Source organism: Halichoerus grypus, chromosome 2 (assembly GCF_964656455.1).
Source record: "Halichoerus grypus chromosome 2, mHalGry1.hap1.1, whole genome shotgun sequence".
In the NCBI taxonomy this organism is placed as follows: domain Eukaryota; kingdom Metazoa; phylum Chordata; class Mammalia; order Carnivora; family Phocidae; genus Halichoerus; species Halichoerus grypus.
The window spans coordinates 20,988,941-21,277,298 of NC_135713.1; the positions used below are offsets into that span (position 1 = coordinate 20,988,941).

A 288,358-nucleotide genomic window follows, 5' to 3' on the forward strand; every position below is an offset into this window, starting at 1 on the left:
CGGAGCAGGGAGCCCGAAGCGGGGCTCGATCCCAGGACCCTGGGATCATGACCTGAGCTGAAGTAGGATGCTTAACCGACTGAGCCACTCAGGCACTCCTTGCATTTTCATTATATCCCATAGGTCACCTATCTTCAATTTACTAGTAATACATACAAAGAAATGACTTAAAAAAAAAAAGTCAATAAATACAACAAACAAACTTTTCTAAAATTAATTCTGGAATTTCTTGATGGAATCTTCTACCTGTGTTGTTTTTCCTTCTTCATCTTCTTTCCTTATTCAATTCACAGTGGCATGACTCTACTGACACTGTTCTACTCATAGCACACTCATAAAAACAAAATAAAAAATCTCTTGCTTTCAACCTCCCTCCCACCTAATTTTCTTGTTACAACTATATTGAGTATAGTTGTCAGTAGTGACAAAGATAAAAATAAACATAAGCCATGAACTTGTTTTTGGCTAGTTGGTGTGTGTCTGCGGGCATGTACATGAAGGAGTGGTTGGGAGAAAATCCAGTTAGTGTTGTGCATTAGGTGGATGTTCCATATGATTGTTTCCAATTTTGCTATGAACCTAGAATTGCTCTAAAACTAGTCTTTAATAAAATAAATAGAAAAACCAACAACTAATAAAAATCCTTATATTCTCAAGAAATAAAGCATATCTTCACACAAAAACTTGTTGTGAATGTACATAGCAGTATTATTCATAATAGTCAAAAAGTGGAAACAAATTAATTGATGAACCGATGAACACATTTTGATATATCCAAACAATGAAATAATATTTGGCAATAAAAATAAATGAATGCTGATAACATGCTATAGCATGGATAAACCTTGAAAACATTGTGTTAAATGAAATAAGCAAGTCATAAGAGGCCACATATTGTATGATTCTGTTTATATGGAATGTACAGAATAGGCAAATCTATAGAGACAGAAAGTACGTTACTGTTTGCCTAGGGTTGGGAGGGAAACTTATTACCTATGTACCTAAGTGCAAGATAGAGGTTTGTTTCTTTATCATATAAAGGTCTGAGCTAGTATATTGGGTCTGCTCCATCTATTTCTTACATCATTATCCCAAGTTACTTTACATATTATTCCACCTTTACTACATGGGAGACAGTAGAATAGGCAAAAGAGTACCATTTTGGTGGTTCAATATTGATAGAAAGGAAATAGAAGGGTAATGGCTAAGGGGAGTGGAGTTTTGGGGAGATAATAAAATGTACTAAAATGTCTTGAACATTGGTAGTAGAAACAAAATGTAGCATGGATGCACAATTTTGTGAAAACACTAAAAATCTTTGAGTAATACACACTATATGGGTAAATTTTATGATTAGGAAATATATCTTTATTTCAAGATGTAAGATAAAAATTCAGTTGTTTATAGAAGAAGGGACCCACAAAAGCAAAACTTCCTATGGCTCATGAAAGCCATGATGTGGCCCTGACTCTATGTTAGCAGAGACTTGGAATAAGTGTGCACTACCTGCTGTTTTTGCCCCTACTTATTTATTTATTTAATTTATTTATTTGAGAGAGAGAGAGATCAAAGAGGGGAGGGCAGAAGGAGAGAGAGATCTTAAGCAGGCTCAACCCTCACCCCCAGCACAGCCGAGTGGGGCTCCATCTCACAATCCTGAGATTAGACCTGAGGCGAAATCATGAGTTGACACTGAATCAGTTGAACCAGCCAGGCACCCTTTGCCCCTACTTCCATTCTGACCTTGAATTCACAAGCAGAGGACAGCCATACCAATAATGCTTATCTTCAGATCCTTCTGTCTCATTAATGTGGTGTTGAAAACATACTAATAGTTCATGAGATACTTATAGTTAAAAATACCTCTGGTATTGAAAAAAACACAAGTCTGACTATAGTGGCATGTACACCACTGAACTCAGCCCTTTTTCTAGCGTGGCAGATTTACTGAATGACCTCAGTCTGGATCAAAATCAGAACAGAATTAATGCCAAATCATTTTCATAAATGCAACATGCATTAAAAAGAGAAAAAAAGTTCTAAGAAAAGTTCAGTAGAAATGCAGTTCCTATTCTGATATTTAATAAATAATACAGGCTGGGAAATAGCAAAATGAATAGGATACTAAAGCCTTGGCTGATTTCCAGATAGAATTTACTAAGTATGGGGCGTTTCATCTAAATGGCATTAGGATTCTAGTTCCCCTAAGGATAACATTTGTAAATGTTCGCAAATCTAAAATTGCTCCTATTCTATATTTGGAGGACAGCAAATACAGAAGCCAGATTGAGTTTTTTCTTCCAAATACATGGTTTCTTTGGTAGTTAATTATACCCTTTGTAATGAGAAGACTTGAAATAAATTATTTAATAATCATCTTTTTTTGGTCGTGGTAAAGTTAGGCTGTAACAGAGATACAACAATAATTTAACTACTTAAGAAGGATAAGAGTTTCTTTCTCTTTCATGTACTAAATCACGGTCAGCATTACAGTTGGCAGACAGACAGCCCTGCTCCACAGAAGCATGGCCGTGTTCTCCCTGATCTCCAGCCCCACAAATTCTGGCTGATATTTGAGGCTGGTTTATCTTCCCATTATAGACTACAACTTATTCAGAAACTTTTTTTTTTTTTCATCTTTAGAGTCCATTAAATAATCCATCCTGAAAAAAACAGCTTTTGGGTTGACTAAAATGAGTCGTTGAGAAACTGTGAAAGCCCTCTGATAAAATACTCCTGGATTATTATATAATAGTCACATCTGCAGAATCTAGAAGCAGACTGCCTGGGGGATATTTTCAGCTTTGTTATTTATTAACTGTGAGAACTTAAGCAAGCTATTTAATGTCTCCTTGTCTGTTTACTCGTATCAGAAATTCATGTAATAATAGTCATACCTCAGGGGCGCCTGGGTGGCTCTGTTGGTTAAGCATCGGACTCTTGGTTTCAGCTCTGGTCACGATCTCAGGGTTGTGAGATCGAGCCCTATGTCGGGCTCGGGGCTCAGCACATGGAGTCTGCTTGAGATTCTCTCTCTCCCTCTCCTTGCCCCTCCCCCTGCTCACGCTTTCTGTCAAATAAATAAATCTTTAAATAAATAATAGCCATACCTCAATGATATATTAAATCAATTAATAGATTTAATGAGCCTAGAATAGTAGCAAAGCCATAATAAATGCTCAATAAATAATATTGAGTACTGTCCACTAAAATATTAAGTAACTTGAGGTAAAGTAAGGTAAGGTGTTGTCTTTTTTGTTTACCGTTTTATCTCTAATACCCAAAAGCCCTGGTAAATAGTAAGTACTGAAATGTTTGAGTTAATAAATATTGAGGCATTCCACAAAATATTCTTACATTTATCTATTTGTTAATACAAAGAACCCAATACTCAAAATATGGTTTAATGTAATTGATATAGCATAACGTTTGTGAACTAACATACTCGGATGAATCTGTCTAATTTGAATGCTGGATCTTCAGCCCCCTAAAGGTTTATTTAACTTCTGAGTCACATTTGCCTCCTCAATAAAATAGGATTACTAAAAGCATACCTCTCAAATGTTATTTTAGGATCAGGTAATATGATATACTTAAAGTGCTCAAGATGATAATTAGAAAAATGATGAATGTATTACTGGTATTATTATTACTACTATTATCACTTCCCATTTGGATAATCATTAAAAGTGTAGGGGTTCTCTTTATGCTGTAATTACATTAACATTCACTAAGCCTACTTTATACCCTTGTTATTTTGTCTTTCATTAACTTTTAAAATGCTTGTTTTCTCAGTAGACATGTTTCATACCATTTTATATTCCATCTGCTCTCACTGGTATATGACTGCAATGAATGCCAACTGGTGATTCATCCTAGTGATTTAGAGAAAGTGTTCTTTGGATATAAAATCAAGTAAGCCAGTTTCTCTGTGATCAATTACTCATGTCTTTCTTTCTGAAAAGAGATATTATTTAACAGGGCTGTCACTCAGTAAACCTCTCAGAAACATGGTTTCCTCCAGATACCGTCTTTATTTAAATGAATTATTTTTGGCCATCATGTCTCTGAGTAGCAGTACTTCCCTCAGACATAGGTTCACTGATCCTATAGGCACTGTTGCTAAGAGAGATCTTCACAGATTCTTTGACACTGATTGTCCTTTTGTTACTTTTCTCACTGACAGAGGACAGGAAAATGATCTTTGACCTTATCATTACTATTCAGTAAGTCTTTTCAGTGGAGACAGTCCCTTTGGAAAAATTGTTGTCACTCATTTAATTTTCTTCCTACAGTATCATTTTGAATACTCCCTGAGTTTTTGAGGTAAGGTTTTCCTACTCTGCTTTCCTCTTTGAAGACAAGGAATATTCATCCCAAGTATTTCCTTTCAGGTAGCCAACAAATACATGTTACTAATTCCATAGTATTGGCATATGCTATGTGCTAAGGATAAGTAGAATTTACTCTCTGTTCTCTTGGAGTCACCACAGTACTGTGAGAGACAGCTGAAGGTGAAAAAAAGTAGGTGTATAGCTAGTGCATTAAAGGGATCTAATTTATTAAATTTTTGAAAAACAAAAGAAAATGTGTACATTCATCCAGCATATTATTTGGGTTGACTTTTGAACTTCGAATGCCCCTTATTTTACTTTTAGTCACTGTATTTTAAAAAGACAGTCTGTTACCAAGAAATAGGGACCATTTATTTTAGATAAAGGATCCTTCTTTCTCATATTTTCTACTGAAACAGTGCCAAAATTAATAAACTACAGAAGCCTGCTAAATCATCATTGATCATCATGGTCACATTTCATGAGAATTTATTAACTTTCAGACTTTAGGAATCCAATAGTCTTTACATATCTACAGGTTTATTAACATTAGGAAGTTATTGCCATAATGCTAAAGTCTAATACTTCCCCCAAATGATCTTTTGTTTTTGGTATAGTATATATTTTTTGGACTGTGGAATAATTACATAATTATAGTTTGACCTTCAGAATGTTTTCTATTTAATAGACATCTATACATGTAAGTTAATTGCTTTCTTACATATGTTTGATTAGTGAGAATATTATTATAATTTATATAGGAGTTTGTAATTCCATCCCAGACATTTAGAATTAAATTAAATTTCCACATTTCTTATGAAGATTGAAACCATAAGAATTTATATAAATTGGCTATTTTGGTAATATCTTTCTAAAATAATTTGAAATAGGGGCGCCTGGGTGGCTCAGTTGGTTAAGTGTCTGACTTCAGCTCAGGTCGTGGTCTCAGGGTCCTGGGATTGAGCCCCGCATTGGACTCCCTGCTCAGCAGGGAGTCTGCCTGTCCCTCTCCCTCTGCCCCTCCCGCTGCTTGTGCTCGCTCACTCTCTCTCTTTCTCTTTCTCTCAAATAAATAAATAAAATCTTTAAATAAAATAAAATAATTTGAAATAGTTTTCTCTTGAGAATAATCTTTGATTGACAAACAATATGACAATTTCTTTCAAAGTTTCTGAAGCAAATCATAGTCCTATAATATTCAGGTTGATAAGAGGTACTATCTGCCTTGAGTTGAAAGAATGTTTACTGGCGTTGTGTCCTTTGGAAAGAGTTGACACATACAGTCATTCAGCTTGTTCAGAATCCCTTTAGGAGATTTTTAGGAAACATGCTTAGGACAGTTGAGTGATCTGCTGACTGAACAGCTACAAGGTATATATTAAACAAGTTTTAGTACAAAGCACTGTGTTAGAGTTTGCTTCTGGATTTTCGGGTATAATTTGTGTGGGGTAGGGGTAGAACGAGCATGACCATCTCTTCCAATCTGACTGAGCATATGTGTAAATGTAGCTCCTGGCTGAGTCTGCTCAATGTTTGTGGGAAATGATAGGGAGGTAATACATGTACCTCTAGCATTTCGTTCCTTTTGAAAAACCTCCTTTAATTTCCACCCATTAATTTCAGTAGTGTTTCTTAGTTCTAAGTTTCCAGGGCTGTCACTATTACTCATTTCACCAGTAATTAAACAGTTCAGAGAAGTGAACAAAATCATGTATTCTGAAGCCAAACTATCTTTTGTTTGAATCTTCCTTTTAGTTTTATGACCTTGGGAAATAACTCTCTGTGCTTTGGTTTCCTCAGCCATGGAATAGGGATAACAATGGTACTAACCTCACACTGTTTCCAAGAGGGTTAAATGCATAAAACACTCAGCACGATACCTGGCACATAGTTTGCTCAGGAAATATTAACTTTATATGTGTAGAGTGTTACGGATGTTGAAAGGGACTTTTTTTTTTTAATTTTTTTATTGTTATGTTAATCCCCATACATTACATCATTAGTTTTAGATATAGTGTTCCATGATTCATTGTTTGTGCATAACACCCAGTGCTCCATGCAGAACGTGCCCTCCTCAATACCCATCACCAGGCTAACCCATCCTCCCACCCCCCTCCCCTCTAGAACCCTCAGTTTGTTTTTCAGAGTCCATCGTCTCTCATGGTTCTTCTCCCCCTCCGATTTCCCCCCTTCATTCTTCCCCTCCTGCTACATTCTTCTTCTTTTTTTCTTTCTTCACATATATTGCATTATTTGTTTGAGAGGTACAGATCTGAGATTCAACAGTCTTGCACCATTCACAGCGCTTACCAGAACACATACCCTCCCCAGTGTCCATCACCCAGTCACCCCATCCCTCCCACCCCACCCCCCACTCCAGCAACCCTCAGTTTGTTTCCTGAGATTAAGAATTCCTCATATCAGTGAGGTCATATGATACATGTCTTCCTCTGATTGATTTATTTCGCTCAGCATAATACCCTCCAGTTCCATCCACGTCGTTGCAAATGGCAAGATCTCATTCCTTTTGATGGCCGCATAATATTCCATTGTGTATATATACCACATCTTCTTTATCCATTCATCTGTTGATGGACATCTTGGCTCTTTCCACAGTTTGGCTATTGTGGACATTGCTGCTATAAACATCGGGGTGCACGTACCCTTTCAGGTCCCTACTTTTGTATCTTTGGGGTAAATACCCAGGAGTGCAATTGCTGGATCATATGGTAGCTCTATTTTCAACTTTTTGAGGAACCTCCATACTGTTTTCCAGAGTGGCTGCACCAGCTTGAATTCCCACCAACAGTGTAGGAGGGTTCCCCTTTCTCCACATCCCCGCCAACATCTGTCATTTCCTGACTTGTTAATTTTAGCCATTCTGACTGGTGTGAGGTGGTATCTCATTGAGGTTTTGATTTGGATTTCCCTGATGCCGAGCGATATTGAACACTTTTTCATGTGTCTGTTGGCCGTTTGGATGTCTTCTTTGGAAAAATGTCTGTTCATGTCTTCTGCCCATTTCTTGATTGGATTCTTTGTTCTTTTGGTGTTGAGTTTGATGAGTTCTTTATAGATTTTGGATACTAGCCCTTTATCTGATATGTCATTTGCAAAGATCTTCTCCCATTCTGTCAGTTGTCTTTTGGTTTTGTTGACTGTTTCCTTTGCTTTGTAAAAGCTTTTTATCTTGATGAAGTCCCAATAGTTCATTTTTGCCCTTGCTTCCCTTGCCTTTGGCGATGTTTCTAGGAAGAAGTTGCTGCGGCTGAGGTCGAAGAGGTTGCTGCCTGTGTTCTCCTTTAGGATTTTGATGGACTCCTGTCTCACATTGAGGTCTTTCAACCATTTGGAGTCTATTTTTGTGTGTGGTGTAAGGAAATGGTCCAGTTTCATTCTTCTGCATGTGGCTGTCCAATTTTCCCAACACCATCTGTTGAAGAGACTGTCTTTTTTCCATTGGACATTCTTTCCTGCTTTGTCAAAGATTAGTTGACCATAGAGTTGAGGGTCCATTTCTGGGCTCTCTATTCTGTTCCATTGATCTATGTGTCTGTTTTTGTGCCAGTACCATACTGTCTTGATGATGACAGCTTTGTAGTAGAGCTGGAAGTCCGGAATTGTGGTGCCGCCAGCTTTGCTTTTCTTTTTCAACATTCCTCTGGCTATGCGGGGTCTTTTCTGGTTCCATACAAATTTTAGGATTATTTGTTCCATTTCTTTGAAGAAAGTGGATGGTATTTTGATGGGGATTGCATTGAATGTGTAGATTCCTCTAGGTAGGATTGACATCTTCACAATATTTGTTCTTCCAATCCATGAGCATGGAACGTTTTTCCATTTCTTCGTGTCTTCCTCAATTTCTTTCATGAGTATTTTATAGTTTTCTGAGTACAGATCCTTAGCCTCTTTGGTTAGATTTATTCCTAGGTATCTTATGGTTTTGGGTGCAATTGTAAATGGGATCGACTCCTTAATTTCTCTTTCTTCTGTCTTGTTGTTGGTGTATAGGAATGCCACTGACTTCTGTGCATTGATTTTATATCCTGCCACTTTACTGAATTCCTGTATGAGTTCTAGCAGTTTTGGGGTGGAGTCTTTGGGATTTTCCACATAAAGTATCATTATCATCTGCAAAGTGTGAGAGTTTGACTTCTTCTTTGCCAATTTGGATGCCTTTGATTTCTTTTTGTTGTCTGATTGCTGTGGCTAGGACTTCCAATACTATGTTGAATAGGAGTGGTAATAGTGGACATCCCTGCCGCATTCCTGACCTTAGGGGGAAAGCTCTCAGTTTTTCCCCATTGAGAATGATATTTGCTGTGGGTTTTTCATAGATGGCTTTTATGATGTTGAGGTATGTACCCTCTATCCCTATACTCTGAAGAGTTTTGATCAAGAAAGGATGCTGTACTTTGTCAAATGCTTTTTCTGCATCTATTAAGAGGATCATATGATTCTTGTTCTTTCTTTTGTTAATGTATTGTATCACGTTGATTGATTTGCGGATGTTGAACCAACCTTGCAGCCCAGGGATAAATCCCACTTGGTCGTGGTGAATAATCCTTTTAATGTACTGTTGGATCCTATTGGCTAGTATTTTGGTGAGAATTTTTGCATCCATGTTCATCAGGGATATTGGTCTGTAATTCTCCTTTTTGATGGGGTCTTTGTCTGGTTTTGGGATCAAGGTAATGCTGGCCTCATAAAATGAGTTTGGAAGTTTTCCTTCCATTTCTATTTTTTGGAACAGTTTCAGAAGGATAGGTATTAATTCTTCTTGAAATGTTTGGTAGAATTCCCCTGGGAAGCCATCTGGCCCTGGGCTTTTGTGTTTTGGGAGATTTTTGATGACTGCTTCAATTTCCTTAGTGGTTATAGGTCTGTTCAGGTTTTCTATTTCTTCCTGGTTCAGTTTTGGTAGTTGATACATCTCTAGGAATGCATCCATTACTTCCAGGTTATCTAATTTGCTGGCATAGAGTTGCTCATAATATGTTCTTATAATTGTTTGTATTTCTTTGGTGTTGGTTGTGATTTCTCCTCTTTCATTCATGATTTTGTTGATTTGGGTCATTTCTCTTTTCTTTTTGATAAGTCTGGCCAGGGGCTTATCAATCTTGTTAATTCTTTCAAAGAACCAGCTCCTAGTTTCGTTGATCTGTTCTACTGTTCTTTTGGTTTCTATTTCATTGATTTCTGCTCTGATCTTTATTATTTCTCTTCTGCTGGGTTTAGGCTTTATTTGCTGTTCTTTCTCCAGCTCCTTTAGGTGTAGGGTTAGGTTGTGTACTTGAGACCTTTCTTGTTTCTTGAGAAAGGCTTGTATTGCTATATACTTTCCTCTTAGGACTGCCTTTGCTGTATCCCAAAGATTTTGAATAGTTGTGTTTTCATTTTCATTGGTTTCCATGAATTTTTTTAATTCTTCTTTAATTTCCTGGTTGACCCATTCATTCTTCAGTAGGATGCTCTTTAGCCTCCATGTATTTGAGTTCTTTCCAACTTTCCTCTTGTGATTGAGTTCTAGTTTCAAAGCATTGTGGTCTGAAAATATGCAGGGGATGATCCCGATCTTCTGGTACCGGTTGAGACCTGATTTATAACCTAGGATGTGATCTATTCTGGAGAATGTTCCATGGGCACTAGAGAAGAATGTGTATTCCGTTGCTTTGGGATGGAATGTTCTGAATATGTCTGTGAAGTCCATTTGGTCCAGTGTGTCATTTAAAGTCTTTATTTCCTTGTTGATCTTTTGCTTAGATGATCTGTCCATTTCAGTGAGGGGGGTGTTAAAGTCCCCCACTATTATTGTATTGTTGTCAATGTGTTTCTTTGCTTTTGTTATTAATTGCCTTATATAATTGGCTGCTCCCATGTTAGGGGCATAGATATTTACAATTGTTAGATCTTCTTGTTGGATAGACCCTTTAAGTATGATATAGTGTCCTTCCTCATCTCTTATTACAGTCTTTGGTTTAAAATCTAATTTGTCTGATATAAGGATTGCCACCCCAGCTTTCTTTTGGTGTCCATTAGCATGGTAAATGGTTTTCCACCCCCTCACTTTCTTTTTTTTTTTTTTTTTTAAAGATTTTATTTATTTATTTGAGAGAGAGAGAGAATGAGAGACAGAGAGCATGAGAGGGGGGAGGGTCAGAGGGAGAAGCAGACTCCCCGCCGAGCAGGGAGCCCGATGCGGGACTCGATCCCGGGACTCCAGGATCATGACCTGAGCCGAAGGCAGTCGCCCAACCAACTGAGCCACCCAGGCGCCCCTCACCCCCTCACTTTCAATCTGGGGGTGTCTTTGGGTCTAAAATGAGTCTCTTGCAGACAGCATATCGATGGGTCTTGTTTTTTAATCCAATCTGATAGCCTGTGTCTTTTGATTGGGGCATTTAGCCCATTTACATTCAGGGTAACTATTGAAAGATAGGAGTTCAGTGCCATTGTATTGCCTGTAAAGTGACTGTTACTGTATATTGTTTGTGTTCCTTTCTGGTCTATGTTGCTTTTAGGCTCTCTCTTTGCTTAGAGGACCCCTTTCAATATTTCTTGTAGGGCTGGCTTCGTGTTTGCAAATTCCTTTAGTTTTTGTTTGTCCTGGAAGCTTTTTATCTCTCCTTCAATTTTCAATGACAGCCTAGCTGGATATAGTATTCTTGGCTAAATATTTTTCTCATTTAGTGCTCTGAATATGTCCTGCCAGTCCTTTCTGGCCTGCCAGGTCTCTGTGGATAAGTCTGTTGCCAATCTAATGTTTCTACCATTGTAGGTTACATATCTCTTGTCCCGAGCTGCTTTCAGGATTTTCTCTTTGTCTCTGAGACTTGTAAGTTTTACTATTAGATGTCGGAGTGTTGACCTATTTTTATTAATTTTGAGAGGGGTTCTCTGTGCTTCCTGGATTTTGATGCCTGTTTCCTTCCCCAAATTAGGGAAGTTCTCTGCTATAATTTGCTCCATTATACCTTCTGCCCCTCTCTCTCTTTCTTCTTCTTCTGGGATCCCAATTATTCTAATGTTGTTTCGTCTTATGGTATCGTTTATATCTCGAATTCTGCCCTCGTGATCCAGTAGTTGTTTATCTCTCTTTTTCTCAGCTTCTTTATTTTCCATCATTTGGTCTTCTATCTCACTGATTCTTTCTTCTGCCTCATTTATCCTAGCAGTTAGCGCCCCCATATTTGATTGCACCTCATTAATAGCCTTTTTGATTTCTACTTGGTTAGATTTTAGTTCTTTTACTTCTCCAGAAAGGGTTTCTCTAATAACTTCCATGCTTTTTTCAAGCCCAGCTAGTATCTTTAAAGTGATGATTCTGAACTCTAGATCTGACATCGTACTAATGTCCGTATTGAGTAGGTCCCTGGCAGTCGGTACTACCTCTTGTTCTTTTTGTTGAGGTGATTTTTTCCGTCTTGTCATTTTGTGCAGAGGAGAATAGATTAATGAGAGAACAAAATGTTAGCAGGGTAACAATGTCCCCAGAAAATATACTCTAAACAAATCAGAAAAGACCTGAAGCAGTGGGAAAAGAAAGGGAAAGAGAGAAAAAAGAAAAAGAAAGAAAAAAAAGAAAAAAGAAAAAGATAAAGATAAAGATAAAAACAAACAAAAGCAGAACAAAACAAAACAAAACAAAAACAGAATGTGATCAAATATGATCAGGCTGGTTTGTAGATCAGTGCCACACACTAGATTTTGGGTGTATTTTGGTCTGTTAAAAGAAAGTCCCTCCCAAAATTTTAAAGAAAGAAAAACTTATATATGTACAAAAATAAGGGTTGATATGATGAAGGGATGGAATATGACTGTAAAGAAGGAAATTATAAAAAATTTTAAAAAAGGATTTGATAAGTTGTTTGAAAAAAGAAAGAAGAGGATTAAAAAAAAAAAAGAAAGAAAGAAAAAAGGGAGAGAATGTGATCAGGCAGGGGATTAGAAAAAAACCATACACTAGAGATTTAGAGTATATTTTGATCTGTTAGAAGAAACTATCTCAAGATTTTAAAGAGAGAACAACTTATATATATATGCCAAAAATACGGGTAACTACTATGAAGGGATAGAATATGACTTTAAAAATGAAAAATAAAAATGTTTTTTTTTTTTAAAAAAGGGATTGATAAGATGTTGGTTGAAAAAGGGAAAAAGAAAAATTCAAAAAAAAAGAAAAAAAACAATTAAAAAAAATAATTAACTTTGAAAGACTAAAGAATCATGGTAAAAAAGCCATGAATTCTATGTGCGGTATTCCCCTAGCGCTGGAGTTCTGCCGTTCTCATTGATCGGTAAACTTGGTCTTGGCTGGCTGTTCTCGCAGATCTTCTGGGGGAGGGGCCTGTTGCCGTGGTTCCCAAATGTCTTTGCCGGAGGCAAAATTGCCCCGCCCTTGCCGGTCCGGGCTAAGTAATCTGCTCAGGTTTGCTCTCTGGAGCTTTTGTTCCCTGCAAGCTTTCCGTACAGCTTTGGAGGCGGAGAGTGAAAATGGCAGCCTCCCAGTCTCCGCCCCGGAGGAGCCGAGAACTCGGGGTCCCGCTCCTCAGCGAGCCCCCAAAGAAAAGCAGTCAGTCACTCCCGTCTCCCCGGTCTCCAGCCACACTCCGCGCTCACCCGGCCTGTGACCGCGCCTTTCTATCTGGCACCCGACCCCGGGTGGAGTCTCCAAACCCAGCAGATCCCCGCGGTGCGCTCCCGCACCTCTCCTCCCGGGGGAAGGTGAGTCTCCCCGGATCTGCCGGTTGTTGGGTCCCTGCTGGAGGAGCAGTGGCCCGACTGTGCCGCGGATCACGGTTTATGGCAACCCCGAGCTGAGAGCCCGCGCCTGGGCTCTGTCTCTGCAGCCGGCTTCCCTGCTCCGATACCTGGGAGCTCTGCCGCACTCAGGCACCCCCGGTCTTTCTGTGACCCCGAGGGTCCTGAGACCACACTGTCCCGCGAGGGTTCCACCCCCCACTTCGCCACCAGAGTGACGTCCCTCAGCGGAGCAGACTTCTAAAAGTTCCGATTTTGTGCTCCGTGGCTCTATCACTTGCCAGAAGCGGCCGACGGAGGCCCCTCCCCCGCCGTCTATCCTCCCGAATAATGCCTCGGATTCACTTCTCCGCACGTCCTACCTTCCAGAAAGTGGTCGCTTTTCTGTTCAGAGAGTTGTTGCTATTCTTTTCTTCGATCTCCTGTTGAGTTTGTAGGTGTTCAGAATGGTTTGATCCCTATCCAGCTGAATTCCTGAGAGGAGACAAAATCCAGGTCTCCTACTCCTCCGCCATCTTGCTCCGCCCCCCGAAAGGGACTTTTAAAAGGTCTCATATTAGACAACCTGATGGTTCATTTCTGTTGCCTCTCCAGATCAGTTTTCCAAGCTTTGCTGATCTGCTTTGTGCTATAAGATGCTAACATCTAATATGCTGCATCCCTGGGCTTCCTTATCTTTTAGCTTTCCTTTGGGTTTAGCCAATGGGAAGTACCAGAAATAGATAAGAGGGTAAGAAGATAGGTCAAAATATTGATGTCCCTCTCTGTTTGCTATGGGTGTGTTATTAGACAGATTTCTTTACCCACAGGGACCCTATTCCAAATTTTGTTCCTGTCACACTGCTTGTCTCCTTATTCTATTTGAACTATGGGTGAAAAGTCTTCTCATTGTCATTCACTCTCCCTTGTTGGTTCTCTTAACTCTGTCCTCTCTTTTGCATATAATCCTTTTCTTCAGTTAAACATATTGGACACGCTGTATACATCTTTCTTTTTTGATGAATTAAACATTGATGAGGACAAAAATGTATCATTAAATACGTCTTTGAGGCTTACAAAGAGACCCTTGAAATATCTCTGCCCTCCAATCTCCAAACACCTACTCTTCACCTAATTTTATGTACTTAAAATTACAGGGAAGCAGAGGGATAGTCATGAGATGTCAAAGGTTACAAAAGATCTTGTTCATGGAAAACTGACATTTTGATTCCCTTCCTCAATGTGCAGGAGAGGAAATGATTCTTTCCCAGTGCTTCTGCTACCTGTTGCTATATAACAAGCTACCTCAAACTTACGGGTATAAAACAAAACCATTTCACTTAACCCGCCATTCCATGGATTGGCAATTTGGTAGAGGCTCAGGTGAGTGGTCCTTCTCATATTGGCCTGGATATTATTTTCTGGGCTTGATCACAGTTCTGGGGGATTAGCTGGAGTAGCTAGAGGCTCTCTGTATATAAGTATGATCTCTTATCCTCCAGGAGAGTATCCGGGCTTGTTCATATGAGGGAGGACTATTTCTCAGGGCAAGGGTCGAACTGCAAGTCTTTTTGAAAGATAAGCTCAGAACTTGTACAGGTCACTTCTGCCATATTCTATTTGATTAAACAAGTGCAAATGCCAGCCAGCAGCCTTAATTCATGGCATGGGGGAATAGATTACAATTCTTGATGGGAGAAGTTGTAGGCACTCTATGTCCAATTTTTCAATGTACTATAGTCATACCTCCCAGAGTCAGGTGGACATGTTGCTCCATGAGAATCAAACAAAATTCACATAAACAGATCAGAGATATATTAACAAAAATACAATGTGGCTTCCTTTCTCTTCTTAGCTAGATGTTGACTAAGTTCCTGAATAGGAAAGTTACTTTATTGTTGTCATCAAAACAGAACAGAGAGAACAGAAGAGGATGCTTTTGGAAAAGTCCAACGTGTATCTTATAATTTTGAAGAGTGGGCAAAATTCTGGAGGCCCTTTCCATTACTTTGATAATGAAATAGCCCATGATAGTGGGCTAAGAACAAAGTATAGATTAACAGAGTACTTCCAGAAAAGATGGAAGCTCTCTTCCAGTTCCTCAATTCTTCCCCCTTCCACCACATTCTCTATTACCCGTAGAGGGCAAAGAATATCTTAGGACTTCTGAAATACCATGTGAATGAGCACAGAAAGCAGAGAAAATTTGCTTGTAGTAAAGAGACTAATGATCTCCAGAAAATAGTAAACTTTGATTTGTGAGTAATAAGATAGTTGGTCAAATCAGTAAATGGTACTATGCAAAAACTGGCTCAGTGCCTAAAGGCAGGGAGATGATACTTTCATAGTAAACTAAGTAAACTGGTGATGATGGACACTTGGCAACTCCCAAAGCGGAAATGGTAAAAAAATATAATTTAAATAATATAGGCAAGATAAACCAGGGAAAGATGTGTGTTCTTTTTTGTTTACTGTCTCTCTGGCTACTTATTTTTTTCTCCTATCAAGATGCATTGCTAGGCTTTGTATTGATAAAGGACATTTGTATAATGAAATATAATGAATGCTGTAAGAGCACATAAGAACTTTCCTATGAGCATATTATTCCTTAAATCATTGTCATCTTTGTTCTCAGTGGATTAGAACTTAACTCATTTCTATGGTTGATTTTGTTCTATTTGGGATTTAATTTTAAATTAAATTTTAATGAGGTAATTTCCTTTTCCTCATGAATTGAAGAAGAATAAGGATGAACTTTCTTCTTTTTTCCTCAGAACAGAATTCTACTTTAAAAAAAAATCTTGAAAATGCAACTACCCTTGAGATTTATAGCATATTTTTTTAGCTTGGAGCTATTCTTTTTGATCACATACATTTACTGCTTTTCCTCTTGGACCTTTCATAGGAGTCTATAAAAAGAGCTTTTCTCTCAAAGATGAGCAGAATTTCTTCTTCTTAAGTTCACTTCCTTGATCCCAATTCACAAAGGTGTTTTTGCTGCATATGCAGATATTTACTAAAAACATATGCCTAAAATTGTTAAGTACACATTAGTTTTTCTTCTGAAATATTATTTTATTTATAGGTGTCTGTTGCTTGGTGACATGTATATTTATTCTTAAAAGAAAGATGAATATAGTATTTTAGAGAATAAAAACATTTTTTTGTTAGACTGCTGAAAACAAAAACAAATCGTGTTAATTAATTAATTTGTCATATATGATCCAACAGCAAGCAGTTTAGCTCTATTAATTTAAACTGAATTAGAATAGATTTTTAAATAATTTTGTTAGAAATTCAGATCACTCTTTCATTTAACCAAGAATTGCATTTAAATATCTTTTAACATTGTTTCTAAATTATTTGTTATTCAGTGAGTAAAACTGATGGTTATTGCATTAAAGTTTTAATGAATAAAAGTTGAGAATATTTCATATAATTTCATGATAATAAGTAAGTATGAGAGTAGATTAATAATGAAAAAATGCAAAATACAATCTTTCATTATAGCTGGAAGGTTAAGGAACTAATTTTATAGACCATGAAATGGAAATAACTTCCCCACTATTTTATTAACTGATGCTTAGATCAGTATAATCAACTCTCCTATTCAGAGCATGTCTGTTCTCTGATCTAGTAGCAGTAGATCGACATTTCCAGCAGTTCATTAGGTTAACATAATTCAATAAATAAATACCCAAGTAAGAACTACATCATATTACATGATTATTTCTTGATCAGATGCCTTATTTCATTAAGCAAATACATCAACAGTTCTAAAACTGAAACAAGTGTGAATTTGTTAGCAACATTTTTTGTAAGTTAGGCAATTTATTAGCATGATGTCATCAATACAGGAAGCTACCATTCACCAAGAAAATAAGGAGAATATTTAGAATACCGTAAGCCTCACCACTCGTTCTTTCTTATTGATTGGGCGAGTTGTAATTCAAAGTATGATTTTTTTTTAATTAAAGTCTGAGTGTATAAACACTCTCAGATGACATATATAGATGATCCTCTACACTTTCGGAAGATATTATTATATCGATTTTTTAATATATATATATTATAGATATAAATATTATATCTATCTAGCTATCTATCTAGATTATATGTATTCTAGTTTTGCCCTTGGCAATGTATGAAGTTTTCCATCATTGAGGAGATACAGGCTTCCAGTTATGGAATGAAAAAGTCACAGGAATAAAAGGCATAGCATAGAAAATATAGTCAATGGTATTATAGTAGCACTGTATGGTGACGGATGGTAGCTACACTTGTAGTGAGCATAACATAATGTATAGAGAAGTTGAATCACTATGTTGTACACCTGAAAATAATGTAATATTGTGTGTCAACCATGCTCAAATAACAAAAATATAAAAATAAAAATAATCATGCTTGGGGAATAGGTGGATATGTGTATGGAGCAGAGTGGAGAGCCATCAAAATGTCTCCCTGGCTCACCTCTGTGATTTGCTTTAATTGAATACACATGGGAAAAGAAGCCATATATTTTAATCAGTGTCCAGAAGAAAAAATAATGGGACTAGTGTCATCATTGCCCATTCCTCTATCCTTTCATCCTAGCAAGATATTCCTAAATTCCAAATTGGCCTCTTTAGAATGAATGTGGCTAATGATAAGTGTGATGTTCAGTATTCCTTCATGGGATTAGACTTAATTGCTGCCAGGAACCATTTTAATTTGCTTGCTCTATAGATTAATTCAAAAGTGGTCTTTCAAAGGTTTGAAAGCATGGTATGGAAATGCAGGACATAAGGTCTCCCTTCTGACCTCAGATCTTTGTTTTTAGTGCTGGTGCTTTCTAGTGCCTCTGCCCCAGTCCTATGCAAGAGAACAAGGCACATTTCCCACTATTACTTGGCTTCAAGGTGTACAAATTTACCTATTATTATTAGTGTTAACAGAAGATTAAAAACAAATCCAAATATATTTTAGTATTTAAAGAAAAGTAGACATACCTACACATGCTCCATATGACTTATTTTCCAAGGCATACTAATAATATACAAAATTCTGTGGGAGTTTCTCCCAATCACAGGTTAATTTCCCCATCTAAGAAAAAGATAACCAACAGAAATCTTGTCCATATTGTGGCATTTTAGATTTTACTGTTGATGATATTTTTTGGACATTATCCTAACATTTTGCCATGTTTATATAATTAATAAAACTATTTATTGACTCATTGGATTCTTTCTTTTATATAAAGTAGAGATTATTATTCATGTTGTTATTTAATAGTAAGCATTTCAATGATGAAAGTCCCATTGCTCCATTCAGCCTTTTTTTGGAGTTCATGTCATTAAGGAATGATAATGTAGACTCAGTTCCTGGCTCACTATAAGTACACAATAAATCTGTGTTGTATGTACTGTACTGTACTGTACTGAACCACTTACTTAATACTATAGCAGAGTATAAATTTTTAATACATTTTTTATATACTGCAGTTTTGTTAGCTTTTGCTATTTATTCTTAAATATTATATGTCTTCAGATTCAGGTATTATCCTTACCTCGAACTTGCTTGTATAATTTCAGATCCCTTCATTTACAAGAAAAATATTTTATATCCTTTAGTTTTGCAAAACCCCAAACTCTTATTGGACATTTTATTATTTTTTAAAAGATTTTATTTTTAAGTAATCTCTACACGCAACGTGGGGCTTGAATTTACAGCCCCGAGATCAAGAGTTGCATGCTCTACCAACTAAGCCAGCCATTTCATTATATTTTTAATCAAATTGAATATGATTGGTATTATCTGAGACAAGTATATGATTAAACAATTCCTAGCTCAGTGCAACTACCATGCTTTCAGTTTCATAAGTGATGATCCAATATAGGATACTGGCTAAAAGTGGAGCCTTCCCTACTCAGTTAGGTTGCCTAGATTTAAAACTTGCCTTCATATTTTACTAACTTGTAACTTTATATAGGTTTTAGTTCCCTGTTATATATAATGAAGACAAGGTAATACCTAAATAAAAGACTTTTGAGACTTAAGTGAATAATCATTGTAAAATGCTGAGTACAATGCCTAACACATATAAGCTTCAATGCATGTTAATGTAGCTATTCTGTTCCTCTATTTACCAACTTCCTTAGTCTATCAATAACCAAATGCATGTCACACAAATATGCTCTATGCTAAATAATTGCATTTAATAAATGAATACAATGATGATTTGAGCAATTTCATGATATCTCAATAAAGCAATTTCTAGATATCTCCTAGATATTTCTAAAGTACCATTAAGATGGGGATAAAAAGGTAGTGATGAATATTTATTTTTAAATGTTTATAAAAACATAATTTGGGGCACCTGGATGGCTCAGTTGGTTAAGCGTCTGACTCTTGATTTCAGCTCAGGTCATGATCTCAGGGACATGAGATTGAGACCCACTTTGGGTTCCACGCCTAGGTTGGAGTCTGCCTGAGATTCTCTCTCTCCCTCTGCCCTTCCCCGACTCAAGCTCTAAATAAATAAATAAATAAAATATTAAAAAAAAACAACAACAATTTTATCTGTTTTTAGCCTTATAAAATTACCATTTTTAGATACCAAAAACTTAGTTGTAATTTGTGTGTTGCGTTCTCCTGCACAGGTAGATGGGCTCCTGCTCAAAGTGTGATTTGGATGTGGAGACCAAAGACGCCATGCAGACACACCGGTGAGGTATGAAAATCTTTGTTATTTATATAATTGACTCCTCTGGAGAGAATACTGAAAGCCTCTCAAGTAAGTACAAAATGACTGTTTTTATGTGGTTAGAGAGTAGGGCTGGATGAAAGCTTGCTCCTATGGGTGGATGTATGTGAATTGAATTTCCTGCCTGTGCCCAAGGAAGGAACACCCAGACTTTCTTATCAGCTTGTCTGGATGTGGGGCTCAAGAAGATGGAAGGGTGAGACATTAAAACTGTCAGTAGTCAAAAATCAAAAAATGGTGTCAGTGTCCTCATTGCACTGTGACCTTAAATTTCAGTATCAAAATTTACTGAGTTCAATGAAGTAGAAACAGTTTCTTACCACATTCTATTCAGAGATTACTTTGATTTTTACTGGATATAGTAATTCTCATTTACCTATTTTTGAAAGGTATAATTGTGAAACAAATGTGAAACCAAAAAATATTATTTTATCTTTTATCTTTATACTATTTCTAAGCCCTAATCACATACCACATTATAGTTTAGTTACGCGTGTTTATGTTTTGTCTATTGAATTGAATTCTAAAGTCTTAAAAGGAATGGGTTCTGCATTGTACTATTTTTGTTTTTATTGTTCAACTAGTCTCACATAATGCTAGCAATTAATAAGGATTTATAAAATTAATACATTAATTAACTTTTCTAATATCCTGTCAATGAAGTTTCTTGGTTGATATACCATCCTGAAAAAAAGTAAATTATAATTTGAAAGGATAATTTTCATTAAAAGCATTGCTTTCCTCAGTATACTATTCCTATAATTAGTAGAAAAAAGCACTAATATGTTTCCTATGAAAAAATAAATTTGAAACTAACATATCACACAACTGAGTCATTCTTTAAAAGTTGGTATTAGAGTTTATAAATGTGATATACTCTGATGATTATAACTTTTAATTCAAATAAATATATAGAGATATATGCTTTATTTGGCTCCAATTGCTGTTTATATGCCTACTGTTCTAGAGCATGTTGTACATGAATATTAAATGAATATGAGCATACTGAATTTCCAAGTATGTGAAAGTTTTTAAGTGAATTTTGTAGGATAATATACACTGAAAAGTAGGATTGAATGGGCATAATAAAGCCAAATAGACAAAACTAGATCTGAATGTTTATATTCATCTCAAGAATATATTTCCTTATAATACATATATGTGAGGTTATTATTTAATGATCATATACTAAATTTATAATAATTAAAATCACATAAATAAGATTTATTAATAATAGCACTCATAAATATTTTAGAATTCTGGTCAATGTTTTATAATAGGCATTACAAACTCAAATGCTTAATGTCTATGAGGAACAAGCAGGTCATACAAATTAATGAAGTAGTTGTGTAAATATCCATAGAGAAATTTCTGGTGACCAAGGAGTTGAAATACTTCCTTCAAACTAGTGAAACTTCAAGGTACCAAATAGAGCAAAAAGACAATAGATTACTAAAGAACTTCTGTTTGTCTAAAACATAGTGGAACTGTAATATTAGACACAAATATGCAGTAATGTCATTGAAGAGATAAATAGACCAAATTATCCTTAACATGATGGAGAGAAAGAACAAGAAAAATGAAGTGCTTGACATGGGATACAGGACTCAGGACTCCGATTCTGAAGGAGTGATCCAGGGACTGCCCAGGTGAATGGCGAGAGGAGGTACCAGGAGGCACCTGGCATAGAAGGCAATTAGTCCCTCTCACTGGAGCAGTTCAGTGACTGAAGGAAAGATTTCTTCAGGGAGATCACATTAGCTCTCTACTTTTTTATGCTTCTGTAACTCTAGAGAGAAAATTTAGACAATTGACAGTTTGGAGCTGAATTAGTAATAAGAATACATAGAAAACCAAGCAAAAATATAGCAGGGAAACCACAAACCGTAGTATATATAATTTTGGTTACATTGAAATTAATTACAGTGAAAACACAAGTCACATATTTGTGAAAGATATTTATAGTATATGTTATTGAAAAATGACTAGTATCAAAATTACATAATTATGTGTTTAGAAACAATAAGAAAATACCAGCCATGAACTGGCAATTTGTGAAATTTACTGGGTGACACATAAAAATAATGGAAAACTGCCTAATTTCACTAGTAGATTCCATAAGAAAATTGAGAGAGAATTATTTATGGGTGAAATACCTTGACTTTTAAATGCTAGCAATACTTTGGTGATTTTCGTTTCTTAATACTATATTAGGTAATAATATTCTGTCAAAGAACAACAACTGTGACAAAGACTGTAGGTCAGATAAGGCCCAATGTCTATAGATTGCTAGCTTTAACATAATGGCCTAAATAGCTGGTGTTTCTATTCCATATAAAATTGTTATCAAACCATATTTATTTTTTAAAAAATACTCACACATTATGACTGAAATTTATAATGAAATTGAACATATTTAAGTAAGAAAACATTTTCATAGTGTTGTTCAGCTTACCTTTATTCACAAACTATTTCCCAAGTGTGAGAAAAGAGGGCCAAACCAGCCCAATAATTAGGTGATTATAAGGATAATTAAAACTGCAGAGATGAGGCTATTTATTTGATTCCTTCTTTGTGTTGGCTTGTGTTTTGATTCTGACATTTAGAACTAATGGCCCGAAATCCAGTAAAATCCCATGACCATATTCTTTTAGAAGCACGGATCATTGAATACAATTTTAGTTTAGTGAGGCTTTTTTAAAAAAACTGGAAAAAATTCGTCATGCTTTTCTGTAATTTTGAAAAGATCTTTTTAAATAGTGACCTAATTATGATCAACCAGAATTCAGCATACAGTACCTAGATTTAACAGTTTAGGCTATAGTCAATACTGTGTTGAAGGCATGCACATTGTTATGAATTTGAGTATAATTCTTTTTTGTTTACATTTATTTTATTTTAATCTGCTATGTATTCATAATATTTTACCAAATTAAGAAAAGTATCATATCTAAATAATGAGCATGTCACTTAACATTTAACAAATATTTGCTGCATGTCAACAAGGTATGATTTGGGGACCAGTCATTGTTGGAGGAGGTCATTGAGAGGATGTGACCTCAGGTTGACCCAGAAACTGGACCCCGGGCAGTCAGAAGCTTCTTACAACCCTCCCCTGTCCTTGGAATGTACATTCTGCCCACCATACCCATACTAGGAGCTGTTTCAGTGATGCAGCCTTAAGAGAGTAAGGAGTTGTTGAGACTATTTAGACTGAGTATATGACTGAATTCAGTTAAATCCTTTATATAAACTTTTAAGATTCTTTTTTTTATTTTTTATTTTATTTTATTTTTTTAAGATTTTGTTTATTTATTTGACAGAGAGAGAGACACAGCGAGAGAGGGAACACAAGCGGGGGGGAGTGGAAGAGGGAGAAGCAGGCTTCCCGCGGAGCAGGGAGCCCGATGCGGAGCTCGATCCCAGGACCCTGGGACCATGACCTGAGCCGAAGGCAGACGTTCAACGACTGAGCCACCCAGGTGCCACCAACTTTTAAGATTCTGGCAGGCAAGTGCAGAGATCTACTTGTCCTGTTGCTGCTCAAGACAAGCTTCAGATGTAAGTTCCCTTGCTGATTGAACCTGCCAGCTCTCCATCTGGCGTGGCCTGCCGCTTTCTCCCATCTCCCCTTGCCGTAGGTGTAGAGGAACCAGTTGTGAACCAGCAATCATTCTAGTAGAAGTGGACAGATGAAAAAATTAAATGATAAGCAAATGAGCTATCATGTTCAATGGTGATATTTGCTGTGGAAAATATTTATTTTAAAATAAGTTGGGAAAGGAGAAATGGGTTTGGGGGGTTGTAGTTTTAAAAGTGGTGTTTTAACCAGGACTTGAGGGAAGATCTATGGTTAACTTCATGGGTATCTGGGGAAAAATAATTCCAAGGATAGTGATCAGCCAATTCAAAGGGAAAGTGCTTAGCATTTTTAAGGAACAACAAGGAGTCCAGAATGACTAAAGTGAAGAGTTAAGGAAATAGAGGAGAATAAGATCAAAGAGATAATGGGAACTTGATCTATGATATGGTAGATCCTTTGTGAGGACTGACTTTCACTGTGAAGAACAATTGATAAATTTTGAATAGAGAAATGAGATGCTCACACTTAATTAAAAGGAAGGAAGGAAGGAAGGAAGGGAGGAAGAAAGAAAGAAAAGAAAGAAAGAAAGAAAGAAAGAAAGAAAGAAAGAAAGAAAGAAAGAAAGAAAAGAAAGAAAGAAAGAAAGAAAGAAAGAAAGAAAGAAGAAAGAAAAAGAAAGAAATGAAGGAAGAAAGAACTGCAACCCATTCTGTATTCTGTGTTCTAAATAGATGGTAGGGGCAAAGGCTAGTCAGAAAGAACACTTAGAGGGCGCCTGGGTGGCTCAGTCGTTAAGCGTCTGCCTTCGGCTCAGGTCGTGATCCCAGGGTCCTGGGATCGAGGCCCGCATCGGGCTCCCTGCTCGGCAGGAAGCCTGCTTCTCGCTCTCCCACTCCCCCTGCTTGTGTTCCCTCTCTAGCTCTCTCTCTCTCTCTGTCAAATAAATAAATAAAATCTTTAAAAAAAAAAAAAAAAAGAAAGAAAGAACACTTAGAAGTACACTGCAATAATCCAGGTAAGCCTTTTAGACCAGGATTGTAGCAGGGGATGTGATGAAAAAAATCATTCTATACCAGGCAAATTTTGAAGGTATAATTTGTAGGATTTCCTAGAATATAGGATGTGAAGAATTATGGAATAACAGGAATGAAGGATGACTGCAAGATTTTTGGCCTGGATAAGTAGTAAGATGTTATTGCCTTTTTTTTTTTAATCAACTTGAGCCAAGTTGAGAGTAGAACAGATTTACTGATGAAAATTGGAGGTTAGAATTTGGGTGTATCCCAAATTAGACATCCAATTGGAAATTTAGAAAAGTTCGTTGGAAATATGTTTGGATTATAAGAATGAGGCAAAGATGGAAGTCTACATTTGAGAATTTTCAATTAATCTTTATACTGATATGTCTATATGTCTACATAGATATTGATATAGATATGTATAGTAACTAAGAGGGTGGATAGATCATCAATAGCCAGAATTTAAATTAAGAAAAAAAAAAACAAAAAGAAAGATGGACCACTCTAAAATAGAGTTAGAAAGAAGGCAAGTGAGTAAAATAAAAGAATAACCAACTTAATAAAGGATCTGGAAGCCAGCTCTGGTGCTTGTGCCAAAGTGGAAGGAATAATCCGCTGGGGTCACTTCAACCACTGGCTATGGTAGAATTTTTTTTTTCTTATTTGTTTGTTTTCATTTTGTTGTTAATGCTGTTTTGTTTTCTTTACTAAATTGATTTTTAAATCATTGAAATCTATTTCATATGCCTGAGAGCAATATTGAAGATAATACTATCCAGACTACTTATTAAAGTACAAATAATATAGATAGGTTCCTCTCCCTGAAAAAAAACTTCAAACCTAAATGTAGACGTATATTATTCTGAAAATTATTTAATATGCAAATTAAAACAATGATTAAGTTTTAATTGTGTTTGGAAAAAATGGTGACTTAACCAGCTTTAATTCTATCTTAAGTTTAAACAGTCAAAGCTAGCTGATTTATTTTGTTTGGAAAGTAAACACATTAAGAATTCATTTCCCTCAAATTTTACCAATGCTACAGTCCATGAGGAAAAAAAAATGCTGATCAGACTTATAAATGCATTTTTCCCATTATAAGAATTTCATAGATTATTAGAAAACTATAAGAAGTATTAATATTTCACAGGTCTGGAAATTTCTTTGATCAAATCATACCCTTTGATTTATAGCAAAAACAATCATATACTTACCAAGAATGAAATCAGTTAGCTCTGTCCTCGTAAACTCTCAGTGTATCAGTCATTCTCAGATCAAGGAAAGGGAGAACTCAAACCAGTTTTATTAAAGTGCTGAAAAGTGGTAGTCAAATGAACATTTCTTCATAATCTTATTCTTATTCTGTGTCTTATTCTGTGTAGTCTCAATATGATTTTCTCATAGCAGTTGTACATTTACAACTTACAGGTAGCTTGGTTTGTTGTGCTGCGCTTAGTATTTAAAGTATGGTAAACCCAGGCACTCAATGTAACTATCAATTCCCCTTTTCTGACTCAACATAGTTTTTTCTTCTCTAAGCAGGTGTTGCACATACAGTCATTATAGGCCTCTTTTTAATTTGTTTACTTATTGCCACTTATTCTTCTAGTGATTATAGAATAAAGTGATTGTAAGAGGTATGAATAGATATCGAATTCATTTTTTCTGACTACTTTAAGCACTCAGTGTCATCGTCCTCAAATATCTGTCTGATTCATGCTGAAATAGCTCTAGCATTGGGAAAACTAATTACTTTCTTTTTTTTAATTTAATTTAATTTTATTTTATTATGTTATGTTAATCACCATACATTACATCATTAGTTTTTGATGTAGTGTTCCATGATTCATTGTTTGCGTATAACACCCAGTGCTCCGTTCAGTATGTGCCCTCTTTAATACCCATCACCAGGCTAACCCATCCCCCCACCTCCCCTCCCCTCTAGAACCCTCAGTTTGTTACTCAGAGTCCATAGTCTCTCATGGTTGGTCTCCCTCTCCGATATCCCCCCCTTCATTTTTCCCTTCCTGCTATCTTCTTCTTTTTTTTTTTTTTTTTTTTTAAACATATAATGTATTATTTGTTTCAGAGGTACAGGTCTGTGATTCAACAGCCTTACACAAAACTAATTACTTTCTAAAGTGAAAAGTGAAACTTTCTAAATGAAAACTAAAATGAAAAACATTGTTTTCTGGGAAATTCCAATGATTAGAAAAATTTCAGGTATTTCTTAAGTGCAAAGTATGTTTTATTTTCTCAGCATCAAATTGAACTTTAATATGTGTTAACTACTGATGGTAAAGTTATTGAAATGACCTTCAAAAATTTTATAACATAGTAACAGGATACAAAAGTTTATTCATAATTGGTATTTGCTATTTAAAAAGGCTTGGTAACAGACTAGTCGATGTTAAATTTCTATATAAATTCCACTCTAGGAACCACCCTGGGCATGATATTTGCTCCTTAAAAGATGAATAATAAAAGAGAAAGAAAAGGATAATTCATGGCACAGAAAATGAATAATATGCTATCTCCCTGTGAAGTTTCTATCTTTTGGTTTAGGTTTTATTCTCCAGATTAAACCAAGGCAAGTTTTCTGGAAGTCTTTTAAAGATTTGCAAATAATTATTATGTACAATTCTGGCTTTCTCTCTTCTCCTTCTTTCCCGTGTCTTAATTTGTCCATATTCTGTTTTCTGGACAAGCCCTGTCATTAGTAAAAGTTCACATTCCCTAAGGTTTCTTATCTCCAGTGGACATGTCACTAGTTCAAGAATTTCTCAAATATACAGTGACTTTGAATCTCCTCAATAAAGTTTTCAATTTAAAAAAAAACCCAAACATCTCTAGTTTGTTGGTACACATTTTAAATGTCACCCAGATTATATCCCATGAATTATCTGATCATGGAGAAAGAAAATCAGAACTATTACTTTTCATTCTGAAAACTATTCTATTGATGAAGGAAGAGTGATTTAGATTTTTTTTGTCATCTACATAATATTCCTTACATATACTTCATATACTCTCAAATAAAATTCATTGGTTGATTCTATAGAAAAAACTGTACAAAAAAACGTAATCATTTACAAGCATATTTATAATAGTTTATATTTCAAAGGTCTCACATCCTATTGATGGGTAAATATGAGTAGTTCAATAAACACTTGTCCATGTTTAAGTGGCAGAAGCAAAACACCATTACTTATACTAAAGCTCTTTTATAGTCTTGCTATATTCTAGTTCCAAATCACATGCAGTAAGTTAGCTGTTTTATTTTTTCCCTGAGTGAATCATGTTTTGCCTATAAAGATGTAAAAAAATTCTGTTGTAAGTGAGATCAGAACTGCTTCTAGGAATTAAATAAAATGATATTTATTTTTATAAATACTAGTTTATTTCATAAAAATACAAAAATATAAATATACATTTATAAAAATATGAATGAATTAACACAAAGACATTCTTCAACTAAATAAATATGGCAGTAATAGTCATTCCTATTTCTTTAGGGATATATTTTTCATATTAATTTACAAAGCAGTTGCACAATGTTTAATAGTAAAGATGACTGTAAGTCAGTTAAGAAAACATTTATAAAGTCTTTATATTTAAGGAAAGGCACAAAAAGCCTTTATGTAATTTTTATTGATTATTGATGTGGTATACTTTCCTTCAGAGATTGTTAGGCAAAGAGAGGGAACTAGTTATTATTACTTTTTTTTTAAAATCTATATCATTCGTATTCATTCACAGAAACTTACTGATTAAGCAAACCCTTACTAAGACAACACCTACGTATTGTTTATAATTTCGATTTTTAAAAAATTTCCTCCAAGGAAGAGAATGCAGGCCACTCAATCTAGTAACAAGGAGAGTACTTCCGAAAACATGGATCAAGTCATACAATACTCTTAATCTCGGTCACTGTCATCACCCCCGTACATATCAGCAAGCTTTTTAAAACGAGGCCCCCAGTCTCTGAGGTAATCATAATCTTGGTTACAATCTGCTGTGAGAGACTCTAAAGAACTGAGTGAATCTGCTATGGAATCATTCCCTTCATAGGCATATGTTGCCAGTGAATCATAAGGTGGTGCACTTGGGTCTGAGTCATTTTCTTTTAATCTTCGGTGGATAAAATCTTGTACATCAATATTTTCCCACAGAGGCACAGTCCTCCTTATCTGAAATATAGTTTCAGGCATTACATCCCTTCTAAGTTTACTGTCTTCTCTTGCTTCTGGATTCCTTAATGTGCCAATATCAAAAGCTTGGGTATCTTCTTCCCCACCACCTTCATCATTGTAGGTCACAATGTTGTCCCGGACATCGTCTTTTGAAATTATCAGAGGTTCCTTTTTCCTCTGCCGCTTCAGTGCAGCGAACAGTACAACTAAAACTATTAACAACAACGACAACAAAGAGAAAACAATGAAAGTCCATGATTCAGGTTTAAATGAAATATAACACACTTTGCTGAGGGAAGTTTGTGCGGTGTGAGAGATGCTGAGATTTGTTTGGATAAAGAGTAACTACCCTACACAAATACAGGGTGCCTTGGGCCAATGACTAAATGTCCTCTATTGGTAAAGGAGCAGATATTACAATCCCTTTATTTACTTTCAAGACTCACTATCCTATAGAGCTCTGGCATTGCAAAAGCCTTATTCAGTTCTGGCTAATTCATTTAGCCAACTGTTAATTATGTGATACCTCATTCCTCGCAACAGTATGCTTGCTTAAAAATACTAAAATTCTAAGCTACAGTCATTATTATCCCAAGAAAAATTGAGCAACAATTTAATATTTTCTTAATGATGCAAGGGCATATATGCAAAACATTATTCATATATATGCATACATATGCATCATATATGTGTATATATTATACACATGCATATATATGTGTGTGTGTATATATACATAAATAGATACATACTACTTATCTAATTCCTTCCAGTAGCTCATATCTGTTTGAATTCCTTTATTGACTTGGTTTTGAAAGCCTACTTAAAATCTGAAATATAACTCTATAAACGACAGTATAAAATTCAAAGTCTAACTTATCTTTAACCTGTACTCATCTTACAAGACAGCTCAGACTAATTATCTTGTTACTGAGGATTTCCTTGACTTGTACAGTTGCGTTGGAACTTTCTGGCTGAATGTTAATTATAATCCCTCGATTCACTATATTGTTTTTATTATTTACATACCATGTATCAGGTTAACTGTGAACCTCCCCACATAGAATATACTTTCTTGGGGCGCCTGGGTGGCTCAGTCGTTAAGCGTCTGCCTTCGGCTCAGGTCATGATCCCAGGGTCCTGGGATCGAGCCCCGCATCGGGCTCTCTGCTCTGTAGGAAGTCTGCTTCTCCCTCTCCCACTCCCCCTGCTCGTGTTCCCTCTCTTGCTGTGTCTCTCTCCGTCAAATAAATAAAAAATCTTTAAAAAAAAAAAAAAAGAATATACTTTCTTGTTTTTTGTTATGTTACTGAAATTTAACATATGCGTGTATATGTGACAGTGAACGTATGCAAAATAAATACGTTTTGCAATTTACATACATATTTAAAAATAAGGAAAAAGACCACAGGATTTCCAAAATATAAATTTTCCATTGGAAATAGGCCAAGTCCCTAATTTTATATATAAGAAAAGTTAAGAAGTAAAGATAATCTTGCTAAAGCACACTTGCACATTGCAGGGGACAAATAAAAAACAGGTTCCCCTTACTTTAGGCAGCTAAATGTTTTGTCAGTACTATTTATGTTTTATTAAAAAACAAGAAAATGTTGGCTCAAAAATCTGTCATTTCTTTTCTCAATTTTTGTATTGAGATTACACAGAGTAAACTCATTCACATTGAGACTGCATTTCACCATGGCCTTTGAGTGCCCTATAACTCCATTAAAAGCCTGTCCAATGATATTGTCATATTGGCCAACACACTTTCCTTAGTTCCTATTAATTGGTAGAAAGAATAAAAAAAAAAATCATTAGAAGCATCTTTAGCTAACTTCCACAGAATAGGTTATAGGTGCTGAGCTATATTCAGAATCATCTTGGAGACAATTAAAAAAAAAGACCTTTTCAATAAAAATGGAACATATCTGTACTCTCGCCTATTAAAGGATGAAAATAAGTTAATTAACTCCAATATAGATCTGAAAATCTATCAATTTAGTGAATCATTCAGTTAAAAAAAAGATTCCTTTTAAATTTCATACTGAATTTATAAATTCTCTACTTTCCTCAAAATTTCTATAAATTCTGACTATAAAAGAAAAACAATATAGTCAAATTATTTTAAGGGTTTCTTAGCTAATATAATATTTATTAACTCCCATAAATGGACCTTAGAACCTGTTCTGAGTTTTTTTTTCTCCTCTGTTGGGTTAAAATCATCTACTTCATTTCCCTAGGCTGAGGTTATTAATTGAATGGAATTTAGAAAGGTTAAGATAAGGAATAGAAAAAAGTGTATCATTATTCCCATTAATCTGTAACTGAAATTTAGTATTTCTATTATGAATATCAGGATATACAGTTACTATAGTGATAGTAAGAATATGTGTGACTATTAAATCAATAGAAAGCACAGATATTTTATATTGCATTTTAGTTATGACATATCTCAAATGATCATTAGACTTGCACTAGAACAAGGCACATATGACAATAATTAAGCACATTTAGCTTTTGTTTCTTGTTTAATTTGGATACATATATTTCCTTTGCCTAATATATCCTATCCTTATTAACTTAAATTATCATTCTGAATAGTTCCCATAAGCTTCATCTGACTTCCAAGGTGTCTAAGGAACCAAAAAAATTAAAAAGTCCTGCCTCGACTTTGCCTTGTAACATAGATAAACTCTAAGAACTACATTTCTTCAAACTGTAATAGGTAGGTCTAAAATGTCATTGTCCATGCTATATCACTATCTTGCAAAGAGCAGAGTCTATTTACTATAGAAATTTAGAAATTTAGTAACTGTGCACAAACAACAGGTGTTGGCGAGGATGTGAAGAAGGGGAACCCTCTTGCACTGTTGGTGGGAATGCAAACTGGTGTAGCTACTCTGGAAAACAGTATGGAGGTTCATCAAAAAGTTAAAAATAGAACTACCCTATGATCCAGCAATTGCCCTATTAGGTATTTACCCAAAGGATACAAAAATACTAACTCAAAGGGATACATGTACCCCGATGTTTATAGCAGCATTATCTACAATAGCCAAATTATGCAAACAGTGCAAGTATCTATCAACTGACGAATGGATAAAGAAGTGGTATATATATATATATATATATATATATATATATACACATATATATATATATATATGTACACACACACAATGGATATTACTCAGACATAAAAAAGAATGAAATCCTGTCATTTGCAATGACATGGATGTAGCTAGAGAGTATTATGCTAAGTGAAATAAGTCAGAGAAAGACAAATACCATATGATTTCACTCATATGTAGAAGTTAAGAAACATAACAGATGAACATAGGGAAAGAAAAAAGAGAGAAGCAAACCAAACATAAAACAGACTCTTTAACTATAAGAGAACAAACTGAGAGATGCTGGAAGGCAGGTGGGAAGGAGGGATAGGTTAAATGGGTGATGGGGATTAAGGAGTGCACTTGCTGTGATGAGCACCAGGTGTTGTATGGAAGTGTTGAATCGCTACATTGTACACCTGAAACTAATATTACACTGTATGTTAACTAAGTTGAATTTAAATAAAAATTTAAAAAAAAGATGAAATCACAGCAAAAATGCTTTAGGAACTTTGATAATGAAACCTGAATTGGAACCAATTTTTAACTAAAATAATAGAAAACCACTCCACATATAGGCAACCAGTTGGGAAGGTGGAAAACAAGAAATGTGACCTATATTGTGTAGGGCAGAAAGGTGGCAGACTTTTCAGAATAATGAAGCAGCCTTCTAGGATTTCTGCATAGAAAAAATATTATGCAATTTAGTTTCATAATGTTATAATATCTAAGCTTATTTTGGGGGTGCTTTTGTTCCCCCATGTGTGCATGCATGTCTTTATGTCTGTGTGTGTATTATCTCAATATAGAAATCTTAAAAATCAAATTTGAAATATACATATTTCCATGGTGTTCTAAATTAGGGAAGTAGAACTATGTGAGTAAATAAAACAATATAATATCAGTAGCACTTAGCTGAATGGTAAACCAAACTTTATTTTCCATGGGGATACAAAAATATTTTACATAAGAGTCAACTTTCTAGCAGCAGTTCTGAGATGTGGATTGGTGGTACGTATGTTCTAAAGCACCCTGAGAAAATGCTTTTCTAAATAGTTGGATCATTTTAGCTGAGAGGAATGTTTTCCCCTCACTTTCATCAATCTCCCACTGAAGTCCTGCAAGGATATCTGGCCAAAGGGATTTCATCCAGATAGCCTGAAGGGATTTGCAGTTTAAAGGAGCCAGCACATATGAGCATCAGAACATAAATTTGGCTGGCTCTCCTGCCCTAAGCATAAGCATTTTGGATGAATATTTGATGGAAACAATTTTGGGGGGGAATGTTTTACAGTGGAACAACTGTTTAATTGAATTAAATTGTTGTCCTGCTAGGGCATGCTCAAATAAAACATTTGCTGTTGAAAGCATGACTTCAGAAAACATTGCATGAGAAGATATGACCACAATGTCATAGTGATATTTTTAAAAAATGAAGTTAAACTTTTAATTTGCACCTATGTATAACAAATTGTATGAATAAAAAGTTTACCTTATCTTGACAATTTAAATGCACTTGCCAGTTAGGTGTCTAATATCCATATCTTAGTATTTGTTAGTAATATTATTTGAAAAGGTAGTCTTTGGTTTTGAGAATAATGGTTTAAAAGGAAAATTCTGAAATAGACTTATCTGAGTTTGAATGCTAGTTAAAACCTTCCTAAATGAGTGAATTGGTAGACGTTAGTCTTTCTTGAGAAGAATCAAAGTATTTATCTTACAGAATTGATATGAAAATTAAATCAGTTGTAAAATTAAATATACTTAGAACAGTGACCATGGTTAGTTAGCACTAAGCGGTGTAATATAAAATAGATTTTAAAAATATGTGTCTCTGTATATGTATATAGCATTAGCTATATTATCTCTGTCTTCCATCTCTAGAAAGCTAGACCTAGCCTCAGAGAGAACTCAATTTTCTTTTTCTAATCGAAAGAACCATTTTATTTTTTTTTAGTTTTAGTTTTATTATATTGTTATGTTAATCACCATACATTACATCATTAGTTTTTGATGTAGTGTTCCATGATTCATTGTTTGCATATAACACTCAGTGCTCCATGCAGTATGTGCCCTCTTTAATACCCATCACCAGGCTAACCCATCCCCCCACCCCCCTCCCCTCTAGAACCCTCAGTTTGTTTCTCAGAGTCCATAGTCTCTCATGGTTCGTCTCCCCCCTCTAATTTCCCCCCTTCATGTTTCCCTTCCTACTATCTTCTTCTTCTTCTTCTTTTTTTTTTTAACATATAATGTATTATTTGTTTCAGAGGTACAGGTCTGTGATTCATCAGTCTTACACAATGCACAGCGCTCACCATAGCACATACCCTCCCCAATGTCTATCACCCAGCCACCCCACCCCTCCCACCCCCCACCACTGAAAGAACCATTTTAATAAAAAGTTAAAAATGTCAACCTTTAGCCCTAGAGAAGTGTGCTTTTTGGTTGCACCATCACTGAACCAGAAGGGAGAGACTTCTTTGAGTGAAATGAGCATTCGGAGGTATAGCTTACCGAGTAGAATGATGACACAAAGAAGGATGGCGATGAGTGCACCTGTGCTCAGGCCAGCCGCTAGGACCAAGGCCTCTGCATTGCAGGACTGCATGTTTCCCTGATTATCACAGGCACACACGCGGATAGTGAGCGTGCCGGTGCTGCTCTGAATTGGATAATCATTGTCAAAGATTAAAATAGGCAGTAGATAGGTGCTCATTTTGTTGCGGCTATACCCATCTTTTCGAGTCACGATTCCTGCTGTATTATCTAGGAAAACAAAAAAAAAGTGGGGGCGGAGGGAAACTCAGACCAGTTTTTAATTTTGCAGCTGAAGGTCTCAATTTTAACTTTAAAAATGTTCTGTACCTTTATTATCTACAATGGTGAAGTTCGGATTGAGAGGAAATTCTGGTACTGGCTCAAAGAAAAATTTGTGGCCTCGGGGAGGATCATCTTTGTCCATGACACTGATAGTCTGGATCAACTGAAACCAAATCAATAAATTAAATAAAGGACAACAAAGAGCAACTCTTGTTATACTACATTTTAAGTTAGTGTTTGTGCTTTAAATATATCATCGACTTATTAAAGAAACAAAAAACAGGCCGTTTTCGGAAATTATGCCAAAGCTTTTTATAGTTCTATGCAATGTAACAATTAGTTAAGGATAAAATATGTTCATCAAGTATCACTGTGCAAGGTATCTCTATGAATCTTTGTCTGATTCTTGGCCACTGGAATATCCAACCTTAAAGAAAATTTTATCTGTCCAACATCTATCCTCTTTTAACATTGTTAGAAAGTACCAGTCTGTTTTATTAATAATTGGTTACCAATCTGTTGCCCCCACTAAATAATGATTGTCTCAAAGGCAGAGAACATAACAGATGCATTTTTAAAAAAACAAAAGTGATTAGCACAACTATTCCTACAGATCAAGAACACTATGAATATAGTTTTGGTAAAAATAAGCAATATGCCACATAATACGAGAAAGCAAAAGATTTTAAAGCTATGGGGCACCCTAACTACAATCATATTGCTTATTTTATTCAAAGTATTTGGTTTTTTTTATGGTATTTGCAAAGTTTAGAAAGATATACAAATAAATGCTTTTCAAGTTTCATAAAATCAGTGTCGAAGTTGAGAAATCACACCACCTCTTAGCTGTGCTCACTGTAAGTCAGCGGTGAGGTGTGCCAGAGTGTGAGGATGGAGCATCAAACAACAGGTCAGGCAGAAAAAGTTCATTGAGCATTTCACAGTGGAAAAAGCACTAAGCTACACATCGGGGTGCCTGTTTTTCTAGTCATGGGTCTGCCATCTGTGTGACTTGAAATCACAGCCATTTAATTACTCTTACTTTCAAATTTCTTTTCCACCAAAACAGTCGCACCGCTTCCAGGTATAATAGTGCAACTTCTGTAATGAACAATTATTGGAATTTCACAGTGGTTTGACATACCCATTGTTTTGTTTATTGTTTACCTTCTATAGCCATACTAACCTGCAACCTCACTAGTCAACACTTTTACCCCTGCAATTTAATATTAACTATGATTTCATTCATTTTATTGACAGAGAGGCATGGAACCTTACTTTTCTTTATATAATGCTTCTGAAAGTGCACAATTATTAATGCAAACTTAATGCACATTTTCTCCTTAGAAGATTGGATCATGACATAGAAAAAATGCTTTTAGTACTTTAATACTTTTGTTTAGCCTCCTGTTCTAGATTGGCAATGATATCTAATTTTTAGTAATATAAAATATCTTATTTTTAGTAATATTTTAAATCATAAACAACATCGGTCCTCTGGTAATATGGCTGAGTTCTTGAAATGATTAGATGGGCCGCTGTATACACATATTTTAACAGAGAATACGTAGCAGTAGATTAAAATATATTTTCAACCTTGTTAATTTTAATAAGGAAATTGTTTTCCGCCAAGTATATGAACAATGACAGAAATGTTAATAGTAGTAGTATATATTAAAATAATTATTAGTTAATATCAATATACTTTATCAAATATTATTTTTAATATGTATCAATTACATGAATCAACAAAAGAAAAGCATATTAATGGACAAATAAGTAAAGATTCTGTATATGCTATTGTCAATTGACTTATGTCTGTCTAAAATATATGTTCAAATCCTATTTCCCAGTACCTGTGAATGTGCTCTTATTTGGAAACAGGCTCTTTGTAGATGCAATCAGGTTAAGATGACGCCATAGCAGATTAGTGTGGGCCCTAAACCAATGAATGGAGTCTCATAAGAAGAGGGAAATGTGGATACAGAGAGTTAGAAAAAGAATGTCATGGGACAGTGTGCACAGAGATTGGAGTAATTCTTATAAACCGAGGAATGCCGGTGATTGCTGGCAATTACAGAAGCTGGGAAATGGCAAGAGTCCTGACTGCTGACAGACTGACTGCTGACAGACAGACGGACCGCTGACACCATTGATTTCAGACTTCTAGCCTCCAGAACTGTGTGAGAGCACATCTCTGTTGTTTTAAGCTCTCTAGTTTGTGGTAGTTTCTCACAGTAGCCTTAGGAAACTAAAACATCTGTGAAGATTATTTTAAAATGGCTACACATTTATGAAAAAATGTTCAGCCAAATAATTTGGGAAGAATCCATGTTAAAATTATTATGAGATATTACTATTTGGTGGACACTTAAAGTCTAGTGTTCCAGTAAATAGGCAATCATCCACTAGGTATATGACCTATTTGGGGAGCTGTTTGGAGGCACTGATGTGTATTTATATATAAAATTTAATTAGTCTTATTTCAAAGGTTATATCAAAGGAAAGGAACACCAGGTAGTGTATAAATACAAATGTATTATAATGCTCATTATAGTGTTATCTGCTAGACTCACATTGTGTTTATAAACCAAATTTCTATTAGTAAGTGGATAGTTGAATAAACTAATTAATGTGTAGCTGTGCTAGAAAAATTCAGCATCAAATTAAAAATAATCATTTACTAAATTGAGAGTATGTCCATTACATGTTGCAAAGTAACATGTAAAAAGAAAAAAAGAAAGAAAAACAATTTTTAATCCAAATAACTGTGTAATGATTCTTTTTTGGCAAATAATGATAATACCCCATTTTTATTTTTGTGTATGTAAGTGGAACTCTGTCTTGGTCTGCTTGTTTGGGCTGCCGTAAAAATCACTGCAGAAATTAATTTTCTCACAGTTCTGGAGCCTGGAAGTCAGAGATCGAGGTACCAACTAGGCGGGTTTCTGGTGAGAGCTCTCTTTCTGGCTTGCCGACAGCTGCCTCCTTGCTACATCCTCACATTGCCTTTCCTCTGAGTGTGGGCAGAGAGAGAGAGAGTCATCTCTCTTTTGTCTGTCTTTTAAAGGACAGCAACCCTCTCAGATCAGAGCCCCAACCTTATGATCTCATTTAACATTCATTGCTTCCTTAGAAGCTCCATCTCTAAATACAGCCATATTGGGGGTTAGGGTTTCAAATAAGCATTCGGTCCGTTGCAATCTTCATTGTAATAAAAGGAGGACAGTATTTCACTTTTATTTTCTATATTTAAATAGGCACGATGGAATTATATATGATTCTTAACATCCATCTACTTTTTCTTTAAAGAAATATCTAAATAACTGGTTAAAATTTCTTTCAGTGAAATTTGTGCAGTTGCTGTCATTTGTAAAATACTATATTGGTGTCAAAAATGAACATACTCTGCATTTGCTTAAAGTTACTTTAGAGATCTCTTATATATTAGGGGGACTTTGCAAGAGGACTTTGTAACTCTTGTACTATCTCTTTTTTATCTCAATAATATTGAAGTTGAAAAATCACAAAGTATAATTTATCAAACCAAAATATCCTGCCTGAGAGATTAAAAGAGGAAAAATGTAATCAACAAGACAATTATTGTGATTCCCTTTATACTAACACAGAACAATTTCATTTTCATACTTCATGTTTTATTTAGGAATATATTTCCATTCTATTCTTGAGTATAACTCAGTATCATCATAATTATGAATCCAGGGAGGAACTTTTCGTATATATATTCATTATATACCCAGAATATAAATTAAAGTATATATTATCACTCTGCTATTACATCATGGGTTCCATAATAAAAACAACTTCAGAAGTCATCTGTTTAGATCACTGTGAGTGTTTTGGTAAGGGGAGATGAACAGGTGACAAAGAGGATTGACAGGAGTTTGCATAAAAAAGATTTTGTGCAAGTGAATTGATATGTTATCTGCCTTTGTGAAGAGGAAATACTTTTAAAGTTTATAATAATTTTATTTACCTGCCCAGGTTTTGCATTTTCACAAACAAATGTTTCATAGTACATGGCAAATTCCGGAGCATGGTCATTTATATCTAGAATTCTGATGAAGACAGGGATGTGGCTACTTTGTTTTGAGTTATCTGCAACGAGAACATGTGTAAGACTTCAGTCTCATTTACAGAGAAGCGGTGATACCACTCACCCCATTTGTAACTTAGCAACAAATCATTTCTGCGGTATTCACTTTCTCAATTGGATTGCTGATGAATAGCTGAGCTTTCTTACATGGTCCAGATGCAAAGCACGATTAAGAAGAGGAGACTATGATTGAGAATGAAATATTATTTGTAAGACATAATTTTCTCAGACAGATTAATTATTTTTATGAGGTTATATTCTATTTCTCTCCTAGAGTAAGGTGTAAAAGAAAATCAAGTTTAAAAAGTGGATATTTGAGAATCATTACGATACTGTAAGTCTCCAACACACTCTGAGGTTGCTAATGAGAAAGTGACTTCCCTCAAGAAACAGAGTCTACTTAATGCTATTATTTTACCACTTTGGTGTTCAGGTGGATGTATTCCCCACTCACTTATTTCTGTGGCAGTAATGGAGATGTTGTGCCAAGAAGAGGACTCCCGATCAAGGGGTTTCAAAGTGAAAATAGAGCCATTTTCGGAGTGAATGCTAAAAATCCGGTCCATATCAGTATGCCGATCAATAGAGTATCTGGCAGGAAAGAGATTCATGAATCTAGGCGTTAAGATTATTAATTCATCTACTGTTCCTTAATGTTAGAGGCAGTTCAAGCAATGTTCTCCTGAAGTCATGACCAGTAAAATGCCGACAACTTTCACGAATTTTTATTTAATACAATTGTCATTTAGCCAATTTGATATATCCGGCCTTTTCCATCATTACTATTCTATGATTATGTGTCCTTTAGAGTTATTATTTAAGCTCATGAATCCTTGTGGCAACCTTTAAGTGAGTTTTTAATTGTCACTTGATTTACTTAACCTATCATAGACCTGTTGCAGTGCTTTAGACATGTTAAATTTGATAGAGTCAATTGCATTAGATAAACTGAAATTATGCTAAAAAACATAAGAACATGTGTCCACAGAGTCCTTATGACTATAAGTGAATAGAGAGAGGCTGTTGTAAAGTACATTGCTCTTGAACGGCTCTCTATTCAAGGAACATCTCAGCTGAATCAAAGGTTATCCTACAATCTATTCCTCTGACCTTTTGCAGATAAAAATGAAATGACATATTACACAGAGTTTTATGACTTTTTTCATCAAGGCTGGATATGGAAACTGTCACCATAAACTTTGTATCACTCTGTGGTTGGCAAAATAATGCCTCCCCACCTCCCCCAAAGGATGCCCGCCTCCTAATCCCTGAAATTTGGGACTCTGTTACTTTACATGGTAAAAGTAACTGTGCAGATGCGATTAAGGTTAAAGTCATTGAGAAGGGAGATTATCCTTGATCATCTAGATAGCCCTAAACTAATCATATAAACCATTTAAAGTGGAAGAAGAAGGCAGAGATGGGCTCTAGAGAAATGAGATGGGAGAAAAAAAAGAGATTTTAAGTATGAAAAGGACTTGACCTCTCACTGCTGGCTTTGAAGATGGTGGAAAGGGGCCACATGCCAAAGGACACAGGCAGCCTCTAGAAACTCAGAATGAACCTTGAGCTGACAGCAAGAAAATGAGAATTTCAGTCCTACAACTGCAAAGAATTGAAATCTGCTAATAACTTGAATGAGCAAGGAAACAATTTCTGTCCTTCAGTTTCCAGACAGGAATGTGGCCCTGTCCACACAAACCCCTTGACTTTAGCCCCATGAGACTCATCCCAGATCTCTGACCTATAAAACTATAAGATATAAATTTGAGTTGCTTTAAGCACTAAGTTTATGGTAATTTGTTATGACAGCAATGGAAGGCTGCAACATACTCATAAGAAAGATCTTTTAAAAGACTAGCTTATACGTCTGCCTTCGGCTCAGGTCATGGTCCCAGGGTCCTGGGATCGAGCCCCACATCGGGCTCCCCGCTCAGCGGGAAGCCTGCTTCTCTCTCTCCCACTCCCCCTGATTGTGTTCCCTCTCTCGCTGTGTCTCTATCAAATAAATAAATAAAATCTTTAAAAAAAAAAAAAAAAAGACTAGCTTATAATAAAATCTTTTAGTTATGTTAGGCCATATTAGGCTATACTAACACTTCACGTCTGTTTGAGATTTCTGCTGCTGAGTATCTAATTAAGCCATAGAGGAAAATAAGTGTTTTTTAAACATTAATGTTCATATGAATTACACTGGGTTCTTGTTAAAAACAGATTCTGATTCAGTAGGTCTGGTGTTGGAGCTGGAATTTTTATTTCTAACAAACATCCTAGGCCAATCGCATGTTGTAAGTCTATGGACAAGGCTCATACAGCAAGGTTATATACCATGGAATAAACTGATTAGAATAAAGACAAAAAAAGGAATACAACTAACAGACTAACCAGCATCTGGTGTAGTTCTCATTTTTCTAGGTATCTTATTAAAGTCACTTAGCAAATTAACTCCTTTTTGATCTGGTGAATTAGGAAATTGCAACTCCCATTATAAATGTAATATATTCACTATCAGGCACTGACTTGGACAAACATAAGTAATAGATATTGAGCAGCCAGTGTTCTAAACATGGTGAAACATTTGTAATTTTAAAAATATTGGATAAAAATCTATTTATCTAAATTCTGTGATTTTTTTCTTTGTTTACCTTGGTTGTTTTAATGAAGAACCCACGACTTAGTCTATTGCTATAACTATATTAAAATTAAGAGATCCATTAGTAAACTCAGACTTCCAAAATAACTGTAATAACTTAACATCATGGGGTTTGCCTAATTTATTTTCTGCTAAACTTTATCAAATGAGTTTCTCAGACTGACAGATATTATTTCAAAGTGAGTATTTGACCATATGTGTGGGGGAATATATATATATATATATACTGGATTTTTTAAAAAGATTTTATTTACTTATTTATTTGACAGAGAGAGGGAACACAAGCAGGGAGAGTGGGAAAGGGAGAAGCAGACTCCCTGCTGAGCAGGGAGCCCCACGCAGGGCTCGATCCCAGGACCCTGGGACCATGACCTGAGCCGAAGGCAGAGGCTTAACTGACTGAGCCACCCAGGCGCCCTTATATACTGGATTTCATCTCAAATGTGGAATAACTGAAAGCTTTATGTAGTTGGTTTTAGGTTCCTTTCTGTACCTCGTCTCAAAATACAAAACCAGCCCAGTCACCTTCTTGTCCTTTGGAAGGGTTGTGCAATGGGCAGTTAGAGCCACAGGAAAATGGTAGTATCTTCTCACTTTTTCAGTAATCATAATTATCATTTTCCTACATGGTGTTATGAAAAAAATTGGGGAGATTTTTGATATATGGTCAAATTATGGATTACATGATATATGGTCACTGCCAAAGAGTAGTTATACTTGTGGTGTGGGAACTCCTAAAGAGGTAGAGGATAACTAGACACAGATACAAAAATAAATACATAAAATACATAATGGGGTATATGTATATCTCCTAGGAGCAAAAGTTATATCAGGTTTTAACCAATAATTCATTGTCAGACAAGGATCTGAGGTAGATCTTATTTTTTAAAAAACTATTAATGTACTAAAATTGAGGACGGCAGTCATATTAAATTTTCTCTTTTTAATCTCTATTGCTTAATAAATGCTAAAATGGAAAAAGAAATACAAAGCTTCCTATCTCTAGGTGTCAAGCCTCCTATAATTTAGTTCCTAATGTGGGCTAAGAAAGTCAGTAGAACATTTTTAAATGTTCTATTTTACTTAAATACTTAAATACTTACACCAAATTCTGCTAATGAATAAAACAAACCTAAAATGAACACAAAGAAAGCAGTGTAAAAAATATAACTCAACCACAAATATGAATTGAGTGGAATTCAATTTATAATATTTGCCTGAATATATTTCTTTCTACTATTGGAAAAGTCAATAGCTAGCCATTATCTGCTTATGGCTAAACAGACATTGGACTTTTTACCTACTGCTAGCATTGAAGATCAAAATAAAAAATAAAAATCCTTTGTGCTCCTTGCTGCTTGCCCTAGAGATTAGCATGGGGCTTTCTATGATTGAGGAATAGCTAACAATTCTAACATTATGCAAGTCCAGCTTTGACGTACTTGGAGCTTATGTGGGATCAGAGTAAGTTTCTGTCTATCCTACTCATAGATTCAATCTTGAAAGGTACTATTTTCCAAGTTAAGAATTCATGGTGGAGAACCACTTTGACAATGTAGACATAGTTCACTTTAACACTAACACTGCACACTTCCAGGTATATATTCAGAAATTTGCCCTCGTGCAAATGATGTCTCACAATTTGTCAAAGCCCAGAGATCATTTTCTTTCATTCAGCAGCAAATACTTTATTTTCAACACAGAATGGGACATTCTCGTTTACCTATTAATAATAAATATACCAGAAAGAGCTTGATAAACAACACAGGACAAAGCCATCTCTATGTTCCAGCAGATGGCCTATTAAAACAACACTATTTTATTCATCTCCTTACATTTAATTTTGAGCAATAAGTTAAAAAAAAAAGTCCACTGGCATAACTTTTTATTTGAATCAGGATCTGCAGAAACAGCAAATAAGTGAAAAAGAGCACAAGAGAACTGAGCCTGAGGAAGCTGAACTCTGCTTCAGTTTGTTTGCTTTTCATTTTTCATGTTCTACCATTAAGAATCCAACACATATCACATCCCTGTATTTTCATCTATCACAATAAAACACCAGATTACAAATTACAAACACCGGAACAAATCAGTAGTATGCAGAAATGTGTCAAGCATAGTACTCCTCTTTACTGCATTCCAGGTACATCTTCCACCGACTACGTCAATATAATTAGGCTCTAAGTTTGCTCTTTTCCTTTCCAGCTACTGCATTCCAGAAATGTGTTTTCTATCTATGAACCATGAAACTTTCATTGCCCTTCAAAAAGAGAATGTGGCTATGCAGTACTTGAGCCAATAGTTTAAATCTTTTTTTTTTTCCAATATTAATGACATTGTTTTTAAATAATCATGATTTTTAAATAAATGAATATTATTTTACTCTCTGTAATAAAATCAAGCAAGTATTAGAGAAACACTGAGAGACACACACACATGCACACATCCAGTTATTCACTCATTTCAGCTTAGGGTGGAATCATGTACATTTTATTGAAGCATAACTAAAAAAGCATTTCTTTCCAGCAAGTTTGTTGTGTACTTACTTCTCAGTTTGACTGCAGTAGAAAAGATCTCTTCTAAAATTTGTTGAACTTTAAATATGTTGAGCATAAAATAGGTGTGAAATGAGACAACATGTTCTTTCAGAACCTGTAAAGCTATCATCAACCCTATAACTTGGGAAATCCGTGATCACTAATGAGGTGAAGCAGAGCTGACAACAGCTGCTAATTGTAATCATAATCTCATGTTGCAAGCGGCAGATGTATTTCAGAAAATATATTTGATGAACAGATTTACTGGTGGGTGGGAAATAGTTCCTAAGATTTCCCTGGAAAATATTTCTCCATGATGCTTATCATAGCCCATTTCTGCTCCAAGGATCAGTCCTCCTAAATTCTATAGGAGCAAACAAAAGAGTCACATATTACAATGTTGTCTCCTTGTTGACTTATTGCTAGTTTCTCCCAGTGTAATAAGATATCTAAAGATGTTGGGTTTTTTTTTTTTTTTGCATATATCTTTATGCAAACAGGAACCAGCCTATATACTATATTTTCAGGCATGGCCTTATTTGTTGACAGAGTTGGCAGTATGATTTTAGAGACATAATTTGGGATAAATTTGTTTGTTTCAGTATTTTTCTTCTCTTTGTCATTTCTGGGATTTTATATGTAAAACCACTGTTCATTATTTCTTTATACTTGAGTACCCTATTAAACACAAATATTTTTGAGAGAACTATGAACTTAAAAATTTATCAGCCACTTTTATATACTACTGAGCAAGGTTGCAAATTTTACTATCAGTATTTGACCTAGAAATTTTACTCCTAAAATTGTATCCTGAGGAAATTCCAGATATAGGAAAGGATATATTTATATAGGTTGGGTAGATTATTTATCGATATCTATTTCTGTATCTGTATCTATATCAATTTACATCGATATCTAATCCATATATATAGGATATATATAGATTGATAGACTGTTTGCAACTAAATTTCCAGCAATCATGTTTCACCTACATGATAGTGTGTTATTTATACAATAGAAGTTTATTGAGAAGTTTAATGGCATTATCAAACATTCACAATTAATAAAAATACATAAATCTATATGTATATTATAATGATCTCTACTTACTAAAGTTAGGTGATTGATAAGTGGAAAGTTTCAATACCTGATAAAAATAGAATAAAATACCACTGAAGTATCTATTGAGAGGAGAATTTTATAGATGTCTTCTTCACTACAAAATTACCTGTGCAAGAGTGACTAAATTATATAATTAAAACATGTTTAAAATGACATATCGAATGTCCTTTTTTAGCAACTATAGAATAACAAGGGATGGATTTACCAGCCCCCCCCAACACACATACACACACACATACACACACACACACACAACCCACTAACACTAAATGAAATATATGAAACTAAGTGAAAATTATTTTTGAAGGATTATACACCAGAGAACAATGACAATAATCCCAGAGAAAAGGAAAAGATATGATGTGATCTTCTTGTTTGCTGCCTCGGAGAGGTTCCAAAGAAGAATATAGGAAGTGCAAGCCCAGATGGAGTCTGTCCATCCCCTGAGTTCAAGCTGATAGCCCATGTCAAGAACAAAGTGTCTAGAATTTGAAAGGCAGAGTAATTCATGGGAGAGAGCTTCACAAAGAGGGAACTACTGAAATCTGAAGAAAATATTATTCGAGTTTTCAGCTGAGTACTGATCAGAATATGTTTGGGGACAGATAAAGTGAGGCAATAGAAGTAATCAATCACAAGGATTAGGAGAGAGCAAAACTATGAACTGGCACATTGTAGTTCTAGAATAGTTCTAGTTTCCACCAACCAAAGAGAAATTCATAACTCATGGGGCTTTGGTAGACTACTCAGGAAAGTCTTATTTGATTATGGGGCAAGATTAGGTCTAGAAAAAGGGCTGCTGATAAAGCACAAAAGCAAGGTCCAAAAAGATTAAGATGTTGTAAGTAATTTAAACACACATCTGAGGGGTGCCTGGGTGGCTGGGTTAAGCGGTTAAGCCTCTGCCTTTGTCTCAGGCCACGATCCCAGGATCCTGCTCAGCAAGGTGTCTGCTTCTCTTTCTCCCTCTGCCCCTCCTTCTGCCCCTGCTCGTGCGCACTCTCTCTGTCTCCTGCTCTCTCTCTCTCTCACTCGTGCTCTCTCTCAAATAAATAAATAAAATCTTTAAAAAACAAAACAAAACACATCTGAATGCAGCTCAAGAGTATTTATGAAAATGCAAAGCTAAAAAGAAAAAAAAAAAGAAAATGCAAAGCTACCTAACACTAAACACAATAAAAGCACAATGTTTGTCATCCAATCAAAACTTACAGGCATGCAAAAAACAATAAAATATGACTTCCAGGAAAAATCTGTCAATTGAAAACAACCCAGAAATAACACTTCCAGAAAGGAAATTATAATCTATGAGATGAAAAAAAAATACTCTAGATGGAATTAAAGCAGGTTAGATATTGGAAAAAAAAAAAAAAAAAAGATTAGTAAACTTGAAGATGAAGATGAATGGGAACTATTTAGAATGGCTAAGAGGGAAAAAAGAAGACTAAACAAACAGCACCAGCGCACTGTATTGCACATTTAGGAGACCTAGCATAATTATAATTAAATTTCCTTAAAGAGAAGAATATAGGGCAAAAAAATATTAAAGAGACTGGATGAAAAATTTTCCAAGTTTGAGGAAAGCCATGAAGTCACAAATTCAGGAAGCTTTATAAACTTCAAGTACAAAATAGTTGAAGCTTATTATAGAAAGGTATATCATAATCCAATTGCTTAAAACCAGTGACACAATTTAAAAGCATCCCGAGGAACAACTGGCAATGTATGAAGAGAAAAATAAACATTAAGGACAATGCAAAATTTTTGTTGTATTGGTACAAAAAACAACACATCTAAAGCTAGAGGGAAATTTATTTACCACTAAAACACACATATGAGAATAATAGTAGGTCTCAAATCAACGACCTCGGCTTCTGACTCAAGGATGTAGAGAAGAAGAGCAAATGAAACTCAATGTAAGCAGAAAAGAAGAATGAAGATCAGAGCCAAAAAACAAAAAACAAAAAAAAAGAAAAGAAAACAAACTATTGAAAAAGCAATTAAACCTGTTCTTTGAGAAGATCAATCAACTAAAAAGTCTAGTCACACTGGCCAAGAAAAAAATGGCTATCATTACTAGACTACCAAAAGGATAATATGAACATTATGAACAACTTTTGAATTTCATCAACTTTGATGAAATTCAAAAATTCCCTGAAAGATGAAGAAAAAGGAAAAAAAAGCCAAACTTACTACTAAGTAAATAAAATTTGTAGCTGTAACTCATATAAAAAAGATAATACAGTCCGTTGCTTTTAAATTCTACCAAACATTTAAAGAAAAATAATGTCAATTCTATGCAAACTCATCCAAAAAATTAAAGGAGGATCTTATACTTCTGACTGCATTCTGAGACAGTATTACTATGACACAAAACCCAAACAGACATTACATGAAAACAAAACTTTAAAATTATGTCCCAATAAAAATGGGTGCAAAATTATTTTTTAAGCTTTAGTAAACTGAATTCAACAATATATAATTATAGTATAATGTGGCTAAGTGACATTTATCCCAATATTTGAAAACTAAATCAAATAATACATCATTTTACTATATGGCCATCTTAATAGACAAAGAAAGTACCATTTGACAAAATCCAAACTCTATTCCTGATAAAAATGCTTGGAACAAAAGGAATAGAATAAAATTGTCCCTGCAGATGGCATCATACTGAATGATGAAAGACTAAATGATTTCTTCATAAGACAAGGAAGAAGGCAAGGATTTCTGTTCTTATTACTTCTATTTAACATTGTTTTGGAGGTTCTTGCCAGTGCAGTAAAGCAATAAAATGAAGTATAAAAAATGTTTTTTGTAGACATAAAAACCACAAAATACAGCTGAAAAAAATCTCTATGTAAGCAGAGAAAAATATATTATTTTGGGTTAATAGATTCAGTATCATTAGGATGTCATCAATTCTGCCTACATTAATCTACACACTTAACACAACTCAAATCAAAATTCTAACAGAATCTTTTGTAGCAGTTGACATATGAAAATACAAAGGGCCTAGAATTACCAAACAAATTTAGAAAAGAAAAAAAATGATAGATAGTATTTAATTTCAAGATTTTTATAAAGGTACAGAAAACTGTGATTTTTGCAAACATAGAAATATATAATTGGAACAGAAGAGAGAGTCCAGAGTTAGATCCATATATACATAGGCAATTGAATTTTGACAGTGGTATGAAGGCTATTCAGTGACAAGAATAGTATCTGCAACTCATGGTGCTGGAAACATTGGGGATCCATATACCAAAGAGCAAAATGAGGATGATCCATACCTCATACAATATAAAAGTTAACTTAAAATGAATCACTGATGTAAATATAATACTGAAAACAATAATCTTCTAGAAGAAAACACAGAATAAGAATTTTGGGATCAGGCAGATGTTTTCTATATAAGGCACTAAAAGCTCAATCCATAAATTAAAAGTTAATAAATTAGATTTCATCAAAATTGAGAACATTTGCCTTTTGAAAGTCACTTTATGGGAATGTAAATACAAGCCACTAACTGGGAGTGTTTGAAACAACTCAAAATGTCAACCGATAAGTGAACAGATAAGCAAATTGTGGTATCTCTGTAAAATGGAATACTTTTCAGCAATTGGAGGGATAAACTATTGATGCACATAACAACATGGAAAAATCTGAATATAGTTAGGCTAAGTGAAACAAGTTAGACAAAAGAATAAATACTGTATGATTGAATTTGTACAAATTCAAGAAAACCCAATATAATCTGATCTATATTGAAGAAACCTGATCAGTGTTTGCCTGGGGATTAGGGGATGGGTTTTAGGAAGTTTGGGAGGGAGGCATTAAAAAGTACATGAGCAAACTTTTGGGGGTAAGATATATGTTCATTTTCTTGATTTTGATGATGTTTTAGTGGGTGTATGAATATACAAAAGTTTATCAAATCATACAAATTAAAGTTGTGGAATTTATTGTTGGTCGGTAATACATCAATACATTTGTTAAAAAAGAATTAAAAGGCTGTAATTTTCTAAGCTAACATGTCTATAGTTGGAGCTTATGAAATTCCCTATTGTGGGCAATGGGAAAAATGAAAGGAAACTAGACCAAATTCTGAGGGACAAAAACCATGTTTTGCCCTTTGCATAATTTTGTCCCTGAGGGATCTGCCTTGTATAACTGAAGTCAGTCCAATTAGTCCACAAATGAGGAACATTATATTAATTATCTCTAATTAGTAAACAGGTCATTAAGAAAGCAGACTATGTCTGCCAAAGATTTGGCTATGCATTCAGATCAACGATAGTTTGAATCGTCAGTCTGTTAATTATTTGTACTGTGTCCTTTAACCCTTTGCATCTCAATTTATTCTTTTATAAAATTTGGGTGATAACAATTGTACCGCCTAATAAAGTTGTGGTGAAGCTTAACTGAACTAATAAATATAAATCTCTTTAGACTCTCTAGCTTCAAGCAAGTGCTCAATAAATGGTAACAATTATCTTACAGAAGAAGGGATAGGCAAAATGTTTGACAGTCTCGTGTCATGAATTTAATGCCACAGCTGGACATAGCTACCCGTCTTCACCCACCCATTCTATCCATTCATAACTATATTTGCATTCCTCTTAAGAACCACATGTAGTAGTCACTTAAGATTCCAGCATATTTGAAAGCTCTGAAAACGTTAATACAATATTCAAGCTTTGAGAAAGTATTAACACTATACTTCACAATACCATATTAATTTTAATGTTTGCCATACTCAAATATCATTACTTTCTTTACTAATTCTCTGTTATTATTAGAATATAATCGACATACTGTTTTTTTTTCCCAAAATTTTAATAGATGGTATGCCGAGTGACTATTTTTAAAGGAGAAACCAGTATTAACTGTATGTTAACTGACTAGAATTTAAATAAAAATTTGAAAAAACAGTGTAAAAACAAACAAAAAAGGTGTTTCAACATTTTCAAATTACCTCATAATAGTATTTCTAGAACATTTTTTTTCTAATTTATTTGTTTAGATCACTTATTATTTGAACTGTGATTTCTCCAAGAGAGACAATGAGATGGGAATCACAACAGCTAAAGGACTAAAAATCACAGACTCTGAAGCCAGATGGCCTGATTCTCAAACCCAGCTTTGCCACTCACTAATTGTTTGGCAGGTTATTTAAATTCTTAGTAACTTAATCTTATCTGCAGACAGGTATAATAACAGGATCTACCTTGTAAAGTGATGAGTTAAATGCAATAATACATTGAGATCACTTAGAAGGCAGTCCAGCTAAGAGTTTGTGCTATGGAAGTGTTTAGTCTTGTTACTGTACTTGATCATATATAGTACAATGTAATTCTTTTCACACATGCTTATAAATAGTGAGAAGATGATTATTTTTCTGCAAACTTAAAGTTTCACAAAATACTTACTTTATTAAATTGTTCATGGCATCTGGGTCATATGCTGTAACCTGTCCAATGATGCTGCCCTCCTTTACATCTTCATCTACTTCTATCAAGTAAAAAAGTTTACTGAACACAGGAGGCTCATCTATATCTTGCACAGATATTTTGACCACGGCTGTGTCTTTGAAAGGTCCCAGGTGTAGGAATCGTGGATCAGGGTGAGTGTTACTTGCATCCACTCTTAAAGTGTATAGCATTTTGTTTTCAAAATCTAAATTCTGAAGTTAAATAAGAAAAATTAGTATAATATAGCAGACATGACAATGGAAGACAATATTAAACTTTAATAACCACCTCTGTTAATGGTACCAGTAATTGTGGTTAAAAAACTTTCCCAATTATTGCTTTATAGGTATATCAAATAAATTAGTAATTTTTTGTTTTGTCTTATGCTTATTCATACAGGGTAACTGAATATAATGGTATGCACACTAAGATCAAGTCCCACTTGATAATGCATTTCACATTTTGATGGCCACAGGCAAAAGTATTATCTAAATGGACATATAAATTATCTATTATTATTATTATTATTAAAGTTATACAAAGTTAAAATCAGAGAAAATATAGAATCAAGTAGAGATTCAGCAAACTATTCATATAAGTTGCTTCCTTTGGTCCAACATTTCTAAAACTGTTATTTTAAAAAGAAAAAAAAAACATATTTCATTAATCTGAACACTGTGGAAAGCAAGATGTAAATGAAAACAGAAAAATCAGGAAAACAGAACATAATCCACATTTAGCTGGATTATAGTATGTAAAGTTTCATAATGTTTTCCCACATTGCATCCAACATAAAACATGCAGAATCTTCAGGTTTCATCTGCTTGAAGAGGCTAATTTAAATATTTAAAAAGTACATGAAATAAAGTTATGGCTGCATGCCTATTTTGGGGGCCACAGAAAACATAAAACAAGTACCTTTGAGGCTATCTAATTCTAGTTTGATTTTCTACTCTAAGCACAAGCAGTTAAGGTTTTGTATCGCTTTTTAAGTGTCAATGATGAAGATGGTTCACTTATTTGAGATGAAACCACAACCATACCCACTTCTATGAAAGCTGGACAGTGTGGAAAAATAAATCCTAGGCTTTTCTTCCCTTAACTGAAAAGCAAAAATAAACTATAAGCGCTCAATGAAAAAATGAAGACAGCGTAAAGAAACCTGTTTGACAGTTATAATCCCTTCCTGTGTATCCTTGTCAGTGATGATGTCAAACATGTCTGCTCCATCTCCTTCAGCAATGCTGTATTCCATCTCAGCATTTTCCCCCACATCAGGGTCATTGGCTTTTATCCTTCCAAGATGGGTTCCAAGAGGTACAGACTCAGGAGAATTAAATTGATACGTACCTGAAAATTAAATCAGAGATGTTTTGACATTTCATCTTTAGATAACAAAAATCTTTCATTTCCTCTGCCTTTTTTACTTCAATAAATTAATTTTAAATCGGGAGAGTTTTTTTTTTCATATTGAATTGTAATTATAAACTGTCAAAAATATAGGTTTATTAAGTTGGAAAAATAATTTATAAAGGCAGAACACTCTCATTTTGTGAATGAGAAAGACTAAGTTCCAGGAAGATTAAGTGAGTGTTCCAAGGTTATTTAGATACTAGATGGTAGACATGATATTAGAATCCAGAACTTTTGCTCAAGAGGACCAGAAAACTGATTATTTACTATGTATCTAGAGCTTTCAATATTGTCATTATATATTTTTACATATTTTAAATTATTTCAAAAACACGGACTTATTCTTATATCCTAAGTCAGGGATAGAAAACTAAATCCATACACAGAAACTTTCCTTCCTTCCTTTTTTGCTTCTTAATTAATGCCTTTAAGTGGGATATGAATGTTTCTATTTCCTGCAGTTTTCAGTCAATCATTATATTGCACTGTGCTGTCCTTGAAAGGATTTTAATTTGTGACTATTATTCAAGAGACAATAGGAAAAAGTTACAAAAAGAGTTAATGAAAGTTAGAAATGTTTTTAAACATTTAATATGTGCTGAACTCTGTATAAGGCCAAAGGCTCTCAATATTAATTTATTTAATTCTAACACTAGTCCTCATAAGACCAAGGTAGTAGATACATGGTCTTCAGGGATAGGGCGCAAGGAAATCATCCTATGAAATTGAGAAATGCAGGGTGAATAACTAAGTCTTTCTGACATCAAAGTCTATACTCTTTCCAATTTGCTTGGTGATTAAGAAGGACTTCTAAATCCAACTGCCTAGATCGGAATGCTCATCACTGGGCAAGTTAAATTCTCTAACCATTGATTTCTATGTCTATAAGAATAGGGTGATAATGACAGGAATTAGTTTTTTTATGAGAATTACATGAAATTATGTCTTTAGTATGTTTACTCCATGGCTAATTCTTAAATATTTTTATTATTACTGCTATTATAGTTCTAAACCTTTTGCTAAGATTATAATAGATCATGGAATTATAGAGTGGCAAACCATTTGAGAATTCAAGTCATACTCTTTCAGTTTATATTTAAGGAAACTGAGTGTAAAATTTAGATTTATGTTAATTAAACTTATTATTTATATTCTCAGCAAACTTTTTAAAAACATTTATCAGATGTATATATCAAACATCCAAAGTTGAATCATCAAATATTTTAAATTTGACTAGTTTGGAAAATGCTCTAATATATTGGATTCAATATCATAAATTTAAATTTGAGACCCCTTAATTGAATATTTCAAAATAGGGCCCTTTATATTTTTATTCACTGCGGAAAGGAAACATCTGCAGCAAAGGGTTAGAATCTGTTTTTATAGGAACTCATGGCATGCAAAGCATCCATGGTTTAACATACATGCCTAAAATGATGATAACTAAAAAGGTATTGACTAATTTAATCTTTATAAGTAGGTAACAGGTATTAGCAAACTTTAACACGTCTCAGATGCCGTCAGAACTAAGATATACCATAACTCTATGGGCCATTAGGAAGAACAAATGCTGCCAGTTAAACCCAACTTGCACTGATTTTGATACAGTATCTGATTTCAGAGACTTTAAAACATCTAGTGTGTGTTTTAGAATCAATTGAACATAATTGAACATAATAAAAAAATAAATAAGGGAGTATTATTCTTATATACGGACAAGATAGCTGAGTTCAGACAAGTGACAGACATGGATTTGAAACCAGGCAGTCAGAATTGAGAGTCCACTCTGTGAACCATGCAAGAGATAAGAAAAAGAGTGAGATGATCATAGTGAATATTGGGAAATCAATTTATGGAAATTGTGATATTTTGTCAGGGGGACAGGTTGTGGATTTGCCTTTCTTCATAAACTGATTGTGAAAATACTAGTACAAATATTAGCCTCTGTTTGTAGTGGTGTAGGAGAAGGCTTCGGACATGAGATAAATAAAACCTTCCTTACTCTGGGGAAATCGAGGAGGGTTGTTGTTGACATCCGTCAGAGTGATGTTTACTGTGGTGGTTCCAGAAAGGCCTCCCATCTGGCCGCCCATGTCTTTGGCTTGTATAACCACTTGGTACTGCTCTCTATTTTCTCTGCTCATGTCTGGTAGTGCAGTTTTTATTATGCCTTTTAGAAAAAGTAGACAAATAGTTTACAATTTAATCACTGAGTTTTAAGATTAACCTATGCAAGATCTATTTTACAGAAGTTCATCATAACAAACAGATAAAAAGTTGGTGTACCTAAATGTATGAAATCCATAAACATTAAATTGTAATGGACAGAACAGAAAGAATTCTTCTGTCGGGGTTAAGTAGAGCATGAAATCAGCCATAATACCTTGCTTGCTAAAATGTAACACAGAGGCCGCTAAGGGCAGGGAGGGTTTCAGAGAAGGGCGTAGGCCTTTGGGATGCCGAGGCCCTCGTGACCCCTCTGTCGTTGGAATGCGGTGGGGAGTTACCTTCCCCGAAGCTCTCTTAGCCCAAACAGCCGCCCTGTGTTCTAAGAGATGTATGCATTGTCCCCTAGGCTATGTTTAGCAGAACACGCAGATTAGCATATCTTATCTTTCCCATAAATCCTCCGAGTTTCCCTAAGACCCCCTTGTCACACATCACGTGCTTGAGAAGCAGTGATAAGGATTTGTGATTATCCTGAAGGACCAATAAAAGCGGGAGCAAAGAAGAGCAAAGGGTCTTCGTCTCGGAGCGTTGACCCCCTTGCCTTCTCCTCTCTTTCACGGCAAAGTTTGGAGTCATCTTTCATCCATAGGGCCAGGGCTTGCTGGCCATTTCCAGCATTCTTCCACAGGCTATTGTACAGGGAACGAGTTTTGCTAAATCAATTTAATTATCTTTTTGATTAAAAAAATTAACTTCATTCAGAAATCTTCAGATTAATAAGCTTGCTTGATTTTGATGATTGTCACATTCTTTAGGTTTTGAGTATTTCCTATGACACATAAAGTGCTAAATCTCTGAAATTTTGTATTTGGTGTCATGAATTTATAATAAAATAATAAATAATAATAAATAACAGTCTCAAAAGCTAACAGTTCAAATAATCTATTTAAATAATATGAAATTTGCTTTTATTTCCATGGAACACCTGTAGGGAATAAGTGAAAGTGTGATACTGAATCAATAGCTTTTAAACTACAGAAAAATCTATAATTGTGCATCCAGATGTATTACAACATGAGAAAGAGACCAAGTCTTAAATGTTATTACCTGATTCTGGGTCCACTGAAAAATATGGCTGTCCTTGCAATATGCTGTAGACCACTTTGGCACTGTTTCCATAGTTGGCGTCATCTGCATCTGTTGCGGTCACTTGTATAACAGATGTCCCTACGTGAATCCCCACCCAAACACAGACACTTAAATACTTCTAACTTCGAAAACTGTCTTTCTGAAAAATTACCACAAGTCGTGTGGTGTGTTAGGACAATGGTGTATGTTTAAAGAAATTTGTTTAAATGATGTTGCCTCAAAAAAAACAACACACTTATCTCTTTCATTCCTTTCTTTAAATTTAAATATCCCTTAATTTTATGGTTCGAGCTATCTGAAAAAAAATCAGCAACCTATTTTATCGTAAAAATGAACATAATGAGACAAACGCACTGGATTTTTTTGATCAACAATATTGAAAGGAACAATTTTTCACTGAATACAATGCACATGCAATTTTCAATTAATGCATTTATTGCTAACTGGAAATGTGTATTCAAAGATAAAAGCAGCATTGGTAAGACCCAGGCTGCTTTTTGCTCTGGTAAATTAACTGTATATTGTAAATAGAATAAAAAATAGAGGGGCCCTATTTTTATAAAAAACAAAATGACATAAAATTGACCTGTAATTTTGTGTGTAAGATATAAATGATTATTAAACATCTGTGTCTCCCTTTAAAATGTAGTTATCAAAGTCATATATGATTATATTTATTGATATGCTACCTATTATTTGCTGCACATAATGAAATCACAGATATTTCCTCCAAAAGTTAAGAACGTATACAGTTCAGTTACATGCAATACTGTAATTTAACACCCCTCTCTGTTTAATTTTATTTTATAAAACGTAAACCATTTTCTTTTAACTTTATCACAAATTATCTTTAAATGACAAAAGAATTTTAAAAGGGCTAGTTTCAGGAGCTTAACATAATGTGGTGTATTAATGGGCTTTTCTGATATTTCACTAATCATTATAAAGATTGAAAGCATGGTTATAAAACTACTATTAACTAAAACCTACTATGTATCCCTTGGGCAAAATGAGTTTGTATGACATTTTCTAGTATACTACATATAATTTTCCAAAGTTTGACTGATTCTTACATAGATTTTAAAATTCCTTAGGACAGGGCAAGTTCCATCTTGGCCCTGTCACCTACTTTAATACCCCATATGTTACACACTCAGAATTTGTCTCATTGACTTGTAGTGAATGTTTCTCAAAATTTGCATGTATATGCTTATGCAAATCCTAAAAATTAATTAATTGTACATTAAGATTAAATTAACAGCTCATTTTCCATCAGTGTATCTGAATACTAACACATGAATTTAGCAGTAGTCTTTTTTATGTTTTTTTCAAAATTAATTAACATATGAGAACTTGAGCTCTTTCTCTTCAGGCCTAGAATTGATACTTGGTACATCCTGTGTGAGGACACACTGTGACTTACTCCATGGATCCTAGGTGTTCTCCTTTGTCATTTAAAAAACACCCACTCACATCCTTGCCAAAGCAAAAATAATAAAGTGATCTCTACCTCCCCATAATAATGTTTAGAAGTTAAACTAAAGTGGTTTTCTGATTTATATTGAATTTTTTATTTAATCTATGTGAACATATGTTAGTTAGAATAAGAATTGTTTTCATAGTTGAGGATTATTTGAAATATGAATTATTCAGTGTAATCAATATGCTAAATGCAAGTAGTTAATTCATCAATTTCATGACATGTATTTTGCTACCAGTTTCATTTTTCTTTTACTGTGAATATCATTTCATAATGAAAACAGGTAAAAATACTCCTCTATACCTTTTGACACTTTTAATAATATACTTTGTTGTTAAATCTGTTTTCTATTGTTTGCTTTTTATTGTGGGTATGTGATCTTAGAATATATACAAAAATACTTGACCTAAAAAAGACAAATAATTTAATCTAAAGAATAAAAATCTTATAATGTGACTAAAATGTTATATACACTCATATAGTACTAGTACTATCCCTTCTTTTAGAATCATGGTAATGATTAGGAATGGTGTTAAACACTGATGACCACTGACAGCATATCATTATGATATTTATAATGGTAGAATGAAAAAAGAGAAGTACCTAATGTGATGGACTTTAAGGAATGGGTAGTTGTATTTATTTCATAGGTTGTATTTTTTTCATAAACTTATTGCACAGTTAATATTTAATAATAAAATTAGAAAGTAGTTACTGTGTTTTTTGTATTGATTTTATAATTGTGTGCTTATAAAGATGGATTAAAAGATTGTGATTTTTATACCCCTCTGAATTTTCTGAAATATTTATAATTTTCATTTGTTCTCAAATAATTTAAAATAAGTATTTTATTTTTATATTAACAAAGATTAAAAACTAACTATAGTGAAGCCTGAATGACAAATTTATTATATTTGTTATTTGTAGGCTTTGTCCTGTGTGATGTAAATTCTCCAAAGGCAGAGGCCATGTCTGGTTTTATTCAACAGTTTATCTTTGAAGCCCAACAGAGTTTCTAGCAGAATGTCATAATGAGAATGAACATTTACAGAATGCTTAAGGTAGACTAGGCAGAATATTCAGCCTTTAATTTACATGAGTACTTTATCCTCATGATAAGCATGAGATGAAGGCCTTGAGACATAGAGAGGTTGCTCATGGCCACACATCTAGTAGGTGATAGAGATGGGATTCAACCTAACTAGTCTGAGGAAAGGAGCACCGTTCTAACTAGTTCATTAAATGGCTTGTCTGGCATTGTGGCTATGATTAGACACATTATTGAATCCACAGGCAGTGAACCCTAAGAAGGGCTTGGATTAAGTCATAAAGGATTCATTAGTGAGTTCTGTGTGTGATCTGTGAAAACTACAGAGGGATTTCTTGTTGAGGAGATGATGTGGGAGGGGAACTGGATAAGTTTTTGAGAGACCGGTTTGGGGAAATACCCAGTCCGTGAGAAAGTAAACCCTGCAAATTTACACAGTAAAGGATTTTGCTTAGATGAAGATGAATGCGTGCAAATATAGAAAAGTGATAGATAATCTTTAATCAAAGTTTAATGAACCCAAAAAGTAAAAAAATATAAAAAGTTGGGATCTACCATAAATATTTAAATCAGTGTATCCCATTTTCCTTCATTATATATCGTTATATATTATCCAGATTATGTGTTCTGATGAGAAGATGCTAATGCATTTCAGATTTCAACAACTGGAGTCATTTGATTTTAACTTTTGAAAAGGAGAGAAGCTTGTGATTCTGAGAAACACAATGGAATATGGCATATGGTTTTGACAGAAAGAAGCACGGGCAGAGGGATAAAACAAGGAGAGGAGCTGTTGAGAGAGAAAAAGAAGATACAATTAAGACAAAAATAAACAGGGAAAAGGGGACAGTATGAAGGAGAACATTGGAGGATATTATTGGGGAGAAGGGTAGGATAATAATAAAGAAATTTCATTTTATTTCATAAGACTTTACCTCCAAAGTTAACAGATTTTTTTTTTTTTAAGCTCTGGTTTAAATGAAAATCACTAATGAAAATAATATTAAAATTAAATCATTGTGCATTACTTAATTTATAGAAGCATTCTTTATTATTTGATTATGTATGGGCTTTAACTCTTAGTATGTAGGTTACACATAGCTTGAAAAAGTTCCCAAGTATCACCCTTTAGTTTTTCTCTAATTGATGATCTGTGTAGGTAAAAACAGACAATCACAACTATAAAATTATACTGAGTTAATATTAATTTTCCTTTAGAGTTACATGCAACAACAAAAAAAACAATATAATTTCAAAATATAAAATGCATAGACTTTTTATTTAGATATTTTATACACTAATAGATCTAAAATCTTAATGTAAAATGCAGTCACCCCCCTTCCTGTTATTTGGCTTTAATTTTATTGAGAAGGGCATTTGAATTAAAAGAATAAAATAAGAAAAATACTATGGGGTAACTAACAGGGTGATGGGCATTAAGGAAGACACGTGATGTGATGAGCACTGGGTGTTATACGCAACTAATGAATCAATGAACACTACATCAAAAACTAATGATGTATTGTATGTTGGCTAATTGAATTTAAATAAAAAAAGAAAAATGCTGCTTTTGAGGAGTTACTAAGACTCTAATAAAATTAGAAGTTTTCCATAATAAGCACAACTATTTTGCAGTGGGGGAAAATACTAAGGCATTAAAATTATCCAGTTTTTCCTGCTTTTATTAACCTTTTTTTTCTTTTTATAACTAGTAAAGTAATAAATAATGTGTTTTGTGGCAAGTCAGTTTAACTCTTTTGGGCTTATTTTTACTTATTTATTAGAAGAAGTGTAATGTGGTGTCTTCCGTGTGTGTGTGTGTTTGCATATAATATGTACATTTATACTAAAAAATAGTCACACATACAAAGTCTATCTGTGGGTCAAATAGGAAGCAATTAATTCGGTGATGTCAATCTTAGTAGTAATAATAACTATCGTCCATAAATAGGATCAAGATTTACCTGTACTTTTTATTTATTATTAAGGTTTTATTTATTTATTTAGTTGAGAGAGAAAGAAAATCTTGAACAGACTCCGAGCTGAGTGCAGAGCCCATCACAGGGCTCCAACCCAGGACCCTGAGATCACGACCTGAACCAAAACCAAGAGTCAAGACCTAAATGCCTAGGCCCCCCAGGTGCCCCAAGATTTATTGGTAGTTTTTAAATCTTCTTTTATTAATATGAAAAGCTGCAACTACAGCAATACAGCTACCAGCTATATGTTTCTTCTTTTTTCAGTTTTGTTGGAATTGTAGGCACATAGACAGGGCAATTGACAATGACCTAAATTCTCATTTTTAAGGCCTGCGATAACTAGAAATTGTACTGCCCACAATTTAAAGTTTATATAAATGAAATATAGATTGCCTTACAGGAAGGGCTTTTTGGACAAGATAATCTGCAAGCCTTCTTCCATGTATAAACTTATATATTCTGTATTTTATAATGGGTATTGAACGAGTGAAGTCTTTTATTTTTAATAAAATAGTCAAGTGCTTATTCTAGTGCTGATCTTATTACATACTTGATAAATATTAATAAAACTGATATAGAATATATTTGAATTATGTAGATTTTAAACAGCACAAGATAGTATGGGGAAAATACAGGTTATTTGAGTTTCAATATTAATAGTCTGGTAAGTAAATATTCTGATTTTTAAAAAGAGGTAATTTGAAAAATTTAAAAGTTATTCAAATATAAATCAGTTATTAAAATGTGTCATATTCAAATACCTGTCACCCAAATTATACTTTTTATTCCTGTAGGTATATCAAATCTATTTCCAGAAAGATAAATGAAAGTTTTTGTACTATTAAGTGTCAAAATATCTGACAAAATAGGGGTGCCTGGGTGGCTCAGTCAGTTAAGCATCCGACTCTTGGTTTTGGCTCAGGTGATCATCTCAGGGTCATGAGATCGAGCCTAACCCCTCAGTGCAGAGTCTGCTTGGGATTCTTTTCCTCTTCCTCTCTGCTCCTCCCCCTGTTCGCACTCTCTCTCTTCCTCTCTCTCTCTCTCTCTAATAAATAAGTAAATAAAATCTTTTAAAAAATATCTGGGAAATTAACATACATGCAGAATAAACAATAATGTTTTATAAAGGTTAAAGTGTGTTAACCAGAAAACCAAACTAGTTTAGAATGCTCATCAATAGGAAGTTGAAATGGAGAGTATAATTTTAGATGTACCTTCATCTCAAATATAAGCCCATAAGGAGATCATGATATATATCTACCTTAGCCCACTGGTCGACCCATTACTTTCCATGGAACTATACCGAGCTAGCAGAAATTTTAAAATGTTGAAGAAACCACAACCACTCATATTTCATCCTAGGCTTTCTGATTTCATAGGACTCCTGTCTGATTTGATAACTCCCTTTCATATAATTGGAATGAATACCTGAAAAGGCAGTTGAACTGCACTTTTCTCAGATGGATGAAATTTCAATTGAGGTGAGAGGAAATAACTTCTTTACAAACACCTGGTTTTTCTGGCTAGATGACACACATAGTTAAGAAACATTTTGTATCATTCACTCAGTAAAGATGGATATGTTTGTTTTTCCTCATAAAGAAACCATTTTAGACTGAAACATGTATTAATTGTAATAATTTCAAGGTTAATCACTGAAAACTGATTTTGAAATAATATTCAACTAAGTAGTATCAAATTTTGAAAATCGGTTGCAGATTTTGGTTATTATAGTAAGTTTATATCACTTCTTTGTTAATATGTTATGGCTTAATAATAATCAGCTCTTATCTCATTAACAAATCCAGACTTACACATGCAGGTAAAAATTGCATAAAAACAGATGGTATTTAAAATTGTAAGCAGCCTTTAAAATGAAACAATTATTTTCAGTTTGCATAATAAACTATTATTCGGTAGTGGAACACAGCTAAAATAACATTAAAAGACTTGGAATATTGTTATTATGCTACCACGTTTTTTGATCTTAATTCAGTTGCTTAATCTTTCAGAATCCTGGGTTCCTAATTAACAGAATGGGGATTTAAAGTTCTATTTCCCATACCTTCCACATAAAGTTGTTTCAATGATCAAATGAGATGATCAAAAGAAATTTGTCAAATGCAAGCATTAGTTGTTATGCAAAACAATGCAAGCAAAACTGTCCAAAACTGTCCAAAACTGCTGACACTCTTTGATATCCCTTTTCTATTTCAGGCGAAAATACATTCAGCTTGACTGCCATTTGAATAGCAGTTGAGTAGAGGTGAAAATGTTGGTTGAAATGAAATGGAATAACTGTTCTCAGTCATCGTATTTTTAGATAATATTTTTAGATACCATTTTAGGTATAAGTTACAACACAGCAGGAATCATTAAAATATATAAAATTGAAAATAATTAGAAGTGACATAGTTAAAACTAAATAGTAGTTTTCAGTTATATATAATTCTTTTTTTTCAATCAACATATTTATTGAGTACCTCAGTTATATATAATTCTTATCTTGAAAGGGGCTACATATGGTAACTGTATGTCCATAATAATCACCTTAGCAAACAAACAAAGATGTTAAGTTTACATGGATTAGCATATACCTACCGACTCCCGACATTTCAGGAACACTGGCAGTGTATAAGTCTTTTGTGAATTTTGGTTCATTGTCATTGATATCATGGATTTTAATAATAAATTCAGATTCAGGTTCCACCTGCCGCCCGGTCTTTCTGTCTATAGCCTTGGCACGAAGAATGTACAGGGATTTTTCTTCTCTGTCTAATTTCTTTGCAGCATGAATATCTCCTGTATTTTCATCTATAACGAATAGACTGCCAGCCCCATCTCCTGTTAATATGTATTTTAAATTTCCATCTCCTTTATCTTGGTCAGTGTGAAGCTTCAGAGAGGCAGAAAAGAAAAGTTCTATAAATACATGCATTGTTATTACAGAAAAAAATTAATTTTGGCACATAGCAATTCATCTCCACATAACATCACTGAAACAATGATTACAATGATTATCTTAATTTTCAGTGTAAGAATACTAAGAATTTCAGTTTTATCATTCTCAAAAATTTTAAATATATTTACACATCATAAGGGGTTAAATTTAAAGTATGATAAAAATGAATATATCTTTTGAAACAAAGTTTTGAATGGTTCAAAGATTTAAACCTCTAGTACATAAACAAGAAAAAAAGATCCATAAATATAGAACTTGGGTAGATATACTCCTGAATACATTTAACGTCATTCAACTCAAAGAGATGATGTGAGACATTTTGAACTTTTGATGATAAGTTTAGAATATATACCATAATTGTAAACTGATTTTACCTCCCTTCAGTATGATATTGTTTATAGATTCAGAGGCTCTGTCTTCGGAGAAACCAGAGAGAGAGAATTTTAATTTTAATTTCAAAGATTCTTCTCTATATGACTTTGGGAACGTACACTTTCAAACATGGTGGTCTCATTTTTTTGGAAGTGGGCATATCTATAGGCTTATTTAAAATCCCAAGTGGTATTAAAAACACAGGGCTTTTCCACTGGCCATATATATATTTTCTTTTTCATAAATTATCTTTCTTCTTCTGATACATAATGATCTTAAAAGTAGACTTCTTATGTAGAAGGCTGTCCGCCGAGTACTTAAAACAGACAAATAGATCATGTATTCACAGAAATTTAGGAATTGGAAAAAATCTTAACATTTTTTCAAATCTAACACTATTCTGAAACTTGAGTCTTAACTAGCCCATCCCTGCTTTGTTGTCTTCCATCATATACTTCACAATTCCCATTACATCCTGGCTCCACCTATTTCTTTGATGTCCCATTCCATCTTTGAATTATTTGACTATTTAAATAGTGGTTTTTTTTTTATTATGGTAGCCAAAATAACAAACTTGGGATTCATATTTTATTCCTCTTTACTTTTAATCCCAATGCTAAAATAATCATTTGCAGTCTTTTCTTCTCTGAAATCTCTTCCCCACTCATCTATATGTCTCCATCTCTATGGCTATCACTGTGGTTTTGTCTTCCATCATGTCTTATCCGGACCACTGTAGTAATCTCCTAATTGACGTCTGCCTCCCCTATTGCTCTACTCCAAACAATTTTCCATTCTAAAGAAGGTGATTTTTCTACATTAAAAGTCTGGTCATGTTACCTCTTGGCTTAAAAATCTTCAACAAGCTACGGTGCAACAGAAACATGAAATCTTACAAACCTGTGTTAGTTTCATGCAAATTTTTGTGTTATATTGGGCACATTGTGTATGTATTTAATCTAAACCTATTCTATTAAAAGGACATAGTTTTCTTTTAAAAATAATCTTCATTTTTATTATTGTTCTAATTGTTTGGACTCTATCACCTTATTTATACATCTTCCATAATCTCATCCTTGTCTCCAGAGGCATCTCTGCCACCTTTACCCATTTCATTATCATTCTGTACAGACCAATTGTATTATTTTGCTTTGTACTATCTTCTTCATTTTCAGAGGGCCTGTTTCAGCTTTCATACTTGATGTTTGCATTTTTTCCTTTTACCCTTTAATACTCTTCCCCTTCTCTGCTCTGTTTCCTAACTAAATATTTATCATAAACTCATTTAAAATAGGGATGACTTCTCTGAGTTTCTAGATTAGAACAGATATGCCAGCTATGTAATTACAAAGCACATTTCAGTGTCCTATCATGATATTCATCACATTTGGTGAAATTGCTTACCATGCCCACTAAACCGTAAAATCTAAAAGGGAAAGATTGGTATTTTTCTTTTAAATTGCTAAGATTTCATTGAAGATGACATAAAAATGGAAAAGCATTCCATGCTCACAGATTGAAAGAAAAAATATTGTTAAAATGTCTATACTATTCCAAAGCAATCTACACATTTAATGTAATCCCTATCAAAATACCAACAGCATTTTTCACAGAGCTTGAGCAAACAATCCTGAACTTTGTATGGAACCACAAAAGACTCCAATAGCTAAAGCAGCCTTGAAAAAGAAAAGCAAAGCTGGAGGTATCACAATTCCAGATTTTGAATTATATTACAAAGCTGTAGTAATCAAAACAATATGGTACTGGCACAAAAATAGACACATATATCAATGGAACAAAATAGAAAAACCAGAAATGAACACGCAACTATATGGTCAATTAATCTTCAACTAAGCAGTCAAGAATATCCAATGGGAAAAAGACAGTCTCTTCAATAAATGGTGTTGAGAAAACTGGACAGCAACATGCAGAAGAATGAAACTGGACGACTTTCTTACACCATACATAAAGCTTAATTCAAAATGGATGAAAAACCTAAAACCATAAAAATCCTAGAGGAGAACACAGGCAGTAACTTCTTTGATGTTGGCCGTAGCAGCTTCTTACCAGATATGTCTCCTGAGGCAAGGGAAACAAAAGCAAAAGTAAACTACTGGGACTTCATCAAACTAAAAAGCTTCAGCATGGTGAAGGAAACAATCAGTAAAACTAAAAGCAACCATCAAAAAACACGAAATCTTGCCATTTGCAATGACGTGGATGGAACCAGAGGGTATTATGCTAAGCGAAATAAGTCAATCAGAAAAAGACAAGTATCATATGATCTCTCTGCTATGAGGAATTCTTAATCTCAGGAAACAAACTGAGGGTTGCTGGAGTGGTGGGGGGTGGGAGGGATGGGATGGCTGGGTGATGGACATTGGGGAGGGTATGTGCTATTGTGAGCGCTGTGAGTTGTGTAAGACTGATGAATCACAGACCTGTACCTTTGAAATAAATAATACATTATATGTTAAAAAAAAAAAAAGGATAATAGGAAGAGAAAAATGAAGAGGGGGAAATTGGAGGGGGAGACAAACCATGAGAGACTATGGACTCTGAGAAACAAATTGAGGGTTTTAGAGGGGAGGGGGGTGGAGGGATGGGTTACCCCAGTGATGGGTATTAAGGAGGGCACATATTGAATGGAGCACTGGGTGTTATACGCAAACAATGAATCATGGAACACTACATCAAAAACTAATGATGTAATGTGTGGTGACTAACATAATAAAATAAAAAATTAAAAAAAAAAAAACTAAAAGGCAACCTTTGAAATGGGAGAAAAGATATTTGCAAATGCCATATCTGATAAAGGGTTAATATCCAAAATATATAAAGAACTTATAAAACTCAACACCCAAAAACCAAATAACCCAATTTAAAAATAGGCAGATGATATGAATAGACATTTTTTCTAAGGAAGACATACAGATGGCTAATAGACACATGAAAAGATGCTCCAGATTGCTTATCATCAGGGAAATACAAATCAAAATTACAATGAGATATCACCTCACACCTGTCACAATGGGTAAAATCAACAATACAAGAAACAACAGGTGTTGGTGAGGATGTGAAGAAAGGGGAACCCTCTTGCAGTATAGGTGGGAATACAAACTGGTGCAGCCACTCTGGAAAACAGTATGAAGTTTCCTCAAAAAGTTAAAAATAGAACTATCCTATGATCTACCAATTGCACTACTAGGTACGTACCCAAAGAATACAAAAATACTGATTCATAGGGATATATGCACCCCGATGTTTATAGCAGGATTATCTGCAATAGCCAAATTATGGGAAGAGCCCAAATGTCCATCGACTGCTAAACGGATAAAGAAGATGTGTGGGAGGGTGGGTGTACCACATGATTTCACTCATATGTGGAATTTAAGAAATAAAACAAAAGAACAGAAGGGGGAAAAGAGAGGAAAGCCAAGAAACAGACACTTAACTATAAAGAACTAACTAATGGTTACCAGAGGGGAGGTGGATGGGGATATAGATAAAATAGGTTATGGGGATTAAGGAGGGCATTTGTTGTGATGAACATCTGGTGTTTCATGTAAGTGTTGAATCACTAAATTCTAAAACTGAAACTAATATTACACTGCATGTTAACTAAACTGGAATTTAAATTAAAACTTGAGAAAATTGTCAATGGAAATTTTACATACATACATATGAATCAAAATTATTTTTTATTTTTTCTGTGTACTTATCAGTTTTCCATGTATTTAACATAATGATAATATGTCAACCTAAAAAAATAGCCACTTTATTACCAAAATGAATGTATTTGGGAATAGCCGAGGAACTCTAATTCAGGACAAGCAAACTATGGCAAGCCATAGGCAAATCTGAGGAGACAAAGAGAAAGTCAGCTTTTATTAAGTTTGAGGAGGAAATTGAGGACAGTTGTTTTAAACCAAAGTCCACTGAACAAGAACAAGAATTTGAGGTTGTGACAATTTCTCATTGGCTGCAAGTGGTGGTTAGTGTGTTGTTGCTGGAGCAGAAAGAGATCGTCCTTCTTGCAGGTTATGGAGGCTGCAGCCCGTGTTAGGTGTGGGAGATATGTTTTTATATCTTAGTTAGATTCGAATACCTATGGAAACCATTCACTTTTCAAACATTCTCTCCTCATTTAAAGTACTTTGAAGTCTGGAAAAATATTTAGCCAGCATGGTAATCATAATCACTACACTTTTCTCTGAATGATTTTATATTTGATATAAAAAATTTCAAGGAAAATTCAGTATTAAAATTATGCTGCTGGCACTGAATATGGGGTCTGAGAGAAATTAAATTAGTTATGGATTTTCAGATTAAGTACATTATCTGAAAATACTGAATTTTACAAGATTTTTCAGAATAAGTATGTTGTCTGAAAATATTGAATTTTAATTAAAAAATAAAATACTTGCAACAAAATGATAGTATTTTAGTCATTCATATATTAAAATCATTATAATTTAGGTTTATATTTTATTCCTACCTGTTCTAATTCCTTCCCTGATATTTTATATATACTTTTTATTCTGTTCATTTAAATGCCATTTTAAGAGAATTATGTTACATAAAAATCACACATTTTAAAGCAGGTATTTATACAATTCCATTTTAAGAATGAAAACTCACGATACTTCTTTTCTGGTGCAAGCTAAGAAAAAACAAAAAAAAAATACTATCTTAAAATACTGGAGTTTTTTTTATCATGTACATTATTAATTTTAAATTATACACTTAGAGTTTATAGAAATCAATAGTAAAATCTATTATACCATAACCTAAATATAAATAACATCTTATATATGAACCTAAAACTCAGCAATTTTATAGGATCGATGAAAACAAAATAAAGTAGTAATGTTATAAATATTGCTTATCTATTATAGAACAAAGTCCACATAGAATTCCTAGAGAAATATGAGTACTCAAATATAGTTATTTTCTTTAGCTCTCAATATACCAAGTAGTCCTCCCTCCCTGGAAGTAACTTACCTGCCTCTTCTAAACTTGAATAAAACCCTGATAACACAATAAATCCTAGATAGTTTTGAAATGCTATTATTTTCCAACAGTATCATTTTTGTACAGTATCAACAGCATCATAGTTTTGCCAGCTACAGTTATTTGTTTTTAAGAAATTTGAAAAAAAAATGTACACGCAAAAGAAGCTAAAAATTTAAATTATGTCTGTGATGTTTTAAGACATATACACCCACACTGAAAGGGTTCGGAAAATAAATCTTTCACCACTACTAGGAGAAATATATTTGTGTGGGAACCCAGCATCATTGAAGAGCTTTGCAATCACTCCTCTCTGTAGGCCATAGCTTACCATGGGAACTGAAGTCACTGAACTGGGATACCTAAATGTAGTGGGAGTAATTGGATCCCAGAGTGGCTGGGGCCAAGTGGCAGCACTCAACTGCTCAAAGGAAGGTAGCAGGATTACCATAAAGGACAGTAGAGTCAAAGCAGTGGTCAGAATAGTCTGACTCACTCAGACCTACGACATTGGCTAGTTGATCATGGTGTTCCCAGAAGTGCAATAGATAGATAGGAACTCTACTAAATTCTCATTTGATCTGTAAAAAGCAGAAAAGTTTAAGGTCAAGAAAACAAAAGACTAACTTGAACCATAAAAACAGAGAATCATGACTCCTTAGTCTGTCCCCAGACTTGAGCCAGTTTACAGATGCAGACCCTTTGAATGAAGGACATGCTGAAGTCCCCTTGAAGAACGTCCCTGGTACATGCCCAAACATTCATACTGTTAGTCTTTTATTCTTTCTCCTGGCCTTCCCCAAATGGACCTATGCCTTTTACCAAAGTAACTGTGTACTGGAAAAAAAGGAAATAATCAGATATTTGGGGATTACTGGACACTAGCTCTGAATTGTTACTGATTCCAGGAGACCCAAAAAATCAGTGTGATCTGCCAACCAGAGTAGAGGTATGTGGAAGTCAGGTGATCGATGGAGTTTTATCTGAGGTGTGTCTCATAGTGGGCCCAGTGGGATCCTGAACCCATCCTGTAGTAAAAGATAAATTGTTACATCTCTCCCATCCTACAACCAAAAAAAAGGGCACAATACCTAGTGGTCCTCTTTGGATTCTAGAGGTAGCATATTTTTCATTTGGGTATGTTATTTCTATCCATTTACTGAAACACCTGAAAAGCTGCTAGTTTTAAGTGGGACCCAGCACGTGAGAAACCTCTGCAATAGGTCTGGGCTGCTGTGGGAGCTGTTCCACCACTTGGGCCATATAATCCAGCAGATCCAATGGTGCTTGAAGTGTCAGTGGCAGATGGAGATACTGCTTGGAACCTCTGACAGGCTCCTATAGGTGAATAGCAGTGCAGGCCTTTAGGATTTTGGAGCAGAGACCAGCTATCTTCTGTGAATATAATCTCCTTTTGAGAAGTAGCTCTGGGCCTGGTCCTGGGCCTTAGAAACTGAATATTTAACCATGGGCCACCAACTTACCATGTAGCCTATGCTAGCAGTCACCGAACTGCATGTTATCTGACCCAACGAGCCATAAAGTTGAGTGTGCACAGCAGCATCCCATCATCAAAACAGGTGCTATCAGGCCAGCTCATGTCCTGAAAGCATAAGTTACAGGAAGAAGTGGCCCAAATGCCCATGGTCCCCACTCATGTTACACTGCCTTCGCTTTCCCAGCCTGCACCTATGGCCTCATGAGGAGTTCCTTCAATCAGTTTACACAAAAAGAAGAGTCTTGGGCCTGGTTCAGAGATAATTGGGCATGATATTCAGGCATCACTGTAAAGTGAACAGCTGTAGCACTCTAGTCCCCTTCTGGGACATTTTTGAAGGACAGTGGTGAAGAATAAACCTCTCAGTGGACAGAACTTCAATCAATGCACCTGGTTGTTCACTTATTTGGAAAGAAAATGGCCAGATTTGTGATTATATACCAGTTCATGAGCGGTCACTAATGGTTTGGCTGGACGTTCAGGAACTTGGAAGAAACTTTATTGGAAAATTGTTGACAAAGAAATTTGGGAAAGAGAGATCTGGGTACACCGCTCTGAATGTGCAAAAAACATGAAAGTATTTATATCCCATGTGAATGTTCACCAAAGGGTGACCTCAGCAGATTGGAATCTTAATCAAGTGAATAGGATGACTTGTTCTGTGTATACCAGTCTCTCTATCCTCAGCCAGTCCTGTCATTTCCTAATGGGCTCATGAACAAAATGGGCCATGGTGGCAGGAATGGAAGTTATGCATGGGCTCAGCAACATAGACATCCACTCACTAAGGACTATCTGGCTAGTCATTGCTGAATGCATATAATTACATACATATAAATGAAATTATGAGATTTTAGAACAGTATATTCTGCCAACATTTTAGGAGTGGGGAGTTATACCTCTTTGAAGGGGGAATATCTTCATGTTATCATTTGGAATTGCTCTACATGGGAGACCTATTTATTCTCTCCCGTTTACTTATTTATGATTATTTATTAATATCAGTCTGGACTCTTGGATTTTTTTGTTTTATATTTTGGGTTATGGTCCAATACCACTGCATTTCACTGCTCCAATTTTTTCAGGCTTGCCCATTGGGAGCCCTTACAGTCAGCTCTTGCATCCTTTTGCACATCCCTCTTTGCTGTGTGTTTTGCGTGTGTGCATTTCCTTAATTTCTGGCAAAACAAGATACTCTACAATCATCTTGTATATTTCCTATTCTAGTCCTAGAATCAGCCAGTTTTTCAAGAAGGCCTGGTTCCTTTTACTGGAGAATGACATTAGAAATCAAGATCTGAATGCTAGATATGCTTATTGCTATTGGGTTGTTGCTTTTAGAACCTCTCAGCTGACAGAACAATGAAATATATGGCTGAATACTAATCTGCATACATACATATATATATATATGAAACCAGCTGTATCAATATAAAGTTCATTTGGATATCTATATTTGGATATTTTAACATACTAATTTCAGTAATTAGAAAACAGAAAGACAAATAGTAAAGATATAGAATATTTGGGCAATGCTATTAACCAAATCAATCCCAATAATATTTCTATAGCACAATACCCAAGATATCCATTATATGCATTCTTTTCAAGTACATATATAGCATTCATCTGGTTATACTATATATTAAATTGGGTTGCAGTTGACCAGAGTATCTGGCCCACAGCCTATTGATATAGGCTCTGTATTATGTCTATCCTCCCCCACATATATATGTATATATAATATGCATATATACATAAAATACCTTGTATTATATATCATATATGGAGTCAGTGCTATCCCTATCAAAGTTTCAGTAACTTACTTTTTGTAACAAATTGATAACCTAAAATTAAAATTGTCATGGAATGCAAATGACCTAGAGTAGCCTAGGCAATTTTGAAGAAGAAATATGTAGGAGAACTTATGTTGTTGAATTTCAAAACTTATTATATAATTTCAATAATAAGACAGTGAAGTATTAAATAGACAAATGAGAACAAAAATAGAAAATCTAGAAATAAACTCACAGATACACAGTCCCTTGAGTTTAGAAAAAGGTGCCCATGCAGTTTTGTGGAAGAATTCTCAAAATTCTTTAGCAACTTAATTGATCATCAGTATTTAAAAAATGAAGAAACTTCATTCATACCTTACATGATCCACAAAAATTGATTTGAGATATATTACAGACTTAAATATAATAGCTGAAACAAAAAAAATCTTGGAAAAAACATGACCTTGATTCATGATATTGAGATAGGCAAATATTTCTTACACAAAAATCAGTAGGTGCTAATAATAAATATAATAAAAACAATATTTTTATTTAATAAAAATTAAAATATACTCCACGTATTGAATGGAGCACTGGGTGTTATACGCAAACAATGAATCATGGAACGCTACATCAAAAACTAATGATGTAATGTATGGTGACTAACATAACATAATAAAATAAAACTAAAAAAAAATTAAAATATACTCATCAAAAGACAGTGTATTTTGATGCTCTGCTGTTAGGTGCATACACAATAAGGATTGTTCTCTTTTTGGAGGACTGACCTTTTTGTCATTATGTAATGTTTCTATTTATCCCTTATTAATGTTCTTGTTCTGATATTGGCTGCATCTGAAGTTCATATAGCTACTCCAACTTTCTTTAGATTGCCGTTAGCTTGAAATACCTTTCTCCATCTCTTTACTTTTAATCTATCTGTGTCTTTATATTTTAAGTGGGTTCATTTTAGACAACATATAGTGGAGTTTTGTATTTTTTAATCCACTTTCTCTACCATTGGTGTATTTAGACCATTCACATTTAAAATAAGTTTGATTTTATAGCTGATTTAATATCTACCAGATTTGTAATTATTTTTTTTAATAGCTGGTTCTTTATTTATTGTTTATTTGTTTATCTGATCTTTTTCTGCCTTCTCTGGTTTTGTTGAGCACTTTCTCTCTACTTTTAGCATATCAATTATGTCTTTTAAAAAAAAATACATGAAGGAACGTTAAATGTATATTACTAAGTGAAAGCTAACCTGAAAAACTACACACTGTATGATTCTAACTTTGTGATATTCTGGAAAATACAAAATGTTAGAGATAATAAAAATACCAGTGGTTGCCATGGGTTCAGGAGAGTGAGGAAGGGATGAACACAGGGGATTTTTAGGGCAGTCAGACTACTCTGTATGACACTCTGATGGTGGATACAGGAGGCCATTCATTTGTCAAAACCCATAGAACTGTACAACACAAAGAGTGAAGTCTGCTGTAAACTATGGACTTTAGTTATAAGGTAACAATATTGCTAACATCAACTGTAACAAATGTACCTTGTATGGTGTTAATGGAGAGGGAACTCCACACATTCTGATCCATTTTTCAGCAAACCCAAAACTGCTCTAAAAAGTAAAGTCTATTATTTAAAAACAAAACAAAACAAAACAAAACAAAAAAACAGTTATATAAAAAGTCCAGGTAAAGAAAGTGAAAATCAAGCTATAGGCTGCAGAGTACATGATAGCAAAGGACTCATCTCCATGAATATGAAAATACTACAAGTCAATAAACAGAAGACAAAGAATCCAACCAATACAAAGTGGGTCAAAGGACAACAGGCCTTTCATAAAAGTAGATACTTGAATAGTCAATAAACATATAGAATGTTCTCAATGGCATTACTCTTCATCAAAATGCTTAACCATGAAAGCCCAATGGGGAATACTACACATATTCCAGAATACCTGAAATTAAAAGTTAACCTGATAAGTTTAGGCTGTGAAAAACACTATTCACTTTGAAGGGTAACTTGTATCATGATCTGATAAATTCTTTTGCATTTTCTAATAAAATAAATTATATACCTAAGACCAAGGGTATGCACTCCTTGTTATATATCCACATATGCCAACGCCCCCTTCAAACACTTGTATAAATTTGTTCATATAGGTTTTACTTATAATAGTCTGACAACCAATAGTAGAAATGATAAATTATGCATATCGATAAAATTCAGTACTGCTCAGCACTAAACAAAATGCTGATGCATTCAGCAACATGTGTGAATCTCAAATACTTTACAGTGACTAAAAAAGTTTTAAAAATACTTATGAGTTCATTGATATAAGGGTTAAAAACAAGCAAAATTTATTTATGATGATAAAAATCAGAGTATTGGTGTATTGATTGGAAAAGTCAAAATGACACTTTCAGAAATGCTGGAGATTCTTTATACCTTGATCTGAGAGGTCGTCACTAACCTATGTGACATCATCAAGCTCTTAAGAATAGCTTTACTTTCTATTGTGTGTAAATTATGACTTAAAATTACTATAAAATGGTGTTCCTTAAACAACCATAAAAGCAGATAACAGTTCATAAAGGCCATGGAATGCCGAAACAGTGCCTTAGTCAGATTTCTGGAGCTAGCTATTTGGGTTTATAAAATGAAAGGACATGCTGGGGCTCAGCTGGTCACTGATGTGCTGAGAGATAAAAAATGCCCTTGGCATCCAACAATCTAATGTGTCCAGAAATCCATCCAATATCAACAGGAAAATAATTGCTTGAAATGGCTCTGGCTAAAGTTCCGAAGTACCAGGGCATGACATCGTGCATACCATACAACCTCCATGTGCAGCCCTAGGGGATACAAATATGTTATCGGGGTCTGACACTGATTCTCAGGTCAGTTTTGTTAATCATGTAACAGATATAGCATCAAAGGATACATTTAAAGGATTAGAACAGCAAATTCCATCAATGTGGACTACAGGGGTGTATTTCTTCTACTGAAGTTACATGACTTTATGCTGTTACAGATAGAATCAAGGAAATATAAATTTTGTAAGCGTATCACAGTACTTATTACACCGGAGAAGTGCTCTATTCAATAGGCAATTGAAACATTGTTATTCAAAACAGGTGACTGAAAAGTCTCTATGGGTTGTCTTAATAGTTTAAGTGAACACGTCCTTAAGTTTGAGTATGAGAGGAAGTAAAGTAAGATCTTCACAAGAATTGTTCGTAGACTCTAGAGGTAGGAATGGACACATGGGGAAATGAAATTACAAAGCACTTCATCTTTCCATCTAAGAAATTTTTTTCTTCCATCCTTCCTCATCCAGTGATGTCAGACCTATTTAAAAACTGTGTATATGTAAAGAATGCCTAAGACCTAATTTTAATGTCACTGACTTTACCAGTGCATATTTTTAAAGGTATTTTGGGATGAGTCATAACATCAACCCTTGTGGCCTAATTAGAGCTACCTATAAATGCAATTTCATTATCAAACAGCAGGGCTTGTCCAATATTCTCTACCTGTCAAAGCCCAAATCTGCCTAGAGCTGGGGACAGGGGTGGATAAGAAGTGTTAATAAAGCAGCTTTTATTACCAGCTCTGTAGGTAAATAACATGCCTGCTAAGTTTAAAAGTCAACCTTAGGTGGTAAAGTAATAAATAGAAATGGGAGACACACTACCAAATGGAAAAGGTATCCATAAAAAGATTTACTATACCAGGAAGGAATGCAACTGTGCAATTTCCAAGTGGGCATCTCAGAGCAAGAGAATAAACTTTTAGTTATTCCTCTCAGAGCTAATGATGATCATTGGTGGGTGGAAGGAGAAACCTCAGGACTTATTATTTCCACAGAAGAAATAATGAACTCCTGCTCATTACGCTCTGGCAAAAACATATGTGCTGACTTGTAAGCACTGGCCCCACTGTTTTAAATGTTCGGTGGGTATGTTAGAAGCTCACCTGGACATTCTGAGTAGGATTAAAATAACGTTCCTAGAAGATTGTCAGCATGATGAAAACATCTTGCTTATCCAAATAGGGACATTAGAAAATGCTCTTTTCCAGGAGAGTGGCGATGGCTAGAGATTGGGCTTGAGAGAAGACAAAGCTCTAATTATATGGCTTAATTTAATAATAACCTTAGCAGAGCTATCGACGAGAGAGCTTATTTATTACAGAGAGCTTATTCATTACAAGGAAAGACTACCAGGTATCATAATCTCTGATGCTTTTAAAGGTCGATGACTGTGGCGTAGAGATGCAAACAGGAAGTTCAATTGTGTGAATTAAGTTTAAATTATAAATTAAATTATATTTAAATATATTATATATATTTAAAAACTTAAAATATATTAAATTTAAGTAATAGTGGGGCCATCACAAAGAAGTGTGTTTTTTATCATCGTTTTCTGATGGCCTGAATATTACAAAAAAGGGTCTTCACTATGGTGCAATTCACTGAGTTTGAATAAAGGGCAACATTTAGTCATCTCTACTGGATACGGGGGGAATAGGAGACGCAGTATTCAGTGCTGACACCCGAAAGCCAGAGTCCCAAACCCTTTCCTAAACAATGGTAATTGGAACATTTTTATGTCCACAAATCCAAACGTAACCCAGAATTCACAGAATAATGTTCTTTGGTCACCATCTCAGTCGGTCATAAGGTATGGTACATAGGGAAATTACTACATTAATCTCTCTGACAGAGCTATATGATGAACACATGATTTAGAGAATTAAATTAGAACTGGACTTGTGTAAATAATAATTCTCCAGGTGGAGAAAATATTTTATGATCTAAACTGAAGCCACCACTTGATGAAAGGACTCTGAAAATGGTTTCCCAGAAAAGGAAGTAAAGTTGGCTTTATGAAAATTACACATTCAGTAAGTGCTTACATCAATGTATAAAAAGTTCAAATGGCTGTTGTCACTAGGGAAATAAGAGTAATTACACTGACAAAAGAATATTAAAACAACTCAAAGGGGATATCATCATGTTTAACAAGATTTGCAAAGGAAATTCCTATTTAAAATTGCATGAGTCAAATCCCATTCATTGTCATGTTGTTAGTAAGATTAATCTTTGTAGAAAATGTAGCACAAGCTATAAAACAGATAATAAAAATGTATCTTAGAAAATGGAGATATTGACTGAGGATAGAGATTAGAGAGTTAAACAGTTTACCTCGAATGTGTTTCTTTTGCATTATTAGAGAGACCCTCTTTAGGTTGAAACAAGGCATGTGAACATGACCTAACCTCAGTGTAAACATGCTAAGAATAAATGTCCTAAAAACAAACTAACAGTATTTGGTAGGAGGAGAATACTTCTCTTTTTTTTTTTTTTTAAAGATTTTATTTATTTATTTGAGAGAGAGAATGAGATAGAGAGAGAGCATGAGAGGGGGGAGGGTCAGAGGGAGAAGCAGACTCCCTGCTGAGCAGGGAGCCCGATGCGGGAATCGATCCTGGGACTCCAGGATCATGACCTGAGCCGAAGGCAGTCGCTTAACCAACTGAGCCACCCAGGTGCCCGAATACTTCTCTTTTAAATGCTTTAGTGGACTATCTCTGGTTTAGATTTGCCTATAGAAATTAAATGAATGACAAAAAAAAAAAAATCCATGATTAATGAGGCATGCTGTCTGGAAAATGTCCCATGTGAGTATATGTGAGCTATTTGAGTACAAAATGGAGATGCTTCATAACCTAAATACACACTGTTTTGTAAAGCAGGTGAGTATTCATTTCACTTAGAGACCTATTCTTTAGACATGGGCTGGAGATGCATCCTAAGGGGATCTGGGTTGCTGCACTGAATCCCTCCTTCATGTACGTCTATAGACTGCGTGTATCCTTGAAATTATTAGTAAGGCTTGATATTGGGTAATATGTCTGATCAATGCAAGTCTGATTTGACAATTCCCAGTCATTCGTCTTAGCTCAGAAGGAAAGAACAATTATGTATAATTCCTTAATCAGAGACATCCTAATGCTGTTCCCACAGATACCTTTTTCCTTGGTTCAAAAGTCCTCTCCAAACTTTCATCTTCAACACATAGGTTCAGTTTAAAAGAAAAGAAAAGAGAATCCCTAGGAATTTTGTTGTTCTAAGACTAATTCTCGTATTAAACCAAAACGTCTCCATTTCCTAAAGAACACACAGTTTAAGGAGAGAACAAAGTTGAATAATAAGGAGGTTTTAAAAACAGTAAAGAATATTACAATAAATATATAGTTAGGAAGCATGTTATATAATTGATATTCTATGTAGTCTCAGCATTAAACATACTGCCTGTGGTAGCTTCTTCACATTAACTTCAGTGTAATCTCAGTGTTTATAAAAGCTTTTATAATTTTGCAATATATTTCCTCATTTTTATTGGAAAAGATTAAAGTTCATACTTAGTAATATATCAAACATTCTTTTTTAGAAAACCTAATAAGTCAGTAACTTGACATATATTAAGACATTATATAATTTAGGCTCAATTGTTATGGAGTAAATTTGAAATTTTAACCATTATTCTATTAATTTTTTTCTATTATATTTCAAAACTTTTATTAAAAATAAAACTTATGCACCAGTATACTGCAAGTGCACTCACAAAGCATTCTTTCCTAGACATTGCCATGTATACCACCTTAATGAATTTATCATTATACAATAAGAGTCCTTGTCCCTGTCTTCTATTTATACTTTCTTTCTCGGTAGTTTATTTAGTCAAGTGACTTTATGTGCAAATTATACGTATCTTCATCCCTAATTTTTCCACTGTCTTGTCAAATGTAATATTTAAATGCCTGCCTTTTATACCTATCAATATGTCAAATAAGCCATTTAAAACTTTATATGGCCAGGGCGCCTGGGTGGCTCAGTTGGTTAAGCCTCTGCCTTCAGCTCAGGTCATGATCCCAGGGTCCTGGGATGGAGTCCTGCATTGGGCTCCCTACTCTGTGGGGAGTCTGCTTCTCCCTTTGCCTGCCGCTCCCCCCTGCTAGTGATCTCTCTCTCTCTCACTCTCTCTCTCAAATAAATAAATAAAATGTTTAAAAAAATAATAATAAAGTAAAACTTTATATGGCCAAACAATATTCTCTCTTTCTCTCTGAGCTATCCACTACTCATCTCTTCACCTTGCTTTTTCCACTGTGGTAAATAGTGCTATCCTTTGTATGATGGATCACATTAAAGTTATTTTCTCTTTATTATGGTCTCAACTCTTCTGTTAATATCTTAGTTCAGCTTAGTTTATCTTTGCCAGAACTGTTACCACCTTAATTACTTCAGTGGCCTCCTACTCAGTCTCCTTGAATCTCATTCTCCCTTAGAATCCATGTTCCTCACAACAACCAGACTGATTCTTTTCAAAATAGAATCAGTTTATATTAATCACCTGCTTAAAACGCATCCATGGCTTTTCATTGCACTTGATTACACACACACACACGCATACACACACATATCAATAATAATAAAATAAACACAAAACACAAAGAAAACCAATAGATTACCATGGCTTTCAAGAACTCACCTCACCTTGCCTCTTTCTACCTCTCCAAATTTATCTAGTCATTACTTTCCTCCTCACTCACTGAACTACACCTGCATTCGCTTTCTTTTTTCACCATAGATTTCAATACAATTGATCACAAACTCTTCGATTTAGAATGACAGATTAATCATCTTGTTTAAGGTCATGTTAGAATTTTATTGTGGAAAGATGACTTATCATTGTTCATTCTTTTCTATAAATACCTAAATTCCAATTAACAACATTCACTACAGCTTCCTTCATTTGTGATTATCAATTATGAATATTAATTATCTAACTAGATTTCTGAAAAACTTAGAGCTTTTCCCTTTGGTAACTGCCCAATTTTTCCCATTCTTGAAACACTAAACCATCACTCTTTGGATTTTAAAAATCCCCCTCCTGTGGTGAAGATAAAAAAATTGTGATGTAAGAGAGAAAAATAAATGATAGTTTTTAAATTATAATAACAGTGACAAAACTTCATAAAATCAGATGCTGGCTATGTAATGTATGTCATCATAAAATTCAATTTAAATAACAGTTTATATTGGATTGTTAGAATATGTTCATAATGAGCTGTAAAATACTCACTGTAAACTAAAACCAAACATCAATAATCTCTCATTCCTCAACTATTCTTTTTCTTTTTAGCTGTTGGCTTCATCTCTCTTTTCAAACATTACACTATCTGAAATGTCGTCTCCTCACTTCTTTGCAGTATTAATTTCTGATTGCTCTTCAAGGGCAGGCTAAATGTTACAATATTCAGAAGCCCTTAGTTACACTCTGCATTAATTTCCTGTCACTGCTGTAACAATTTACCACAATCTCAATGGCCTAAACTAACGCAAATTTATTATCTTTGGCTTTTACAATTCTCTAGGTCAGAAGTCTGACAGGTCAAATCAGGCTAAAATCAAGATATCGGTAGGGTCACATTCCCTTCTGGAAATTCTAAGGGAGAATCTATTTCCTCACCTTTTTAAGTTTCTAGAGACGGCCTGGTTCCTTGGCTCATAGGCCCGTCCTCTATCATCAAAACCAGCGATAGCAGGTCAAGTGATTTTCACATGGTAGCTCTCTGAAACTTTTGTGCTTCTCTCTCTCTCTCCTTCTCTCTCTCTCTCTTCCTCCCTCCCTCTTTCCCTCCCTACTCCCCCCGAAACCATCTCAAGGAGCTGATTACCAACCTCAATTCTCTTTTGCCACATAAAGGTACCGAAGTCATAGATTCTAGGTATTGAAAAACATACTTATACATGAATGTTCATAGCAGCACTATTCACAATAGCAAAAAGGTGGAACCACAGATCCATTAATGTATGAAGGGATAAACAAAATGTGGCATATTCATAGAATGGAATATTACTCAACTATAAAAAGAAAAAAAACCCAAAATATTGATATGTGCTACAGAGTAAATGAACCTCAAAGATATTATGCTGAGTGAAAGAATCCAGAAATAAAAGATGGCATAATATATGATTACATTTATATGAAATATCCAGAATAGATAAATTTCTGGAGATGGAAAATAGATTAGTGGTTGACAGGGGCTGGAGGCAAGGAGACTGCTGAGTGAGTGCTTAGTGAATATGGGTTTTCTTTCTGGGGTAATGAAAATGTTTTGGGACTAGTTAGAAGTGATAGTTGCACATTGAAAGTGAACTAAATTCCATCGAATTATATATGTCAAATTGGTTAATTTTATGTTAGCAATACTTCCATAAAAAGTTAAAGAAAGATAAAGTGATGAAACAATAATTTGGATCCTCTTTAATTTGATTTTCTTTCTTTTCTGTTATCATGAACTTATACGACACTACATAAAGAAAAGGCATCCTAAATGCTTCCAGTGAGGAGATCACTTGCCTGGGAGTATGCATTATGGAAACAGTAGACTTGTCATAGATAAACGAGTATTCATTGTTGTGCATGCTTATGTTCATGTTCAAATTATTTTGAAACTGAATTCCATACTCAATAAAATTATTAACTAAATGTGAGGATAAAATCAAGATAATTCATGCATGAACACAAAGAGTTTACCACTCATGTGTCATTCATAAAACAACTGAGAAGTTTAGACATCATATTAGATTTTCAATTAATAATATAATTAATAGTATAATTATATTAATAAGTTAATATAATTATGGTACAGGAGGCTTTTTGTTTAGAATGGTATTTATAAATTTTCTCAACATAAAAGAAAACAAGTTACTTCAAACAAAAATCTCCGGAAAATATTCACAGTTCAATTAGAAAACAAACTAAAAAGTAGCATGGTTTTAATAACTGGTAGATAGGAAGAGAAGAAAATTCATATGATTTTTGAAGCTTTGAATATTTTAATTTGTCATTTAGGTGACATTAATTTTCAAATGTATATTATAGCTCCAATTGTAAATTGGGTATCCGCTGGTATGCTTAGACCTTGATATTTTAGATAAAACTGCACAAATCCCCTTTTGCTGTACTATTAAAATCCAAAGCCCTCTCTATTAGCTAAACAATTACCAAAAGTGCCTATATTCTGTCACTTTTACTCTTCTCTTGCATGTTTTCCAAGTCATCCCAGATATAATTTTTTAAGTGAAGAAAATAGGAAAACCGTTAACCCACTTAATTTCCAACCAAACTAATCAGTGAACCAACCAACATATTCACTAACAGATCCATGTACTATTTTTATTTTATTGGAGGAGATATTTATTTATTTATTTATTTATTTATTTATTTATTTATTTATTTATTGAATCTGATTCAAAAGCAACAAGGGAGGCAGTTGAGTGCAAAATCTGTGCTAGGTCACACTGAAGACTAACCCTCTAACTGATCCTAATCACCAAGAGACTCTAGAACCACTCAGGATACTGACTTTCATTACAGATGTTGGCTGAAAAGCCTAATGAGGAAGCAGAAACTTCTTCACCATCTTCTGAAAATGTTTCCTTCTTTATAGCAGCTCCTCTTATTTTAGCGTTTTCTGTTTATTTTTGTCCCAAATGGGACAAGGGTTAGTATCATTTCATATGTGAAAGATTATAAAGGTACCTCAATGCAGAATATTTCTCATTTTGGCATAATGATCTTCTTATTTATATACTTAATTATTTGGGGCATACGAAAATAAAACCTTCAATATTATCAAAGCAAATAAACAGACCCAGGATTTTTTGTTATTGTTTTCTTTTTGTTTTTCATTCTCAAGTTCTGTATTTATCAGAAATTTGTCAGTCTCACTTTCATTTTTTTAACTCTCTTATTACTTGATTTCAGAAAACACATACAACGTACTATAACATTTCATCATTGATAGTTACTCAAAATCGGACTTATCGTAATAACAGAGTAAAATGCATTATAAAACAAAACCAACCAAAAAAACCTAAGAGGACAGTAGATTTATTTATTATATAAAAGCCCGGGAACAGTCACTTTGACCCCTACACAGAAAGCTAGCACTCACTATGTGTTCACTATGTTAAAGTCCTTTTTCCTATCATACCCAAGGTTTTCTTTCTGACTTTTACTGATTCTTCACCACACAAAACAGGTAGCCTCCTGTCACCAATAATCTCCCTGATCTCTATCCTCCTTTGTTGGACAACCCATCAGCAGGACAAAAACCCCAAACTTTATCCTTTTAAGTGTGTTTCGTTGATTTAGATTCTGCTCTAAAGATCTCACTCTGTAATCAGTTTATCAAATATTTTGTAAACAAAAATTATTTTCTTAATAAAAAGAACCGTCCTGACAGCTAAGTCAATATATTTTCCTACCAAAAGAAAAAAAATAATCTCTTCTCTTTGAACAAATTAATCTGCACAGTGATTTCATGAGAATATAAAAGAAGTCAAACAATTACCCAAATTACTATTATTTGCAAAAACAATTACTATAATACACAAAAATACTCAGTGACAATTGATCAGAACTCAGAATTAAATCATATTAGAATTGATCACTTAGAACTACTGGTAGTGATATGATCTTCAATATATAGCATTTGGACTTTGTTCTTTTTCAAGGATAGTGTTTGCTTTGCTTAGAGGAATATGTAGAAAATAAAATAGTATCAAAATAATTTACATTCCTTTATAGTTTAGCGGTGGATCAGCTTCTGGCTCTAATCCCCTGTGATAAGCTATCTGCTGGACTTTTAAGTTAATTTTGATGTGTCACTTATATCTCAGACTCTCTCAAAATATATAGAAAAAATAAGGGCAAGCGCAAAGACATTGAATGCCAATTCTGTTTCCTAGTGTGTGCTAACAGCCACTGTTCATTGCTGAGTTTTGAACCCAGCCAGAACATTATAGGATAAAATCAGCACCAAACGAATAAATAAATTAATCAATTAGCACCATTCCTGTTCTTTCAAAAGGTTCTCAAATAAGTGAAATCTGGGAGTGTTAACTTCATTATTGTATATATTTTTTTCTAGAATGATGGGCACAAATGCAAATTGACTCTTACCATGTATCCCTGACCATTAGTGCAGATTGGTGATTATGTCTTTGTTACTCTTTATAAAATAATACATTATTTCAATGTACATTGCAAAGTTACTCCCAGAGATTAGGTAATTCAATGAATCTTAATTGAATAATAAAATAAGAATATGGGAAAATGTGCCTTTAACTTGAACTTAAAGATTATTAGAAGGAAATAGCACTGATTAGGAGTTTGAAAATCTTTCTGAATAAATACTAGTATGATTTTGGAAAAGACATTTAATCCATCTCACTAAATTGAAGAGGTTTTGCCAAATTATATTCAAGGTTCATGGAAGCATTAATATTATAGTTTTACATTAAAAGGAAAAAAGGTATGAGTACTCATGTTAAATGTAATCAAGAAATTGTAAATAGTACTTTCACAAGCTTTGTAATAGAGCTGTCATTGTGTTTTGTTTTATTGTTTTGTCAGGGAAAGATTCTTTTCATAAAGCTTATGTTCAACATAGAGAAAACCTCTATGATGATTCATACATGCGCACACACACACACACACACATGCATTTTAGAACATGAGGATTGAGAAATATTTTTAAATTCCGTATTTCAGTAAAGCCAAACTTCTAAGAGCATCACAAGGAAACAGTTATTTCTACTCTCTAGAAATTTGGTCTACTGAGTTATGGCATATCCTTTCTCAATGAATACACAGGAATCAAAGTCATAAAATATATGAAACTATAAATTATGTGCTATTTTTTCTCCATTAATCTTTTTCTATTCCCAGAAAAATAGTGTGTTGATTGAATAAAAGAATTTCACCTTCATGAATCAAATAGATTTTCTCAATGCCATTATATTGAGGCCTTGTAATTTTTTTGTGAGCGGTAAGTAGAACAGCTTCTGATCCAGCAAAATTCCAATCACTTATTCCCTTGGTAAGAATTTCCAGCTAATAACTTTAATTCTTATTGGTCTCCTAGTGATTTTACTGGGACAGACAATGAAGAGATTAATCAATTACTAGAGACTGTTATAATATCCTTTACCCACAATACTCCTTTTTAACAGAACAGTTGTAAATCTATAAAAAAAATAATGGAGTCTCTCATAACTAAAACATCCAGCAAACATTGACTTTTCTAGGCTATATCTGTAAAGTAGTATTCCTATTACATCATTAAAATAAAATATCTCTCTTTTGTAGTTGGTGATACACTTATGAGCTTTATGAACAGGAAACAGTAATTGAACAACTAGAAACTGAATTCATTATTTTAGCCTAATTATGTGAAAACTCATGGGTTTATCCCCTAGTGACAGAAAGAGCCAGAGTACTAGATTTTTTGGTTCATTTTCTCCCATGTTCTATGTAGAACTGATTCAAAAGCATTGCAACAGCAGTAACAACAACAAAATTAGATTTTAAATTAATTCTATGACAATATAAAATAAAGCAAAACATTTTATATTTTCATAAGCAGTTAAAATGTTAAACAACTCTATAAATCTTTTTGGTGGGCTTAAACCTATATACTCTAGTATTAAATCATATTATATACTATTTTTGCCAGCTGAATTTAGTGCTGTAAACCTATATGTTCTGATCACCTGCTCTCCTCTTAAGAACTAGGGCACTCTTTCCCAGGTCACTGGTAAAATTCTATTGTTATTGCAGCTCAGTGAAAGGAAACCACATCACCAAAGTTTAAACCCTTTCCTTGGGGCTCCCCACAGCCAATGCTTGATTCACAGTATGAAGTCCCACATTCCTTGTTTCAATTTGGGGTAGCTCTAAAGGGCAATTCCAGATCTAGAACTCTTCATGGGATTGGCTTTTGTACCATGTTACTGTTCATTTTTTTAAAATTTTATTTTATTATGTTATGTTAATCACCATACATTACATCATTAGTTTTTGATATAGTGTTCCATGATTCATTGTGTAGGACACCCAGTGCTCCATTCAATACATGCCCTCTTTAATACCCATCGCCAGGCTAACCCATCCCATGTTACTGTTCAACTTCCTCTGTCCAATCCTGTATCTTTTTTTTTTTTAGATTTTATTTATTTATTTGAGAGAGAGAGAGTGAGAGAGACAGCACATGAGAGGGGGGAGGGTCAGAGGGAGAAGCAGACTCCCTGCCGAGCAGGAAGCCCGATGCGGGACTCGATCCAGGGACTCCAGGATCATGACCTGAGCTGAAGGCAGTCGCTTAACCAACTGAGCCACCCAGGCGCCCCTTAATCCTGTATCTTTACTTTCTTGTGGTTCTGTTTCAGAGTGTTTCTTGATAGATCTTCATACAAAGCTCAGTCTCAGGATGTGCTGTTGTAGGAAACCATCTAAGATGTAATCCATATTCAGATTATTCTTCTAAACATACATCATCTGATTTCTTCCACTTATCCATCCAAAGAACAAAATATTTAATTTCTGTAAAGCTACCACTTGTTTTTCCTTTTCTTTTTTCCTACAATAAATGAGAGAGTCTCTACTTTCTCCACTTACTTTTCTAATATTCCCAAGAGAGTTCTTCACAATTTGGCCTCTACCCACAAAATCGAAATGTTCTTTTATAGTTAACAAACCCAGTATTTCTCTTAGCCCAGTTAAATAAATACATCACTGTGACATCATTTAACTACGTAATTATTGCAAATTATCCTTGCTTGAGCTTTGCAATATTGAATTTTTCTGGTTCTCCCAGAGCCTGGCTTTATCTGTATTTTTCTGACTCTTGCTCTGAAAATATATGCATTCCTTAGTTTCTGTCTTAGAGTCCTCCTCTGTTGTCTTGTCTTTTCTAGTATTCTTTTCTCTTGTCTTCTCTCCCTATACTTGTTGCCCTGGTAAGTTAATTCCTGTCAGTGTCATCAAACACTATATTTACTTGAGTAAGTTTCTCTAAAGGAGTAGCCTTGCTCATAAGATTCAAGACCAAGTCAACAACAACAACAACAAAAAAGATTCAAGACCAAGTCCTGTTGGACTGTTTCTCTGGAAATTAAAGCTGTATCTATCCAAATTTAAATTGATTATAAATCAAAATCCTTGAGAAAGTTATTTAATTACTCGAATTATAAGTTTCCTCAGAAAGAGTGCTTATGAATGTGTTCATTTGTTTAGTATCAAAATATATTCCAGGCACTTTTTTAGGCACTGTGCATATAGCAATGAACTACACATGCGAAAATGCCTGCTAAATGGAACTTATATTCTACTAGGGATAAACAGCTAGAGGTATTCACATCCTATTTTACATTACATCCATACTTTTCAAACTCTTTTATTTTGTATCATCTGTATTTTACTTTTCATTAGATACAAATTATAGACCCACTGTGTACCATCAACTATGCAATACATTGTATCTGAGAGATAAAAATAACATTAATTTAATGGATTTACATTTGAATGGAATGCTAGGTATTCAAACAAAGGAAATATAAAATGGTATTATTAGAGTACATATAGAAGTATGTTCAGAAAAGAGAAGAAACCTGGAGAGATTTGAGGGAAATTTTTCTGGAATTGATGGTGTATGAGGTGAGTTTTGATAGATGAATAGGTACAATATTAAGTAAATGGCAAACCAAACAGGGAGGAGTTGGTTGAGAACACTTAAAAAAGAATAAACCATTTATAAAAGACCAGAGGTATAAGAACATGACATGATTTGAAGGCAATAACTATTTCAGTATGGTCAGGAGTTTAACCTTTGGCAGGGTAGTGGCTAGAATTTAAAGAGAGTGATGGGGTCAAGTCTGGACAGGTTTTCTTTTTTTTTTTTTTTTAAGATTTTATTTATTCATTTCAGACACAGAGATAGAGAGAGAGAGAGAGAGCATGAGCAGGGGGAGAGGCAGAGGGAGAGGGAGAAGCGGGCTCCATGCTGAGCCAGGAGCCTGATGTGGGGCTCGATCCCAGGACCCTGGGATCATGACCTGAGCCGAAGGCAGACGCTTAACAATCTGAACCACCCAGCGCCCCTGGACAGGTTTTCATGCCATGCAAATTAGAAGTGTTAGTACTTTGTCTTCCTATAAAAGCAATACATGAAAATTATAAAGAATGGAGATACTAGACAAGTATGTAAACCAAAGTAAATATAAAGATCCCATCTGTCCTCACCTCACTGACCTGAAACACAGTCCAATATATCAGAGGTATAAATATGTAACTATTAACCGATGTTGTTTATCCTCCTGAAACTTAAAATCTCTTGCACTTTTTAAAAATTTTTTACTGATTTATCTCAGATAGCTTCTCCTATCATTTTATATAGTTTCATGTACTTGTTTTCCACAATGAAGGAATTGTTTTTCTTGTTTAAGTAATCTTCACTGAATGGATATTTAGTTTGGTTCCTTTGTTGTCATTGGTTATTATATCAAGTGCTATAATGAATACTCTGGTCCCTATATCTTCATAGATGTCTAAGAATATATCTCCTGGGCAAATTTGTAGTGGGGTAATTGCGGTATCAACTATTAACTATTATTTTATTTTTGTGTTAGCTTTGGGTACTTATAGCTACAATGTACTTCAAAATCTCATGCCGAGTATCAGGCTTTTTCATTTGTACAAGGCTCATTGAAAAAGAACCGCATTTCACTATTGTTTTGATATTATCTTTACTATTGTGGGTGGAGAATCTGTTCTAATGTTAATTGGCCAGAAAAGGATTTTCAGAATGATAATCGTTTAAAATTTTTGAAATATCAGTATAATAAATTAGAGTGAAAAAAATAGCTTTTTCTTTTGTATGTATGCTCCTACTCCCATTGCTATTGGACTATGTGATTCTTGTAAACATTCACTGCAAGCCTGAGATATCCTAGCGTAGTGTCTAAAACTAACAGATATCGATACCTAGTTGTAGAGTTTAATTGGATTGTATTGATACTTTATTTATTTTTTTTTTGTTAAAGATTTTATTTATTTATTTGAGAGAGAGAATGAGATAGAGAGAGCATGAGAGGGTCAGAGGGAGAAGCAGACTCCCTGCCGAGCAGGGAGCCCGATGTGGGACTCGATCCCGGGACTCCAGGATCATGACCTGAGCTGAAGGCAGTCGCTTAACCAACGGAGCCACCCAGGCGCCCTGTATTGATACTTTAAAAATTCAAAATTTCCTTCTCTTGACATTTATGCTTATTATTTCTTTTAATTCTCTTTTCCTTGTTTTATTTCTGACATCAAGAACCCTAGACTTTTATTTTTCTTGGTCTGCTGATTTCACTAGTAGATTGAAAAAGAAATTATATATATGTATATAATATATGTATACATGCATATTTATATGCCTTTTTAAAAATAAGTCTTGTGAGTTTCAAAATTTCTTCATAAAAACCAATTTTAAATCATTGAAAATTTTTAATGATACTTTTTAAATTTTTAATTAAAATAAATTTTAAAACGTGAAGTAAATTTTGAATTCCAGTAATTTGAGGGATGTCAGGTTTTTGTTTATATGGAAATGTCGCAAAACTAAATAGTCATTGTCTTTTTCTTTATGCTACATACAATTTAAATTATAGTTACTGAACTTAAAGTTTTTACTAATCAATTAAACTTTTTCAAATAGCTTAGTGAAGAAATGAACATAAAACACACTGTTTTAAGAGTAAAATAAACCCTCATCAATTTATTTATTGTTTTTCTAACAACTCACCCAACCTTAGAAATGTGTGAAGAGAAATAACCTCAGTGAGGTTAATATATATACATACACATGATATGTGTGATTCCATATTCATATAAATGGTTTTTCCAATATTGCATTGCTTGGATATTCATGATTAAGCTTTGCTCTTCAAGTTACATCATACTTACCAAGCTTGTTAATCTAAAGTAAATATAGAAAATAACTAAATCATTTTAACAACTCCAAAGAAATATGATAGAATAAGTGAGTACATCCTGAAGTTTTTGCATTCGTGATCAGAACCTTCATTTCTCTGCCTTCACTGAATTTTCTTTCCATTGATTTACATGGACAAGATCGTATTTATTTGAGAAAAAACTCACTTTGCAAATTTGACCTTGTCTTGTATACCTGTATATACATGTAAATAAGATGATTTTTCTCATAAATGTTGCAAGTCCTACAGTGATTCAAATGTCTAGTGTGAATATAATAAAAGTGGTCCTGAGATCTTTACAAATAATTCAAATTGAATACCAACATAAACTTTCATTTCCTTTAAATTTTCTGATCCATAGCGGGGAAAAGAATGTTAGCAGTAAAAACCTCAGAAATGCTTCCTAGACATAGAAGAGGCCATTCTTATCACAATTCACACATTTCAGCTACCTTTTATTCTATGAAGTTTCTTTGACATAAATGCAAACTCTGCTTCTTTTCGGGTTTATGCAAAGCTAAAATGGGAGCCTCTATTTCTAGACCTGACCACAAAGTCAGAAAAGAGAATGTGTACTGTATGATTCCAGCATTATTCACCATGAAAATGGTCAAGATGAAGCACATATTACCAGGAGTGAAATGACATGAGAGAAAATTAGCATTCACTCATTGGTCATATTATATTTCATAGAATACAAATGAAGGTTATTGCCTTGAACACATCATTTTCAAGAGGCAATTATATACTCTGGGGACTGTTAACTACAGCAATGTATTATCACTCCCACTATTTCATTCCAACTTTAGAGAAATACCTGTTCAGTAGGGACAACTTTAAATGGTATTATCCATTGTGCTCTCAGTGCACAAAATTTATTAAATGTGAGTCAAAAAGAAGGGAGTTTAGAGTGAATCATTTTCATGCAACTTATTATTTGTGCATGTTGCTAAAATCAACTAATGGCTGAAATACACTTTGACAACAGGATTTTCCTTAGGATATTTGCTCAAGATGTTTAGTCTCTTTACAGAGAAAGCTGTTCTTATTTCTCTAATGTGTGTGTTTGTGTGCACATATGTGCATGCATGCATCTGCCTGCACCATGCCAGGGCATTGGAATGTAAAAGATTAAATAATTTTTCTTTTATAGCCTGCACAAAAATCACTCACAACATACACGAGCACAAGAACTCATGCACACGCACGGGTATGTACACACACATACACAGATACAACTGTGTGATAAGAAGATATAAAAACACTAAAATATAGTGAAACAGGACAGAGAATAGTAACCACTGACTGGCAGGTGGGAAAACAGCTCATAAGAACTATATCAAATGTAAACCTTTTAAATTTGAACAGGATTTCATATGCAGAGAATAAAATGGAAGGTATAAATAAACTGTGGAAATGTGGGGATTAAATGGTAAACTAAATGCGGTGTGATTATGCTATGAAGAACAGTGAATGCCCTATTGTTAACGGTTTTAAAATAACAGTAATCTCAACATATTTGAGTTTTTCCCTAGGCAAGAGCCATTAAAAATGTTTGAAGAGGATAACATGATTTAGAAAAAGTACTCTCAAAGAGTATATAAAGGTAATTTGAAAGACAAAATGAAAATCAGAGGGAATAAGACCAGTTAGAGATTTAATATAAGAAAGCTGAGGAGAGACACTGAGAGACTACTTACAGCAGAAACAGGTATGTCACCACACTTACGAGTTTGGAAGATAAATTAATATAACCAGATCAATCACAGAAGAGGAATAAACTCATGCATTTGTTTTTCTTGAATCTATTTTGTATATTAGATGCTTTTCCATGGCCATGTCAGGCTAAATATCAAAAGCATCTTTATCAGTACTCACAGCATATGGTCACACATTTAAAAATGTCTTCTGGTTCTGCACTTTAGTTGCAGGTTGGGGGTAGGAGGAAGAAACTGAAGAGTGAGAATGATGATTCTTAATCTTAGAATTGCTAACTGCAGCTGGGTAATAGTAACCTTATACTTTTATCCAACTTTGAAATGATACCCGGTCATGAGATGGGCTTTAAATTGATTATTGAATGTGCTCTCTATATTAGCTCTATACTATGGCTTCAGCGAATGGCTTAAGAATTTGGAAAACCTAAGCTACCCATGGTCTGTAACCTTTAAAATGTTGTGCTAGGTATCTGATTGCATAAATATGTCATTTGCTTTTGTTCTTTAGCTTGCAATCACTTTTATGGCAACTATTTTATCTTGTATTCTCTTACTGAAGAAAGCTCCTTGTAGATTAGCAGTGCAAGCCATATTAACTATTGATACCCAGCACAGACTGAATTTAAATTTATTACAAGTATATAATTATAGAGTATTATCCATCAATTTCAACATCTTCCATGATTGAAGCTTTTCAAGTGATTCTAACAAGAAGTTTCAGCAATGTGTCTGTCTCTCTGCCCTAATACAACTTAGGGAATATCTGTTAATGAATATTTCTTTGAATGGATTTTTTTTATTTTATATTGTGATCTCACTTTTAAATATAATATCATTAATGAATTTAAGATCCAGATCAGTTTATAATGCATTTTTACCATTTAAAATACATCGAAAAATCAACCAACTAAAATGTAATGTTTATATTATTTAATATGACTCAATTTTACCTATCTTACATAATATATTTTAAAACTTAATTTATTGTCTCTTCTGCTTCATTTTGTTAAGCTCTTGTCTTCATGTTGAGGTCATATTTAATGAGCAAAATGAAAATTTTTGTACTTATGAAGAAAAAAAGTAAGTAGGCATGATATATAATCTTTCCCCTTTGTAAAACTTCACTAAAACAGGTCAGTGGATTTGGAAAATATCTGCTTGTTTAGGTTAGTTCTCTCTTGTGCTTAATGAGTACAGTGATAGCAATAGTGATAATAATATCACAGTCCTGTGCTCAAAAACCTGGGTTAAAATTAATATTGAACTGAGTGCTAATATGTGCCAGGCACTGAACTATAAGAAAAAAAATTTTTTCAAAGAGTAAACCGTCTGGATAGATAAGAAGGGTTTTTATAAAATGCAGTAAAAACAAAATGACGATGTTGACATTGATTTTACATAATTCTGTTACATATATAGTAGAATGAAAGATTAGATAGTTCAAAAGATAAAGGCTAGTTAGTGACAGCTGAGTTCTTGCCCTCACACTCTCACTGACGTATTGATGGAATGAGTGGAGGTGTTCAAAATTGCCCTGGAAAGAAGGGTCACTAATCACTGATCTTATAAGGCGTTGGAGCTGCTGCGACCGGACGAGCAGAAGTATAACCCTAAAACAGACTTGCTGGTCCAGACAAGAAATGGATAGAAAATGTTTAAAAATGGCCACTGCAGATTTTCATTTGAAGGTCTGAGTTTTTTGCCGAGAAGGAAAGAGTGAACCACCATGTTTCTTAAAAAGGTAGAAAATCTCAAAATACCAATGATTTATCCTTTAGAGTGACATATGACAGCAAGGAATCCATTCACACTATCACTTATGATAAAAAACACTGAAAGTTTTACCTAATATAATAAAAAAAAGACACAGAAATAATAAGTATATCTTGGGGCACCTGGGTGGCTCAGTCAGTCAAGCATCTGCCTTCGGCTTGGGTCATGATCCCGGGGTCCTGGGATCGAGCCCTGCATCGGGCTCCCTGCTCAGTGGGGAGTCTGCTTGTCCCTCTCCCTATCCCCGCTGGTGCTCTCTCTCTCTCACTCTTTCTCTCGCTCACCTCTCTCTCAAATAAATAATAATAATAAAAGAAATAATAGGCATATCTTATTTTGAATAGGCACCTTGGAAAAATACTTAAATCTTACAATGTTATGAGCCTTAGTGGTGCCTGATACCTGCATTCACATTATGAAGTGCTTCTCAAAAGCAGTCTTGGTATTTAGTTGAATTAGACAAATATACCCACTGGGAATAATTGTGAAAACATGACAGAAACAAACAGATATGGAGACAGACAGGCAAAACTGATGACCAATCAAAAGAGGGAGTATTGCAAAGGCTATGACCTTGAGTTACGTGTTTTGTGGCCTATTCCATTACCAGACTCTTCCCTTAAGGGTACTTTCCAGTTATGGAGTTAGTGACAGTATATTTAGAGCCCAGGCAGAGAGAAGCGGTATTATTTGGCTGAGAAGACTGTGGTCAGAGTTTGGGTTTGCCAGAGGGTCTAGAAATTGGAGAGCACAATCATAGGGAGGATTAACAGGGAATGGAGCCCCCACATCTCTGCTAACATCTCCAAGTTGATGTCTTTTTTTTTTTTTTTTAAGATTTTATTTATTTATTTGAGAGAGAGAGCACATGCAGGAAGAGGGGCAAAGGGAGAGGAACAAGCAGACTCCACGCTGAGCAGGGAGCCCTATGCGGGGCTCGATCCCATGACTCTGAGATCATGACCTAAGCTGAAGGCAGACACTTAACCAACTGAGCCACCCAGGTGCCCCTCCAAGTTGATGTCTAAGCTTCATATGCTCAAGATCCAGCTCCAAAATACTTTCTAGAAAATATCAGCAAGAGGGCTAAGAAACTGAACAGATTCCATCAGCAGGAAACAGAAATTAGATTTCAGTTATTGCCAACTTACTGTGCATTTGCAAATACTTCAGACCTTCTGTAGAGCTCAAGAAGGGAAATGTCCTGAAAGTAATGACAGCATTGAAATGGTTCTGCCATAATATGAAATCTGTACAAGCAGAAAGAGTGATAAAACAAATTGGCAACATCGATAATTGGTAAATCCTGCTGAATGGTGTATGGAAGTTCTTTGAACAATTTGAGTGACCCTCTGAAAGTTTAAAATTATTTCAAAATGACATAAAAGAAATACACAGGGATATTGATTGGGATGGTATTTAATCTTTAGACGAATTTTCAGTCTTCTAACATCAAGGCATATTGTATTTTTCCAGATAAGTCTCCTTCCATGTTTCTAGCATTTGTAGTTCATCCTGAATCTGTGAAAGTTCCAGTTTGTTCATGTCATCACTTCCCCTTGGGATTTATTTATTTATTTTTTTACTCCTAGTCATTCTGGTGTTTGAGTGGTTTAAATCTGCATTCCCTAATGAGTTGAGCACCTTATTATATATATGCTAATTGGCCACTTTGGTATCATCTTTTGTGAAATACCTATTCAATCATTTTGCTCATTTTTATATTTGCCTGTTCATCTTTTCCTTATTGATTATATACTTCTGGAAGCATATGATATTTGTCATACCTATTATGGCATGTAGTATATGTATTAAAATTGCCTTTATCAATTTATAGACATTTTATCAACGTGTACCTCCAAATAAATATTTCAGCATCTATAACCTAAAACGAGAAAATTGTGTAATATAATCATAGTATAATTATAAAGTTAAACAATAATATAATTATATTTAACAGTAAAATAAACAGTCCCTCTTCAAATATGCCAATTGTTCTAATAATGAATTTATGATAATATGCTACCAAAATTCAGCATTCAATCCAGGGTCACACATTTCCTAAAGCAGGTATATCATTTTAGTCTCTTAAATTGAAACTGTTCCTGAGACTAGCGGAAACTGACAAGCTAATTTTAAAAGTTTATGAAAATGCAAAGGACCTCAGAAGCCACAGTGATCTTGAAGAAGAGGAACATGATTGAGGGACTAAAATGACTAGATTTAAAAATAAAACAATAATGCTTTGACAGTTAACACAACCTGGTATTAACATAAGGATAAACGAAAAGATCAGCAAACATATGCACACATAAACAGCCAAATGAATTATACTAAGAGTGGCCATTAGAATTAGATACAGAAATGGTCTTTAAAAAAACAATGCTGAAGCAAATCTAGGTCTGTGTGCACTCTTTGATCTCTACTTTATATCTAGTCCATAAATGAATTTAAATTGGTTTAAAGACCTAAACATGGTAGATAAAACATTGAAGTTTACAGAAAAAAAGCAAAAGATATTATCTTAATGATAGGAAAATGTCTCTTCAATAGGACACCACAATTAATAAACTCAAGGGAAAAGATTGATAAATAGAAGCATATTAAAAGTAAGAAACTTTCTTCATTAAAAGACACTATGATGGTAGTAAAGAAGTAAGCTGAAATTAGGAGAAAATAATTTCAATATCTCTTGAAAAAATGACTTGTATATATAAAAACCTTTATAAAGTGGCAAGGCAAAGTTAGCAATAAATATATGGAATAAATGGAACATTCACAAATTCCTGGAGGAAGTGTAAGTTCATATAATCTCTTTGAAAACACTTTATGAGCATCTACTAAAGATAAATCTATGCCCACTCTGTGATTCAGCAATCCCACTCTTAAAATATACCCAAAGGAAATGAAACCACATGTGACAATAAAAATGTGCAAGAATCTTTATCACACTTTTTATATATAATCACGTCCACTTAGAAGCACATCAATCATTTATCAATAGAATAAATAAATTGTGGTATATTTAAACAATGGAATACTGTACAATCATCAAAAATTAATCCTACATATAATGTCATGGATGAATTTGTCCTACAGAAAGTTGAAAATAGAAGTCAGACATACTGTGTAATCCCATGTATATAAAATTCAACTACTTGCAAACTTATCAATAGGGATTGGGGTCACCAAAGTGGTAATGTCTGGGAGGGCATTGATTAGAAAGAGCTAAATGAGAGGGTGTCCTCACAGATGACACACATTGTTTATATTGTGATCTTGGTCATACTAACATAGGCAAATAGAAATGGCAAATGAGGTAAATAAAAATCTCATTGAGCTGTACAATTAAGATGTACATACATTAGTTTTTACATGTACATCTTAAATAAACCAAGTTGGCAACACATACCCATACAAACACACATGCATTCATTAAAATCCTTATCTATTGTTCCAGAATTATTTATTACAGTCATTATTTTATTATTTGTAATGGGGTTCTTCATAATGTTATTTTCTATTTGACACAACATCACATAGCAATTAAAAACTATTTCTAGAAAATCATTTTAGGACATCAAAATAGGACATCAAAATATGCTCATGCTTTAATCTTAGGTACACAGGCAGGACACAATTTGTACTTTGCAGGTATTTACTACATACAAATTTTATGACAAAAAATAATACCAAAGGAATTTATCTCATCATAACCATGGTTATCAGTGAATTTGGGGGTTACATTTCCTTCTTTACTTTTTTTCATCATTTATAAATTCTCCACTATCAGTGTACATTTATCTTCTCCTTGCCCACTTTGAGAGAAGGCATGTTATTACTTTAAAACTTTTTTTTTTTAAAGATTTTATTTTTTATTTATTTGACAGAGAGACACAGCGAGAGAGGGAACACAAGCAGGGGGAGTGGGAGAGGGAGAAGCAGGCTTCCGGCTAAGCAGGGAGCCCGATGCGGGGCTCGATCCCAGGACCCCGGGATCATGACCTGAGCCGAAGGCAGACGCTTAACGACTGAGCCACCCAGGCGCCCCTGTTATTACTTTAGAAAGGAGACTGTTTTATTATTGATCAATTCTAGTTTTAGAATTATTCACAATTTTCTAGTTGCACTTTTTGCACTCTCATTCCAAATCTTAACATTTTGTGTTACTGCCTTTTGACTTAGAACTTAAAGAGAATAGCAAAGGACACAGTGATAATGGCTGAGTGATCCAAGGCAAAGAGAATAAAATTAGCAGGCAAAATCTGGGGAACAAATATGTAATGCAAATTTCCTGGCATCTCTGAGTTATTTTTAAATGTGTGTTTATGTCTCACCAACTTTCTTTCAATTTCTCTAAAGCTTCTAATAAATGGTCAAAAAATAACCTTTGAAATTAATTCTAAATGTTATTAGTTCTCATAATCAACCACTCTAGCACTGTTGTCTTGAACTTAATGTCACTCTGAATGTCACACAGCGTCTGTACATTAAAACATATTATTGAAGTATAGTTAACATACAATGTCGTATTAGTTTCGGGTGTACAACATGGTGATTTGACAATTCTGTACATTACTCAATACTCACCATGATAAGTGTTGTCACCATCTGTCACTATACAACATTGTTATGTTATTGATTATATTCCCAATGCTATACTTTTTATCTCCATGACTTATTTATTTTATAACTGGAAAACTGTACCTTTTAATCCCTTTCAACCATTTTGCCCATTCCCTCCTATTTCCCCTCTGTATTTAAGAGCCTGTTGTTTGTTCGTTTTGTTGTTTAGATTTCACATGTAAGTGAAATCATATGGTATTTGCCTTTCTCTGCCTATTTCACCTAGCATAATACCATCCAGGTCTATCCATGTTATTGCAAATGGCAAGATTTCATTCTTTTTATGGCTGAATAATATTCCATCTCATCATCCTTATCCATTCATCCATCAGTGGATACTTTTAGAACTAATAAATGAATTCAGTAAAGTTGCAGGATATGAAATTATTATATAGAAATCTGTTGCATTTCTATACACTAATAACAAAGTAGCAGAGAGGGAAATTAAGAAAATGATCCCATTTACGATTGCACCCAAAAGAAAAAATACCTAAGAATAAATTTAGCCAAGGAGGTGAAAAACCTACACTCTGAAAACTAAGACACTGATGAAAGAAATTGAAGATGATACAACTAAATGAGAAGATACTTGATGCTCATGGATTAGAAGAACTAATATTATTAAAATGTCCATATTACCCAAAGCAATCTACAAATTCAATGCAATCTCTATCAAAATACCAATAGCATTTTTCACAGAACTAGAATAAATAATCCTAAAATTATATGGAACCGCCAAGGACCTTAAGTAGCCAAAGCAATCTTGAAAAAGAAGGACAAAGCTGGAGGTTTCACAATCCCAGATTTCAAGATATGCTAAAAAGCTATAATAATTAGAACAGTATGGTACTGGCACAAAAACAGACACAGAGATCAACAGAACAGGATAGAGATCCCAGAAATAAATCCATGCTTAATTGGTCAATTATTCTACAACAAAGGAGGCAAGAATATACAATTGGGAAAAAGACAGTCTTTTCAATAAATAGTGTTGGGAAAACTGGAGAGCTACATGCAAAAGAATGAAACTGGGCCATTTTCTTATACCATACACAAAAACAAACTCGAAATGGATTAAAGACCTAAATGAGGGACCTGAAAACATAAGTCTCCTAATACAGAACCAGGCAGTAATCACGACTGTCAGCCTTATCAACATATTTATAGGTATTTTTCTTCAGGCAAGGGAAACAAAAGCAAAAATAAACTATTGGGACTACCAAAAAAAAAAAAAAACTTTTTTGACTAGAGCATTTTTTATATGTTCTTCCCATAAACACTGAGACAAGGTACTTTGTGGAGATAAAGGCTACGCAGTGCCTAAGAGCATATCTACTCTTCTCATCTCTGACCCTGCCTTTCTTCTCTGGGCTGGGGATGGTCAAAGATTTTAACTTTCAGTTTGATCTTCCAGTTTATCACCAGCAACACAAGTTGTTCTTTGCTAATATTATTAGACTAACAGAAGTAGGAAGGAAAAAAATGAAAATTTTCTAGTACCTCCAGTCTATGTAATTTGAAGACAGATACTGAAGTTTCCTGACTTACTTCAGATCTGCCATTATAATGAATTTAGGGGAAATACTGACAAAACTTTGTATTTATTTTCTTTCATTACATTCCTTTTAATGATTTCCCTAATATCCATTTTATAATAAAATTTCACCATTCCTTTGTTTACATTAATTTTGAAGTAAAACATTTATATTCATTTGTGTGGAAAACATATTTAGCTCATTGTAAATTAGAATTTAAAATTTATTTTAAAAATCAGTATATTTCATGACAAATTTTGGGACAAATGGAGTGTAGTCTATCTTGTTTTGTTGTAAATTAGAAAACTGGTTTCATAATATGTTTTTATTTTATTTATTTTTTATTTATTTTTTAAAGATTTTATTTATTTATTTGACAGAGAGAGGCACAGCGAGAGAGGGAACACAAGCAGGGGGAGTGGGAGAGGGAGAAGCAGGCTTCCTGCAGAGCAGGGAGCCTGATGTGGGGCTCGATCCCAGGACCCTGAGATCATGACCTGAGCCGAAGGCAGATGCTTAACAACTGAGCCACCCAGGCGCCCCTGGTTTCATAATATGTAAACAAATACTTTTTTTGTCTGTGATTTGACCACAACACTTTTATTTTTTCATGTACACATAAAAAAAGACTTCACTTACTTGAAATGAAGACCTTTTTTAAGACAGTTTAAGACGTGCTTTATTGGAGTAAGCATAGAAAAGTCAATAAAGCTTTTTCTTTGAGAGATTTGTAAAAACCTCTATCAAAATAAGTAACCTAGTATTTGGGGGCTTTAAAGATATTTAATATTGCATATTTTATTATTGTTATTAATATGAAATATACTACAATGACTACAAAGAGTGATTTTCTAAGCAAGTAAGAACTTAAAAAATGTGTTTTCACAACGTACATCAACATAATTACTGGGAAATAGTTATTGATTGAAGTAGAATTGCTTGTGACATTTTTTTCCCCTAAAAGGTTATTATCCTTTAGCTTATTAAATATACTGACTGAATTTCAACAGTGGTTGACAGATGAAGAAACAACAAACCCAGGAAAAGTGGTGAATATAAAGAAGGGTTACATCCAAATACATACTTCTGCCTGGTCACTGCTGTTATTCCCATATAGTGTTAGGAATACTATATGCGAATGACTTAATATTCCCCTCAAGCAATTTGCTTCCTTCAACCATTTTTCTTAACATACTGACAATATTATTTCAATTAAAAATCTGAAAAAAGTCATTTAAAGCAGGAACGTATAACTTATTATGTGGTATTCTTAGGGTACTTTATAAGAATACCCAGGTCCTTCTTCAGTTTCTCCTGTGCTGTGGAAAAGAAAAATTACTCAAGAAAAGAAAATGGAATGAAATAATTTTTAACCTTTATGCTCTAAACCATATTTGCATTGCTGACTTGATCTTACAGGACTTCATTTTATACATACATTCACCCATAAGACATTTATTTACAGGAAACACAAGTTTTAATAAGGAAAAAATACATAGGAGTTCTGATTCCAGTCATGGAACATAGCTTATGTGAGAACAACACTCTTATTGTTGAAATAATTAACTCCTTACAAATTAGTTTTTTTTTAAAAAAAACTTTACAAAGTCAGTAGATGAAAACCAGGAACAAAAACTGGGAGGATTACTAGCAAATAGGGGATAAAGTGATTACCATATTAACCCCCTTTCCTTGCAAGTATACCGCATTTCATGTGTCATGCAGAAGACAGAGTTCAAGCAGAAAGCAGCAGTCTTTATAAATTGAGGAATCAGAGGTCCAGATTCAGGGATGCCATAATGGCTAAAAATTGAGAAGAAATCCAGGAATAGAGGAAGCCACAGAGGAGAGAGCCCTAAACCATGATACATGTAACATGTATTCTATGTACTTCTAAACTGGCCATGTATAGACTAAGACTCCAAGGAATCCAGAGAAGAGGAACAGTCTGAAAGTTAAAAATTAAGCAGAGATTTTAGCTATTCCAGATACTAAGAATGAAGAGTTTAAGATTAATGCTCCTTGTAGGTAAATGTATTTGGTAAACACTTTGAGATATCTAATAAAATAGCAGAAAAGTGATAACTTAGGAGCTAGGATGATGTACTAGGATTTTGGGTTACACCACAGGACTAAGGGAATAAACAAATTAGTTTGCCATGAAAATTCTAAAAACCTAATAGAATCAAAGTAGAATCCCACAATTTCACTTCCTGCTGGGACAAAACTCAACAATCTTCGGAGGAAGAAAACAAAATCCAGAATCTCCACAAAATGTGTTACCCATAATACCCAGTATGTAATCTAAATTTTGTAGAGATTTAAAAAGCAGAAAAATATAGCAAGAGAATAATCAATAGAAATAGATAAAAATAACTCAGATGTTAAATTTAACAGGCAAAGACTTTAAAAATAACTATCATAAGTATATTAAAGAATTTATAGGGCATACTAAAATAATGGGTGAGTAAGGGATTTCATAAATTATATGAAAAATCAAACAGACAGAAAAGGAAACCTAGAACTGGAAATTATAGCTTCTGTAATAAAAATATGTAACAGTAGATTGGACAGAGAAACAGAAGAAAGAATAAATTTGATGACACTAAAAATAAATTAACCAAATTAAAGCACAGATATAAAAATATATTGAAAAATATATAGCACAGTCTCAATGATGTATGAGAAAATGTGGAATGGACTAATATACTTGTCTTTGGAGTTCTCCTTCCACCCAAAAAATAGATAGGGCAGACCATAAAAATAAAAATGAGCATACAATTTAAAAATTTGATGAAGAAAGACCCACTGATCTAAAAATGCCAGTGAATCCCAAGCAGGTTAAACAAAACACATCTAGGGGTAACAGTGTCTCAACTGGTTAAGCATCTGAATCTTGGTTTCAGCTCAGATCATAATCTCAGGGTTGTGAGATTGAGCCCCACATCTGGCTTGCATTCAACATGGAGTCTGCTTAAGATTCTTTCTCTCCCGCTCCCTCTGCCCCTCCCCCTACCAACTTGCACTATCTAAATAAATAAGTAAATAAATAAAATATTTAAAAAACAAAACAAATGCACAACGAGGTATCAAAGTACAACCCCTGTTGAAATAGACTGTCAGAGAGCAAAAGACACAGACAGAACCTTCAGAGCAACCAGAGACAAATGCACATGACATATAGGGCAACAATGATAAGAATAATGACTGACTTCCTACTAAAAGTAATAAAATCCACAATGCAATGTAGCAAAAATTTTAAGTGCTAAGAGATAAAACAAACAAACAATTATCAGGTCAATCTATATTCCTATAGCCAATTAAAATATTTTTCAAAAATAGTGAAATAATGATATTTTCAGATAAAAAAAGCTGAGAAAATTTGTTTCCATCAGATCCAAACTACAAGTTATGCTAAAGGAAATCTTCAGGTTGAAAGGAAATGACAGCACACAGAAATTCAGATCAATATGAAAAAATAAAAAGCACTGACTAGAAATGGTAATTATATAAGTAAATAGAACATAATACAAAATTGCTTAAATAATAAAATATGAATAACATATGGTATAGTTTACAATATATACAGACAAAATATATGACAAATACAGAATAAAGACTGACAGAGGAAATAAAATCATATTGTATCTATAAGATTATTGCATTGCATGCTAAAATATATCATATTTTTTTATTTATGTTATAATAGGTTGAAGAATTATAAAGAACAAATTCAGATATTAAAAAAAAAACACTCAATTGACCCAAAACATGGTAGGAAAGCAAAAACGAATATACCACCTCTGAGATGTTTACAAGAGCTGTGTTTTAAATAGAATTGCACAAAAAGGCTGAAAGCAAAAGGATGTAAATTACAAACTGTACAAACATAATCACAAATGATTGGTGTGGCTAAGTTTGTATCACTCAAAGTAAACTTCAAGCAATTAGTATTATCAAAGATAAAAGGTGATATTTCATAACAATAGAGCATCAATTAATAAGAAACATGAAAGATAATTGGCCATGCCTCTAATAATTGCATAAAAATAAATAAAACTTGACAGAGGTAAAGAGAGGAATTAAAAAATGGAACTTTTTAATATTCTTCTCACAGTAAGAATTGGAATAAGGAGACACAAAACTTGTAACCATAGAGAATTGAATAATACCATCATCAAGTTTATATAAGATTGCAGAATACTATACCCAGTGAGTATGTAATATACATTCTTTTTATGTAAGACAAATTTAGCAAAATAGTTTTTTAAATTGCATTTTTTCTAAAACCATTAATATGCAATAGCAATAGATCTTATTGTATTTATAGAGTAAGATCAATAGAACATAAACTGTGGGAGAATCTTATAATTTTTCAAGAAAAGCTTTTGTTACAGAAACCATTGAAGAAGCTAAAACTTCCACAAAATTGCCACCTACAAGTATATCCCTCCCCATTTTAGACAAAAAAAAAAAAAAGCCTCTTTCCCCTTAGATTTGCCAAGTCACTTATTCATTGATCTTGAACTCATTTTTGTGCCTCTGTTAGTATATAGTTCTGAGTATGATGATTTATTGTAATCACATCCCAAAAAAATATAGGAAAGGAATTGACTTTGGTGCAACATGTGTCAGGAAAAGGGGATTTTTTTTTTTAAACTTTCTCTGCTCTTTTAGTGTTTCATAGTGTTAGTATCTCAGGACCCAGAGTGATAAATGCTCAATAGAGATCTATTGAGATAGGAATTGAATATTAATTTTGAGTAAATAAATGTATTATGTCAAACATTTCAGGGAAGAAAAAATTAAATCCAACACAAATTCAGAGCCCAAACGTCACAGATGCTAGATGGTAAAATATTAGACCAGAATAATTAAAATCATGCCTTGAATAAGTTGATAGATGGTATAATTTTAACAGGAAATTCTAGCTGGGGAGAATTACGATGGGCTTTTTGTAAGAGGATGCACTTGAGATAGGATGGAAAGCAAGGAGAAGAGATGAAATTATGAAAAAGGGGTTAGATATTTTCTGCAAAAGGCGTTTGACCCTGATAAAATAGAAGTCAAGCATATGGAAGAGAAAAGATTTCCCTTTGCCCAGTGCTAAAGCTACATAGTTGTGGGGACATAGAGCGTAGGTTGGAATAGGCAATGATATCGAATATTTGGGATTCTACTTAAGTGAATCTGTGTTATTTTTCTATAGATATGTTGTCCTGGAGATTGGTATCATGCAAGAAACAGTGTGTCATGTGGCGCCTGGGTGGCTCAGTCGTTAAGCGTCTGCCTTCGGCTCAGGTCATGATCCCAGGGTCCTGGGATCGAGCCCTGCATTGGGCTCCCTGCTCCACGGGAAGCCTGTTTCTCCCTCTGCTGCGCCCCCTGCTTGTGTTGCCTCTCTCCCTGTCTCTCTCTCTCTGTCAAATAAATAAATAAAATCTTAAAAAAAATTACAAAAATAATCAAGTCAAGTAAAAAGTCTACTTAGTGTGCTAATGCAGGGCGCAGTGAGGCGGTGATAGAGTGCTAGCAACGAGGGAATTGGCAGTCAGAATTAAATGATAGCACTCTATTAGAGAAGCAGTTTTAGAGAGCTCCATTGTGAAATAAGCCTTTGTAGACTGTCCAGAGAACCTAGCCTTTAATGCTTAATATTTTTCTCATGTGTTTTTAGCTTTAAACAACTAACCTATAAAGAGAATTTTGGGATACAATGTGCCTGTAAATCTGAAATGGCTGCCACATGCACTGCAGCCTAAGTAAAGCTTTATAAAGATAATTTATTTAGATTCTGAAAAACACCATAATACGCTATAAAAATTTATCAAACATCCTTCAGGAACTTTGAGACTTTATTTCTGTTTCTGTACACACCAACCTGCCATTTTCTGAAAGCCTAAGAGAACACTGCCTATCCAAGAACATTATTTTATGAATGCTTTGGGGAAATATCAATATTTAGTGCTTATGTCAATAACCATAAGTACAAAAGAGAGTCACGCCAGTTTCATCACTCAATCTGATAGAAACCAGACTCTTGTCCATTTTCCTGTTGGTACCTGTGTTTCCCTTTGTTTTAGTTAACGCCTGAATCAGTTGTACACAGTTGTAACCAAGAACTTGATAAATGTTAAAAATCCTCTTCCATTCTGGGATTCTGTAATTATACTCATGATGATTTCAGCTATGGAATAGTAAAAGTTTTTGGATTAAAACTATAAAAAATTTAGGGCTACCTCTATAAAAAATATATTGTATTTAAATGGAGCCTAGTAATAGGTAGTTCCACAGCACGATGTTGATTACTCTGAGCAAAGCAAGTGCTTTGAATCGAAATGTAATGGTCAATTAAGCTGATATTTCAAATTATTTTATGAACACTATTTTCCTTCAGAAGGAATAAACACTATACCTGTAAGTTTGGCATCTCTCTGTGTAATAAATGTGTTTTAATTACTAGATATCAAATATCAATTCTCCATAATAAACATTTTAATTATTAATTAATTATTAATCCGCGACAACTCAGGATTTTCCTAAGGACAATTCCTCAGGATCTAGATCTAATGTGTAAGAAATCAAATGCATATGAAGTTTCTCTAACAGAATAGCAGGAGCCTTTGCTATGGTTCTTGTTAAATTTATTTAAATTCTTCTCTTGAGCAGTATTACTCTTTTGCCTAAGTAATTCAGCCACATGTGTCTATTCAAACTAGAGGGAAACTACATGGCAATTGTCATAACTTTGTAATCCTCTTAAGTAAGAACCAAAGATTTCCCTCATTACAGAAAACAGAATTAATAAATCTCTGATAGCTTCCATGAAAAACGAGCAACCAAAGTTCAGATTGCATTATTGTGGAAAACAAAAATTACTGATAATTTAATTTTTTAATATTTTATTTTTAAATCCAGTATAGTTAAAATACAGAAATTACTCTTAATTTCAACATTCCTCACTTTTCTGTCCTGTATTGTAAAAGTCTGAAATGACATACAGAAATATTCTCTAGTTTTTCTTATAAAAATGTCATTGTGATTCATTTTGTTGCTCCTCCAGTCCATCCTGACAATGAAAGCAAACTGAGCATTCCACACTTGTGATACATCAATAATAAATTAGTACAAAAGCTTTCAACAGGACTCACTTTCCATGCTGTATGTAAAAACAACTCAGCATGGAATTCTGGGCCTTTTACAGTAGTGGTCTAACTTCATCCTAGTAGGCCAGTCTGTGTGTGTGTGTGTGTGTGTGTGTGTGTGTGTGTGTGTGTTTGCATGTGTGTTTCATATGCATACCGTGCCATATGCTATACCACTTCCTTGGATATACACATGCAAATTTTATTAAATTTTTACTAGCTCTTCTTCAATGCAGTCGCATCCGCAATCCTAGAATACATCAGAATTTTGGAGTTAAGGAGATCTTAGTGACAATTTAACCTAACAAGAATTTGAGGTTTGGAAAGTTTAATTAACTTCTAAGTTCTGCACAATTACTGAATGGCACAATCAGGACTGACCCTTGTAAGTTTCATGTTTAAGTGCATGTACAAGTTATTTTATTAAATTTTGCTGCTACTACTTTATTATTTGTTTTAAAACTTCTTCCTTTAAATTCAGAATCAAACCCTAAATTTTACATCCAAGGATTATATATCCTTCCAACTTTATACAATTTTTATCACCTATATATTAAAAGAGGTCTTAACATTGTCTGCAATACGAGCCTTCTGTAAACCTAAGAAAAAATATGAAAATCTCTTTACATTAGAAGCTACCTATTCTCTTTGAATCATGGTGCATGGTAAATATGGTAAGTCATTACATCACATGAAGGTCGCCAATGCAGTGGATCCTAGAAGACGAGGCAAACAGAGCAATGTGGTCGAAAAGAAAACAATCTCTTTGGTGTTCAAAAAGTTAAATCCTCACGAGAACTCATATGTTTGACCAAGTTGAGGTGTAAAGGCCTAGTTAGTCTCTGCATATGCAAATGAATAATAAGGTCAGGAGCTAGAAGAACAGGTTAGGAGAGTTCATAGACCCTTAGGAACTTAATAGTAAGAAGTAATTGGAAGCCCACTTTTATAGTGAACTAAATATATGGTGCATGGCACGTCTAAGACAAGGCCTTATTACAAAACAGAGAAATCATTTTTTTTTTTTCAAAAAGAAGTACACATGTTTGATTTTGTTGAAGTTTCTCTTTCATATACATGTTGCTTTCTAAGTGTAATTTGAAAATAGTTGACACAGTTTTGGTTTGATTATCTTCATTTGACAAAAATTCTGATTATTATAATGGGTTTGCACTTTTGGTTCATAATCTGGTTGTCAAGAATAAATAGGCACAAAAATCGAACACCTCAGCTTGTCCATGGGTTAAAAAAAAGGTTATTTTCCAAAGACAAGTGCTAAAATATTTTATGAAGACTAATTAAATAAAACTCTGCACATGTTTAAGAACTATTTTTGACAGATTATTGAACTAATTAAAAATAAGCAGGATGGTAGAAAAGATCTAAAACTTAGTGTATATTTTAAAATGTCAGTGCAGTAATGGTGTCTGTTAATCAATGCACATTCAGTTTTTAGAAGGAAGCATTTTTGTTTACAGCTAAAAATAAATGCTTGTGGTAGAGCCTTGATCGCCTTGCGATTGAGTATCTCTATCTGTGGCTATTCTTCTGCATCTAACAGGATCCAAGGATGGATCTGCATCCAAGGATGAAACCCTCTGTGTGAGACCTCGTGAACTGGACGTGCCCTTTATACACTGCCTTAGAAAAAGAATCATAAGGCAATTTCAAGTCCTTAGACACAAACATTTGTCAGTTGAACTTGAAATATCCTGATGTTAGTTATTAACTATAGTGTGGAAAGTGATGTTAAATGAGGGATTCAGGGGGATGCCCTATGACTAACCTGAGGAGAAATAAGAGGGAAAAAGGAACCAGCAAGTGAACTATATGGGGCAAAGTGAGTATGACCTATGGAACCAGGGAGAGAGATATCAAAAGAAGAGGAAATAATAGGCTTCCGATAAAAGAAGCTACATTTGAAAAAATACACTGTGACACACACAAAATGAAAAATTAGATCAAGATTTTGGCAATTTCACAGAATAAATGTATTTCTGGTTTAAAAGCAATAGGCATGACTTCTGTGATATCAGGTACTTTTTATATTTTTATTTTTGGCCTATTCTATCTTATCTACTTTGTGTCGCCGGTAAGTCAAAAAATACTCAGACCATCACAGTCACTTCTAGTATCATGTGCAAAGAATCAAGAAAACAATATATATGATTTATGGGCAGTGTTAGTATTCATCATTGTTTATTTTGTTTTATTCTTAGAATTTGAAATTAGCTCAGCATTAGGCACGTATCTGGGATAATGCAGTGGACAAAGGAATTGTCCTGTATATTGAATGGTATGAATGAGACTGATATGGGGAAGATAGATAATAGAAAATTCTGGACATTGGAAAGATCACGTCATCTATTTTGAGACAGAGAAGAAACAGGAAGACAAAGGTATGAATCTGTTTTCTCAAAGTTGAATATAAGAAGGGGGAGTTACATAGTCTCTATTGCCATTTGTTCCAGACTGCTAATGAGCACCTGTTGCGGCTGCTGGATGGTTTTAACCACCCTAAAGATACTGCCTTCTTTCTACTTCTGTTTTCTTTCTCCTTCTTCTAGAATCCTTTGGTCTGGCTTACAGGCAGGAAGTAGTTCAGTTTGACTGATACTAAGAAACAGACCATCTAGATAGAAATATTTGTACTTATTCTCATACACAGCAAACTATTCGAATCATGATAAATTGTTTATTTGTAGAGACCAATATAATTTTTGACATATTATTGTATTTTTTTTGCCTCACATAGCACACTAAGTTATTATTTATACATGATGTTAAATTAAATTTCGAAGGAAGTTTTTAAAATCTTCTAGATGCACACACATAAAATTAAGTCATGTGTAGCTGATTAATAATGAGTCAAGTCCACAGATGACATTTTATTTTGAGGCTTGCTATGGATACTGACCTGCATTTAGCTACCTGAATAAATCACATTCCCCATTCTACCCTGCTGCCAACCTTTGCAATATCATGCCTTCTGCACATCATAACTAGTCAAGTATTTTTAAATAATCATTATTTTAAACAATCAGCACAGGGAGTTGCTATAAAATATTTAAATTGCTATCACTTTCTAATTGCTTCTGGATTTATCATATGAAAATTCTCACCTTGCCAACATACTGTGTCTCTGTACCTGTGTACTCCTCCAACAAGAAGAACTGATTCCACATCCAGCCACGCTTGGTGCGATGTAACATTTTACCATTATCTTTTGTCAGATCCACTACCATTTTGCTTGGTAAATCACTATTAGCTTTTTCTTGTAGTGGGATAGCATCAACTGTATGAAACATATAGGTCCAGATGAATAGTGATAGGCAGTAGTAAGTCCTCATTATAAGCAACTTCAGCAGGATGTCAAATTCAATATACTGTCTGATTCCCCTGAGGAGTAGAGGGAGAAAAATGGTTTATTAGGTTGTGTTTCATTTTCACATAACCTGTAAACTATAAAACTTTTCTAAATGTTATAAAATTTTTATAAATAATATATTATATATACATTATTTTTCCATGTTACATCAGTGAGCTATCATTAAAACGTCACATATCACATGGCTAGGTAAGGAGATATATGTAGCACAAATAAACAGGAAATTCACGGCTGACTTTAATATCACTATATTGCAGCATATAAATGAGAATGTATTTGTAATTTAAAATACTAAGTATTTGAAAAAAATTAAGCCCTACAATATACCAAAGATTATACTGAGTGTTCCTAAAGTCTTTAAGACCAATAAAATGAATTATTTATTAATATATACATATATATGAACTTATATATTTTAAATAACACTTTTCTGGGCACAATTTGTCTTTTACAATCTGTTTCTTCTCCTCCTCCTTCTCCTCTCCCTCCTCCGTGTCCTATTTCCCCTCTTCCTCTTCCTTCTTCTTCTGTAACATGATAAGATGTTCCCTCAAGGCAAATTAAATTATACCAAATGTACTTTGGATTGTGTCTTTCAATACCTAGCACCATACTATGTTGATCCTTTATAACTGATAACTATATTTTTTCTAACAATCTGTTGAATAAGTTACTCAAATTTATTAGAGTCTGAAGAGAGCATGCTCTAAATGGAAACATATTACCTGATAATTAAAAATAACAAACATATTTATTTCCTAAAATAATAGGAAAAATGAGCACACAAAATTGGTATGGTAAAATTAGATATGGGGTCTCAGCTATGGGATAATTTGATCGAGAATTTTGCAACAAACAATGTCTCTTGGTTGAGATAGTAAGTTGATTCTTCTTGATGTAAAAAAAAAGTTCATAGTTAAAAAGTTCAAAGTTAATAGTTCATTTGGTATTCCAGAATTAATTTTATTTATTAGCAAATTGGTTTTATTTGTGAAACATTTTATTCAGAAGATGTGAAATTATAATAATGCTACTGCTGGTAATGATTTTGGTAAGCAGTTGAAACCCATCAAACAAACAAACAAAAAAAGAAACCCATCAAACTAGTATAGGCAAAAGAAGAATTCATTGGATTATCAAATCAAATTAAGTGTGGAAAGGAAGGAATAAAAGGAGCAAAGAAGCAACTGGGCCTTTCGTGCTCATGAAAACAAGAATTAGGGGCTTGGGTATTTAGTACTATTCTCTCTCGCTCACTCCTCTCTCCTCTCTTGCTTTCAACTAAGCCTCCTCAACCTGATGGGATAGAGGAATATACAAAGTTCAGATTTAACATCTTCCAATCCAGAAAACAACTGATAGTATTTTCTAATTTGAGTCTGAAAAATTATGGGAATGGGCTCTAATTTACCTGGCCAGATGCTTAACACTGGACCATACATCTCTGGAGTCAGTTGTTATCAAGGCATAAAGGTCAAAAACATGCCTCTAGTTTGGCTTTCTCCCTTATTATCTGTGTGATTTGGGGATATTTACTCGGTCTCAACTACTTCTTCTTATGAAAGGAGAATAATTAGTATCTGACTCACAAGGTATTGTTATTTATTTTATTTTGAACTGTAATCAGTACAAAGTAATAGTTATTTGTATCACAAGGACTTTATTTAACAGCATATACCTATAAGAAAACTGAGGTGTGAAGAATTTAAGTAATTTAAGAATTTAAGTAATTTGACAAATGTACAGGTAGTAAGTATTTGACACACAGCCTTAAATAGTATGTTTTACAAAAGATAATATATGTAAAGAGGTTAATATAGTGCTATCATACAAATTTTCAACATGTTAATGTCATCATCATCATCATCATCATCATCATCAACCATGTTTGCTTCTATTATAACCATATAGAGAATGGTGATTGGCAGATAATAGTATGGATGCTTGCTATGGTCCAGAGCTATTGGCTCTGTCCAGCCCATATGTACTCTAATTTCCATACCCGTTATTTAAAAAACATCTTACTTAACAAAATACACATATATGGCCACAAATCCACACTCTGAAATGAGAGAAATCAAAACCACATTACTCTTTGGCTCTGAAATCTCAAGGTACTTACCTTTTAGCAAGACTTTATGTGGCTATTCATAATCCTGTAAACTACAGGAAATTGGTAAACTTAACCACAACAGATGTAAAACTCTGAAATAAATACCAGAAAACTACAGTGTCGAAAAGTGCCTGGAAAAAGTGCAATGGCAAAGTACCCTGTAGTGGCCACTGGCTCAGCACATGCCCTGCATTTTGTTGAACAGGGATGGTGCAGTGGGAAACAAGCCGCCGGAGAATCTCAAGGACAGCTGGTGTCTCACTTTGATAAAATACAACAAATTCCTTAGCTGACCACCCTGGTCACCTGTTTTTTCCCCACTGGGAGATCTCTTTTGACCATCATCCTTACTGACCACTCTTGCAAGAGAAATTGGAGAGCATTCTTCGTTTCCTGTGGTCTGTTATTACTCTGATGCCCATTTTGGGTGGAATATAAGCCTTTAAGCAGAAAAATCCAGTTGTATTTGATGGAGCCAGAGACTTAGGCAGAGGCCAGGATCCTGTAGGTCTTTGTAAGCTGGAGTAAAAAATTTGCATTCATTTTCAGTGCAATGGAAATCAGTTGGAAGATTTTAACATGAAATGTTTAGAAAAGATCAACTCGACTGCAGAGTGGGAAATAGTTGGAGGATAGGCAAGAAATCTGGTTAAGGAAGGAGATCAGTTAGAGTCTATCTCTGTAGTCAAGAAAGAGATGGCAATGGCATATAGAGAAGTGGTTTTTGGTGAACACAGATACTGTGCTCAGGTTCTCTTTCATTCTTTAATATGCATACACACACATGCACATACATTACATGCACTACAATTCCTGCATGCTTTTGCCTCTAATAGCCTGCACCTGCTACTCTCTTTGGAGGACTTCCCTTGGCTACTGGAACCATTTTGCTCACATGCACAGGGAGCCTAAAGTGCCTACAAGTTTACAGTCATCTCCCATGAAATCCCCGAGCCGTTGTCTAACAGGTGCAGAAGTATGGAAATTCACACTTTATTTCATCCCATAGTTCCCCTACAGAATTATGCTGAGGCTGGAACTTCAAAATCACACCCTATTTGGATTCTTCTTTCTGTACTGCTTTCCCATGCTCCCTCTCACTTCCTGACCTGGAAGCAATTTATTAACCCAATCACTTGCATACACATCCTCACCTCAGGATCCACTTCTTAGGTCTCGGGACCTAAGATGTGAATATAATCCACATAGTGACATATCAAGAAGAGTGGATACTACCTTCTCCTGTATTAATTATGGAAGGTGCCAAAAAAGACAACTAAAATATAACTTTTAGATTGTTAGTTTGTGAACGGAGTAGATTATTGTGCCATTCTGGGGAGAGTTGCTTATAGCAGAGAAAAGATGATCTATTAGAAAAATGAAGAATCAAGTTTTTTCTTATTTGTGGTCACTTTTATTCTGCTACTACTGATAACATTTCTGCATATTAATCATAGGAAGCAACATGATTCACTGTCCTATTAATCTAATTTAATTTAATTTATATACTTATGACAACTCTTTAAAATGGGTTCTTTTATAATCCCTCATATTCTGATAAGGAAACTGAGGCACAGAGAGGTTAAATGACATGCCCGAGTTTATGTAAGTAGAGACAGGAGAATTGAGAATTAAATCCAGGTACGTCCTGGCATTGGGCTCCACTTCATCTGTAAGGCCGACAACCAACATTTATTCTAACTTGCATACTGTGTTCTAGACACTATTCTGAGTCTTTTTTTCAAGCATTGTTTCTTTAACTCCCATCACAGAAATGCTACAAGGAAGGTATAAAAACATTAGACAAAGGAGTAAGCTGAGGCTTTGCTTGTTGAAGTAACCTGTTAATATCACAAGGTGGTAGGCACCAATGGGGAAGGTGGAAGGCATCCAAGATTTGAATTCTGTTGGACTGACGTCAGTGCTCCTGATATTAATTGTACTGCTGCTAAGTAATGTTGCTCCATATGCACCCACCTGGGGCCTCCTTCACATGCTTTAAGCGCTTGCCCAATTTAGGGTCTTTATTCACAATCTGACCTGGAACAATCTTACTTGGTTCATCCAGAGCCATCTCCCATTTCATTATTTTCAGTCAGTCTCTTTATCATATTCTGCTTTCTTGCAGAGTCTTCCATAACAACTTTTTCAAAAACAGCTTATCCTATTTTGGTTTCTATTGATTTCTTTCATACCATCCATTTATTTACTACAAATTGTTTACCATGATTTTAATGATGTCTTTCATTTAGTGGATTATATGTTTATTGACTGTTTCCTCTAGTTATGGTGTAACTTGTATGGTGGTGGGATATTTGTAAATCACTGTGTTCTGCATAAAATAGTTATTGATAAACAGTAGGTACTTAATATGTATTTATAAAATTAATTGACTCATGCTTAAATAGATAATCCTCAGCTTGAGTCTGAGATCACAAATGAGATTGACTTAATAGTCCATTGCATAAACAAGCTAATAGAGATATGGAAAGAGCTGAACTGGGAGGAAATGTGCCTTTGAAAGAACTCTAGTGTGTTTTTTCCTTACAAATGAACTACAATCCATATTTCCAGTGAATTAAGAGTAATATGCAGAAAAAATGTGCATAACGTGGGACTAAGTATGAACTTCAGTACAGGTTTGGTATAAATTATAGGCTGTTTGTTTGAACTTGAATCCCTTTCACTAAATATATTCTTTATTTTCCTCATAATTCTTGGCATAATTCTTTTACATTTAGGAAATATTAGTATACCCCTCCTGTGGCCAATTTAACACCAGTACATTCCTCTGCTCTTAGACAAAAGTACACATTATAAAACGTTTTTTATTGCATTTTGTTTTAAAAGTTAGCTAGCTCTTATCTCATGGGGTTTATTAAAAGTTCTTCCCATCCTTTATTCATTCAGTAGCAACAAGCTGATTACTAAATTTTCTATGCTTAATTATCTCTATCAGCCTTAAATGTTCTGCATTTTAATCATATTTTTGTTGATAAATAAATACCATCAGATGCATTATAAAGTACAATATTTTAAATTTGTTTTAACTTTGATTTTGTAATCAGGGAGTTCACTTGAATCTTGTTAACTTTAAAAACTGAAAATTGTTTTATTATTATTCCCTTGTTCCCATAATTATATTTCAATTACATTTGAGAAAAATGGCTGTTGGCTATTTGTGAATCAAAAAATGTGCATCATTATAATTAAGTAGGATGTTCAGCATATAAAATCCACATCTAAACTTAAATTATATCATTATTTCTTATCCCTATAGTGTAAACTCAGATAAAATATTTTAAAAATTCCAATCTTGTTTTTCAGTTTCTCAGATGAAATGTACATATAACACAAGTGTATGTGATTAATTATAGTATGTTATTATACTATTTGTAATCAACGAAGTACTCCCACATACATTAACTTATTTATCTTTTTAAAAAATGTGGATTTGGTCATATAATTTAAATCTTTTTCCAGGTAAGATATATGAGGATTGGAGAGATGAAGAAAGCTGTTTTGATTACCCAATTATTTTATGGCTTGGGCAAAAGTGATATTCGTATTATTTGATTCCTTGGCCAGTGATCATTCCAACATACTATTGTGAGTTTTTTTTTTATATCAGTTGGAGAGACAAGTCTGAAATCTCAGGTAAATGACACATACATAAAGAACAAATTCTATAAATTTGAATAGACATTAAAATTATGAGTCTTACATAATCAAGGAACTATTTAGGGATATATGTTTTAACATATCTATTTTTCATAGTATTGGTGATTCTTATATTTATTATATAAATATATGTGTGCATACATATGAATATATGTAACTGATTATTAGTTTGTTATGTTTATTCAATATATATATTTAAGGTCTCTAAAATCATTTATGAATTTTTTTCAGCAACTTCATATTCAGTTATGGTCACATTGCAATTTGGGATTTTACTCTTACCTCAATAAATGTTATACAATGATCTCAAGAAAAACAGAAATTTATGGAAGAAATATGAGCTGCCACCTTTGTATAAAGATTTCTGAATAGTTAGCATAAGTGAACTCTCAGCTTTTAGTATTTAGCTTTAGGTCATTAGAAAACTGGCAGGATAGACTGGTATCAGAAGAGAAGCTCTTGAATCAGGTTTTGCCAGTGTCCTATCAAAAGAACAATAATAACATTGTTCATAATAGAATATAAAGACATATATAAAATATATAGAATTATATAATATAAAGAGATGTAAACAACCTATTTCCAGAATCTGAGAAAAATAATCACAATCTATAAGGGTAGTGAAGCTAGATTAGGAAAATAAATAATGATTAATGACTCTCTATGATATATGAAAAATCCATCTACTTTCAATGAAAAAGAAATAGAGAAGCAAGTTTTTCCCAGTATTGGTCCCCTGAATGGGGATCAACAGGATCAAAACTTTTGTATAATCCTCTTCTACAAAGATACCCCCTTTGGAGTTTGCCCCAATACTATTATATCTATTCAATATATCCACCCCCTGTAATATAATAAGACCAGGGAGGAAAGGAGACAATTTAGGGGGTACTATTTTGTATATTAATTTGGATATATGCCTTACAAGTATATCATTTTAGTTAGTGTCAGAGATGGAAAAACTGTTAAGTGAGAGCTGTCCATGTTCAGGACTTAAGAATGTTGGCTAATGAGGTATTAATGGCATAGGAGGGCAGGTAGGATTTGATAGTATCATAAACAAATAGTAACATTTTTAGTCAATGTGTTCTTAAACACTAGAAACTAGATTAAAAATTTAAAAGTTGGTATGGGAAAATGACATAATATACAGCATGAAATTGGGCTATACTAAAGCCTGTGGGAATGAACACTATCCTATCACACAAGCACATGCAATAACACTTTCACCTGAGGGTAAAAACACAAACAAAACAAAACAAAACAAAAACACCTCACAAAGCACAATAGAGAGTCCATGAAAATGCAGAGAGGGCTTTAATGAGAAAGAGCAATTAAGCTAGTATAGGAGCAATTAAGCTAGTATAGTATAGAAGATATGGAAAGAATCTCAACACCTCTCACAATCAGGTGAATTTCTTAAATACCTGACAAAAAGCGGAAGAAAAGACAACAAATTTTATGGAGAATGAGTGAATAACATTGATATATAAGAAAAATTCTTCAAAACTAGTGACAAAATAGTAGACTTATATAAGTATTTAAAAAGAAGTACAAATGAAGTATGGACATGTATCCATTCATTGTCTAAACGAATTGATAAAAATCATGCCATTTGCAAAGACTGTTCTAGGCACTGAGGACACAGCAATGAATTAAAGTGCCTTACCTTGTAGAAATGGTAGCAGAAGGCAAATTATCATCAACAAACAAGTAAACTGGCAGGTAATCTCAAAACTTACCATAAATTTACATTGATCATGACAGCATGGTTTTGGCAAAAGGGTAGACACGTACACCGACTGAATAGAATAGAGAGTACAGAATTCGATCCACAAAAATTTAGTGAGCTAATATTTGATAACAGGGCAAAGGCAATTCAATGGAGAAAAGATAATTTTCTCAACAAATTTTGCTGGAACAGCTGGACATCCACATGCAAATATTTTTAAATGAATCTAGATACAAAATGTATATCTTACACACAGATGAACTCAAAATGGTTTTAATTCAAAAACTGATGTGGATGTGGAACAACAGGAATTCTCTTTCATTGCTAGTGGGAATACACTGTGATTCAAGCATGCTGAAAGACTATTTGGAAGTCTTGTACAAAGCTAAACATAGTAGGTATATCACTAATTGAAAAATAATGTCCATACAAAAACTCATATTAATGCTTATAAAAATTTTATTCATAATCTCCAAAAACCAGGGGGGTAGGAGAGTGGAGATTAGTAAATTGTAGTGTAAGCCCTGGCAGTTGGGTTTCCTTTCTTTCTCTTTCTCCTTTTTTTTTTTTTTTTCTTTTGTAACGAAATTTTGTGACTATCCACTGCCACTAAGGTTATCTCAAATAAACACATTGCCAGTCACATAACTAGATAAAGAACAGGATTCCCCCTCACCCTCCTCTGAGGATCCTTTGTTTTAGAGATGATGTTTGATTTAGATAACTGATCATTTAGGCTGCTTGTTTTTCTCTTCACCAGTGTTAAATTCCTGATCTCATGTTTTAAACTCACCAATAAATGGTGAACCTGAGAAACCCTGGGCTCTCACCGTCAACCACAATAAATGCAGAACCTCAGGGCTCCCCCCCCACAACTCTCTTCCTCCCCATGCACATTTGCCTCCTCCCCCAGGACCTCATTTGTGCCCCAGGTGCTCCTTGTGCATTCCAGGAGCTGAGTACTAAACCTTTTTTTTCCCCTCAAAGTTTCCAGATGGTTATTGCTGAGGGTGCCTTTTAATCATAAGAATCATAGGGCCTGGTCAGTTTACGATATTGGTTATGGATGGGTTGAGAATGGTACAAAACATAGGTGACTGGATAAACAAATTGTGGAATATTCACTTAATAGAATATTATCAGAGATAAAATGAAATGAACTAGTATCAAAAAAAAAAAAAAAGGAAACTTAAATAAATAGTGCTAAGTGGGAGAATCCAGCCTGAAAAGGCTACATATAGATCGATTCAAACTATGTATATGATATTTTGGAATAGGCAAAGCTATAAAGACAGCATAAAGATCAGTGGTTGCCAGGGGTTTGGTTTGGGGGTAGGTAGGGGTATAGGGATAAATTGATGAACAAAGAGGAACTTTTGAGCAGTGAATTCTGTGTGATATGCATTTGTCAAAACCCACACATCTTCACAACACAGAGTGAACCATAATGTATACAATTAAGAATAATTCACTTTGGAGTTGGGGTCTGGAGGAATGGAGCTCCAAGAAGGAAGGCGGACTGTGGCAAGAGAATCTAACTTACTACAAATGTTTGAAACAACTTCATTGCAGGGAGGGGGAGGAAGATGTGCTGACTTAAATAATTCTGGAAGTGGGTGGGGTCTCTAAGACAAAATGGAAAGGGATTGCACACATGCACTGCATTCTAGTAAATAAAGTTGTGTCTCCTGAGGATACAGGTTGACAGTTCTCAGGCTGCTATACATGGGTCCTGAAACTAGCAATTAAGTAAATGGATGACAGATATTGGAATTCAGGTTTCTTAATGTTGTTCTGGGAATTTACAGATAAGCAAAGGGAGGACAAACAGTACAATTCATGTGGTGATGGATTAGAGTTGGAGACATTAATGAAAACTCATATACTTTGATATATTTATGGATGGCTACATATTGAAATAATTACATATATGTGCATATATACAAGTTAGTATGCACACACATATATTCTTTGTTCTATCAGCTGAGATGGCCTAGCAGCAATGCCACCCAGTACCAATAAACTCACCTAGCACCCAGATCTTGGTTTCTAATATAATTTTTCAATTAAAGGAACCAGGGCTCCTTGGAGGAAATAGCTGATTTTAGGACTAGAGCAAGAAACATACAAGGTGAGCCAGGCGCATCTTGCAAGGTCAGAAAGTAAAGGAATGCTTAACAAACACACAAACACACACATTACATTGAAAGGGATATGTCAAAGGCTCACAGAACAAAAAAACTCTCAATGGCCAAAACTGGATTAATTCGAGCAAGAAACTAAAGTATTGCATTATAATTGCATGGGTAATATAAATATCCACTAATTTAGATTGATATAAATACATGATTCAATCACTACATCATTGAGGAAGAGAAGACAAATCTCCCTTAGGTATGCATTCCAAATAATTTATATAGAAACTTCCCTCAAGAAGGAAGATACTATACTCCTACTTCGTAAATGTGTGATGCACATAGTAACTTCTTTCCAAAGAGTATAGCATAAAAATTGGAAGAAGCAAGTACTTTTATTTTATTTTATTTATTATTATTATGAATTTTTTTTAATTTAGAAACCTGAAAAATACTATCTCAGCCAGGTGATCAAAGTCAGTATTAACAATATTAAATCAAGCTGATATTAAGTATCTTTGGTATGGTATCATGAAAATGGCACTTCACTTCCATGGTCTCCTCCAAGCCAAACCCAGGCTAATCAGAGAAGAACATCAGATTCCAAAAGAGGGGCACCCCACAAAATACCTGGCCAGTACTCCCCAAAACTATCTAGGTCATTAAAAGCGAGAGAAGCCTGAGAAACTGTCTTTGCCAAGAGAAGCCTAAGACATGACTACTTAATGAAATGTGATATCCTGGATGGAATTCTGAAACAGAAAAATTATTAGATACAAACAAAGGAAATCTGAATAAACTATGGACTTCAGTTAATAACAATATATCCAAATAGATTAATTAATTGTAAAAAAATGTATTATACTAATATCATATGTTAATAATAAATGAAACTAGGTAAAGCATATATTGGAACATTATATTCTGTGTTCTTAATTTTTCTGTGAATCTAAAACTATTCTAAAAATAAAATCTATTTAAGAAAAATAAAGTAAGTTTAATGGATAGAGAGGATAAATTATGTGTGTTGGGGGAGGTACTGTTATTTCTGATAATATGGTCAAAGAGGGGGAGTCTCAATTATGGTGATATTTGAGCCGAAAGCTGAAGGAACTTAAGGAGAGAGTTATGAGGATTTCAGTGGGAACAGTGTTCCGAAAAAGGGACTAACAAAATGCAGACACTTAGCATGGAAAGGGTGGGGGGAGGAAAGCATGTTCATGCTAGAAGCCTTTAAGTCATAGAAAGGACTAAGTGTATCTACAGCTGAGTGTACAAGGGGATAGTTAGAGATGGCGAGCTTCGAGAGGCAGCAGACTTCTAGAGTCTTACAAGCCATGATAAGGAATTTTAACCTTCATAACACTGAAATCACATGAGGGTTTGTGGCAGAGGAGAATCCTGACATAACAATGTTAAATGGGTAACTCTGACTGTCATATGAAAAATGGATTTTACAAGGCAAGAAAGGAGACAGAGAAAATGGTGAGGTGATTAAAGTAATCCTGGTAAGAGAATGTTCTCATTGGGATGAAATTAATGGAAGTGGAAGACGTAGGAATGAATCTAAGGCTTTGGCTTGAACATCAGATTAGAGCTGCAATTTGCTGATGAGAGGTGTTGGAGAAATTCAGGTTGTATTTGGGAGTGGGAAACAAGGTTTTGATTTAGAACATGCCTCATTCAATATCCAAGTGGAGATAACCCATATGCATTTGGACATTAAAGTCTGGAATTTAAGGAATTGTCAGGACTGACAGAATATTGAATTTCATCAATATATTCCATGGTTATTAAAGATCTGAGAGTGGTTAAAATTCCACATGAAATACAAAAATAAGAATACAGTCTTGGGGTGCTTGGCTGGCTCAGTTAGTGAAGCACACAAGTCTTGATCTCAGGTTGTGAGTCTGAGCCCCATGTTGGATGTAGAGATTACTTAAAAATAAAAAAAAAAATCTTAAAAAAAATAGTTTCAGTTTCAATGGAAAATTAGAAAATGCAGATTTTATAATTAAAGTTATAATTATAAAACTTATAATTAAGATTGAAGGTTACATGGCTTAATAGTTGACAATGAAAGCTAAAACTGAAAAAAAACAAGGATAGTATTCAGTGCTGTTAAGGGGTAGCAGGATGGGCATAGTTCTTGGTATAAAAAAAGAATATTATTAATGATGAGAGTAAAATGCATAAAATTTTATTGAAAATAATTTGTCAATAAGCATCAAAGCCTTAAAATGGTTTACAGTGTTTGACTAAGTAATTCAAATTCTAGGAAAGTTTAAGAAATTAGACATTTGAAAGAGGGATTTGGGTATAAGCATGTTTTACAAAATATTATTTATTATTAGATGTACTGGACATTTTTTGTTTGCACCTTCAGATCTACTCTCAGTTCTTACTTTGCTCAGGACAGCAGGAGATATATTTCTAGGAACTGTATCAGTGGGCTCACGGGTCCTTGTTTGAATTTAGCCGGTGTGAGGCACAGGCAGATGAAGGGTAGAAGGAGGGAAGTAGGTTCTTCCACACTGCACCCCTGAGAGTTGGTTGCTTTTCTCTACAATGAGCCACAGCTCCTTTCAGATAGCTGGTGCTCTGTTAGAATAACCAGTACCCTCTCTGAAGTAGTGTCTATCCCGCACCATGCTCCTTTAGGGCCAGGAGGGATAACAGGTTTATGCTATTGTGAATTCCTGCTATAACACTATCCCTAATTAGTTCCTTTAACCCCACTCACACCCTCTATTAAACCTTTCCCAATCACTGAGTACGTCATCTGTTTCCTGAAAACATCTTAACAGAAACATTGGAGAAAAGTTGGAAATGAGCTAAATGTTTAAGAGTAGGGGAAGGATAAGTAAATCATGCAACTTACCTGTAATATAATGACATCATGAAGTCATCAGAAAAATCTACATACTAATTCTTTTACCAAATGCACACAAAATGCCTACTCTTCTACACATTTTTCTAGATGAACAGAAGAGCAGATTCCTTGAGGAGTTTACATTCTAGGAATATAGACTGTACATATATAACAGGAGATATTTATGACAAACCTCTGAAGAGATCACTGACAATAGAAGCATTTTTTCTTCTTCTCTGTATCTATGAATCTCTTTCTACTGGGTTTTGTTGTTGCTGTTGTTTGTTTTGTTTCTTAGATTCCACATATAAGTGAAATCACACAGCATTTACCTTCCTCTGACTTATTTCACTTAGTATAATAGCCTCTAGGTACATCCATGTTGTCACAAATAGCAAGATTTCATTTTTTTATGGCTTAATGTTTCACTATATATGATGCATATATCACATATATACCACACATCTTGAATTTATTTAATAATATTTCATCTACTGGGAAAATGAAAGAAAAACTTAAATTTATATCTCAACTTTTTAATTAACACAGAAAGTGAATTTCCTGCCTGTGGTTTCATGTCAGCTTCCAGTGATAGAAATGAACATCACAGTCTGTCAGATGCAAGTTAATGAGTGTTTCACATGCCATCAGCCTACACTATTTCTCATTTAAGAAAGAGTGCATAGTACTAAAAATTGTCCATATTTAAAACCGTATTTGATTTGACAGAGTTTCCTTCTTGAGTTAGGTCCAGAAACCAATAGTCCAGACAAAACTGTTGGCCTGCTTATGTCTTGGAGTGGGGAGGGGGAAAATGGGGACCAAGTGGTTGGTGGTAGGATGTGCTTGGCAGTACTGAGGAGAGGAAAGGAAATTAAATAGCTCAGGAATGGCAAATTATAACACAAATATCCAAACATTTATAATAATTTCCACAGTGGAGATACAGATAAGTTAATATTTTAAATATTTACTATCTTAAAATTTATAAATTAAATATTTTAAATATTTCAAATATTCAACAGAGTATTACGGATTTTAAAAAGGAATTTCAGTCTTTTGTTTCATGAATATTTTGTCAATCTGACAGAGTAATGCTTTTAAAGTATGAATTAAGGTACAAAATATAAGTATTAAAAAGGAAATCAATTTTATAAAATACAGCTATCAAATTATTTTAAAAACTAATTTTTGTAAAATATATGCTTCTTAATTAATGCAATAAATAACAAGACCCAGCAGCAGATCTGATTAATACCATAAAAAAATGAACATACAAGGTACTTAGTATGATATTCATTTTCTGCTGATGATAAAGTCAGAAATACCTCTAATACTTCTGTGTATTGATACCCATAAATATAATTGAGAGAGATGCTAAATTTCAGCTGGAGACTAGTACAAATATTGATGTAATATTTTTCAGTTTATTTATTTATTTATTTATTCACTTATTTATTTATTTTTAAAACCTTATGTACTCCATCAGGCCAGTTGCCCTCAATTGAATTTTTTTTTTAAAGATTTTATTTATTTATTTGACAGAGCAGAGAGAGACACAGTGAGAGACGGAACAAAGCAAGGGGAGTGGGAGAGGGAGAAGCAGGCTTCCCACCGAGCAGGAAGCCCGATGTGGGACTCGATCCCAGGACCCTGGGATCATGACCTGAGCCGAAGGCAGACGCTTAACGACTGAGCCACCCAGGTGGCCTATTTTTCAGTTTAAATATATAAATTCTATGTTAAGATTTCTTAGGATTAGTTTCAAAATAAAAGGGACTTAAATTTGGAAAAATAGGTAATTTTACAATGACATTATAGATGTAGGCAGAAGAGTGGAATGAACAGTAAACCCAGAGGGAGGACATATGGATTAATATTCCGAGTTTGTCACTCTCTTAATGAGCTTAGGCAAGTTTAAGTTTTATTTTCATTATATCTGGAATGGGAATCATAGGCTTACCTTATAAGGAAATAAAATAATTAAATAAAACCATGAGTATAAAAAGAATCTGAAATACAGTGGATTCATAATATGTAATTAATGTCTTCCTTTCCTTCATACTGAAACTATTGATTAGGTCATTAAATAATTATATTCTATTAATGTGCAATAAAACAATATGCATTTACCTAGGAAACTATAAATGAGCTTTGAGAGGGTTATTGTAAACTATTACATTAAGCATTTTAAAGGCGTAAGTACATCCCTAGTTTATTCTAAGTGTTAATCTGGATTCTGTGGTAGACACTATTGTGTTCCACAGAGATTCCATTTATCAGGCCAGTGTACTCACTAGGCAGCTGTTGTTGGGTTTGGCTGCTAACTGCTTATAGCTAATCTCTTCTAAGAAATTTTCTGGACTGGTGAGAACCACCTAACTAGGGAAGTTACTCTGCTCACCATTATGATCAATGACAATGAGGTACAAATAGTCAGATCCTTTGCCTCAAGATGGGTCAACTCTTTATTCCATTTCATGCCCGGAACCTTCTCTCTGTGGATCAGGCAAGGCTACACTCAATCTGAGACTATGTCAGCGTGTTTTTTCCTTCTCTCTCCTGTTTTATTCCCTTTTTTACAGTTTTCTCCTGAAACGTACATTTTTTTTTTTTTTAAGATTTTATTTATTTGACAGAGAGAGACACAAGCAAGAGAGGGAATACAAGCAGGGGAGTGGGAGAGGGAGAAGCAGGCTTCCCGCTGAGCAGGGAGCCCGATGTGGGGCTCTAACCCAGGACCCTGGGATCATGACCTGAGCCGAAGGCAGACGCTTAACGACTGAGCCACCCAGGCGCCCCTGAAACGTACATTTTTAATCAATCACTTATACCCAAATCCAAGTTTCAGACTTATTCTAGGGAAACACATAAGATTGTATATATGCTCTGAATGAACTTCTACTCTGTTAGAAGTGAACCATCCAGTTATTTTCCAAATATTTATTTGGTGCCTACTTTTGCCAGACACATAGGTGTTTCAGATACAAACAAAATATACAAAGACTCCTGCCCTTATGTAACTTACATTCAAGCGGGAAAAGACAAACACTACCTAACAAACATAATAAATATGAAAACAGTAAAGAGAAGGTATTCAGTGCTATTGAGAATAATAGAGCAATATAGTGGGATCTGAACATAGGGGCTGGGTAAGGGAAGGGAAGTGAAATTCCAGGTTGGCCTCACTGGGGAGGTGTTATTTGAGTAGACATTTGGAGTAAGGGGAGCTATACAAGTAGATATGTGGGGGATATATTCTCAGCCAGAGTAAATGCAAAGATCCTACAGCAATGGAGTGCCTGGCTTGCTTTAGTTATGCCTGAGAAAGGTAAGTGAAGGGGAGGAGAGGACAGGCTGAGGGTGGAAGGGTCTTATATGCCAAAAAGGAAAGAATAGTAAGAGATAGTGACATCAAGCCAAGTGATCAGAAATATGGGGACTGGAAATTGACCATTGGATTGAAATGATAATCTTCACTATGTAATGAATATATTGCAATGCTTTTATGAGTAAATATATATCTTCCTTCACCTGGACTTTTCAAATGATCTCTAAATATTCAAGTGGTCTAATGTTTAATTCCTAGAACATACTACAGTCTTTCTCAGTGACAAATAAATTTGCAAATGTTCTTATATGTGTCTTGATTTCACTTTTCTGTGAAGTCAGCCTGGAAAACTGTTCAAATTTTAAGACTCAAACTATTACAGCTTGTTGTTTGAGAGTATGAACTCTGGAACTTGGATGCCTGGTTTCAAATCATAGCTCTACTAGTCTTAGCCAGATGATCCTGAATTTGTTATTTTACCGGGGGGTCTCCAGTTTCCTTGCTGTGCATGCTATATTATTGTGGTTCTTATGGTGTTTTGAGTTAAATTAGTTGATACACATTAACTAAGTAGAAGAGTTTCTGGCTATGCTAATTTGAATGGGTTAGTTAATGCACTGATAACAGTATATTAAAATAATATGTTTCTCACACACTTAGCATGTTTATCATAGGTCAGTTAGTGAAGATTGTGCCACCTCGTCTTTTTTTTTTTTTTCTCCCAACATCCCATTATCAGCTCAGTCACTTAGGCCAGAAATTCTTTTTTTTTTTTTTAATGTTAATTCCAGTATATTTAACATACAGTGTTAAATTAATTTCAGGTGTACATTATAGTGATCCAACAATTCTATATATTACTCAGTGCTTATCAAGATAAGTGTACTTTAATCCCCTTCACCTATTTCATCTATCCCCCCCACCTCCCCTCTTGTAACCATCTGTTTGTTATCTGTAGTTAAGAGTCTGTTTTTTGGTTTCTCTCTCTCTCTCTCTCTCTTTTTTTTTCCTGTGTTCATTTGTTTTGTTTCTTAAATTCCACATATAAGTAAAGTCATGTGGTATTTGTCTTTCTCTGACTGGTTTATTTCACTTAGCATTATACTCTCTAGACCCATCCATGTTGTTGCAAATGGCAAGATTTCATTTTTTTTATGCCTGAATAATATTCTGTTGTGCATATATACCACAGCTTCTTTATTCCGTCATCTATTGAACACCTAGGCTGCTTCCATAATTTGGCTATTGTAAACAAAGCTGCAATAAACATAAGGATGCACATGTCCTTTCAAATTAGTGTTTTCATATTCTTTGGGTAAATACCCAGTAGTGTGATTACTGGATCATATGATAGTTCTGTTTTTAACTTTTTGAGAAATGTCCATACTGTTTTCCACAGTGGCTACACCAGTTTGCATTCCCACCAACAGTGTATGAGGGTTCCTTTTTTTCCACATCCTCACCAACACTTGTTGTTTGTTTTTTATTTTAGCCAACTGACAGGTGTGAGGTGACATCTCATTGTGCTTTTGATTTGCATTTCCCTGATAAAGAGTGATGTTGAGCATCTTTTCACGTGTCTGCTGGTCATCCCCGTATGTCTTCTTTGGAGAAATTTCTGTTCAGGTCTTCTGCCCATTTTTAATTGGATTATTTGGGGGGGGTTGATGTTCAGTTATTTAAGTTCTTTATAGATTCTGGATACCAACCCTTTATTAGATATGTCATCTGCAAATATCTTCTCCCATTCAGTAGGCCTTCTTTTAGTTTTGTTGATAGTCACACCTCATCTTTATCAGAATTTCAGGCTAAGGGAGACATGTTTCACTCTCTACTTCCACCTTTGCCAAGGTAGGGAAAAAAAAAAAAAAAACAACTTTGCAATTGGCATTCAGGCCTTTAACATCTCCACCCAGGATCTACACACACGAATCACACTACCTGTTCATTGAACAATTCCCGTTACTCTGTCTAACTTCAAAGGTACTGGTAAAGTACCTTCCTACTAAACACTTAGAAGTTAGAAATATTTGGTAGATAACAAAGACGATTATGACCATTCAAGCCCTCATTACCAAATACAAGGCTGATTCTTCTTCCTGGAGAATAATATGCAGGTACAACTCACAAGTCACATCCAGACATGTCATCAAGTTCAAACTGAGGGCGTGTGGAAGAAATACAATGTGGGATGGTTCTATATCAAATCTATGTGAGGCTTTTCATGACTAGAGACTGATGAATGAAAAGGTAGTGTGTGACACAGGGGAAGCATAAACACAACAAATTTTCTTCAGAAAATTAGGGCAATTTTGAAATCTTCTGTGCATGTCCCACTATTCTGGCAGTGGAGAATTAAGCCATAATTAGACCTTTTTCTTCGATTTTGCTCCTTATGAGGGGCTTCCTTGCCTACTCTTCTTTGTACCCCTTCACCTTCTGGAATTCTCTCAGATTTGTTAACCTCATTGACCACTGCTGAAGAAGGCAGTAGATAGTATCGCTCTTTGCAAGTTGAACAGATTTTTTGACCAGCTTACTGACCATGCAAGTTGATGGCCTGAGAATCATGTCATCTCAATGACACCCAGATTTTTTTGGTCTGGCTTGGTGGCTTCTTTGGCAGTACAGTTCTTAAAGACTAAATCCCTTTTTTTTCTCTTTGGCTCCAGTCAGTTTCATGTGACAAGGGTCACTCCATGGAAATATTTTCTATTTAAACATACTTCTTAGATTTTCTATATTTATTTATTTATTTTTGTACCACTGCACAAGAGGTCTTGCTATATCTACTTGATTATAGGTTTCTTGCTCTTATTAGGCTTTACTGAATGAACTATAGCTTCAATGTCTTTAACATGAGACAGTTTATCTGAGTATAAGGATTTATTGAGAACCAAACACTTAAGTAGGTCCTACTCTTGCTGTTATAATCCATTTAGAAATTTTAAAATAGCCATGATTGTCATTCTCTTGATTTGCTTTTTCCTACAAAAGTTTCAATCATCCATTTTCACACCAAACTATTATTTCTCCTTTAACAAGGAGCATTGAAAAAAGTTCTCTTCCTCTCAATTTTGTCAGTCCCCTATTCATGTCATTTGCATTTCATTACATTTTTTGCCAACAAACTGACAATAGTCCTCTGAATTTATCTCTTTTTTAATAGTATTTTGACAATACAGCCATACTGACAAATATAACCTTCCATTACTCTGATTTCCCAAATTTTCCCTTAGGGCTACAAGTTCACTGGGCCCAGGATCTGCCATCCAAGTTATCACAAATATTACACCTTTGTAAGAAAAGGATTTCCACCTTTTAAGCCTCTGATTAGGCTTTCTTTACAGTTGGATGGCCAGGCCTTAAGTCAATGCTACAAATTTTATGATTTGTTGTTTTTAGGACAGTGTATCACTTCCAGTAGTTCTTTATGCACCTGTCATATTATGCTATAGTAACAGAAAACTTTCAAAATCACAGTGGCTTTAGAAACAAATGCTTCTTCTTACTCAGGGTATATGACCACTGCTATTGTCCTGGGAGGTTATGATAAACCTTATCACCAGGAACCCAAGGCAAGGGAAGTTCTATTGCCATGCTCCATAATTGCCAAGAGAAGAGAGTGGAAACATGGAGAATCCCACATTGGCCCTTAGGCCTTCCACACAGAAGACCTTGCGCCCACTTGCACCCACATTTCAGTGGGCAAAGCAAATCCCATGGTTATGTCTAAATTCAGAGGTAGGGGAGAAGGACAATCTTATGATGTGTTTTGGAAGAGAGAAATCCAGAAATTTTTGGACAAGAGTTCTTTTTTTTTTAAGATTTTGTTTTATTTATTTATTTATTTATTTATTTATTTATTTATTTATGTAACAGAAAGAGAGAACAAGCGGGGGAGCATCAGAGGGAGAGGGAGAAGGAGGCCCCCCCCGCTGATCAGGGAGCTTGATTCAGGGCTTGATCCCAGGACCCCAGGATCATGACCTGAACCGAAGGCAGCTGCTTAACCGACTGAGCCACCCAGGTGCCCCTGGACAAGGGTTCTGATGATTGCTTCAGTAGCATATAAGATTACTTGCTCTGGGTTGAATTGTTTCTGCCAAAAAGATATAGTCAACTCCTCACACCTGATACCTATGAATATGAACTTATTTGGAAATAGGGTCTTTGAAGATGCTGTCAAGTTAAGATGAAGTCATCCTGAATTAGAATGGACCCTAATCCAATGGTGTCCTTATAAGAATAGATGCAAATTTAGAGTGAAGAGGGCCATGTGAAGGAGGAGGTAGAGATTGAAGTTATGCTGGCATAAACCAAGCTATCAGGGCTGGAAGAAATAAAGAAGTGTCCTCTACTAGAGTCAGTGGACAGAGTATAGACCTGCCAACACCTTGATTCACATGTATAGCCTCCATTTCTGTAGAAGAATACATTTCAGTTGTTTGAACCTATCCAGTTTGTTGTATTTTGTTATAGCAGCCCTAGGAAACTAACACAGTGCTAATTAAATATAAATGTTTATTATCAATTTGTAATATTTGCTTGACTTTATCAGGTAAAAGTATCAGGTAAAAGATTCTTTTTCTGTGCTTCAGTATCATTGACTCTATAATATTAAGGACAGAGGATAAACATGAAGCATTTTTGAGACCATAGACTTGGAATTGTTTTGGAAGGCTGTTACATAACTTTTGGTAAGACGCTAACCTCTCTATATCTGTTACTTAATTTGTAAAACAGAGTTATAATAATAATAATAATAATGCTCATGGAATTGCTGCTAATTTTCTTAAAAGGTTAGAAAAATGCTAAATTAAGGTTAGATATTTTTAAATTACTTATGACTATCTCCTTTGACTATGATTTTTGACTTTTAACTATGATTCAAAATCAGAATAGTGATTTTTTATCCATATATTAAATCATCTTGCACAGTGCAGAGCACAAGATTAAAACATATGTTGAATAGATAATTTAATTAAGTTAAATACTTAATATTCAGTATATTGAATTACATATAGTATATTACATTATTTTTAGAATTCAGTCTTGAAAAATAACATAATGTGTAAGAAAATTATATAAGCTACTCGGATACTAAAGTATAAAATTATATATAAATCACAACCATTTGTATTAAGCATTTCTCTAAAAATATTTTTATTTTAAAACATATATATTTATTTTTAAAACATGTATATGTTTTATTTTTAAATATATATTTTTATTTTTAAAACACACATATATATTTTTTTCTTTTTCCTCAGCTTATATGAATAAAAACACCAGCAAAATTCCACTTATGTTCTTGAAATGCACTGTGAAATGAGCTCTATCAGATGAATAGTAAAGATTTCTTGGCACCGATGCCAATATCAATGTTACTATAGCAATCACCAATGGTAATGTTTTCAATTAGTGGTACACAGTCACAGCATAACATGAGTTTGGTGTACCATTTGGCAACTTCAAATTGGATCTACAGATTATTTAATTTTATCAGTCAAATAAAATCTGAACAGACCAAAAAAAAAAAATAAAAATAACAGTGAAACAAGCAACAACCATGAACTATTCCTAGGTTTCAAATTTCAAATACTCTCTAAAATTTAAAAATATTGTAGTGTAAAAATCCGTTGGCATGTTTACCTTTGCAATTCACCTATTTAAGCACAATACAGTTACAAAAACTTTTCCTTAACGTGTCATTGTCAGACACTCTTATTAAAAATCCAGTGTTTAGGGCGCCTGGGTGGCTCAGTTGGTTAAGCGACTGCCTTCGGCTCAGGTCATGATCCTGGAGTCCCGGGATCGAGTCCCGCATCGGGCTCCCTGCTCGGCAGGGAGTCTGCTTCTCCCTCTCATGCTCTCTGTTTCTCATTGTCTCTCTCGCAAATAAATAAAATCTTAAAAAAAAAAAAAAAATTAAAAAAAAATATTTAAAAATCCAGTGTTTAGAGAGAGAGAGGAGAGGGAGAGAGAGAGAGAAAGAGCGTGCGAGAGAGCACATGTGCAAGCGAGGGTGGGGGGTATGGGGATGGGGGGCAGGCAGGCAGAGGGAGAGGAAGAGAGAGAATCTTAAGCAGGCTCCATGCCCAGCACAGTGCCTGAAGCGGGGCTTCATCTCATGACCCTGAGATCATGACCTGAGCCAAAATCAAGAGTCAGACGCTTAACCAACTGAGCCACCCAGGCACCCCAAAAATCCAGGGTTTATATCTGGAATCTCCATCGGAAAATAAGCTAACATAACATAAATAAATTGTTACTATTAAATCTTAAGGCAGGAAGGAAACTGGAGATGATAATAACATAACAGTCATTCACTGTTGTTCTATCTAGCATTTGTTAAGTACATGTTACGGACCAGGCACTGTTCTAAGTGCCTCACAGCTCTGGTAATCATTCATTCTGTTTTGAGACAGCCCGTGTCTTCCTCTTCCTAGCCCACTGGAATTGTTTCACCTCCATCTTTAAGTTTCCTGTGGCTATTTGGCCAGTGAAGTTTGGGTGGGTGTTATGTGTGCTCTTCCTGAGAAGAAGGTTTATGAACTGCTGCACAATCCTGCCATGATGTTTTTTCCTTTGCCATACCATGGCAAGACTTCCCAGCCTAGGACCCAAAATAAAGACAAAAGGGGCTTCCCCACAAGCCAACATGTGATGGATATATAATGGGAGAGAAAAAGAAACTTTTTGTTTGAAACTACCTGTACACCCTAGGCCTTTAGGACCGATGCATATATCTTAAATCACACATATCTCTTAAATCACACTCTCAAAATCTACTTGGTGAAGGTGCAATTATTCCCATTTTATTCACGAAAAATATGAAAGTTCACAGTGTTTAAATAAATTGTCCAAGGTAAACATCCATTAGGTGGTGAGGGAGAAAATAAAAATCAGCTCTGAGAGCTGACAGCTAGTACCTGGCCTGGTGACTAGGAACTAAGCTATGGTATCCCCTGCTGAACACCAACAATTTAAAAGAATATCTTCATCAGATGAACTCACTCAATAGCTGTGAATTAGAAAGGCAAAGTCAGAGGCCCTAGATAGCCCCACGATGACCAAATATCTTCCTTTCTTGGTTACTACTTCTTTATCAAAGATAACTTCAAACTATTTTTCCAGGTTCCTATATAGAAATTAATATACATCTATAGAATTGCCCTGATTTCCTGATATTACCCAATCAAGTGCTGATCTCTGCTTTTATAAGAACTTCCCAAATGCCTCAGCATATTCCCAAATTCTATAACAAGCCTATGCTAACTCTCTCTAACCAGATTACTTCCTATTTCCCCATGATGGGCAGTATGCCTTATTGCAGGAAGTAAATACACCTAACTTTGACAGCAACTGTGGTCTCTGTGATCTTTGGGGCATTGGGCTTTTCCTTTTTTTGGGGGGGGGGCATTGGTCTTTTCCAGTGGTAGTTGAGATTTATACTTGGGAGTCTGGCTGTAGTACCCATGGTACACCCTGTGCTGTAATCCAAATAAAGGAGTATGAATTAATTAATAAGGTAATTAACATAGGCGATTTTCTTTCTTTTACTGAACAAATCAAAGGATTTGAATTAAAAAAGAACAGTGTGGTGAAATTGGCACTGATAGGATTTATTGGGGTGTGTATGTATGTGTATATACATATGTACATATATGATACATATAAAAATTTATAAGGAAAATTTGTTGAGGATTGGGCTTAGTTCCCACCCCACTGCCCCAACTTCACATGCAGAGGGTTGAATCAATTTTACTTCCATCTTATGGGCCATAATTATTGTTTGTTCATACAAGGACCTTTTCTTATTTCATTGATTTATTTTTATTTTTATTTCTATATGCTACTGTCAGCTACCCCAATTTTCCTGAGATTTTTCAACAAGTAATCTGTGAATCGAAAGGGTTTTACAATAAAAATTAACTACCCTTATAATGTACCCAGATGTTTGTGCAGAACTGTGGTCTGATTTGGTGGAGGAATAATGGATCAAGAGTTCAAATGATTCAGTGTGCTTAGTCTATGCCTATAAGATACAGTGGAATACCTAACTGGAGCACTGGGTGTTATATGTAAGTGATGAATCACTAAATTCTACTCCTGAAACACTATATGTTAACTAATGAGAATTTAAATAAAAACTTGAAATAAATAAGTAAATAAATAAATAAGCAAATAAAGTACAAAAAGAAGAAATACCTAACTGTAGCTATTTCAATAATTTGAACATGTTATCTTTCACTTTACACATATTGCACATAATTGAATCTAATTTTTTAAGGACTGTAAAGTTAAAAATGCTTAAAATTTACTTAGAACGCTTGCACGACCAAAGAGGTTAATAAAGGACTGAATTATTTCTATAACCCACTGCATTCCCAAGGGAGAGTATTATTTTCACATTAAATCATGCTCTCACTACTGATCTTCATTAGGACATATTTTCTTTGCTGTAAATGAAAACTAAAAAGCAAAAATGCATCAGTTAACCTCCTAAAATTAGGCCTTATTGAAGTTTCTTATACCTCGTGCAATGGGTCCTTTTTTGTAGGAAACTCATTTAAATCTGTTACATCATAAGACCAGTTTATTTTTATTTTTTTCTCTATATATTTGCCAAAGGAACATGTTTGCTACTTAAATAGCATCATTAAACATCACAGATATGAAATATATTCATCAAAGCCAAGAACAGATCTTCAAATGTTGCCTCTTAGGAAGGTGTCTATTACTAAATATAAATTCTAAAATGTATGATCTGATTACTTGGACATTAATAGTGACTCACAGAATTAATTAATGTTTTTGTTGCATAATATTATAACCATATACTCTGCCAAACACTTGACACAGCTGTCTTTTACTAATAGGATTCTACTTATTAAGCATATAAGGGTCACCTGTGTTAACAATACTGTGACTCAGCATATTCAGTATGTCATAATCTCCTGGTAATAGCTCAATGAAAAATCATTTTTAGTTCATGATTTTGTCATCCTAATCTAATGAGACCACCATCACCACCATCATCATCTCATCATGATCATCATCATCCCATCACCATCAGACTAATGTAGGTAAACAGGCAGAGGGGATGTATAAAGACAAATACAATGTATACTGACATTTTATATAATTTTTTATTAGTCAGATAATCTGTCCTTTAACATTTCTACATTTTACAGATTTTGAGCAGTTTACTTTTTTCCTTAACTACATCCATCCTCAGAAATTGATATTGTAACATCTCAATAAATCTCTAATAGACAGTACCAGCATGAATGCCTACTGTTAGGAACATTGGTGTAGTATCAAGTGTGGGTTTTGGCCATACATTCACAAGTCATTTCTACAACACAGTACTGGAATCAATGAGCTGTACTAAGTTGAGGTGAGGGAGGAAGGTGAGAGAGATTATCGTTTGATGAAAAAATACATCACTCATCACAAAATGCCACAATGTGAATACAATTATAAGATTTATATTAAAAAAAAAAAAAGCTCAATCATTGTGAATTTTACAGTTGGCCATCAATTCAGGAGAACCCATTTGGTCAATATACTTAAAAACCTATATGCTATTCATCTTACAAGAATGCTTACTTAAAGTTTAGTTATTTGTGAACTTAGAATTCTTCAACGGTTGAATTTAAATCTGAGGATTTGGTTCCATCCATTTTGGGAGGAAATTCAGCACGATTGGCCACATAATTTTCTGCTAACTCAAGAGTAACTTAAATCCAATGTGGAAATTATCCAGGAAATTCAACCAACTGTTAAAATGCTTTTGAGTCAAAAACTTAGAGTATGATAACTTTTTATTTATGAAATTTTGGTGAGATTGAGAAAAAAATTAAGGAAGCAGACAGAAAGATTCAAAGAACATCTTGTTTCTTAATCTGGAGACAGGAAAGACATTTTTCATTCACTTAAAATAACCCTGATAGTTTTTTAAAAGGTTGTATTCAGATCACTTGGAGTTTCAGGTGCCAGTGTATTACCAGATTTTATCATTATTGTTTTTCCTTCTTTGTCTTTTCTTCTCCAATGTGACAAGCTTCAAGTTTAATAAATACAGGAACTCATTGCCTTAAAACTTTTCATATCTTCTATTTTTCCTTGATCTGGCTCTTCTTTGATTTCTGACATATATACTTCAAACTACTTTTCTTAAAATTCTTTTTCTGCTTTATATATCCTTTATCATAATAGACACATTCTTTTCAAGTATATTTCATTCAGCTTCACAAATGAACATATAAGGAAAACTATTATGGGTTGCTTATATAGATAAAGAAATTTAGGCTGAGTAGAATCAAATTACCCCTCTAGGATGAGAGTTAGGATATGACAGTGTTGGGATAGGAAACCAGATGATCTAATTTCAGAGGCTAAGATTATAAATTCTGGTCTACATTGTTAAAGGAACCTCTGGTGTTGCCACCTACAGCAAGTTTCAAATCCCTCTGCTCGTTTTTCCTTTATCCATTGTTGAACTCAGCTACCTTTTCAACTTCAGGACCCACTATTTCCTAACATATATTCTTTTTTCCAATTATGGTTTGTGTATGTGAGAGAGAGGGATTATATTATCTTTGATTTTCATCAGAGAGGTTGAAATTGGTTCTAGTAAAGCTAAGAGATATTAATTCTAATTTTTATTCATTTTTTAATAAGAAAGTTTAAGACCCATTATCTTTCTCAGAAAATTATTTGGGTCAATTTATATGTTGCAAATGGTATTTTTCATAAATAAGGGTAATCCCCCAAATAGAAAGCCATTCCAACAGATTTAGGCCTCCATTTATTTATAGGAAGAGCTAAGATTGGGTGTTATATGTAAGTGATGGATCACTAAATTCTACTCCTGAAACCAATATTATACTATATGTTAACTAACTAGAATTTAAATAAAATCTTTAAAAAAAATAAAGGAAGAACTAAAGAAATTTAATTTTCACATATTATGTATAGAATGTTTCTCAGATGTTTATAGTCTTTTCTTAACCACATTTTAAATATATAGAAAATTAAGTATTTTTTACATCTACCTAAAATTAAGAGCGAAAAATAGTACAAAATAGTTCTAACTCATGGGTAGTTATTAATGACAAAATACTGACAAATTTAATGCATTTATTTTAGCTTCTATTAGAAGGTATGATTGTCTTTATGAAAGCTCCTTCTGTTCTCAGGGAGTCCTTTAAGTCATATAGATATAGGTTAAGTGATGGCCCTATGCTTTCTGATGGAAAAATCCAAATGCTCATATGTCATACAGGGATATTAATCATTTTTTTAATAATGTAAAATTTTGTTTAAAATTGGCATCTCTGAGATAATGTTATCATTATTTTACTTTTTAAAATACTTTCCCATAGTCTGAGAAGAATTGAGGATTCTGAACTCCCAAATAACAGTTACTGTCAAGGTAATACATGCTACATATACGGCCTGTGGAATTTAGATTTAGCAGTAATGTGCTGTGCAGTAATGTGCTGCATGTAATTTTTTTCTCTCTAGAAGCCTTCTGGTTCCCTAACGTTATCTTCATTCCCTTTATCCTTCTGTCAAAGGTGTTAAATTATATTATTATTATTCATTACTATATTGTGCTAGTATTAGTAAGGGCTGAGGGAAACAAGAAGGAGCCTAGTTAGGGTTAGGCATTGAGATGGGCTGAGAAAATTGAAAAGCAATCCTAAGCAAATGGTAACAGGTGAAATCCAGAATTTTTAAAACACTCCTAGGTATTTTAAAGAAATAATTGTTAAGGTGGATTAGGTTTGCTTTTATCATGCAACTAGAGATAGGTATCTGGATATGAAAGGAAAAAACAGCGTTAAAGACTAGAAAAATTAGGGGCGCCTGGGTGGCTCAGTCGTTGGGTGTCTGCCTTCGGCTCAGGTCATGATCCCAGGTCCTGGGATCGAGCCCCGCATTGAGCTCCCTGCTCGGCGGGAAGCCTGCTTCTCCCTCTCCTACTCCTCTGCTTGTGTTCCTGCTCTCGTTATCTCTCTCTCTGTTAAATAAATAAATAAAATCTTAAAAAAAAAAAAAAAAGACTAGAAAAATTAGGTATGCATCTGCTATTACAGATGAGAATATAGATTTGGAGAGGCTCATATTGATAGATTGAGAAATTGATATATGTGATATATATGCTTGCAGTTTTGTATGACCATCTTTAAGTGATGAAATTTTTCATGTTTTTAAATTTTTTATTCATTTTTTTTAATTCTTTGGTTTTTCTAAAATCCTCAATTCATCTTTCTATTTATATGTAACATTAGAAAAATAACATATTAACACATTTCATAACTCAGAATTAGTTTCAGCCTGTTTCTCTAAATATTTCACTCTTTTCTGCCTCTGTAATTAGAAAATATGACTAAATGCACTGGTTTTGTCTTTGTATGAGCTTGGTCCCATTTTGTGAAGAGACTGAGGAGATGTAATTGCCATGTGTAGCATTTACACATGCTGAAATCAAGCTCATGGTGAAGCTTTTGCATATTTGGTATTTAATTTCTACTTCAACAGAACACACAGAAGAGAAAAATTAGTACAAAGATGGCAGCCAACTCACATTTAGCTGGGAAAAAATGGCCATTTAATCAAGAAATATAAAAATAATATATAAATAAGCACAGGTGAAGTAGATTATTAAATTCATTCTTTGGAAACGATGATTTTAAATACCCTTCAATATATATAAAAAAAAAATAGGATATTTAAGAAAAGAGTGAGAGTTATTTCCCTACATGCAAAGATTTCTAGTGTTCATCTACCATATATGGACTTTGGAAAATATATAATTTTTTATAACATTAATAGGTTTTTTGTTTTGTTTTTGTTTTTTCAAGAGAGAGAGAAAAAGAGACAGAGAGAGAGAGAGACCTGGGGGGAGGGGCAGAGGGAGAGAGAGAGAATCTTAAGCAGGTTCCATGCCCAGTGCAGCGCATGGGCTCTCACAGCCCTAAGAGCATGACCTGAACCAAAAATCAAGAATCAGACCCTTAATCGACTGAGCCACCCAGGCACCCTGGAAGATATTTTCATATTTTTGAGTTGTTCAAAAATAATTGCAGTTTAAAGTAGCAATAAAATTAAATGCATTAGAAGAAGTGTTATTCTACTGAGAGATTGGGTTTAGGAAGTAGATATAACTGGAATAGATGGGATAAAATTATATTACTTTTTGACTGTCCTGTGATGACAAACCCATAATAATTTATTTTCTATAATTAGATAATAGCATCAGTATTTCAAAATGTAATTTTTAAAAAATGTAATTTTAAGATATTTTAATCTGGAAGCTTAATTGTCTTAATTGTCTACTATATTAAGCATTGTGACAATTAGTGTTTAAAAAATTTACTTCTTTTTTTGTTTGTTTGTTTGTTTGTTTTATTATGTTATGTTAATCACCATACATTACATCATTAGTTTTTGGTGTAGTGTTCCATGATTCATTGTTTGCGTATAACACCCAGTGCTCCATGCAGAACATGCCCTCCTTAATACCCATCACCAGGCTAACCCATCGCCCACCCCCTCCCCTCTAGAACCCTCAGTTTGTTTTTCAGGGTCCATAGTCTCTCATGGTTCGTCACCCCCTCCGATTTCCCCCCCTTCATTCTTCCCCTCCTGCTATCTTCTTCTTTTTTTTTTTTTTTTTTTACATATAATGTGTTATTTGTTTCAGAGGTACAGGTCTGTGTAAAAAGTTTTCTATTTCCAAAATAAAGCTAAACAAATAAATTTCCATTGCAAAAAACTACAAAAAATAAACACCTTCATTTATACTTTCAGATATGTAAAATTATAACAACCTTTTCTTTTTGGAAGGCAAAAATTCCACCAATTACAGTATAATTATATAATTGACACTTAGGCTATTCAGTATTAAATGCTTTAATGCATAGAGTTCAATCACTGCAAGAAATATAAAAGCTTAAAACAAAATATTATCATTTCAGTTTCAGGTGCTTGAATTATTTTTGTGTTAGTATTAAACTATTTTCAGTGATAATATAATAGCATAAGATAAATATATATGTGTGTGTGTATATATATATATAACTATTTTAATATTTATTATATACAGTTGACTCTTGAACAATGTGGGGGTTAGGGGCAACAAACTTCCACCCAGTTGAAAATCTATGCATAACTTTTGACTTCTCAAAAACTTAACTACTAATAGCTACTTCTGACTAGAAGCCCTACCAATAACATAAACAGTCAATTAACTCATGTTTTGTATATGTATTATATACCATATTCTTATAATAAAGTAAGCTAGAGAAAAAAATGTTAAGAAAATCATGAGAAAATACATTTACAGTACTATACTGTATTTATTTTAAAAATTCCATGTATAGGTGGACCCGTGGAGTTCAAATCTGTGTTCTTCAAGTATTAACTGTATGTGTGTAATATTATATATTATATATATACATATGTGTGTGTGTAATATATATATATACACACGTGTGTATATATATGCACACACGACACATACTTGGATAACATACATATGTCTAAGAGATTACACAAATTACTTGTTTTATACATCTTGATGTGCTATTGTTTATGTCATTACTAAAAGTAGTCAAGAATCTTTAAAATAAGAATTCACCAAATTTATACTGTCTGATGTTCAATACTTTTAAAAGTCTTTCTTGGTTATTACATGTTTTAAGGATAACTAGTACATAGTTTATGAGACAACTGAGCTCAAATATTTTATTTGGAGAAATAGTAGAAAAATCCTTATAAAATGGACTAAACGTTAATTCATTTTAAGTAATATATATTAAAACACTTCATCAAAATACATCTTTAAATGAAGTGTTCAATAACTTAGCATTCAACCAGTAAAAAAAAAAAAAAAATCCAGAAGTAAATTTGACTTATTTTTATTAGAAAACAGATTAAAATGATTAATCTTATGCACTTTAATAATGGAATAATTTTATCTCAAATATAAAATCACAGTTGAAAAGAGAACATATTAGGACATTTTCTCATATTTTCGTATTGCAGTCTGGACCATCCAAAAGAGGGAGCTAAAGTATTGTGCTAAATAGCTTGATTTTATGACTTTGAGATTTTTGGATTAGATTCACATATGAATTGCAAAATGTGTTTAGATGTAAATTTAATTGGGTCTGATCTTGGCTTATTAACATTGACATATTATGTACTATACTTAACTTATGGTCCTAAGATTGTATATTCCCCTAGAAGAAAATTATTTTTTCAACCATCATATAATTACAAAAATAAATTACAAAAGATGGAAGGAATATTAAGTAAAATCTCTTAATACTGAATCTATAGGAATTCAGAGGCATCACATAAGCCTCAGGTAACTTGAATCACATGATTTTTCTCTATGTTTATATAAATAGGACTAATAATATTGAGGTTGTTTTCATGTACATGAAAACACTTAAAAGTAATATAAAATATGATGTATCTATAAACTTATACCAGGAATATATGATATTTTACATAACTTCAGCGATATCATTGGCAAAGAGATAGTGTATGCTAATTGTGTGTGTGGTTTACCTAACACAGCTGCTATCCATTTTCCTCATAGACTGGGGCGAGATAACATTATAAATAAAAGTTCATTGCCAAAGAAAATCAGAATCTGTACTTCCTTATTACAAAATGTTATTTTACAATGAGATTAATTTAATTAATGAATAGATTAATTTCCTTCTTCAGAACATCAGAAAGAAATCTAACTCCAGTAGGAAATCAAAAGGAGAGGAGATAATTTACCTATAAATAATTAATTTTCATGTAAATAGATTGTGAAAGCAAAATGTTTAATTGACTATCAGATATTTGTATTGTTATATTTTCTCAAGACATTACACTGAAACAGAGGGTGTTGCTCTTTTGTGATTTGGGAGAACTTATCTTACACACTCATGCTTTTCTTATTACTCTCATAACACTGTAGATAAAACATGGCTAAGGATAGTAATTTCTTGTAGGTTTAACTGAGGGGTCTAAAACCTAAAGTTGCTGATAGATTATTTGTTGGCATAAATCAATGAAATGGTATCCAAGAATAGATTTATTAAAATATGCCAAATTATAATGTCTCAAAGAAATAACTAGCCTTTAATCCCTTTTTCAAAAAATCTGGTCTTTTACAAATTGAATGTTTTTTGGGGATTCATTTGACATTAGAATCATTTGTCCTTCAAATGAATTTTTTCTTTAAAACTAGTGAACTGACATACTTTCTTTTTTTCCCAATGATTGAGCAGTTGTGTTAACAAAATGTTCCATATCACTCAATCTTTGCTTTAATATAGAAATAATTTGATTATTTCTATATTAACAAATATAGACATAAATGATGTAAAAATAACCCAATTGTGTAACTGCAGAAATATATATAGGTTCAATCAGATGAGCAGGTTACACTATTTGAATTATCTACACACAAAAAATGATTTAAAACACATGACTGAAACTTGAATTTCTTTTAGGTGGTTGATAATTTGAATTCATTATTATAGTTGTGAATAGACTGACAGAATGTTTGAAACAGAGTGATGCTGTAGACATGACCAAGGAATACATTTCTGAATATTCATGGACAATAATGAAATTCCAAATCATATTCTTTTTATACATGGAAATTCTGATATCAGTGGAGGACACTTAGGCAATATGGAGAAGATCAATTGAACAGATGCAATTAGACCTAACACAGAGGTATCCACATCTCAGAAAATGTGTTCAAGAGGACCAGGTGTGAGAACAGAATATCCAGGCCTTTGAATAGTCCCAGGTATCTCCATTATTCTGTTGTCATGTTTTTTCCCCACAAGATGGAAGCTTGTTTGAGAAACAATTGAAAGTTTGTTATAATTATATTAAGCAAAGATCCATTGACTTTGGAACTCAAAAGCCCTTAGGTATTTTCTAGTCTATACTTTTTAGAGTGAAGAAATTAAATTAATAAATTAATAAATTAAATTCCAGTTTAATAAATGAATGTATACCCATTATTCTCTGGTTCTTTTATTTCCCATCCACTCTTCTCTTAACTACAACAGATTGGAGTGTCATTCTACCATATAAAATTTGGGAAACAATTAGTCAACTGCACTTTAGTTCTCGCAGGCAGCATATCACTTGGCATGGATCTATTTTTCTTTCTCTACATTCAGAGTTCAATAGGTTCATCCTATTCTTTCAGCAATATTTGTGGAGACATCTAGGCCCAACCACAGAGGTGAATCAAATGGCAGTCATTATTTACTTTTAGCTACCCATGTTTACTAATATGTTTACTAACATGCCATGTTTTACATGTGAAGGGTTATGAATCAAAAACAACTTTGTAAACTTCTCAAACTCAATTCCCAAAAAACAAATAATCAAGTCAAAAAGTGGGCAGAAGATATGAAAAGACACTTCTCTGAAGAAGACATACAAATGGCTAACAGACACCTGAAAAAATGTTCATCATCATTAGCCATCAGGGAAATCCAAATCAAAACCACATTGAGATACCACCTTACACCAGTTAGAATGGCAAAAATGGACAGAGAAAGAAACAAAAAATGTTGGAGAGGTTGTGGAAAAAGGGGAACCCTCTTACACTGTTGGTGGGAATGCAAGTTGGTACAGCCACTTTGGAAAACAGTGTGGAGGTTCCTCAAAAATTTAAAAATAGAGCTACCCTATTACCCAGCAATTTCACTCCTGGGTATTTACCCCAAAGACACAGATGTAGTGAAAAGAAGGGCCATATGCACCCCAATGTTCATAGCAGCAATGTCCGCAATAGCCAAACTGTGGAAAGAGCTGAGATGCCCTTCAACAGATGAATGGATAAAGAAGATGTGGTCCATATATACAATGGAATATTACTCAGCCATCAGAAAGGATGAATACCCAACTTTTACATCAACATGGATGAGACTGGAGGAGATTATGCTAAGTGAAATAAGTCAAGCAGAGAAAGTCAATTATATGGTTTCACTTATTTGTGGAACATAAGGAATAGCATGGGGGACATTAGGAGAAGGAAGGGAAAAATGGGGGGGGGGAGTTGGAGGGAGAGATGAACCATGAGAGACTATGGACTCTGAGAAACAAACAGGGTTTTAGAGGGAAGGGGGAGGGGGCGATTGGTTAGCCAGGTGATGGGTATTAAGGAGGGCACGTACTGCATGGAGCACTGGGTATTATACGAAAACAATGGATCGTGTATCACCACATCAAAAACTAATGATGTATTGTATGGTGACTAACATAACATATTAAAATTAAAAAAAAATGTTCTAAATCAGGTTGTGGTGGTAGTTGCACAATTCTGTTGTGATACTAAAAACCATCGGAGCTGTTTATACCTATTAAATCGGTGAATTGTATGGCATGTGATTATATCTTAATAAAGCTGTTAAAAAGAAAAAAAAAAACAACTTTGTAAAAATATAATGATTGACATTGATAAAATAATGTTAGTCACATAATCTCTTCCTGGAGACCTGGATTCTACTCTTGGTTTTTCTCCTCTAGGATCACTTTGAACAAATTTCCTGGTGTCTTCTTATCCTTATCTGTAAAATCAGTTAATTAAATGAAATGTCAGTTCTTGCTGTAATAATCCTTGATTATATTGAATCATTATTTTCCCAATTTAAAATCTCTCTTCTAAGAGAGAGATGACATTTTATAGAATATATGGTTTTTTTCCCACTTTAAAATAGCATGTAATATCATTAGAAACCGTTATGATAACTTGGCTCTATTTTTATTAATAATGAAAGTTAAACAAATATTTTCCAAGACTCAAATTTTTCATACATTTTCAAACTTATTTTTCATGCTTTTATAATTGGGAATGTTTCCTGTGCCTTTTGAAAGTGTGATTGCTTACATAATTTCTAACATTTCTTCAATTTTCCCAGTAAGTTCATATTGTTACTCCTACTCTCTGCATTCATGATTGATCATATGGTATATTTAAAAGCCAGTGTATATTTCTTTGGAGAAAATATGTTGCCTAATCAAGTAAAATCCTAGCATACGCCCAAAGCGTCTCTCCATCAATTATTTGGAGGTATAATTATTTTTAATTTTTTAACTTCTTTTAAGAGTCTAGACAAGGGAAGTCCTAAAACCTTTACAGAATATTTAAATACTTTTCCCAAATACAATGGTAAAATTCTCTAAAAGCAGTAATGGACACTGATAATTTGAGTATATTGTGAATATACTACTACTACTACTACTAACAGTAAGCAAAATTAGTATCTATTAAGTGGCTACTATGATAAGCACTTTGACGCATGTATTATCATAATCATTCTTTTTTTTTTAAAAGATTTTATTTATTTGACAGAGAGAGACACAGTGAGAGAAGGAACACAAGCAGGGGGAATGGGAGAGGGAGAAGCAGGCTTCCCTCGGAGCAGGGAGCCCGATGCGGGGCTTGATCCCAGGACCCCGGGATCGTGACCTGAGCTGAAGGCAGACGCTTAACAACTGAGCCACCCAGGGGCCCCTATCATAATCATTCTTGACAACAATCCTAATGAATACAATTATCCATATTTTCACATGAGGAAACTAAATTTTAGGAAGATAAAGTAAATTAATTGAGACCATGCTGAAGGCAAGAGGTGGAGCTGTTTTTCTAGTTCAAGAATCTGCACTCTTAACCAATACAGTTAACATTTAAGTAAACATTTTTTCCCTACTCTGTGGGGATTTGTTCCCTAACTCTAGCTTCAGAGAAGGGCAGGCAGATTTTGGTTAGCAAAGAGAGAAGCAGGGAGTTATGAGATACAGAATTAGGATCAGACCAAAAGTTACAAATACGTACCTTCCAAAGTGGTAATATGAATCAGTTTCATAATTAAGCAATGTAAAACTTAACTAAAGGAATAATTGAGCAAAACATGATTCACCCATAACACACTGTTGTGTTTCCTCTTTGAAAATGACCAACAAATTTTCATGATATAATCTTAAAACTCCAAATTGCCATATTTCCATTTTTATTTTACAACTATAAAATACATTTTAGCCAAATGAACACATTATGTAGGATGAGAAGCATGTTATCTACACATTATTTGGGGAGAGAATGTTGTCATTATAATTATTTACTTTGTGCAAATGATATACATTGAATACCATGTCCACAGTCCTTTTATTTATTTATTTTTTAAAGATTTATTTATTTGAGAGAGAGAGGGGAGGGGGAGGGCAGAGAGAGAGGGAGAGTTTTAGGTGGACTCCGTGCTGAGCGCAGCCCATCCTGGGGCTGATCCCCTGACCCTGCGATCATGACCTGAGCAGAAACCAAAAGCCGAACTCTTAACTGACTGTGTCACCCAGGCGCCCCCACGGGTCCTTTTAAAGATGGGTGTCCAACCAGTCTTTGTGAGGTTAAGGCCACTTTTTCAGTAGATAGATTGTATATCCAGGACCCAAGAGAAGATGAAGGGGTCATCTAATTTAGATATGGTTAGGAAGATACTGAAAACTAACCAAAAAGCTGTCTAGGGTTCTGGTACAAAGAAATAAAAGTCAGTTTAATATAGTTATCTCAGAAAATTTAACTGGAGATCATTGAAGAGAGGAAATCAGTAAAAAAGAAAGAGAAGCCAGAAAAGCGCCAGGAAATAAAGGTAGGCATGACCTAACAGACAAAGTGATGGAAAACAGAACCCACAGGGAGCAGATCTTCAGAAGTAGAGAAAAATTTCAGTCACATAATTAGATTCTTTCTTTTGGAAACTATATTAGAAGTATGAAAATCATGTCTAAGCTAAAATCACACAGATAGGAAGGAATTCACATTTAAAGACATTTGAGAAAATTCTAGGACAAATTCTGCTATTTCTAGTGCCTTCAAAAAGAATAGAATCTCCCTCAAAATTCAGGATAAAGGAGAATCAGTCCTATTATGGGTTTCTTTTTTTTGGGGGGGGGGCGAAGGAAAGAGTTGTAAGACTAACTGTCCCTTATCACTATAGGTAATAATATAGAAATATACAAAGATGTATACAGGCATATTAGTTTTCCTCACAATTAGATAGTCTTCCCTGCCTCAGCTTGAGTCTTCTACTTATGATAGGAGAAACTAGAGAACTTAATAATTTGAACACTTATAGTTAATATTTAAATATTCTACTGTAGCTGTCTGAAATTCCTACTACTATATAAATAGTAACATTTAATGAAAGTCTAACTTTGTATACATAAAAAATAAATATATATTATATTGGAACTAAGTATTTAATGAAGCAAAAAGAAAAGAATGAAGGTTATTGTTAAAACAACATTACTATGAAAACTGGAATATATTCAGTTCACATTCTTATTACTAAGTTTATAAGTATCTAAATAAGCTTAATATAACAATGTAATGTCTATATATTAAAATTAAAGTTGTAATTCAGATTATATTATAAAATTAGCAAACTTTGTTAACATTCCAGGCTTTTGAGTCTGCTATTTTTTCTACCTAAAATAATGTTTCTCATAGTATTTCCTTCTCTCCATTCAAAATCAATTCAAATTTCACTTTCTCAAAAAAACTTGTCTCATACACCCTGTTCCACCTACCCCTTCAGTAACTCTCCATCACACTGCCTTTATCAATACCATATTTATCTTATTTATTATTTGTATCACTCCTCTAGAGAGTACGTTCTTGTGATTAGAATCTCTTTGTATCATGTTTACTGCTGTAACTTCAGCACCCAGAAAATGCTGCATGATAGTAAAGGTTGAATAAGTATTTGGTATCCATACCTGATTATAGAACAAATTTACTAAATAATATAACTTAAAATGGTTTCTATGTTTCATAAATAACATTAACTGTTTTACACAGATTATGGATAAACTATCAAATTGTTAACACTTGCCACAAAAATAACTTTCAAGTTAATACTAATGAATGTTGGGTGCCTGGGTGGCTCAGATGGTTGAGCAACTGCCTTCGGTTCAGGTCATGATCCTGGAGTCCCGGGATCGAGTCCCACATCAGGCTCCCTGCTCAGCAGGGAGTCTGCTTCTCCCTCTGACCCTCCTCACTCTCATGCTCTCTGTCTCTCATTCTCTCTCTCGCAAATAAATAAAATCTTAAAAAAAAAATTAAAAAAATACTAATGAATGTTATTCACAAGCATGTAATCACTACCACTATTTTTGTTTAAACTTTTTTTTTTTAAACCAAAGTAAAATTTTTATACAAATAAACCACCTTTATAAACTCTATTCATTTTAAGGTCAAGAATGTCATTCACTTTATACTCATAATATAATTCAATGAATAAAAGGGAGAAACCATAAAAATGTTAGAAAAAGGAAAGTTAAATACCTGGCATTAAAATATGTGATGAAAAAATTATGTGATGAAAGGAGACACTATGAAATTTTATTACCATTGAAAATTTCCCAAATGTTACTTATATTTAAAAGACTTTTATAACTCACTCATGTCTCCAAGATCCAAGTGTAATATACTCATTCCAACTTCAAGCAATAAACCTTCTAGTATTCTATTTATGATAGTAAATATTCTATATTAATTTGAACATGTATAAATTTACACAAAATATTTCATTGCATGTTATGTCAACTTAACATAACATGCATATGACATATATGGATATGTATATTCATAATGTTGTAACTGACTTCTAGACTTACCTAATTTCAAGAACAAAGAAATTAGTCATCAAATTAAGCTAAGTCTCTTGTGCTTTTCTATATGGAGAGTCCCAATAATCTTTACCTGAATATAGTGAACCTGAGCAATAACATTCTTAATAATATAATAGTAATAACAGAAGTTACTCTAGGAACAATCATGTTTCCTCATAATACATTATAATGTAAATACTGCTAATACCTTAATTTAACACATGAAGCTCCTATAGCTCCAAGGCATTAAAAGATTTTCTCAAACTCATATACTTTGGATGTCTGACCCCAGGACTCTGCTTGCCCTTTCCAACCAGAAAATATTACCTATCTAAACTTTTTGTTTATTGCATTTTATATATGAGACAATTTGCACCCAGAAATGAAGATAACCTACCAACAAAACAGAACAAATAAATGGAGCTGGGAAGAAGCTATATGTCTATTGACATCACAAGCCTACTGCATTTTTACTCTTATTCCAATAAAGTGGTATTGTTAAATATTGGTATTTTAATTATGGACTTAAACAGTCCATATCTTTTTTGGGGTGATGAAAATTCCATGAATATCATGAATGCTTTGGACTTTTTTCCAGGGAACTCACATTAAATCATAAATACAGTATTTCTATAAAGATTCAGGATAGTTTGAATCATTTGAAACCTAAACTTTGGGCTCCTTAAGGCTGTGGCCGTATTTTTAAGACTCTAAATTTAGCAGAAAAAATTAAAATATAAGATAAACCAGCTGCTGAAGAACTTGGATTCAAGGCTGAGGAGTATTGATTTATTTCTAGATGTGATGTGGTATGGGCTGGGGGTAACAGGAGAGAGGGTTACTTGAGCATATTCTTAATTTACAAAATTATACTTTGTGGAAGATATTGGTTGTTAAAGAAATTGTTGGCTAAGTGAGCAATTAAAAGTTATTATAATAATACAGCAAAGAGATATTAAGGTTCTTACAGGAAAAGTGCCCCAAGGACTAGACAGAAAGAGACCAATGTAAGATGTGACAAGGGTTATATCTCTCAGAATTTGGAAACATAAGAAATAATTACAAATCATAAAGAATTTTTTTTCTATGTATGTATAATGGAAGCAGTGAGGAGGGATAAAAACCTGGTCTTAGATTAATTTGAAAAGAAGTTTTTAAAAGGGACATTGGTCCCAGTTATTGTGTGCTCCCTATTTCACATTAGGATTTTTTATTTCAATTTTAGGGACAATATCAAACAAGAGTTCATTTCACACAGGGTAACTGGAATGGTAGAGCAGTCTGTAAAATGTTACTTATTTTAAAATTGAAGTAATGAGGGACATTTATACTTGAAGAGCAAGCACAGGATTGACAGAGACTTTTTTTTTTGAATGAGTTTAATGCTATTAGATAGGGGTGGATTAAAGATTCCAAACTATATAGGCAAGGCTAAGACAAAATAAAAAGTGAAGTTACAAGCAGATAAATTTTGTCACGTATGGCGAGAAGAGAATCTCTAACAACAGTGGCTTCCATGAGAGTCTCCCCAGCAGACGTTTCATCACAGCACAGAGGGAGGGGACTGAGCAGGTACTCAGTAATGAGTAAATTCAAAGGTAAGAAAATGAAATAATCACCCAGTGGATGAATTAATTATTGCAAATAATCTGAAGGACTTTTTTCCTGATGGTGAGTTTAAAAGATGAGAACAAAGGGTGCCTTTGGGATTCTGAATGGACTGTACATATTTAGGATACTACATTGTTGTACTAATGTTATGAGATGCATTGCTTCCACCTACACCTGCAAACTGTAAGATGGACTGTCATTTCTACTACATGGGAATGGGATAAAGATCAGCTTCTTAATATGAAAAATCTGTATGCATCAATTTTGGGACTTCTGAGGCCAAGCAGTCAATATCAAAACAATTTGCCAATTTGTCTCCTCACACACATACCTTATGAAACTTCAGTATGTTAGGATAGCCTTAGGTTTTCAAGCCCCAATTTTTCTTAATTCCCCAAAATCCTTATGCAGGGCTATATTCCTGGACTTACAGTCAAACCCTCTTCTCAGTAGCAGTAATTCTCCTTGTTCTACTCATCTGTTAATGTATTGTGACCTTGGTAATACTTGACTCCTTATAAGACCCACTTCCAGGCTTTTAGAAAGTGAAAGTAGGAGAGAGGTAGAATGGAGAAGAGTTTCCAAAATCATCCAAGAACATATTGACCAATTTTTATTAGCTCCACATCTAAGGAGTTTCTCATGTTGGAAAAGCTACTTTTCTGTCACAGTTCACTGAATCATCTCCCCACAATGCAAGCCAAGTTAAGGAAGATAGGCACTTGTAGTTAAATATATTCTGTCTTTGAAGTGGAGGAGGAGTCGGGGTGGGGAATAATGATAACGGGTAAGAAGCAAAGCAGTAAATGTGGAAATGGAAGTAGCAGCAAAGCTAAAGTTGCAGTGAAGGTAAGAAAGCACACATTAGTTAAAAACAGCAAGGGAAATAAATCATCACAGTTCATTGCATGGAAAAAACCAATCTGCTTTCTGTGAATCACCATAAATTTGTACTTAATTTGGTAGAAGGCAGTGGACAATGCACAACTTAAGTGAAGTCTGTGTTAGCCACCAAATGATTTAAAATTAAAGCATAAGAGAAAGGATAAAAGAAGATGGGTATGAGTAATATCTTTCCCCACATACTATAATTAAAGGAGAAAATACATGTTACACTTTGAACATAAAACATATCACCAGGCATATTAGAAAGAGTAACTTAATTGGTGTATCATATATACATGTATAGTTTTATACTTATTAGTATATCAATTTGATATATTTTATTAGTATATATGTTTAGAACTTTTTAATCACATCCTAAATAGCAAAAATCCCTTCTGTAATCTTAACATATGCTTACTTTCCAAATACTAAATTGGTTGAAAATATACTTGTAGCAGATTGATTAGTTAATACTTTAAATTTTTCTCATAAAGGAGATATTTGAAGAGCAGTTATCATATGAGTTATAGATGATGGAAACCAAAATGCAAGGGATAAAAAATAATAAAAAACATCAAGTACTTACATCTAGAAAAATCATCTACCACTGCAACTTTAACAAGACAGATACAGCTTATAAGACATCTCTTATTAGTAGAAAGCTGTTGTATTGAATAGGTATAGAATTTTATAACTTAAAGTTACTTATTTTCTAAAATATGCTTTCAAATCCATATTTTATAGAACAAAATATTGTTTATAAATAGTTAGGGATATGTTTGTCCAAACCCGTAATCTGGATAAATTTTCACTCCAGGTAGAATTTCGTCACATTCTTTTCCTTTTTTACCTACATGTTTACCTACATTTTCTTGTAATTTTAGAAGAGTACATCTTATAAATATGGTGAATGAAATAAATGCAAGACATATACCAGTGACAGTTTTATTCTGAAGTAACATTTTGTTTCTCCCTGAATGCATTTAAAGCACAGTTCAGTCTTGGGTATAATGGAGAAGAATCTCCATGCTCATGTTTAAATAAAGCATTGTCATGATCCCAAAGGCAATGCTTCATTTGTCAAGCAGCAAGCCTAAAAGTAGCATAGGTCTGGGGACATGTCAGACATCCATGAGGCATCGTTAGTAAATTCAAATCGTGTGACTCTACCACTGACTCCGCAATGGAATCCCCCCACTTCCTAGTCTCCATTCCATCATTTGGTCTCCATCCGTTTCAATATTCATCTATGGGCATAAGTAATTATAGCCTCAAGCAGTTTCCTGATATATACTTATTTTTTTTAATTCTATCAGAACAATTCTCTTAATTTTCTAAAGTCACAAAATATTTCCAAAGTTGGAAATTCTTCCTATTTAAATAGCATTCCATATTTAGTTATTGAAAATGAAATTTAACATGGGCTTAAAGTCCAAAGTAGTGAAGCTGAGATACATCATACATATCTATATATCTTTGTAGATATATAGAGAGAAATATATAGATACAGACAGTACTGTTAAAACTGTTCATTTTAATGTGTAAAATAACACTGCAGTATTAAAAAAGGATGTTTGTTATTAATATTCACTGTTTGTATTTTAATAGAACTAGTTGTTTTAAAGTGACCAAAATTAATTTTAATCATAAGGAAAAGCAAATTTATTGCAGGTATGATAATAACATTCTTCTTTGTTAATGATTGTACCAGAGATCTCAATTCTAAGCTAAACATAAAAGTCAGACAAATATGATTTGCATACATAACCGCACATATTATTATAATAGTGCATTAATTATTTAATCTTTGGAAGAGTAAGTATTGTCAGAAATACAAATCTGAACCTTATGTTAAAAAACATAACAGAATTGAATCTATGTAAAATATCACATTATCGAGATAAACTGGCAAGATTTTGGGGAGAAGGAAAAATGTTATCTCTCTTCTAATAGTTAAACCTAATCTAACGCCTGCTCAGTACATGCATACATAGTTGATTTATAATGTGCTAATAGGTTATAACATTAATCTATAAGGAGTGACCATAATACAAACATTTATCCTCGACTTTTGTATTAAATATTGTGTATATCTTATTAAAGGAAATGATATTTAATCTTAGTATCACATTTTAATATAAAGCAATTATTATAAAGCATTAAGCAAATAATTTACCCAATAACATAATAATTCTAAAATGCCTAGTTATCTAATCCTCAGCTAGGGAAAATGGCCAAGTAAATACTTTAAAATTCCACCATGTAACTGTTCTTTCTTTGTATTATATATAATAAATGAAAAATAATAAGGATTTTATTTTCTGATAGTAATAATAATCACACTTTTACCAATATGATTTGAGATAGCATTATAATTCCTACTTTATATAATACTTTTCCTCCCATCATAAGAGTGGGTAAAGAGATTATATTTTATGAGGTCTTTGAGAGTTGTGGACATTAAATGGAGAACAATTATTTCTGGTTACAGTTTTAAAAAATGAAAGTCTAATACTCCCTACTTATCAAAATCAGCCATAACACAATTGAGTTTAACTTTTTCCAAAATTAAAAAGATATATAATTGCTATTTTACTACTTCATAATATCATATCTATAATTGCCTGACAAAAGAGCTTTTTAGTATATAATGTTATACCATTTAAAAAATTTAAAACTATAATTGATTTATACATTGAAATCATTGTTTTTCCTTTCTATTTTCCATATATTTTTGAATCTACACACACATAAACACACATGTACATGGAGATACCTACAGATACAGGCACACAGAATTATGAATGCGAACACACATAGAGATGTGTGTGTGTGTGTGTGTGTGTGTGTGTGTGTGTGTGTGTGTGTGTATATATATAAAGATAGGAAGATACAGATGCATAGATGTTACTTTGTAATTCGACCTATAAGTTTCCTCAGATGTTTGATCTGTGACTTAATTACCATTACAGTGAAAAAGGGATTTGAATTTCTTGAATTCATGATACATTCTTTGCATTTTGAAGTGTTTACAACACATAGAAGTGAATATTTTTTAAAAATATTCCTGGCAACTACATTAAATTATTACAGTAACCTGCTTTAGTAGAAAAAAAAAAAAAAAAAGCAAAAAACAGATGATGAAGAAGTTACTTGATTGTCTGGAGGAAAACTACCTTTGAAAACTTTCAGGTTCGATTGTCCCAGTTTTATGAGTGGAATATTTCACATGACGTCTTTTGTCCCAGGAAGTGATTATTGGTGTTTATTTGCTTAGACTACACATTGTTATATGTGTTGTCATCTCCCTTGTTATACTGGTTTCCTGTGAATATTGTTTCTTGTTATGACCTTCCTAAGATTGGGTTTCAGAAACTATGGGAAAAAGTTCATTATGCATTGGATACTTAATTAGTAATAAAGTATAGTAAGCTTAGCATATTCTAATATAAATTCTGTCAGGTATATCTATTTCTTAAATACATTTAGGAACACATTCATCTCTAAACTCAAAAATCAAATAATAACTATTAGTCACTTCTGTTTGCATTATAAGTTGAATAAGTGCTTAGAGGAAAAAATACTATGAAATCATCCATGCTCTTCACAACGATAAGGCTAATCTCAAAAAGTGATACAAAAAGCAGGCTTTTTAATTCATACTTCTGAAACAATCATACACTCTGGTATTTCATTGATTAATTCAAAAGACCAAGACTTATCTTGTTCTTGAAGAGAAATAGAGAACACAAGAGCACTCATTTCTCCTGCAATAGATTTATAATTTGGCAAAGTAATGCAAAAGCACAGAAAAGGAACAAAAGGAAAAACCCTAAATGTCACTTAAGAAAATATTCAGGTCTTCTCCTTTTCCCCACCTTTCCTCTTAAAAATAAATCTCTCTCTCTTTCCCTCTGTGTGTGTGTGTGTGTGTCTCCCTCTCTGTGTCTCTGTCTCTGTGTCTCTGTCTCTCCTACACATATGCACATATACACCTCACAGCAACAAAAACAATACTTTATGAGGTTTCCATTTTCCCTTCCTAAGCAATAAGATCCATTATCATGACTTTTATGTTTTGGGAGGTGTTTCTTGGTAGTGCTAATATAAAATGTCTTGGTTAGGTTCCAGAGATCGTGCTTTTATTCAGGCACTTTGCGTTCTTAATGTGGCTATAAGACTATCTCTTACTAGTGCTAAATTTAGGGATAAGTGCATTAACATATTAGGACTGCTATGGAAATGTATAAGTGTATAAAGATGCTCTCCTCACTCTGCATTTCCTACTATATTTTAATGATAAGGATAATGGTGGTTCCAGGTTGAGGAATTCGAAGTGAGTCATAAGAGAAAAAACTTTTCCAGAATGTTTAAAACAATCCAGGAGACATTGTTTTCAGCTAAATGCTGTGTGTGTGTGTGTGTGTGTGTGTGTATTTGTGTGTATACCTAATATGATTTTCATGATTTAACATTATATATTTTCACTTAATGTTGCCAATTTTTCATATACAATTTGACAACTTTGGATATATAACCTTATCTTTCTAAACCTCCATTTTCTCATGTAACATCAGAGTTGAAGGTGGTTAAAATCCCTTTTCTAAAGTTTTAGAATTTTATTTAAAAACCTAAATAAGATAATGTCATGGGTATTAAGAGACTTTTTTGGGATATATTTTAAGACACAACTCATTTCTCAAAACAAATATGCAAGATACAGTGAACAAAATTGCTTTATCTTAGGAAACATATCTTACGTTCTACAATGAAAAATGATTATCAATTAGCATCAGGTAAGGACAAAGCTAATTAAAACCAATGTCTTTTTGGTCCTATTTCACATGCTGTCTTCTTTCTTAAGAAAGCTTAAATAAAAATTAAAAAAATAAAAATAATTTTAATTAAGTAGATAATTTAAGAAGTAAAATGCCCAAGAACTTAGCTAGACTTTTTATAATAAAATACCTCACAATAAACCAAACTTACTCTACAGTTAATATTACTATTGATTTGATATTATATATAATATGGTAATATAAATATAATGGGGTGTGTGTGTGTATATATATATATATATATATATATATCCTTGAAGTCATAAGTATAAATATTTAAAATACCACATTGGACATTTTATAAAGTATCACACTCTGTTTTTCCAAATGTTAGATTTATTTATACTTTAGATTTAAATTTTCATTTGAGGGAACAAAATTTGTCTTAAAGAATATAGCAAATTAATGATCCATTACATTGAAACATCTGTATTAATGCTAAGTAATTATCCATCTAGGCTGTTCACTTTCACAGAGAACAAATTACAGCCAATGTTTATTCATGACACATTCACATGTATTCTTTAAATTAACTTACACCTAAATTTATACTTTCTTGCATACAGTATATTGCCATATTACTCATGTATTTTATGTTATATAATTTCAAGCATTGTCCAAAGCATTCGGATTAACTATACCTATACATTGTGCAAATATTATAGAAAATGCGTATCTGCTTCAAATCACTACTACTGTCTAAAGAGAGGTAAACCAGTGGGAAAAAAAATCTCCAGTTATTGTTTTTTAAATCCCATTTGGTGAATGCACCATAGAGGGGACACTCTACTGGCTAAACTTTGTATATACAGGGGTCGCAGGAAAATACCAAGTGAAATCTTTTCATGGAAGATGACATTCAGAAGGGCTTCTAATCCAACATACAATTTATCAAGTCAAGCAACACAATATTTAAAAACATGATTTCAAAGCCAACTTTAATACTGTGATCTTGCAACACAGGCAATGGAATAAGACATTCTTACTTCACATATGCCATGAATACAATAATGGTAAGTAATTATGCAGACCATTTCAAAATTGTTTTAAAAGCTATCACCCAGTGTAATAAAGGGAAAAATCATATTTTTCATCCCAAAAAATATTCTTATACGACTTGCTTTATCAGTCTTACCAAATCTGACTTAAAGTTAGTGAATTACTTTTAAATTGAGACTATCTGCTTCCTCCAAGGCATTTTTCTATTCATTATTTCCAGAAGTAGATTTGCTCATACCATGCAGTTTACCTTACATTTTCTCATTTTTTCAAAACAAACAAATACAGAGACAACAGTATTTTAGCATCTCAGTATACATCTACTAAGGGCATATAATTATTTTGTACTCTTTCTTTGAGAAAACTTCAGTTGAATTCATAATATGTTTGAGGACAAGACCACAAACATATGCTATTCATGTTATGTTTAAGTTCTTTGCTGTTATGTGCTGAAATAGCATGTTACTTCATTTTCTTGATCTTTTAGAAGATCTACCATTCAAACCTGGCTTAACCAGATTCATTAGGTACTCATAGCATTGCCTAGGCAATGAAGCAGTGTCTGAATCTGAAAATAGGATTTAGCCTCCATTGAATGCAGTAGATTTTAAACACATTTCTTTTCAAGTTAAGAGCATCGAATGATCAAATTCATTCTTAGTCACCTATGGCTGAAGATGGGTAACTCTTCTTATTCCACAGATCAAGAGCCAAATGAAGATTTCCTCCTGTCACACAAAGTTACCACTTTTTGCTCTCATAAAATCATTCATTTTTTTTTCGTGCTACATAGATTACAAAACCTTGTGAAAAAAATCTATATTAGTAATCTCATAGATCTATAACAAAATATTAAATGACAACAAATCAGAAAAGATCTCCAGTTTCTCCTCAAATCTGTAGTCCACTACATTCTCATCAAAAGTTGATCATACAAATAAATGTGAACTTAGCTACTACAGGTGATTACTTTTCTTTTAGTGCACCTTTGGTATTCAAAGTAGATTCTGAGAATTCAAGCTGTTAACAGTATCTAAATGTAAAAACTATAGAATACTGCAATCTTATAGTTAAAATTCATCATGCCTTTTTTGAGACTAGTGTGCTTAAAATTTTAATTGATGTGAATGGTTATATTGAGTATGCAAAGAAAAATAAAACACTGCTCCATGAAATCATTGCATTTTCTGTATCATTTCAAAAAAAAAAAATGCCAGTTTTGCCTTTGAAGCTCTCCCCCCTGTGGTTTTCATCCAGTCTTTACTACATTAAGATACATTTGCCTGTGATAATGGAGACCAATTATAGCCAACAGAGGCACACATTCAGGATGTTGACTTGAGTAAGAACCACAAATATGTGAAGAAATCTTTGCTAGGTATAGTGATGACCTTAATCCTGACAGCCTATGTCCATCTGTACATGTGTTCTTTGTACTATTTATATATTGTCTTATTTTAATATGGAAAATAAAGAAACCACTTCTTATTAAATTATGAATAAAGATGCCTTTATTTTTGACAGTTCTGACTCAAATTTTATAAACAAAAGTTATGAGAAAACCAGGAGTCCATTTGAATTAATGTAATAATAGCATCCATAAATACATTAATATGTGAGTAATTCAAGACCCCCCAAAATCAACTATCACAATGCGAAGTTTATTTTTATTTTTATAATAATACTCCATATGCAAATTTAAGCACTATGAAAAGAGCTTTGATAGGTATCAGTTTTGTAAAAGTAAAATATGAAGGAAGCATCGCAAGTTTTCTCACTGAGCATCTTCATATCTTATTCAAATACTACAAAATGTATTCTTACCTGCTTCAAAACAAATGTTGAGGGAAAGAGAGAGAGAGTGCAAAACGAAGCCACCAGGAGAAAAGCAGTATTTGTACTACTTCGTTATAAGAAAGCAAAAACTGAATAGCTTATATTGTCAGGTAAAGTAAATAGCATTTACCTTGTTTAGTAGCGGAACTGAGTTGAGCCCTGCTCAGCACTGACAATTCCGGTGTTGCTTCTGTCTCATTCCTACTCTTCTCTTTTTATAGTATCTTCACAGCTGAAGCTTCATGCATGTCAGCGTGCCTCCCTCTTCGAGCATCACTTTTAACTCAGACAGGCAGGAAGCTGAAGCCAAAGAAACTCTCTTTCTGATTGGTTTCCATTCAGCGTTTCTGATTAATAAGAGACGTCCCTCACGTAGGAAGATCCTGCCGCTGATGGCGCTGCAGGGCTCGAGAGTTGGGGCTAGGGGAGTAAGACCTCTTCAGGCACAGTGATTTGCAAGCGAATGAAGTGGGAAGGTTCCGAGAGGAGGGCTTTGTCAAAGACCCCCACAGGAGAAAATAACCCAGTGTTTTAGTCTCGGTTAATCAGCTCTGCTTAATCCGTTTGCAATTGGGAGAGAGGTCACAGCATGTCCGTAACCTGTAAATCATCTGTAGAAAATATTACATCACATGGAGAATGCTGGCTCTCAAAAGAAATTTGGGGTATAGTCCCTGCAGAATTCACGACTACCTCTTTCAATTCAATACCAAAATTCCGAGTTTAAGAAAATGAAGAGAAAGAATGCAAATCACATTTATCATTGATAATAATCAATTTTTATCTGTGTCTCTGAGTTTGTAAACTAATCTTTCAAAAACAGTAATTTAAAATATCTAATAACTGATGTCTTAACAAGTGCTTTTTAAGAAAGAGAATGATTTCAAGTGTAATTTCAAATGTCTGCAACTCTGCTTTTTATTTGATAATGCAATTGAGGGATTTTCACCTTCCCCAGAAATGTCCAAAAATAATTGTGACCATAGCCACTTCACAGGAACTACACGGTCCACCTGTTAGATTCGCTGTTGTACACGGTACAACTATTAGAGAGAGAGTAAAACATGAGAGAGTCAAACCCTGTTTCAGAAGAGAAGTCTTTTTAGTACTTCTGGAAATGGCACAATAAGAAGGATATTGATTAGTAGATAAATCCTTCTGAAAAGAAGTTCAAGTAATAGTTGTATGAAATGCACAGTGGGACTATGGCTCATTTTATAACGGCTCGTTAAGTCACAGTAAGTAAATAGCTTAAGTGCCAATTTGATGCTTCAAAGGAAAACTGACAATAGAAAATAAAAATAAAATTGCCACCTGCCCCCCCCCACCAATGGTGACATTTATCCATGAAGTATAGATAATAGAAATGCCTATTTGCAGCATGTGCAGTATGGAAATTCATTTCTTAAAAGGGAAAACAAATACTTCGAAAATACAGTTTTACAAATCCCCAAATAAAACATGGCACTACTAATATATGGTAATTGAACTTGGAGTATGTGGTTTTTAAATAATTGTGAATTTGAAGTGTAAGAAATGGACAAAAAAAGGGTCTTCGTTTTGCTCATATACAAATGAAGGAACAGAAAGCAGAGATAAAGCTTTATGCATATTGTCCAGGGCTAGATGGATCCAAGTGGTTAAGAACAGCTTAGTGAATTCTTTACGGAGGCTAAGAGTGTTTTCTTGAGGCAAAGATATTTAATATAAAATTCACACACTCTTTTATACTCATCTCTTCCAGGCCTACTTAATCCTTTAAATAAAAGTGTATATTATAGAAGTCTCTTTGTTAATGCTGAGATAAAGTATTATATGTAAAGTGGGAAAAGAAACCAAACAAAATATTTTATCATAGTTTAAGGTAAATATTCACAAATAAAAGCTTTAAATCCCTAAAGCTGAATACATTTCATTTCCCACTGAAACCCAACTGTAGGAAAAAACTTTTTTGTGTGAAATCTACAATCCAACAAAGCATTCTATTACCTGATTTAAAGTTACTTTTGCTACTCCTAGAAAAAGAGTGGGGAGAGTGTTACCATGTAAAAAATGGTTACTCTGTCAGGAATTTTCTCTGCTTCCCTTCTCTGTCACAGTGATTATGGAGCATTTGAAAACAGAGGGCCTAAACCTTGGAATTTTTGAAAATTCTTTTATATCTTATGTATACCTACTTATAGGTTTTCATATATAAGTAGAATTCTATATTACATGAAATAGGTTTTAATTCTTAGAATAATGTTTACAAATATTTAGCCAATAGGCTTACACAAAAATATTAATCATCCTTATTATTTACAGTAGTAGGAGTATATTTTCTCTTCTGATGCATTCAGACATCAAAATCATTAACAATAAATTTAAAATATTATTCGAATTATTCTTTCCAAGATTATTTTAGCATGAATTAATTTTCTTAATCATTTGGTACTGTACATATGTTAGGTAGGCAGTTAAAGAGCAAAGAGCAAGTCATGACCAGCTATGGGGAAAATCAGAGGCCTGTCCTGGCAGCACTCCAAAACAAGGCCACAAGATGTGGGATCAAACCGGACAGGCCCAAGATGCCAAGACTGGAAACCCCTGACCAAATAAGGAAGAAAAAGTACGAAACCCTCCTTCCAAGGAATCCCGGCCTCAAGCAATGAATATCCCACCCCTTGTTAACAGCTGTTTATAAAAGAAACCTAAAAATCTGAACCCCAGGTGTGCAGCTCTCTCTATGTCTCTGTCTCCCTCTCTCTCTCAAGCTCACTGCTCTCCCATCTAGAGAGTGTACTTTTGCTTTAATAAACTTTCCTGCCTGTGTTGCTCATCCACTGTGTTGTGTCTGTCCCTGAATTCTTTCTCATGGTGAGAGCAAGACTCTCTGGTGGACATCCTGGGGATGAGTTGGGTTGAGGACTCAAGGCCGTGGATCTTCCCAGTTCACCCAGCAACAAATGTAATACCATATCAAAACAAAACAAAACACATGTCTTTGAATTTTTCTCCTTTCTTTTTCTTTAAGAATGCATCTCCAGACTTGAGAACTCCATCTACTTAATACTGTTCAAAACAACTGCTCATCCTTGTGAGTCATGATAAAAAATAAATATTTAGTCTTCATCCAGATTTCTGGCACTGAACTCCTAAAACCTTTGAAATTTCCTAAGTGATGAGAGCATAAAATTGTCTTTTGTTATGTTAATGGGGTGACTTTCTGAATACCACCAAGGATGGGGGCTGGTTGCCAGGAGAACCAATCATGTGATTAGAAGGTTAGAACTTTTAGTCTTACACCCCTGATTTCTGGGGAGAGGAGAAGGGGTGGAGGTTGAATCAGTTGCCAATGAGCAATGATTTAATCAATCATGCCTATGTAAAGAAGCCTCCCAAAAGGACAGGGTTCAGAGAGCTTCTGGATTAGGGAACCCGTGGAGATTTGGAAGAGTGGCACCTTTGGACAGGTCATGGGTTCTGGCTTTATGCATCTCTTCCATGTGGCTATTTCTGAGTTATATCCTTTTATAATAAACTGGTGATCTAGTAAGTAAAATGTTTGTCCAAGTTCTCTGAGCCCCTCTAGCAAATTAATTGAACCTAAGGCAGGGCCTGTGGGAACCTCTGATTTATAATCACTTGGTCAGAGGTAAACGTAACAACCTGAACTTGTAACTGGCATCTGAAAGGAGTAGCGGAGGAGGGAGGCAGTCTCCTGGAACTGAACCCTTAACCTGTGGAATATGATGCAAACTTCAGATAGGTAATGTCAGAATTAAGTTAAATTATAGGAAAACCAACTGGTGTCCCAGGAATTACATGTTGGTGTGGTGAACCTCCTTGGTTCCACATTAGAATTGGTACCAGACCTATTTACCCTGCCACGTAAACAACTCCAATTGTTTTCTTTTTGTATTTTAACAACTTGACAGATTGTTGAGAAATATTTAAAAAGTAAAGTAGTCACAATGCTACTTTATCTTCACTGAAATGGAAAATAAAAAGGATGAATTAATGAATAAAATAAACTTTATACTCAAGTGAGTTGCTAAGCATACAATTGGCCCTGCAGTGTTCAGAGAGGACCATAAAGACATGGTTTTGCACTGGGACAACTGTGAGAAGTTCCCTGTGCTATGACACCACTCATAGGACCATCCTGGAATTTAAAACCAACATCTGCTCTTGATAAGAATTGCTCATCCCTTCCCAGCTCACATCTTTATATAATGACTTCTGCATGCCACTATTATGAATAACCACCACCAGACCTTGAAACCAAGAATTTGCTACTACAATGTGAAGATTAAACTATAATCAAGAATGGAGCAAAAGTTAGAAATTATTCCCCCCTTTTCCCTAACAAATCATCAATATTAATCCAGTCCTTGCTCCATTGCTACTTACAGCATGCCCCAATCATTTCCAATTACCATGATTCTTGTCATTATGTGCTCTGAGATCTCCCCACAACTTATCAGAATTCCTCAGACCAGTTATGCCCACTGGGGAATCTGTTTAACATCAGAAATTTTTTTTTGTATTCTCAGCCTTTTCTTTGAACATTCCTTCCAATTCCCAGCTCTACCTCAAAGATGGCTGTTGTCTGAAGGTTCTTTTCCATTTCATATTTCTCACATGAAAGATAATATTAATTCCATAGCCCATGTACAACAGGACCTAGAGTGTGAATGAATGATCTCCCTGCTTGTCATTACGAGACCATTTTTCTTCACTCTTTCACCCATGCTTGCCATAGATATTATCATGCCTAACTCTCCTTGCTGAAATCATTTAAAAATGAGATGATTATTTCTCATTCATTGAAGCTGAGTATAGTATTTGGCTTATTTTCTCCTTCTACTTTTTCTTCTACTTCTTCTTCCCCTTCTTCTCCTTTTCCTTCCCCTCCTCCTCCTTTTCCCTCTTCCTCTTCCCCAATGCCTTCTCCTTCTCCTCCCCCCACCTTACTTCCTCCTCCTCCTTCTTCATTAATATGTTATTATTGTTGTTGTTGTTTTGGTTTTTAACCACTACTCTCATCATTCTTAAATTTAGCAATCACTTATATGATTTACACAACACTTTACTCCTCTTCCCTTGATTTTTCATTTACAATGATCATTTCCTCCTCTCCCCTTAAGCTGTAATCTCATGGTCATACCCTATCTAGAAGAGAGAAAAAAAAAAACAAAAAAACTTTTTTTATTCCCCTTTCTGGATAACCCTGATAGCTCTTCTCCATTCTGTGCCTCAAGGTAGAATAGCAACATGCTGACTCAGTAAAACGAAATTCGGCAAGAAAGGCAGGATTGTATTTTTTTTTTTCTTTCAGTTGGTATTGGTGTAGTGTATTCTTGGTTATCAAAATACTCATAGTTTGGGGACTTTGAAATGGTAAATATTCATGGTGTGTAAAAAAGCATGATATATAACTATATGATCTTAATTACATTAAAATGCTTACTTGTGTAGATACGCACATAGGACTTAGAAGTCCATAGGACCTAGAAGTCTAAAACAAAAGATCAAAGGATCTGGCGCCCACAGGCCCCTCCTAGGACAAGAATTCTCTTTTGGATAATTACCTAGGGTTCCCAGACCAAACAACCCTCTCTGTGAAATGGGGAAAGCAGAGGCAATAAAAAGATTTGTCTGTCTTTTTGGGTTGCTATAGAAAATACTATTGACTAGATGGTGTATAAATAACATAAATTTATTTCTCACAGTTCTGGAGGCTGGAAATTTAAGATGAAGGTGCTAGTAGATTTGGTGTCTGGAGAGAGCTTGCTTTATATCTTTTTGCTATGTCCTCATGGGAAGGGGTGAGGGATTACTCTGTGTTCTGTTTATAAGGGCAGTAATCTTATTCATTAGGGCTCTACCTTGATTACCTAATCACTGCCCAAAGGCCCCACCTCTTAACAGCATCATCTTAGGCTTTAGAATTTCAACCTATGAATTATGGAGAAACACAAACACTCAGACCATAGCAATATTATATTGATTTTTTTTCCCTGTAAGATTGTTTTTCTTGGATAAACCTTACCTTGCACCTATGTACATGTTACTACTGGTGTTTGCTCCTAAACTATAACTTAATACCTAGACTTGTAACCATCAAAAAATGGCATGAATATATTTTTTTAAAAATCCCAATTTTGCTATTCTGACTCCTACTTCCAAGTCACTCTCTCTGTTACCTTTTTTTTTTTTAATCTTTTTTTTTTTTTTTTTTTAAGATTTTATTTATTTATTTGACACAGAGAGAGATAGCGACAGCAGGAACACAAGCAGGGGGAGTGGGAGAGGGAGGAGTAGGCTTCCCTCCGAGCAGGGAGCCTGATGCAGGGCTCGATCCCAAGACCCCGGGATCATGACCTGAGCCGAAGGCAGACGCTTAACGACTGAGCCACCCAGGCGCCCCTCTCTCTGTTACCTTGATGCCAGCAATTCTACCTCCCTTTAAGGACCTCTCATCCATCGACCCCAGCCCACGTCATTTTTAATGTTTGTTATTCCTCTGAGGTTCTCATGTCTCTGCTCACTCATGTTTGATCCCATGGGCCATTATCAAAACTACTCCATTGCATACTCTGTTGTTCAGTTCTCACTCCATGACTACATACACACTGCCTCCAGAGAGTAACATTTTTTTTAGAGAATGCTGAAAAAAAAGATAAAGGGAGTTTTATATTATGTCTGTGGCAATGAAATATGGACCAGGGATTCTGGGGTCATAGAGAGAGCCATACACCAAATAATGCTGCTGGAGTAGAATTTTGGAGTCAGAGTTACTGTCTTAGTTGCTCTTTGTTTTTTCTTCATAGTTCAGAAAGCCTTGACACATTCCAGGCTTTATACAGAAGATGAAAGTTTAGGAACTTCACAGAATCCTTGAAGTCTGTCCTTGGATATTTATAAACCATGCAGGACATGGATGGCTGATACAAGTCCTCCACCATCTTTTAAAAATTCTGCTTATAGTTATACTTATTACATGAATACTTCTGTGCCCATTATTATATTAGCTCCTGCTATCACTAGTCATGATAATACCACTAATTTTAACAATAGCAACTGCTATGATTTATTGTATACTTGCATTAACTGCAGTCATTTTATAAAGGTCTTCAAACAACTCTGCAAGATAGATTTTGTTTTTTTTCTTGATATCATGAAGGAAGCTGATAGCTAATGAAGTTATTCATCAAAATCCACTTAGCTAGGCAGCTGATAGAACCTAGAGTAGAAACCAATTCTATTTAAGTTTAATGCCCATCCTTTTAAGCACTATACTTACCGTACAGCCTCCTTCAATTGCCTTCTGGCCACACAGTGCATCACAGCTCAGGCACTAATGAGCAAAGTTAGGGGGAATATCGTTTATCCCCTAGAGAAGTATCTCATCCTCAAAGTTTCTATACAATATAGAATTCTATCTAAAATGTTTATCTTTGGGGCGCCTGGGTGGCTCAGTCAGTTGGGTGACCAACTCTTGATTTCGGCTTGGGTCATGATCTTGGGATTGTGGGATCGAGCCCCATGTCGGGCTCTGCACTGGGTGTGGAGCCTGCTTGGGATTCTGTCTCTCCCTCTCCCTCTGCCCCTCCCACATCTCCCTCTCGAAAATAATAATAATAATAATAATAATAATAATAATAATAATAAAAAGAAAACGTTTATCTTTGCCAAAGAGATTTTTTAAATATGACATATAAGAAACATGTACCTAGATTTAGCATAAAATTCTAGTAAGGAACTAGGTTAGAAAAACATGCCAATTTATGAATGATTTATAAGTATTAAACATATTTTAAAGCTTTTTTTTTCTGGCTCTTGGGTAAATCTCTGGAAATACTTACAAATGATTGTTCAGATTATGTTAGTCAGATAAGTGTTCTAAAAAGAACATGTTATAACAAAAATTACACTGACACCTACATTAAAGAAAGCTATATTTGTAAAAACCCTAGAGTTTTATTCATCTTTGCATCTTTTTAGCACATGGGCAAGCAAAGAGTAGTTAGACAGTAAATGGTATGTTGTGTGCTTTATGTAAGTTTCAAACAAAATTTAAATTTAATAAAAACAGTCATTTATTTTATTTTTAATTAAAATATTTTGTTATAAACTTGTACATAAACACTATGTTCATCCTAAAAGTCAGAAAATAAAATCACTTGATAACACACAAAGAAAATTTCTGTTGCTGTCATTTAACATGAAACTTAAATCACAGACACAATTAATTTTAAATAAATGGGATCATATCCTGTGTATTATTTTTATTATGGATTTGTTAACGTTTTTGTTTTAACACTGTTTTTTTTTTTTTTTTTTCCTCTTTTTTATGGTCATCCATGTTCCTTTTTACTTTTACTACCTACCCCTTCTTTCGATGTAGGTACTGACATCAACAGATTCTTGTATAATTTTTCATACTTCATATAATCGTATTTAAAAATCTATTATCTTCATGTATCTATCTTTGTATCTCTGTATCTATGTCTTTATCTCTATCTGCTTGCCTATCTATTGCTCTACTATCTATATTGTTTATGTTACCCGTAGTGTTTTTATTAAAAATAAACAGCATATTTTATTAACTTCTCTTCATCTTGCTTTTCTATTAATATATTGTGGACACTTCTATAAATCTATTGATAAACATTGTGTCAGAGGCTGCTAAACATGCTATTCTATTTAATATTTATGGACATTTTCTTTTTGTAAAGTTTGTATCAGCTTTTACAATTGAAAATTTGGGATTTGTTTTTCTTGGTAAAATACTTCATCTACTTTCAAGCTTCTAAAATTTATTTACTGTCTCCTCCTTGTCTGCTGTTTCCTCCTTGGAATATCTTTTGGTTCCTTTTGCTTGTTTGCTTTGGGTTTTCACTGTTGTTGTTGTTGTTGTTAGGAAGGAGAGAAATTACATATCTGTATTCAGTTTTCACAGTCATATAGATTCTATATTTAGGGTTTAGTTTATTAATGAATGGAAGAACAAAAAATAATAGCATTTGCTCCACAAAATTTCACAAGAAAAATAAATTGAAAAACTCTGATATTGAAAAGCCTGATATTTACAATTTAAACCCTAAAAAAACATTGACTCTTAATTAAGTCAAGGGGCTTTGTAATAATCTGCCCATGCAAATAGCAGGAGTTGTAGAATTTTGATTTCCCCAATAAATAAGCTGATACTTATTTCTTGGTGTGTGTCATGTTTTGATTTAGTAAACAACAGTTTCTAATAGGTGTCTCATAAGGAGACTTCCATCCATGCCTTAATATAAATGTCTTGCAAAGCTTCCAGCTAACGATAATCCTTCTGTTTTTTTCTCAAGTCTTTTTAATGATAAAAATCTATTTTACATTATTAGTCCTTTATTTTTTCATTTTATTTTAAATTAAATTTTTTATTTTAAAATATTGTTATTTATTTCATCATTGCAAATTGCTATATTGTGTGTTTTACAATGTAAATACGACACATTATAATTATAATGTGATTGTAATATAAGTTGTATAAATTGTACAAAAATTGTAATTAATATATTACAAAAAGATATGTATATATCTTAAGTGTATAGCCAAGAGCCAAGAAAAGATTGAAAGCTCTTAACAATGATTTTAACATCATCTTCGTAAATAAGCAAATCTTTAAAGAATACCCTCACATACATAGTACTTTGCTAGAAGCACTGAAATACCAAAGTAGAAAGTCTGAGTTTCTTCTTTTAAGAAACCAAAGGAATAGTTTACAACCCTGCAGAGTGAAAATGACTTTGAGACATTTTCTTTTTAAACTAACAAACAGGACAGACTTTTGATTTAAACCTACTGTCTATTAGCATCTAACCCTGGTTGGAGGAAATAGATCAGTGGTTCTTGGCCCTGGTCACACGTGAGAATCATGTGAGTGTAGGCTCCTCATCATGAGATTCTGATTCAGTTTTTCTAGGGTAAAGCTCAAACCCTGGCAATTTCAGTAGCTCCCCTGGTGATTCCAATGAGCAGATCGATCAGATAACAATCACAGTCTTGGGAGTTGATCTGAGAATTGGGTTACAAATTCAGCCCTTGTTTATGTTCAGAAGGTCTAAGCATGTGATGTCTAGGGACCTCCTAAGACTTCAGGTTCCAGTGCTTCCAATCCCAATATGCAGTGCTCAAGGTAAATGGAATTTTTCATACTTCCTTCAATATACCACATTTTGTTTGTTTTGCATAATTCTCATTGTTCCTTCTGCCAGAAAATCTTTCTGTTCTCTGTATTTTTTTTTTTTTTAATTTCCCTTTCTGAAGGTGTCCTTCTTTCAGTGAAGGTGTCCCTTGTGCAAGGGTAACAATTTACCACTCCTCTTCAGGTATCACTAATGGACATACATTTCTTTCTGATTTTGTATTTGTTGTTGACAGGTCCATCCCCTTCCATCAGACTATTAAGTTCCTTAGAGGCTAAGCTCTTTCCTTATTTACGCATTGTGACATTACCAGCACACATATTATTACCTGCTGGCATATAGTAGGGCTCATAAAGGGTGCTATAAAAATTTTAAATTAACCACTTGGTTAATATATAAGATCTCAAATTTTTTTTTCTAAGAGAAAGAGCTGTCTGTAATCACCTCATTATCTGTAAAGTGCGGCTAACTTTATACAGCAGAATAACAAGCAAAAATAGATTAAGAATTAATATAAACACACCTCAAAAGGAAATGTAACATTAGTCAACACTATTGTATATGGAGATTAATATCTTAATACCTATAAATTAATTTCAGGTCGTAAACTGAAAAATGTACACAGAAGAACTAGACTGTACTTTTGTTTTAAGTATAATTGATCTTGTTTTTTCATAATAAAAGCTACCATAGTTTGAAAACTAGCCATGATGGTTATTCCATTAAATACCTCTTAAATTTACCTCATCAGAACTCCATAGTAATATAAAGAAGCATGCATGAATTTTCTCACAACAATAAAATGTAGGCTCAGAAATGGTCAAATATAATGGCCAAATCACACAATCAGCAGGTGGCACAGTTACTATTGAACCCAACTTTGTTTTGTTTTGTTTTTTTCTGACACTTGTTATTTCTAGTGTACTATACGTGAAAACATCAGATTACATATTCTGAGCGCATTTGTCTGATTTTCTCTGTCGTCCATGCTTTAACGGAATGAGTTTAATAATTTAGGTAACAATTCCAAGTTTTCCATATGTAAATGTGTGAATCTGAGCAAGTTACTCCATGTCTCACAGCCCGTTTCCACACAACAAACAAGGAAATGATGGAAGGATTTCTGTGAGGACCAAATGAGGCAATGACACTGCCCTAGAGAACTAAGTTTAAGTCGCTGGTATCAAATTTGGAATTTTTGCTTTTAAAAGAAACAGAAGTGCGTCTATAGGGACAAAGCTCTGGTCATTTCAGGAGTTCTTCTCGTTTCAGTGGCCTACAGATACCATCCTATTCGACATTGTCTATTCCTCCAGTTTGGCTTCTGGGCCAAGACCCACATTTGATTTTGTAACTGTTCACTCATAGCTGAAATCTCAGATGCCTGATTTGTTTCTTTCACTTTGGGATTCCAGACTAACACTGAGAGCTAACATTGACAAAGCCTGCTCGTGGAATATTAACTTACTTGTGCAAAATGTGGCAAGGACTAGATGATGGAGAAAAATCACTCCTTTGCATGTAGGGAAAACAGAATCTGCCAACATTGTTATAGAGAAAAACCAAAGGAGGAAATACAAATTGTATTTAATGAATCTCTGCAATGTGCGACAAGAGAACATATCTCCTGACTTATGGGTGAGAAAAGCACAAAAGTAAGCAATCACATTAGCAATGTCATCGGTGTTAGATTTGTATATTGCACGTGCTTAGAATAGGGCATGACTCTGGGTGTGTCAGCTTCATATATAATTTATTACATTAAATGTGTGCATGTTTTTAAAACAGTTTGAGTCGTCTTTTTTAAAAATCCTGTCTGACAATAGTTGTGTTTTAATTGGAATGTTTAGATCATTTAGATAACCTAACATAGTTGGGTTTAAATCTACCATTATTGCTCTTTGTTTTGTTTGTCACTTTCTCCTTTATTCTTCTTTCCTTGTGATTCTTTATATTAGCTATTTTGTAAATTTCATTTATTTCATTTTTCTCTCTTCTAGTTTTTTTTTAAGATTTATTTATTTATTTGAGAGAGAGAGAGAGACAAAATGCAAGCAGGGGGCGGGGCAGGGAGAGAGAGACTCTCAAGCAGACTCCCTGCTGAGCATGAAGCCCCATGCCTGGCTCCGTCTCACAAGGGTGAGATTATGACCTGAGCCAAAATCAAGAGTTGGACACTCAAGCGACTGAGCCACCCAGGCGCCACTCTTCTACTAGTTTTTTGTTATATCTTTTATTACTATCTCCCACTGCTTTTCTTAGAAATTGAAAATGTATTAGAAACAATACATATTTTTATTATTAAAGAAAACAAATTAGTATTTCTACAGCATATTAAACAACACTAAAAAATAATGACAGTGGAATAACATTATTTCTTGTGCCCACTTTTTGTGCAATTGTTATATATTTTAATTTTGTGTGTTTATAAAACATAAGGCATTGTATTTAATTTTGCTTGGAACAATGAATGGTATTTTATATTTAGTCATATAATTACCACTTCTGTGGTAAAATATACTCTTTATTCCTTCTTAGACTCACCTGCTTCCATTTGAGATAAAGCGTATCCTGTGGTGGAGGTATACTTGCAAACAAATTATCTCAGCTTTTGTTTTCCTGAGACTATATTTATTTCATCTTCATTTTTGAAGGATATTTTTGCTGGATATAGAATTCTTTGTTAACTGTTCTATTTTCTTTCATCACTTGAAAAATAGTATTTCTTTATCTTCTGCTGAGACAAAGTTTCTGTTGAGAAATCAGTTCCCTTTCTTGTTGATTTATGAAAGATAATATTTCTTTTTTTTCTGGCTGATTTTACAATTTATTCTTTGTGCTTCATTCTCTGAGGTTTGGTTATGATCTTCCTAGTTGTAGTTTTCTCTGTTTCTTCTTGTGGTTTATTTATTCACTTTTTTGGATATGTGATTTGATGTATCTTTTTATATTTGGAAAATTAATGCCCAATATTATAAAAATTACTTCTGTTCCATTCTCCCACTCTCTTCTTCTATGACCGCAATTACATGATTGTTCATTTATTTTTTAATCATATGCTACATGCTCTCTCTTTTCCATTATTTTTTCTCTCTCTGTTTCAGATAGGATATTTTCTAATAAACTATTCTCAATTTTCCTAATCCCATTTTCTCTTTGCTAATACCAGCCTCGTGTTAGCTCATCTTATTGAATCATTTGTCAACTAGGTTCCCTTTTAACAAGTTAATCCTCACTCTTTTGATGCTGTGCTTACTCTAATATCTGGATTATTTGCCAGTATACTTTTATGCTCTTACTGACAGTTTCACCTCCTGAATATCACTGGACTATTTTATCTCCTAACCTGTCTAGAGATTTTTAGTTTATACTGAACATTGTGGAAAATATGTCCTGAGAATGTGAATTTTACAGTCTTCTTCTACAAAGTATTGATGTTTGCTCTATTGTGCAGTCTAATGCTCATGGATCACCTTGATCCTGTTTAAACTGGGTTCTAGGCCCATTAGGGCAGATTTATTCCTGTTTGTTCTTTCTCCCAGTGCCTTTCACAGTCTCAACTGAATAGTCAGAAACTTCAGTGTTCTCGCTGGCTGGGTTCATACACCAAAATATTTCAGTACTGTGAAAACACTGACATTTCCATTTGGCTCTTTAGATTCCCAGCATCTGTTCTGTCCTAGGCATCCCAAAGTTTTGCCTTGAATATGTATAGCCAAGGACACCAGGGAAATTTTTATATAGATCTTGGAGAATCCTTGTATATAATTTCTACCTTTCTCATATCCTGTCTCCAAAATTTAGTTGCCCTGGTTTCTAATCTTCATTTGTACAGCAGTACAGTCATTTCTGCTTATACTTCATTTTCCTGTGCACCTTTGGAAAACACACCCAGAGAAAAAGCTGAGATAAATGTGGAGCTTCTTTTTATGCTTTCCTTATCTCAAGTTATCATAGCACTAAATTGGTTATTGTCCTAGAGAAAAATCAGTGTCTCAATTAAATTAACCTCAAGTAGGGAAGGGGTGACTCACAGATCTGCTACTATTATCTCTTTTCTTTACAGATGGCTTATGTGACTCCTTATGGTATAAAATCTCATCTCTTGCACACATGGCTGAATCTGAGCCATGTGCTCTTATTTTCAGGTAGCTGTATATGTCAGTTTATTTTTTACCTCCATATGCTTATCCCTCTGCCTAGAAAGTTTCCAGTTCATTTTAATCTCTCCCTCCCTAACTGTTCTACCTTTAAACTCAATCTACGTGAAGAACAAATACATACTCAACCCCCAAGACATAGCTCAAATACCACCTTCTCTTTAACTCTTTCTCCTCCCTGTGCAAGCAGAACTAGGAGCCCCCTGCTTTATGCTCCAAAAAATATTAAACATAATACTAAATTAGCATTTTTCTGTTTAACATATGGCAAACTAAACTATATGCTTTTCAAGCAAAACCGCTTTGTTCTATTAATTATGTTCCTTTCTCTCCCACTATAATAAGGACATGGGAGGGGGTAATAATTAATACTCGTTAAGTAAAAAATAAATGACCATCTGAATAAAAAGAATAATATATTTGATTTCTTAAGCAATATTGATATGATATATTTAGTGCTTTACATGAAATATCTTTAATTATCCTAACCACTTTTCAATACAAGATTTAAAAAAAAAAAAAGAACAAAACTGAAGCAGAGGAAGTTCCCATAATAGGTGGCCATGAATCCAGTACTGGAAGACTGTTTTCTAAGACTCTAGAATCCATATTCTTTCCACTAACCCAAACTGACTAATTCTCCATTTGAATGGAAATTTTAGCAAAATTGTTATTATTTTAAATTACGCAGATGATGTATTAAGACAATACAACATAAGAGAAAAGCTTTTAATTCTATGTTATAATCCAGAAAAATGAACTAGAAACATCAAAGTGTACTAGTTTGAGTGTAAACTCTTAGACACACACATATATTTTTTTAGAAAATATGTACTTCTATATTAATTTATTAAAATAAAACTCATAAACTCAAGGAAAACATGACACTCTGAAAAAGTAAATAATATATTCAAAATTTCCTAGAATTTGAAGGCACATATACAAAATATGTTCGTATAATTTGAAGAAGTATGTTACTAATTTAACTGTTAGCACTTAAAATTTATAAAATTATAAACTGTATAACCAAGCAAATGTCTTAACCTTTATAAATAGGTACACATAATTTTAATCAAAATTTTAGAGAAGAGTTAAGTGTGAATAATTTATATATACAGATATAAAGGAATCATTCCATTTGAATAGCAATTTGTACTATTTAGGTGAAATCATTCTTTCGTTAATCACTAATATAAAAGTAGAAAAAGCACTTGTGACAATGTGTTTAATTATGAACTGAACAGTGAGACAAATTTAGGCAGAATTATATATCTCCTATTGTTCTACCATGAAAGTGAAATAAGGCTCCTCACTGATACTGCATTTGACAATAGAATTAAGTTTTCTGTTTCAAATAGGTTTTATCAATCACATAGGAAGTCAAAACTGTTTCAGATTTCAGCACCCTTAGACTTCTCTCCTGCCATTACATAATATTACTGATCAAACCAAAGTTGCAGAGATACATTTTATAAATGGTTATCTAAACTTAAGCTACCAAAAACACTGCGGCTGGCTTACTGTTAAATTGATTTTTCAAGTAATTGACACAGTTTCAAATTTCTTTGTGCAGAAATGTCATTGCCTTTCTCTCTCTTTCTTTCTTTTTTCTTTCTATTTTTTTTTCCCTCTCTTCACTTGGAGTGATTTCTAGTTTGGGACACATTATTGGCAAATAGCAACTAACCATGAAATCATTGAATCTATGTTGGCAGTTTAATTTCAATGTGCAAATAAAACAGGTTTTCCCAATTCCTTAGATATGCCAATATTCGTACTAAAGTACAAATGTCACAAAATTAGATTGTATAATCAACTACTGGTATGACTGGAAAAATAAAACTGAATATTTTGCTTTTTCTATATCTTACTGAGAGGCTGTAGTCTATATAGACTCCCACAGAAGCAATTTCTAAAAAGATACAGAGATAAGTGTTTTATACTTTTCAGAGTGCAGATCTTTTACCTCTTTGGTTAGGTTTATTCCTAGGTATCTTATGGTTTTTGGTGCAATTGTAAATGGAATCAATTCTTTAATTTCTCTTTCAGCTACTTCATTATTGGTGTATAGGAATGCAACAGATTTCTGTATGTTGATTTTGTATCCTGCAGCTTTACTGAATTCGTGTATCAGTTCTAGCAATTTTTTGGTGGAGTCTTTTGGGTTTTCTACATAGAGTATTATGTCATCTGTAAATAGTGAAATTTGACTTCTTCCTTGCCTATTTGAATGTCTTTTATTTCTTTTTGTTGCCTGACTGCTGAGGCTAGGATTCCCAGAACTATGTAAAATAACAGTGGTGAGAATGGACATCCCCTTCTTGTTCCTGACCATAGAGGAAAAACTCTCAGTTTTTCCCACTTGAGGATGATATTAGCTGTGGGTCTTTCATATATGGCCTTTATGATATTGAGACATGTTCCCTTTATTCTTACTCTGTTGAGGGTTTTCATCAAGAATGGATTCTGCACTTCGCCAAATGCTTTTTCTGCATCCATTGAGAGGATCATATGGCTCTTATCCTTTCTTTTATTAATGTGGTGCATCATGTTGGTTGATTTGCCAATATTGAACCACCCTGGCAACCCAGGAATAAATCTCACGTGATCATGGTGAATTTTTATTTTAATGTATGGTTGGATTCAATTTGCTAACATTTTGTTGAGAATTTTTGCACCCATGTTCACCAGGGATATTGGCCTGTAATTCTCCTTTTTAGTGGGGTCTTTAAATGGTTTTGGAATTAAGGTAATGCTGGCCTAGTAGAATGAGTTTGGAAGTTTCCTTCCTTTTTTGTTCTTTGGAATAGTTTGAGAAGAATAGGTATTGACTCTTCTTAAATGTTTGGTAGAATTCCCCTGTGAAGCCACCTGGCCCTGGAGATGACACAAAGAAATAAAAAAACATTCCATGCACATGGATTGGAAGAACAAATACTGTTTAAATGTCTATACTATCCAAAGCAATCTGCACATTTAATGCAATCCCTATCAAAATACAAACAGCATTTTTCACAGCGCTGGAAGAAACAATCTCAATATTTGTATGGAACTATGAAAGACCCTAAACAACAAAAGCAACCTTGAAAAAGAAAAGCACAGCTAGAAGCATTACAATTCTGGACTTCAAATTATATTACAAAGCTGTAGTGATCAAGATAGCATGGTACTGGCGGAAAAGCAGACTCATAGATCAATAGAACAGAATAGAAAACCCAGAAATGGACCCACAACTATATGACAACTAATCTTTGGCAAAGCAGGAAAGGATATCCAGTGGAAAAAGATAGTCTCTTAAATAAATAGTGTTGGGGAAACCGGACAGCCATCTGCAAAAGAATGCAACTGGATACCTTTCTAATGCTATACACAAAAATAAATTCAAAATGGATTAAGGACCTAAATGTGAGACAGGAAACCATCAAAATCTAAGAGGGGAACACAGGCAGTAACCTCTTGGACATTGGCCATAGCAACTTCTTACAAGATATGTCTCTGGAGGCAAGAGAAACAAAAACAAAAATAAATTATTGGGAATTCATCGAGGAAAAGCTTCTGCACAAGGAAAGAAACAATCAACAAAACCAAAAGTCATCCTTCAGAATGGGAGAAGAAGTTTGCAAATGACATATCTGATAAAGGGTTAGTATCCAAAAGATATAAAGAACTTACCAAACTGAACACCCAAAAAACAAATAACCCAGTTGAAAAATGGGCAGAAAACATGAATAGACATTTTTCCAAAGGAGACATACAGATTGCTTACAGACACATGATAAGATCCTCAACATCACTCATCATCAGGGAAATACAAATCAAAACTGCAATGAGATATCACCCCAACACCTTTCAGAATGGGTATAATCAACCACACAAGAAACAATAGGTGTTGATGAAGATGCGGAGAAAGAGGAACCCTCTTGCACTGTTGGTGGGAATGCAAACTTGCGCAGCCACTCTGGAAACCAGTATGGAGGTTCCTCAAAAGGTTAAAAATAGAACTACCTTATGATCTAGCAATTGCACTACTAGGTATTTATCCAAAGGATACAAAAATACTGATTCAAAGGGATACATGCACCCTGATGTTTATAGCAACATTATCAACAATAGCCAAATTATGGAAATCACCCAAATGTCTATTGATTGATGAATGGATAAGGAAGATATAGTGGTGTGTGTGTGTGTGTGTGTGTGTGTGTGTGTGTGTGTGTGCGCGCGCGCGCGCATGCAAATGGAATATTACTCAGCCATAAAAAAGTATGAAATCCTGCCATTTGCAATGACATGGATAGAGCTAGAGTGTGTTATGCTAAGTGAAACAAGTCAGTCAGAGAAAGACAAATACCATATGATTTCACTCATATGTAGAATTTAAGAAACAAAACAGATGAACATAAGGGGAAAAAGAGAGAGGAAGACTATAAAATAGACTGTTAACTCTAGAGAACAAAAAGAGATGCTGGAGGGGAGGGCAGTGGGGGAGGGGGAGGGGGATGGCTAAATGGTAAATGGGTGATGGGTATTAAGGAGGATACTTGTTGTGATGGGCATCAGGTATTGTATGTAAATGATGGATAACTAAATTCTGCTCCTGAAACTAATATTACACTGTATGTTAACTAACTGAAATTTAAACAAAAACTTGAAACTATAAAAAAAAATAAAAAAATAAAAAGATACAGAGAAAGAAAGAATGAAAAGCCAATGAAATTAGTAGACATGAAAAGATTTTTTATATTAACTCTGCTTAGTCTCTTAAACAGCAAAATACCAAAGGGAAGTATTTGCACATCTGCTTATCTATGGGCTTTTTTTGTCCTTAAGTAAAGAGACAAGACTTTCCTTCTACATTATGTTAAATTATTCCTTTCTAAAATTGTGTCTATTAAATCAGATCAATTTTTGTATGATATTATTCCTTTTGATTGTCTGAAAATAGTCTTCAAGTCAGGCATCGAACAGTGTCAGCTACCAAAAAAAAAAAAAAGTTTTTAGTTTGAGTTTCCTTGTAGCAGAAATGAATATTGAACATCAAGATGCTAAAAGCCTGTCAGCAATTGCATTATAAACCTAAACTTTGTAATGGCTATGAAAATTCAGTTGGAAAACATTTTCATCTGTTGCAACTGTTTTCAATAGTCAAAATTTGACTTTATAATGCTGTAAATTAAAAATGAATAAAAGAATCTAGGAAATGTTTCTTATTCTTGATCAAGTAAATTCTCAAAGTGTAATTTAAATGTGAGATTAGTTTTGAATATAAACTTCTATGTTTATTGAAATCACTAATTTTCCCATGATCTTTTTAAACAATGGTATTGAATGATCTGGTAACCATTTAAGTACTAAAGGAAACAAATTTGATTTCTTATTTCATGGGAAAGTGTATTTTATTAAAAATGGTTCCACAATGTTTTGAGTCCATAAAGACTTTTTTCTGAGCACAAGTCATTGCTGTCTACCCAAGATATTTAGGAGGAAAACATCACCAAAACTCTTTCTTAATTTATTAAGGTGACTAATATATTCTTGTAGACAATAGAAAAGCCCCCCCAAATAATGATTGATTAACTTTCAGAGGTTGAGCAGGCTAAAGGTTGACTTTATGCATAGTTGTGTATTTTAGGGGGACAGGAAGAGGTTTGTTTGCTTCTCTTTATCAAATTCTATATTTAAATGAAGGTTCTTCATACTTGCATTAAGAAATCCATGTGCACATTTTATTTACTATACTGTTTTTGCTTGTTTTTGGATTTTGTTTTAAGTATGGTTATGGTATTAATTTTTTTTAAAGTATCTCTATCAGCCTCTCAGCCCATTTGGTAGCTTAGGTAGCTATCTTTTTCTTTTTCTTTGTTATTTTTTTCCACTGTCTCCCCTCCCCTCCCCTCCCTTCCCCCTCTTATGTATTTTATTGTGCAGCATGCTTTCACACTTAGTTATGATGGCTTGACATGGATAGATGGTATTTCAATTTCACTGAATGGATATAGAAAAGGTCAACAATTCCCCACTGATGGACATTTAATTTATTTCTCATGTTTTCTCACTACAGTTTTACAAGGTATATGCGTAGTATTATCATTTCTGTTAGAATTCTAAAATCTGGCTTGATGTGTCAAAGGCAATGTACATGTTTAGTGTTAATTTGTGCTGCCACATATTTCCTCAAAATTTGTTACAGTTTATATTCCCACAGTCCATGACTGAATTGCTTTCCAACATCATTGCTAGTACTAGAAGTTATCATGAGTGTGTGTGTGTGTGTGTACGCAAACTTTATGAGCAATTCTGATCTGCTTCCTAAAAGTAGGACGCAAACTCCATGCATGTCTTTATAAGCAAATTTAAAAAGGAAAGGCTAGAAGGATAAGCCCTAAAATTTGATACTTCTCACTTGCCATAATCCTAAACATTTTAGGATGTAGTTACTAGACTCAAAGGTTGATTTTATTAGCTGTCAGGAAGGAAAAAATCTGACTAGGTGTTATAACTACCTGTAATATTTTAACAGAAAAAAGTAGATGCCATTTAGTTTTTTTAATAACTTTAGATTTATGTATTTATCTCCTTGGTTTACTGCTTGTAATTAGTAAACTAATGAATTTTCCTGTGATATGTGTTATCAAGATATTAAGCCAATTCAGTTAAGAAGATAATCTTTTTTTTCAGGTTTTTAACTTATAAAACTCCATGAAATACATAGGTATTTATCTTTTATTACATTATATGGAAATGTATTATTTTCAGTCAAGTTACCACTAGTTTTACTGGAAGCCTAATGACATGTGGGAAGTCCAGGGAAGAGAATAAAACATGTATTTAGGAATTATATATAAAAGGCAAGTGAGTTGGAGGATGCCTATTCTCTCTTCCTTCAGTCTTTGTTTGAGCTCTGCTCCTCAGGAATGGTGTCAATGCCACAGGATTTTCAGTCTGTTGAATATGTAGCCAAGTGTTCTCAAAGAAAGCATTCAGGCTAACAGTAGAAACTTGGTTAGGAGTGCAGTGAAGATTAGTATAGAACATTGATTAGAACTGGTAACCAAGAATTAGTGAATACCTTTTATGCCTTGTTTAGAAACAAGTATGAAAAAAGTGAGAAATATAACCTATAAAATCAACAGCCTATTAGTTCAGTAATGTTTCTATGTTTCCAGTGGACCCAGGTATGTTGAGATAGCCCCTACAATAGTAAGAACATGCTGCAAATGGCATTTCTTGCCACCAAGAAAGACTTACCATGCTTAGGAGGTTCTTTATATTCTGGATGCAGCTTATATATTATTTGGGCATGTTACTGGGCCTCAATAACCAAATGCCCATAAGGTTGCTAGATTTTTAATGGCCTCTTCCCAAAAAAGAAGTCCATGTAACAATTCCAAGCCTCACCAGTGCACATCTGGCCACTGCTTAGTCCCAAGCTGTCAATAGCAGACAATAATATTGGCTTCCCATATTCCAATATTCTGCAAAGGGATCATCTAGCCATGTGGTTGCATGTTGATTGCATTGGATCCTTTCACTATAGAGCAGGCATTGATTTGTCTTCACTAGAATAAATGCTGTTTCTGGATATAGATTTACCTTTCTGATTCACAGTACTTTTGTCAAAATCACCATCAGTGGATTTATATAATAATTTGTTCATCATCACTTTTGACCAAGGAACACATTTTAGAGAAAGTAAAGTGAGACAGTGAGTTAAACTCAGAGAGTTTATAAGATTCTACATAACCCTTGCCCCAGATCAGTTCACCTGATAGAATGGCCTTTTGTTGACTCAGTTTTAGCACCAGGGGGTGCAGACGGCTCTTAGAGTTGAATGGTCGCCCTATGATGTAGCATGTGATTTTTACCAGCAACAAATACAATGGCTTTTTCCCCCAAGTCAGAATATCAAAATATATTCTGAACAAAGATGTGGAAATGGGAGTGACTGCTTTCTCTATTACCCCCAATTATTTGCTAGGGAAAACAAAAACCAAAAGCTGTTTCCCATCTCTAAACCCTGGAATCTACTGCATTAGAGAAGCCCAACAAGGTTTTCATTGACCTGGAAGCTGATATCACCATCAGAACATTTGGACTAGTCTTGCTACTGAAATTATAAATAAAGAAGTTACTATACTAAGTGGGTTGATCATGATTATCAGGGGAGAATAGAATAAAATTGTTACTATACAGTGGGAGCAAGGAGAGATATGTCTGGAACCCAGTAGGTTCTCTGGGACTTCTCTTTCTATCCCATTCCCACAGATAAAAATTAATGAAAATTTAGTCATTCAATACAGGCAAGATTGTTGATAGTAAAACCCCTTCAAAAACAAAGTTTTAGTTACCTCCCCAGGAAAGAAATAACAACCAAGTGAGGTGCCAACAAAGGGAAAGGAAATAAGGAATGCATAATGGTAAAAATTATAAAAATAAGGGTGCCTGGATGGCTCAGTCAGTTAAGTTTCCGATTCTTAATTTCGGTTCAGGTCATAATCTCAGGATCATGAGGTCGAGCCCTGTGTCGGGCTCTACACTCAGCATGGAGCCTGCTTAAGATTCTCTCTCTCCCCCTCTCTCTCTCTCAAAATAAATAAATAAATAAAATCTTTATAAAAAGGGAATTATAAATATAAATTCTGTCCATATGGTCCGTTGCAAAAATGAATACGGTCATATCTAAGCATATTTTCTTTCTCATTTTGTTATTCATAGATTATATATAACCAGTGGTTTCTTTATATAGTCAACTTGAGTTAATATAGAGTGATGATTTATTTTTAATTGCATCATTTAATATTTAACTCACAATATGTCTAAGAATGGTTGTGAGCTGAGCTACCAAATATATGATCCCACTCAGAGATGGATAAAATTAAATATAGAACTTAGTGTCTCCATTTTTAGGAAAAGTGCAAGTACATTTTTGGTATACAAAGAATAGTCACATCAGGTTTGGAAGAATAATTTGTTCTTACTTTACTCTGAAATTAAAAATGGTTAAAGGATATGTGTGGATATTGAGTGGATGGCAGGTTAATTTGTACCATATCTGTCTTCAATTTGACCTCACTATGGACTCCTTCTATGATCTTTGACCTCTGTAGTGTAAGAGATTCCAGGAATTATATTTCCTGCAATCCTCTTCCCTGTGTGATTCTAGATCACAGGTAATAATGAAAAATATTCTCATAAAATTTGGAAAGCACAAGGGAAGGAAAAGCCATTATTCTCTGTAGACATTTGCAGTGATAAACAAGGGTAGACAAAAATCACAAATTCTTCATAAGAATTTACAGGAAGGAAACCAATGATCTCATGGCCTCCAGCTGCCTTCAGGATCTATTGTAGCAGAAGAGCTATGTCCACTTTCCCCCAGGTAATGCCCAGACAAGTGGTTATGGTGGGAGTACCGGTTTCTGACAATTCCTGCCCAGGACAAGACTCCTCTAATGGGTCATCTTTGTTCTTAAATCCCTACTGGGCTAACTTAAACTTTCTCAGAACTTTACTAAATCTGAGTCTTTCCTATTCATTCTTCCTCTCCTATCACATGCAGGAGCTGAATCTCAGCCTGCAGTCTCTCCAGCCTGCTCTTCCTCCCTCTCCTCTTTATCTTTCCCAGGTGTTACTACCAATAAATCCTTGTATTTTCTGTAGGACCCAAAAATATGCACATCACAAACACACACACACATACACGTGCATACACACACACACACCCACACACCCACACCCATAAAGCAGTGATGAGAGGAATAAAATAATATTTAAATTGTTAAGGTAGCATAGACTAGGAACAAGACTATGTGTCATTTGTCAGACTATAATCCAGAATGTTTTCATTGAATTTTTAATTTTATTTAATTTTAATTCATTTTTATTTCCTCCATCTCACCAGCCAAATTTTAATAGTCACAAGTGACTACTATCTACCGTATTAGAGCAGAAAGTTCTGATGGACCGTTCTGATACAGAAGTGTTGAAGTGACCAAGAATGATAAATCAGTGTAGGGAAAACATTGTCAAGAACATAATCAAAATCCTAAAAATTATAAAAATTCTTACATGGTAGATAAGTAATTATATTAACTAAATCAGAGAAAATCATTTGAATTCAAATTGACCAGTTTTGAAAAAAATTTTAAATGAAAAGAAAATTGCCCTATATTCTTCAACATTAATAGTGTTAATATTTAATTACCAATATTTGATAATATTGCTCAATTGACATATGCAACACCTCACTGTCTTTTCCTCTACTCTCTCTCTTTTTTTTTTTTTTTTTTTAAGATTTTATTTATTTATTCATGAGAGACAGAGAGAGAGACAGAGGCAGAGGGAGAAGCAGGCTCCCCGCGGAGCAGGGAGCCCGACGCGGGACTCGATCCCAGGACCCTGGGATCACGACCTGAGCCGAAGGCAGACGCTTAACCGACTGAGCCACCCAGGCGTCCCTCCTCTACTCTCTCAATTGTGTACTCTTGTCTCTCACACAGACACTCCCTTCTACTTTTTCTCCCTAAATATCTGCTACTTTTCTCTTAAAGCCTCTTGCAGTCCCATCAGCAATGTAATTTTGAGCAAGCTGGCAAAGCTCTCTAAGCCTCAGTTCTTACATCAATCATGTGTAGTTAATATCAACCCTTCTGGTATTTTGAGGATTATAATTAAAGTTCTTTTTACTGGATGCCTTCTTTATGAAGAGCTATAGTCTAGACCCAAAGACAATATTTCAATGCAGATCATAGGGAAGGTTAAATTTTTGAAGCATCTATAATTGTTGTTTGGACTTGCCCTAAAGGAAAACTTAACCTTTCTAGACTTATTTATTAGGAGCTAGGAATGTCGAGAGAGAGAGAAAAAAAAAAAAAATTTCAGTTTTTAAACCATGCACTTTGAGGCAAGGGCGGCACAGTCAAGTGGAAATGCCTTATAAATTCCTCAAGAGATGATATTAGGATTCGTATGTAAGGTCAGTGTCAGAAAGCTGGACTGGAGTGCTGCAGTATTGAATATCATAACTTGTGTCTGTGCATCATGGGAAACTTTTTGTTAACACATAAGGAAATTATAGTTTAATAGACTATATTAAATCTTTGTTTTTACTCTTTAACATCTCTTGCCCTTGTTCATTAGTAATATAAGGTATAAAGAAAGCCTTTATTTATCATGGCTCTAAATATGCTACTATGGAAACAGATTCAGAAAACATAATGGCTGATATTAGACATTACCAAGTAGCCCACTGTGCTTGAAGAATTTACTTAAAATAGTGGACCCTGTTCACACTAATGAAATCCACTAAGATATTTGCTTGGATATTCATTCCATGGCTATTGCAGAGAATTTGTCCTAAGAATTCTTATCATTTGTATTGCTTTCTCCTGGTCAAAAATAACACAAATACATATGATAATTTTACAATCACACCAAAAAGATGTTATATTAATATTCAGATAACTCTTGGGGATTCTTTGAGCTTAATCATTGTGCAATAGTACAAGCATTAAAGATTTTATGGTGTAAATTTTAATTGTAAAGTGAAGCTTGTGCTAAGAAAAATTTCCAGTTTCTGAGAGATAATTTGAGATTGATTTTGTTAAAAGCCCCTACATAATTTTCCTATAGACTGGTGTTTCTCATGTATATCCATGTTAATAAGTAAAATATTATTCCATAAATATAATTTTTCTTGAACCAAAAGAAAACACTCTTTTAGATCATTTCCTATTTCTGATTTCCTATACCAGTATGCCTCTTGGATTCCACAAGGAAAAATCCCTATTTCATATTGCACTCTCAATGTGCTAAAAAACATTTTTTTCCCATGTGATTTGTTAGTGCATATTAACAGTGAATAATAACAAAGGTTTGAATATTCTGATTAGAATAAGGAATATTAGCAGGCTAGAATTAAATATGAATATTAATGCTACAATTGACTACTAAAATAGGCTTTAATTTACAGGAATAAATGTGCTTCTAAATAAGTTTTTATAGACATTTTGAAATGCTAAATTAAAACATGAAATAAACGGTTTTCAGGAGAAAGTTCTCTTTTTACAGTGAAATTTACTACACTTGATCTTAGCCAAAAGGCTGAGAAGCGATTACAGTGAAATTTACTGAAAAATGTTATCATTGTATCTTGTTGTGTTTGACTGAGCATATCTACTTCAGAGCCATGAGAAACTTGTATATACAATATGTATTTTAGGTAAATATATTTTTCCATTATAAATACATAGAGTCATCAGTATTAAACATAGATATTAAGTTTACCTGATGGGAATATTTATTTTTTTCTTCTTATGTTATAGACTCCTTATCAAAACATATGAACTATTACCAGTAGATGTGGATGGTTATATACATTATGCATAAGGTAATATGCAATAATACTCTTCTCACTGAGGGACATACATTAATTATTAGCTTCTGGTAACCAGAATCCTTTTAATGGAGTTTAAGCTTTGCTGAAAATAGGATATACACTACTGAATTATAGGTAAAATACTGAGAACTTTTCCTCTACGGTCAGGAACAAGACAGGGATGTCCACTCTCACCATTGTTATTTAACATATACTGGAAGCGCTGGCCTCAGCAATCAGACAACAAAAAGAAATAAAAGGCATCCAAGCCAGCAAGATGACATGATAATCTATGTGGAAAACCTGAAAGACCACCCAAACCTGCTAGAACTGATACACAAATTCAGTAATGTCGCAGGTAACAAAATCAACATACAGAAATCTGTTGCATTCCTATACACCAATAATGAAGCAGCAGAAAGAAAAATAAAGGAATCAATGCCATTTACAATTGCACCAAAAACAATAATATACCCAGGAATAAACCTAACCAAAGAGGTGAAAAACCTATACTCTGAAAACTATAAAACACAGATGAGAGAAATTGAAGATGAACAAACAAATGGGAAAACATACCGTGCCCATGGATTGGAAGACCAAATACTGTTAAAATGTCTATACTACTACCCAAAGCAATCCCTATCAAAATACCAAAAGCATTTTTCACAGAGCTAGAACAAATGATCCTAAAATTTGTATGGAACCACAAAAAACTTCAAATAGCCAAAACAACCTTCAAAAAGAAAAGCAAAGCTAGAGGCATCACAATTCTGGACTTCAACTTATATTACAAAGCTGTAGTAATCAAAGCAGTATGGTACTGGCACAAATAATAGACACAAAGATCAATAGAACAGAATAGAAAACCCAGAAATGAACCCATAACGATATGGTCAACTAATCTTTGACAAAGCAGGAAAGAATATCCAGTGGGGAAAAAGACAGTCTCTTCAACAAATGGTGTTGGGAAAACTGGACAGCAACATGCAAAAGAATGAAAATGGACTACTTTCTTACACCATACACAAAAATAAATTCAAAATGGATTTAAGACCCAAATGTGAGACTTGCAACCATAAAAATCCTAGAGGAGAACATAAGCAGTAACCTCTTTGACATTGGCCATAGCAGCTTCTTTACTAGATATGACTCCACAGGCAAGGGAAACAAAAGTAGAAATAAACTTCATTATAATAAAAAGCTTCTGCACAGCAAAGGAAACAATCAACAAAACTAAAAGGCAATCTTTGCAATGGGAGCAGATATTTGCAAAAGACTTATCTGATAAAGAGATAGTACCCAAAATATATAAAGAACTTATCAAGCTCAACACCCAAATAACAAATAATCCAGTTAAAAAATGGGCAGAGGACATGAATAGACATTTTTCCTAAGAAGACATACACATGGCCAATAGACACATGAAAAGATGCTCAACATCACTCATCATCAGGGAAATACAGATCAAAACTACAATGAGATATCACTTCAACACCTTTCAGAATGGCTAAAATCAACAACACAAGAAACGACAGGTGTTGATGAAGATGTGGAGAAAGGGGAACCCTCTTGCACTGTTGGTGGGAATGCAAACTTGTGCCGCCACTCTGGAAACCAGTATGGAGGTTCCTCAAAAGTTAAAAATAGAACTACCCTACAATCCAGCAATTGCACTACTGGGTATTTACCCAAAGGTTATAAAAATACTGATTTGAAAGGATACATGCACCCTGATGTTTATAGCAGCATTGTCTACAATAGCCAAATTATGTAAACAGCCCAAGTGTCCATTGACTGCTTATGAATGAATAAAGAAGTCGTCTATATATACAATAGAATATTACTCAGCTATCAAAAAGAATGAAATCTTGCCATTTATAGCAACATGGATGGAGTAAGAGAGTATTATGCTAAGCAAAATAAGTCAGAGAAACACAAATATATGATTTCACTCATATGTGGAATTTAAGAAAAAAAAAAAAAAAACAAAGGAGCAAATGGGAAACAAAAGAGAGGGAGGCAAACCAAGAAATAGACCCTTCACTATAGAGAACAAACTGATGGTTACCAGTGGGGAGGGGGTAGAGGGATGGATTAAATAAGTGATGGGGATTAAGAAGTGCATTTGCTGTGATGAGCATCAGGTTTTGTACGTAAGTGATGAGTCACTATATTGTACCCCTGAAACTAATATTGCACTGTATGTTATTTAACTGGAATTTAAATAAAAACTTAAAATAAAAATAAAAAAGTATATTAATAAATGTTTCCAATGAAAAATATTCCTTTGTTTACCTCCTCACCATACACTTATTAAATCTATAGTATCTGCCCAGAACTTCGATACAAGTTATAAGGTAGTAAACAGAATAGATAAGTTTTCCATAAATGTTCCTTTTCCATAAATGTTCCTGCTGTTGGAAAGATACCTCTAAAACAGGAAACTGTTTTAGCAAACTATGATCCAGCATCTGTTCTTGCAAATCAAAATTTATTGTAACATAAGCACTCTAAGTCATTTACATTTTTTAAGGCTGTTTTACTTGAAACAGCAGAGTTGAATAGTTGAGACAGAGACAATGTTGTGTGCAAGCCTATAACATATACTGTCTCTTTTATAAAAAAAAGTTTGTCAATTATTGCCTTAGAATATAAAGTATACATGCAAAACAATTCTCTGTCTAGATTTTATTAAAATAATATTTTTTTCCAACACAAGTTAAAGAAGAACAAAGTCAAAGACCTGACACTATGCAAATTCAAGACTTACATAAAACGACAATATTGAAGACAGTGTGGTATTGGCAAAAGAATAGACAAGTAGATCAATGGATCATAATAGAGAGACCAGAAATACAACTTTTCTTTGACAACGGAGAAAATGCAATACAATGGAGAAAAGATAGTCTTTTCAACAATAGGTACTGGAACAACGGGGCATCCACAAGCACAAACATGAATCTAGACACAAACCTTACAGCCTTCAGAAAAATTAACTCAAAGTGGATGATAGACCTAAATATTAAATATGAAACTATCAAACTCCTACAAGATACTATGGGAGAAAATCTAGGTGACCTTGGATATAGTGATGACTTTTTAGATACAACACCAAAGGTACAATCTATGAAAGAAGAAACTAATAAGCTGGATTTCATTAAAGTAAAAAAACTTGTACTCTGTGAAAGGTGATTGTTAAGAGAATGTGAAGACAAGACACATACTAGGATAAAATATTTGTGAAAAAGACATACTAGATAAAGGCCTGTTAACCAAAATATATAACTAACTCTTAAAACTAAAAAAAATAAGAAAATGAACAATTTAAAAATGAGCAAAAGACTCAAATAGACATCTCACTAAAGAGATATACAGATGACAAATAAGCATATTAAAAGATACTCAAGAACATATGTCATCAGGGAATTGCATATTACAACAATAATGAGATACCTCTGCACACCTGTTAGGATGGTGAAAATCCAAAACAGTGGATAACATGAAATGCTGGCAAGGATGAAGAGCAACAAAACTCTTATTCATTGTTGATGAAAATGCAAAATGGTACAGCTACTTTGGAAGATAGTTTGGCAGTTTCTTACTAAGCTAAACATAATCTTACCATATGATCCAGCAGTTGTGATCCTTGGTATTTACCCATAGGAGTTGAAAACTTATACCGATACAAAAATGTGCACATGAATGTTTATTGCAGCTTTATTCATAATTGCCAAAACTCGGAAGCAAACAAGATGTCCTTCAATAGATTAATGGATAAGCTTTGGTATATACAAACAATGGAATATTATTCGGTGCTAAAAATAAATTTGCTACCAACACATGAAAAGACAGGGAGGAATCTTAAATGCATATTACCAAATGAAAGAAGTCAATCTGAAAAGGCTACATACTGTATGATTCCAACAATATGACAGTTTGGAAGAAGCAAAACAATGGAGACAGTAAAAAGATCAGTGGTTGCCAAGGGGTCTAGGGGAGGGACGGATGAATAGACAGAGCACAGAGGATTGTATGATACTATAATAGTGGATTCATGTCATTACACATTTGTCAAAACCATGGAATGTACAATGCCCAGAGTGAACCCTAATGTAAATTAGGGATTTTGAATAATTAAAAAAATTTAATTGGAAGAAGATAGTAGAATTTGTATGAAACCCCATAGAACAATGACTTCACTATACAAAAGAAGAAATTTCTTTAAATTTGATTGAATTATTGAGTCCCTGGGTGGCCCAGTCGGTTAAGCATCTGCCTTTGGCTCAGGTCATGATCCCAGGGGAGCCCCGCATTGAGCTCCCGGCTCCGTGGGAAGTTTGCTTCTCCCTCTGCCTCTGCTTGCTGCTCCCCTTGCTTGTGCTCTCTCTGTCTCTCTCTCTATCAAATTAATAAATAGAACCTTTAACTATTTTTGATAAAATTATTAATAGTATTATCATTAGTATTAGTATTAATAGTATACTACCAATATCTTTGTAAAAATTAAAAATAAATTATATTTTTCTGTGCATTCATTTGACAAACTGTCAGGTATCATCTTAATCAAGATCACCTATCACAAAGTATACTAGATCAGCAGAAAAACCCTAGTAGAGCCAGAAACAAAAACAAAACAAAACAAAACAACAACAACAACAACAAAAACATGGTGTCAAAGGACACATTTACAATAGTTACTATTTTTTTAAAGATTTTATTTATTTATTTGACAGAGAGAGGGAACAAGCAGGGCAAAAGGCAGAGGGAGAGGGAGAAGCAGGCTCCCCGGGGAGCCCGAAGTGGGGCTCGATCCCAGGACCCTGGGATCATGACCTGAGCCAAAGGCAGACACTTAAGCACCTGAGCCACCTAGGCGCCCCTCAATAGTTATTATTAACATGCTTATCCCCATTTTGTAAATGTGGTGTATTTTCTTTTTCTGTGTATTTATCTTTCTGTTAGACTGATTTTCACTTGGTTTGTTATAGTCCTTACTTACTGGAAGTTCATATTTGGCATCTATTTTGATTTGACCATGCCTAATATCTTACCAGTCACAAAATTTTTAGTATCGCCCCATTTCATGGTATTCAGTAATTATTAGATTATCATTAAAAGCTAACTCAACACTGGAAATAATATCTTCTCCACTTCAGAAGTAAATATAAGCAGATGAAAGGCAAATACCTCTATGATAAATCTTCATGATTATGAATTAGAAAATGATTTCTCTGGACTAGCCAATTATAATCTCATTAAGTCCAGATAATTATCTCATATAATCCTCATAACAATTTCATGATATCATTACAATATCATTATTCTAATTTAGTGATCAAGAAACAAAATGGACTAAATCACTTGGAAAAACCTGTTTGCTGGTAGTTGGTAGGCAGAACTGAAGATATTAATCCAAGTCTATGTAGCTCAAAAATCTGTGTTCTTCACTATACTGTTCATAGTCTTTACATCAGTTAGAAATTATTTTAACTATCCAATCATTGGACTGTTTTTTTTATCCTGCTATAAATTTTTTTTGGTAATATATATAACAAATTTCTAAGAACATACTATTATCTTGTCCTTATTTGGTTATTATCTGAGTATTAGAATACCCATTGGAGCTCTCAAATAATTGCATGTTTTTCAAATGGACACAATGAACTGTGATGTAAATATTCTAGAATGAGTAAAGTGAATTGCACATTTCCTCAAATGTGTTTGAATTTTTATATTGATATCTTGGGATACAAGTAGTAAAAGGTAATTTTATAAGATTCTATCTAAAAAGCTAACAATTCAACAAAAATGTATTCATATAGAATGTGTTCATTGAAAAAGTCTTCTTAGTTTAAAAAGGATAGGTTTCTTTTCTTGGAGCCTTCTGAAGCACCATGTAAAGCCCTTAAATCTTTGTATCAACTTTTGCCTGAAGGAACAGGGTGAGAGTGATAATGATGTGACCTCAAGATTTTACCACGACCACCACACTCTATTGTTTACCCTCCTCACACAACTATAGAATCAATTGAATTTTCCACCTTTTAGAATGACTGCTATGTTTTCTTTTTTAAAGATGGTTCATTTATACAATGGAAAGCCATTTTATTATTTTCTAAAGAAACTCCTTAGAGACCCTTGAATAATATTTCTATATGGAAAATGACTCCTAGCACTGTCTATATGTCGCCAATTTCAGCTTCACATTCCTAGTTCTGATGACATTAACAGTTACCTTTTCACTTCAGCAGCTTGGGGATTGGGTTTACTATGTTCATTCAACAGAGAAAATCCTGAAACCAATGTGTAATTTTTCACTGAAAAAGTGAATCCAAACAAATAAAAATGAATAAAAATGACTAGCAGAAAGATTCCTACCCCAGAAAATTACTTTGGCACAAGCCCAAATAGAATCTATATTCATAATTTCTAAAGAAAATGGGAGTTTAAAAATATACTACTATATTGAAAGTAATCTATATTCTTCATATTTTCATTATGTGGCACCCTGAAAACTATATCCTTGCCCTTGGCATTTGGGTAAAAGTTTTATAATTGATATCATTAGCTTCTGAAACATTAACAATCTATTTATCTATCTGTAATTTTATTGCTATTAGTTGTTCTAAAATATGATAGCAAGTGATCTCATTTGATTGACATAGGAAAGCTATCGAAAAGAATACTTCTACTAAAAAAAAATGAGTAAGTGATTATTTTCAAAATATTTTAGAAATGTAAACCACCAAGACACTTTTTAAAAAAGCATTTAAAAGATAAACCATTGCTTAATTTATAAAGCACTAACAATTTGGTATTATATGTATTTGGAGTCATACAAAACAAGTTATACTAGAATATAGACATAAGTAGGCACCCAAAATAGCTACCAATTTCACTAAATGAGCTAAGCGTGTCCCTTTAGTGCCTGCTGTCTCAAGTGCTGATATAAACACATTAGATTATCACATCAGCCGTATTGGATATGAGTTATTATCTCCCATTTTTCTACTTGAGAAATTATTACACAGAAGAAGTTAGCATCTTTAGATTATACAATTGATAAATGGCAGAGCAGAGATTTGAACTCACGTAGTCTAACTCCATAATAAACCATAATCACCACTGTATAATCATTGCCTCAGATACATAGTAAAACCATAGAAAGAGATATGTTGTTTATTTCCCAAACAGAAGTCTAAAATATACATCTCAAAGCTAGCAGGACAAAAAAAGCTCACTATCTCATTTATCAAATATTTATTGAGCATTTACTATGTGGTAGGAAATAGAAGTGCCAAGGATATAGCCGTGAACAAGACAATGCTTCAGTCCTCATAGATCTTAGGTTTGTGAGATGTATTCTTTACCTTTATGTTGACCCAAACCACTGTCCTGATAGAACTACTCCGATTCTAATTTTATTTGCCATCAGGACAGGATAGAAAGTGTGACACAATGGTATTTTTAATAATCACTATCTACAAAGACAGGGTCACAGTTGTGACAAAATTTGCAAACTAATCAATAGGCATGCCTTGAATATAAAAAGATAGATAACTCAAGGTTACATATAGATTCAAATATCGTGTGGCATCCTTTGTATAAAAGGAAATAATTTCTCTTTTTCTTCAATTACACTTGACTCTGTCAGAATCCTTTGCTGCAGGAAAAAAATATCAAGGAGGAACTGAATATCAGAGAGAATATAACACTGATTAAGCTGGAGGATTTTTTTCCCCCTCACTTCTGAGTTCTTTGGAAGTTAAAAAAATTCTTTCATGGTATTTTTGTTTAATTTTTAGGTTCTTAAGCCTGAGTCTTTATAAATACAAGGAATACAATGGGTACATTAGATTTATTTAAAAAAAACTGCATAGGATAAATATAGATACAATGAACCTAAGGAATTGATTAGATTATACCTTATCAAAACAGTTCAGTTGTAATTATGATTGGTCAAAATAATTACCCTCACTCATTTAATTTTTAACAAACCAGTTTGAGAAATTTGTACTGGTCTGTATTATAAATAAGTTTATTAGTTATGTTTCGTTTTGATTGATTTACCTTACAGATGTTAAATTTTAGGCAATTATTTCTATTTTGTGCTTTCTGCTCACAGTTGGGAAGGCCTAGAAGCACACTAGGACTGATAGATCACATTTCTCATGTCCCTTGCCCTTGGGCACAGCCATGTGACTAAAATCTGGCCAAAGGAATATGGGGAAGTTGCTGAATACCATTTCCAGTCCTAGTCATTCAATCATCTCACACCAACCCAAAATAAAACCTAAGGGCCTCAATTTAGAAAACTTGTTAAATCGATTATGGCAAATTTATGCATCTCATGTGCAATATATTTTATACAATCATACTATTAATCATATTATACAAGTAAAGGAATGTAGAAAGAGAGGCACCAAACCCAACATAAAATGATTGAGATTATGATTGCTCTGTATGTTCTTTTGTCGTATCCATGTTTTTTTTGTGATGAGTTTGTCTTCCTTTCACAATAAAAAAAGCTATAAAGTTAGAGGGAGAAGGATAAGACAGAATATAAGTTTTTCTATCGAAGTGTGTTTAAAGGGGTTTTAATTTAAGGTTTTGGCAATGATTTCATGCAAAATAATAAGAACTACATTATCATAGCTATCAATTTTCTTAATTTTTGCTTTCAGTGTATATGATGTTTTTTTAATTTTTATTTTAATTTATTTTTTTATTATTATGTTATGTTAATCACCATACATTACATCATTAGTTTTTGATGTAGTGTTTCATGATTCATTGTTTGATTCAGTGTAACACCAAGTGCTCCATGCAGTACATGCCCTCTTTAATACTCATCACCAGGCTAACCCATCCCCCCACCCCCTCCCCTCTAGAACCCTCAGTTTGTTTCTCAGAGTCCATCGTCTCTCATGGTTCATCTCCCCCTCCGATTTCCCCCCCTTCTTTCTTCCCTTCCTGCTATCTTCTTCTTTTTTTAACATATAATGTATTATTTGTTCCAGAGGTACCGGTCTGTGATTCATCAGTCTTACACAATTCACAGTGCTCATAATAGCACATACCCTCCCCGATGTCTATCACCCAGCCACCCCATCCCTCCCACCCCCCACCACTCCAGCAACCCTCAGTTTGTTTCCTGAGATTAAGAATTCCTCCTATCAGTGAGGTCATATGATACATGTCTTTCTCTGATTGACTTATTTCGCTCAGCATAACACCCTCCAGTTCCATCCACGTCATTGCAAATGGCAAGATCTCATTCCTTTTGATGGCTGCATAATATTCCATTGTATATATATACCACATCTTCTTTATCCATTCATCTGTTGATGAACATCTTGGCTCTTTCCATAGTTTAGCTATTGTGGACATTGCTGCTATAAACATCGGGGTGCACGTACCCCTTCGGATCCCTACATTTGTATCTTTGGGGTAAATACCCAGTAGTGCAATTGCTGCATCATAGGGTAGCTCTATTTTCAACTTTTTTAGGAACCTCCATACTGTTTTCCAGAGTGGCTGCGCCAGCTTGCATTCCCACCAACAGTGTAGGAGGGTTCCCCTTTCTCCGCATCCCCGCCAACATCTGTCATTTCCTGACTTGTTAACTTTAGCTATTCTGACTGGTGTGAGGTGGTATCTCATTGAGGTTTTGATTTGGATTTCCCTGATGCCAAGCAATGTTGAGCACTTTTTCATGTGTCTGTTGGCCATTTGGATGTCTTCTTTGCAGAAATGTCTGTTCATGTCTTCTGCCCCTTTCTTGATTGGATCATTTGTTCTTTGGGTGTTGAGTTTGATAAGTTCTTTATAGATTTTGGATACTAGCCCTTTATCTGATATGTCATTTGCAAACATCTTCTCCCATACTGTCGGTTGTCTTTTGTTTTGTTGACTGTTTCTTTTGCTGTGCAAAAGCTTTTTATCTTGATGAAGTCCCGATAGTTCATTTTTGCCCTTTCTTCCCTTGCCTTTAGCGCTGTTTCTAGGAAGAAGTTGCTGCGGCTGAGGTTGAAGAGGTTGCAGCCTGTGTTCTCCTCTAGGATTTTGATGGACTCCTGTCTCACATTTAGGTCTTTCAACCATTTTGAGTCTATTTTTGTGTGTGGTGTAAGGAAATGGTCCAGTTTCATTCTTCTGCATGTGGCTATCCAATTTTTCCAACACCATCTGTTGAAGAGACTGTCTTTTTTCCATTGGACATTCTTTCCTGCTTTGTCAAAGATTAGTTGACCATAGAGTTGAGGGTCCATTTCTGGGTTCTCTATTCTGTTCCATTGATCTATGTGTCTGTTTTTGTGCCAGTACCATACTGTCTTGATGATGACAGCTTTGTAATAGAGCTTGAAGTCTGGAATTGTGGTGCCGCCAGCTTTACTTTTCTTTTTCAACTTTCCTCTGGCTATTTGGGGTCTTTTCTGGTTCCATACAAATTTTAGGATTATTTTTTCCATTTCTTTGAAAAAAGTTGATGGTATTTTGATAGGGATTGCATTGAATGTGTAGATTGCTCTAGGTAGCACTGACATCTTCACAATATTTGTTCTTCCAATCCATGAGCATGGAATGTTTTTCCATTTCTTTGTGTCTTCCTCAATTTCTTTCATGAGTATTTTATAGTTTTCTGAGTACAGATTCTTTGCCTCTTTGCTTAGATTTATTCCTAGCTATCTTATGGTTTTGGGTGTAATTGTAAATGGGATCAACTCCTTAATTTCTCTTTCTTCTGTCTTGTTGTTGGTGTATAGGAATGCCACTGATTTCTGTGCATTGTTTTTATATCCTGCCACTTTACTGAGTTTCTGTATGAGTTCTAGCAGTTTTGGGGTGGAGTCTTTTGGGTTTTCCACATAAAGTATCATATCATCTGCAAAGAGTGAGAGTTTGACTTCTTCTTTGCCGATTTGGATGCCTTTTATTTCTTTTTGTTGTTTGATTGCTGTGGCTAGGACTTGATGTGTGTTTTTTTTTTTAACCAATCTTACTCCATCAATAATTTTCCTGTTGCAAGAAGTTTATTTTTATATATTTACTGTTATGAATGAGGTTTTTAACAGAACTACTTAACTGAAATTTAGACCCAATTTTCAAAATTTGTAAAAAGTTACAACCAAGAACAAGAGGGACGATTTCTGATAAATAATCATAAAGGCATCAAAATCCCTAAATTTTGTAATGCCATATCCTAACTGAATATATGAGGAATACAAATGAAATTGAGCGAGTTGAAGAAAAGCTCTGCATAAGAATGGATAAAAATAATCATCATCTGTTTTTTAAAGTATAAATTAATATAGCCATATACTCAGTATGTCTTAAGAAGGAAATAAAAAAAAAAGGAAAAGGATAACATAGGACATATAGCAAAATCTCTTTAAAATCCTCCTACTGAGTGGTGTTCCACATCAGTAGTCTCTTCCTCTTTATGGCTGAAGAGTATCTCAGGATATGAAAAATTTGTACAACTCCAGATTATAGTGTCCATGTTTACATATTGTTACATGTTCGATATAGAGGTAAATTTTGTGGATAGTGTGAGACATGGGTAAAGATTTCTGTTTTTATCATATGAGTGAACAAAAGTTCAACAACCCCCCCCTTTTTTTGGTAAAAAAGCTTTCCCCAATTGAATTATATGGCACCTTTATACATTATCAAATGATTATGTATGTGAATGTTTTTGTGGGCCTTCTGTTCTGTTCATTTGATATGTATGTCTATACTGATGCAACGTTCTCTTGATTTCTGTGGCTTTACAGTATATCTTGAAATCAAGGAGATTAGGTCCTCCACCCTCATTCTTTAATTTTTTTTTTTTTTAATTCTAGGTTCTTATACTTAACCCTAAATATTTGTGTTTTCTTTTACTTGTCATATATTGATTTCATATCCTGTGGTCTAACTAATTAGCTTATTTCTAATAGGTTTTTGTAGACTTCTTAGGATATTCACATGTATTTAATATATATATATATAATTATTATGATTCAAGAGAGTTTTGCATCTTATAATCTGTATGCATTTTCTTCCTTTTTCTTGCCTTATTTTACTGGGTGGGGCCTGCAATAAAAAATTGAATGAGAGCAAGAGTGGAAATCATTGTCTTCTAGTCATTCATTTGGAGAACATATTCCATTTTTCACTAAACCAGTGATTGCTACTGGTTTTTCATACTGTCCTTCAGGTAGAAGAAATTTTCCTTTATTTCTAGTTCTCTGGCTCTTGAATTTGGTGAAATACTTTTCCACATTTTTTGAAATGTTCATAGTTTTTTCCTCTCTTACAATATTTTGGTTGAATTTGTAGAACAGTAATTCTGGCTTTATAAAATAACTTAGGATTTCTTCCTCCTCTTTCCTTATTGATATTAGGAACTTGTAGCATCTATATTTTCTTAGAGATTTATTGATTTTATTGATGTTTTCAAACAACCATCTTTAATTTCATTGATTTTCTATATTGCTTGTCCATCATAAATTTCATTGATTTGGCTGTTTTATTAATGATGTAGAGTTAGGGTTTTTTAAATGTCTTTTGATTAAGTCTTTCGTTGTGATGAAATGTTCACTTTATTCCATAGAAATATTCTCTTTCTTGTAGTCTACGTTTTGTTAAAGCTACTCCAGTGTTCCTTATAATGAATGCTTGCATGGTATATCTTTATTTTCTCATTATTTTATGTTCAATCTGTCTTTATAAGCAGCAAATCATGTGGTATTATCTTTTTTCCCCCAACAATAATGATATCTGTCTTTTAATTGTCTTATAGATATCAGATATATATGTGCTTTGGGTAGAAATGGACCTGAAGGAAAGCTATTTCTGTTAAATATACAAAATCCTCTGCTCTTGCATGGTTGTATATTCAAGATGAACTCTATGGCCTATTATTCTCAACCAAGTGGTAAATTTAATATTTAATGTGCAAATGTTGATGAAATATACCAATTTTAGGGGCGCCTGGGTGGTTCAGTTAAGCATCTGCCTTCGGCTCAGGTCATGATCTCAGGGTCCTGTGATTGAGACCCCAGTCAAGCTCCCTGCTTGGTGGGAGCCTGCTTCTCCTCTGCCCCTCCCTTCCACTTGTGCTCTCTCTTGTGTGCTTTCTCTCTCTCAAATAAATAATAAAAAAATACCAATTTCATAGTGCATAAATAATAGAGGTACAATATCACTTTAAGAATTTTTCCAGTCCAGATTTCTGTTTCTCAGTTTGTATAAAGATGTAAGTTATAGAATAATTTGGAGGTATTCAAAATGTCGGCCTCTAATAATTCAGCTATACAAACTCAACATTTCTTACTTGCCTTAAATAAATGCTCTCACTATTTACTTAAACTCTAAAACTTGGGGTGCTTGCGTGGCTCAGTCGGTTAAGTGTCTGCCTTTGGCTCAGGTCATGATCTCAAGGTCCTGGGATCGAACCCAGCATCGGGCTCCCTGCTCAGTGGGGAGTCTGCTTCTTTCTCTCCCTCTCCCTCTGTGATCTCTCTGACTCTCACTCTCTCTCAAATAAATAAAATCTTTAAACAAAACAAAACCACAAAAAACTCTAAAACTCATCTCTAAATCATATAGTTTTGACTATACAGTATAGTATTTTATAACTTATTACCTACTTAGAAAATATCATTTTCAATTGTTCTAAACTAAATAAACAGTGTAAGTAGAAACATTAATGAAAATACAATTTTGTATATTAGTTACAGAAATAAAAATGCTTTCAAGTGTAGTATTTTGAATCCAATGCACCTTTAAGGAGAGCTTAGTAATGTTGCCTTACAATTTATGTAAACTAATATAATTATTGAACATCAATTTTCACAGTTGCTATTGCTTTCTGACTTACAAAACCTAACAATGATTCATAAATAACTGTAACATATAAAAGGTTTTAATGTGTGTAATAATAATGTACAATGTTCCCTAGTACTTAGGGAATACTTGTGTTTTCCTTAGCAAATGGAGCTTGACAAAATAAGTTTATTTGAGCAAAAATATATTTACTTGGAGACCTTTTATCCACTTTCAGTATGTAGACAGCCAACACTTTCTATCTATAATGAGGAAATCCATATTTTCATTCTAACTATAAGACTTTCTTCCTCACAATATATGCTCTTTTTCTAAAACTTTTTTTAAATTTGATATAGAATTTTAGCTATTTGAATGGCTTTATTATATTCCTCCATCCTTATAAACATACTTGCTATTCTTATATGGAAAGTACTTTATTTAGTTTTTTCATTTAAATTAATCTAACAAATTAATTTAACACAATAGATTAGTAATTATTTGGTGTTTTCTTTGCAGTATTCTTTATATTTTTATTTTAATGGCAAGCTTAGCTAAAAAGTAGTCAGCAACCACTCAGTTAAGAAAACTAGATTTGTTTTTCAGAGCTAGAGATGATTGTATAAATATGAGAATTAAAGTAAACTAGCATATTTTCCCCATATTGAGGCTTACTTTTCTTTTAGATCTATCTTGGCATTTGAATAACTATATGTTAGGATCAGTTGTATTAGTTTTGCTCCCAGTCTACTTAAATAATGTCTCATATGCAAGCAGTATGAGGATAAAATAGTTATGATAAATTCATGGTTAAGAGTTTGAGGTATAAACTTGGATAAGTACTAACACTTTGGTCTATTGAGAAAACAAAACCGTAAGTTGCCCCCTGTGCATCGCAGAATTAACATGAGATATTGCTAAGGCCACTTCTGATTAGAAGTCCAAGAAAAATACAGATATCAGTGGTCATGCCCTGACTGTGTATAAGAACTCCTGGCTCCATGGCGTGGTACTGGTTGGACTATGGTTTGCTTCTCACAGGATTTTCTGAGTTTCAGGAGGTTAATTCGAATGGATGATATGAGCCAACTTTAGGATGAAGACTATTTTTTTAACTGCATAAACATCTTTTTTTTTTTTTTTTTCAAATACATTATTTCTTATAAATCTCTCTGTAATAACACGATATCATAGTCAAGTTAACAATTATCTGGGAACTTGACACCAACAACCAAGTTCCTTTGTGGTTAAAACTGTGTTAGCAATTACTGGCCAGAAATACTCATGTTTCTTATCTTCATATCCAGTGTCAAATATAAGCTATAGAATAAGAAAGGAAGCAGAGTTAAATAAAACACCTTTCTTTTCCACAATACAGAAATACTAATGTCTATTTTCAAATAGAAGCCTATTTAGAAATACCTAGAAGTACCACAAAAGATTTAGAGAGGATTGAAGAAAAAAATTGAGTATTTGTTACTTAAAGGTAAAATATTTTATATTCTCAGAAGCATTTTACTAAGCATGAGGGAAAATAATTCTGGTTTCATGACTAGCAAAATACATGCATTTTCATCTAACCTAAAATGTTCCTTTGTTGTGTAGGAAGCTTTAATAATAAACATTATTTAAAACGTACAGAATTACTAAGTATGCAACTCTATGAAATGTAATCTAATAAATATCAAAGCAAAAAAAATAATAAACCTTATTCTTCTTTATATTATGTAAAGTAGAACAAATACCAAATCCAGGGCCTGAGAAATAATTCCTAATCTGCCCCCCAAAATGTTAGGTAGTCAGAAGGTAATTATTTAACATAAAAAGGAACACTTCAACTCATTTTCCTTGTATTGAATTCTTCTGAATATGGTGTTGTGAATGCATGAAAGGCTTCTATTAATAGTTGTCTTTGATTTTAACTTTAGTTTATGCACATAAAACTTAATCATTCAGTTGATACGTGCTAAGGCATTTTAGTGAGAATACTTAAAAAGACCTTAAAATGAATTTTTATAGAAAAATAAATGGCTTTCTCTATGAAGGGTTGCAAAAAGTTACCCACAAAGTAGTTACCTTCAAAGTAAACATACAGAGATGAGATGGATTGTGAGTAGTAGAAAATTTCTATGCTCAGAAGATGAGAGACAGACACGCCTGGCCTATGTTCTACCTTTCTGTAGTACTCATGGACCTTGGTCAAATGACATAATGCTTCCAGGATTCAATTTGTTTTTTTATGAAATGGTGATTAGAAATTTTTTAAGAGGGGTAAACAAGAATATATTCATATACTGCTTGGCACAAAGTCTTGGACATAATACCTATTCAATAATTGTAATTCATTTTTATCATTATTTTTACATTATATATATATATATATATAGTCATTTCTAAAAGAGTGTTTTTTCTTGAAGAGTCACTACCTAAATATATAGTTCTTTTATTGAATTGTAGGAAAACCGATTTTAAAGAATATTATTAGGCTTGTGTAGACAGAACCAAAGCAGACTCTTCATAATTAATTAGCCCAAAAGTTCACTATTCAGACCCTGCTCTAATCCCAAGTCTTCCTTTTCTTTCTTTTTCTGAACTAGCTTGGTTTCCTTAACAGCTTGTTCCCTCTCTATGAATGAGTCTGAAAATATCCTGCTACAAACAAACAGACAAGAAACAAAAGATCCATCTCTACAACCATTATTCATTACATTTCATTTTAAGGAATCACTCAGGTTCTGCTTTCTGCTAAACTGTTCTGCTCTGATTTAGTAACAATAATGTCTCGATTCTTCTCTGACATGGCCCCTTCAAATTTATGTTACTCTCTTTTGTATCAATCTCGGTCCAAGATTTGTAGTTTGGAAGTCCATTCTCTCCTACATCTTTTGGATGAATTTCAGATAGACACAAAAACAGTACATGTCCAGTTTCCAGTGATAGTCATTCAATACCTCCCATTTGCCCCAAAATAGAGTCTCTTCTCTTTCCTTTCAGCTTTGGTACTGGCTGTTTATTCTATTCCAGCTCTCCCACGCACATATCTGAAAAGACGAAATAGAATGCACAATGACAGCTAAAGTAAAGGGGTAATCACTTTATTTCCTCAAATTAAGAATAATTCACAGTGTAGATGTCATCCAGATTGGATTCTTAAAACGTCAGGAAGAGTACAAGGGAAGAAAAACAAAACAAAACAAAACATGGTCACATCAGTGACTGTAATAGTTGGAATATTTAATTTTTTTTTCTCCTAACAATGCCTTAAAAACCAAACAGTTGCAGAACATTTTCCCAATTCAAGCATTGTTTCCTAGGATTTAGCTATTGTCATGAACACAGGGAATCACAAGTAGCTAATCCATTTTCTACAACATCCATCTGGTGGGAGAGTATCCTGCCTGTAATCAAGACCAGGAGTTTAGTCCAGGCAAATGGTTAATTCTATTACAAATATTTCCTTCTTGGTTTACTAAAACCCTAATAAATTGTACTTTACCTAATTGTCTACTGATTAGTTACATAAGGTCGTGTACCTAGACTGAGATTAGAACCAATCTTGATGGGTGGTAAAACAATCTTAATGGGTGACAAAGGCACAAGATGTCCCCAGTACTCTTTTTTTAAAAAATTTTCATTGTTATGTTAATCACCACACATTACATCATTAGTTTTTGACGTAGTGTTCCATGATTCATTGTTTGTGCATAACACCTAGTGCTCCATGCAGAACGTGCCCTCTTTAATACCCATCACCAGGCTAACCCATCCTCCCACCGCCCTCCCCTCCAGAACCCTCAGTTTGTTTTTCAGAGTCCATTGTCTCTCATGGTTTTCTCCCCCTCCAATTCCCCCCCCCTTCGTTCTTCCCCTCCTGCTATCTTCTTTTTTTTTTTCTCTTAACATATATTGCATTATTTGTTTCAGAGGTACAGATCTGTGATTCAACAGTCTTGCACAATTCACAGTGCTCATCATAGCACGTACCCTCCCCGATGTCTATCACCCAGCCACCCCATCCCTCCCACCCCCCACCACTCCAGCAACCCTCAGTTTGTTTCCTGAGATTAAGAATTCCTCCTATCAGTGAGGTCATATGATACATGTCTTTCTCTGATTGACTTATTTCGCTCAGCATAACACCCTCCAGTTCCATCCACGTCGTTGCAAATGGCAAGATCTCATTCCTTTTGATGGCTGCATAATATTCCATTGTATATATATATACCACTTCTTTATCCATTCATCTGTTGATGAACATCTTGGCTCTTTCCATAGTTTAGCTATTGTGGACATTGCTGCTATAAACATCGGGGTGCACGTACCCCTTCGGATCCCTACATTTGTATCTTTGGGGTAAATACCCAGTAGTGCAATTGCTGCATCATAGGGTAGCTCTATTTTCAACTTTTTTAGGAACCTCCATACTGTTTTCCAGAGTGGCTGCGCCAGCTTGCATTCCCACCAACAGTGTAGGAGGGTTCCCCTTTCTCCGCATCCCCGCCAACATCTGTCATTTCCTGACTTGTTAACTTTAGCCATTCTGACTGGTGTGAGGTGGTATCTCATTGAGGTTTTGATTTGGATTTCCCTGATGCCAAGCAATGTTGAGCACTTTTTCATGTGTCTGTTGGCCATTTGGATGTCTTCTTTGCAGAAATGTCTGTTCATGTCTTCTGCCCCTTTCTTGATTGGATCATTTGTTCTTTGGGTGTTGAGTTTGATAAGTTCTTTATAGATTTTGGATACTAGCCCTTTATCTGATATGTCATTTGCAAATATCTTCTCCCATTCTGTCGGTTGTCTTTTGGTTTAAGAAAGTCTGTGTTGTAGACAATGCAATCTCATTGGCCTGCAAGAGATAAGAAGCTAATAAAAAGTAGTGAAGCAAGCACAATATGAAAGTTAAATGGGTCTTAAAATTGGAGAACACACTCCAAATGCAAAATTTATCCCTGCAACCCCCAAACCATCTTTATGAGGATAAGGCAGAAATTCTGAAAGCTATGAAAATTTTCCAAAATTTTAATTATTAATACCTTTTTAAACATTGAGTAGTCCAAACAAAACCCTGGTTAAAAGTGTAGAGGTTATTTTCTCCCATTTCTACCTGAATTATTTCTTAGGTACTCTAAGCCAGCTAACTAAACCATCTAAAACAATGAGTCAAGTTGACTCAATTAAGAACAAAATAAAAATAAATTTCCATGGAAATAGAGAGCTGCATTCACACAAATGCCAAAATAATGTCTGATGAATAACATTACAGTGAACACAAATGAAATCATAATTTGCCATTTACTTAATTTGTGCTATTAAATGCTTGGTAAGAATGTCAGAAGTGTTTTTTAAAATGCTCATTAAAATGATTTATTATAATGATGAGGTAGAATTGCTATTAAGGGATTAATATGAATTAGACATGTAATGGAAAAGGATTGCAAGGGGAAATTGTAAGGAAAGAAGAGAAAATATTATCCCAAATATGGATCATAAATACGCTTTTTCTAAGAATGTCATAGGGTAATTGTACCAATTTTAAGAGAATAAGGTATTAGATAAAAATGAAACATATACCATAGGCACTCATAAATGAGTACCTAAACTTAAGGAATAAATATCAATAAGTAGTTTAATGTATTCAGGATTTCAAATTTAGATTATAGTAATGTAACTAGAGAATTACTATATAAGCCATTCATATGTATTTTTGAAACTATCATTGACTGTTATGGATTTTTTTATGCTTTAATAATTTAAGAACATTTATCTTTGCAACATATAAAAATATATTGAAGCCATATTAAACACTGCCATTTATACAAGTAATTTTTTATTTGTGATATCCAATTTTCATTGCCCTTGAATTTTACAAGGAAAAATTTTCATCTAAAATATTCTGTTCTCTAGAATTGAACAGTTTTACTTTCAGGAGGAATCCATGCAAGCAAAATCAAAGAGAGAAATTAAAAATTATCTGCTGAATTTGGCTCACGTGCTTTGAAAAGCAGCTTATATAAGCCAACCCCAAATTCTTCTATCATCTGTTGGAATAACAAACATGTTTTCACACATTGAGTGTTTTAATCCTATTTGTCAGGTTGTTAGCTTATGTTTCCAAATCTCTGATTTAAACTGGCCCACAGAATCTCTGGTTAACTAAAGTCTAGCAAAAGGATATGAGTCTCTGTCACCAGGCTGTTAAAAGGTCAACAAGAGTGACAGCTCCACCATCTCAATTGCAGATTTTCAGCTAAAAGCCAACTGATGTCAAGATTAAGTCAAAGCTGAGACCTCATCATAATAAACAGATTGTCAAAACAGCAAAGCACTCCACAGCTTAGAAGAGGAGGAGGCTTAGGAGGCTGGCTTTGTGTCAGTTTGAGGACATGACAGAGGGCGGGGGGGCCCCTCAAAAATGCAACCTACTGCTTTGTCATTCTAACATTACTCTTTTGATCTTCAAAGTTTATTGGTCTTCCATACATAATTCTTTTTTTTTTAATTTTTATTGTTATGTTAATCCCCATACATTACATCATTAGTTTTAGATATAGTGTTCCATGATTCATTGTTTGTGCATAACACCCAGTGCTCCATGCAGAACCTGCCCTCCTCAATACCCATCACCAGGCTAACCCATCCTCCCAACCCCCTCCCCTCTAGAACCCTCAGTTTGTTTTTCAGAGTCCATCGTCTCTCATGGTTCTTCTCCCCCTCCGATTTCCCCCCCTTCATTCTTCCCCTCCTGCTACATTCTTCTTCTTCTTTTTTTCTTTCTTAACATATATTGCATTATTTGTTTCAGAGGTACAGATCTGAGATTCAACAGTCTTGCACAATTCACAGCGCTTACCAGAACACATACATAATTCTAGAGTCAGAGACAGAGAGAGACAGAGAGAGAAAGGAAGGAAAAAGAAACTATGTTTTTGTTTTTTTGTTTTTTTTTTTTTAGAAACTATGTATGCCCTTGGCTTTCAATTACTTTATTCATTTTGATATCTGTGTTAATATAGTAGAAACAACTAAATTAAAGAGGAGAAGCAAGTGGTAGAAACTTGACAATAGATAATAGCAGAATCAACAGATAGAAAATGACAATAATGATGGTAATGGCATACTAAGGATAAAATTGGTTTATATGCCGTTACTCTTAATTAAAACGATACCTTGGAAGTTAGATCTCTAGGACAAAAATAAAACTTTAGAAAGAAAATGAAAAAAAAGTTAAAATTAATGGAAGACATTATTGGGAAGGAGCTTTGGGATCAATTTGTAGTTATATAGGTATCTTAAAATTATATAATTGCATATGGAAGCATGTAAATTTAAGGATACTGTGCAGTAAGACATCTTGTGTAATCACATATACACACAAGGAAATACAAACAATATATACTGAGTTCATATTATGAACCAGGCTCCCTTCCAGAAATTTGAAATAAATTAGAAAGCAAAAGACAGAAATTGCCACCAAATAAACATTTTTATGATGTTTACATTCCCATAGTAAGTTGAGAAACGATAAGGTTTTGTAAAAATGAAGGTGGTGCAATGGGAGTTTGGAGCCCGTGTGTGTGTGTGTGTGTGTGTGTGTGTGTGTGTGTGTGTGTGTGTGCATGGCCATGCACCCATGCCAGCATGCATATATGCATATGTATGGTTGTTTGTGTTGGAAGGATTGCAATTTTAAATAGAATAGAGTGTTTAAGGCAGGATCGACTGAGAAAATATTTTTGCAATGATCTGCATAACTATTGTGAGAATCTTGACTAATAATTTAAAATCATAACATGATTAACATAAAAAAAAAAGAGGGGAGCCTGGGTGGCTTAGTCAGTTAGCCATCTGCCTTCGGCTCAGGTCATGGTCCTGGAGTCCCAGGATTGAGCCCCGGATTCGGATTCGGACTCTCTGCTCAGCGGGGAGTCTGCTTCTCCCTCTCCCTCTACTTCTCCCCAACTCGTGGGTGCGTGCTATCTCTCTCTCTTTCACTCACTTTCTCTCTTAAATAAATAAATAAAATCTTAAAAAAGAGAAGCATGGGTAGAAGAGAGTGGGATAAATGGACAGATACATATTAAGTCAAAGATATTAAAATACTAATGTAAAATATTATAGTAAAATATTAATGGTAAGTGAGGAGTATTCACTGGGAATTTCTTTCTCCCTTGCAGAATGCTTGAACATTTTAAATAAAATGTTGAAAAAATATAGAATTTTCTCTGTACACATATATACTATTTTACACATTTCTTCTTTTCTTTCTTTTTTTTTTTCTCTTCCTCAAGCTTTAGGCCTATACCTCTAAAAATTACATATGAAAAGTGATTTAACCTTTATTCTGTGTTCTACTATTTTGACAACCATTAAGTTCCAGGAATCATGTTTACTTTTCTCACATGACTTTGTATTCAGAACTTTACATCTAAACATTTACATTTTATGTAAATTTTCTTGCTCAGTGTCAGAACATGGAGAAGCCAGAAGGGAAGCCTCATATGAAATCCTCCTGGAAGTTACATTAGAATTAAGTTTGTATATCAAAGAGACAAGAACTGCACTCTAGGAATGCACAATATATCTTTTTGAAAGAGGTACAGTAATATCTTCCTATTACCAAATTATCAGCTGACTCCAAGAAATAAAATGATTTCAATAAGTCAAAGACAAAATGTCACCATGTATTTGATCACAAATAGATTTTTTAAAATTCTAAACTTATAATTATTTTTTACAGTGTATTGAATGATATCCATAATGTTACAGTGCATATATCATAACTTAGCAATTATTACATGAGCTTTTTAAAGAAAAAAGCAACAAAACCAAGCAACCTTTCTGAAAAAAATGTTGTTCTTACACCAGAGTGTTTAAAAGATAAAGAAACTCAAATTAAAGAAAGGAATCCCTAATTTCCAGAAGTTGGCTCCTGTGAGTGCAAGATACTTGGTATACTTGGCCCTTAAACAATGTGGGTTTGAACTGCATGCATCCACTTACACACAGACTTCTACAGTACAGGATTGTAAATGTATTTTCCTTATAATTTTCTTAACTATATTTTTTACTTTATTGTAAGAATATAGTAGATAACACATATGACATACAAAATATATGTTAATCAACTGTGTGTGTTATCGGTAAGGCTTCCAGCTATTAGTAGTTTAGTTTTGGGGGAGTTGAAAGTTATTCACAGTTTTTCAACTGCAGGGGAAGTCAGCACGCCCAACCCTGCATTGTTCAAGGGTCAACAGTGTATCTGTCCTTAGTACATAACAGGTGCTAACTTTTGTAGAGCTTCTTAACTAAGTAATTACAGCTCAGCTTATGAGGTGAGCTTCAAATCAACACATATTCCTGTGTTCTTCTGACATTACCATATGTATGTTACACTATTTTAGTGTAGAGAGGCAGCGTCTCCTTCCCTCTTTTTCTTTTTGTTATTTTTTTCCCTGTCCATCCTTTCTTTCTGTCGGCACAAAGGATTTCACTGATTTTAAATGGAAGTTTCTCAAGAGGATATGGGGGCATGCTCATATCTTTCATGTCTTAACCTAAATGGCAAATTTCTTTATCCTCTTTGAATCTCAATTTACTTCTTTGTAAAAAGTGGATAATCACTTAGACCCTATGAAAGATTGGCAAGAAGCATATGCTATAAAGATACCTTCCAGGAATTTTGAAGACTTGATGGTTTACTGAATTCTATTATATCATCACCTTGCTAAGCACCAATGTGACATTTTGATGCAAGTTTATTGGGTGATTTAGATTATAGCTATTTTTCTTTTTCAAATTTACCTAGCACATTTTTCATAATAAAATATACTCAGACATTTCAAATGCTGTATGTTCTCCAAGTTTTTTTTCAACTTTTTTTTCCCATGTTAGTATTTATGTATTGGTTGAACACATGTTCGAACTTCAACAAAACATTTTGTGTGCTTTCTAACCAAAAAATTGACTTTTGTAATGAATGCTTCTTTGGCAAATATTAATACCCTAAATGTAACAACATACATACATGTTTATGAGCCACCAACGTCAGCAGCAGCGTAGAAAAACTAATAAATAGCATTGTCATTATTTAAAAGGGATGAATACTTTTCTGATCCCTTCTAATGTTTAAGGCACTATTACATATTGTTAATTATGAAAACAATGCTAAACTTTAAAGAATAGGCTGAAGTTTTGAACTTGCCTAAATTCATGCAAAATAGTGTTGGTAGATACACATTTGCCGGGTTGGTGAAAACAGCTCCCTCGGAGTTGTTCGTAGGGGAAGAGAGCCACCTTGCCCAAGGCTATGCTATGTCTTGTTCTCAGAGGAGCCCATATCCAGTGACTAATTCTGCTGGGGTTTAGAGTCCTGGCCTCCTTGCCTCAAGGTCCATCCTAGCTCCTAAGCTGAACTTTGTCCCAGCTGAGTCCTCTGTTGCCACAGTATCCGAGTCCTGCTTCCCACCCTGTCCAGTCCTATTTCCCTCCTCTCAACAGGTGACCTTTCCGAGAACATGTCTGCATAGGTTGCCTTCCCATTGATTTCAGGTCTTCAGATCCTATTTTCTGGGGAACCCAAGATGAGGGCTTCTGAGAGAAAACAAAAATATGACATTTCTAAGGATTTTAAAAATTACCATTATGCTTTATATAACAATTGTAACTACAGCAAATTTCTATTTTATCTATAATATCCAAGTGCTTTGGCTGTAATTTTAACTCAGCTAGTGCCATGAGTGTGGCCTTCTGTGTTACTCTAATTTCTTTAATTTCCTTATATACATAATGTATTATTCATAGAACAAGCTCATGATATAATGAACTAAATAACGTAAGAAAGCACACTTAATGGCTTTTCTAATTTGATTAAACATTCTGAGTTAGGGCATGTTTTAGTAGATAAATATAGGATACATGCTCGTCTTATAATGACAGCTAGTATTCACAGATGGATTTCTACACACTGTTTGCATTTGAAGATCAATCCCAATTTCAAAACCAGGACAAGATGCAGAGAGGAATAAAGAAAAAAAAAGAGCTCCATATATACACTTATCAAATCAACTGAACAATCTCTTGTAACCTGTAGGTAACTTGAGAAAAAACAGTGCTGTTTACTTTTGACATTTATGAATTTTATTTTTATTACTTGTAAGAATAACTTAGTAAGAAAATCTCATTGTTATGCTGTCAACACTCAATTGTGAGCTGTAATGTAAAAGACCACACCGTTTTTTACAGTGCTAGGAAATGCAACACAAAACTAATAAGTGAGGGGAACATCAAAAATATGTAATGGACACTACAATCTGATTGTTTGCAAAACCCAATTCTTCTCAGAAGAAGAAACAAAAATTACAGGTGAGCTGTTACAGTATTAACTCCTTAACAAAAACCTTACTAAATAATAGCTTCTGGAAAACTTTTGATTTTACATTTTTCCTTTCACACTATGTGATTCTGTACTCTATTTCACAGAACAATGCTCTGCTGAACACTGTCACTCTCGCAAATGGTATGGTAGCTGTCAGTGATTTTCAGAGAAAGCTGAATAATATGTACATATCTTATTTTAATGTGTTCAGAACACATGGACCTTTTTGGTGTTAGGCACGCGTGAAGCATGTGACCATAAGGTGAAGCATGGCTCATGCTGTGGGGCCAAACAGCCTGAAACCCTACGCTTCATTAGAGAGTCTCCTCATAGCAGCTGGGCAATGGGTCATGAAAATGAATCAGAGATATTAGGGCTTTTTCCCCCACTTTCTGCATTCACAAGCAATTATGAACAGTTGGATTCTACCTTTCAGTGGGTAGTATTTCAATTCTCTGCTTTTAACTTTATAGGTTTCTATTCTAAAATCATATGCCCTAACTCATGCATTTGTTGCAGATAACAAACCCATTTGAAGATCTTTAAGATGAGTATCTTCCAGTAAAAATGGATGTTAGGAAATATGCCTTTCTTTTAAGTGGAAAAAAGTCCTCAGTTGTTTTGAAGTCAAGCCACTCTTACTAAAGACAAAATGAGTATATGCATTATGTGTCTTTCTCCAGACAACAAAGCAAGACTATAAATCAGAATACTTAATCCTATGTTTTTGAAAGCTATCCCACAATTCTCTCTGGAGACCCTACAGGAGTAAAGAGAGCAGAAATTCAAATTAATTAATTTGATATCTCTAAGAGTCATTTACATCATACTATGTGATGCTGGGGATTCTGGGGTTGGATGTATGCTGTCCCCGAATAAGCATCCCTTCAATACCTTATTTTCCTAATATGCAAAAAATGAGTGCCTATCATGGAGGTGGGGAGGGGAAGCCTATTGCATTAAAAATGTAAATTACTCATTAAAATTAGCTCCTACAATTAGTTGGAGTCCATTCCAAGATAAGCTTGAATCATTGCGAATAGTCACTTTCTTTTTGTTTGTAGTGGTTCAATATCACAGACCAGAGCCAACAACATTAACTAAATGAGTTAACAGTATATTTAGTTGCAGAATAAAGTTCAATTCCTATTTATTCTTTGAGGGTAACTTTTAGACTCTCTGAATACAATTGAGACACTTTGTATTCTCAAATCACTATGATGGTTTTAACAAATGAAATAAAGCTATCTTTAATCAGAAAAAGAACTATGGAATCAACTCCATAACTGACTAGGGGAGTTTTCCTGTGGGGAAAGCAACTTATGCAGGGAATATCTGGAATTGCTAAAAAAGAATAATTACCCTGCGGTCTGTCTTATTTCTAAAGTGAATTGGGCGCCTGGGTGGCTCAGTCGTTAAGCGTCTGCCTTCGGCTCAGGTCATGGTCCCAGGGTCCTGGGATCGAGCCCCACATCGGGCTCCCTGCTCGGCGGGAAGCCTGCTTCTCCCTCTCCCACTCCCCCTGCTTGTGTTCCCTCTCTCGCTGTGTCTCTCACTCTGTCAAAATAAATAAATAAAATCTTTAAAAAAAAAAAAAAAAAAAAAAAAAAAAATAAAGTGAATTAATCTTGGAATCAATCTTGGAATCTTGGAAATGTGCCTGTCTCAACATCTAGTGATATATTAAAAAAATAATAAAATAAATTGAAAAACAATACATTTTTAAAATGGATTGAAAAATAAAATAGAAATCAAGCAGGGTTGTCACCTATTATTCTATAGTTCTGTAATCTATCTATATTCTATACTTCGTGTAATCAACCATGTGATGTTCTCTTTAACCAACAGACTAACTTTGTACATCATTTTTTGAAGCAATTATTTTATACAGTGAAGCAGGACTATTTATTTCACTTGAATAGTTATGATTTAACTTTCATTTCCATCAGTGTTAACCTTTTTGCCTAGATGAATTTTTCAGGTTAATTATATAGGGCCAGATTTTCCTCATTTAAAATGCCATTGAAATTTCTTAAATCATGAAGTTAGTACAAACCAACTGAAGCCTATTAACAATCCTTCTCAAATGTCTTTCCTTGAGATTGTTTCAATTCTTTCCTATTTGTACAGGCATCATAAACAATCTCATATAATATTCTTCCATCCTTTACTATAAAACTGCTCTTTTCATGGTCAACAGCGCCTTGCAATAATGCCGAATCATATTCACTATTTTATTCTGTTTATTATGCTACAATCATTTGGATTTATCATTTTGCAACCTTCCCCCCCCCACACTTTTTAAATACTGTCTCTCCTATTAGAATCTAAACTGTATCCCAACAAGGAACATAGCTTGTTCTCAACTCTGTCCTCAGTCCTGGGAAATATCTGATTAATAAGATGTGTCCAATAAATATTTATTTTTCGGCTGGATAAATAAAGTGCTTTATTATTTCTTTTTTTAAATACACTCCAAAAAAATCACCAAACAAGGGCTAGCAATCCTACATTTTAATCCCTGTTCCAATAATGACTGACTTTTCTCCCATATATGTGTGTAAATCTCTTCACTTCTCTGTGCCCCAGTTTCCCTGAGGGATTTGGCTAAATCATATCTAAGCTCCTTTCCAATGATTCTATCTCAATGATTGAAGGAATCTATAAACTATAATATTATATTTATTTTAAATTTTATTTCATTCTTCTCCCTTAGATTTTAGCTACAGCAAAGAATTTCATCACCTAGGAAAATGTGAAGTATATACCTAGTTGAGATAGAAATGCAGTGCTCATGGCTTTCATACTGTTTTTATTTTTAGATCACTCTTTCAGTTTCTTCAATTTTCTAAACATGCTGATGTTTAAAATCATGCCTGTTGTTATATTTGTGAAGCTATTTTCATCTTTTTATTCTTTAAAACTTTAATGGCTCTGCCGACTCCCCCATAGCCCTCTTTCTCAACAATTTCAAACAGCTTTTCAAGGATTTTGCTTAAAATGGAAATGGAAATGTACTTCAATTGTGTACACAAGAAGAAGAAACTGATGTGATGAGGTGATGAAAGTGTCGAGTATGTGAGAGCCTTTCCACTGAGGGCCCTTTCAGTCCTCAAAGAACGAACCCACTCCTTTGTAAACCTGGATACTTTCCCATCCTTGTATTATTTATCTTCTAATCCATAACTTTGTTAAAAGGCTTACAAAATGAAGGAAATCTTTTGTTTGTTCAAGCCTGTGTACTTTTTGCATTAGGTTCAGTTTTATTGAGTACATTATTAAGTGGGTTCAGCCTCAGGAAAGGCAATATTATATTACTCTACTCCAAATTTCTGATTTGCCAGACAGAGCCCTCTATTTCTTATCAAAAGTTAGAGAAGCAGGCATGCCTGGGTGGCTCAGTTGGTTCAGTGTCCGATTCTTGATTTCTGCTCAGGTTATGATCTCAGGGTGCAGGGATCGAGCCCTGAGTCAGGCTCCGCACTCAGTGTGGAGTCGGCTTGAGATTCTCTCTCTCCCCCTCTTCCTCTGCCCCTCCCCCAGCTCACACCCGCTCACTCACTCACTCAGTAAATAAATAAATAAGTGAAATCTTTAAAAAAAATAAAGGTGCACAAGCATGTGCATTACAAAAAAAGTTAGAGAATCAAGAAGCTTTTTGGTAGCAAAATATTCTCAGGCCAACTATGATTCACTAACAATAAGCATTTCACATCATGTCTGCAATCATTATCAAAAAGCTTAATTTGGACAAATGAATGGAAACTTCTTTTGGTTTTCCAGTTGTCAGTTCAGTCATCTCCACTCCCAGATGTTAATCACTATCATATAGCATCAAAGTAAAAAACAGGAGGAAACGGAATATATGTAAATTCTACAGAGGAATATATGTATATCCTACAGAGATAACTCTTAAGAGAAATATATGTATATTCCACAGAGATAAACATTGCATACTAATATAGTAGGAGACAAATTTTACTTTATATCCTTCTGTTTCTAAAGCATATGAATTTCCTTTGAAGTACTTGACTTATGATCTCTTCAAATTATATCATAATTATGATTCTTCATTTACTTTGTATGCTGTTTGACTTTTTTAAAAAAAATGATTCTATTTACTTATTTGAGAGAGAGAGAGCGCAAGCAGGGGGAGTGGCAGGCAGAGGGAGAGGGAGAAGCAAGCTCCCTGCTGAGCAGGGAGCCCTATCTGGGGCTGGATCTCAGGACCCTGAGATCATGACCTGAGCCAAAGGCAGATGCTTAACCACCCACTGAGCCACAAAGGCACCCTGCTGTTTGACTTTTAAAATATTCCCAAGCAAATAAATGCTAATGGTAACAAAGGAAATAATAATATATAGAAACACTTACGTATTAATTTCTCCTTCCAGTGCAAATTTCTTAGGTTTCCATTGAACATAGATTTATGTGTACCCTTTACCCTTTTCTCTGTGATCATAAACACATGTAAAGACTCATGCATGCTCAGTTTATTTTATTTTAAAAAGATATACTTAAATATTTATTTATCCTGTTAAATATCTTTGACCTATAACCTGCCAAAAGTTAGCAACTTAAATTTTTGAACAGATGTTTTATATTCCCTCTCTATATTTTCTGTAATGTTTTTATGTTCTCTATCCTCTATTGTTCTCCTGTTTATGAACATTCAAGTTGTTATACACATTTTACATGAGTAGTCCAAATTAAATATTATAATGCTAGGGGTACCATAGCTCTCTATTATCTAATATTTCTAGTTCAAGAAGTCACACATTTATATCTGAAGCTTTCCAAATACTGTGTTCTTACCATCACACATGATTATAGAATGTGAAACAGGTATACATAAAAAAAACCCAAGGAACTCATGATAGAAGTGGCTTATCAGTAATGATAACAACAGTAGTAATAAGCGCATATGTAAATGAAATGTTTTAATGTTTTACCAATCCCTTGAAAATTAAATTTTGATTTAAGATCTGTAAGTAAATAATGTGTATTAAGAAATCTGCTCTTTAAAAATGTGTTATAAAATATTAAAGAATTCCAGAACTTTGTGAAATTATTTCTAAAAACATCTGTGTACCCACCACCCAATTTAAATATATATTAAATATATACATATATAAAATATTACCAAGTCAGCTTAAGACACCTATGCACTCATTGTTTATTTCATAAACTCCTTTTGACAGAGATAACAATTATCTTGAATTTGATGTTTCTTATTACCATGCATTTCTGAATATTTAAAAATATACATAATTAAATATATATAAATATTATATGGCACTGTTTTTTATGTTTTTAAACTTTATGGAAACAATACTAGACTGATTGTATGCTTTTGGAAACTATTTTCATCATTCAGTACCAGGTTTATGATGTTCATCAGTGTGGTCTAATTTATACATATATCTATCTATCAATACATAGTATTTAATTGTATGATTATACCTTTTGTTGTTGATGAACATAGTTTGTTTCCAATATATTGCTTTTAGAAAAAATATTCTTACTTATGTTTTAAATGTTCTTTCATATTTCATAGTTCCTTTTATGAAAATTTATTTGCATTATATACCAAAATGGAATTGCTGGGTTATACACTATAAAAATCCATTCTATGGCACATAGCAAAATATTTCTCTGAAATTAAATTACTATTTTCAAGAGAATATCTTCAGTTCTGAAAATTTAATCCAACATAAAAAATAAAAATTATTTTCCTATTCTAACATTTGTATTTTGTCAATGTATATTTATAAATTGCAATTTGCAAAAACTTATTTTTCGTATTAAAATATCTAAGAATATTAATTCTCCCTCTATCCTGGATTTTATTGAATTTTAATGGTATTTTAGTAGTGTTATTTATATATAGGTCATCTATTTTTGAATTGTATTTTTAAGTAATTTTATGGATTTCTGTTACTATTGTGAATAGTATTTTTAAACTGATTCCATTCCTGGCTAATGGCCAGTAAGTAGCAATTTTATATCTTGTTTTTCAGTAAGTTCATCAAACTCTCTATCATAAATACAAATTAAAACTTTAATGAGCACTTAGTAAATGCACTTACTGCCTTAAATTCTTTCTAAAACATGATTTGTTCTCAATTCAACCATGGCAAAAATTTATTTTATAAAATAAGATATGTTTTTAATCAAAATGTGGCAGATGCACATGAAAAACTCTAAAAAGTAAGTATTGCAACTAGATTAAAAAGATCTGAGATAATATCCTAGAATGCCCTTAAAGAAAGATTAAGGGCCTTTATGTACAAGATATAGAATAAGAGGTAAAAGAAAGTCTGAACCTTTCCAGGAAGAAAAAAAATAAGCCTTTATACAAATACATGATTTGAATGAAATATGGTTGAAATACATTAGTTTAGATCTTTTGAAATAGTATCTATAGCTCAAGAAAGGAAGAGAAACTCAACCATTTCCTGAGAGGCTCATAAATACAATTGGATTATGTTTTTACTCTGAGCTATGCTTAATAAGATGTTGCTAATAAATTTATGCTAACTGCTTAAAATTATTTTTTAACTTTCTTGAATACAAAATAGTTTTTAAAGATTTTTATTATCTGTTTGAGAGAGAGAGAGAGTACATGAGCAAGGTGCCCGATGCCCCCCAAAATAATTTTAATGAGATGGGAATTATGTATCATTTGAAGTTTCTCTAAAGTATAACTCAGTGAGTAAAACAGTTTTTTCTGTTGACTGTAAAAAATAGATTTTCAGTGAACTTGTGCATTTAGTGTTCTTTTTTTCTATTTAATATTTCACACTTGATTCTCACCAATGTCAATATCTTAAGTTTTGCTTCCTCGTTCTATGTTGTGCTGGCCATTGGCCTATTTGCCTACAGATCCACTCAGCAGCCTTTCCTCACTTTGCTCCTCTCTTGTTTCAGTGAGGCTAACTCCTGAAAAGCCAATTTTCCAGGCTCCCTTCCATATTTTCTATATACTTAGTGATATATATTTCAACTTTACAATTAATTGTACTCCCAACCACTGGCCACCATTTCATACCACATTCTCCTATTTCAGGATGTATACTGACCTGGAATGATCTTGTGCAATGATATTTTTATTCATGTATTGATGCCTCCCCTGACTACATTCAATTCTGAGGAAGGAAACAGCCTGGCTTCTTTTTCTCTACTGCTGAATCCCCAATGCTTAGAATTCTGCTCAACTAATTGAAGATGCCCAATATGGTTTCATTCAATTAGTGAATAAACTATTGCTGGCACTCATTATCTACTTTCTGTCTATAGGGATGAATTTTTCAACAAGTAAAGAAGCTTTCTTATATTGTAAATGTGATAATTTTTTTAATTCTGTTCTTTTCTTATCTGACATTTCATAAAGCCGAACATTTTTATATTAGTTATCCTGAATATGTACTCTCTCTTTTGCTTTTTACCTGTGGTTTCCATTATTTTTTTGAATATGCTTTTTTTTTTTAATGTACCAATTTTCAAAGTACCAATTCAAAGTTCAGTAATGATAACTCTTTCATCTATTAATATTTTTAAAATCTCCTATAGGAATATGTACCTTTTTTCAGGCCTGAAGCTTATATAATTTAGGGATCCTTTTTTAAGAAGCATAATACAAATTTATAAAAACAAAATTTCTGGGACCTTTGGATAATCATATGTTCAACCCAGAAGCACCCTTTAGTTCTGTATTCATATATCCTTATGAGCTCTTGGTCTAATTCTATGATCTTCCTCCATAGTCTTTCCATTCTGCTTTTTCAGTTTATCTGCTTTTTCCCCCCCCATGACTAGAGACCATTCTCTGCTTGCTAAAGATGGAGTGGTAAAAAATACCCTTATGTTTTTTCCTTTTTTTTTTCTTTATTTTCAACTTCTACCTCAGTCAGAGATTCACTGTCAGTGAGGGACATGTACGCTTGGAGAGAGAGTTTTCTGGTAGAGATCCATACATTTTATGAAGGTGTTCAATTCTATGAATTATGGAACTAACAGTTTCCCACGGCAAGAACAACAGTTCTTTCAGGTGAAATGTAGTACACATTTTTTTTACTGGAATGAGTCTTCTGGTCAACTCTGCTCAATATTCTTCCAGGAGTGAATGAATAATTGTTGAAATACATTTTTTATTGAAGTATAGTTGACATACAATGCTGTATTGGTTTCAGGTGTACAGTATAGTGATTGAACAATTCTATGCATTATGTGATACTCACCATGATAAGTGTAGTCACCTGTCTGTCATCATACAATGTTATTAAGATATTATTGACAGTATTCCCTATGCAGTACTTTTTATCCCTATGATTTACTTATTTTATAACTGGTAGTTTGTACCTCTTAATCCCCTTCATCTATTTCACCCCTTCCTAACCCTTCTCCCCTCCATCAGTTCTCTGTATTTATGATCTTTTTCTGTTTTTTTAATTTGTTTTTGTTTTTTAGATTCCACATACAAGGGAAATCATATGGTATTTGTCTTTCTCTGTCTGACTTCTTTCACTTAACATAATACCCTCTAGGTCCATTCATGTTGTCACAAATAACAAGAACTCATTCTTTTTTATGGCTGAGTAAAATTCCATTGTACATATATACCACATTTTCTTTATCCATTTATCTACCAATGGACAGTTAGGTTGCTTCCATATCTTGGCTATTGTAAATAATGTTTCAATAAATATAAGGCTGCATATATCACTGTGAATTGGTATTTTTTGTTTTTTAAAGGTAAATACCCAGCCATGGGATTTCTGGATCATATGTTATTTCTATTTTTAATTTTTTGCAGTACTTCAGTATGATTTTCTAGAGTGGTTGAATCAATTTACATTTCCATCAGTAATGCATGAGGGTTCTTTTTTCTCCCCATCTTCACCAACAATTGTAATTTCTTGTGTTTTTGATAGTAGCCATCCTGACAGTTGTAAGGTGAGATCTCATTGTAGTTTTGATTTGTATTTCCCTGATGATGAGTGATGTTGAGCATCTTTTCATGTGTGTTTTGGCTATCTGTATGACTTCTTCAGACAAAAATGTCTATTCAGGTCCTCTGCTCATTTTTCAATAAGATTATTTGTGTTTTTAGTGTTAAATTGTGTGAATTTTTTATTTTATTGGACACTAGCCCCTTATCAGATATCATTTCCAAGTATCTTTTCCCATTTAGTAGGTTGCCTTTTCGTTTTGTTCATGGCTTTCTTCTCTGTGCAAAAGCTTTTTATTTCAGTATAGTTCCAATAGTTTACTTTTTGCTTTTGTTTCCTTTCGTGAGGAGACATGTCCATAAATTTGTTGCTAAGGCTAATGTTAAAGAATTTCCTACCTGTGTTTTTTTCTAAGAGTTTCATGGCTTCAGATCTCACATTTAGGTCTTTAATCTATTTTCAGTGTATTTATTGTGAATTAATTTCTTAGTTCTAATATTTTTTTTTTGGTGGAGTCTTTAGTCATCTGTGAAGAGTGATAGTTTTACTTCTTCTTTACCAATTTGGAAGTCTTTTATTTATTTTTCCTGTTTGATTGCTGTGTCTAGGACTTCCAGTACTCTTTTGAATGAAATTGGTGAGAGTAGACATTCTTGCCTTGTTTCTGATCTTAGAGGAAAAGCTTTCAGCTTTTCCACATTGAGAATGATCTTAGCTGTGGGTTTGTCATGTATGACCTTTATTATTTTGAAGTATGTTCCCTCTAAACTCACTTTGTTGAGAGTTTTTAATCATGAACAGATGTTGAATTTTGCCAAATGCTTTTTTCTACATCTATTGAGATGATCATGCAGTTTTTACCTTTCATTTTGTTAATATGATGTATCAAATTGATTGATTTGTGGATATTGAACCAACCTTGCATCCCTAGAATACATCCCACTTGAATATGGTGACTAATCCTTTCATGTATTGTTGAATTTGGTTTGCCAGTATTTTGCTCAGGACTTTTGCATCTATGTTCATCAGGGATACTGGCCTTTAGTTTTCTTTTTTAGAGTGTCTGTCTATTTTGGATATCAAGATAATGCGAGCCTCATAGAATGAATTTGGAAGCTTTCCTTCCTCTTCTATTTTTGGAAAAGGTTAAGAAAAATAACTCTTCTTTAAATGTTTGGTAGAATTCACTTGCATCTGTCTGGTCCTGGACTTTTGTTTGTTGGGAGTTTTTTTGATTATCAATTCAATTGTTTCTACTAATCAATCTGTTCAGATGTTCTATTTTCTTCCTGATTCAGTTTTGGAAGATAGTATGCTTTCAGAAATGTACCCATTTCTTGCAGGTTGTTCAATTTATTGGCATATAATTTTTCATAGTAGTCTTTTATAATCCTTTGTATTTCTGTTCTGTTGGTTGTCACTCCTCTTTCATTTCTAATTTTATTTATTGGAGTCCTCTTTTTTTTTTTTTCTTGATGAGACTGGCTAAATAAAGGTTTACCAATTTTGTTTATCTTTTCAAAGAACAAGCTCTTAGTTTTTTTGATCTTTTCTGGTTTTTTAGTCTCTATTTTATTTCCACTCTACTTTCTTTCTTTCTTTCTTTTTCTTTTTCTTTCTTTCTTCCTTCCTTCCTTCCTTCCTTCCTTGAATTATGTGTTACTCTCACAAATTTTAATATTCCACTTCTAACTATAGACACTATCAGTGATTGTTATATCATAGTGGGCTCAGAAAAATATCATATATTCACATACAGTAACAGCCAGTTTGAGAGAAGAAAATATCTTAATAAACTGGGAATGTCTCCTACTATACACTTGGCCTTCAAATGTGCATAGTAAGCCTTCCTACTGCATTTTCTTTTTTTTTTTAAGATTTTATTTATTTATTTGAGAGAGAGAGAGAATGAAAGAAAGAGAACACTCGAGAGAGAGCACTAGATGGCATGGGTTGAGGGAGAAGCAGACTCCCCACTGAGCAGGGAGCCAGATGCAGGACTCGATCCCAGGAACCCACGATCATAACCTGAGCTGAAGGCAGATGTTTAAACAACTGAGCCACCCAGGCACCCCCCACACTGCATTTCTATTTAAACTCTCAAAATATTGCCTAATTTCCAGTTAATCCTAGAAACAATGTCAATAACATCCTGATTTTTAATGATATGGTATAATAATAATGTGCTTTGGAGCTGAGTAGACCTCAGTTTGAATCCTCTTTTTGACACTTAGTCTCTTTGTAGAAAGCTAAACTATCAAATTCATTTTCTAGCATATTGTAATATAGGTAATGCTACACATTTTATATATATTATATAACAGATTTATTATAAAATCCAAAGCATATTGGAATTATTTTATTATAACCTCCAAGACATTATAATCTTCTGTTTTTATATATCTTGAATGGGATAATGGTATATAGAATCTAGATAAGGATGTTTTTGTTCTTAAGAAACACATGTTTGGGATGCCTGGGTGTGTTAGTCAGTTAAACGTCTGCCTTTGGCTCAGGTCATGATCCCAGGGTCCTAGGATGTCAGGCTCCCTGCTCATCAGGGAGTCTGCTTCCCCCCGCTGCCCCTCCCTGCCCACTCATGTGCTCTCTCTCTCTCTCTTTCAAATAAATATATAAAATCTTAAAAAAAAAAAAAGCATGTTCAAGGGCTGCCTGGTTGGCTCAGTTGCTTAGGTGTCTGACTCCTGATTTCTGCTCAGGTCATGACCTTGGGATTGTGAGTTGGAGCCTCATGTGAGGCTCCATACTGGACATGGAGCCTGCTTAAGATTCTCTCTCTCTGCCCTCTCCTCCCCTGCTTGTGCTCTCTAAATAAATAATTAAATTAAATTAAATTAAAAGTTAAAAAAAAGAAATACGTGTTCAAGTAATTAGGAGTAAGGTATCATGCTATGCTGTGTACAACTTTCTTTCAAGTGATTCAGAAAAGAAAAAAAAAGAATGAGAAAGAAAGCTAGATGAAGCAAGTATGGCCAAAAGTTAAAAAATATAATGAAATTTAGTGAGAATTATACTGATGTCCACAGAATCCCTTCAAAATTTATTCAAGGAGAAATTTTTCACAATAAGCAGTTGAAAAATAGATGATATTTCTACCTTGATATTTTTACATCATTAGATAACATTGTAGTATAAAATAAAAACATTAACTTTAGCATAAAACATGACTTTAGTACTTCAACATGTTTTTAATTATTATATAATTTGTCCTGGGCACTGTGCTAGACCCTTTGAATATAAAAAATGAGAAAAATAAGACATGTTCATTTTCTTCATAAATTGTATTAGGACACAAAGTAGGTAAACATTAAATAATCACACAAGTAAATATTCAATTATAAACAAAATGCTATAAAACAGGAACTTTTCATTGTGTGACAATGCAAAATGGAGGTTATATTAATCTGAAGCTCAGTTAATGATATTTTAAGCAAATTTTATTTGAACTTGAATAAGAAAGATGAATAGATGTAGGCAAGGGCTAAGTAAGTTTTTGGTGGCAAACACCTCTCCAGGTAGGACAACATATGCAAAGGCACTGTGGAAGGAGTCAGTGGGGTTTATTTGAGAAACTTAAAGAAATCTAGAGTGGTTGAACAACAGTAAGGAGAAAAGTTTTATAGAATGAGAGAAAAATGGTATGGCAGGCCTTAAAATGTTCAACTGCACTGTGAAGAAATGATTGAAGGGAGACAAGATGATGTCTGTGGAGAACTGGTAGGAACCCACTGCAGTATCTGGGCAGCTGTGAAAGAGAGGAGGAAAGTGTTCTGCAGGAATCAATGATATCCATGGTGATGAATGAATGTGAATGGATGTAAGAAATATCTGCCAGGCAAAGATGACAGGACAAAGTGATATATGGATGTCGTGATCAGGGGAGAAGGAGTTGTGAGAAGTGAAAGCTGGACTCGGCTTTCCTGTGTCTTTGCATACTAGAAAAAGGAATAATTGTTATATAGCAAGAGGGGATTTGCAGAAGAAAAGGATATGAAGCATTGATCGAGCAAGTGCTATGTGCTCTTTGACCCTGAAGAAACAGAGAGAAAAACATACTCTAGAACACAGTCTATATATGTAGGTGTTAGTTTGGGGCCAGCTGGTGAAAGTAGAATAGCCATACGTGACTTACTGCGCTTAGAATATCACTCTATAAACCAGGTCTAACACTTGGCCAAATCTGTAATATAACCTACTCTTGTATGGCGAGTATTAAAACAAATGAGTATTTCCTATGGTAAAAAAAAAAAAAAAATGATTTTCCTGTTTTCATTCTTGTCAAGCACTACATTTCCTTTCACATTTTACACTTAGGCAAGCCAGTGTAATTAACATAACATATTTATTCTTACTTCATTAGTGACATTTACACCTGCACTATTAAAAAATGTGCTAATGTTTTATTTATGATTTTTTACAGCCTTACTTATTGCCATTCACGTCATTCACATTTAACAAAGACAGAAACTAATAAAAGCCAGATATTGGGTATTATTTATTGTTGTCCCTGGCATGATAACAGCTTTAATGAAAAAATGAATAAAAACTTAGACAGTCGTAATTACTCCACATTTACCTCACAATGCAGATGGAGTATAATGCACTGAGTTTCTATGCTGTGTCCTTCATGTATTCATATCACATGTGAATACACAGAGCTGTCACTAAGTATAAAAATACACAGAGCTGTCACTAAGCATAAGTCAAGCTGAACAAATGGGTTTTTAATTTGCACCAGAAAATACAGTCAGCCCACTGTACCTGATATTACACAGAAGGACATTACAAAGACATATAAGAGGTTAAAGCATTTAAAATAGTGGACTCAAGGAGATTTGGTGAGGAAAAAAAGGTATTTAAGATGAAGCAATGTAACAACACACCGACTCATCAATCAACAAGAATACTTTGCTATGAAAATTCATGCTAGAAAAGGGCATTACAAAAGAGGTACAAATCGAATGCAGATCAATATGCCTAAAAAGAAGCTTTAATAAATCCTAAAGAGTTTAATGATTTAGATAAAGGGACAAACCTGAAATAGTAGAATAGCTAAGACCATGTAGTTGAAAATCAGGATGGCTGATTATTACAATCATTAATCTGTTGAATCTGATTGAAGGCAATCACAAAAAAAAATGGCAAGTGCTTTTAACATATGGGCCTGTCTTGTTTGTGACAAATTTCTATAAATCAAGAATGCATGAAAAAGAGCTTTATGAAGGACTAAATAGAAATAAAGTGTTTAAATTTGAGCAGTTCAAAAATGTTATCATAATTTTAGGACACATTTAATATATTATGTTCAAATTTGTTCTTCAAATTTGTGTTGCAAAGGCAAAATGAAAACACTATTTAAATTTCAGCATTTCTATCATATTACCCCCTTATCTTATGTTGTACAAAAATGTATGGTGACATTGATACAATATGCACATTCAGTAAATGTATTATGAATATGAATAGAGCAATATGGCAGGTTTTCTATATGTGTTATCATAGAATAATTACCTTGAGATGGGTATTATTATTCTCATATAATGACAAACTGGTTTTCAGAGATGTAGAGTTGTTTATTAAATGTTATGAAACCTTTTTAATACGGATTTTCTGACTTCAAGTTTAATGCTCTTTGACTTAATCCTTAATCACATTCTGAATGAGCTGAGTTATGGGCTGAATTTTGTCCCCATTAAATTCATATGTTGAAGCCCTAAACCCCAGTACCTCAGAATGTGACTGTGTTTTTACATATGGCCAGTAGAGAGAGGTAATTAAGTCAAAAGGAGGCTGTTAGGGTGGGACCTAATCCAATCTGACTGGTGTCCTTATAAGAAGAATAAATTTGTAGTCACAAAAAACAAAAACAAAAAAATTTATACTCACAAAGACACCTCAGAGATGTTCACAGAGTAAGGAAAGACCACATGAGGACACAGTGTAAAGAAGCCATCTTTAAGTCAAAGAGAGGGGCCCCAGAAGGAGACGAAACCTGCTCACCCCTTGATTTTAGATTTGCAGCTTCTAGAACTATGAGAAAAAATAAATTTCTGTTGTTCAAGCCCTACAGTCTGTGGTATTTTGTTATGGAAGCCCTAGCAAACGCATAACACCTTCTGATTTGAAAAGCAGGTAAGACATTCTTAAATATTATACCTCACTATATTCAGATAATTTTCATTTTCAGGGTCAGGGTAACAGTAGAAAGACAGAAAAGAAAACTAATTTTGAAACCCCACAGATTGGGCTTGACTCTCAGCTCTCCAAATTCTTATTCTCATTTTACTCTTGGTTAAAAAAATTCACCTTTATAAGCTTTTGTTTTTATCATTAAAAAGAAAAAGTAGGTAATGCACGTGCAGAGCTGTGGTTTGCATATATGCACGGTTTCAAGAACATAACTGACAGAATTTATGTCCACTGTCTTCATCCCCTTGAGTATGTAACTCCACCAGCAGCAGTTCATCAGTCAGGCAACACTATTTGAAGGCGAGATTTCAGGAACCAGAATGGGAATGGTATTTTGTTCAATTTTCAGGATGAGAAGATAGGGTATAAACCTTATCCTTGTCCTTCTCTATAATATATATAGGTATAATTATTAATTGTTATAATATATATATAACCAGTATACACACACACACACGTTCCATTAAATATATTCATATATCTAGTCCAAGCCCCTAGCCCAAGCCTTATAATAGAGAAGGGTGTTGTCTTTTCTTACTTACTTGTCCCACTTTATGGCTTTTGGCTGTAATGAGCTGGGTCCTGGCCCCTTGTCCATAACCTCATGTCAGAGAGTGAAGCTGGCATATTTCTTTCTCTAGAAATTACTCTTGTCTCACCCAGGACCTCACCCTCCCGGTGTGGATGCCCTTGTTCTCCTGCACTGTTTTACTCTAAGAATATGATCGTTTTCTGTGTCATAGTACAAAAATAGGAAATAAGATTCCTGAGACATTGTTTATTATCAATTCAACTGTAATGACCATTTTATTTTCCTCTCTTGACATTAGATAAGACATTCAAGATATAGAACAATCTGGAATTCCAAGATTTTTCTCTTCTAAAGAAAACCGTGTGGAGGTAGGGGGAGGAGGAGAGAAACCATAACAACCATGACAAAACTTTCTTGAAAAACAAAAACTCCTAGTAGGAAAAGTAGAAGGATGAGACAGAGGAAATGGAATAAGTTCAATCATGAAGTCAGAAAAGGAATCATCTGCCTCCATTTATTTAAAACAAAACAAAACAAAACAAACAAACAAAACAACAACAAAACCCAACAGAATTAACACAGACAGGCTTCCTGAAAGAAGTCAATTATTTGACCCACCTCAAGTCAGCTCTGAGCTATTACAGTGTAGTTCCCAAAAGAGAAAGTACACAAAATGACTTAAGAACACTAAAATCAGTTAAAAAGGTGATGAAAACCAGAATACAATTTTAAACACCCGCTACTCTGAATAAGGTTATTAGTAGTTTTCATGCAACTTTTGAGATTCTAACCTCTGCCATATTCCTTTTGAAACTTTAAACTCATAAGGTATTTATAGTCTTTGGAACTCAGAGAAGGGATTGAAGAAGGTTCCTGTCAATTATTTTATTAATCAAAATTGTACAAATATTTCTGTGAAGATTCATTTGTAATTTAGTAACTTAATATTATTAAGACAATGTACATTTTAGAAAATAATAAAAGAACTAAATTCAAATGAAAAATTATAGTTGTCCTGATAATATTCCTGGAGAAGTCTAGGATTATAAGTCCCTGCATATATTCCACACAGGAGGGAGAAAGATACATAAAATATTGTTGAAGATTTCTTGAGTAGCATTAAGTCTATGGGAGTTAATTTTATGTGCTAAGTATTCTAAATATAGAAAAGACATACATATATTTTTGCAAAGCATTTTGCAAACTATATTAAAAAATAAAACTCTTCCTTAATTATAAGAAAAATAAATACTAGAAAGGGTGACATCTCTGGAATATCTTACAAGACAGTTAAAATTAGGTAACTGGCAAAATGAAGACATTGTCAAGATTATAAAGCACATTTCACAACATTTGATTTTATGACAGATAAAATTAGTTGAATCTATGCTTTCTTTGTAAATTTTTAAACTCTTTTAAGTGCTGGTAAAATAAAGCTTTCCAATTAAAATGTCATCATATTAATATTAAGTTAAGAATATTACTAAGTTATGAAACATACACTATTTTTTAATGAGGAAACCTGGAAAAAAACATTGTTTTAAGGTTTAATAATTCTTCAACTTAAAACAAAGTTATAGTATATAAATATAGTTGATAGCATGGCACTCTAAATTATAAGAGCTCAACGTAAGGAGAAAGGAAACCTAGGATGAATTAAGTCCTAGGATATGGTCCTGGTTCCACCATCAGTTAAGTGGCAAGGGAATCTTATTTGACCACTACAGCCCTATCATCAGAAAGAGTAGAAGATCGGTAAGGGCTGTTGCAACCCATACCTGTTATGCCCCATCCCTACTTCAGCTGAATGTATTATTTATAAAGGTATCACCACTTCTAATATACAAACTGCTAGTTCTGTGTTGAGGATTTTAGCTTTTTGAATTTGCTCAGAATTCAAAATTCTTGTATGCATATGAAAAACAAAATATACTTCTTATAACATATCCTGTAGTTGAACTGAAGACAATACATTGCCAATAAGAGATTATATTTACACAAGAGGAATATATCTTTACAAGGAATAACTTGACCTTATATGTGTTTGACTATAGTAGTTCTTTTTTTTTAAGATTTTATTTATTTGAGATAGAGAGAGAGTGAGAGAGAGAGCATGAGCAGGGTGGGGCAGAGGGAAAAGGAGAAGCAGGATTCCCACTGAGCAGGGAGCCTGACGCAGGACTTGATCCCAGGACCCTGGAATCATGACCTGAGCCTAAGTTAGATGCTTAACCGACTGAGCCACCCAGGCTCCCTGACTATAGTACTTCTTCATCTTCTAAGAGTTTTGAAATAATCCAATATCTCTAAAGTTATGTTTTGTAAATACCAAAAATCAAAATTTTACACTGATTTATTAGTGAATATAGCTTTTAAATAGAAATGTTTTGCTATAACTGTTTCTAGAAGTTTTTATGCTTTGGCAAAATTAAAAAAGTCTCTTTTTATATGTTGATTGTGTATATAATTAACTTTTTCTCTGCCTGAAAAATTATTGTTATTATAAAATTTAGTTGTACCCAAATAGATATTACAGTATTTGATTATGGATTGTATGCATAGATTTTACTTATTAGAATACAGTTTATTTTTCCCTACACATGTTTGCTTGGTGTTAGATAGGAAGCAGAGTTTCAGGGCACCTTTACATCTTACTTGAGCTTTTCCAGAAATCTTTTAAATGGTCTCTGTGTTTTTCGTAACCTCACATTTCTAAATTCTCACATTTTACTGACAGAGCTACTTCCCTAAACCAGATATCTAATGAACTATGTCATTATTCTGCTCACAAATCTCCAGTGATTCGTTGATGCCTACATCGGAGTCCAAACTCCCTCCTATGTCTGTGATATGGCCCCAGCACATCGGTTTTAGTCTCTTGTTTTGTCTTCCGTCTGCCTCTCCCATGGCTCTCTACTTTATCAAAAATAACATAAAAAAATTAATATGATATTTAAAACTCTGCTTCTCAAGCATGCACATATTCATGGACATGCATGTGTACACACACACCCCAGTGCCATGAATGTAGTCAATCATACTTTCTTTATTTCTCAGGATACTATTCTTTTTGTCCTTTGTTCACACCACAGTGGACTTCCTGCCAATTTCCAAATATGTCATACACATGTTCTTTGGTCTCTATTTATTTGACACTCTTACCCTTGTGCCTTTACTTATCAATCTCTGTGGCTCAAAATTCCACATATACTTCAAAAGAGAGCTTATGTGCAACCCTTTCAGTGACATTTGCTCTAATTATTCCTGCCAGAATTGTGCTTCCATGAGACTTTTTGTTTTTTATAAACCCTTACTATATCTACAACTCATTATTTTTTATATCATATTGATGAATTCAACTGTCTCCATAATAGATTGTAAACATTGTGAAAGCAGAAATTATTCCATTTATTTTCTCTCTTCTACAGTGTAATAACTCAAGTGTTCAATGAATAAAAAGAAAATATACATATTATTCATCTCAATTATTATTAAAATAATATATGACCCCAGAATCCATCTGATTTTAATACAATCTATTTTAGGTATCCTTTGGAAATAAATAAAATTGAAAACAGTTATGGGAACTATGCATTTCAGAAGAACTTGTCGTATTTTATTTGGAAACGTTGCAGTCACTTTGACATCAAGAATGAATTAAATTCACTAGAAGACTAAAGAGTGTACACAAATGGTAGCCATGGCTGTAATTAATTCACATAAAAATTATCAGCACTGGCTTTTAACTGCCTCTCTAAATCTGAAGACACCCTGAAGGCCAACCATCTAGTATCTCACAGCCGGACCAAATGTTCTAAAACAATGCTTTCTGCTTCCATCTCTGAATCAACTGTCATAATTCTTCTCTACCTAAATCATACAGCCCCACTAAAGCTCTGGCCTTCAAATCTCTCATAGCCAGTCTGTGTGTGTGTCTCCAGATTCATCACTCACTACCTCCCTATGTGAATTCTTTACTTTAGAAAATTGATTTAATATTTTCCCCATAAAATACGCCGCAAATCCCTGGCTCTGTTCCATTGCTTACTTCATTCCTACCACCTGGAATGTCCTTGCCTTTTCTCTTCTCTCATTAAAGTTGAACTCTCCATGGAAATTTCACTTAACTGGAGTAATTCTCAGTGATGTTCCTCTACCCTGAACTCCTATGGAATTTATTACCTGAGCTACTAATTAGTCAAAAAACTATGAGCTCTATGTTGCAATTTAATCTTTTTTTTTCTTTGTGGATGTGTGTTTTCTGCTCAAATTAATTTTTAGCAATAAGTTCTATACTTTTTTAAATCTCCAACCTTTTTAACATAATGCTTGACATAAAGCTTTAAAGATATGTTTAGAGAACTGTAAACACCTACTTTAAAACATCTGAGAATAGGGTTTTCTTATTCATTATATGCTATTTTTCATGGATAGCTACTTAAATAATGAGATGTGGATTCTGCACTACAAATGGCTATTGACCAATAGTAAGAACAAATAATAAATTGAAATCAAGTAATGAATATCATATTGGATGTGCATACAAGCTGCGCTAAATCTTACAAGTTGGGGAGGGAAGAAATACATTTAAAATTCCTCAGTGTGGGGGCACCTGGGTGGCTCAGTCTTTAAGCATCTGCCTTTGGCTCAGGTCATGGTCCCAGGGTCCTGGGATCGAGCCCCACATCGGGCTCCGTGCTCGGCGGGAAACCTGCTTCTCCCTCTCCCACTCCCCCTGCTTGTGTTCCCTCTCTCGCTGTGTCTCTTTCTGTCAAATAAATAAAATCTTTAAAAAAATAAAAATAAAATAAAATAAAGTTCCTCAGTGTGTCTGCAAATGTAGTTTATCAGAAAAGCAAGATCAAAGATCAGAAAAATATGTGGACTAGAAGTATCAAAAGTAAAAAGAGAAAGGGACAAGGAAAATCAAAGGAAATATGGTTATTTTGTTCACAGAAACATGCACACCTTTCATTCTTAGTGTATTGTCTGGCACATAGCAAGGACTCAAAAATTGATTATTGAATGCATAAAATGGTGGATTGCAAGAGATCTGTGCTGGGTTCCAAACTCTTGAGCTATGGTAAATTGTTTATAACTCATCACAATTTTATCAGATATGTATTTCCACTTTACAAATCAGGTAACTGAAGCCCAGGGAAATGACATTGCTCAAGGTATGTGTAAGATGAAGAGCCTGGATTATACTCAGATTTATCTAAGTCCTAGCCATATGTCTTTACTATGCGTCATTCTACCTCTCAACTTGCCACAGAATCATAAAAGAAGATGACATACACAGACAAATGTGAACAGTTGAGTCAGTGTTTGCTTACATTACAAAGCCCAGAGTTAAGAGCAGGTAGCTGGAAGCACACTGTGAAGGCTGTGACCGCCAAGTGAAGGCACAGATATTGTTTTATAGGCTGTGTCACACCATTGAAGAGTTTGAAGGACATTTGTGTTAAATCTCACTATACACACTGTGGGAAAGGGACTAGTGAGGGAAGAGATTGAGAGTGTAAAACCATTAGGAACATACAAAATGTCATAGCTTTGGGTAGAAAAAAGTAAGGGTTTAACTAAATATTGGAAATAGAAATAAAGAGAAGAAGAGGCATGCTATTCAGGTGACAGAAAGTATAGAACAATGAAACAGGTTGGCTGTGACAACCAAGAGAGAAGGCAAATTTTAGGACTATGTGCAAGTTTTAACACCTATGTGGCAGTAATGTTTAATTTAGAAAAGGATTGTAGGTGGAAGGATTTTAGTCTTGTAAGGTGTGCTAACTTAGAGAGGATCATGAGATATTGGAGGACACTTCTAGATACACTGGGGAAATTTGGGTCTATATCAAAGAAGAGTGGAAATATAGAAATTAAATGGGAGAATTAATAGTATATGAGTAGTGCTTAAAGCAATAGATTTGGGTGAGTTCATCCAGGGGAGAGTATGTAAGGAAACTTCATGAAACCTCTAGGTTTTAGGTGTTCTTGAATAAATTGCTAAGAAGCAGTCAAAGAAATAGGTGGAAACAGAGAGGTCATGATTTCATGAAAGAGAAGAGGTAGAGTGTTTCAAGATGGGAGTCCTCAACAGTACATGTAGTTGCAATTTTATTAGACAGTGTAGTAAAATTTAAAGTAAAAAAATTTTAGGGCGCCTGGGTGGCTCAGTCAGTTAAGCGACTGCCTTCAGCTCAGGTCATGATCCCAGGGTCCTGGGATCGAGTCCCACATCGGGCTCCCCGCTCTGTGGGGAGCCTGCTTCTCCCTCTCCCACTCCCCCTGCTTGTGTTCCCTCTCTCGTTGTGTCTCTCTCTCTGTCAAATAAATAAAATAAAATCTTAAAAAAAAAAAATTTAGAGGGCATTGCTAACTTAGTAAGATCAACTGCAGTGAAGTTACAGGAACAGAAAACTAAATGCAGTGGATAGAGTCTAGCATAGGTAAAATGTTCTTTGAAGTAATTTGTAAAAATAGAAAGTAAAACAGGAAATTGCCCAGATTGGTATTAGAGAAGTAAAAAGAGAATGGAAGTGTAGCTTCAAAAGCATCAGTCAGGCTTTAGGTTGTTATCTAAAAAAAAAATAGTAAATGTATATCAAACCCTGATTTGCTGTCTGAGTTTTCAAAAGCATGACTGTTTCTTGCTAGTTCCTCAACTAAATTTTTACAGTGAATAGAGGTGCTGTGTTGACAATATCTTTATATTACCTCTTCTATTAATATATTATGTTATTGCAGTGAACAGTTAGTATTCTTTTTGGCTTCTCAGAAGCTGAACTTCTTTTCTATGCATGGAGAATTCTTCTCTTAAACATCTTAGTTGAAGGCAGAGTTCCCTTAAACACCAGAGTGCAAGCACTAGACCAACACTCAGTTCATTGTCTAAAAGGCCACGAACTTTGAGTCAGGAAATAGTGACACAAAAAAAGAAATCACAGCAGAAAAATTTATTTGTGGGTAGTAGTATCTGTGGTCACAAATTCAAGTTTGCAGGAATAGCACTAGCGTTGATGTTTGTTATAGCGTTCAGTATCCAATGGCAACTGTGTTGACAGCAGAAAGACCAGTATTTGTACCTGTGGATGCTGCAATAATTCTCTATTATGATTTCCAGTCTTTTTTAAGGTGCCTCAAAGCCTATTTCTCCTGAACTCTTATTCTTTTAAATCCCCATTTTATTTCTTTTTTTAAATAAAGATTTTATTTATTTATTTGCCAGAGAGAAAGAAAGAGGGAGAGCACAAGCCAGGGGCGGGGCAGGCAGAGGAGCCGGATGTGGGACTCGATCCCAGGACCCTGGGATCATGACCCGAGCTGAAGGCAGATGCTTAACCGATGGAGCCACCCAGGTGTCTCAAATCCCCATTTTATTTCTGCTAAATTAGTGAAACTTGGCTTATCTTACTTGAATCTGAGAAGCTTAACTGATCCATTTTTTTTCTATTTCAAATTAATAGACTATTATTTGAGGAATTTTAGGTTTATAGAAAACTGGAGCAGAAAGTACAGAGTTCTCATAACCTCCTCAATACCACCATCCCCACCACAGTCAGCTTTGTTATGAACATGTTGAGTTAGTGTGGTACATTTATTATAATTGAGGAACTAATATTGATACACTGGTACTAACTCAAGTTCATAGGTTACATTGAGGTTCAATCTTTGTATTGTACATTCTATGAGTTTTGACAGAGGTATGACATGTATCCAACATTAGAGTGTCATAGAGAGTAGTTTCACTACCCAAAATCCTCTGTGCTCCATCTGTTCATTCCTCTCTCCCTTCTCTCAAACCCATCACCACTGACTGTCTCCTTAGTCTTATTTTTCTTTTCCTGAATGTTATATAGTTGAAATCATATTATATGTAGCATTTTCAGACTGACTTTTTCATTAGCAGTATGTATTTAAGGACTGTCTATGTCTTTCCATGGCTTGATAGTTCATTTCTTCATTTTGTTGAATAGTATTCCATTGTCTGGATATACCAGTTTGCTTATCCATTTAATATTGAGGGACATCTTGTTGCTTCCAAGCTTTGACAATTATAACTAAAGCTGCTATGTGCAGGTTTTTGTGCAGATGTAAATTTTAAACTCATTTAAATAAATACCAAGAAGTGTGATTGATAGAACTAATCAAATTTTATATCAGGTAATAAATTAATATATTTCTATAAATAAAAATATCAAGGTAAGGAAATATGGCCAATTCTAATTATTCACAGGAGTTGTATTCTTTAAAGTCTTGGAGAACACGGAATTAATGAATACTGAATCATTGGTCTTAGGGGAAATATAGGATTAGATCCTCTGGTCACAACATTTTGCCAACCAATCAATACATAACCTTTTGTTATGTGTGTTTCTGTATATAAATACTACATACACACACACACATACACACACACACACACACATATATGGTTGATTCATCAATGTTGGATTCACATTCAACAGTACTATAACCATGTGTAAATGAAGCCTATCTGATGTACACATTTTCTCTATAAGTCAAATTGCAGTCTACTTGTGCTTAGGCACTACACAGTACCTCAGCACTAAGTTTGGGAGCCATTTTAAACTGAAATCACCATTAAAAAAACCCACAAAAGTTTTATAATGTGGTACTAGATAGATTGCAAAAAGAACACTGTTTACAGTATGAGAGCTGAAACAAAAAGGCAGAGTGCCACTTTGTTCCATCTCAGCTGGGACTGCGGGCATTCAGTGACTCAAGTTTTTCACTGCATGTGCATGTCTGAAAATGGTCACAAAAGTGCCATGAATATTGATTTTGGGGTTACAAACTATTAGCAAGTTAGTAAATTCACAAATACAGAATCCATGAATAATGAGGATCAACTTTCCCAGCTGGTAAAGTTCCAGGATTTATAACACATATTGTTTATCATACACTTTCAATGTGGACCTTTCTCTAGTAAAATTTTCCTATCCATTATGGCAACAGTGAAGAGAATGCTGCAATATTTCTTACTAATATGAACAAAATTAAGAGATTGAGTTGCTTCATCAATTTTAGGAGTATTCATTTATTTTGAACATGTATAGGCAACAGTTTTGCAATTGTATATTACCAATGACTGTAATGGTGCAATCCATACATATAATTTCATTTGCAAAAGTGGGGTGATTTTTATAACTGAAATTTTGTAAATTTAGTTAGTCAAGAGGTGCTCTAGGAAAGCTCCATTGTAACATGTTCATATAGATTTAGGCCACAAGTTACCAAATAATTTCTTCAATATATTTTCCAATGCAACCATATTATTGATTTAGTTTTTCCAAAGAAGCTTCAGATTTCCCATGAGTACATCAAATATTGAAATATTTAATAAATCAGGGTATCTGGGTGGCTCAGTTGGTTAAGCATCTGCCTTCAGCTCAGGTCATGATTTCCAGGTCCTGGGATTGAGCCCCATATCGGGCTCCTTGCTCCACGGGAAGTCTGCTTCTCTCTCTCTCTCTCTCTGTTCCTCACCACTGCTCATTCTCTCTCTCTCTCAAATAAATAAATAAAATCTTAATAAAAAGAAGTATTTAATAAATCAGAATGATGAAAGCCATCTATAGGATTCCTACATGTTATTTTAGACTACATAAATACATTGCATCCCTAATACAATTACATCATTAAATTCCCATAACAAATTAGATGAGGAAATTATGACTCAAATATATTAATTAACTTCCTAAAAGTCATATGGTTAAATAATTGAAAATCAAGCTTTTTACTTTGTCCTTCTACTTTCTATATGTTGTATTACTTCTGCAGTACAAGGCCCATATATTTAGGCTTTTCAAATTGTACTGATAAGAGATTTTTTGGTGCCACATAGAGTTCATGGCTGTCAAAGCCATTTTTGGAAGTCTGGTAGAGAATTAGAAGATCAGGCCTTCACAAATGGTTCATTGTTGGGAAAATGTTTACAGAGTAAATATGTATTCTTAACCTGAACTATATATTCTGAATTTTAAAATTAAAGTATCTGAGAATCAACAAAAAGTATCATAGAGTTAAATAAATTTAAATATCAAAAATTTCTAAATAATTATACTGTAGTGGGCAGTATTTATACAAAATTTGTGAAATAAGATTTATTTTAAAACAATATATTAATATCTAACTTATTTAATATGTAAGTGTGTTTTTGAGGAATTTGATGGAGGATTAAATTGAAAACCCTAACTTTTTTTGAGTATCTCATATTTAAAGACACTCTGGTTATCCGTAAAATGACAGTCTCTTCAGTCACATTAGCACTTAAAATGTGATTGCTTCTTTCATAATTTACTTCAGATCTTGTGCTTCCACAGAGATTAATCCTATAAAGAGTAGAGATATTCTAAACCTTTGACAGTTCTGCTGAACTTGTTGTTTCTCCCCCTAGAGTTTTATAATAATACACTCAATTAGCTTCTTTGTCCCAGATTTCATACAACAATTGCTAGAACTTTATCTGGTGCTTATGAGTCAGAAGGATTTATTCTTTTAGAGGATGTTTTCTGGACATTTTAATACTTTTTATGCAAAGTAAAAAATAAATTTAATTTGAAACCAACTAATAGTTCCAAATTTTGAATTACTGTTTTATGTTTAAATTAAGCATACAAATGCCTGAGATTTTTTATAATATCCCTATCCATATCCTCTTAACACAATTTTACTACCAATTTTCTCCATTATCTATGACCAACATACATTACTAATACCCTTGTGATTTTTTACACTGATTTTATTATTTTCAGAGACATAGTTTTATTAATAAATATTATTCACATTCATTTGCAATACCAGGTTATATGAATTGAATCTCAATGAAAAAACAGGTTTAGATGAAACACCTCAATGGATATATACATACATTAACATCAAATTCTATTTGCATTTGTCATTCTTGAAAAAAAACTTCAGCTAGTTGATATTTAGTAACGCTCTATAAATAAAGATTGATTTTCAAAGCCTCAATAAACATTCTACTCTTTGTAAGCAGGATGCCAATTTTATAAGCCATAAAGTTTAATAGAAGGTTTACTTATTAATAAATGAAAAGGGTTTAGGGACTAAAATATGCCTAAACAAGGATGAAAAATATGACCCTGTATAGAGTAGCGTTTATCATTTATGAAAACTTCTTTTATTCATTTTAAAGAGCTAGACAAAAGTGCTACAAGAATGTAAAAACTTATCTCTCTCATTGGTGGAGAAGATTATGCTAACTTGTAAAGGAAGGATATTTTAAACTTTTATAATTAACATCCATTTTTAATTAGTATCACTGTTGCTGTTAGGAAAAATGAAGACCTAGAGAGAGTTCAAAAAGAGATGAACTATCCCAGTGTAATTACCACAACTCCCAGCAGGATCTTCTCTCATCTGATTAACACCACAGCAGGATAGTCATCCTAGCACACGGCTAACTGCCATAATCACGAGGAAAATAACAGGGGTGAGAAGACTCAAAAAAGAATTTCCCTGACATTTAAAATTAAGAATCCAAACTTCTTTATGTTGTTATGAGTAAGCTCATAATTCCAAACATTTCTAGGAAATCCAAACCAATTTTAAATAAATTTAAAAGAGCTAAAAATGACTGTTTCAATAAAATAAAACAGACTGTGTTAAAACGACTTACTCCTCTCATGTCAAGGATGTATTTCAACTACCAATTGACTATTCTGTTGTGGTTTATTTGCACCTCTCATCAAGACCTGGATTGAAATCATTTCTTCAACAGTTTGTAGTCATGGATGTTATGCTTTGTAGAGGATATAAGTTTTTCTGCTGATGCAGAAAACTTAATAAATTAATAAAATTAATTTAATATTTAATTAATAATTATTAATAAAAAACTCAATGGCATTTCCAATAGTCATAGTCACATTGTAATTAATGTTATGCTTCAAGTTGGTGTGATATTACTTGAAACTCTACTCCAGGAGATTGGTTTTTAAATTATTGTTTTGTGGGGTTTTTAAATTTATTTGAGAGAGAGAGAGATAGCGAGAGAAATCATGAGCAGGATGAGGGGCAGAGGGAGAAGCAGACTCCCTGCTGAGCAGGGAGCCCGATGCAGGGCTCTATCCCAGGACCCTGCGTCCATGACCTGAGCCAAAGGCAGATGCTTAACTGACTGAGTCACCCAGGCGCCCCTTGTTTTGTGTTTTTATTTCTGTTTTTGTCAAGTCCATTTTTTCTTTAATATTTTATGGTCAATTAACTATCTAGCATTATTCTTAACTTCCAAAAATGACAATTTTAATGATGTGTTCCAAGAGTGCTAGTCAAAATATTTAAAGACAGGTGCGAAATAAGCATTGGCCAATTAGAATAGTTGCTCAATGAAACATATTGGGCACCACCTAGTCAGTTATATTGCTATGCATTGTCTGAGTTTTCTACACGTTTGTTTAATTTTTCTTTTTTTATTGAAGTGTAGTTAACATACAGTGTTATACTAGTTTCAAGTGTATAACAATTCTATACCTTACTCAGTGCTCATCAAGATTAGTGTACTCTTAATCCCCATCACCTATTTCACTACCACCCCTACTCACCTCCTCCCTAGCAACCACCAGTTTGTTCTCTGTGTTTAAGAGTCTGCTTTTTTGTTGGTCTCTTTTTTTCTTTGTTTATTTTTTTTCTTAAATTCCACATATGAGTGAAATCACGTGGTATTTGTCTTTCCCTGACTTATTTCACTTAGTATTATACTCTCTAGGTCCAGCTGTGTTGTTGCAACATAGTTGCAAATGGCAAAGATCTCATTTTTTATGGCTGAGTAATATTCCACTGTGTATGTGTATCACATTTTATTTATCCATAAATAATTTTTCAAAATTGATGCTTATGAAGGTAAATATAATTGCTATATTACTAACATATTGTTATGATATACCCAAAACAAAAGCAAAAAGCAAAATAGGATAAACTGCATACCAATGGATTTGTGATATTTTGGGGGACTATAGCCCCCAGAACTCCCAGCAAGATGTGACTCAAACTAGATGGAATATTATTGTTAACTGGTGTATCAGTTTCCTAGGGCTACTGTAGCGATGTATGCGGCCTAAAACAACAGAAATTTATTCTCTCACTGTTGTGAAGGCTAACAGTCCAAAATCAAGTTGTTCACAAGGCAGTATTCTCTCTGAAGTTTCTGCGGGGTGGGGGAAGAATCTGTTTGCTCTTGGTTTCTGGTGTGGGGAATCTTTGGCATTACTTGCCCTGCAGCTGTGCAACTCCAGTCTCAGCCTCCATCATCACATGGCTTTCTCTTTGTCTTCTCTTCTTATAAGGACACCAGTCATATTGGACTAAGGGCCCAACCTAATTCAGAATGACCTCATCTTAGCTAATTACATATGCAATGACCTTAGTTCCAAATAAGATTAGTAGTTGTTCATCATAACATATGGGAGACACAATTGAATCCATAACAACTGGCTTATTAATAAAACTTTGCAAAATTTATAACTTCTAACCATAATAGACATCTTCAGGAGATTAACAATTCAACATGTGGAATTTCCAATTGAATATATTATTAAGAAAACAATGGACAGGGCTCCTGGGCTCAGTTGGTTAAGTGTCTGACTCTTGATTTCAGCTCAGGTCATGATCTCAGGGTAGTGGGATCGAGCTCCACCTTGGCTCCATGCTGGGTGTGGAGCCTGCTTGAGATTCTCTCTCTCCCTCTCTCTCTGCCCCTCTCTCCCCTCCCACTCTAAAAAAAAAAAAAAAAAAAAGAAGGCAACAGACTTAGAAAATACTAGTAATGACATGAAATTGCATGCTGGATAGCGTAGGACATGGATTACTTTTCGTAATATTTTCTTCTTTACCACCCTTTAAAGTGCCCTGTCCAGGTCCTCAACTTTTCCAAGCCCACTCAGGCTTTTTTGAATACTTCCTTTGCATAGTATCATAGCAAACTTTTGAATTGTTTGTCAACATACAAGGTCCATGGTAGGCTTGTATATTTCTTGTTTATAAAAGAATGGAAAGGAAATCTTCCCTAAAGAAGGAACAAGATCTTACATGGGAAGAGATAATGGATGAAAAATAATATTATTCAAAGCTACTATAAGGAAGATTATATTTAAATGACAATATTATTAATGAGAAGAATTCTCATGACAGAGAAGATGGACAATAAAGATAGAATTTTAGATCATAATCCATTAAAATTATTTTTCCAAAGGAAATGATAAAATATAATATTTTTCAAAAGATGCAGAAGTTACTGAGGATGCTGAGTCAAAACAAATAAAAATAGAAAAACATAGAAAGAAAAGTCATTAAGGGGATTTAAAAAAAGCTAAAATGTGACATGAAAATGAAATTGAAGACAGGTGGAAAAAAGCTTTTATTTTAAAGAAAAGGCGATTTTAGTTTTAAAGATGTTAAATTTTACCTAATTACTTTCTAAGAAAGACTAGATGCCATACTTGTTCCAAGCTATGTGACTAAGCTTTGTGATTATACAGTACACTTCAACTGCAATCAGCCATGAAAACTTTAATGAGAACCCTAGTTCAGAAACAAGTAGTTTTTCAGAGGATGATGCAAATTCAAATAGCAGAAGTGCAAACTACACAAAGCAATCATCTTAGAAACGGAGAATTTTGCAAAACATCAACAGGTGCAAATCATACATGATGATATGGAATCACACTGAAATAATTATCTTCTAGAGAGGAAAAGTAACGATTTCTGTAATGATAAATTTTCCATGTATTTTGTTTTGAAACAGATTTTCACCGAAACATTTCATAATTATGTACTGACTTCATTTCACTAAAGGCAGTCTTCAGCTATAGCTATGAACTTGGGAAAGCTTTTAAAAATAACAATGCCTAGGCTTTGCCCAAAGGTATTCTGGTGTAACAGGCCAGAGTTCAGCAGTTTTAGAGTTTAACATTTATTTTACAATTTATTTACATGTATTATTTCACAAAATCATATCTCAGATACATTTTGGGGGGTTTCGTATTTTTTAATATGAATAATTGTATCAAGCAGAGTAGGTTCAGGTGTGCTGCCACAAGAACCATCAAATTTCAATGGTATGTAAAACAGTCATTTTCCTTAGAAGTTCCAAGTGAGTCTAAGCAAATCTCTCTTCAAATCTCCTCCATGTGGTGGTTTGGTATTCCAAGAGGCACTGATCTCTTTTCACTTCTATCCAAATATGGGATTTCAAGATCATTGGGGCAGGAGGAAAAGTCATGAAAAATCACAAAAATTTTAAGTGATTTTTTTTCCCAAAGTCTACCAAAATACTTCCATGCACAGTCCATTGGTCAGAAGGAATGGCATAGCAATATCCAAATATAACAGGACAGACTGCAAATATCATCTACTTTTATTTCCGGAATTCTTTCTGGATTATAGTTTGAAATATTAGTTCTGATCCATTATTTTGATATTTTTCTTCAGGTAAACCAATAATACAAAAGTTCTACCTTCTTTGGCTCTTTTCCATCTCAGCCACTTTTGTTCTGGTTCATGGTACCTCTTTTTTAAATCTCAGATTTACTATCTTGATTATTTTCCTGCCCCGATTCAACATTCTTCATCAAGGGTTCATTCATATCTATTCTATCTTGGACAGTTTGTAATTTTGCCTACATTTCTGATATGATTTCGTCTTTTATATATATTTCTTTCTTGATTTCAACTTTCCTTTTATTTTCTTTAATCTTTTTATATATCTATTCTTAGATTTTGTATTTCTTATTCAGGCTGATATTTCATATTTCTAAATTTTTTTTTATGACATTTAGTTCACCTTGCAATGTGGTGTGAGTTTTCTTCAGCTTCATGGTATATTTATTGTTGAGATTTTCTACCAGCAGAAAAATCTGTGTTTTAAAACATCTATGTACAGAAGTTTTAAATTGATGCTTTCTATCTTTTTCTATTCTTATTGAGAGTGCAGGGTTCCTATTAATGAGTTTCTTCTTCTGTCAGCTCTGCCCAATCCTGTGTATTTTATTTTATGATTATGAGAAAGGAAAAATTGGTGTTTTTTCCTCTTTCATTTCTGCATGTTACTTAATTCCTGCCCCCCGCCCCATTTTCTTCATTTTGTCCACTACCTCATCTCCAAAGCATGCCATCTCTTCTCTGATTCTATTCCAAAAGTAGAGCTTCTCTAAAGCTGTTGCTAGGATTCCACAACCAGCTCTATGAATACTATGAACCAACCAAATTCCCAGCCTGTGTTCAGTAGGTTTATGTTTATTATTTCACTTCATCTTTCTGAGAATGACACTGTATGTTTCTTCTAAGTCCTCTGCTCCTGGCTGCTCTTTGTCATGGAGTCTTTCAACACCCTCTTTTAAGCCTTCTCTACCCATGGGCTGAGAACAGACATAAAATGATGGTTGATGTTCAGTTGGGATTTTTTCTCCCAACTTCTTCTATTTAAAGATTATCTAGAGTTGTGTTGTACTCTCTCTCTTGGCATTTGTTGCTCTTGTTGGTTTTATCTTTATTTCAGAAGGATAAGAAACAAATTTTAAATCAGGTTGTTGCCACTCTCAAATATCATCTTAATGGATGATTGAAACTGAAGGAAAATTACATTATTAATATATAGGCACTACGGTCACACATGGTGATTAACATTTAGCACCAAATTTGGTCCTGAGCTTCTTGCAATAGAAAATTTAGTCAATTAAATGATTTTTTATTGTTTATCTTACAGAATTCTTATATATATGTTATATATAGGATATTTTTATTGTTTATCAGGAAAAGTAATATATAAGATTATAAATTATATGTAAGAGATGTCATATATATATTATATATATTGAGATGTCATACCTCACTACTTACTATGGGCTTATGGTGGGTCACATCCAGCCCTTCAGGGATAAGTCTGCTTGGAATAGCCCATCAGCATAATCCTAGCTGGGACATGACAGCAATAACTTCCAGGTTGAATAGAGAAACAGGTGAGCAAAGTCATGGCCTGTACTTTCTTCAACTTTTAGATGGGAAATGTTTTTTTCTTCTAGTCTTCAATGATTTATCTTGCGGTCCTGAAATTATATACAATCTTCATGCAACCACAAAGATCTAGTTTGAAGCTAAAGGCAAGGCAGAAAAAAGTAAAGATCTTTAATGGTAATGCTCCCTCAAAATGACCGTGAATTCCTCCTTAAATATTAGCATAAGTCAATCAACTCCCATACTGATTCAGCCACTTTGAGCCAGATTTTGTGTTTACTTGCATGTAAAATCATCCTGAATGAAACAATAAAAATTATGTGGCCCAGTTCTAAATTATGGTCATAAAGCCAAACCATAGCTCATGAAAACAATTACTGTAGGTAGCAAATCAACAAATTTCAAATATTAGGGTTTTTGATATGACAATCAAAACTCAAAATTACATTGCAAAGATCATTTCTGAATATAGTTTTTTTCTATAAAAGTTACCAATTTTAGTGAATTGCGTAAGACTGTTGAATCACACACCTGTACCTCTGAAACAAATAATTCATTATATGTTAAAAAAAAGAAGATAGTAGGAAGGGAAAAATGAAGGGGGGGAAATCAGACGGAGAGACAAACCATGAGAGACTATGGACCCTGAGAAACAAACTAGGGTTCTAGAGGGAAGGGGGTGGGGAGATGGGTTAGTCTGGTGATGGGTATTAAAGAGGGCATGTATTGAATGGAGCACTGGGTGCACTGGGTGTTATACGCAAACAATGAATTATGGAACACTACATCAAAAACTAATGATGTAATGTATTGTGATTAACATAACATAATAAAATTAAAAAATACATAAAGAGGATGTGTGTGTATATACCACACACAATAGAATATTACCCAGCTGTAAAAAAGAATGAAATCTTGCCATTTACAATGACATTGATGGAGTTATTATGCTTAGTGAAATAGTCAGAGAAAGCCAAATACCATATGATTTCACTCATATGTGGAATTTAAGAAACAAAACAGATGACCATAGGGGGAAAAAAGAGAGGCAAACCATAAAACAGACTCAACTAGGGTTGCTGGAGGGGCAGTGGGTGGGAGGATGGGTTAAATGAATGATGGATATTAAGGAGGGCACTTGTGGTGATGAGCACTGGGTGTTATATGTAAGTGATGAATCACTAAATTCTATTCCTGAAACTAATTTTACACTATATGTTAAGTACCTGGAATTTAAATAAAAACTTGAAGAAAGATAAATAAATCTACATTGTAAAATTACTATCATTTTGATGGAAATTTTTCTGTAAATCATCAACTGTCATGTTAATCAGATTACTGTTAAATTTCCCAATAATTGTATATTTAACTCAGTGAAGATTTTGTCTTATTTTGTTAAATTAAAAACTAAAATACATAACAATTTAATAAATTCATAAATAACTCTTAAAAAAAAGTTACCAATTTTAAATCAATGCACACATGCAAACAAACACAAATGATTAGTAAAACCTACAAAACAGAACACAGAAGAAAATAAACAATTACTCACAAACCAGAACAAAAATCACAAGATGCAATGTGATACACAGCTTTGGAGATTTACACACATATACATACATATACTAAAGGAGATTTGGATATATAGTTTTACTTGTGTTGTTTTGCTATATATGAATTTCCAAACCACCTATTTCCTATTAAATGGATCCTTTATTAATCTGTAAAGATACATCCAACTGGAATGATTGAGAATCCTAGATAACTGAAGACATAGAGTTGTGGGCTATTAATTCATCTACTCACATTGCTGAGACTGGATCTGACATCAACCTGGAGTGGGCTGCTACTGTTCAGTTGCTAAGTGAGTAAGAGGTATCAGAGGGAAAATTGCTCCAAAAAATAGATAAAAATAGTGACCAAACACTTACATAGCCTGATGCTAAGAAGCCATAAGAATGAGGATGACACAAAGAGCTGTACCCAGAACTAGTAAGGGCAAAACTGAAATGAAATATATTTAGTCTTTTGTCATTTTAGTCAATTGTGAGATATACAATATTTGAGTGCATCTTAAACTTTTTAAAATATACTGATTTTCCTATCTTGGAGAAAATGTTTCAATAGAAGTTGACTTTTATTATAGCTTTTATTTGTTTGTTCTTTACATTGATACACTGACGTCTAGGAAATTATAGTCCTCTTGGGGGAAAATTATAGTTATTTTAAATTAAAATTCATTTAATGCACAGCATATTTACTGTACAAACCATTTCAATAAATGATTGAAAATATGTCTGTATATATACTTACCTACATAGATTATTTAACTTTCTTTAGTTTAATTTAAAAAATAACTCAAATTATTGAATATTTTTATAGTTTGATTTTTAGATGACTATTTTAAAATAAGAATGTATAAGCAGAAAATATATTTGGAGGATGATAAAATTAATCATATGAAGCATTTACTATGGGTATCAACATCTATTTTTTTCATCTAAATTTTTGAAAGTAAGTATTTAGAGAACTCTAAATTGACTAGATCTTATTTACATAGCAGGCTTTTGCATTTGAGTTACTATATTTATAAGGATCAAAGAAAAATTTCAGCAAAAGTTTTCAGTCTTTTCTCCAACAATTATTTGAACCAACTCATCTATACCTATGCTTTTATTTTAGTGCCTACCTTACTGGATTAATGGGAATCATGTTAAAACGTTGGTGTATTTGCATATTTGTTTATATATCTTCATTTAATTGTCTAAATTTGTTTAGATAGAAGCAACGAGGATCAAATTATGTCAGATTCCAACTATGCACAAAAGAGCGTTCAGTGCTGGGAGCAATTAAAAAGAACTGCTCTCTTTCTCTGTACTTTCATCCCACACATTGACAAGCCTTTGAAATAAAAGAATAATACTCCTCACACATAATTAGCCAGTACAAACTGATGAAAGAATTAAATAAAATGTGTTCTGTTTAAAGACATGATCATCAATCTATAATTCACTCCATCACTACTGACTTGTAAATGTTAATGAATTAGTCAAATCATCCCATTCTCCCACACCATTCTTAAGGGGCAAAGATGATGGTCTCAAACCCAAATGAATCTTTTAAAATATGGTTACTTGAACTAGATTAGTTCAGTCACAAAAAGAATGCAAAAAGAGATTATAAAGCCTCAGTGGAATTTAGTTAAAATACTACTTTAAACTTTTAAACTAAATTTCATGTGTAGTGACTTTCTACAACAAAGTTTTAATGTTTGAACAAAATTCAATAATTTAATGAACAAAGTTCATTATTTATTATTGATCAAGGTTGAATATGAAGGAGATAATTTTTAATAATGTAATGGTTATGGCTGTTGGTCAGTTGGGTGTAATGTCTACCATATTATGAAGATTCCCAGTCCAAACCAGGAAGAAACCTTCAATTAGAGAGCCAGCCAGAGCTATAAAGTGGGATGTACATTGCTTTTGATGTGACTTTATGTAACTAGCCATACCATATAATATATAATATATACCCCTATTCTCTTTCTCTGTCTCATAGAAACATATATTTCTATGCATTGATTTTATAAATATGTGTATGTGTATGTCTATAGATCTCTATATTTGTATCTATCTATTTATCTATCTGTCATCTATCTAGGAGAGTTTTAGCCAATGCTAATTGTCATAGAAATGAAATGCAACATACCACCCCAAAAGTAGCTGCTTAAAGTAAGTAGAATTTATTGTTATGGATCTATAGATTTGTTGACTGTTGACAGAACTTGATTGGGCTTAGCTAGGAGGTCCATTGATCTTAATTAAGCTTATTAACCCTAGTGGGGTTGGGTGTGATTTTGTTCCAAGTGTATCTTATCCACCTTTTGGATCAAGTGAACTATCCTTGACACGTTTCTCTCATAGAAAACAACAGTGACATAAGAGGGAAAGTAGTAAAAGTTGAGACCATGGGTCAGGATGGCCTATCATAATTTCTGTGTTATTCTATTAACCAGATTGAGCCACATGGTTGAACCCAAAGTCAGGGGAAGGGAAAGTAACTTCATCGCTTAGTGTGAGATACTATGAGGTCAAAGGCATAGGTAATATTTTCAAGTGGGTGCCAAATTGAGATATGGAATGCAGTCTGATTGACTTGAAATAACTGGTTACCAGTATTCAGATATTATCGTAGCTATTAACCTCTTTACTTCCTCAGTTTCTGTGTCAGCCTGTGCTAATTCAGTTGTAATTTCCTCAAAATTCAGTCAGGCAAGTCCATACTTACAATAAAGATTAAAAATTAATTCTATTTTTGAAGAAAAAAACAGATTGAGAATGTGAAATGCACCTGCTTGGGAGAAAGTGACCCTGACATCTTAATGTTCGCAATAATAATTGTTAATAGTGAATACGTTACGTGGCAAGAGAGCCTGCACGTACATTAACTTTTTAAATTTATCATTATTTAGGCAGTCTTGATCCATTACCCAGTTACCCTGTTGAGAAATAAGGCGCACAGAAGAGGTTAAACAAAGTTGACTAGGTTACATGATTAAGAATCATAAAATTCATTTCAAAACCCAGAACTATTTGACGTCAAAGCTCATGCTTTAATTGCCAGGAGGCACCTGCTCTCATAAACAAAGAAACAGACATCATCATATGCATGCTTTTGGAGAGGTTTAGTATATATAACACATGAGTTTGGAGTCAGGCAGTCTATATTTAAACCTCAGCTCTAATTATTAATAAAAGATGTAGCTTTGGACAATTCCTTAAGATGCCTGGACTTCATGTGCTAATGAGAATAATAATAGTATCTCTATCTTTTAAGGATTCCTTCAGATCATATGAGATGCTTACAAAATGTTTACAGAATTCATGTGAATATAAAATAAGCTAATGACTATTATTTTTATTGTTATTAGTATTATTCTAGATTTCAGGAAGCATATTTCAAAACTAAGCAATTCACTGATGAGAAAAGCTAAATATTAGTAGAATTTACTATTGTATGATGGTATTTACCCTTTTCTCCTTTTTTTTTTTTTTTTAATTTTCCAAAATACAACTCCTACTGCATGAAGCTTCTCTTTACCCATGGCTAAAGTCATGTTTTCCTCCTCTTGCCAGCATCCAGGAAAAGACTAGCTCAGCCCTTTTAAGCTTTTTACACAGATTCTGGGGGAAGAAAATATGCATATCTGGCACTGAAGTTGGGAGGAGAAAGTGATCTCAGAGCTGGAGAGGGGCCTGTTGGGGGCGGAGATGCAGTGAGACAGTAAGCCAGGCTACAGAGACCAGAAACAGAGAGCAAGTCAGGAGTCTATGATGACTTTCCTAGGTTCTCTGCTGTGTGACATTATCGGACAGACACAATCAAGGTTCCAGCTGGGTCCCATCTCAACTGTGAAAGGATAGTTTTCCAAGTTCATGTTGTTGTTGGCATAAGTCAATTCCTCATGGGCTATTAAACTGAGAGCCTCTATATTTTGCTGTTGGCCAGAGGCGATGGGTTGTACATAATTATATTCAAGTGAATATGTACCAATCTCAGGTGAACCTCTTGCTGAGAGGCTTCTTTGATGGTTCCATTGCCTTTGCCACAATGTAATGATTAAAAGCCAGTCACAATTGCTATGCACATTGAAGGGGAAGACATTACACAAGGACGTATTAGGAGGCAGGGATCATGAGGGTCTCTTTAATTTTGTGTCCACCACAATGAAAGCAGTTTCAGTAGATTTAGGTAACAAGACCTGATATGAGCAAATTTAAAATAAAATGAAAGAGGAACTGGAAACAATGGGGATTGTCAATAATGTCAATAAGTTTTGCTGCAAATACAAACAAGGAAATAGGATTGTATCTGATAAGGAAACTGAGATAAAAATATTATTAACTTTTTTTGGTGAGAGGCTGTGTGGCAATGAAAATATTGCAATAGACAGGGAAAATTGATTATGTAGGAGGGAGAGAAAATTGCCAAAGTGACACCCTCGAATAGATGAAAGGAGGTAAGTGAAGGGATTGATTTTACATAGAAACAAGGCTATTCAATCTATGGCATTTGGCAATAATGCAGAGTATGTTAATGCAGGCGTTAGGTGAGGGTATTTTGTAGAGACAGACTGAAGAGGGCTCCTTCTGATATTTTATGATGACTTCAACTGTCAGAGTAGTAGGAAGTGAAGTTATCAGGTCACTGAGTCAGCTTCAGGCCGATGATGGTGGATGTGTTATTGGTGGTTTAGGAAGAGGGGTAGTGTGAGATGGGAGAATAAGCAAGTGAATATCTTAGTGATTGTATTAGTTTGCTATGGCTGTCATAGCAAATTACAATGAACTAGGTGGCTTAAAAAAGAGAAATTTATCATCTCACAGTTCTGGATGCTGGAAGCCCCAAATCAAGGTGTCAACATAGTTGATTCCTTCTGGGCCTCAGTGAAGAATCTGTTCCATACCTCCCTACATGGCTCATAGATGCCTGTCTTCACCCTGTGTGTGTTCATGTGACATGTTCCCTCTATGTGTGTCTCTGTGCCCAAATGTTCCCTTTTTATGAGGATACCAGTCATATTGCATTAGGGTCAACCTAGTAACCCCATTTTAACTTAATTACCTTATAAAGATCCTGTCTCCAAATTAGGTCACATTCTGAGATACTAGGGTTTGTGATTTCAGCATTATGAACTTTGGTGGGGACAGATTTATCCCGTAACAGAGATCTATGGTTGTATTTCTTGGCATCATTAATAACCCATTTGATATTTATGGTCATCCACTTAAAATTTAGCCAGTTCATGAGTTGGTATACTTTTTTTTTTTTTTTTCCTTTCTCAAGCCATATTCAGCTGTATGGGTGCAGATGGAAGTAAGCAGAGATAGTTGGAATTAGTTAAGTCTACAGTTTTACCAAGTAAGGTTAACCGCTGAGAAAGGAAAAAAAAGTCTACCAGGCCCTTTCTTGTGGTCCTCATCCTTAAGTGTGTTATCCTTCCAACTGTGGCTCCATTATTTATTTGGATCAATAACATTTTAGTGGAAGTATCATATTCCACTTAGAAGTAGGAACTTTCAGAACTATCATATCAGTGTGCCATATTTCCTCTCTCTCTACTGTGATTGACAAGTTCAAGATATAGCCTGATCCTGGTTTGATGAAGGAAAACCTAAGCCAACTCAATATACAAAAATATACATATGATTTAAAGCTTTGTTTTAAGAAGTCACAAATATTTGGGTGTCATTTGTTATCACAGGATAATTAAGCCCAAGATGACTGATACACTAGAATATATATGCAAGAGAATGATTATAATTTAAGATTCATGAAAGCAGAGGTCTTTTCATTTTTGTTTACTAATTTGTCTGAAGCACTTAAAATAGTGCCTAACACTTAGTGAATATCCGATGAGTTAATTAATGGTCATGGAATTAAATCTGAGGAATGAGGAGTATAAGATATCAAGTAAAAGAAAAACAGTGAAAAGTTGGTAAGGTCAATGGAATGGAGGTTTTAATGGATACAAAGTTTTGTTCAGGTCAGGGTGATTTAGTGAATTAGGGAGAAGAGGTGGTGGTCAAAGAATAAGATCCAAGAAACTTAAATTATGGAGTTTTATAATTGCTGGTAACCAAAAGATCTAGACTATGAGTGAAACCATGAAAGATTATCGCTGAGTTGAAGACAAAAAATTAGAGAAATGGAGTTCAAGAAGCTGAAGTGTCAGGTTTGAACGGATCATCTATGTATTTATTGTAATCACAGATAATTAAGGCAGGAGTAGTAATGGAACCAGTGCTAAATTTTTTTAGCTATTAAGGGGACTATGGGAATTGAACCAGGAGTTCATAGATGTAAGCAGCAATGGGGGTTAGTGAGTCAAAGGATTTGATAGTATGTGTGAGAATCAAAACCAAAAGTCTTTAGGGAGAAGAAAGGGAAAATGGCCTGAAACCAGGAATAAAATCTAAAGAAAATATCCAGGCTCACTGGTACAAGAGCCGTGGGAACAAAATAATATATCATTGAGAAGCCAGCGGTGGAGGCTGTGTCTTAGATCCATGTTTCCATCAGAAAAAATAATTTGAAAGGAATGGTCAAAGAAGAATTTTATCTCAGAATGTAAAATAATTCCATGGACACTGTATAAGGGTGTCAGGAACTCAGATGGTAGAATAAGCAGAAGAACGAGGAATTACAGAGCTTTAAAAAAGATTGGATTTGGGGAGATGAGGAATGGCTGAGTCTCAGAGTTCTTGTGGTTACTGCATACAAGGATGAAGGATATAATGGGGTTGATTCTATGGATTAAGGGCAGACCGTGTTGGGGAGAACTTGGGTTTGGGAATGGTTGTCTGGGGACCCATCCTAATTCATAGGATGGAAATATTAGTACTAAATTGATCTGAGCTTATTCCCAGTGGCCTTTTTCACTCCAGAATTCTGCCAGTAAGGGGACGTTTTACACTGAGTCACTCTTCACGATACTGAGCTTGGAATGCAAGAATGAGTGTTTTATTCCCATGTACAACACTTTTTCTCATCTTTAGTTTTTCCCTTGCCAAAAAAATTAATTTGATGGAAAACAAGTTTTGATTTGGGTTTTGTTTGTTTTTCTTGGGGGGGAGGGGGTGGGTTGTTTGTTTTTGGTTTGCTCATTTGTTTTTTCATATGGGAAGAAAGGATCTATCTTAAAACCAGCCTCAGTGTATGTGTAAGTGACTGAAGTTGGTGGCAGCATGATGTGTTTCCTCATTACATGTCACCACAGGGATTAGAAAACCTGGCTGAAAAAAATTTTATGTTTTTTTCAAACTATGTGGCTTCACAAGCTATAATATTGGTTATGTCTTCCACCACCTATAATTGAACACCTATAAACAAAAAGTAGCTTCCATCCCTAAGTAACAAATCTGTTCATCTTTTGGGTAAAACATTCTCTTTTTTCATGATGGCTATTGGGCATGGAGGGAAATTCATACATATAGAAATAAGATACATGACCATTAGATATTGCAAAATTGTTAAAAAAACTCATTTCCATTTTTGTAACAAGCTTAGAGACTAACATAGAAAGAGATGGAGAAATATAAATACTTGCTAGATTTTGAATATGGGGTATGTATGTGTGTGTCTGTGTATTCGTGTGATATTTTGGTACTGAATCTTTAGACAGGTGAGTGTTTGTGAAAATAGAAAACAGGACACACAACATATGTCTTTTTCTTAAATGCTGAAGAAGCCATAAAGGGATTTTACTAGTTTTTTGCAGACTCGCTCAAAGAGATATATAGCCATTCATGTTAAGCACAGAAACCTGACCCAGAGAAAATAGTTTAGTTGTTTTATCATGTCATCTGTGTATCTAGGACTAAGAATATAGTAAATATTTAATCTGTGATAGTCTTACTTGGTGTGATACACACATACCTCTGTTGTATTGTAAAAACTTACACCCATAAAAACACATCTGTGTGTGAACACATGCACACACATAACTACAGCATTTCATCATAACTAAAAAGTATTTGAACAATCACTGAACCTGTTCGTATATTAGTCAATTGCTTTTAGTTACAATGTACGAGAAGGAAATGATAGACATGGACCACTTAAATCCCTGCCTCTGAATTTCTCAGCTATGAATAACAAGCTCTTGCTTTACCCAGCTTAAATATACATCATATTACACAGTCAATTCTCTCTTTAGAGCAATTTTTAAATTTTGGTTTTATTTATTTTTACATTAATAGACTTCATTTTTTTTTTAAAGATTTTATTTATTTATTTGACAGAGCGAGAGACAGAAAGAGAGGGAACACAAGCGGGGGGGCTGGGAGAGGGAGAAGCAGGCTCTCCACTGAGCAGGGAGATCGATGTGGGGCTCGATCCCAGGACCCTGGGATCATGACCTGAGCCAAAGGCAGAGGCTTAACGACTGAACCACCAAGGGGCCCCTGAAAGGTTTAGATTTACAGAAAATTGAGTAAATAATAGAGTTCTCATATACCCCTTACCCCAACACATAGTTTCTTCTACTATTAACATCTTATATTAATGTGGTACACTTGTTGCAATTAATAAATCAACACTGATATATTATTAACCAAAATCCATAATTTACATCGTTTTACTCTTTGTGTTGTACATGTTTATGAATATTATAAAATGCGTGATGCCATGGATCCACCATAAATCCATTAGGGTATCATACAGGATAGTCTCACTGCCCTCCAAATCCCCTTTGCTTCACCTATTCTTCTTTCAGCCTCCCCACCCCAACCTCCTTGGTAATCATTGATCATTTTACTCTACCTTTAGTTTTGCCTTTTCCAGAATGTATGTAGTTGGAGTCATACAATAGAGAATTTTCAGATTTTTATACAGATTTTTTGCATTTCAGTTTCCTCCATGTTTTTTTGTAGCTCATTTGTTTTTTTTTTTTTTTTTTTTTTTTAAAGAATTTATTTATTTATTTGACAGAGAGAGACACAGCGAGAGAGGGAACACAAGCTGGGGAGTGGGAGAGGGAGAAGCAGGCTTCCCGCCGAGCAGGGAGCCCGATGTGGGGCTCGATCCCAGGACCCTGAGATCATGACCTGAGCTGAAGGCAGACGCTTAACCGACTGAGCCACCCAGGCGCCCGCTCATTTGTTTTTATCATGGAATAACATTCCATTATATGGATATACCATAGTTTGTTTATCCATTCAGCTATTGGACCTCTTTGGTGCTTCCAGTTTTCAATGATTATAAATACAGGTGCTATAACTATCCCAGTGCAGGTTTACATGTGAAACTTAGAGCAAATTTAAGGAACTAAGACTGTCACATATAAGCTAATTTCTCCTGATCTTGCTATTTTTTTTTTTTTTGCTTATACCATCCATAATTTTCTCTTTATAATATCCTCTATCAAAAGAACCCTATCTAACCTTAAGACTATATTGTAGTTGCATCTATCTGAAAATTTATATCCCTGACCCTGCTTATGCATTTACTTGACTTTTTAAATATCAACTGAAAGCCATGCTGTGAAAGATTCACTGGACTTCCCAAATTGATGAAATTTGATTAATCTCTAGAAATAGTTCTCATTCAATCACAGTAAGTATAAGTAGTTTAAGTGTTTATCCTTTCTTTAATATATACACCTAACAGAATATCCTAAAATAATAATCTCTGTGGACAAGTGTGCATACTCAATAAGCTTTATAACTTTATTTTTGGTTAATAATAGAAATAGGCATAATCATGAACACTAGGTTCTTGGCTGATATCAAATTATCACTAGATTTAATTGTCATCTTAGTGCCTTTTGCTGACTATGTCAATTTTTTTTTTTTTTTCTCAATGAGTGGTATCAAAAGAAATGAAACATACTGGTTAATGAATCTTGGGCTGAGGTAAATTGGTATGAAAATAGCATACTGGAAACACATTCATTCAATACCATATGCCAGAAAGCTCCAATGACCTTATTCAGTCAGAAAAGCCTAGAAAGACTGCATAGATTAACCTGAAGGAATTATAGTTTATTCATCTATATAACCACAATAGCCTAATAATTGATTTCCCCCAGGTGCTTTTTTTCCTCTTCAACTTACTTACTACAGATGGAATGATCTTCTCCAAAACAATGTGTTTTATGTTACACCAACTTCCACATAAAACTCGTATTTTTTTTGCATACAATATTATTTCCTAATATGCTCCTTTATTTTCTAGGTACACTGGGCTCTGAGTTAACTCACTAAAAACATTTTAATCAGTTCACTGGGTTTATTTTTATTTTAATTTTTATATCAATCAGGGTCAGTCCCCATTTCTTCCTACTCCTTATTTTCCCCAATCCTTCTCCTCCATCTCTTCTTTCTTCTCTAATTTCTCCTTTTTATTTTTCAACATATAATTGGATATTCTTACATTTTTACTCTTTAACCTAAGTGTTAGTCATCTTAGAAATCCCTAATGAGAATTTTAATGGAATTTCTTTGGACTCATGGACTTATTTGAGATAATTAACATCTTTATATGATAACATTTGCATTGCAAAACTGAAAATAACAATATAAACTCTCCCTACTGCAAATGAGGAAGTCAAGTGTATATAACCTCTCTGAGCTTCACTTTCTATGTCTCCTGCAGTGAATATAAAACTACATATGCATAATGCACTCAATAAAACACGAGGCCCATAGTAGACTTTAAAAAAGCTTATTTATTGTTAATATTAAATGCTAATAATTTTCCAAATGTCTGACATTATACTAGGCACTGTCAATATAAGGAAAATGAGCCAAATACATTTTTGGTAAAATCTAGAGCTGAATTTTCAAACTAATAAATATATAAAAAAATAATGAATAGTAATTCATGGTCACAGATCCCAACCCAGAATTATCTCTGCTATATCTCCAGCCAAATCAAATACTCAAGTTATTAGTTGTTTGAATACTGTTGGAGTTTTATAAATTGATACCTGAGGGCATATGTATCGTACATCATTATTTGATTCATATACTAAACTGGTAATTGTTTGTATTTTTGTAATCATGTTCATAATTGAGACTATGAATTGATCATAGTTTATTCCTTCTCATACTTATAGTATTATAATGATTAAATTCCCATACTTTTCTTAATCTTCTTTTCCCCCATGAAAAGAGTTTGTCATTAAGATTCTTTAATCTTAAGAATTCTCCAAAAATGTTCAGTGTCTGAGGTATTTGTCAGGATAATTTTCTGATAACTTATTTAATTTCTGTAAAATGCAATAATTTATTCATATCTTAAATTCTATGAGTGGATTTAGCATTTTCTAGAATATTAAACATTTTATTTATGCTTTCAAATCTAATTGTATTATTTGGTACAATTATGAGGAGATGGATTTCACCCTTCATACAAGTTAATGAGTTGGACTGTCACAATTCCAGGGATACTGACAGAAGAGGTGAAACTCCTGGGTCAGAGACAAGTGATTTTATTATACTGCCAATACTAGGAATGGCAGAAACTTGTGCAAGTTTCCTTTGCTCTCATATCACAGGAGGTTACATGGGCAGCCAGATAAACCCACACAGAGGGATCTTGAGTTTAAGGGATCCTTCATTTTTATGCTTATCATTTTTGTCCAGAATGAGACATTATCTCAGCTTTTTAACACTTCTAGTTGCACAAATATCCAGAGAAAAAAACTGACCTGGATAAAACAGTGGTCAGAGCCTTGCAATATCAACATACTCACACATGTAGGAGTGTAGGAAGCCCTGGGCAAACTACCTCCCAACAACAATGGTTTATTAAATCAATACATATACACATATATTCAAATCTGCACTGTGCTTTCTTTCCTGTTTTTAATAGTATGGGATCTTCTATATTTTTTTCTTCATTCTATTATCTAAATAAAATGTGCCATTTTAATAATCCTTACAAAAAGTTCATTTTGGGAGTTGCCAAAAGTAAGATATGTTTTGAAATATCTTCTCAAAATGAATTAGAGGTATATGTGATTCTGTTTGATGCTAAAACAGCTTTCAAATTTTTATATGTGGGGGATGTAAATAATTACAATGTAGCTTCACTAGATCAAGAATTGCCACTGGAGGAAAAAAAGTAATTTGGGGTTATAATGCTTAAAACTAATATTTTGTTTACTATGATTACTATTGTGAATTTCTGTTTTGTTATTTATTTTTCTCTTATGAATTCTACCTCTTTCCCACTTAAAACCTTTCCTAATGCCTTTCATGTTCTCTTAAATTATTATAACCTAAACTCTTCTCCCAGAACTGTTCAATTATCATCTCTTATTCTATTTCATCTCTCATTTTTTTTCAACTTCCTTGTAAATTCTGGCAACTCTGCATTACTTCCAATCCCTGAAAGTGTCATTCTCTAATTTGTTCCCTACCATGTTTATTCTGCTTCTTGAGTGGCTGTTTTCTGCTTAGCCCTTCTTTCACCTAGATCAACCTAAGGCTTTCCTTTAATTCAAGGTCATGTTGTCTCCCTCTTTAGTATGCCCTTTGGTCCTTTAAGCATTTTGTAATTTCTGGTGTTTTTCTTGGATTTTATGTTCTATAACATAGTATATCTAAGTTTTTAAAAACACAATCAGTACAAGCCATTTTATTATTAAGTTCTTTTTTCCAAACCTGTATATTAAAGGTGTACAACATGATGCTTTGACATGTGTGTAAATCATGGGATGATCACCATAATCAAGCTAAATAAAAACAGACATATAGACCAATGAAACAGGATAGAGAAGCCAGAAATAAACCCACACATCTACAGACAGCAGATCTTCAACCAGGGTGTAAAGAACACCCAATAGGGAAAGGATGGTCTATTCAATAAATGATGTTAGAAACACTGTATATACACATGCAGAAAAAGGTATGTGGACCCTTATCTCACACTATATACAAAAGCAACTCAAAGTGGATTAAAGGCTTAAATATAAGACCTGAAGCTGTAAAACTACTGGAAGAAAACATGGGAAAGCTTCTTGGATATAACACCGAAAGTGTGGGCAGCAAAAGTAAAATAGACAAATGAGATTGCCTCAAACTAGAAAGCTTCTACATAACAAAGGAAATAAATCTTTCTCAACCTAAACTTCAACATCTGAGAAACAAAGCCCAGCAATTAAATAATTAAACACTTTTACTTTCAACTGTGAAGATGTTAAAAATATACACAGTTGACCAAGATTACATTGCTAATATCAACGTGAAATAAGTGTAGACTTCAAGTGTCCTTATCCCTGCTCCAATTTATATTCACCTTTTTCAGATTTTTAAATTTTTTCCATATTATTAAGACAAATTTTGAAATATGACCTTATTGGCTGAATCCTAAAAGATAAGCCACAGTAAGGGAAATATAAAAAGTAAACATGTCAAATGGTAAAATATAATATTCTTACTGGGAAGATAAATATTTCTCTACTTTTGCTATAGATCCACCAGCACTTTGGGCCTATAAATTTTAAGTTCCACTCTTATTTTATATTGAAAATTAGGACAATATTTGCATGCATTACTATGCTGATTCAATATAGCCCTGCTTTTTATCTGTGTCAATTTACCAATTTATATATTTTGTTTTATTGTCAGGGAAGAGTAAAACAGACCGTGGAATGCAGCCAAATCTCTATGTAGAGGGACAATGAATATCTTAAGTGCATTCACCGGAGAAAGAAATAAAAAGAAACAACTAAATATTCAACTCAAAAAAAGTATAAAAGTACACCAATTAATATTTTTAAATGCAAAAAAGAAAGCATTACTATGATAAACCAGAATAAAATAAAATTGAAATTAAACAAAAAGAAAATTCTCAGATCTTTAAACAAAACAAAACAAAACAATACTTATTTCTGCATTCAAACCTAAAGGCCCATTTTTGCCACATCCTATGAAAACATGATTCAAGAGAAATTCAAAAATGTTTCCAGAAGTAAATGACAGCACATTTACACACACACACACACCTCACAAAGAAATCCAAGAGTAACTATGTTACTAATCAATGGGCATAGAGCTTCAGTTAAGGAAAATGAATAAGCCCTAGAGATCTGTGTGTAACACTGTACCTATAGTCAACAATACTGCATTGTACACTTAAAACATTTAGGAGAACAGGCCTATGTTAACTGTTTTTGCCACAGAAAATTTTAAATTAAAAAGAACTACATCACATTAATTTTTCCAGCAGGAGCAATTCATGCTAGAAGATACTTGAGTGTTAACTTCAGTGGTTTGGGGGGAAAAAATGAAAATTGTGCATAGTCTTTTTGCCCAAATGTCACTCAATTCAAGAGTCAATGACAATAGTATAAGAATTAAAAATATAGAGACATTTACTATGTATCTTCTCTAAATAAATTAAAAGAAGATGGATGGTTAAAAAGAAATAGGTGGGGGGAGAGAAGCTCAATGGATTTAGATAGTGATAAGCAAGAAAACCGAAAATATTTATAGTGAAGTCTAAATGGTTAAGAGCACGTACTCTCAATTTTACTCATTTGTAAAATGGCAGTAAAGCAAGCATATCTACCTATTATTATGAAAATGAACGAGTTAATACCCATAGGAAAATATACTTTAATATTTAATTTACAACAATCAGGACCCTAAATCCCAGATGATCTCAAATGGAATTTGGAAAAGTAGAGGGAGGTATGGAAAATGGTAAAGGTGGAAAAGTTCTTAGATTTTTGTAAAGAAGAGAGAGAGAATTTTTAACTATATATTTTGGAAGAGAAATGTTTAAGACTAAATATTAAAATTTAACAGTAAACACTAGAAAAATAGACATGGGATGCTGGGGTTAACAAACTATGTCCAGCAAGTGAACAATAATTTTTACAACTTAAAAGGGTGGTAAAGAAAAAAAAAATAAAAGGACATGTATATAACAAAGTTTACATGTGACCCAAAAGCCTAAAATATTTACTATTTTACCCTTTAAATAAAAATTTTACCATCCCTGTGTGAAAGAAATAAAGGAAAAAAATGAAATAAAGAATACTTAACCAATCCAAATAAGACAGAACATTTGCATTTTATAGGAAGCAAAAAATAAAGTACAATATACATACATATATCCAAATATATTGTTAATCATTTAATATAAAGTAACTAAATTATCTGATTAAAAAACAGATAATTCTAGAAACAAAATGACATATTAAAAATGAAAAAAAAAACAGAAAAAAGCAAATACTATACTATATCTAACATATTCTAAATTACAAACATAGATTGAAAACCATTCAATACAATTAACAAATAACAAAAATATAATTAACTGACGTCCTTTTCATTTAGAAAGTAAAGATAGAATTTGAATAACTAACAAATTAGAAATTTAAACATTATAAATAGTCAGACATAAATTAAAATAACAGATCTGTATATCAAGTCCCATGGGATACTGTAAAGCCATTTTAGGAGCAAATTACATAGAAGCAAAATTTTATTAGAATATAACTTGAAAAGTGATTCTAGTGAGTTCTTAACATAAGGAATAACAAAGAGAATATCAAAATAAGTCCAATATGAAATTGCAAAGATAAAACATTGAGACCATAGAAAAAGTCAGTTTCTAGTTTTATATAATAATGATGTGGGAAACAAAGGCAGAAGAAAAATTATTAAATTTCCTTACTACTTATAGCCCATTGTTAAGTCCTTGAAATGGGCAGAGTGACATTCCTTTAGGGACTGAACTGCCTGGATGTTGACACTTTGCTCAGGGCAAAAGGCAATCTTAGTCTGACCCCCAGGATCCTGTATGTCTACTTTAACATATAAACATTCCTTTGGAAACTTCCTTTATGTCTTCCCCCCAAGATATATGTTGGCAATTATCCCTCAAGCATATGGCCCACCGATATACATCTGAAGGGTCTCCTGACTAAGGTTTTATTAGACAGTAATAAATGACTTTTTCCTAATAATAGCTAGCCCCCTAAAGTCCTGGAAGCCTTGTTCTCAAACTACTTGGAGGCTTGTGCTATTCCTAACTCCCTCCCAACTTGAAAGTACATAATGGGCCACTCTTCATGCCCCCAGTGCAGCTCTTTCTGCCCACAGGTCCTGTCCCCGTGCTTTCATAAAACCACCTTTTTTGCACCAAAGATGTCTCAAGAATTCTTTCTTGGCCATGGGCTCTGGACCTCACCAACATTCCAAAACTACATCATTTGGTGACCATGAAGAGACCCCTCTCACTCTGGAAAGCTTTCTTTCTGTTCTCACCTTCACTTAATAAACTATCACTTCACCTTTTGTGTCCATGAGATTCATTCTTCGACTCTGCGAGATAAGAACCCTGCAACCCTGCAATAAAAATTACATAGAAACTGTCTAAAAAGAGTGAAATTTCATCAAATTAAATAAGGAAACACATAGAGGGAGAACGTGACTACACACCATTAGAAATTATAAAGACTTGATTCTACGTACTGATCATTTTTAAGCATTTCAGAGATTTTAATATATATTTGTATGATTATACTCAAAAACCATAATCATTGAATTTCTAGGAAAATTATTAGGAAAATAAATGCCAAAAAATTTTTAAAGACCAAGTAGAAAACATTAGATTTAAATGGTAGTGCAAAAAAAATCTATCCCCAGATTGATTTGGAATCATATAGTTCCACCATGCATTTATTTACAAAAAAGATTATATTCTTTAAACATTTCAAACTAATACAGTAACTGAAATATTCTCAATTTATTTAACCAGACTAGAATAATACTAATAATAAAACAAGGAAAGTAGATACATAAAAGTTAAATAATAGAACAAACTCAGTTATGCATATTTTTGTAAAAGCTTACATTATATATTGAGAAAAGCAAATTTATCAGAGCATTAATCAAATGTCCAAGCAAATTTTATCATAGAAATTTGTGAATTCTTCAATATTAATATGTTTATTAAGGTACCACTATGTTACATTAATAGATAAAAGTGTAAAAACAAATGATTGATACCATGAATTAACCACCTCTTCCAAAAAAACAAACAGAAAAACAACTTACAAATATAAATACACCTTAAAAAACTCTTTGGTATTATCTACTAAAGATGATTGCATTTTGCATTAGAACTGACTATATGCATATCTACTTCTATTTCTATAATGTTCAACAAATGACAACTACATGAATATTTATCATACCTGGATCCAGCCTTGGAACAGAACAAGACTAAAAATGCTACTTCCAAACTTTTACTGGGAAGTTCAGCAATAAAAGCAATTTTTTTAAACAAAGATTATGATTTTTAAAAAATTTTAATTTTAAGTAATCTCTGCACCCAATGTGGGGCTCAAGCTCACAACCCCGAGATCAAGAGTCATACTCTCTGCCAACTGAGCCAACCAGACGCCCTAAAAACAATTTTTAAAAAGGCACCTTGTTTTGCTCCAAAACAGAGCTTCTCCCCTTTATGAAAAAATGAGGATAATAACTTCTTATTTTTCCTGATTTATACCCCATAGATTATTGGGAGTTCTAAAATCTTTCCTCTAGATATTCATAGTAACATATGTGACCTAAGGTAGTAATTTATACTGTGTTTTGGTATTCTATGATAAAAGTCTAGGAAAATGTCCTATGTGCAGTTGTTTTTCAATTATTTAAGGGAAATTGTCTGCCTGCATTAATCACCACTACAGTTTATTTACTGAATTCTTTAGCTCTCTCAAATAAATTTGCTTAACAAACGATCAAGTTGTAGCTAAATCAAGTTGTGGCTAAATAATTAAGGAATAATTAAGAAATATATTAGCATGTTAAACATTTGAACTTAAATCACATAAGGTGTCAGCGCCCTGGATAGCTGGTTTTGTGATTGCTATTTACTGATTCTAAATTATGTATAATCCACCAGTCTAAGAATTTTTACATTTAGTTGTCGGAACAGTTCAATAAGGAGGGCTTTATTATTATCATCACTTTATAGATGATGCTGCTGAAACTTTGGTTACTTAGTGTTTTTTCAAAGTTTTACCTGCCGGTTACTGATCAAGGACTTGAAACCAAGCAATCCAATGACATTTTGCTATTATTGACTATTATTATTTTGATCCAATTCATTTTGTCAATTAGTTTTGGTAAATTCTTCATGGGTTCATTCTTTCAGACTTACAATTTGTTAAAGGTAACTGTGTACTATTATAACATTTCTGATAATACATACATATTTCTTAATTATTTTAAGATAACTCCAACCCACAATAAATAAAATAGGGTAAAGGGACACAAATCTGAGGAGGTGATGCAAAGCTTTACTTCCTGTAGTTCATCTTTGGGGTAGACATAAGATCAGTTAAAATCATCCTGAGAATCAATTGGAAGCAATCCTAGAAATGTCACCAGAAACAGCACTTGTCTGTTTTTTCAATCAAAAACCCCATCTTGCTGCATGTAATGTGACTAAGATAATAGCATGACATTTCCAGGAGTATCAATTTGACTCTGTATGAACTTCTGTATGCATAGAGAGGTAACACATTCAGATGGAGGGCTAATGGTTTGAGTTCCTTAATCCTTTTTTGAGTGAACAGCCACATCCTACCCTGGGATGTATCTTATTTTTATAGTCAGAAAATATATTGGGATACATTAAGTAAGAGTTACAAAAAGAAGTGTGTAATAGAAAGTAAACTAATGCAAAACTAGGCAGATTTTCATATTTAAGTGGGAATAGCAAAGGGGAAAAATAGCATCATTATCTAATGAAGTCAAGCTGTTCAAGAAACACGTATTTGCAAACAAGATTGTTAAAGGAGATGGTGTTAAATCAGACACCAAACTCTGCCAGCACACATAACACTCAAAACCCCCTTTTTACATTCCACTTATTGAAATGTTAATTAAAAATATTTATTTAACTACCTTCCTTTATTTTATGTAGACTTTCATTTATTCTATTTGAAAGTCATAAACCTACATTTTAAGCACTCCACTAATTCAGACTGATCTTTTCTTTAGCTTCTTTGAATCAGTGTTCATTTTATGAGCTATTCCGTTCTATGCTCACTTCTTAATATATGCACACATTTATTTATTTATTTATTTATTTATTTATTTATTTATTTTTATTTGTGGGGAGGGGAGGGACAGAGGGAGAGGGAGAGAGAATCCTAAGAAAGCTCCACACCTGGCATGGGCCTCCACATGGGGCTGCACTCTACACGGGGCTCACGGGGTTGAGGGTGGGGGGCTTGATCTCACAAACTTGAGATCTTGATCTGGGCCAAAATCAAGAGTCAGATGTTTAGCCAGCTGAGCCACCCAAGCACCCCAATATATATACACTTTTTAAAACAAGATATATAAATGTTCTAATGAGGGAGTTAACATAACATCTGGCAACCAAAAGCTGGTATCCCCACTGTCATTTGCCATTTCACAGAGAGAAATAATGCACATTACAGAAGTTAATGCGGTTGTTCATGGTGATTTAGGAGGGAAAAAAAGGCTCTAAGAGGAAATAAAACCTCAAAGTCTCTTATTCATATTTAATTTTTCTAAGTACCTGTAAGTATTAAAGATTTGAATATCAAGTACAATGTCTAGTTTGGAGTATCAAAATTTATATATTTCTGAAATTAATACACTTTTTATTGTTTGTGATACTAATGTAATAAATTACTATAATTAACACTAAATATCTATACTGCTTGCTCTGAGGATACCACATTACGGATATGAGATTTTGTCATGAATAATTCTGAGAGATATTATGGATGTGTATTTCCTTAAAGTAATCCGATATATGAGTTCATTACAAAAAGTAAAGGTGTATCTTGTCTAGAATATTTGTCAAGATAACTCCAGCATCTGCTTATAACACCAAGTATATAATTGACTTTAAATAAAGACTTGATCATGTGAAGGAAAGAGTTGGGTGAAGGGAGATTTAGTACAGGGAACTGTAATACTTATCCTACAGTATGTTTACATGAACGCTTTAATGAGGTCCTGTTGGAAGGAATGCCTAAGCTTATATTTAGCCACTTACATTATCTCCTAGGGAAAAAAAAAAATTGAAATTTAACTGCATTTTATTTTTATGAAACAATCCTACATTTGTCTTTCCTATAAAAAGAAGTCCTATAAATTTCTGTACTAGCCAGACTGGTGATATACATAAAAGGGGTAAAATATAAAAATGTAATGAGTCTTTGTTTCTTTATATAAATCCTTTCATGAGAGGATTTTTTTTATAATAATGATCATAATTTCACTGAATAATGCTCTGGATCACACCAGGAAGTCAGCTTTTGGTCACACGGTGATATATAAAATAAGTAATTTGGGGGATGGTAAACGAGCTCTTCAGTCCTAGGTTTGTCCATTGCTAGCCGTGTATGTATTTAGGCACTTAAAACTTCTGAGCTTCATGTTACTCATCTCAAAATTATTGAAATTGTTTTGATAATTACAATGAAATGATGTATTGGAAACTATTTCAAAATTATCTATTGTAATGAAATATTGATAATTACCTCATGTAGCTATTTTATGTTATTGTAGTTGTTCTTATCTCTCCTGCTGCCAACTCTTTTTTGTTAAGGAAGACCAGAGAATGTATGATAGGGATTGAGCAAACCCAGCTATTTTTCATATCAAGATATGGTATTAATGAATCATCAGGAGGAAAGTATCAGATCTTCCACTAAACTTTTGATTTATGAAAGCTACTATAATCTTCAGCAGGTAAGAGTTTTGAGTTCAAGAAGATCAACTAAATCAAATAGGAATCAACAATGAATAGTCTGAAGACTAGGACATTAGGCTCAACAAAAGCTGTACTAGACTGTAAAATTTAACTCAGTTCCTAGGCAAATGCTTTTAGGTTTTCTTTTTTTATTTATTTTCTTTCTTTCTCCTTCCTTCTCTTCCATCCTTCCTTCCTCCCTCCCTCCCCCATCCCTCCCTCCCTCTCAGTTCCTAGGCAAATGCTTTTAACTTTTCTTTTTTTATTTATTTTCTTTCTCTCCTTCCTTCCCTCCTTCCTTCCTTCCTTCCTTCCTTCCTTCCTTCCTTCCTTCCTTCCTTCCTTCCTTCCTTCGTTCCTTTTTTCCTTCCATTTATCCTGTAGCCTGCATAGTGGGTGAGAGTTTCTAAGTCTATGTATAGAAGGTTATTTTTTTTTTTTTAAAGAAAGTAATATTCAGCCATTTAGGCTGAACAGTAAACTTCTAAAGGATAAGTACTATACCTGTTTACCTTCTCCTGCTCAGCATGTAACCCAAGACAGTATTTCACAAAATGACCATAACTGATTTACATATTCAGAAAATGTTAAGTTGTAAGGAAAGGAAGTCTTAGATCCAAATTCTGCCCCAAAGTGGACATTTATTATATAAACAAACAGGCAAAGAAATAATCACTCAAACTCTTCTGTTTTGGGAAGCCCCATTTTCTGAAATCTGCAGCACTAACCTTCACCATTGCAGGATATGAATAGGCAGATACAACTGTATTGTTACTCTAAGCAACAAGGTCGTCTCTGAAATGACATTGGCAGATCCTATGGTACTCTTAACCTTGATTACTATCCCATGGTATTGGACAACTGAGCTTATCTGCTATTACATATCTCATTTTAGAATGGTGGGACCTGAATAATCTTAACCTTCTATTTTAAGCCCCACCTATTTCACCAATGACAAGAGATCCCTAAGGTCAATTATGTTAATTAACAAACTCTTACATTTAGATTTTTTCAATAGGATTTCATGTTTAAACAATCACTTTCTAGAATGTTCAGACATTACAAAGGTACCTCAAATGCTAATTAACTCAACATAAGGTATAAATAAGAGATAACTTCCACAGCCATGGATATATTACCTATTGATAGCAATTTTAATTTTTTTATAATAAATTTCCCCACAATTTGAATAATGTTACAAACTATCATCACTTTTTCATTTCAACAGCTTTTTTTCTTTCTTCCTCAATTGACTGTGAAGTGTATGTGATCTTCCAAGGTTTCCACAGTCCCTTAGTGAAAATATAAAACCCTTTGCATTTTTAGTGTTTATCTTCAAGTTATTAAGGAGAAACAAAGAAAGTCAAAACTAACAAATATGAACATGAAGCCTTAAATAGACAAAAAATATTAAGGCCCCTTTTTTTGTAGTATCTGCCTTCCTATTGAATGATTCCTGAAAGATTTTGTCTACCATATTGATATCTGAGGATGAGGCTTACAAAAACTTTACCTTCTAGAAATTATTTCTTCCCCCCCCTCTTAATGAAGGCTGTGTCTCTGCCTCCCCCCAATGGCTTAAATAGAAGCATCCTCTGGAGAACTACCATGGAAATCTGTATCTCAAGTCCATATACCAATTTCAGTGGCCTTTTGTCTAGCTAATAAGGAATGCCTTTAGAGTATTTTAAAATGCTGATCTGAGGAAAGATGAGTTTTATATATAGATATATATATATTTTTCTACATTGGTATATAAAATGGATCTTGAACAGAGAGTAAAAATTCAATTACCTAGCATTACTTACCAAAATAAATGCAAATTTTTTAAAATTAATTTTACTACCTATATGAAAACTCAAAACTCATTTATCATTCTCTATACTTTGTTATTAATGACAAATACCTAAATGAAAATTAAGACATTATATTTTAGTCTAACCTCTCAAGTCAAATTCTGAATTCTGTTTGTTAATAGAGAATATTGGTGAAGAAATAATAGATTAGTTTGGATTAGCTACTGTATTTAGTATGTTAGACTGGATAATACTCTGATAGATTCTAAAATCTCTATACTAAGTGTGACTCAGGAAAGGAAAACTGCTTTAATTTTATAATTCATTCTTCATTGTTTTCATCCCAACACAAAAAGATGTATCGCTGTTTATCATTTTCTCCAGACTATCAATTGATTGTCGATTGATGTCAATAAATCGATGAACCAATGAGCACAATGATTGAAATCAGATAATTTAAGACTGTATTCAAAATCTATGATTTTGCATTAATCCAGCGCATTTTTACAATGATGATAATTAGCAGATGATGACATAAAATTCTATCAGTAGAATCACATGCATTAACTTTTCAATTAGTTATTGAAATTTGATCTTGTTTTTCTAAAGAATTTAATCAAATTTCAAATTGATATACAAGTATAAGATAAATTTAATATAAATTATAATGTGTACTTAAACTAAATAAACATGCATGATGACATTTAGTAAGAAAATAATAAATTGGAGATGTTATCATACAATTTCAATATACTTTTTTACTACTATTTATCTTTTGCAATTTTACTGAATCAACTTCTGTACACTTTTGTCAACTGATATTTTGCACTGAAATTTTATACTATGTTTTTGCTATACCTTCCTAAAAATATCTTAAGGAGCATAGTGACTTTGCACCACAATTAGAATTTTTCATATTCACCAATTATTGTTGACACATGCATCAGATTACCTTGCATTATGTTCTTTAATACATCATTGAGAAAACAGTACTATAAAAACTTCATTAAAGGAATATCTTGAAGAAAAATTTTATAGTTTTTTTGATTCTGAAAATATGACCATTTATATTTTAGCAGACTCTCCAAAAAGCATACAAAAACACAGACCAAAGCGAAAAACACAAATGGCTTGATAAAGTTTTCATAAAGTGAAAAAATACCCATGTTACCAGAAGCAAGATCAATAAAAAATAATTTTTTTTAATTTAGCTTTTATGAGTTGATTTAGTAGTAAACCAGATTGCAATTAATACTTTAATTTGTGAAAATGTAATTTTTTTAAGTTAAAAAAAAAAAAAAAAAACAGGTATCAGGACTTCAACTCTTGCCATGTGTTGCCCAAGCAATGTTCATGCTAAGCACGTTGCAAATGGTTTGGGTAAATAAAGAAAGAACTCAGAGGCAGAAGATCTCTTTACTTTTGAATTAGTTGAGCTACCCAAGCCAGTTAACCTCACTGAATTTTGATTTCCTTATTTATTGATGATGAAATGGGACATTTCCTTTGCATATATTTTGTAAATTGCTTAATGATATAAAATAGCTCCTTTCAATAGAAATGAGTGTGATACTTTTAAGTTTCTAGTAGCTACACAAAATAAAATAAAAAGAAACATGTATAGCACAGAGGACCACAGGGGAAGGGACGGAAAAGGGAATGGAAAGAAATCAGAGAGGGAGACAAACCATGAGAGACTCTGGACTCTGGGAAACAAACTGAGGGTTAGAGAAGGGAGGTGGGTGGGGGGATGGGATAACTGGATGATGGGTATTAAGGAGGACACGTGTGGAGATGAGCACTGGGTGTTATATGCAACTAATGAATCGTTGAACACTACATCAAAAACTAATGATGTATTTATTATATGTTGGCTAATTGAACATAATAAAATTTTTTTTTAAAGAAACAGGTGAAATTAATTTTAATGTTTTATTTAACCCAAAATATCTCAAACATTATCATTTCAATATGTCATCAATTTAAAAAGATATTCCAGAGATATTTTATGTCCTTATTTTTCATACATAGTGTATGCCATCCAGTGTGTATTTTATACTTACAGAACATCTCAATTATGATTAGTCACATTTCAAATGCTCAATAGCCACATGTAGCTTGTGGCTACTATGTTGGAGAATTCAAGTATAAACATTAAGTTTTACTAAAAGTTGTTTGGTTACTGGGCGCCTGGGTGGCTCAGTTGGTTAAGCGACTGCCTTCGGCTCAGGTCATGATCCTGGAGTCCCGGGATCGAGTCCCACATCAGGCTCCCTGCTCAGCAGGGAGTCTGCTTCTCCCTCTGACCCTCCTCCCTCTCATGCTCTCTGTCTCTCATTCTCTCTCTCGCAAATAAATAAAATCTTTAAAAAAAAAAAATCATTAAAAAAAAAAAAAAAGTTGTTTGGTTACTATCATTTCCTATTTACAATAGAAGGTATCAAGTAGTGTAATCTAGAATAAATCAAGGAGATGTTACTATAGATAAACAATTTTAAGTAAATTTAAATATACATAAAATATACATAAAAAAGAAAGATTTCTTAACCACATATATAAATTGAAATATATTATGCCATGCTCTGTTTCCTAGTTTGTACATAGTAAGAAAAGAAAAGTCATTGATTTGAAATTTAAAATAACACCCAACACTTGGAGAAGAAAGAACTCAAGTACATTCCTTCCTAAAGAAATCTTTTCTAATAAATCTGCTGGTGGATTAGAAGGCTTATGTAGTACCTCTAGCTATATTTTCTGAGGGAAGTTATTTTGCAAAATATTAAAATAATTAATACAATATTTGTAAAACAAGGAAGACTGTATAGAGTAGAAACTGTGTTCGAAGAATTCTCTTCCTATTCTACAGGTCTCACTGAGATAGTTAACCTTTTTCTCTATCCCTGCATATGGATTAAACTTATCTATATTGTAGATTTAATAATTTTTAAAAGCAAGTTATGTTAGTCTAAACAATCGACTGTTTTGTGCATATAACCATAGTCTCTAAAACTCATTATTTCTAAGAAAAAAAAATAAGGTCTTTTCTTTCACAAATGATAAATGCCAGGAGCAATTTCCTTCGAATAAAGGAGCTTGTAAAGGGGGATTGGGGTGGGGATCTGATCTGAAATCTCTGAAGAAGTGCCTGAAAACATTAAAATTGATTTATTGCAGGGAAATAATAATCCCATTGGTAGTTTATAGAAAAGAAGAATCACAATGGCTGTATTAAGAATCATAGCAGACTACTTAAATTACAATTGACTCTGAATAAGTATTTTTTACTTCAGCTTATTTCAAGGTTACTGATTCCTCTTACCTCTTATACACACAGTAGGTACACAAAAACCATTCTTCATACACATGAGTTTAAATATTTGGTAAAGGAAACATCATCTTTGACAATAAATATACCACATCTTTTGAAAATAAGTGTGTAACATCCTTTCAAGGTAAATGCACCACATTTCATTTCAATTCATATTATTATCAAAAAACAACACTCATTGGCTTTTTTTTAATTTACAACCATCTATAGCTTTTCATTCCATTAATAGGGCGATGTTTGCTATTTCTGGTGTTTAATACTAATATTCTAGCTCAGAGGTTTAGATCTATTTTTCAAGTACCTTTGATAATAAATTGAATGTGTGTCCATAGCATATTAGTTTAGTTTAGAGGTACTTATTATATTAAACAAAATATTTATTTATAAAAGTATTTGAAAATAGTGTTTCCAAATATGTTAATCTATTGAACATAGAGAAGCTGACTACTAAGCAATGCATATGTTTTAATTTATTTATAGGTTGACTTTCATCTAACCACTAAAATAAGCTCTTTTCAAAAGAATAACCATAGAATGGCAATGAAAATTTCCTCCATGTTTAGGGAATCATATAAAAGTAATCAATAGCAGGGGTGCCTGGGTGGCTCAGTGGGTTAAACATCCAGCTCTTGATTTCAGCTCAGGTCATGATCTCAGGGTCATGAAATTAAGCCCCACATGAGGCTCCATGCTCAGCGGCAAGTCTGCTTCTCTCCTTCTCCCTTTCCCTCTGCCCCTCCCCCTTCTCGATCTCTCTCTCTCTCTCAAATAAATAATTGATAGATAAATCTTTAAAAAAATAAAAATAAGGGGTGCCTGGGTGGCTCAGTCAGTTGGGCATCTGCCTTCGGCTCAGATCATGATCTCAGGGTCCTGGGATTGAGCCCCACATCGGGCTTTCTGCTCAGTGGGGAGACTGCTTCTCCCTCTCCCTCTGCCTGCCACTCTCTATCTCTCTCTGTCAAATAAAATCTTTTATAAATAAAAAATAAAAATAATCAGTAGCATAGAAGATTAAATTAATTATTTTTGAATATACAACTATAAGAAATGAAATTGTTGCTAGGGTTATTCTTTTTTAGATTTTTTTAAAAAGTAATTTAAAGGAGATAGCGAGAAGCTTTTAAGTTTGTAGATTTTAAATGACACTTACTTCTTTGAGAATAAAGAAATGCCAAGTGATGAAAATAAACTAAAGAAACAAATATGAGACTGTATTTATGTTGAAAGAAGGGACAGATGAGCTTAACATGTGTTCCTAGAGTATAGTCTATGGGCTATGGTTTGGAGTCTAAAATGAGATAAGGATTTTGTGATAGAATATAAATCAATTATACTGTGTTAAGTGCACTGTATGTATAAAAAGTCCAAAAGTCAGAATACAATATCACAGGGCTGATATCAAGAAGCAAGTTTCCAGCAGGGTCACATCCCTTTGGAGGCTCTAGAGGAGAATCTATCCTTTGCTTCCTCCAGCTTCAGGTGGCTGCCAGCATTCTTTAGTTTGTACTGCATAACTCCAATTTCTGCCTTCCTGATCACATTGCCTTCTACTCTTACGTGTGAAATCTTGTTCTGCCTCTTTCTTTTGAGGATACTGGTGATTGTACTTTGGGCCAACCAAATAATCAAGTATAATTTTCTCATATCAAGATCCTTAATGTAACGTTGGCAAAGCCATTGCCATATAAGATAACATACACAGGTTCTAGAGATTAGAATGTGGACATCTTTTATGGGGCCATTACTCAGCATAGCATAGCACCGAAAAAATTGATCAAGAATTTAATGGTAAAGAAGAACTAAAAATTTAATATGTTTGCCATTCATTAATTTAAAAAAAGAAGCTTGAAGAATATGGTGGTAGAGTACTTATTTTATTTATAGTGCATTTTTGACCTTAGTAATATGCAATTTTTTTCAAAATTAATTTCTTTCATAATGAATTTTATTACAAGGTCCTTCTCATTATTGATTCTAACTCTTTAATTACATATGTATTTTGAATTTTATTATATTTTATATTGCTAAATGTTAGCACTTACATGAAAGATTTTTGCATTTCTATAACAATGCATTAGCCTTAATTATATATGTATTTGCATATATATGATATTAAATTTATAATACTTTATGATGCATTCTGGAATCTTGAGAAAATATCAGGCAATTGAGTAAATATACAACTGTCTTTATTTCATGACTTAAAATATCAAATTTTTTGTTTAATAGCAATTAAAAATACTATCACACTCAAAGATTCTCTATTAATTTACCATCTTAGAAATAAAGTTGTGTTGTCTTAATATTTTTTCTCAAGTTACTATAGATTTGAATTGTATTCCAAAACTGCAAATACATATGTATTATATATTTTTGTTGTTGTTCTTAAAATTTTAAAGGCAAGGCAAAAAGCCACTGAGATCAAATGAAATCAAGGTCCAAAGAGTATATAGGTACATGTACACGTTTTTATCTTTTAGCCACATGTCACAATTTTAAAGTCTTTTAGAGTTTAAGAATTAAATTATTTAAATTAAACAGGCAAAATGAGTTGCTTTATCAGTTTTTCTTTTTCTTTGTTAGTGATTCCTACAGTTTTGTATTTTGCAGAAAGCATTCTAAGTTATACATTATTACTTCCTTTTTTCTGTCAACAAATGGTACCTTTTCTTTGTTAATTACATTTAGACACTTCATGGAAATATTTATTTCCCCTGAAGTGTTTATTTATAATTTGTATATCTTATGCCTTATAAGTTCACCTAGCTACAATGGCTATAAGAGTGGGCTTATTATATACCAGTTCTTTCTTACACTTTGTAGAAGGTTGGCAACATCAAATCAGTTGTTTTTTTTTATTAGCATGTTCATAGCTTAGATTATGTGAACTCTTTAAATATTAATGTATCATAACATTGTGTTCCTTTGGATCACTCAACAATTCAGACAGATTGTAAGCACTACAGAATGACTCTTATTTAAGAAAATGTGCAATGCTAGTACACTGAAACTGTTGATAAATTAACCACACTGGTGAACTCTTTCACCTACCAACATTTCCCAAGTTTGGATTGAGGGGGAGCAGAATTTGCTCCCCCAAATATGTCTCTTTGGCATAAGAATTATCTTGAGTTGGTTATTTTTAAGAAACAGCAGACACAGGAGAAGCTCTGAAAACCTAGTAGAAGTTATCGTTTTGTAAGAGACATATACATTTGTAAGGGAAATCTCCATTTGTAAGGGTTTATCCCTCTTTGAACCAGGAAGAGAAGAATGACTAAATCTCTAGAAATTCTTACCAATGTAGAAGGCAACAGACTTAAATCTGCATAACAGTCATACCCTTGATTAATAGTGCTTTTCTTAATAACCTCCTATAACTGGCTTCTCCATCCCCAACATCTTTTTCTTGTCTATAGCTGGAGATAGTGTTTAAGGCAGTGGTTTAGGCCATTTCAGGACGTTACATGTTATTAAACTTTCTGTTGTTTTTGTTTTTCTGTTTTACTATTAATCTTTTTATTAGATGAAAAGTTCAGCCAAGAACCTAGAAAGGTAGAGGGTTAACTATTTTTCCTCCCTTACTGTGTATTCGTTTCGACAACTCTGTACAAGGCAGTCCCAGCACAAAGGTTGTGTGGTGGGTGAAACGTTCACACTGACTCAAGCTGGGTCAATGAAATTCTCTTTCAAGGAATCTCAAATTGAAAAGTAAAGACACCAGTCTCTCTCTGCAGGTCCCATTTGAAATGCTTTGAGATGGCCATCTTCTACGAGGTGTTCAGGGATGCAGAGAAGTCTGTTTCTCATATGGATAAAACAAAGACATGCAGAAAACATGCAGCTCTAGCAATGCAGCTAAGGTCACTATTTCTCACTTTTTCAGTTTATTTCAGCTCATCATGAAGCAACTTATACTTGTTTGAACCTGTATTTTACAAGATGCATTATCTTTGTTGGGGAAGAAAAAACTTCCTTCTACCCTTCTAGGTTCTTTTGCTGGTCTAATAATCAAATTAACATAAGAGAGATTAACAGGAGAAAAACTTAATTACATATGTGTGGGGCTTCCGCAAGGACAATGAGACCTAGGGAGAGCGGGTCAACTGAGGTTTATATTCCATCTTGAGCTGAGGGATGGGATAGGGACCAGGGGCTTTAAAGGGGAGGAGGGTGATTCACAGGACAATAAGAAGACCAGATGTTTTCCCTGCCATACAGATAGGTCATTCAGATAAAAAAGTTATCTCTGTAATAGTTCTCTTTTTGGGCCAGGTTCTTATCTAAATTCTTTTAGGTGGTTTAAGGGAGATATAAAAGTTTATCTTGAATCTGCTTGGTCTTGATTGCCTTCAACTCAAAATAGTCTACATGCCAAAGTGGTATGTAGTGGGAAGACTTTTTCTGAACCCTCTCGTCCTGTAACCACAAGAATATTTATTGAAATACATTCACACATTTTAGGGATATGATAAAAGAGAAATATACTCCCCACCTCAAAAAAACAAAAATAAAAACAAAACAAAACTTGCATTTTAGAAAGTTGAAATTGATGGCTCAGTAGCCTAATTCAATAGAGCAAGTGCCTGATTCTCAAAGAAATAAAAAGACATGCATTTTGAGATTCATATATATTAGATTTCTTTTTGTTACTGTTTTGGTTAAGTTCTAACATAGTAACTATTCTTCTTGCTATTTTTAAGTGGTTGAAAAATACACTTTTCATTATGTTCAGTTAGCCACTATAGTACATAATTAGTTTTTGATGTAGTGTTCAGTGATTCATTAGTTACGTATAACACCCAGTGCTCATCACAGCAATGCTCTTCTCAATACCCATCACCCTGTTACCCCCTCCCCCCAGCCTCCTCCCGTCTTAAACCCCCAGATTGTTTCTCAGGGTCTATAGGCTCTCATGGTTCTCTGATTTCTCCCCCTTTGGATTTCCCTCCCTTCCCCTAATACATTTTTTTTAACCCAAAAATGAGTCTGTTTAAAAATTTATCTGTTTGGGGCTTCTGTGTGGCTCAGTCGGTTAAGCATCTGCCTTTGGCTCAGGTCATGATCCCAGGGTCCTGGGATAGAGCACAGCATCGGGCTTCCTGCTCAGTGGAGAGTCTGCTTTCTCCTCTCCCTCTGTGTGCTCTCTTAACTCTCTCTCTCTCAAAACCATCAACAAATCTTTAAAAAAATAAAAATATATCTGTTTATTTAATTCTATATCTATAATTGCTATTTATTGAGTGCCTAAAATGTGCCAGGCCTTCTCTTTAACATACATTTTCTAATTTAATTCTCATAATATCCCATCTAGAGATGTATGATATCTACATGTTTAATGGAAGATCAGCTGGAGACAAATAGTTAAGTGTCATGCCTTAATCCCCCAGCTAAGAGTCATATCTAGGTCTGATTGTCACAAAAGACCATAGTTCTGATTTCCCCATCATCTCATTGAGATTCATTCCCAGGCAGTTTACCACTGTCTTAATTTAAGACAGCTTAGTTGAAAGTTTCAGTTTCCCCATATCCATTGGCTATATATTCTCCTCTTCAGGAGCAATTTACTAAATAAAGAGAGAGGAAAAAATTATGTATAATACTTAGATCTAATTTAGAATAAAGGAAAAGCCAAATAAATTCCTTCTTAAATTTCAGACTTAGATTATAGATTTTTTTTTCTAATAACAGGTTAACAGAATTAGTTTTCCTTTTAGATAATTTCCTGTGTTAATAATTATAGCGGCAAACCTGGGGTATGATTTACAATGTGAGACAGTAACTATTTCCAACATGTTACCCAGAGATCTAGGCATATGACACACATTATAATTGTCATTTTTCCTCTTATAGCCAGACTTATTGTAATATTTTGGTTTATAAAAACATGTTTTATCAACTTTATCAAGTTCTGATAAGTATTGTCAGGGATTTCTGTTATTATAACTGTAATTTACATATATCAAATGCATCCTTTACAATTTTCCCCCTAACTTTCAAAATTAAATATGTACCTCAATAGTTTCTAACAGTTCAATAATTTTTAAGAGAGTGTAATATAAAAGTGGTTTTATTTTTAAATGTATGTAGAAGATAATAATCTTCCTTTAAAATGTAGAGTATTGATAGTCTGTTCCAAGGATATCTTTTGATTATTCCCCTTAATGAGTATAATAGACAAAAGATTACTGCTCTTCATATCCATGTAATGATAAAAAAAAAATTAAGCTGTTAAGGGAATTAAAATCACCAAGAAAATGTGTTTTTGAATAGTTTATTCAAAATGGAAAAAGCAGAAATAAATTGACAAATAATGTCTCCACCCATACAGAGTTAGGATATTTTTATTAGCAAGAAGAGTGTCACTGGCTTTAAAGATTCTTAGCCAAAAAGAAATTTCTTTCAGTTACAAAGAAAAAAATGGAGAAGTAATACACAATGATACATGTTGCAGTGATGGATAAATTAAGTGTAAAGAAGACAAAAATAAGCAGGAATACTTTTTAATGCAAAAGACATTTGACTTGTAATAAATATGTTAAGAAAAAAAGTTATGGATATTAATAACATCTCATTTCTGCATCCAAAATTATAACCTTCTGGTATAGCAAACATGCATTCTTTTATAAAGTTGATAAGATGTTTTCCTCTTCCAGAAACTCTATTTTCCAGGCAGGCCTAAATTTGAGAGCTTTACCTGAAGATGTATTACTCATCTGTCATTAAAGCGCCGTCACCACAATGATGTATAGTTCCAATACATCATCAGATTGCCATCACCCCTGTGATGTATTACTTACACTGAAATAGCTGTCAAGAACAGGTGGTGGAAACTCAGCAACTTTTAATATATTCTTTTGAAAAAGATTATAAACATTTCTTCCCATGAAAAACTTCATGGTGAATGTCGTTCAATTTGAAATAGAATTTTACCGATACATTCTAGAGCATAATACGTTTGTTCTTAATTTTGGGTTACTCATAATTAAGAATTGAAATTGGGTAAGACCAAAAGCCTGTGAGACTGCATATAGAAACAGATCTTTAGTCCAATAAGTTTGGTTTGCTTTAAAAAGCATTCTAAAATATGAGAATGAGTTTTTCTTACTCTCAGAGAAATGTGCAGTTATTTTAATAACAAAGCCATTTCTCACAGTATATTGCAACTCCTTTTTCTGTTTAGAAATTTAAAAAAGAATCATTAAAATAGTTTGTATTCTAACCTCTTTTTATTCATCTTAATGACAGCAATTTTCAACATATTGTACCTGGGGTTATAAAAGATTTCTCAATCTATAACCTGATAGATTATTTGGACCATAAACAGTTTGATTACTAAATAGGTCTTCAATAGATTTGTTTCATATCATTTGCAGCTGTTTTCAGGAAACAAAATTACTTTTGTTATAATCAAGAAACTTTTAATTTCAAGGGAAACACAACTGGCTTAAGTCACAAAAGTGTATCTGGAATCAGAATATCAGCATCTAGGGGTTCCTAATTCCCCATAAAGCTACACCCTTTCTCATGTGCACCTGCTCTATTTCCCTCCTTTGCTTGGTAAACAAGACCAGCTGTCTTTTAATACTTTCCTGATTAATTCCATCCATGATTTTATGTGCTCTTAAACGTATAATTCAGGTGATCATTATTATCTATTTCTCAGCAGTTTTCTGAATCAGAATTCCAAGGGAAGGGAGTTTGATTGATTTACGTGGTAATGTGTCCAGTCTAATCACATCAAACCCAGCTGTGCCAAAAGGCATTCATTGTTAAGCTGGTAGTATGAATGAGGAGAAGGGATGGACTCTAAAAAGGAAGTGTCTGCTATAAATCAAAAAAGAAATTTTCCTGCATTTTTAGAATATCCAGAATCAAGTGTCACAACTCTAAAACATTTCCAGAAAAGACCTTCTAAAATTAGGTCTTTTTTTAGATGAATTTTATTCAGACGAATTTTATTTAGGCCTCTGAATGTTTTTAATAAGTCCTAATAAGGACTCAGCAATTGCTTGGATACAGTTTTAAAAAAGATAAAAAAAAAAAAAATAGAATATAGGGAAATGGCCAAAAAGCTGTAATTTATGCCAGAAAGAACCCTTTGTTCATCCACTCATCCCTAATGTAGTACCTGACACCAGGTGAGTATTGAATACACAATTTATGGTGGGACAATGTCTCTTTAAAATTGATATCACTATGTGATAAAATTAGCATTGAGTTTTAAATGTAAGAACTGATATTGGCATAGCAACAACCTTTTTGAAAATTCACTCAACAGCTGCTTTAATTGAGTAAGGCAATAAGCATCTGAATTTATTTAACATTCACCATATAAAATGTTTCCCTGGGAAGTACACACACACATACACATACTATTTATGTCAGACAATACTACAATGAGATCTGACTCTTGGGATTATGGCAAAATACTCAATTTTTGCACTCGAAAAATTTAGCAACATTTCTCCAGTAAGAAGCTTTCACCTCTAAATGGATGTTTCATTGATTTATGACAACCAGTTCCAGCTAAGATAATGTTGCAGTGGTTAAAGAAAGGTAAACTCCATTTTGAATAATATACATTTTAATTTCTACAGCAAAGCTAACTATACTTGGCATATTTCGAAGAACTAAAGTCAAAAGAGGATTTATACTTGGGAGAAGTTATGAAGTATTGGTAAGACTTGAAGACTAATTATATTTATTGTAGTTGATCGCTAGAAATCGTATGAAAGGATATAGTTAGGAAATGATTTGGGACATAGATTGAAATTGATATGTGGAGTTAAAGCTAGGCCATGTTACTTTGATGCATATTTTTATTCTTGCTTTTTTGTAACTAGACAAATATAAAAATGCTAAAAGCTTATAATTTGAACATGTTTTTACTTCTGTCCTTTTTAACACATTTCTTAGTGAAAACAAACATGACAAAAAGTGTCCTTAAACTCATTTTACATCTAATTATATATATATGCATATATATATTTTTTTTTTTTTTTAAAGATTTATTTACTTATTTGAGAGAGAGAGCGAGAGTCCATGCAAGTGTGCGAGTGGGGGGGGGAGGGGCAGAGGAAGAGGGAGAGAAAAACTCAGGCAGACTCCCAGTGTGGAGCCCAAGGCAGGGCTCCACCCCTCGACCCTGAGATCAGTATCTGAGCTGAAACCAAAAGTCAGGTGCCTAACGGAATCCACGACCCAGGCTCCCCTACATCTGAATTATACTAATCAAAATATTGGTGTTATTATAAATGTATAAAATGATGTAATAAGTAAGTAATGGTCATATTTCTGCATTTATCAATCAGTAATATTTAAAAATGCACAAATAAAGAAAGGTTTTGATAAGGTGTTCTATTTAAATTTCCAAGAAACACTGTTAAATATATTTATGTCATTTCAGAATAGAATAGATTGCTCGCATACAAGAACAGCTATGTGGATTAGAAACAAGTTCACCAATTAGACCAAAGTATTAAACTTTCAAGTAGCTTTTAGTTTAACTCTTTTGAATATTTTAATAAACATCCAGAGACCAGCAGCAACAGCATCATATGGGAACTTCTTAAAAATGCAAATTCTTGAGCCCCTATTGAATCTGAAATTCTGGGGGCAGGTACATTAATCTGTCATAAGAAGCTTTTGAAGTGATTCTGATGCAGTCTTGAGTTTGGGAATCGCAGGTTTACAGAATGGAGATTCAGCAAGGACTTAGGCTTGTTGAATGATACATAGAAGAATAAATTCAAGTCTTATACTTAGTAACAAAAACAGCAGTAACAACAAAAGTTGCATATCTATAGAATTATGCTAATGAGACTTAGAAGCAAATATGGAAAACAATGCTTAGACAATGCTAAGAAGCTTAAGATCCTTGTTTGTATAACTATTGTATTAAAGGCTGTATGTTGAAGAATGTAGGGCTTTTCCAATTGAACGGCTGATAGAGCAAATGTGCCAAACTCAGAGCAGAATTCTCGGCTAATAAGTTTGGGAAATTTGTTCAGTTATTACTGAAGTATTTTAGAAATGTTAATCATCCTCCTAACTATACAATAAATATGCTATAGATAAATATAAAGCTTTGAAAAAAACTCTATAATTGATTTTTTCATGGCTTATATTTATAGTATAAATGACTTCTAATTTACCTGTGAATCTATGATATTCAAGTGACAATTATAACACCAACTTAGTAAGATATTTACCCTTGCACCAAAATAAAGAAATACTAATATCACCAGATATTCTAATAGCTGGAAAATGTAAAACAAACAAACAAAAACAAAGTTTGATAGTCTTGTTATTAATTCATAAATGGAAACAAAAGCTACTTTCTTCCACATGGAAAAAGCATTTCTTTCAGTATATTTTTAATTTTAACTAAGCATATATCAATGGAAGTTAGTTCATATTTATGCTATTTATAATATATATTAAAATGAATGTATTTCCCCAATTATTTTGTATTCAAATATTTATTTCTTTTCTTGGTAGAGTGTATATAGTAATGTGTTTTAGATACTAATCTAAAAAAATGCATTTTAGTTCTATTTCAGGACATACATAACTCATAAAATATCCTGATATACCTCTTTTATTTTTTTAAAGATTTATTTATTTATTTATTTTAGAAAGACAGAGAGGGAGAGAGAGAGCAGGGCGAGGGGCAGAGGGAGAGGGACACAGAGGCAGAGAGGCAGACTGCCTGATAAGCACGGAGCCCAATGTGGGTCTCAATCTCAGGACCCTGAGATCATGATCTGAGCCGAAACCAACAGTCAGAGGCTTAACCAACTGAGCTACCCAGGTGCCCCCTGATATACTTCTGCTGAGTTATGTGTGCTAATCAATCTATAATCATGTTAATATATTTATTTCTAAATATAAAATTTTGTTGATGGCATTATGCTTACTTCTACAACACGTTTGTGTACAATTTCTTTTTCCTTATTTAAAAGACTAAAGAATAACTATCTCAGAAAACATGTGCTAGTTGTATATTAATTGGGAATATTTAGAGTAGGTTAACACAAATTGTAAATCTTTTCTCATGGACCATTTTTTTTCTTGTGTTGCATCATTTAAAAAGCCGAGTCCTGTGAGCATGTTCATTCAACTAGGACTTTGATTTTTCTTTGAGTATGTCCATATTGCTGAATGCAACATTGTAACACTGAATCTACATTTCATGCTCGGATCCCCTAAGTATTAACACTTTCTGCTTGCTGTCAATGTTGTATGAATATTCTAGACAAAACCAAAGTCACTGGAAACACGTCAGATAGTGTAAAATCCATTTTCACTTTGGTATTTTAGATTTCTTCTTTTAGACAATGCAATCTGCATGGCTTTAGAGGTTGAAATACCATTTGACAAAAAAATTTCTAGTTCCCTTCATGCGCATACATTTTCTTGGGTATTTTATTGTACTACTTGAGCTCATGAAGACCACTGGGAAGAAAAGGAGTCTGATCATCTTAGTGCCAGATTATTAGGTCTCCTCATGGAAATGACAAAGAATAGGAAATTTGATACTGCTGGTTTCTGAAACAGGGAGATTATGTCCCCAGTTGATATACAATACTCTTCTCATGCTTAACTTGTCTCCCCAAAAGTAGACATACTTTGTTCCTTACTCTGGTTCTGCCTTCATAAAATCTTAATCACTGTCTTTGATACTACTGCATATGTAGGCTTATATTCAGTTTTTTTGAACAGAGTAATTTTATCTACCCTTAAGGCGGTTACTATTTGCTCATGACTGTTTCTGCCTTGTGACTACTGCTTAATGTCTTCTGTTGGTACTTGTCTGTGTTTGTGTGTTTTTGTGCAGGCTGAGCTCTGAATTACTCTTTGTCTAACATATACTCAGACTCTTGGAGAAAGATTGATCATCAGTCAGTGTTTTGAAAATCAATGTGGAGCTTACCTTTTGTTCTGAGCCTCATGCCAGTGTATCTCAAACTAGGTCCATGAGAAATTAGATAAAGGTGCACTGAACACTTAGATTGCCAGTGAAGAACATATTTAACTAAAGATATAATTTCCAAACTATAATGTAGCATTTTAATAAATAACAAGAAATCAAAGATACTCCACAGAATATAAAATGTAGGAGGTAGGGAAATATGAAGGAGGAAATGAAATTGATTAAATATCATCATTTTCCTGCCCCTGAGTCTATAGCATGCTACCAGAGTTAATGTCTCATCCACAAAGCAAAATCTCTATCATAATAATAAAAAAAAGACCGTAACAATAAATAAACGTATCGGAGAAGTTGGTATTATAGGCATCCTCCCAGGCTTTAGTCATATTCAAACACACCAACATACACAAGCACAGAACTCAGGATGATGTTTTTAACTTGAGTATTTATTTTAAAAATCCAATAAAAGTGACAATCATGTAAAGGATTGAATGAGATAGACCCTAAAAATTTTTCATTTTCACCGGGCATGCAGAATTAACAAAATGTTCTGACAGTGTTTGTGAAATATTCCGGATGATTTTAGGATTTTAATGAACCATGATTCCCTGCTGCTTCAACCCCTCCTATATCAAATCATGATTAGTGTGTGTCAAGATACATTTATTTCTATGTCTGCCAAGAGCATCTAACTGTAGAAACAGTGTCATGTCGTGAAAAGAGCATGTGTTTGGGTTTAAAATGAGCTGGATTTGAATTCTTACACTAACAGGCTGTTCAGTCTTATCTCTCACGTAAACCCATTTGGTCATTGGTTGCCACATTTTTATCAGAGATTATTCCTTGCTTGCTATTCAGTGTCACTTAAAAATGAGGCTTGGAAACATGCTTGTAGCACTTCCTCTGCTTATTCCACATGAACTTTCAGTACCTCAACATGTCCAACAAGTACTTCAGAATTCACTTGAGATTAATAATGCCTACCTTGTCTACCTCTGAGGATAGTTGAAAGAAACAAATGAGTCTCACTGGAGAAAAGTGAGTGCCTCCGGGAGATGTAATAGAGATTCAAACACTCAGACCAAAAGCTTGGAAGAGAATCAGCCAGGCAGAACCTAGAAAGACAGAAAATCAGCAATAAAAAGAACGGACAAAAAAGAATGGATGATTTTGAATGTGATATGTCCTGAATTTTTTCTCCCCTAGTATTAGTCAAAAATATAAAGAGTACATCTCTCAGTTATAAATGAAAACACTCAGGAAGGACAAAAGTAGAAAAAGTTGAAGAAATCACTCAAGGCAGACAAAGAGAAAATATCAGCTGCATGTCAAAAATTATGTGCTAAATTATTTTCAAGAAACCTTAAAGAATACATCTATATAGTTATTCAGATTTCAGAGAGTAAGGCTGTGCTGTGACGTTCAGGAGCATAGAGAGGAAATGGGCAGAATGAATCATGAGAAAAGAAGAACCAGAATCTCCAGAATGTATCTAGGTTAAAAAAATGGATATACAAAGAGTGAAAAACTAACATATAATTTAAAACATGCATTGTTATATATTTATAATTTTCATGTAAAACCCTGGCAGATTTAGGGTTTACACTGAAGAGTAACTATTACAACAGTGTCAGATACATAGAATTTGATAAGAATAATAGTTCATCTTTGAAAAAATACCAAAATTAAAGTGTTAATTTATTTCATCTCTAATAAGCATTGCAAATATATATAAAGATGACAGAATTCCTGCCATATTGGTCAATGTCATAACTAATTGAGTTAAAGTGTATGTAAAGCAATATTCTATGAAAGAAAAAATGGATATATGACAAACATTTCTGTGTCTTAATGTAACTGCTGTTAGTGTATCAATCCACAGTGGAAAGGAAAGTAGGGCATGGGTAATACTGGTGAGATTGCAGATAGAATTCTTTTAAATGGAGGCATAAGGCAGTTATCTACAATTAATATCAGATTAGAATAGACACATTTTGGATTTTCCACACAGTAACCCCTCTTCTAGCTACTGGCTTATTTTATGTCTGATCACTAGGTTCTTTTTGGAGCTGTATTGTTTTATGTGTCTCAATTCCCATGGCCACACTTGATTGAAACAGGGATGCTGTCAGTTATAATGTGAATTAGTGAGTCCACGTTTAAGGTATTAGATATTGTGACTAAAGAAGGCTCTAGATAATCTCACTCATATGACTAATATTGTAAAGTTTGTTTGTTGTTGTTGTTTTTTTAAGTTGGAAGTTTTGAATGGCTAAGTATTATGCCATGTGGAAAATTCTGGTCATAACTGAGAAAATGGAAAGAAGTTAACAGAAGATGAAAAGAAAGTCAGATATTCTAATTGTTATTTGAATCTCTCATTTCAGCTGTTTTTTTTTTAACTTTTTTTTATTATCATGTTCAGTTAGCCAGCAGAGAGTACATCATTAGTTTTTGATGTAGTGTTCAACGATTTAGCTGGTTTTAATGAATTCCTACATCTTTGTTATTTCTATTATTTATTTGATCCTTGAGATAACCTTATATCTCAAGATTTTGGGGGGGGATTTCTGTTTTATTTTGTTTTATTGTTTTCCTTTTTTATGTTAGTACAGAGGTTTTTTTGTTTTATCTTCCTAACATTCATTCCTATTCCTGACATACAAGGATCTATTTGATTTTAGGAAAACTGGACTTTACTCCCGGGACCTGGATAAAACATATGACCCATGCATGCTAAGCTGACCAATTAATTTCATATCCCTGCCAACAGTGGTTGGGACAGAGATAAACTTCTTAAGCTGAGCCATTAAATTAGCGCTAATCATCTCTACTGGGGCTAAAATAAACCATGAGACACTATAATACTGGTGCAAAGGACTTCCTTTTTCAGTTGGATAAAGATAAAGAAACATATATGCCTTATTGTTATCAGGAGCTATCTTAATATCTATGAGAGGAGCCAGCCTTAAGATGGAGTTGACACAATCGGAAGGAGGGAGGTGAGAAAGGGGAAAGAGGTGGTCCTTGACATTGTTGAGTTGATAGATCAAGGCTTACCTTTATTCTGCTTTGTGTTTTCTTCTTTGTGTGTGTGTGTGTGTGTGTGTGTGTGTATGTGTGTGTGTGTGTGTGCTTTCAAATTATAGGTCATTCAATTGCCTTTATTTTTACTCCAGTTTGTATGAGGCTTTCTATTATTTGTAAGAAAACAAATCCAGATGGTATATTTAGTCCCTGTTGGATTACACTCCTTTGCAACAAAACAACTAACTTTCTAGACATTCAGTAAGTATTTTACATAAGTGGGTTTTGGTGTCACTTCGATCTAGCCCTCTGGGGTAGGGAGAATTTGCAAGGTAGGACATAATGACAAAGAAATTGATGTTCAAGCTAGGACCTCTTTAAAAGTCTAGTATCATGGCACAGGCTTGTCTCCACATTGGGTCTCACATCCCTTGGGTGTTTCCTTCTTGAAGTGAAATTGGTAGTTGCTGAACCCATGCATTATGAAATGTGGCAATGTAGGAAAATGACTGAAATTCATCCGAGATCTTAAGAAGCCAGTGTGAACAAACATTTCTTTGACAACTATTATGTGTCAGACTTAGTCTTAGATGCATTTAAGAAGAGACGATTTCTTCCATTCTCTTAACAAGAAGGTAGGCAAAATTATTACTATGACACAAATGAGGAGTCTGTTTATCAGCAAAGTCAGACATAATTGATGTCTAACAAAACGTGGATTAAGTATTTAAAGTAGGCTTGCACATCAGAATGGATTCACTTGATTTCATATAACACTTCATTAAACAAAATTGATTTGCACAAAGAGCAGTTTTACAACTTCTTACTTGTTGGTGTTGGAACAATATAAAGTGTAAATAAAAAAATCCTTTTGTTGGTATGCTCAGAAATAGAGGGGACAGATATAAAAAGACCTAAAAACAAAATGGAATTGAAAATATATAAATACTCCTCCCTTATTTTAGCTCTCATGAAAACACCATGATAAAACATCATTTTGGAGTTTTATGAAGCACAGGAGAACCTATAATTAAAATGATGGCTACTGGAAAAAAATATGAATTGCCAAATGATAATAACTTTTTCTGAGGTTGTCTTTTTTTTTTTTTTTTTTTAGTTCTTGTCAGAGACATAAAAACATTTGGTGTTTAAAATTTGGAGGCCAGAGGCCATACTTTAATGTAACTTAATAACTGTATTTTAAATGTTGCTGGCATTAAATTTATTACGAATTTAATCTCAAAATTGAATGCAACTGGCAATTATCCTGAGGGACAATTTACTTAGGCTTTAATCAATTTGGTCATTATCAGGTTACTTGCTGTAAATTTTTGGTTAATGACAGGATTAGAAAAAAAAAAAAAAAAGCCTGCACAAATCTTCATGTAAAGGTCAGAAACTAAATAGATATCCATCTTTAAACTCTGATTGGAAATAATTTTTACACCGAGTTGTGGAGTTACTGCCACTGGTGTGGGGTTTCTTTTGAGGTGATGAAGATGGTCTGGAATTAGGTTGTGGTGATAGTTACATAACTTTGAATATACTAAAACCTACAAAATTGTACCCTTTAAAGTGATGAATTTTTTGGCATGTGTATTATATTTCAATAAAAATAAACATGAAGTTTGGACAGGAATTGAATTTATGAAGTGTTTTCCTTTGCTTTCGTTTAAAAATGCTTTTTCTTGGGGCGCCTGGGGGTCTCAGTCAGTTAAGCATCTGCCTTCAGCTCAGGTCATGATGTCAGGGTCCTGAGATCGAGCTCCACGTTGGGCTTCCTGCTCAGCGGGTAGTCTGCTTCTCCCTCTTCCTTTGCCCCTCCTCCCACTTGTGCTCGCTCTCTCTCTCACTCTCTCTCAAATAAATAAAATCTTAAAAAAATAAAATAAAAATGTTTTTTATTTTTTTTAAAAACATCAAATAATTATATTTTCTTATTTTTTCCAAGATTTTATTTATTCATTTGACAGAGAGAGAGAGCACAAGCAGGGGCAGCAGCAGAGGGAGAAGGAGAGGTAGACTCCCCGCTGAGCAGGAAGCTGGATGCCGGGCTGGATCCCAGGACCCTGGGATCATGGCCTGAGCCGAAGGCAGATGCTTAACCAACTGAGCCACCCAGGTGCCCCAATAATTGTATTTTCTACTGCTGCCCTTATACAGTGCCACAAATGTAGTGTCATTTATTTTCTCACAGTCCTGTAAGTCAGAAGTGTAAGTCCTCTGCTTAGTGTTACTCAAAGCTGGAAGCAAAGCGACAGCAAGGCTGAGTTTCTTGGAGAAAAAAAAAAAGGTTTATTAAGGTTATAGCTGGATTAAGTGACTTGTGGTTGCAGTCCTGAGTTTCCTGTTTCCTTACAGGTTGCCAGAAGGATCCTCTCTCAGCTTCTTAAGGCCATGTACATTCCTTGTCCCATTACCCCTCCCATCTTCCAAGCCAGCAATATGGCAGTCCCCATACTTTGAATCTCCTCAATATCCTTTCTACTGACGCACTTAAGTCTCCAGCTGGAGAATGTACTCTGCTTTTAAGGGCTGCTGTGAGTAGATCGACCTGCCCAGATAAGCCAGGATCATTTCCCTGTTTTAAAATACCAATCTTAATTAAATCTGGAAAATCCCTTTGGGTATCATATTCACAGGTACTAAGGTTCAGGACCTGGACATCTTTGGTTCTGAGATCATTATTCAGCATACCCCCAGAATTATAAATAATTTATAAAGAAATGGAAAAGTTGGCTATCTTTTAGTTATTCATTTTAAATGTATCAGGAAAATTACATAAAAATGAATATGATATGCTTTATAGTATATACACATATGGTTTGAGCATATTAATTGTTATTATTTAAATCTTATTTTTATTTTTATTTTATTGATTGATTGATTTATTTTAAAGATTTTATTTATTTATCTGACAGAGAGAGACACAGTGAGAAGAGGGAACACAAGCAGGGGGAGTGGGAGAGGGAGAAGCAGGCTTCCTGCCGAGCAGGGAGCCCGATGCGGGGCTCAATCCCAGGACCCTGGGATCATGACCTGAGCCGAAGGCAGACGCTTAATGACTGAGCCACCCAGGTGCCCTAAATCTTATTTTTATTTTTTAAATAAGATGATTTCTAAGGGATTTAATTAAAGGAATCCATTATATTTGTGGGATTATAAATTTTTATTCCATGTACTTTGAAGTTTTTGTGGATGGACATTCAAATAATAACACATTCATTATTTTGTTTCAGCAG

General features: G+C 33.9%; 1 protein-coding gene and 1 pseudogene across 1 annotated transcript; both read right to left on the reverse strand.

Annotated features, from left to right (window-relative positions):
• Positions 1 to 27,427: 27,427 nt before the first annotated feature.
• CDH9 (cadherin 9) lies at positions 27,428 to 158,515 on the reverse strand. Its single transcript, XM_078066592.1, has 12 exons — positions 158,301 to 158,515; positions 109,144 to 109,420; positions 62,289 to 62,583; positions 55,136 to 55,255; positions 53,862 to 54,029; positions 51,609 to 51,796; positions 50,405 to 50,658; positions 39,115 to 39,251; positions 38,541 to 38,662; positions 34,589 to 34,706; positions 34,238 to 34,489; positions 27,428 to 28,822 (listed from the first exon to the last, which is right to left on the reverse strand). Exons 2-12 carry the CDS (start codon positions 109,369 to 109,371, stop codon positions 28,335 to 28,337), a joined length of 2,370 nt encoding a protein of 789 aa, XP_077922718.1. The 5' UTR covers positions 109,372 to 109,420; positions 158,301 to 158,515; the 3' UTR covers positions 27,428 to 28,334.
• Positions 158,516 to 184,494: 25,979 nt separating this feature from the next.
• Positions 184,495 to 184,619, reverse strand: LOC118544899 (U2 spliceosomal RNA; annotated as a pseudogene).
• Positions 184,620 to 288,358: the final 103,739 nt, after the last annotated feature.

What these genes read in the sequence shown, in the direction of transcription:
- CDH9 (XM_078066592.1), bottom strand. Translation starts at nt 109,371, where the DNA reads ATGAGGACTTACTACTGCCTATCACTATTCATCTGGACCTATATGTTT. An exon ending in TCCTGAAATGTCGGGAGTCG is followed by an intron (nt 55,256 to 62,288) that starts GTAGGTATATGC and finishes GGATTCACGTAG; the next exon opens with GGACATCTGTTATACAAGTG. An exon ending in TTGTGTCATCATTCTACTCG is followed by an intron (nt 28,823 to 34,237) that starts GTAAGCTATACC and finishes TGTTGTTAATAG; the next exon opens with TTTTAGTTGTACTGTTCGCT.